Consider the following 288,358-nt stretch of genomic DNA (forward strand, 5'->3'; position numbering starts at 1 on the left):
TTCACTGAAAGAATTTTTCAGAAAGAATGCAAGGATGATTTCAAGCCAGCGCGCACTTTTGTTGGGAAACGTCGGAACGATACTGAGTATGTGAAGCCAATCCGTCAAGAACAAGCTCTACAAAGTAGTTCTTCATTGGCCAAGCAACAGAGTGCGAGAGAACGATCCAGAATAATGAGTAGTAAGATGGAACACAGGTACGACAGGGAAAATAATTCGGAAGGTTTCCGGAATGGAGATTTGGTACTGTTAAACAACCCTCACCGGCGGAAAGGTGTCCCAGCCCAATTTCGGTGCAGTTGGGAAGGCCCGTACAAAGTTATGAAGAAGATCAGTGATACCATCTACCGCATACAAACCACTGGGAAACCACGGATTAGAAGGGTGGTACATTTGGAGAGGCTAGCAACGTTTAGATCGAGAGATTTGTCTGATCGGGACGATCAGACTTAGGTGGAGGGCAGTGTCACGGATATTAGCATCACTAAATTATCCCATCACTAATGCGATGCTAAGGCCATGCCAAGCAGTATTTACGTTAATAATCAAATCAAGTATACACATATATAAGGCAGCCCAGAGAGATGTCACACACAGATGCATTTACTTATATGCCTATGTGCGCGCGAGAGACTGTAAACTACAAATATTCGCATCAATAATTCAATCTTTATGTATCTACATAAACGAATAAATAATTGCGTCTACACATATGTACGTATACGAGCAGCGGAGCGGCAATACACAAACACATGCATATATCTTATCTGAGTTGTCACAAGAGTGAGCAATAATTTGTGCACGTAGTTGTGGCTGGCGATTTCGTAGCCGAAACAACTAGTAAGTTCTGGAAATCGAAGAGCCTAGAAGTATGCAGCGTAAACTATAAAAGCGGCGCCAGCGTGTAAGAAGTAATTCAGTTTGATTTGAGTTGTCAAGCAGTTGCGATTAAGACGATATCTAGCGAGCAATAGCAGTATTATTTTGAATAGTAGAGTTTCATTGAGCTATCAATCAGTGTGGTTATTAAGCAAGCTATTCGTTGCACAGTTGAGTGTATTGTGAAGTACTTTAATAAAGGCCATTTGGCATTATTACAAATTGAAGTTATTTATTCAACAGTTTAGTGATTCGAACTTAGCAGAGGATTGCAAATAAGAGGATTTGCAAGTAAATTCGTTACAGTATAATTCGCGTATGTATTACGTATACTTCGCGTATGTATGCAAATACATACTGTAACGAATTTAGGGAATTCCGCTTATTTGAAACCTTCTGCTAACGTTCGTTTCGCTAAACTGTTGAATAAATCACTCCAATATTCAGTAATGCAACTGGTCTTTATTAAATTACTTTGGGAGTAGTACTTCAGAATTATACTTCACAACCAATAGCGTGTTTAAATCAAAACTGATTACTCATTACTCAGCTTGCGCTGCTTTTATACTCTCCGTTGCTTCGTTCGGACATTTCTCCTAAGGTTTTGTAATTTCGCGAACAATTGTAGCTCATGTGTGGCTAGTGACCAACTATACACATGTATATATGAACTAAATGGCAAGTCCATTGAAGAATTGATTGCCCAGGGTCGCGAGAAACTCTCGTCCATTCCTGTTGGAGGTGGTGTTGCTGCTGCTGCGGCTACCGCTGCTGCTGCTGAGGCAGCTGGTGACAAAAAAGAAGCTAAGAAAGTAGAGAAGGAGGAAGAATCTGTGTCCGAAGATGATGATATGGGCTTCGGTCTCTTCGAATACGGCAGTGTAACAACAACGTGCAGAAACTTTCCGGTTACCTTGCAAGTTCGAGTCAACAGTGTCAGCATGGGGTGGATTTGTACCGCATATACTTACAAAATCGCAGAATCTGCAATACACAATGGATTTTTTATTTTTATGAAATAAAGTATAAGTTTTTAAAGTATATCTGCAGTCCACGCCTCGCCTATAGCCATATGTGTGAGTAACTACTTCGGCTGATGACTACATATTTGTGTGTGTGAGATATCTCTCGTCGCCTTCTACATAAGAGTTGCTGCTTTATTGTTGTTGTTCATTTATTTAGTAGCAGCTTAGTGATGCTAATATTCGTCAAACTGCCCTCCACCTAAGTCTGATCGTCCCGATCAGACAAATATCTCGATCCAACCGCCGCTAGTCTCTCCAAATTAACTACCCTTCTATTTCGTGGTTTCCCAATTGTTTGCATGCGGTAGATGACATCACTGATCCGCTTCACAACTTTGTACGGGCCTTCCCAACTGCGCCGAAATTGGGATGGAACACCTTTCCGCCGGTGAGGGTTGTATAACAGTAGCAAATCTCTCCCCAAGAAACCTTCCGAATTGTTGTTCTCGTCGTACCTGTGTTCCATCTTACTACTTATTATCCTGGTTCGTTCCCTCTCACTCTGTTGTTTGGTCAATGAACTACTTCTCTGGCTCTTGCTCAGCTCCTCCAGCTTTGTACTTACAGCCACCCATGCTGTTGGAACCACTTGGGTCAAGGCCGCAATGACGTGCAATGTGACCTGGCTTCCCGCATTTGTAGCATTTGATAACTCTTTCACTCCGCTTTTGCGATCCTTTCAGTGCATGCAATATTGTGTTCACTCAGTCTGGATTTTCTTTTCCCACATGGCGTGCTTTGAAAGCTGGCTTACACAGAAGTGATGCTGTTTCTTGAAGCAGAGCATATGATACCGTTTCTGTGAACGTAGTTTTGGGTTTGCGTATGTCGCTCGCTTCGTTCCGACATCCCGTCTACCATTAATAAAGCTCTGAAATTTAATCCTTTCGGTGTATTCCACGGGTGCGTCCGCATTCGGCAAATGTGCCAGCCTTTCAACATACGACGCAAACTCTCGTAATGTTTCACCAGCCCTCTGGAAGCGGTTCAGTAACTCCATTTAGTATATCTTTTTCCTATGCTCGGTTCCGTAACGTCTCTCGACAGCGGCCATCAATGCGTCATAGCTGATCCGCTCGTACTCTGGAATAGTCTATAAGAATTCAGCTACAGGCCCTTTCAATGCCACGAATAGTGCAGCACTTTATCGTCCGCATTCCATTTGTTCACTGCTGACGTATTCTCAATTTAGTTGTGACTGCTCCATACGACCTTTTAAATCATAGGTTTCTGCCTGAAATTGAGCCATTTTCGCATCCTGCGCTTCCAGTTTTGATGATACCCTTGCTTCTTGTGCTTCTAACTGCGAAGATATTTGTGCCCCCTGCAATGGTAAGCGCTCCTCCTGTGCTTCCAATTTGGATGCCATATATATCTTTTGGTCTTCCAGTTGAGATGACATTTGAGACGACATTTTTGAAAAACGTGCCTCTTGTCGTGTTTCCTGTGATTCCAGTCATATATGTCTTTTGTTCCTCCAATTGTGATGACACTGTCGATGTTTGTGCAGATATTGCAGGCAATATCATGTTCAAGTCTGTGCTCGTAACTGTCTGCGATCTTTCATTTATTTTTTATTTTTGTTGTTGCCTCTTCCCTATCATGTTGAAAGACATACTTCTCCACACGGACTCCATAAACTCTCGTAGTCGTGCCTGAAGTTCTGATTTATTGCCGGTTGTATTCAATCCACGGCTCTCCAACTCCTTCTTCAGTTGCTGGATTTTCAATTCACTTAACGTCGCCATGTCCAAGTTCTATTCGAAATCTTCGGAATTTATTCAACAATTCCTCTTCTGGCACCAATTGTAACGAGTTTAGGGAATTCCGCTTATTTGAAACCTTCTGCTAACGTTCGTATGGCTAAACTGTTGAATAAACCACTCCAATATTCAGTATTGCAACTTGCCTTAATATAGATTACTTTGGGATTAGTACCACACAATTGTACTTCACAACCAATAGCGTGTTTAAATCAAAACGGATTACTTATTACTCAGCTTGCGCTGATTTTATACTCTCCGTTGCTTCGTTCGCATATTTATGCTAAGGTCGGGAATAGTTGTAGCTCAGCTATATACATGTATATCGGTAGTACACGCCTCTCCTATAGCCATATGCGTGTGTATGTGTGAGTAGCTACTTCGGCTGATGACTACATAATTGCGTGTGTGAGATATCTCTCGTCGCCTTCTACATAAGACTAGCTGCTTTATTGTTTTTGTGCATTTATTTAGTAGCAGCTTAGTGATGCTTATATTCGTCACAATACTTACTTTATTAGCTGCAATATAAGCAAGTAACTCTTTGAATCGATATACATATTGTAACGAATACTAGCAGTACTAAGGAATACCATCATCTCTAAGCCGATGCTAAGTAATGACTGGTATGCACATCAATAATTCAGTCATTATGTCTACACATATGTTCGTCCACGCAGCGGAGAAGCAACGCACAACAGCATGCATATATCTGAAATACTCCTGAAAGTATGGAATAATTGTGCAAGTATTACTCACAAACATACGCGCATGAGCTATGAGAGAAGCTATAAAAATTGTGCATCTGTAGTTAAAGCTGGGAAATTTATAGCAGATAACCAACTAGTAGATTCTGGAAATGGAAGCGCCTAGAAGATGCGAACGAGAAATCATTGTAACGTAGCAAAATGCTACGTCACAATAACCTACTCACAGCCCTAACATTAAATATATACATACCCTAACACTAAATATATACATACCCTACGATCGCCTTGCACAGCGAACAACCATCCGCACATAATATGCCATTTAAACATACATAACCTACGATCGCCTTGCACAGCGAACAACCACCCGCACATAGTATGCCAAGTACCAACAGCGAACAATCAAACATACTCAGCACGTATGGTACTGACTATCTGGCGTGCATTTTTCATTCGCTATCATAACAAGGAGTTATTGATGAGCTGAATTCTTAACCATTTTATACGCTAACTAGTATGCAATGGCAAACGCCACAACTCACTGCATACTTCACCTAGGTAAGTGAGGCTAAGGCCAAACTTCCAATGGTAGGTATCAAAGGGGCCCCAAGGTGAACGGGGAAGACTCCCAGCGAACCCATCGGGCTCATGGATCTCCCCCCCCACCCTCCTTGCCCACCGCTGTCAAGCATTAACCGTAGGAGCACCACCGTAATCCGCCGGAACCACTCCACGTGAAACTGCGCCCTCCGTGCAATCATTAGCCGTAGAAGCACCACCGTAATCCGCCTGAACCAATCCGTAAGCTTTCTCTGGGGTAAGATACTTGATTATCACCACCGTTTCCTGAAAACCGCAACCCGTACTGTCATCTTTCCGCCGCTCCTGCGCTATTATCCGTGGCGTCTCTCTCTACCCCTCTCTCTCTCTCTCTCTCTGGGATCAAAGGCTGCCGGCATCGAAAGGCAAAAGCCGCATCGTGTGTGTGTACGTGTTCGGAACAAAACAACAACTAATTGTGTTATTAATTGGTAGAGGTTAGTGAGACCTTCGCCTGACCCTGGAGCGGCTGAGCTTACCTCAGCCTTCGACAAAACCCACCTCACAAATGGCGCCCGAACAGGGACCCATCTCCGGAGAGGAAAGTGTAAAAGCAACAACAAGCACCAGCCCGCCGGGAGATGGGCCACCGAACACGCAACCAAAATCAGAGGAAAACGCCAACCTATTGAATACCGACAGCTTGAGCTGGATATATTCGCTGAACAAAGAGAGACTCATCGAAGAGTGCAAGAGGCATCGGATATTCGTTAACGGCAGCACTGTCGCTGAGCTACGCATAGCGCTCAGTGCCTACGTCAAGGCAAAACGAAATCGCAAGTCAACTGAAAATCTACTGAGAGAGGTTGAAGATGAAATCAAGGCAGAAGAGAATAGCCAAGTTAAAACCCCCCTCGACCACACTCCCTCCATCCATGTGACTACACCGTCTGCAGTTGCAAAGGCCAATCAACGACCGTCACCACCCCGTACCGAGTTAACCGACGCCGAAGTAATGAATACGGCCCGCCGATGGGATGTACATTTCACGGGTGGAGAAACGCTTTATAACTTTTTGGAGAGAATTGAGGAGCTGGCCGAGTGCTATAGCATTCCATTGGACAGATTGCTCCCAACGCTGCCAGAGACGTTGCGCGGCAAGGCATTGCAATGGTTCCGTGTACGCAAAGCCGAGATACTCTCGTCGGCACAGTTCCGCACAGCGGCCGAGCAATTCTTCCTACCCAGACGGCATCTACACCAACTAGAGGACGCCATACGCCAGAGGAGACAGCAGGGGCGGGAAAAGGCTAAGGATTACATTCTCGCCATGCAAACCATGATCCGACAACATCCAATTATGTCACGAGAGAACCACCTAGAACGCATTTACGACGGGCTGCGCGTCGAATACCGGTTATTCGCAAAGCGTAGCGAGTTCCGAACCATTGAAGAGCGATGGAGCTCACCGACGAATTCGAGTTGCTACAATTAGGGGCCACCAGACAGGGCAGACAAACAGCGCATTCTTTATCACCGTTGACCGAAGAATATAGCCGAGAGGAATCCTGTTGGAGATGTAAGGAGCGAGGACATATGCGCCACCAATGCCGAAAAGCCCGAAGACTATTTTGCTCCAGATGTGGTCGGGACAACGTTCTGTCCAGAGATTGCAGGTGCGATAAGGCAAGCACCTTGACTGCCGACAGGCTACGGCACGGGAAAATATCACAATCAGCAGCCATCGACAAACAGCCGCCGAATGAAAAGATGGATGGCCGTCGCTACGTCGAGCTCACCATCGAAGGGTTAAACGTCCGAGCCTTTGTGGACACCGGCGCAACGCTCACCTACGTAGGTGACACTATACGTAAGCATCTGGATGGCAAGCGTCCGCAACGTACAGCTCGCCGATAGGACTTGCGTTGTTAGTTCGTACACCTACCAAGTAACCATACTCTGTAACAATAAACCGACCCACATGCGAGTGTCCACCCTGCCTAATTTGGCCGAATACATGATTCTAGGCATGGACTTTCTCAGGGAAAGGGGGCTCACCCTCACCTTAGATGGAAACTTATTACCGCCAGCCACGCGAATCCAGAACACCATAATTGCAAAACTAAGTACCGTGACAGAAGGAAAGCATTTAAGAGCAACTCAAAATGCCGAATTCGCAGTTTTTTTAAACCACCGCCAACGGATATTCGGGGGAATAACTGGCCCCAGCAGGGCAGCAGAACATGTAATCTCGCTGAAACATGATAGCCCGCTAAAACAGCACTCAGCAATGCAGCAGGTAATAAATGCTGAAGTCGACGAACATCGAATAACCCACAAATGCACAGCCGCATACGCCACCCAAGAAAAACCGACAGAAAAAGCTAACAGGGTAATCAAGACCATGATAGCGCAGCGCTCAAAAGCCGATCACCGCACCTGGGACAGGGAAGTCCCGCAAATCGCTTTCACTATGAATACAGCACATCACGAAACAACCCAAGCATCGGCTGCTGAAATCAATTTTGGAAGAAGCATCGCGACAGCCCAGCAAATACGCACCGAAGGCGCCGTCACCGAAGAATCACCGACAGTATCCCCAACAACAACCGACCTATGGGAAAAGATCAAGAAGAATCTGGCTAAAGCAGCTAAGACACACAGAAAAAATACTGCGATCTGCGCCATAGACCCTGGAAACCACAGGTTGGGGAAAAAGTGATGAAACGAGAGCATCCGCTCTCCTCCGCGATCAACAAATTTACACAAAAATTAGCACCAAAGTTCTCCGGCCCCTATGTGGTAGAAAAATACATATCATCCAATACCGTTCAGCTGAGACACACCGAAAAGCATCACAAACGGACCGCGCATACACATATACAGGACTTAAAACCCTACGCTGACGAACGCCAACTCACTGCTGAACCAGTAATATCACCACCTAACACAACACGTACATAAATCTGCTCTTATCATTACAGATTACGATGCGTCAGCCAGTCCCACCGGATTCGCCACAAAAGGTAAATGAATGGCCATGGCCACCCAACAAGACGATAATACAGCAGGGACAAATATTTCACGACTTTATTCCAACTTGATGCAAACAGTACACCCGCTGCTAAGCATAAGCGAGTGCGGAGACAACACAACCGCCGTAACAAGGTAGAAGACAAAACAGCTCAACCCACCGAAACAGAGGCACCGGAAAAGATAAACGAAAATAAAAAGAGAATAATGAATCCGTATCTTAGGCTCCGATGCATTCAATTTTTTTTTTATATTTTTTTTATATTATTTTTTTTTTTATTTATGTTATTGCATGGTAAAAATTGTAAAAAAAAAAAAAAACAAAAAAAAAATCCATGCAACCTTAGAAAACAAAGGAGTTAAATTTCTTTTTTTTATTTATTTACACACAGATAAAAAAAAATGGTTTTGTACACGCTACTAGTAAGAAGAAAAGAATATACTTTTATAAGAATTGTTACTACCAAACAAAAGAAAAGAAAAAACCACATGTGAAGAAAGAGATCCATTTTCTTAGTAATACACACCATTCCTCAAACCGCATAATATGCCGTTACGATTTTACTGTTAGCTTGAGCAAATCCATGTCACACATCTTTTTTGTTAACAATGGTAAATATAAGTTGAAAACAATTTTTTTGATGAACGTTATATATATATCATAAAAATCTACCTCGAAAAGTAAGAAAAAAAATATATTGTTCAAATATATACCCATTTTTTTTTTACTGCAAAATACCTTTCAAACAAAATGTTCAACTTTATACAAACACTCCTACAAAAGAAAAAAAGGAGACTTACACAAGAATTTCAATTAATTAGTATTAAGCTAAAAGAAGAATTTTTTTTTTCTTCATAAGAAAAAATAATACAATGTACAATTTTTTTTTGCTGATTTATATACAAGTTTAGAAAAAAAAAAAATATATATATATAAGTAAATATATGAATAAAGGGAAATACCGGACAACAAACACACACACGTACGTCAGCCGCGCCACCTCATAGGCGGTAAAATATACCGGGACCACTTGGTCCACGGCAGTGCAGGCCGTAAGGCCACAAACTCCCGGATGCCAAAGCTTTTTTTTTCCCCGAAGTGGGAGGGGGACTGTAACGTAGCAAAATGCTACGTCACAATAACCTACTCACAGCCCTAACATTAAATATATACATACCCTAACACTAAATATATACATACCCTACGATCGCTTTGCACAGCGAACAACCATCCGCACATAATATGCCATTTAAACATACATAACCTACGATCGCCTTGCACAGCGAACAACCACCCGCACATAGTATGCCAAGTACCAACAGCGAACAATCAAACATACTCAGCACGTGTGGTACTGACTATCTGGCGTGCATTTTTCATTCGCTATCATAACGAGGAGTTATTGATGAGCTGAATTCTTAACCATTTTATACGCTAACTAGTATGAAATGGCAAACGCCACAACTCACTGCATACTTCACCTAGGTAAGTGAGGCTAAGGCCAAACTTCCAATGGTAGGTATCAAAGGGGCCCCAAGGTGAACGGGGAAGACTCCCAGCGAACCCATCGGGCTCATGGATCTCCCCCCCCCCCTCACCTATGGGAAACCAACCTTTGCACAACGTCCCACGGGGTAGAAGGGGATACGCTCCCTTTCTACCTTGAAGGACGGATGGGCACGGGTAGTTCCCCCAAGGCGCGTCCAGGACCAGTCCTGGGCTCCACTTGAGGGACATGCCAGGCCCAATACATATTAATACGGGTGGCATTTGTCGCGGACAGTTCACCCAGGGTTGCCGAGGATCATCCCGCTCCCCCGCTCCCTAGGTGAGGTGCCGAGCCATATGCAACGGTGGACCTTACTACACCCCTCACGGTCGCTAGGACTCCTGTCCGAGGCTCCCTGAGAGGAGTACTGGGTCTACCCAGCAACAAATGGGGGATGGCATGAGGCGCGGACAGTCCACTCAGGGTGACCGAGGAGCATTTCCCTCCCCCGCCTCCTGATTGGGGTGCCGAGCTGAATGCAACGGTGGACTCCACTACCCCGCTCATGGTCGCTAGGACTCTCGTCCGAGGCTCCCTGAGAGGGGTACTGAGTCTACCCAGCACCCATGTACACAAACACATCTAGACGTTGGGTAGTATTAATAGAAACCTTATACTTCACCTAGGTGAAACTGCGCCCTCCTTGCCCGCCGCTGTCAAGCATTAACCGTAGGAGCACCACCGTAATCCGCCGGAACCAATCCACGTGAAACTGCGCCCTCCGTGCAATCATTAGCCGTAGAAGCACCACCGTAATCCGCCTGAACCAATCCGTAAGCTTTCTCTGGGGTAAGATACTTGATTTTCACCACCGTTTCCTGAAAACCGCAACCCGTACTGTCATCTTTCCGCCGCTGCTGCGCTATTATCCGTGGCGTCTCTCTCTACCCCTCTCTCTCTCTCTCTCTCTCTGGGATCAAAGGCTGCCGGCATCGAAAGGCAAAAGCCGCATCGTGTGTGTGTGCGTGTTCGGAACAAAACAACAACTAATTGTGTTATTAATTGGTAGAGGTTAGTGGGACCTTCGCCTGACCCTGGAGCGGCTGAGCTTACCTCAGCCTTCGACAAAACCCACCTCACATCATAAAGCATAAAAGGCAGCAAAAGAAAAGGCGCGACAATCAGTTTGATTTAAGCATTCCATCTGTCGAGCAGTAGCAGTGTTATTTTTGAAAGTACTTTAGTCGCTCACAAACACACGCGCATATGAGAGCTATACACGTACATCTGTAGTTATAATTATAACAGATAACCAACTAGTAGATTCTAGAACAGAAGCGCCTAGAAGATGCAACGAGGAAATCTAAGAGTATAAAAGACAGCAACGGTAGAGGCACTACAATCAGTTTCGATTAAGCACGCTATCTGTCGAGCAATAGCAATATTATTTTGAAAATCAGTTGTAGTGTTATTGTAAAGAACTTGAATAACGGCCATTTTGCATTATTAAATATTGGAGTTATTTATTCAACAGTTTAGTGATTCGAACTAAGCAGAAGGTTGCAAATAAAAGGATTTGCAGTAAATTCGTTACAATTGGTGTCAGAAGAGGAATTGTTGAATAAATTCTGGAGATTTCGAAAACAACTTGGACATGGCAAAGTTAAGTGAACTGAAGATCCAGCAACTGAAGAAGGAGTTGGAGAGCTGTGGATTGAATACAACCGCCATTAAACTAGAACTTCAGGAACGACTACGACAGGCAATGGAATTAGAAGGAATTGACGTGGGAGAGTATGTCTTTCATCTTGATGGCGATGAGACAACAAAATTGGAGAAGAAATATAAAACACCGCAGACAATGGCCAACCCAGACCTGAACATGATATTGGCTGCAATATCGGCACAAATGTCCGAAATGTCATCACAAATATCCACCAACATGTCATCACAATTAGAATCACAGGAGACACGCATAACATCCAAGATGGAAGCACAGGAGACACGTATATCCGAAATGTCGTCGTAAATGTCATCTCAGCTGGAGAACCGTATAACAGCGAAGATTGAAGCACAAGAGGCACGTATATCCGAAACGTCGGCGCAAATTTCAGCACAGATATCATCGCAGATCTCTGCTCAACTGGAAGAGCAAGAAGGGCGTATTTCCTCGAAGTTGGTGGCGCAAGATACAAAAATTTTACAGTTTGAGGAAAAATCGAGGCCGAGGTGGATGCTCTGAGAGGACCTATCGAGCAGTTGCAAGTAAATCGCCCAGCAGTTTCAACGAGTAATCCAAAGGTAAAAACACCATTCTTTGACGGTTCTGTTCCTTTCCAGCTACAATTTGAGAAGACCGCAACAGTGAACAACTGGAATGCTGAAGATAAAGTTGCTGCACTCTTCGTAGCATTGACACGACCAGCTGACGAAATCTTACAGACTATTCCAGAGAACGAACGGAACAGTTATGACGCATTGATGGCTGCTGTAGAACGACGGTACGGAAGTGAACACAGGAAACAGATATATCAAATAGAATTGCAAAACCGTTACCAAAAAGCTAATGAGACTTTGCAAGAGTTTGCTTCGGATGTTGAAAGGTTGGCTCATTTGGCAAATGCGGACGCACCCGTGGAGTACACCGAGAGGGTAAAAATTCAGAGTTTTATAAATGGCATACGGGACGTAGAAACGAAGCGAGCGACATATGTAAACCCGAAACCCACATTCGCAGAAACGGTATCCTATGCACTAACTCAAGGAACAGCGTCGCTTTTGAGTAAGCCCGCATACAAAGCTCATCGCGTGGAAGTGGAAAGGCCAGATTGGGTGGACACAATTTTAGAAGCTTTAAAGGGAACGCAACAGAAAAATAATGATGCAGTCAAATGCTTTAAGTGTGGTAAGCCAGGGCACATTGCATGTTATTGCAGTACCAACCCTGGTAGTTCCAACTTGGGTGGCCGTAAACGCAAAGCTGGAGGAGATGAGCAGGAGCGTGCCAGATGTAAAGATCGAGAGCTAGCTCCAGCTGTTGAATGTCCTGTGATGTCTATCTAGCAAATTGGAAGAAAATCGAGCAGTCTTGCCGTCAAAGGAAAGCTGGATGGCAAGGAGCGTGTACTGACTGTAGATACGGGCGCATCTCACTCCTTAATCCGATCTGATTTGGTCAATAGCCGAGTAAAGCCATTACCTGGAGCAAGGTTGCGTACGGCCACAGGCGAGTATAACCAAGTACAGGGAGAAGTGATATGTGAAGTCTTAATTGGGAAGGTCATGGTTCTACACAAATTCACTGTGGCAGAGATTGTTGATGAAGTCATATTGGGAATGGACTTCTTGGTTGACCATGACATCAAGATCGATATACAGAGAAGGGTGATGCGTTATGAGAACTAGGATGTGCCGCTTAACTTCAGTTTGGGAAAAGGGTTCAGCAGTAAGCGAGTGCTGGTGGAGAAGATTCGACAGAGGCCACGAAAGTCAAGGAAAGTAGATCGAACAAAGGTTGATGGAACAAATGTGCCAAACAAATCAAAACCGAAGGTACCTGTGAGAGAAACACTGGCATTGAAAAGCCCTAACGGAGGCACTAAAACGAAGGAAATAATTTCGCAGAAAGAATGCAAGGCTGGTTTCAAGCCAGGGCACACTACTCTTGTGAAACGTAACTGATTATGCAAAGCAAATCCGCAAGCTCTACGAAGTAGTTCATTGGCCAAACAACAGAGTGTGAGGAAACTAACCAGGGTAATGAGTAGTAAGATGAAACACAGGTATGACGAGAACAAGAATTCGGAAGGTTTCTTGAAGGGAGATTTGGTATTGCTATACAACCCTCACCGGCGGAAAGGTGTTCCATTCGAATTTTGGTGAAGTTGGGAAGGCCCGTACAGAGTTGTGAATAGGATCAGTGATGTCATCTACCGCATACAAACAATTGGGAAACCACGAAATAGAAGAGTGGTACATTTGGAGATGCTAGCGGCGTTTAGATCAGGAAAATTTTCTGATCGGGACGATCAGACTTAGGTGGAGGGCAGTGTTACGAATATTAGCAACACTAAGGGGTACTGCCATCTCTAAGCCGATGGTAAGCAGTGACTGGCATGCACATTAATAATTCAATCATTATGTCTACACATATGTACGTACACGCAGAGGAGAAGCAACGCACAACAACATGCATATATCTGAGATACTCCAGAAAGTATGCAATAATTGTGCAAGTATTACTCACAAACACACGCGCATGAGCTATGAGAGAAGCTATAAAAATTGTCCATCTGTAGTTATAGCTGAGAAATTTATAGCAGATAACCAACTATTAGATTCTGGAGATGGAAGCGCCTAGAAGATGCGAACGAGAAATCGCAAAGTATAAAAGGAAGCAACAGTAGAGGCGCGGCAATCAGTTTGATTTAAGCATTCCATCTGTCGAGCAGTAATAGTGATATTTTTGAAAGTACTTTAATAAAGTCCATTTTGTATTATTGAATAGTGGTGTTTTTTATTCAACAGTTTAGTGATTCGAACGTTAGCAGAAGGGTGGAAATAAGGGGAATTGCAGTAAATTCGTTACAATATTGTGACGAATTTTATCATCACTAACCTGATACTAGTATCACTAAGCTGGTACTAAGCAGCCACTCGTATGTACGTAAACGTCAATCATCATTTACACACATATGTACATACAAGGCAACGAAGAGACACTCGCAAGCACATGTAATATTCAGCCGAAGTAGTACTCACGCATACACCCGCATATGGCTACAACAGGAACATAAACTACAAATAGGTATACATGTATATAGATAATAACCAAGCAAGAGATACAATTGTTCTGGAATACAGTTTCGCGAAATGAATAGACCTTAGGAGAAATGGATGAACGAGAAAACTGAGAGTACAAAAGCAGCACAAGCTAAGGAATCAATAATCAGTTTTGATTTAAGCACGTTATTGGTTGTGAAGTATAAGTGTTATTGTGAAGTACTTTCAAAGTAGTCTAATAAAGACCATTTTGCGTTATTGAATATTGGAGTTATTTATTTAATAGATTAGCGATTCGAACGTTAGCAGAAGCTTTGGAATAAGCGGAATTTCCCTAAATTCGTTACAATTGGTGTCAGAAGAGAAATTGTTGATTAAATTCCGAAGATTTCAAATACGACTTGGACATGGTAAAGTTAAGTGAATTAAGGATCCAGCAACCGAAAAAGGAGTTTGAGAACTGGGGATTGAATACAACCGGCAATAAGATCGAACTTCAAGCACGGATGCGAGAGGGTATGGAGTCGGAAATAATTAATGTGGACGATTATAAGAGAACAAGAGAAAAGGGAAACATCGCAGACAGTAACGAGCACAGACTTGAACATGATATTGGCTACAATATCTGCACAAATATCGACAGTAACATCCAAGATGGAAGCACATGAGGTACGCATAACAGAAATGTCATCACAAACATCCACAAATATGACATCTCAGCTGGAAGAGCAGAAGACATATATGGCATTCCAACTGGAAGAGCAGAATATATATATATATCCCAACTGGAATCGCAGAAGACACGTATAACATCTCAACTGGAAGAGCAGAAAACTTATATGGCATCCCAACTGGAATCGCAGAAGACACGTATAACATCCAAATTGGAAGGACAGGAGGAGCGTTTATCATTGGCACAAATGTCTTCGCAGTTAGAAGCACAGACTGCAAAAATCGCTTAATTTCAGGCAGAAGAGTATGATTTAAAAGGTCGTATGGAGCAGTTGCAACTAAATCGCCCAGCAGTTTCAGCGAGTAATCCAAGGTAAAAACACCATCCTTTGACGGTTCTGCTCCTTTCCAGGTCTTTAAGCTACAGTTCGAGAAGACCGCAGCAGTGAACAACTGGAATGCTGAAGATAAAGTTGCTGCATTGTTCCTTGCATTGAAAGGGCCTTGCAGCTGAAATCTTACAGACAATTCCAGAGTACGAACCGAACAGCTATGAAACATTGATGAGCGCTCTAGAGAGGCGATACGGAAGAGAACAGAGGAAACAGATATACCAAATAGAGTTGCAAAACCGCTACCAAAAAGCTAATGAGACTTTGCAAGAGTTTTCTTCGGATGTTGAAAGATTGGCTCATTTGGCAAATGCGGGCGCACCCGTGGAATACACTGAGAGGGTAAAATCCACAGTTTTATAAATGGCATACGGAACGTGCAAACGAAGCGAGCTACATACGCAAACCCAAAGCTAAAATTTGCTGCAATGGTATCCCATGCACTGACTCAGGAAACAGCGTCACTTTTGAGTAAGCCCGCATACAAAACTCATCGCATGGAAGTGGAAAGACCAGACTGGGTAGACACAATTTTCGAAGCATTAAAAGGAACGCAGCAGAAAAACGATGGCGCCGTCAAATGCTTTAAGTGTGGAAAGCCAGGACACATTGCACGTTATTGGAGTACCAACCCTAACAGTTCCAACAATGTGGGTGGCCGTAAACGTAGAGCTGAAAGAGATGGGCAAATCTCCAAATCTACTCCATCGTTAAATTAAAGCGAGTCAGCCGCAAGGGGCGACAGCTGGCTCCCGCAATTGAATACCCTATAATCTCCATCTCGCAAGTTGGAAGAAGGTCAAGCAATCTTACTGTCGGAGGACATGTAGATGGAAAGGAACGTTTACTGACTATAGATACGGGTGCATCTCATTCCATCGTTCGATCAGATTTAGTCAACAAGAAGATAAGACCATTGCTTGGAGCAAGATTACGTACAGCCACGGGAGAGGACACCCAGATAATTGGAGAAGTAGCATGTGCAGTGCAATTGGGAACGTCACGGCACTACACAATTTTATAGTGGCACAGATTGTTGATAAAATCATAATTGGAGTGGACTTCTTAATCGACCAAGGCATCAAGATTGATATGCAAAGCAAGACGATGCGATATAAGAACATGGATGTGCCACTTAATTTCGGCTACGAGAGAGGCTACAGCAGTAAACGAGTGCTGGTGGAAGAGAGTCATCAAATACCACCAAAATCAGAAGCAGTCATCAAAGGTTGATGGATATTGTGGGACAAACAAATTGTGGGTTGTCGAAGCAGCAAACAATTCAACACCGAATGTACTTGTAGGAAAACCCCTGGCAGACGGAGCAAGATGGACGTATTCCGGTAAGAGTACTTAGTGAGTTCAAGTCCCCACTCAAACTGACCAAATACTATATTGGGAAGATGCCAAGAGGCTGAAATTGTTATTAACTGTGAACAGCTCCAGGAAAACGTTTCAACTAGCAAGATTAATCTTTCAAATGACATCACGGCATGGACGGAGGGGCTAGAGGAAGAATATCAGAGTAAAGCTAAACAGCTGATCGTAAAGTACGCAAACATATTTGACCAAGATGGCTCCAAACAAAGCCGAACCAACGTTGTGAAACATCAAATTAACACTGGAGATGCGAGGCCGATCCGTCAAGGTCCTCGTAGTGTTCCACTGGTGAAGCGGGAAATTGTGAGTCAAATCATACAAGAAATGAGCGACAGCGGCGTCAGCGAACCATCAGCTAGTCCATGGAACTCACCGGTGGTACTTGTGAAGAAGAAGGATGGAAAATGAGGTTTTGCGTGGACTACCGAAAGTTGAATAACGTTACGAAAAAGGATAGCTACCCATTGCCAAGAATTGACAACACATTTGTAACATACCCCGAATGTCGGGTTTATAGCTGGGGTATTACACAGCGAATGGGTTCGCCTATACAATTAAATATGTTAGTTAAACGTTATAAAAAAATGATGACAGAATACCTATCATAAAAAGCTGAAGTTCGACACCACCAGCTGCTCCGTAATGGATGTTCAACACAGCCCACCATATACCTCACTCTACGAGTTCTAAGCCAAGAGTCCCTTGTTCTTGAAATTGCCGCTCCTTTTATATGATTTTTGAGTTGGCTTCCGTTGCTTCACAATAAAAGTTCTTATAACTAAGCTAAATATATGCATGTGTGTTCGCTATCGTTTGACAAATCCATTTCTCCTTGTTCGCTTATACGTAAGTATGTATGTTTGTGCAAAATTATGTGAGTTCTTACACTCTGCGATAAAAGTTTTCATTTCCTATATATAATTTAATATGTATTATCATTAAATATGTTTTAAAATGTATGTAAGATTGTACAAAGTATATTTAATTCAAAATTTATGTACATATGTATATGTATAAGTAAATTCATTTCATGCCATATATATATACGATTTTTTATTCGATTATTATAATTATAAGATTAGGGTTGCCCTTGCGAAAAATTTTCTTACCAGTATTATAATATAAATGTGATGGTTACTATTATTGTGATTATTACTATGATAATCAATAGTGCTATTATGATTACTAGAGCATTATTATTAAAACTAATAACAATAGTAGAGAAAATAATTAATGTACTTGTAATAATTATTAGGGCAATGATTGAAATTTATGAAACTTGTTCATATTGTGATTTACCATCAGATTTCTTCGTGCTACGTCTTCCTTTGTAGTTTTCGGTGATTTTACTCTTCGGTTGTGTTTGCAAAGATGTAGATGGGCATCTGTGGAGGGTTTTGTTGCGCTTTCGCTTATCCCGTTGAGTAAATTGTTTTCATAAATGGTTTAATCTTGCTTAGATGCGCTGTTCTCTTTTTGCCTTGAAACGTTTTGTCCAGATCGACGATGACTGGCGAAATAAAATTCGTGATTCTATGGGGCCCGCTGAATTTTGGTGCTAGTTTGGCCGCAAAGTTGTCGGTTGCCTTAGACAGATGGTGTTCCTTTACCAAAACTCTGTCTCCTATCGCCGGATTCCACTTCCTTCTCCGCAAATTATAATGTCGTGCCTGTTCTGCCGACGCACGTTGCTGGTTTCTTCGTACCATTTGAAATATCTCCTTCATTTTCGCTACTTTTTCATATGCCATTGTTGTGGCCTCGCCTGTGCCAAATGTTTGCTCGTCGTATAGGGTGTTGGGGATCCGTGGCTCTCGTCCTTGTACCAAGAAAGCCGGGCTGTACCCTGTTGCTTCGCACACACTCGAATCTAGTTCTAACATTATCTCTGGTAATAACTCTTCCCAGTTGCGTTGTTCTTTTCCCGTGAATTGTGCTAACATCCGTTTGATGTTTCGGTTTTCCCTCTCCGTTGGGTTCTCTTGTGGTGTATAAGGTGCTGTTAATTGGTGCTTTACTCCATAGTCCTGAAAGAGTCTCTTGAATTGTGTGCTCGTGAAATGGGCGCCGTTGTCTGTAATAATAACCTTCGGAACTCCAAATCGTGATAATATACGGTCTCTAAATGCTTTGATTAAGCTATCCGCTGTTGCCTTGCGTAATGATACGATCTCTACCCACTTGGTGACACGATCTAGAAATACTAGAACCATGGTATTGCCGTGCTTTGAACGTGGTAATGGTCCAACGAAATCTGCGCACACCGTTGCCCACGGTTATTCAGGAATTTGGGTTTACATTTTCCCCGCTGCCTGCTGTTGATTAGGCTTGTAAATTTGACAGATTGGGCATTGTTGTACATACCGCTTTATATCGCGAATATTCCTGGCCGGTAGTACCTTGTGGCTGCTCGAGCTATTGCCTTCCGGATACCCATGTGTCCGGCGCTTGGACTGTCGTGCACTTCCTGTATTACTTTACCGCGTTGTGGTTTCGCTACACATAGCTTCCACGGGATCACGTCTTGATCGTCTTAATTCTCTTACGTTTGTTGGTGCTTGCAATTCCTTAATCGCTGCTACTTTATCTGGGCACGTGTGTATACCCTTTTCGCTTACAACATGTCCCAGATACTTCAGTTGCTTCTGGAAAAATTCGCACTTTTCGGCGTTGATTCTTAAATTTGCTTTTCGTAGGCGTTTAAAAACTTCCGTTAGATGTTTAATATGCTCCTCTAGCGTTGAACTTGTAATTATGATGTCATCTCGGTATGCGAATGCGTTCGGTTCTAATTCGGGCCGATTACACTGGACCACGAATTTCAACTTTTTCTCTTTACCAGAAACGCCGTTATGAAATTCGTATGTAAAATTACCCCCTGATTTTGAAAATTGAGCTCATTTTTGATTCTATGGTACCGTTTTTGAGATATTTGCAATTTACCGTTATTCGAAAAAACCAAAAAGATGGCTCCGTTTAATTACGTATATCTCACGAACAGGTCATACAATTACAAAAAAGTTTACAGAATCGGAAAGACGATAAAATTTTCTATAAACTCATCATATACTGTTTTTTGCTCAACAAGACAGTTGTCGAGATATTAGCTTATCATTTCAGATTTTTGTTTTTTTTTATGAAAAAATATGAAAAAAGTTACTTTTTGCGAGGGCAGCATTCCAAAACCAAAACCTTTTTTCAAGATATTTTTTCTTTACGTAAAGCTCTGTTTAATGAAAAAAAAGATAAGCTATCATCGAAGAAAATCGATGCAAAACTGCGTAAGTTATAAGCGATCAAATAAAAATACCCAGGTTGCGCAACTTCAATGTATGTATACATACATATATTAAAGGTATAAAGTGCAAATGGGATATTATCCAGACAAACGAATAACACCATAACAATGATAATACTTGTTCTTTAAATAAATCAAATAGTACTTTTAATACTCGAATTGTTTTATAGTAGGTAGAGTGGTTGCATCGAAAGGAAGAGTGGTTGGGTTCGAAACCTGCTGTAGGCATGTAGTTATAAACATGTATTTCCGGTAGATTTTCAAAATTATTAGACGCAGAAAATTTTTAAAGGTAGTATTTTCTTTTCCCGGCTTCGTATAAAAAGGAACCTTTCTGTCTAGGTAAAATTTGATTTTTTCAATTTTATTCTTGTTCCGAGTATAAATATGAGTTAATGCGCCTTGAAACTTCATAACATCTGCAAGTCTCGCCGAAGATAGTTCAGTTCATAAGTCAAATTTCAAAACCGTGATTTATTTAAAAAAATAAAATGAGTAAAAGGACCCGAGAATTTGAGTGTAATAACGATTCAGATATGTTCTGTTTCATGTGTGGCCAATATACTATCATAAGGCGACGACGAGTGTTCTCAGATCATATAAAAAATTTATACTCCAAGTATTTTGGCATTGAGCCTACAAATGCTGACAAACTATGGACACCGAACACTTTGTGTACATCGGTCGAGTAGAATTGATTCAGTCGGAATCAGGACAAGAAATAAAATTTGATACACCAATGATATGGAGAGAACCTACTTGCCATTCAATAGAGTGTTATATTTGTCAAACAAAAGTACTTGGCATTGGAAGATCAAGAAGATTAACCTATGCCAGCGTACCTACAGTGAAATTACCAGTACTACATTCAACGGCAGTTGCGGATCCAATTCCATTGTCAACAGTAATATCTGAGTGCGGGGAATCAAGTTGTACTGAATTTCGCATGTGAAACGAGAGAAACGTTCTGTCACAAGCACAACTTAATGATTGTATAAGAGATTTGGAACTATCCAAGGAAAAGGCCGATATCCACACTTCTCGTATGCAACAATTTAAATTTGGGTTATCCGCTGTTAAGGTGATATATTGTAGAACTCGTCACGAACCATTTTCCAAACACTATACCAAGAAAGCTACTGCAACGACATTCCTGGTTTATTCAAAGAGTTTGGTCAAACATATGATTCGCAACTAACAATAATAATAATCCTTCAAATAAGTTCATAAAAGCACCCACCATTGTCGTAGGTAGCAATTCAAACGCAAATCTTAGCTTAGCTGTTCGATTGAAATGGTTGCATTTGTCGTCTTTTAAGCCGACGGTAAACGCTAGCGATATTGTCGACTATGTCTCACATAATGCAAACATCTCGCCTTCATTAATTCATTGTTTTAAATTAATAAAGAAAGATGCAGACTCGAGTTTGTTATCAAGATGTAATTTTAAACTTGGAGTCTCGCCTTCAATATATAATAAGCTTCTTGAGTCTTCGCTATGGCCATCGGACGTCAAAATTAAACCATTCCGTTTTTTTCAAAAAGCACAGGGCTCAACTGCAAAACCTTAGCTATATGCGGTAATATTAAAAAAAGTATAAATATCTATTATCAGAATATATCTGGGTTGAGAACGAAAACTAAAGATATATTTTTAGCCACTTCACGGTGCGACTATGATGTCTACGTCATTGTTGAGACTTGGCTTAATAATGACTTCTCTGACTCAGAATTTTTTGATCATAGTCTGTTTCAAACTTATCGAAAGGATAGAGACCCTATCAAAACAGGGCGTCTCAGAGGCGGTGGGGTGTTAATTGCTGTAAGGCGTTCTCTTCTCTCTTCTTTTGTGCCGCTTTCTAACGATGACTCTCTCTTGGACCAGCTTTGTGTCTGTATTACTGGGCCTTCGGGCAATTTATTTATCTGCGTTTCGTACATTCCGCCTTGCAGCACAGATTTGCTCTACTTTGCTCATGTTAATAATATATTTGACCTATATGAATATAATGTTGATAGTAATTTTTGCGTCCTGGGAGATTTTAATCTCAGCAAGGTTGTTTGGTCGAAATTACTAGAAGATGATATCTTAACACCTACTAATGTTCATCATCCCCATGAGATTAATTTTTTAGACACCCTTTTTAGTGCCAATTTAATTCAGATTAACAGTTTCGTGAACCAGTTAAACATTATTTTGGACCTAATTTTTGTCGATGAGAACCTCATAACTCACTTGACTGAATGTGTGTTTCCTATATATAAATCAGATATGCATCATGTAGCCCTATATTTATCTATTGAATTCTTCGACCTAGTGCCGAAAAACAATATAAATAATAATGAGTGCGCCTATAACTTTAAGGATGCAAATTACGAATCCTTAAACTCTCTCATATCTGAAATAGACTGGACATCTATTTTCTTTGCTAAAAATGCAACTGAATGTTTCGACATTTTTCTGGTAAAGATGGCTGACATATTCAGTAGGAATCTTTCTCTCCTACCAGTTAAAGTTCACAAACTACCCTGGTACAATACTAGGTTGAAAAAGTTGAAAAATCAAAGAAATAAGTACTTTAAATTATACAAGGATACCAGCGATACTATTTTTAAAGATCAGTATACTTCCTATATGACGCAGTTCAATGTTCTTGATAAGTTTTTGTACAACAAATACGTTTCTAGAGTTGAAGATGAGTTGAAAGTTAATCCTAAATCTTTTTGGAACTATGTTCGTTCAAAGAAAGGTTGTTCTAATATACCTACCTGTGTCAAATTTAATGACATTTGCTCCAACAGTTTGGTCGATTCGGCAAATCTTTTTGCTGATTTTTTCAAATCTACGTTTGTTGTTGAGGCCGATAACTTTGATAACAGGTATCTTACTGATAGCCCCAAACCTTTAGACTTTGGGTCTCTGTCCTTGTCTGAGACCGATATTATCTTGGGTATATCCTCCTTACAGACCTCAATCAAAAATGATATTGATGGATTGTCCTCTTTTTTTTTTAAGAAGTGTAGTATTTCTCTTTGTGTGCCACTGTGCCACATTTTCAATATTTCGCTATCGTCTGGAGTTTTTGTTGATCGCTGGAAGCTGGTGTCTATCACTCCTATCTTCAAGTCAGGCAATAAAAATGAAGTAAAGAATTATAGGCCAATATCCAAACTGTCAACATGTTCAAAACTTTTTGAAAAGGTAGTTAAAAACAAAGTATCATTCGCTATAAATAAAATAGTCGATCCATGTCAGCATGGTTTCATTGCGGGACGTTCGACTACTACAAATCTGGCTGTTTTCTCTCAGTTTTGTGTATCTGCGTTTAAGGATGGATGTCAAGTTGACACCATATATACGGATTTTTCCAAGGCTTTTGACACAGTTTCGCACAAATTACTTCTGTGGAAACTTGAAAACATGGGCTTTCACTCAAGCTTTCTGTCGTGGGTGAAGTCCTATTTGGAAAATAGAATATCTTTTGTTGAAATCGAGAGAACTAAGTCTTATGAATTCTCAGCAACTTCGGGTGTACCACAAGGTAGCATCCTTGGTCCTATTTTGTTCTTAATGTTTATTAATGATGTTGGCTCATGCATAAACAATTCCAATTATTTGCTTTATGCTGACGACTTAAAACTCTTTCGGAGAATCTCCTGTACTTCTGATGCATTACGTCTGCAAGAAGATCTGAATGCTATAAATAATTGGGCCTGTCAAAATAATCTGCGACTCAATATTAATAAATGCTTCCACATGACGTATACTAAGTCTACGAATGTGGTTTCATTCGCGTACTCGATTTCAAATGTAACTCTTGCGTCAATTAATGAGTTTCGCGATCTTGGCGTAATTTTTGACTCATCTTTTACTTTTTGTAATCATGTAAACTTTCTCATACCAAAGGCTTATACCAACTTAGCTTTTTTGCGACGATATGCCAAGGATTTCAAGGACCCATATACCAGGAAAATCTTATACAATGCCTTAGTGCGTTCCAAGTTAGAGTATGCATCAGTCATCTGGAATCCCATATACTCCTCACACTCTTTAAGAATTGAAAGAATTCAGCGCAAGTTCATACGATTTGCTCTTCAACCTCTGCACTTTGTTAATCCCCTGCCACCCTACAATGCAAGATGCATGCTTATCAATGTCTTGCCACTTGAAGTTAGACGTCTTGTTCAAAACGTAATGTTTATTTTTGACATAATATCCGGTGCCATTGACTGCTCAGAACTACTTGGGCAGTTGAATTTCAATGTCCCTAACAGAGCTCTCCGCTTTCACAGTACATTCCGCGTTGAAGTGCTGCGTTCGAATTACTTCAGTTTCGCACCTCTTATAAGAGGTCTTGTAGAATTTAATCGCCTATCCAGAAGCCTTGACCTGGACTTTGCCATGCCAAGGTCTCTGTTTAAGGCACGCATTGAGTCCTATTACTTATCTCAGTAAATCTTACTTTAAAATTGTTAAACTAGTACTAAGTTAACCTGTAATCTAGTCAGTAAGGTTGTTACCATTTGACTTAATAAAGATATGAAATATGAAATATGAAATATGATTCAAAAGAGTGGCGATTGTTCATATACAGCAATAAACTCAGTTTGAAGGCTGTATTACTGCATATTGGTAACAAAAGCCTTCTATCCCGATCGCACATGCAGTAAATACAAAGGAAACCTATGAGGAAATGCAAAAACTACTCAAATTTATCAAATATGAAGAGCATCATTGGAAAATATGTTCTGATCTCAATGTCGTTGCAATGCTATGCGGTCTACAAAGTGTTTACACCAAGCACTGCTGCTTCCTCTGCAAGTGGGATAGCCGAGCTCGTAAGAGCCACTACGTCAGAAGGATTGGCCAGAAAGAGCCGTTGGTGTGGATAACATCAAATACACCCCTCTTGCCAAGAAAGAGAAAATCATACTTCCACCCTTACACATCAAGCTAGATCTCATTAAAAACTTTGTTCAAATATTTGAAAACAATTTTTCCAGATATTTCTCAAGCCAAGATAAAGGAAGGTATTTTTGTTGGACCACAAATAAAAAAGTTGATCAACAATAATCAATTCAAAAGACTGCTCTCATCAGTTGAGGCAGCAGCGTGGGAATCCTTTGAAAAGGTCGTTGCTTCTTTTCTCGGTAGACACAAAAGCCCTAACTACGAGCAGATAGGGAACGACTTAATCAATAATTATGCGAAAATGGGTAAATATTAAAGGCTTATTAAAATTAGTTTCCCAAAATTTTATAACTTGTTTACCTAACTAATATTTTCTTTCCAGGCGTAAATATGTCCTTAAAAATTCACTTTCTGCACTCACGTTTGAACTTTTTTCCGGCAAATCTTGGCGACGAAAGTGACGAATATGGCGAAAGGTTTCATCAGCAAATGAAATTAATTGAGAATCGATATCAAGGATTCTGGGACGTCGCAATGATGGGTGATTACTGCTGGTTTGTCATAAGAGAAACCGATACTAAACTGAATAAGCATCAAAGTAGAACACATAATTATTTCGACTACATAGTAAAATCAAATTAAGATAAAGATTGTTAGAATATAGTATAAACATTAATAAATTTAAACAAAAGGTAAAAATATGGGTAATTTCATTCATAAATTGAACTTTTAACTAAATAGAAACAGAGCATAGCTAGATATTTCACTCTTCTTTATACCATACATACGTTTTGAGGTATACGTTGAAATTGCGTAACCTGGGTATTTTTATTTGATCGCTTATAACTTACGAAGTTTTGCATCGATTTTTTTCGATGATAGCTTATCTTTTTTCTAATTAAACAGACCTTTACGTTTTGGAATGCTGCCCTCGCAAAAGTAATTTTTTTCATATTTTTTCATAAAAAAAAACAAAAATCGGAAATGATAAGCTAATATCTCGAAAACTTTCTGGTTGAGGAAAAAACAATGTATGATGCATTTATAGCAAATTTTATCGTCTTTCTGCCTCTGTAAACTTCTTTACAATTGCTTGACCGGTTCGTGATATATACGTAATTAAAGGGAGCCATCCTTTTGGCTTTTTCGAATAACGGTAAATTGCAAATATCTCAAAAACGGTACCATAGAATCAAAAATGGACTCGATTTTCGAAATCAGGGGGTGATTTTACATACGAATTTCATAACGGCGTCTCTGGTAAATTTTGCCCGTCGACCAGTGTTACTTGATCTAATGACCGTTGAAATATTGCGGGTGCTTAATGAAGACCAAGTGGCATCACGCGCCATTGAAGCAGCCCGCGTCCAGGTACAGTAAATGCCGTATATTGGTTACTTCCTTCCTCCATCGGGATCTGCCAGTAGCCGTTTCCAGATCCAGGCTACTTATGTACTTCGCGTTTCTTAGCCGGTCTAGTATGTGTTGGATCCGCGGTAGTGGGTATGCATCGGGGACTGAGCGTGCGTTGAGCTGGCGATAATCTATACATAACCTCCACTTACCATTCTTCTTCTTTACGAGTACGATCGGTGCACTATGCGGGCTTCGCGATGGCTCGATGCACCCCTTCTCCAATAGCTCGTTTATCTCCAATTTAAAGTATCTTTGTTTTATCGGCCGATCATCACGCATAAATATTTTATGCGCCATGAGGTACCCATATTTTCGAAGCTAAGAATCTGTTCGTCTAGGCAATCCTTAACTATTGTAGTGTTTTCAGACGGACTTTGTTGGTCCGTAGTTAGTCCTTCCGTATCGTTTACATCGGGCTCGCCTGTCTCAGTTATTGTCCTGCACATAACCGTGTCTTTGATTGCCTCTTCTGCTTGGAGCGCTTGCGTGTGACCGCCGAAACTTTATGATGTGTTTGCCCTGGCAAGTATGTCCATGCCGATGACAACTTCTTCTATTAGCCCTGGACTTCTCTTTCTTAATCTCTACATCTGCCACTATTGATTCCTTTATCGTGCTGGCTCTACCATCGCCCAATACCACTCGGCTTAGTACCTGTTTCAAAATCGCCTTACCTAATCTCCTCAAACATGTCTCACTCACAAAACTCCTTGTCGCTCCTCAATCTACTGTTGCTGTTACTTTGCAGCCATTTATCTTTACGTCGGCCAAAATACGCCCTCCTGTTTGCTTCAAAATAGTTAGACCTCCCGAATTTGTACTGCTGGAGACCCCACCCCTCGGGTCTGGTCGAGTCTCCGGTCGTTTCCCGATGATGCGCGGCAACAATTTTTTGTGAGAATGTTGTGCCGACCACATTCCCAACAAAAGTCTCGACGTTCATTGCATCACGCATAGGCACGATATCCGTTTTCACCACACCGCCTGCACGCGGTCCTGGAATTCGTATACGGTTGTCTTGTTGGTGGGTTACTTCGCTGTGTATTGCCATTGCCAATCCTGCTACTTGGCTTTACATCTGGTAATTCTTGTATGAAAAAATGCCGGTCATCTGGACGCCTTGCTGGAAGAGCTCTTGCCACTACTCTCTGCGGATCTCTGCCATTCGTGATATTTTCGAGGTCACCTGCCAGACTCACCTAGCCTGCGAGCGTCTGAAATTCAGTTCGCTTTATATATAATTGGTACTCACCGCGGCAGTTTCGATATATTCTTTGCGTGTCTCATGAGGTTCTGTAGTTCCAAAACGTAATCCTTGAGCGACTCTCGTGGTTTTTATTGTTGTTGTAGCGATATGGTTGCTCCCCAAAGGCTTTGGGGAGTGTTATCGATGTGATGGTCCTTTGCCGGATATAGATCCGAAACGCTCCGGTACCACAGCACCATTAAGGTGCTAGCCCGACCATCTCGGGAACGATTTATGTGGCCATCCCCTCCCTCCCCACCCCCAAGTTCCATGAGGAGCTTGGGGTCGCCAGAGCCTCGTCTGTTAGTGAAACAGTATTCGCCGCGGATAGGTGAGGTTGACAATTGGGTTTGGAGAAGCTATATATTGCGCTGGCAACCTAAAGGGTTGAGCTACACACCCCTTGAATCTGGTATTTAGTCGCCTCTTACGACAGGCATACCTACCGCGGGTATACTCTGACCCCCTTACCCACTGGGGGCGGGTGGTCGTTGTGTTCGCTGACGTATCTCGTCTTCCAGCCTTTCGAAGTATGATGCGCTCAAGAAGAAGCGTAAAAAACATGTTTAAAATTGTTCCATTCGCCCCAGTGGCGATTATTGTTCCGCAGCCATACCAGGGTTCGGTCCTTGAATAATTCTGGTAGCGCTCGCGGAAATGAATTAAGGTCCACTCCATATCCCTCCGCCAGCTCTTCTACTCTCTCGACGAAACTCAGTGGGTCACCTTTGCCATCGTACTTAATTCCCATTTTCGTGCTCGGTCCATTACGCAGACAGTAGACGGAGGTTGGGTAAGTTGTCCTGCAAATTGATATGACATATTAGGTGTCGCAGGTATGCTTACGCTTTCAATGTTGTTGACCGGGGTCGCTGGTCGACTTCCGAAAGCGGTTCCACTGTTGCCTTGACCTTGTTGATAAGTGGTTAATGTTGTTTTGGAATGCTTTGTTTCCAACCCTGCGAAACGTGTTTCGTAGCTCGGAATTTGGTTAACAAATTGGGCGAACTCCTTCCTCAACTCGTCGACGGTTCCGCTGTTGTTGAATCCAAACTCGGCTGCGTATGTCAAAAGATATTCCTTCTTCAGGTAATAAATCCAATTTACCTTGACCATGTTGTTTTGATATATGTTCCGGTGAAAAAAATATATGTCTCCTTATATGTATAAGGGTCCCTGCTCGGGCGCCAATTGTAACGTACCCCGAATGTCGGGTTTATAGCTGGGGTATAACTCAGCGACTGGGTTCGCCTATACAATAAACGATGTTAGTTAAACGTTATAAAAAAATGATGATTTATTTCTAGTCCTTCGGAAAATATGTATGTGATTAAAATATGTTTAATCACCGAGTGCTTTACACGCCTCGGTGGTATGCCTGGTGAATATACGTAGTCGGTGAGCATTCTACACAACTCACCGGATCCCTAGTAAAATACGTAGTCGTCGAACATTTTACACGACTCGGCGGTATACCTATCATAAACAGCTGAAGTTCGACACCCCCAGCTGATCCGTAGTGGATGTTCAACACAGCCAACCATATACCTCACTCTACGACTTTTAAGCCAAGAGACCCTTGTTCTTCAATTTGCTGCTCCTTTTATACGATTTTTGAGTCGGCTTCCGTTAGGTTAGGTTGAACTGGCCGGTCCATGAGGACCTCACATAGACTGAATAAGTCCGTAGTGTTACCGTTGCTTTACAATAAAATTTCTTATAACTAAGATAAATATATGCATGTGTGTTCGCTATCGCTTGAGAATTCCATCTCTCCTTGTTCGCTTATGCGTAAGTATGTATGTTTGTGCATAATTATGTGAGTTTTTACACTCTGCGATAAAAGTTTTCATCTCCTATATACAATTTAATATGTATTATCATTATATATGTTTTAAAATATATGTATGATTGTACAAAGTATATTTAATTCAAAATGAGTGTACATATATGTATAAGTAAATTCATTTCATGCCATATATATATAAATTATTATAATTCAGTTTGTAATTTTAATATGAAATTGTATTATCTACAATGAAAAATCAAAATTTGTGAAGGAGGAAGACAAGGAGAAAACAGCCTTCAGTGTCGGAGATAGTCTTTGGCAGTTTACAGTAATGCCTTTTGGACAATGTAATGCACCAGCTACTTTTAAAAGACTCATGGATCAGGTACTGAAAGGACTACTTTGGAAAACATGCTTAGTGTACCTAGACGACATTATCGTATTGGGAAAGAACTTCGAAGAACATCTGAAGAACTTGGAGGAGATTTTCCAAAGAATAGCTGGTGCTGGTCTGAAACTTACTCCCAAAAAGTGTTCTCTGTTCAAGAAGGAAGTTATTTACTTGGGTCATAAAGAACGACGGAGGGCATCAGCACCGCGAATAAAAAGATAGAAGCAATGAAGGATTGGCCAAAGCCACAGAATCTTCATGAGTTAAGAAGTTTCCTTGAGCTTTGCACATATTATCGCGGATTTGTACCAAATTTTGCCAGCATAGCCCATAGAACTACGAGGGCATCAGCACCGCGAATGAAAAGATAGAAGCAATGAAGGATTGGCCAAAGCCACAGAATCTTCATGAGTTAAGAAGTTTCCTTGAGCTTTGCACATATTATCGCGGATTTGTACCAAATTTTGCCAGCATAGCCCATAGCCTCCACGAGCTAACAAGAAAAAAAGGTTTTGAATGGAAGAAGCAGCAAGAAGTGGCTTTCCAAACATTGAAAGAGCGTTTGTGCACTGCCCCAATGTTGGCATATCCGATTCCAGGGGCAACATTTATTCTAGATACGTTTTGTCACAACTGGTTGATGGACAGGAGAAGGTAGTTGCATATTACAGCCGTTTAATTGGAAGGCCAGAGAGAAGCTACAGAGTTACACGGAGAGAGCCTTTGCCATTGGTAGAGTTTAGTAAACATTTTCACAAGTACCTCTACGGGCAGAGATTCCGCGTCAGGACAGATCACGCAGCGTTGAAATGGCTCCTGCAGTTTCGACTCCAAAGCTATGACTTTTCCATTGAGCATCGAAAAGGTAGTACCCATGGAAATGCTGATGCAATGTCACGAAGACCATGTAGTTTGGATTGCAAACAATGTTCAAAAGCTAAGGCTAAAGAAGACATTATAGATGTCCGGCTAATGACTATAACGTGTACGGATGAATGGGACAAGGAACAAATAAGGAAGTGTCAGCTAGTTCTAATAGCAGATCTGTCACATGTTATACAAGGGCTCGAACGAAACGAAAGACCCAATAGAGAGGAGATGTCAGTAGAGTGCCATTGCGAAGTCATATTCGGCACAGTGGAACAGATTAGAATTGGTATCCGTTTGCTTGCATCGAGTATGGGAGAGTGAGGATGGTCAATGCAAGAAGAAACTGATAGTTGTTCCCAGGAAAAGGATTTTAGCATTCACTCATTAAGTTATTCATTCATTTGTACAAACATATATTTCGACCCGCTTTGGAATGCCTTAAAATGCATTGACTCTTACATACATATTAATACATTTGTATATACATATATATTTTCACACGCCACGGTAGCTACGCCGTGCGCCGTCTAGTGACTTGAACTTTATTATGTTACTGCTTAAAGCTAATCAAATGCTCGCCAAAAGCCTTTACCTGTATATAAATTATTCACATGATTTATTTATGCTTGCGTTGCATTTCCCACAGCTAATTTTATTTATGCTTAGAATGCAGTTCCCAGGGAACTCAAAGTATATGTATGTAATACACTTAGTCTGTAAGTATTAGTGTAAGTAGGTATTTTAGCTTATAGAAATTTTGTATAAAAGAAACAACTTTTTAATAAAGAAGGCAATTCTATCTGGTGCCGCTTAAATGGCACTACACTGAATTCAAACCTTTTCATTTCCATTATTACATGGCGATCCTGCCTAAATTGGCATCCGACTGCCTAAACTAGTATCCTACGCCTTATTATTGGCATCCTGCCCCTTTATTGGCATCATGCCTTATTATTTGCATCCTGCTTCATCATTAACATCCTGCCTCATTATTGGCATCCTGCCTTATTATTGGCATCCTGAACTGAAAGTAAATGTATGTAATACAATTAGTTTGTAAGTATTAGTGTAAGTAGGTATTTTAGCTTATAGAAATTTTGTATAAAATAAACAACTTTTTAATAAAGAAGGCAATTCTATCTGGTGCCGCTTAAATGGCACTACACTGAATTCAAACCTTTTCATTTGCATTATTACATGGCGATCCTGCCTAAATTGGCATCCGACTGCCTAAACTAGTATCCTACTGCCTTATTATTGGCATCCTGCCTCATTATTGGCATCCTGCCTCTTTTTGGCATCCTGCCTTATTATTTGCATCCTGCTTCATCATTAACATCCTGCCTCATTATTGGCATCCTGCCTTATTATTGGCATCCTGCCTTACAGCTACAAACAAAAACAAGTAAGGAAGGCTATGTTCGGGTGCAACTGAACATTACATACTCAGCTGAGAGCTTTGGAGACAAAAAAAGGAAAAATCACCATTTAGCAAAATTAACCTAGGGTAACCCTGGAATGTGTTTTTATGACATGGTTTTCAAATGGAAGGTATTAAAGAGCATTTTAAAAGGAAGTGGGTCATAGTAGGTGGACGCCATTTCAGGATATCGCCATAAAGGTGGACCAGGGGTGACTCTAGAATGTGTTTGTACGATATGGGTATCAAATGAAAGGTGTTAATGAGTATTTTAAAAGGGAGGGCCTTAGTGCTATAGGTGGACGCCTTTTCGAGATATCGCCATAAAGGTGGACCAGGGGTGACTCTAGAATGTGTTTGTACGATGTGGGTATCAAATGAAAGGTGTTAATGAGTATTTTAAAAGTAAGTGGCCCTTAGTTGTATATGTGAAGGCGTTTTCGAGACATCGGACAAAATGTGATCCAGGGTGACCCAGAGCATCATCTGTCGGGTACCGCTAATTTATTTATATATGTAATACTACGAACAGTATTCCTGCCAAGATTCCAAGGGCGTTTGATTTCGCCCTCCAGAACTTTATCATTTTCTTCTACTTAATATGGTAGGTGTCACACCCATTTTACAAAGTTACTTTTCTAAAGTTATATTTTGCGTCAATAAACCAATCCAATTATCATGTTTCCTTTTTTCATATTTGGTACAGAATTATGGCATTTTTTCATTTTTCGTAATTTTCGATATCGAATAAGTGGGCGTGGTCATAGTCGGATTTCGGTCATTTTTTATACCAAGATAAAGTGAGTTCAGATAAGTACGTGAATTGACTTTAGTAAAGATATATCGATTTTTGCTCAAGTTATCGTGTTAACGGCCGAGCGGAAGGACAGACGGACGACTGTGTATAAAAACTGGGAGTTGCTTCAATCGATTACGCCCATTTTCACGGAAAACAGTTAAATAATATAATAAATAAAATATATGCCCCTACCAAATTTCTCAAGGATTGGTAAATTTTTGTTCGACTTATGGCATTAAAAGTATTCTAGACGAATTAAATGAAAAAGGGCGGAGCCGCGCCCATTTTGAAATTTTCTTTTATTTTTGTATTTTGTTGCACCATATCATTACTGGAGTTGAATTTTGACATAATTTACTTATATACTGTAAAGATATTAAATTTTTTGTTAAAATCTGACTTAAAAAAAATTTTTTTTTAAAGTGGGCGGGCTCGTAATTCGATTTTGCTAATTTTTACTTAGCACACATATAGTAATAGGAGTAACGTTCCTGCCAAATTTCATCATGATATCTTCAACGACTGCCAAATTACAGCTTGCAAAACTTTGAAATTACCTTCTTTTAAAAGTGGGCGGTGCCACGCACATTGTGCAAAATTTTACTAATTTTCTATTCTGCGTAATAAGCTCAACCCACCTACCAAGGGATTTAGCAACATAAGGATCGCTAAATTCTTTTGACCAACGTTTTACGAATGCTAACACACCTCTAGCCTTGTTGAAAAAATGTTGGAGGCTTTAATTATTGTGGAGATATTATTAATGAATGGCAAGAACAGAATCGGGCCAAGATGGCTCTAACTTGAGGAAACCCAGAGGATACATCTATGACATCGGATAGCGTATTTTTAAAAATCACTCTTTGGATCCTGCCAAGAAGATAATAACAGGGTTATTCCAAAAGGATAGAAAATTTGTAGCACAGTAAACATAAGCAACCAGATAGTTGAGGAAAAGATTGAATTAGGACAACACTTGACCAGGATGAAAAATGCCGGCAATATAGGACTTGTAAAATAAAAACACAATTGCCCTTAGGGACAAATTGATTGTTAATGAATGATAATACTCGAGTAGGCAAATTTGAATAAAATATAATAAGTACCAAAGTTCTCAAAAGATCTAATAATAGCATTAACCCCAGAAGTTATGCATGTGACAAATGTCGACAGAAATTAAAGAAATTCTTCATAAATATTATGACGATCTCATCTGGGAAGGCCACCCAGAAAATCGCATGACACATAAGGTCTAATAAAAATATTGCTGGAAAATATAAAAAATGGTATAAGAAAAATTTTTGCATCCACTGTACCCATTGGTTTAACCACTTATCACTATATAACTACTTCTTGCTCTAGCAGCAACTGAATTTATCCAATCTACTGTATATCATACGCTCAGAGTTCCCGCTTTTTAGAACAATGTCAATTTTCAGCCAATGATGACTGTAACCATCATCCTATTCTATACGCTTTAATTTTAATAACAATGCAAAAGCTTTGTTTAATAGAAATAGTCAAGGTAAGGAAAATAAATCTCCTATATTTAGTCGATAGGATATATATAGGGTCCTGTGGAGCAGAAACTAAGGAAAACTAAATCATTAATCTCCATTATTTTTTTTTAGAAATATAAATATTAGTTTGACCTGCTTCATCTAAGAAAACCTCGCCTTTTAGAGAGGTTATAAGGTAGATAGTAGACATACATATAGGGCCCTGCATATCAAATATCGATAATAAAAAATAATTTTAAATTTAATTCCCTATAAGGCCAATACCCTATAAGGTAGAAAAAATCGATAAAAATAATGGCGCATAATCATAGTCAAAATAAAATAGGTTTTAGATTTAGTTGCAGCTTTTTGACATAATTTTCTATGAGCTATCTGTCAAAAAAGCTGCAACTAAATTTAAAACCTATTTTATTTCGACTATGAATATGCGCCAATAATTTGACTCTAATACCCTATAAGGTAGAAAAAATCGATAATAATAATAATTTTACTATAATTCCCTTTAGAGTAGTAAATATCGATAAAAACAATGTAGAAAATAGAAACCTACAAAACATAAATAAAAATAATAAAAATAATGAAATCATAATACATAAAAATAAACTTAAACTCATAGAATAAGAGCACTTTAATTTTTTATTGTATGCAAAAGAAAAACACAATAATAAAACAAAACAAAAGAGAAAAACAAATGTAAACTATTCTTTGAAATCAAGCTAAAATTATGTCATAAAAAAAAAAACAAAAAAAACCAACAAACAAAGTAAGCACAAATAAATAAAAAAAAAAGTAAGCACAAACGGATTCAAAAATTAATAGTATAACTTGAGTAGCCATAAATAACTCGTGCACAAAATTATATAAGTCTACTCTTTCAAAGGCGGATGGTGTAGCATTCACTCATTAAGTTATTCATTCATTTGTACAAACATATATTTCGACCCGTTTTGGAATGTCTTAAAATGCATTGACTCTTACATACATATTAATACATTTGTATATATGTACATATATATTTTCACACGCCACGGTAACTACGCCGTGCGCCGTCTAGTAACTTGAACCTTATTATGTTACTGTTTAAAGCTAATCAAATGCTCGCCACAAGCCTTTACCTGTATACAAATTATTCGCATGATTTATTTATGCTTGCGTTGCATTTCCCACAGCTAATTTTTTTTTTAAGCTTAGAATGCAGTTCCCATGGAACTGAAAGTATTGTATGTAATACACTTAGTTTGTAAGTATTAGTGTAAGTAGGTATTTTAACTTATAGAAATTTGTAAAAAGAGACAACTTTTTAATAAAGAAGGCAATTCTATCTGGTGCCACTGAATTCAAACCTTTTCATTTCTAATATTACAGGATTCTTGACGTGCTCAGCGAGCTGCATAATGGTCCAAGCGGAGGTCATCTTGGAATCACAAAGACGCTCGAGAAAATTAAGCAGAGATTCTATTGGGTTGGTTGCCATCAGTCGGCCACCGAGTGGATTGCCAACTGCGAGGTTTGCAGTAGAGCGAAAGATCCCAAAATCTGAAGTCATGGTCAGATGAAGCAGTATATTTCAGGTGCACCATCTGAAAGGATCGCCATGGATGTCGCTGGTCCATTTCCTACTAGCAACCACGGAAACAAATACGTACTGGTGGTTATGGATTATTTCAGTAAATGGCCAAAGGTATACCCAATCCCAAATCAAGAAGCGGAAAAAGTAGCAGAAGTGGTTGCTAACGATTGCATTGCAAGGTATGGTGTAACAATGGAGTTACATTCTGACTAAGGCAGGAATTTTGAATGAGCGGTGTTTCAAGAAATGTGTAAGAAATTGGGCATTCGAAAAATGCGGACAACTGCATTGCATCCTCAGTCCGATTATATGGTGGAACGATTCAATAGAACCTTGGAGGAGCACTTAAGGAATGTAGTAGACAAGTTATATTAAGAACGCAAAGGTAATTTTTGGCAATGACCTTCGACTGCCAGCTGATTTGAAGTTTGGGAAAGATGCCGATGTGGAGAGGAATGTCAAGAAATTCACTGGTGTTTTGGAAGAAGAGATGAGAGAAATACACGATCTTGTAAGGCAACGAACAAAGATTATATGTGACAAAATGAAAGCCAGATACGATAAAGCAATTAATTCGGTAAGTTTTCAGGAAGGAGATTTGGTGCTGTTATACAACCCACAACGAAAAAAAGGTGTGTCCCCGAAATTGCACTGTAATTGGGAAGCCCAATGCATGCAAACTATTGGCAAATCACGAACTAAAATGAAAGTAGTTCATTTGGAAAGGCTGGCAGCGTTTAGATCAGGAAATTTGTGTTTAGGTGGGGGGCAGTGGGACGAATATTAGCATCACTAACCTGATACTAGTATCACTAAGCAGCCACTCGTATGTATGTAAACAAATCAATCATCATTTACACACATATGTACATACAAAACAATGAATAGATACTCGCAAACACATGTAATTATAAGCCGAAGTAGTACTCACTCATACACCCGTACATGGCTATAAGAGAAACAAACTACAAATAGGTATACATGTATATAGCTAATAACCAAGCAAGGGATACAATTGTTCTGGAATACAGTTTCGCGAAATGACTAGACCTTAGGAGAAATAGATGAACGAGAAAACTGATAGTATAATTGGGACGTCTACGGAGCAAGCTGCAAGGGATATGCCCTTTTAAGCTATTTCATCTGCTTTTTCATTCCCATCTATTCCCATACGCCCTGGGACCCAATATAGATGTATGCTTCTCCCTATCCCGATTTTTTCCACTCTAACACACTTTTAGATGATGTGCTATGCGAGATTATTGCCTTAATTGCTGCTTGGCTGTCAATATAAAAGTTAACACGGTTGCAGTTTAAGCTATTATCGTCCAGTCTTTCTGCTGCTTTGGTTACGGCTAATACTTTCGCTTGGAAAACGCTACAGTGATCTGGCAGTTTCTAGGATCTGTTTATTTCCGCATCAGCACAGTATACCGTTTCCCCTTGCTATGACTTTTTTCAACCGTGCTGTTTCGCTGGAGCACTCTATGTACGCACAGAAATTTCTCAATGAGATTCTCTTCGCCCTGGAAATTTCCCGCTTGTAGATCCTCAATAGATTCCTACACTCGTCCCGACAAGCTTCGGTTTCCGCGGCCGTTGCCAGCTTAAACATTTAGTTTGCCTGTTTTCTTAGAAGAATCAGCTCATTGCTCCACCATGGCGGATTTGCTATTACTCTGAATCTTCTTAGAGGGCAAGCTCTGTTATATGTAGTCATAAGTTCCAGTTCCTCCACATTGGCTACCTCTCTGGGTTGGTCCAGTTTTGTTTCTACCTGTTTCTGGATTTTCGTCCAGTTCGTTGACCTAGGGTTTTCAAAGGTTCCTCCCATCTCTACCCGCTTTAGGGGGATGCTGAAGATGATATACGCATGGTCGGAGAAGGATATTCTGGCAAGAACCATCCAATCATACCTTGATATATCACGTTCAGAGCTCAATGTAATATCAAGAACATTGCTGTATGTTGGACCAATGTATGTAGGGACACTTCGCCTGCTGGCCATCTGTAAATTGGTTTGCAGGATGTAACAGTATAGAAAATAGCCTCTCTTACATTTGCATCCGCGCCTATGACCAACCGCACTTCGTCCTGTACTAGCCTCTTGCACTCCATCGGTTAAACCTCCGCAGTGTGGGCCATGTAGTAGAATGCCAGGATAAATGCCTCTCAGCACCATTGGGCTGTTTGTCCCTCTCCAGCACCTTTGTCGTGACGTCTTCGTCCTTTTCTTGCCCTTTTGGCTTAAGGTTTTCGAGGCCCTCTTCAGCCCCCCCTCGGGACTTCTTTTCCCGAATCGTAAAGGCTGTGCTGGGTGTTCCTCTGTGCGACTCGTAGCACCATTTGGCTGTCGGTCCTTTTTTAATATCTTCGTGATAATGTCCGCGTCCTCCACCTGCCCCTTTTCTCTTAGGCTTTTGAAGTCCTTTTCGACTTCTCCCACTTCTATCGTGTTAGGATTGTTACCCTCGGGGCTTCTTTTCCTCAGCCGCATTTAAATTTTGCTGTATCCCAGGACATTTTTTTTATTGCAAGATGTAGAAATGACCTTCCTCCGTAAGCCGAGATACAGTAAGTACCTTCCAATCATGTGTCGGTATATTCGGATTCAGATTCTGCAGAAGTCGCAGCGTATCCTCCGACTTCACCAGGCATGGTATCCTACTTAAACTTTCGTAACCGTGGGGATTGGCGCTTTATCCACCAAACCGCACGTTCGTGCCTCGCTTTGGAGGTTTGGAACACCACCGCAAGCTCACGATGTTGTCGCACGCTATCATCTTCACACCATTATTGGTTGATTCTGGACAAGTAAGAGTTTAACCTGTTACAGTATCCAAAACGAAGTTGAGCCAGGGTGACTCGTGTCTCCTTTGGTAGTGTACTTTCTTCTTCTGCAAGAGTAGAATATTGTATATTGATAATCGGGTTCACAGGGAACATCTTGGCAATAGCGTTTACCGATTCTATGTGGATTTTGCCTGGGGCCTTCTAATGCTTGTCAAACGGCTGTGTTGGTAGGTGCCGGATCTCATTATAGTGCTTATGGAGATGTTCCCTTAACCCCCGTGAAGGCGTGACGAGATCAAGCATTGTTTTCTAGGGTGCCCTGGTTTGGGACAGTTTAGCAAAAACTGCCTGTTCAGCACTTGGCCTCACTATGTAGGTATTGTTCGGGGGTCATAAGGAGACATGCTTTCCTCTCAGTCTCGAAGGGTGGACGGGAAATTATCCAGAAACCTGGGCATCCCAACAGACATCTGATTGAAGAGATCCCGTTTCCCAGAAAAGTGGTGAGACATTATTTCTATCATTTGGCATTAAAGGTAACATATGTGTATGATGTGGAAATAAAATAGTTTATTATTGCCCCTTATCCTGGACAGAGAAACATGATTTAAAAAAAGCTTTTTCGGTTATGCGAATTCGGCTGGTTTACTAACAAAATATAAGGCCTTTTCTTTCAACCCAGACCTATATACTTTCTTTTATTTCGGTTTTTTAAGACTTTTATTTAGCATTAAAAAAAAGCATTAAAACTTTGGAAAACGGAGTTTTTATAAATTGATCCTACCCTAATCGTTGTGTCGCACCCGTTACCAACAAAATAAGCAAACGTGGATTTGAAATTAAAAAAGCTTTCAGGTATTAAAAAGTTATGTGTAGTTCTTCACAAAAGAACACATATTTTAGTGGTGATCCATATATCCTCTTTTATTTGTTGATCCATTTATTGGCCTATAAATCTTTTTGTTTAGTTTACAAAAAAAACCTAATATGTTATCAGAAAGAGGGTATTTTCGCGCTTTCAGAAGGGTATAAACTGTTTATTAATTCTTGGAGATGTTAGCGAAATTTTACAAAATATAAGGAAAACTGAAGTTGTATCTCCTTTTCATTTTGTATAACGGTTTTCTTTGTTTTTTTTTTTTACGTATATATTACTTAAGAAAAATCTAAAATCCATCAAGGTACGAATCTTAAAGATTAATGTAGGTTTTGTTGGGTTATTCACCAATTTCATATGAAGACGAAAGATAACAATACAAACTACATTACATCTTTTTTTTGAATCTTATCTGCTTTGCACATTTTATTTACTCCCGCAAATAAATATATTCAATGTCATATAGTGTTAATCATTAAGAAAAAGTTGTCGTGTTCTTAACCGTACTTTAGCTTTTATCCAGCGTTTTAAAAATATATTTTAGATTTAGTAAATCTACAGGGCATAGGGTCTTCTTTAACCTTTAGTCTCTATGTACGTTTTGTATACTTTCTCAAGCATTTAAAATTATTTCTATTTTTTGTAGCTGCCCGACCGTATTATGTATGATCATATATATGTAAGTTCTCAAACGTTAAAGGTACCAAACAATTTTATGGAATGAAGAATTCTGGTAGTGCTATCCAAACATTACAATATGCGCTCAGTCCGCTGCTCATACTCTCTTTAATGCAGATTTGAATGCGTGCGAATGTCGCGTTCGTTACACAGGACTTGCTCACATTGCTTTTACATATGTTTTGAAAAATTTTACTCACTTTTAATATGTTTGGGAGTTAAGTACTAGCTTTGCTCTAATTTTTGGTATTTTTAAATTCGTGGTAATTTGCTTAAAACATTTTGATCTACTTTGCAAACGTATGCAATCTACACAGCTGTCAACGTACGATGCTGCATTGAAAAAGGTTGTGCTCGGGCCTTAAAGTAGTAAAGTCCGTGCACTGTTGTGAGGAATGTAAGTGCGGCGTCCGGCTGAGTTGGAAAAAGAGTGTGTAATGATTATAATTAATATACATCCATATTAGTGTTGGAAAACTATCGATAGTCAGACCTATCGATAGTTTGCGATAGTTTGAGATTGACTATCGAATAAACTATCGATAGTTTCGATAGCTTTCTTAAGTAGACTATGCGAAGTTCATGTATGAATATAGCAGAAATTATAAAGTTGATTTCTGAAATAATATTGCTAATAAACACTTATTGTTAATTTTATGTATGTTTTTATTTTAAAAACTATTTTGAGAAGGGTAAATATTCATTGTGGTTTTCAAAAAGTTTTCAACGTACCTACATACATATGTATCTACATTTCATTTACTTCGTATATGTACATTACATACATACATATGTCTGTATGTATTTTTAAATAAATGCTTAACTTCTATTTAGGGAGTTCACAATATGTTGTAAAGTGTTGTATCGTTGTATAGTTTAAAAACGCTTTTATCAGCATTGTTGTTTGCTGTAAAAAATGTGAATAGCGACGAAAGCCAGCTGTACGGCGATATTCAAGTTATGTACAATAAACAACAATGCTGGGCTCGAATTACATATTCCGTGATCGAAACGGCAATCGTACGAATAAAGATTACGTGACTGATCGTTCGAATAGCAATATTGGTATTATGAGGTACGTTCAGTAACGTATCGTAATTTATGACAGGCAGTAATAGATTGAATGGTGATTTGTAATAGATACTTTGACAGTTAAATGTCATATTCTGATTGTAAATAAGAACATTTATTTATTTACATTGTGGAATAAATTCCTATGCAAATTTTAAAAGGAAAAAAGGGGAAAAGAATTGCTTACAAAGAAATTAACACAGGTAATTCTAGTGATGAGTGCACAATTAATAATAAATATAAAAAAGAGGTGGAAGAGAGTTCCTCCTCTTGCTTCAATGATATTTTCCTCCGCTGATGTTATCAATTTCTCCTCGTATGTTCCACCACCAGTCCGAGACTTTGAGCTGCGGTTAAAAGTTAGTTTTCGCTTCGCTTGGTATTTTTAGTCAGCATATACCTACAAATTATAAATATCACAGAATTACAAATTATCATACCAAGAGATGAGTGTTCCGATCGGTTGTTTGATTTACCTTTCTCCACATTTTTGCATCTTTCATAGGTGGGCCTACAGCGTTAAGTTTTTTAGATAGATCCTCCCACAATCGTTGAGATGTCGCCTTTCCTTGGGCACAATTTGGTATGATGTTTTTGGCCAGGTTGGGGTGCTGCTGCATAAATTCTCCCATCATCTCCTTTTGCTTATAATTAAGCTTATTTAGATGCGTCCTTTGGGGAAACAAACATTTTATATTATAAATACTTTTAACTAATTTTATATTTATTTACTTACATTATTAAACTCGAAATTTTCCTTTTAATGTTTGATAAAATTTTCCTTTTTAGTTGTGCTAAGATCACTTTACTTTTTTAAAAACAAATTTAAAACGCAAGAACTATAAATTTATTCGTTTAATTTTCAAACTACAACCAATTTTTAATGCACTCGAACGTCTTTTTGCTATCGTATGAAATTTTTTGACGTTTACGATTTGTTGTGTACGTTCACTGAACACATAATACCGAATTTCGATAGCAGCTATTCGTTCACGTATCACGTAATACCAAATAAGTACTTTTAAGAGACGAGTGTTCAGTTCACGGAATACGTAATTCGGGCCCTGATAAAAGCGGTTTTAAACTATACAATGATATAATACTTTACAATACCTTTTGAACACCCCAATTATTTTGATTTGTATTTCAATAAAGCCAATGGTTTTTATTGAGAAAAACTATTTTATCCATATTTTTAGGCTTTAGTCTGTTTCGCCGTTCGGAACTTACAACTCCGCATTTGCTGAATGTGCGTTCTGATTCTGTCGAAGTTTCCGGAATACAGAGATATTTCAAAGCAACCGTCTTCATAGTTATAAAATCATCTTTTGAAGTCTTAAAAAAATGTTATTTATAAATTTACTCAATATATAGAAAATATATACCTTCCAAAAATCTAAAATATTCGCACTCTGAATTAAATTGGGTCCTTCAAGATATTGTCTTTTTATGATTATATTGTCTACTTTTCGGGATGTCACCTCTTCATTCCTTGCATCTTCTAAGAATTGAAATAGTGGATCACCTCCGAGTTGGGAAATATTTTCGATCGGCCGTTCGCTCACTGAAGGTGTTATACAGTTCATTTCTGATTCAAGAAGCATAGCAGCTGAGTTTGCGTTCAGGATTGAGATGAGAGCCTTTTTCTTGGAACGAGGATCCAGTAGTGTTGAAATTTTAGTTGCGGTTCTCTTCTCGTATGGAAAGAGACGTTCTGCAACTCCTTCTTTTAAGCTTTTACACAAACGGTAACGTTATCTGGTTAGGGAAAAAAGAGCGATTTTTAGTTTTTTAAGCGGCAAAAAAAAAAAATTTAAACATATATACCTATTTTAGTTTCCATTTCGCAAAGATTTCGGTAAAGCCCATTGACCAAAGGAATTATAAGCGATACTGTTAGCCCGTTTCCGGAACACCTAACCGTCAATGTATAAAAAAGCGAGAGTATTTTCTCGACTTGCTTTAGCGTAACCATTTCTTTCTCGGTAAACGGTTCAGGTGTTTTTCTATTTGCCATTAAAACCGATGAAATGGCATCTATTGTTTCCAATATTCGTTTGATCATCATGTATGAACTATTCCAGCGTGTTGCAACTTCTTGTATAAGTTTCAGAGGGGTCTCGGTATTTTGAGCCTTCTTAAACAGTTCCGTTGCATTTGAACTTTTTTTGAAGAATGTGACAATCGTTTTACACTTTTGTAGCAGAGGAGCCAGATGTATGCTGTCGTAGTCTTGCAATAGACTATTTTGTACTACCAAGTTCAAAGTGTGGGCCAAACATGGAAGATCCTTCTTTTTCAAAATTTCACACGCCTTAGTCATATTAGAAGCATTATCAATAACAATTTATGTAACCTTATCCAAAATATCATAGTCAATAAAAATATCATGCAAAGATTTGGCAATGTTGTCAGCGTTGTGATTAGTGGCTTCAAGTAATGGCATAGTTGATAATACTGCCGTTCGCATACTAAAGTCTGGATCAATAAATTGACACGTTACTGTTATGTAACTTTCCGTGGCGGCCGAAGTCCAGGAATCCGTTGTTATAGCGAGGTACTCAACAGCTGAGAGCAAATCACGCAACTTTGACCGGCATTGCTCATACATATTTGGTATATGTATGCTTTGTAAAGTGGTTTTGCTCCGTAACACATACCGCGGATCTAGTATTTTTGTAAAGGCTCTAAGTCCTTCATCATTAACAATACTTAAAGGCTGCAAGTCAACTCCAATTAGTCTAGCCAAAGCCTTATCAATGTCTTTTTTCGCGATGATGTAGGGTCATATTCTGCACCTCTTTTGAAATGCGAGTCTATTGGACGCATCGATGATAGGGTGCTACTGGAGCAACGATCATTTTCATTTTCCATGTTGGGATGGTTCACGCAAATTGGACGTATTGCCACTTGTCCTATATTCTTTTTGGCATATAAGATATTTAGCCAACTTCTTGTCGGTAGACTTTTTAAAATATTTCCACACCTTTAAGATAAACGTTTTAACATCTTCATGCAGACGTTAGGAATTATAAATATTTACCAGAGATAGCCCCTTAATCCTCCCATTTCCGCCAGCTTCGTCAGTGGCTTCAACTTCGGCCGAATCGGCATTTGTAACAGGGAACTCATTTTCTACAGTAATGGTATTGTGTTAAAATAAAATTAAAACGCAAGATTTGTATGCTTTATTTAACTTACCTTCGTTGGTTCTAATCACAAATGTATCCATTTTGTATGTGTTTTAAAAAAAATTAAGCATGGTAACAAAAGTTGAAAAACTATCGATGGTTTTCCCAAACTATCGATGGCGGCGATGGTGCCCAAATATCGATACTATCGATAGTGCCATCGATAGTTTTCCATCACTAATCCATATATGTAACTCAATTCGATGTATTACGAAGATATTACAATTAAAGTTGGAATTTTCAACTAATACCACAAGCTTACAGCAAGGATCATTAAACAAACGAGTATCTAAATGGCAGACAGGTGGATTGGAACTTTATACCGTGGAGTAATAATGTCCATCAAGAAAAGGAGCATGAATTTTTGCCTAAATTAAATAAGAAAATCGATCCATATCCATCATTGATAACGTTTTACAAAGACGGTGCACCACCTAATTTTTATAAAAAGGTGGTATCAAAAGACGCGTTCGACCTCCGTTTTAAGAATCGGAAAGCGGAAATCAAAAATTGTTAGTTATTTACAAAAAACCGTGAATTGACCCCGAGAGAGTCCGAAATATGGGGCCCGATCCATAGTTTCTTTTACATAGAACACCTTTCTGCTTTGGTGGCCTACGGTCCCGCTTATAAAAAATTACCCTCAGTGGGTCCGACACCGGATTGGGCATCAAAACTAAATGCGCACTGAACACCTTTCTGCATTAGTATGTGTATGTTTACAACAAATTGGCAAAAAAAAACAACAACCACATGAAAATTGTAACCGATTTTTTGCTTATATCTTTTGGCAGAAATAAAAATTTATATTTTCGCTTTCGGATTCTAAAAACGGAGGTCGAGACGTGTCTTTTGATACTACCTTTGATAATTTTTGATAAAATTTAGCTGGTGCACCGTCTTGTAAACGTTACCTCATCATTAAATATAACAAACCCGCATTGTTCAGAGAAATTATTGGGAAAATATTCCGGTAACGTTTTACAAGATTTTATCAAAGGTGGTATGACAAGACGCGTTTCGACCCCCGTTTTTAGAATCTGAAGCGAAAATAAAAATTTGTATTTCTGTCAAAAGATATATGTAAGCAAAACATCGCTTAGAATTTTCATGTGACTTGTATTTTGGGATGTATTGTATACACACACACACACTAATGCAGAAAGGTGTTCTGCGCGCAAATTATTTTGATCCCCAAACCGGTGTTGGACCGACCAAGGGTTATTTTTTTAAATCGCGGGCGAAGGCCGCCAACGCAAAAAGGTGTTCAGTGCAAAAAAAACTATGGATCGGGCCTCATATTTCGGACCCTCTCAGGGTCATTTTAAGGTTTTTGTAAATATCTTTCGACATAAATGAATTTTTTTATTTCCGCTTTCGGATTCTTAAAACCGAGGTCGAAACGGGTCTTTTGATAACATATTCCATTTATATAATCTATTGAATGTTACACATACATATCTATAAACGCTTGCATTTAAAGGTGAATTATCTGGTGAAGGAATCAACTGTTGCAGCACTATTGGAAATTCTCAGGTAATGCTCTTTGTCGTTATCCCCATGGGTTAAATTTTCCATTACTGCACCACGCTTTGACAATAAGTATAAACAAAGAAATTGCAGAGGGATCCCCCTAAATGCCAAAACTAAGGTTTTATCTTCCGGAGGCTTCTAGTTCTTGCACAACAAGAAATTATTCTTGGTAAAATTTTCCATAGGTGCACAACGCTTTGCGAATAAATAAGAGTTGGTAGAGGGATCCTAGACAGTAGAGGGTGGTCCTGATACAATTCTAGGGAATAATTTACAGTTATGTAACTTATTTGCTATCGGGTGATCAAACTTCCTAAAATTTAACAATTTACTTGAGTACTATAATTAATAATTTAACGGGAGTGATAATTTTCATAAAAGAAACCTTGCACTAATATCTCCCTAAATGTCTTCATATGAAATCGCGAAATGCAAAAGTCAAACCTTAATTAATCCTTGAATAATAGTCTAGAACAGGGGTCGACTGCTAATACGCGGCCAAAAATATCGAGAGAGATGTCAAAAGATGTGTATTGACCTCGACAACAATAATCCGAAAGCTGAAAAGAAAAATTTTAACTCGTTTAAGAGATCTTAACAAAAATTACCTCGGGTCCCTCCGAAACCGGGGATGGGATCCATAGTATTTTTCAGGCATGCTTAACGAACGAAACGATATCATTTCGTTACGATAATCAACGCTAATAAACGAAACGAAGTCACTTCGTTTCGTTTATTAACGTTAAGATCGTCAAATTAACGTTAATTTGTCGTTCTTAACGTTAATAAACGAAACGAAATGACTTCGTTTCGTTTATTAGCGTTGATTATCGTAACGAAATGATATCGTTTCGTTAGTTAAGCATGCCTGGTATTTTTGCGCAGAACAGCTTTGTGCGTTGGCGGCCTTCGGCCGCGCTTATAACAAATTACGCTGGTCGGTTGTTGTTGTTGTTGTAGCAATGCTCGCCCCACCTAATAGCCGCGACCGATCACAAATTGTCATCAATATCCTCTAACGGGAGTCCAAGGAAACTTGCCGTTTCAACAGGGGTGGACCATAAGGAAAGGGGTGTTAGAGGCGTTGGTTCCACATTACAATTAAAGAGATGGTTGGTGTCATGTGGGGACACATTGCAAGCAGGGCATACATTTTGTATGTCGGGGTTGATTCTGGATAGGTAAGAGTTTAACCTGTTACAGTATCCAGAACGAAGTTGAGCAAGAGTGACACGCGTTTCCCTGGGGAGTATGCGTTCCTCTTCTGCGAGTTCTGGATATTTTTCTTCAAGTACTGGATTCACCGGGCAATTCCCAACATAAAGGTCCGACGCCTGTCTATGGAGTTCACCAAGGACCTGCTTGTGTTTTTCCGCCTCATACGGCTGGGTTCTCAGGTGCCGTATTTCCTCAAAATGCTTACGGAGATGACTCCTTAGGCCCCTAGGCGGTGCTCGTTCGTCAATCAGATGTCTGTTGGGATGCCCAGGTTTCTGGGTATTCAACAGAAACTGTTTGGTCAGCATCTCATTTCTCTCCCTGATGGGGAGTATTCTCGCCTCATTATGCAGATGGTGTTCTGGGGACATAAGAAGACAGCCCGTGGCGATTCTGAGAGCAGTATTTTGGCAGGCCTGTAGTTTCTTCCAGTGGCTGGTTTTTAGGCTTGGCGACCATATGGGTGACGCGTAGCACGTAATCGGCTGGCTAATTGCTTTGTATGTGGTCAAGAGCGTTTCTTTATCTTTTCCCCAGGTACTGCCAGCAAGGGATTTGAGGATTTTATTACGGCTCTGAATTCTTGGAACAATTGCGGTTGCGTGCGCACCAAAATGTAGATCCTGATCAAACGTCACACCCAAGATTTTGGGGTGTAGGACAGTCGGTAGCGTAGTGCCATCGACGTGGATGTTCAATATGGTCGACATTTGGGGCGTCCATGTTGTAAATAAGGTCGCGGAAGATTTAGTCGGTGACAATGCCAGGTTTCGCGAGGCGAAAAAACTGGAGAGATCAGGGAGATAGCCGTTTATTTTATTGCATAGCTCATCGATCTTTGGGCCTGGGCCTGTAGCCATTATTGTGCAGTCATCGGCGTAGGAAACGATTGTGACTCCTTCCGGTGGTGAAGGTAGCTTAGATATGTAGAAATTAAACAAAAGCGGGGATAGGACACCATCCTGTGGCACCCCTTGTTTAATTCTCCTTTGTTTTAATGTTTCGTTTCTGAATTGCACCGATGCCTGCCGACCACCCAGATAATTTGCGGTCCACCTTTTAAGACATTGGGGAAGGGTAGACCCTTCCAGGTCTTGCAGTAACGAGCCATGGTTGACCGTATCAAAAGCTTTTGATAGGTCTAACGCTACGAGTTGTTGTTGTTGTTGTAGCAGTGCTTCGCCCCACCTAACAGACGCGACCGATCACAAACTGTCATCAATATCCTCTAACGGGAGTCCAAGGAAACTTGCTGTTTCAACAGGGGTGGACCATAGGGAAAGGGGTGTTAGAGGCGTTGGTTCCACATTACAATTAAAGAGATGGTTGGTGTCATGTGGGGACACATTGCAAGCGGGGCATACATTTTGTATGTCGGGGTTGATTCTGGATAGGTAAGAGTTTAACCTATTACAGTATCCAGAACGAAGTTGAGCCAGAGTGACACGCGTTTCCCTGGGGAGTATGCGTTCCTCTTCCGCTAGTTTTGGATACTTTACTTTGAGTACTGGGTTCACCGGGCAATTCCCGGCATAAAGGTCCGACGCCTGTTTGTGGAGTTCACCAAGGACCTGCTTGTGTTTTTTCGCTTCATACGGCTGTGTTCTCAGATGCCGTATTTCCTCAAAATGCTTACGGAGATGACTCCTTAAGCCCCTAGGCGGTGCTGGCTCGTCAATCAGATGTCTGTTGGGATGCCCAGGTTTCTGGGTATTCAACAGGAACTGTTTGGTCAGCATCTCGTTTCTTTCCCTGATGGGGAGTATTCTCGCCTCATTATGTAGATGGTGTTCTGGGGACATAAGAAGACAGCCCGTGGCAATTCTGAGAGCAGTATTTTGGCAGGCCTGTAGCTTCTTCCAGTGGGTAATTTTTAGGCTTGGCGACCATATGGGTGACGCGTAGCACGTAATCGGCTGGCTAATTGCTTTGTATGTAGTCATGAGCGTTTCTTTATCTTTTCCCCAGGTACTTCCAGCAAGGGATTTGAGGATTTTGTTACGGCTCTGAATTCTCGGAACAATTGCGGCTGCGTGCTCACCAAAATGTAGATCCTGATCAAACGTCACACCCAAGATTTTGGGGTGTAGGGCAGTCGGTAGCGTAGAGCCATCGACGTGGATGTTCAAAATGGTCGACATTTGGGACGTCCATGTTGTAAATAAGGTCGCGGAAGATTTAGTCGGTGATAATGCCAGGTTTCGCGAGGCGAAAAAACTGGAGAGATCCGGGAGGTAGCCGTTTATTTTGTTGCATAGCTCATCGATCTGTGGGCCTGGGCCTGTGGCCATTACTGTACAGTCATCGGCGTAGGAAACGATTGTGACTCCTTCCGGTGGTGAAGGTAGCTTAGATATGTAGAAATTAAACAAAAGTGGGGATAGGACACCACCCTGTGGCACCCCTTGTTTAATTCTCCTTGGCTTTGATGTTTCGTTTCTAAATAGCACCGATGCCTGCCGACCACCCAGATAATTTGCGGTCCACCTTTTAAGACATGGGGGAAGGGTAGACCCTTCCAGGTCTTGCAGTAACGAGCCATGGTTGACCGTATCAAAAGCTTTTGATAGGTCTAGCGCTACGAGTACTGTTCTATGGTGGGGGTTTTGATTTAAACCGCAATTTATCTGGGTGCTAATGGCATTTAGCGCGGAGGTAGTGCTATGGAGTTTTCTGAAGCCATGCTGATTGGAGGATAGTTGCAAATTTGCTTGGAAATAAGGGAGCAAAATGGCTTCGAGCGTCTTTGCTACTGGCGATAGGAGAGATATCGGACGATACGACTCTCCTATGTTAGCTGGTTTACCAGGCTTTAGTAGCGGGACCACCTTGGCCATTCTCCATTTCTCGGGTATGACAAAGGTGGAAAGAGACAGGTTGAAGACCTGCGCTAAATATTTGAAACCCTCTTTCCCTAGGCTTTTAAGCATCGGCATGGCTATGCCGTCTGGGCCCACTGCTTTGGATGGTTTAGCGCGACCAATGGCGTCCTCAACCTCTTTAGCGGTGATGGTGATTGGTGACGCGCTGAATTTGTGTTTATGTGCGTGTCTGTTGGCCCTCCGTCTAACTTTGTCGACCGTAGAATGCATAATATATTGTCGGCAGAAAGCGCTCGCGCATTTTTTCGCATCCGACAGCACTTTGTCGCCAAAGGCGATGGAAACTTTGTCTTTGTGCTTAGTCGGATTCGATAGGGACTTTACGGTGGACCAAAGTTTACCCACACCGGTAGAGAGGTTCCAACCTCTTAGGTGCTCCTCCCATTTCGCCCGCTTGTGTTCATCCACAAGCAATCTGATGCGTTGGTTTATATCCCTTATTTGGGGGTCGCCTGGATCAAGCTGCCTTATAAGGTCACGTTCTCTCGCTAAGTTTGCGGCCTCCGCCGGGAAGTGGGGCCGGATTTCGGGAATTCTCCCGGCGGGAATGAAACGTGCCGAGGCGGATTCAATGACCTTGCGGAAGGCACGCTCCCCTTGGCGGGCATCAGTCGGGATAGGGAGGGCAGCAAAGAGGTTGTCTGTAAAGGATTTATATTCTTCCCACTTTCCTTTTTTAAAGTTTATGAAAGTGCGTTTTTCGGTAACGATGAAGTCGGCGGTACGCTCGAGCGAAACAAGTATAGGCAGGTGGTCGGATGCCAATGATACCATCGGCTGCCAGTTGACGCAGTTTACGAGTTCTGCGCTCACGATTGAGATATCTGGCGAACTGTGACAGCTTCCTACCATACGTGTGGGGGCGTCTCCGTATATTGTGCAGAACGTCGTTTCTTCTATTTGATCCGCCAACATCTCGCCCCTACTGTCCGTCCGCAAATTTGAGTGCCATAGATCATGATGGGCATTGAAGTCGCCTAAAATAATGCGATTGTTTCCAGTGAGTAAGGCTCTGATATTAGGGCGGTATCCACCGGGGCAACAGGTGGCAGGGGGGATGTAGATGTTGATGATTTCTAGGTTTGCATCGCCTGACCGGACAGATAGGCCTTGACGTTCTAAGACGTTGTCCCTGCGGTCGATGCCAGGATCAAATATGTGATATTGCACAGAGTGGTGTATTATAAACGCGAGGCCGCCTCCATTTCCGCTCTCGCGATCTTTTCTGTGGACATTATACCCAGAGCAGGTCTGCAATGCAGATCGTGCTGTGAGTTTAGTCTCTTGAATCGCAGCAATGCGGATGTTGTGCCGCTTCATGAAATTGACTATCTCCGTGATCTTCCCAGTTAGTCCATTACAGTTTAACTGCAGAATTCTGAAGTGCATGAGGGGAGACGTCGCCACTCTGGGGGTAAGTGACGGGTGACTACGCCTGGGTTGAGGAAGGCCAGGGCGCAATTGCTGTTGTGGCCCCGGGACTGGGCGTCCTTGGGCAAGCATTGGGGTACCCGGATGATTTGGGTTTGCGACCTGGCAACATGGCGCGATGAAACCCGTCGAGGGGTTGCCGTCGCGGAGACCAGAACATCTAGGAAAGTGGCACCACCTAAGGCAGGAGCTGCATTGGGCGGATGTCGCAAACATATATATTCTGTGCTGGCAAACGGTGCAAACGGAGGTAGGGACTAAGAGTCTGGTTCCCTGACCTACACGATTGCTGCCGGAAAAGAGGGGGGAGAAGACGGGGGCAGGGGCTGTTGCTCAGCATTGCTTCCGACTCTACTACGAAGATTGTAGTTGTGAGTGTTAGCAGCTGTTTGAGTTGTTGGCGCCGTAAGGCGCGAGCAGCAGCGGGTACTTGTTGTGGCTTGCTGAGCAGCGGGGCTGCAGGAAGGTAATGGGGGGGCGCTTAGACGTAGACTACGGGGCGCCCTTGGGCGTGAACAGCAAGGAGCCACAAAAGATTTATAAAAGTTACGTGGACGTCGGGTTTTGGGATCAAGCCCAGAACAACCTGTCCGATGCAACCATCCCTTACACGAGACACACTGAACAGAGTATGACCGTCCTAAAAAGATTCTTTTCCGGCAGATGCAGCAAAACCATTTCTCAGGACCGGGGTCAGGAGACGGACCCGGATTGGATTCGATACCTTCCCGGAGCAAGAGAATATGGAGCAGTCCTGCTGCAAGGAGCTGCTGGGAGGATGACAATTTGTGGGAGGGACGAAACAAATTAAATGGGGTTACACTGAAATGACAGTCCTTGGTCGGGAAAAATCCCGAGTCGCTCCGGTACATAGAACCGACTGCCTTGGGAAGCGCTACGAGTACTGTTCTATGGTGGGGATATTGATTCAAACCGCAATTTATCTGGGTGCTAATGACATTTAGCGCGGAGGTAGTGCTATGGAGTTTTCTGAAGCCATGCTGATAAGGGGCTAGCTGCAAATGTGCTTGGAAATAAGGGAGCAAAATGGCTTCAAGTGTCTTTGCCACTGGCGATAGGAGAGATATCGGACGATATGACTCACCTACGTTAGCTGGTTTCCCAGGCTTTAGTAGCGGGACCACCTTTGCCATTTTCCATTTCTCGGGTATGACAAAGTTTGTGTTTATGTGCGTGTCTATTGGCTCTCCGTCTATCTTTGTCGACCGTAGGATGCATTATATATTGTCGGCAGAAAGCGCTCGCGCATTTTTTCGCATCAGACAGCACCTTATCGCCAAAGGCGATGGAAACTTTGTCTTTGTGCTTAGTCGGATTCGATAGGGACTTTACGGTGGACCAAAGTTTACCTACACCGGTAGAGAGGTTACAACCTCTTAGGTGCTCTTCCCATTTCGCCCGCTTGTGTTCGTCCACAAGCAATCTGATGCGTTGGTTTATATCCCTTATCCCCTTACGCTGGTCGGTCCATCAATGGGGTGGGATCAAAATGAAATGAGTGCAAAATCTCTTTGTACACACAATTTTTTTCAGTGTACAACAACCACATGAAAATTGACAACTTCAACTGCAAATATCTCCGGACAGAGGAATTATTGTTGTCGAGGTCAATACGCGTTTTTTGAAACCTCTCGATATTTTTGGACGCGTATTAGTTGGCCCCTGTTCTAGACTTCTACCAATCTTTGAAATTCGTATCTTGTTGGAAGCGTAATTAACCGTATATATACACGAACAGAAATAGTCAAGAAACCCGTTATACAAAATGAACAAATGATGCATAACGTTGAGTTTTCAATATATTTTGTAAGATTTCTCTAAAATTGCTACGTATAAATTTACAAGTTATACATTTTTGAAAGCGCAAAAATAAAAAATAAACCATTTTATGTATGTATGTAGGTCTCGCCCAAAAAAAAACCAGCGACGCACTATGGCGCCTTTTGAGTTTTTTCTTTGCAATCATAACTTTTGAACTAATGAAGATATTTTAAAGATTTATACTGCACCTGAAAGCTAATTAGTTATGCTTTAAACAATTTAAAACACAGGATGTCAGAGTAACAGGGTGCTTCACAATAATTCGTGAAAGTTGAAAAATTGTAGAAAAATACAAAAAAAAAAAAAAAAAAAATTGTTAAAAACTTAAGGATTAATTTTTTTTATGAGGATGTGTTTGAACTTGAAATCAGATAAACTTATGATTTGTATGAAGGAGTGTGGCTCTACCCACTTATGATTAAAAGTTTTGTCTTAGTAGCAAGATTATCAATCTCCACCAAACTTGATGGACGCATTACTTCTTTTAAGATGCTATACTCTTATAAAAGTGAAATGTGTACGCTAGGGGATAAGTATATAACCATTGCTTGAAAATTCATTGTATAAATTTACTTACATATTTTTGAAAAATTCAAAAACCAATTATTTTATTAATACTTAACTAAGAAAAATTATTAAAAGTTGTTTAATATTGTTGTATTTGAGCCAACGACGAACAACTAATACATTTTTGGGCCCTGCCCACTTATGATAAACAGTTTTATCTTAATAACCGCTTTACCAATTTTATTGATTTCTGTAAAAATTTATTACTCTTCTGATAGCCAAAGCCAGGAGCGTGCGCAGGGGGGGGGGGGGGAGGGGGTTTGAATATATGGAAGCTCATAGTAAGCATCCGTTACTGTCAAGACAGTTTTGCGATAAAAATTAATAAAACGGGAGTAAAGAGAAACATTTACCATATTTATTGGCTATCAGTCAACAAATACACTCTTCTTGCACACCCTTGCGCACGACCCTGGCCAAAGCCTAAGCTTTAAAATAAATATACATAAATGGTGCTTCGAAACTCATCTTAAAATTTCATAAATTTTAAAAAGATGCAAAAACGAAAATTATATGATTATAAGTACTAAATGAAATAACTGTATTATTTATAATAAATAATAAACTTGTATTTATTGATTTCTTTTTTTTTTTTTAATAAAATAACAAAACTAAGTACTAAATAATTTTTTTGTTGGGATAGAAAAAGCTGGATCATTTATTTAATCTTAATGTAGTCTTCGTTCTTGAAAATATGTATAACATGGAAACCATTTCTGAGCTATAGGTGTCTGTAAGATCTTTTTGTGATCTTACATGCCTCATGGATGATATAATGGATCAGAAGAGATGGCCAACATGTTGAAAAGGTCCTCGTTTTGTCTAACTCGTGAGATTTTGCAAGCGTTAGTACTTCTATTTCTTTTGTAGTACTTGTTTTTAGATTCTTGAGCTTCTTCAGACAATTCTGCTAATGGTAAACACTGGTATTCTATTAAATCTTTTCCATGGGCCAAAATTGTATGTACCGTTGGTGTGAGCTTTTTCTCAGGATACTTTTGAAGCAGCAGATCTGCAGTTTTCGATGCATATTCTCCAAATTTAGGTCCATTAACTTTTTCATGGCAACTTAAAATATTTAAAATTACTCCCAATCGTTTGACAATATCTCTATCGACTCCAGTAATGCGAGCAGTCATTTCATCGTGTTCAAAAAATCTTCTTGAGGAGTTTCCATCATTTGTGTTGCTGTATCCATACTTTGGGCAGTCAACTCTCAGGCCAAGCTCTTTATAGAATGCATCTTGAATTATTTTTTTTTAATGTTTTGTTTTTCCTTAGATGTTGCATTGTCGTCGAAAAATTCTCCTTGTTGTGGTAGTGTATAAGCTAGTTTCAAAACGAATTCCATGCACCTTATCCTCGCATGCAAAGGAGATATTCCCTACTCATAATTTAGTTCGTCAATAATTGAATCATCAAGATTTTCACAGTCTTTTTGACTCTTCTTATAGATGATGTGTTTGTTAGCAAGTTTAAAACTTTTCCATCGACCATTGTTAGAAGAAAATCATGCTTTATGGTAATAACATTCCCGTTTTCGATTTCAATTATTGTTGGTTCTAATTTTGCGATTTGATTTTTTATACCACTCCTGTAGCTTTTATGAGTTCGGAAGACACCATCTCGGCCGGCACAATTTAACTGATGACGGCCGTGGAACAAAAGAAATCATAAACATATTACCATCTGTAAATGTTCCATCGTCTACATTATTCTTTGTTATACTCAGTTGAGCAGAGCTCACAGAGTATATTAACTTTGATTGGATAACGGTTGGTTGTACAGGTATAAAGGAATCGTGATAGATATCGACTTCCATATATCAAAATCATAGGATCGAAAAAAAATTTGATTGAGCCATGTCTGTCCGTCCGTTAACATGATAACTTGAGTAAATTTTGAGGTATCTTGATGAAATTTGGTATGTAGGTTCCTGAGCACTCATCTCAGATCGCTATTTAAAATGAACGATATCGGACTATAACCACGCCCACTTTTTCGATATCGAAAAATCGAAAAAGTGCGATAATTCATTACCAAAGACGGATAAAGCGAGGAATCTTGGTAGGTGAGTTGAACTTATGATGCAGAATAGAAAATTAGTAAAATTTTGGACAATAGGCATGGCACTGCCCACTTTTAAAAGAGGGTAATTTAAAACTTTTGCAAGCTGTAATTTGGCAGTCGTTGAAGATATCATGATGAAATTTGGCAGGAACGTTACTCCTATTACTATATGTATGCCTAATAAAAATTAGCAAAATCGGAGAACGACCACGCCCACTTTAAAAAAAATTTTTTTTGTAAAGTCAAATTTTAACAAAAAATTTAATATCTTTACAGTATATAAGTAAATTATGTCAACATTCAACTCCAGTAATGAAATGGTGCAACAAAATACAAAAATAAAAGAAAATTTCAAAATGGGCGTTGCTCCGCCCTTTTTCATTTAATTTGTCTAGGATACTTTTAATGCCATAAGTCGAACAAAAATTTACCAATCGTTGTGAAATTTGGTAGGGGCTTAGATTCTAGGACGATAACTTATTACTGTGAAAAAGGCGAAGCCACACCCAGTTTTTATACACAGTCGACCGTCTGTCCTTCCGCTCGGCCGTTAACACGATAACTTGAGCAAAAATCGATATATCTTTACTAAACTCAGTTCACCTACTTATCTGAACTCACTTTGTATTGGTATAAAAAATCGCCGAAATCCGACTATGACCACGCCCACTTTTTCGATATCGAAAATTACGAAAAATTAAAAAAATGCCATAATTATATAGATAATACGAAAAAAGGGATGAAACATGGTAATTTGATTTGTTTATTGACGCAAAATATAACTTTAGAAAAAAAACTTTGTAAAATGGGTGTGACACCTACCATACTAAGTAGCAGAAAATGAAAAAGATGTGCAGTGCGAAATAAAAAACCCTTGAAATCTTGGCAGGAATACTGTTCGTGGTATTACATATATAAATAAATTAGCGGTATCCAACAAATGATGTTCTGGGTCACCCTGGTCCAAATTTTGGTCGATATCTGGAAAACGCCTTCACATATACAGCTACCACCACACCTTTAAAACCCTAATTAATACCTTTAATTTGATACCCATATCGTACAAACACATTCTAGAGTCTCCCCTGCTCCACCTTTATGGCGATATCTCGAAAAGGCGACCACCTATAGAACTAAAGCCCACTCCCTTTTAAAAAGACTCATTAACACCTTTCATTTGACACCCATATCGTACACACAAAGTCTAGAGACACCCCTTGTCCACCTTTATGGCGATATCTCGAAACGGCGTCCACCTATTGAACTAAGGCCCACTCCCTTTTAAAATACCCATTAACACCTTTCATTTGATACACATATCGTACAAACAAATTCTAGAGTCACCCCTGGTCCACCTTTATGGCGATATCTCGAAACGGCGTCCACCTATGGAACTAAGGGTCACTACCCTTTTAAAATACTCATTAACACCTTTCATTTGATACCCATATCGTAAAAACCAATTCTAGAGTCAACCCTGATCCACCTTTATGGCGAGATCTCGAAAAGGCGTCCACCTATAGAACCAAGCCCACGCCTTTTAAAATTCTCATTAACATCTTTCATTTGATACCCATATCGTACAAACAAATTCTAGTGTCAGCCCTGGTCCACCTTTATGGCGATATCTCGAAAAGGCGACCACCTATAGAACTAAGACCCACTCCCTTTTAAAATACCCATCCACCCCTTTCATTTGATACCGATATCGTACAAACAAATTCTAGAGTCACCCCTGGTCCACCTATATGGCGATATCTCGAAAGGGCGTCCACCTATAGAACTAAGCCCCACGCCCTTTTAAAATACTCATTAAAACCTTTCATTTGATACCCATATCGTACAAACATATTGTAGAGTCACCCCTGACCCACCTTTATGGCGATATCTCGAAAAGGCGACCACCTATAGAACTAGGGCCCACTTCCTTTTAAAATACTCATTAACACATTTGATACCCATATCGTACAAACATATTCTAGAGTCACCCTTGGTCCACCTTTATGGCGATATCTCGAAACGGCGTCCACCTATGGAACTAAGGGTCACTACCCTTTAAAATACTCATTAACACCTTTCATTTGATACCCATATCGTACAAACCAATTCCAGAGTCAACCCTGTTCCACCTTTATGGCGAGATCTCGAAAAGGCGTCCACCTATAGAACCAAGCCCACGCCTTTTAAAATTCTCATTAACATCTTTCATTTGATACCCATATCGTACAAACAAATTCTAGAGTCAGCCCTGGTCCACCTTTATGGCGATATCTCGAAAAGGCGACCACCTATAGAACTAAGGCCCACTCCCTTTTAAAATACCCATTAACCCCTTTCATTTGATACCGATATAGTACAAACAAATTCTAGAGTCACCCCTGGTCCACCTTTATGGCGATATCTCGAAAAGGCGACCACCTATAGAACTAAGGCCCACTCCCTTTTAAAATACTCATTAACACATTTGATACCCATATCGTACAAACATATTCTAGAGTCACCCTTGGTCCACCTTTATGGCGATATCTCGAAAAAGCGACGACCTATAGAACTAATTGGATTGGTTTATTGACGCAAAATATAACTTTAGAAAAAAACTTTGTAAAATGGGTGTGACACCTACCATATTAAGTAGCAGATAATGAAAAAGATGTGCAGGGCGAAATAAAAAACCCTTGATATCTTGGCAGGAATACTGTTCGTGGTATTTCATATATAAATAAATTAGCGGTATCCAACAGATGATGTTCTGGGTCACCCTGGTCCACATTTTGGTCGATATCTGGGAAACGCCTCCACATATACAACTGCCACCACTCCCTTTTAAAACCCTCATTAATACCTTTAATTTGATACCCATATCGTACAAACACATTCTAGAGTCCCCCCACCTTTATGGCGATACCTTGAAAAGGCGTCCACCTATAGAACTAAGCCCCACGCCCTTTTAAAAACTCATTAACACCTTTCATTTCATACCCATATCGTACAAACATATTCTAGAGTCACCTCTGGTCCACCTTTATGGCGATATCTCGAAAAGGCATCCACCTATAGAACTAAGTCCCACTCCCTTTTAAAATACCCTTTAAACCCTTTCATTTGATACCGATATCGTACAAACAAATTCTAGAGTCACCCCTGGTCCACCTTTATGGCGATATCTCGAAAAGGTGTCCACCTATAGAACTAAACCCCACGCCCTTTTAAAATACTCATTAACACCTTTCATTTGATACCCATATCGTACAAACATATTCTAGAGTCACCCCTGGTCCACCTTTATGGCGATATCTCGAAAAGGCGACCACCTATAGAACTAAGGCCCACTCCCTTTTAAAATACTCATTAACACCTTTCTTATGATACCCATATCGTACAAACATATTCTAGAGTCACCCCTGGCCACCTTTATGGGCGATATCTCGAAAAGGCGACCACCTATAGAACTAAGGCCCACTCCCTTTTAAAATACTCATTAACACCTTTCATTTGATACCCATATCGTACAAACATATTCTAGAGTCACCCCTGGTCCACCTTTATGGCGATATCTCGAGGGGGTGAGGATGAATGAGTAGGTAAGCCGGTTCCTAGGTGGTAAAGATAGGAAGGCATATAAACCTACGGACAGTTGAAGGGTCGCGGCAGGCGGAATCCTCTGGTGCCTTAGCTCTTTCGGCGTGGGGTGTATTTTGGCCATACCTCAACTGCATTACCATAAATTTTAATAAATAGGATTCCTAAGCAAAAGTAACAGGGCATACTAACATAATTGCAAAATTTAGAAAGAAACAAATTTTTACAGAGAAAAGAGAACACCCTAATATACGTCATCTTGATTGATCAGCGATGTCTAAGATGTTAATTGACATTCGCTTTCGCTACCCTACCCAACCAAGATCTTCGCAATAAAAAAGATGCAAGAAGATGCCCATAGAAAGCAACATTCCCCACCTCCCTATGCCACCGTATGCCGCCAGGAAAACTAATAAATTTAACACATGGTGTATTCTTTGCAAACTCACATTAAATTATGTTTATTCAATTTTCGGAAACAACTTACCAAAAAAAAATTCAATTTGGTTTCTTCAAGATAGCTTTACATTCTAATACTCTTGTATACCCTATACGTAAGGTTACTTATTGGTAACGATTCAAATACAAATTGACTATCATCAAATATACATGTGTAGATACTTGTTCATTTTGGATCGATATAACATTTTATATTTACAAGAAGTACTAGTTATATAAATTAGTATGTCGTTGAATATCTCATTTGTATATATTTAATTCCCTAACCAAATATTTTTTGGGGGGTAATTTTGTGTGCGATATTACACTATATTGTGTTTGGTAAACTCTCTATTTATCTGTATTCATCCAAAACCTTACTCAACAATCAAATTTCTATTAGGCAACCATAAGCCTTTATTTAGCAAGGGTGATAAAGGATTGAAAGTTTTGCAAAGTTTGCTAAGCACTCAGAACAGGTTTTTCCGTTTTCTTATTTTCATTCGTTGTTAATTTTGTCAAAGGTTTTGATTCTTTTCGTTTATTGTTTTTGTTTTTTTTTTTGTTTTTGGTATTTTTTAAAGCAGTCAAACCAACAAACGCTCGCACATAGTAATAGTTCATTAAATATGTACATGCATTTGTGCAAATAATTATATGTACCGGCTCATTTACTTATGTACCAGCTGATGCACTGGGCAACCATATGTACATATGTGAATGCGTAAGTTGCTCTGACCTTGCTATGATATCAAAACCCACCAAAAAAAATTGTTATTTCATATAAAGAAGAATGTACTTACAGTTGTTCGTAGTTACTTAGATATATTATGCAATCCATCGCTGAAAGGCCATCCAAGATGATGCAGCAAGTCTGACGCTATTGCTATTGTTAGGATGTAAAGTTTTGGTTGAATATATGGTTATTTGTGTGGGTTGTGCGGATGTTTATACTTTTTCGTTACCACAAGTTGTTATTATTTCATGAAATAATTTTTCGCTTAGGAAACTATATCTTTTGGCCTATAGTCAACCTACAAAGTTTTTTTTTTTTCTTGTGTGTTTAAAGATCTCCCATTAACTTTATCTCTGTAGATGGACTATATATATGTTTTTTGTTTTTTGTTGTGCGACACAGACTAAAACCCAATATTTCCATAAAACAGTATGGCACTTTTACTAACCATAATTTTTTTTTTTTCTGTTTTTTTTTTTTTTTTAGTTAAACTTATTATTATTATTATTATTTTTTTTGTTTCTGCAGTTTTCTCAGTATTTTGTTTTTCTAATGTTTCGTGTTCTAATCTTTTCTTTAAATAACCAAAATTTATTTTTTGTCACACTTTTTTCAATACGAGGTTTTTGTTGCCGCTATATTGCTGGTTTTCCTTTACACAACAGGTTTTTTCGTGATTTGGCTGTGGGAACTCCACATTCCATAGTTAGGTTGAAATGAAAGAAAAAAACAATCAACCATCAATTCTGCATGCCGGGTATGTGTGGTCCGGCTTTACGCCTTTATGCCTACAATAAGGTGCCTCGTGTTCCTTGCTGCCTATAAAGTTCGAATGCGGATGCTGATAGAGAGTCTTTCGAAGCTTGGCTCTATTCTTCCGGTTATAATCGGCGGAATTATGGACACACCGTTCAACTAATGATGGCACTTATAGTAGACTACTTGAATAACTCTTCCACACCCTCACCAAGCCGCGATGGAAGTGGCGAGGGACGGCCAATTTTTTTTATGTGTTTTACGCAAATTGCACTGAAATCTTGGTGTTAGGTGTGGTGGTTTTCCACTTGCACTAGATTGATGGACCATTACACCCCTGGTCCACCTTTATGGCGATATCTCGAAAAGGCGACCACCTATAGAACTAAGGCCCACTCCCTTTTAAAATACTCATTAACACCTTTCATTTGATACCCATATCGTACAAACCAATTCTAGAGACACCCCTGGTATACCTTTATGGCGATATCTCGAAAAGGCGACCACCTATAGAACTAAGGCCCACTCCCTTTTAAAATACTCATTAACACCTTTCATTTGATACCCATATCGTACAAACAAATTCTAGAGTCACCCCTGGTCCACCTTTATGGCGATATCTCGAAACGGCGTCCACCTAGGGAACTAAGGGTCACTACCCTTTAAAATACTCGTTAACACCTTTCATTTGATACCCATATCGTACAAACCAATTCTAGAGTCAACCCTGATCCACCTTTATGGCGAGATCTCGGAAAGGCGTCCACCTATAGAACCAAGCCCACGCCTTTTAAAATTATCATTAACATCTTTCATTTGATACCCATATCGTACAAACAAATTCTAGAGTCAGCCCTGGTCCACCTTTATGGCGATATCTCGAAAAGGCGACCACCTATAGAACTAAGGCCCACTCACTTTTAAAATACCCATTAACCCCTTTCATTTGATACCGATATCGTACAAACAAATTCTAGAGTCACCCCTGGTCCACCTTTATGGCGATATCTCGAAACGGCGTCCACCTATGGAACTAAGCCCCACGCCCTTTTAAAATGCTCATTAACACCTTTCATTTGATACCCATATTGTACAAACATATTGTAGAGTCACCCCTGGTCCACCTTTATGGCGATATCTCGAAAAGGCGACCACCTATAGAACTAAGTCCCACTCCCTTTTAAAATACTCATTAACACCTTTCATTTGATACCCATATCGTACAAATATATTCTAGAGTCACCCCTGGTCCACCTTTATGGCGATATCACGAAAATGCGACCACGTATAGAACTAAGGCCCACTCCTTTTTAAAATACTCATTAACACCTTTCATTTAACACCCATATCGTACTTACAAAGTCTAGAGTCACCCCTGGTCCACCTTTATGGCGATATCTCGAAACGGCGTCCACCTATGGAACTAAGCCCACGCCTTTTAAAATTCTCACTAACATCTTTCATTTGATACCCATATCGTACAAACACATTCTAGAGTCACCCCTGGTCCACCTTTGTGCCGATATCTCGAAAAGGCGTCCACCTATAAAACTAAACCAAACGCCCTTTTAAAATACTCATCAACACCTTTCGTTTGATACCCATATTGTACAAACGCATTCTAGAGTCACCCCTGGTCCACCTTTATGGCGATATCTCGAAAAGGCGTCCACCTATAGAAATAAGGCCCACTCCCTTTTAAAATACCCATTAACCCCTTTCATTTGATACCCATATCGTCCAAACAAATTCTAGAGTCACCCCTGGTCCACCTCTATGGCGATATCTCGAAACGGCGCCCACCTATGGAACTAAGGGTCACTACCCTTTAAAATACTCATTAACACCTTTCATTTGATACCCATATCGTACAAACCAATTCCAGAGTCAACCCTGATCCACCTTTATGGCGAGATCTCGGAAAGGCGTCCACCTATAGAACCAAGCCCACGCCTTTTAAAACTCTCATTAACATCTTTCATTTGATACCCATATAGTACAAACAAATTCTAGAGTCAGCCCTGGTCTACCATTATGGCGATATCTCGAAAAGGCGACCACCTATAGAACTATGGCCCACTCCCTCATAAAATACTCTTTAAAACCTTTCGTTTGATACACATGTCATACAAACACATCCCAGGGTTACCCTCGGTTCATTTTCCTACATGGTTATTTTCCCTTATCTTGTCACCATAGCTCTCAACTGAGTATGTAATGTTCGGTTACACCCGAACTTAACCTTCCTTACTTATTTATATGCGCTTTGTCCTGATGCTCCATCACAGCCCCATTTATTTATCAATGTTAGGCTTTTTGGCAGTGATTTCAACTTTTCTTCAGAAAAACTTTTCAAGAGTCGCATAGACGTATGTTCCATTAAGTTTTGGAGCTCAACTTCAGCAGCGCATTTGGGGGTGTGGGAATGCTGATTTTGATCCTTCTCAGTCGCACTGGACTTGCTAACGCAACTGCTCCTATGATATGAGACTTGCTGTATTCTTCGTCCTTTTTATATTTAGCCCAACTCTAAACGAAAATTCCGTGCGAGTTTTTTCCCTTCTCCCATTCCTCGTATTCTAAATAAAAATTCCTTGTGAGTTTTTTCACTTCTCCCTTTCCTCCTATTCTGAACAATGTTCGAAAAAGAGGAAACCGGTTATGGGAGAAAAGTAGGTATTATGAATGTGAGGGAGAGGGAGATTTCTTTGCCATTTCATAGGAATTTTTTCACTGGTTAAAGGGAATGCATCGAAATAGTTAAAGGAAATTCGTTCTTTTAAGAAAGAACACTTGACAAATTTGTGCTAAAATATGTATTTACATTCTACCACAATATTCTCACTGTTAATACAACAACAACAACAACCACATTATTCTTTATTTTAAGTCGAAAAGTATATCATAAGCAGCGGAAGAGCTCTTTGTATATTTGATGCAGCCATCCAGAAATTGCGCAAGGATTTTTTAAGAAGGTTTAAGTAGATTTTGGCATATGGCGAAAGGCGAACTCAACTCGACGTGGCCGCCAGAAAATTGCTTTGCAGAATGAAAGCAGGCAACTCCGACGGATTTGTGTTATCCCGCCGTCTTCTTATTATGCTCCTCTGTTGATGTTGCTGTGCACCAATTCATTACTCATTTCAGTGAATACCACATGAAATGCAATAATGTGCATTGTTTATACCTTATTTCTTAATTTCAAACAAATTCGCAACAATAATTAAACTTTTCAATTTTTTAAATAAAATAAGAAATGCGCAACGAAATTTCAATTGACAAAACAGCTGACATCGAAAATTCGAAATTCCTGTTCCCCAATTTTTCTTCTCCCTAGGAGAAAAGAATTGGAGGAATTTTTCCGCGGGAATAAAAAAATCCGCGAGGACAAAATTCCGCGAGAATATTTAGAATTGGTCTGATTTAATCGCCAATGCTTCTGAAAGATGAGTCGTGGCGATCGTTCTAGTATAATCTGACAGCTAGGTAGTTGAACTGGCCGGACCATGAGGACCTCACACAGACTGATTGAGTCCAAGGTGTTACCAGAAGTTTGTTTTAACGGCCAAACTGAAAAACCCCTATCAAAAACCAGGACCTATGTTATAAAATAACTCCATCCTCTTGGCAAATACTAGAAGCTTCCTAGGACTTAAGCCCCTTGCTGCTTCTAGATCTGACAGCTGTATCACTCCTAATAGCTGGAGTCTTAGCCTGGCACAAAACTTGCTCGATCGTTTCCTCCCCCAACCCGCACTTCCTACATCTGCTATCACTGACCAAGCCAGTGTCCAGTCAGAATACCCGTCATGAGTCTACAGTCCTCTTTTTTTAATGATAGAAGCACATAGTCTTCGACACATTACAGCCCCGCGCTTGAACCCACGCCTTTTCCGCTTGGTCGATCATGTGCACCTCTCGCCTTCGCTTAATCTCGCCCAAGCTTCAAGGGATGCGCCCTTTTTAGCTAGTTCGTCCGCTTTTTTATTCCCATCTATTCCCATATGCCCTGGGACCCAATATAGATGTATGCTTCTCCCTGTCCCGATTCTCTCCAGAGACTGCTTACACTCTAACACGCATTTAAATGCTGTGCTATGCGAGATTATTGCCTTAATTGCTGCTTGACTGTCAATATAAAAGTTAACACGGTTGCAGCTTAAGCTATTCTCCTCCAGGGTTTCTACTGCTTTGGTTACGGCTAATATTTCCACTAATTTGCAACCATCGGTGTACACATGTATCGCCTCGTCCGCCATTTGCGCACCCTTGCGCCAACCGTCCACCTCTATTGTGGCCTTAAGATCTCCCTCGAAGCGCAGATAGGGAATCATGTAGTCTGTTCGTCTTGTGATTGATGACGCTCAAGCTGCCCCGAAGCACCGAGCCTGGTTGCGGTCGTTAACGCTTTGTTCTTTGCTACCAGGTCTACAGGTGGGATGTGCAGAATGGCATACAGTGCAGCCGTCGGGGTTGTTTTCAGGGATCCCGTAATGCTAAGCATCGATAGTCTGCATACCCCCTATAATTTTTTGAGGTATGTTGTTTTTTGTGTGGCTTTCCACCAAACAAGAACTCCATAGTATAGAATTGGGCTTAAAATCGCTGTAAAAACCCAATGAGAAAGAGAGGGCGATAGGCCCCACGTACACCCCAGCATTCTTTTACATGCATAGAGTGCCGTTGAGGCCTTCTTAACCCTCTCCTCCACGTTGAGCTTCCATGACAGCTTACTGTCTAGGATGATTCCTAGATATTTTGTGCAAGGTTTCTCCTGTAAGGTCACCCCTCTTAACTTAGGCCTGGTCCAATTTGGGACCTTGTACCTCTTTGTAAATAAGACCATATCCGTCTTCTCCGCATTGACTTTCAACCCGGCATTAGATGCCCAGGCGGCCACCGTGGTGTGATGGTAGCGTGCTCCGCCTATCACACCGTATGCCCTGGGTTCAACTCCCGGGCAAAGCAACATCAAAATTTTAGAAATAAGATTTTTCAATTAGAAGAAAATTTTTCTAAGCGGGGTCGCCCCTCGGCAGTGTCTGGCAAGCGCTCCGATTGTATTTCTGCCATGAAAAGCTCTCAGTGAAAACTCATCTGCCTTGCAGATGCCGTTCGGAGTCGGAATAAAACATGTAGGTCCCGTCCGGCCAATTTGTAGGGAAAAATCAAGAGGAGCACGACGCAAATTGGAAGAGAAGCTCGGCCTTAGATCTCTTCGGAGGTTATCGCGCCTTACATTTATTTATTTATTTATTAGATGCCCAGGTATGAATATCCCGAAGCGCCCGATCCATCAAAGAACTAATCGTTTGAAGGCACTTTCCACTTATGACAATTGCAACGTCATCTGCGTAAGCCGTAAGTTTTACGCGTCCCTCATCGAATTGCCTGAGCAGTTGGTTGATGACCAGCGTCCACAGCAGAGGTGATAGCACCCCTCCTTGCGGCGTGCCCCTGTCCACTGATTTCGTGTCCTCGTACAATCCCCATTGTGATGTAATCTTTCTGCAATTTAACATGCAGCCGGTCCATCTGATTAAGGCAGGATGTACTTTAATGTAATTAAGACCATCCATAATCGCCCATTTTGCAACATTATTGAAAGCCCCGGCAATGTCCAAGAAGGCTCCTAGAGCATACTCCTTATATTCCAGGGATTTCTCTATGCTTATTACCACCCTATGCAATGCGGTGTCTACCGACTTGCCTTTGGTGTACGCATGCTGTGTTGTGGAGAGCAGCTTTGTAGCATTAGCAAAAATATTATAAGGTATCCTATGTGATTGGGGCTTTAGTGGTACTTGACAGGCGCACGCAGTGGCAACACGCATGGCAAGTACAACTGCCGCCAACGTCACACAAAAGAAAGAAAGAAGGGAAATAAAAAAATACACCGGCGGCCATTACAATTTTGACCGACATCGTGCCTAGTTGAAACTTTCGCGAATAAAAACTACGAAGTAAACATTTTGAGTTCTTTCATTTTTATTGAAAACAAATACATCTGATATTCTGGCGGAGAAGGCCCCCTCGAACAATATAATTATTGGCACCGTAAAAATGGCAACGATTTGGAGGCGGCGTCCTCCCAAAATGAAGGAGCGTTGGAAAAAGGTAACGCCGCAGGGCGGCACCCGGCGTAGGCTCCCTTATTGGAACGCCACATGGCGACCGTGAGGCTGGACCTCGGTCATTTAAAATTTGGCAGCGACGGTGAATAGAGTGAAAGAAAGTGGTGGTACAGTGAATAAGAAAATTTTAAACATTAAATAAGATAGCTAACAAAATAATTTCAACTTGATAACAATACAGAGTTAATACAATTTTTCTAATAAAATAACTTAAATTTATTTAACAAAAACGGAAGTAATAAAAAGATTTCTAACAGAATATTTTCAAATTATAACAAAAACAGAGGTAAAAATTTTTCTAATAGAACATTTTCAAAATTTATAACAAAACGAAGATAATAAACTTTTTCTAATAAAATAATTTCGAATCTAATAAAAACGGAATTAATACAATTTTTCTAACAAATATTTTCAACTATATAACAAAAAACGAAATACAACATTTTAAAATTTATAACAAAACGGAAATAATAAAAATGTCTAACAAAATATCTTCGAACTTATAACAAAATACAGAGGTAATAAAATTGGCTAAGAAAATACTTACAAATATATACAGAGAAATAATAAGAACATTTTAGAACTAAATCTACGACTAAAAATACACATTAAAAGGAGCAGAGATAATACAAACTAAAGAAACGGAAATAATAAGAAATCTTTAATTCGGAAAACTTAATTCGCCTACTTAAGGGCAACTGTACCACCAAGCATCGACATTAACAACGGCATTCCTCTACTCACCTAACGGCAGAAAACCACGCCATATATCTACATATATGCAGCAGCAGCAACAACACCAGCAGCCGATAATACTGGCAGCGCAGTAGCAGCAGCAAGACCAACATCGGGGCAGCAGCGCAGCAGAAGAAGCAGCGGCGGCTAAGGCAGAACCTCGGAAGCAGCTCTTAAGTATATTACTTACATATGTATATGTAGTTTTTGTGCAAATTTTTTCTACATACACACATTTACGTACATATATACATAATTTTTTTTGGATTTTGATTAACACGGTGATACCGTTGAACAACCAAATACATTTTTGATTAAAGCGGTGCGTCCGTCTAAACTTAAAAATTAATACTTTTTCAGTTTTCAACAATTCTAAAATTTTCGAACCATTTTATAAAATTCAACATTTGCAAATTTACATTTAAATTTTTTCCTCAAGTTTCAACTCATTTTACGAATCTACACAACTACTACTACTACTACAACTTTGTATGGGCCTTCCCAGTTACACTGTAATTTCGGGGACAAACCTTTTTTTCGTTGTGGGTTGTATAGCAGCACCAAATCTTCTTCCTGAAACCCTTCCGAATTAATTGCTTTATCGTACCTCGCTTTCATCTTGTCACTCATAATATTTTCTCGTTGCCTTACCAGATCGTGTACCACTCTCAGCTCTTCTTCCTTTGACATTCCTCCCCGCATCGGCATCTATCCCATACTTCAAATCAGCTGGCAGTCGAAGGTCATTGCCAAAAATTACCTTTGCGGGAGTTTGGCCCGTTGTGTCATGTACTGCCGATCGGTAGGTCATCAAGAATAATGATATGTGTGTACCCCAGTCCTTATGGTACTTGTCTACTACTTTCCTTAAATGCTCCTCCAATGTTCTATTGAAACGTTCCACCATACCATCGGATTGAGGATGCAATGCAGTTGCCCGTGTTTTTCGAATGCCCAACTTCTTGCACATTTCTTGGAACACAGCTGATTCAAAATTCCTGCCTTGGTCAGAATGTAACTCCATTCGTACACCATACATTGCAAGCCATTCGTTTTTAACCACTTCTGCTACTGTTTCTGCTTCTTGGTTTGGGATTGGGTATACCTCTGGCCATTTACTGAAATAATCCATAACCAGCAGTACGTATTTGTTTCCGCGGTTGCTAGTAAGAAATGGACCTGCGACATCCATGGCGATCCTTTCAAATGGTGCACCTGAAATATACTGCTTCATCTGGCCATGACTTCGGGTTTTAGGCCCTTTCGCTCTGTTGCATACCTCGCAGTTGGCAATCCACTCGGTAACCGACTGACGGCAACCAACCCAATAGAATCTCTGCTTAATTTTCTCGAGTGTCTTCGTGATTCCAAGATGACCTCCTCTTGGACCATTGTGCAGCTCGCTGAGCACGTCAGGAATCCTCTTTATGGGAACAACTATCAGTTTCTTCTTGCATTGACCATCCTCACTCTCCCATACTCGATGCAAGCAACCGGATATCAATTCTAAACTGTTCCACTGTGCCCAATATGACTTCGCAATGGGACTCTCTGCTGACATCTCCTCTCTGCTTGGTCTTTCGTTTCGTTCGAGCCCTTGCATAACACGTGACAGATCTGTATCTTCTAGCTGACACTTTCTTAGCTGTTCCTTGTCCCATTCATCTGTACATGTGATAGTCATTAGCCGGACATCTATAATGTCTTCTTTAGCCTCGGCTTTTGAACAGCGCTTGCATTCCAAACTACATGGTCTTCGTGACGTTGCATCGGCATTTCCATGGGTACTACCTTTTCGATGTTAAATGGAAAAGTCATAGCTTTGTAGTCGCTCGATCCACCGTGCCAATTGTCCTTCCGGATTACGGAACTGCAGAAGCCATTTTAAAGCTGCGTGATCTGTCCTGACACGGAATCGCTGGCCGTAGAGGTGTTTGTGAAAATGGTTAATGCACTCTACCAATGCCAACAGCTCTCTCCGCGTAACGCAGTAGTTCCTCTCTGGTTTTCCAATCGAACGGCTGTAATATGCAACTACCTTCTCCTGTCCATCGACCAGTTGTGATAAAACGCCTCCTATAGCATATCCACTCTCATCTGTATCTAGCATAAATGTTGCTCCTGGAATCGGATATGCTAACATTGGGGCAGTGCACAAACGCTCCTTCAATGTTTGGAAAGCCACTTCTTGCTCCTTCTTCCATTCAAAATATTTATTTTTTCTTGTAAGCTCATGGAGGCTATGGGCTACGCTGGAAAAATTTGGTACAAATCGGCGGTAATATGTGCACAGCCCAAGGAAACTTCTTAATTCATGTAGGTTCTGTGGTCTTGGCCAATCCTTTACAGCCTCTATCTTTTCGTTCGCTGTGCAGATGCCCTCTGTCGTTACCTTGTGACCCAAATAATTTACTTCCTTTTTAAACAGCGCACACTTTTTGGGACTTAACTTCAGACCAGCGCCGGCTATTCTCTGGAAAACTTCCTCCAAATTCTTAAGGTGTTCATCAAAGTTCTTACCCAATACGATGATGTCGTCCAGGTACACCAAGCATGTTTTCCAATGTAGTCCTTTCAGTACCTGGTCCATGAGTCTCAAAAGTAGCTGGTGCATTACAAAGTCCAAAAGGCATCACTGTAAATTGCCAAAGACCATCACCGATACTGAAGGCTGTTTTCTCTTTATCTTCCTCCTTCACCTCCACTTGCCAGTAGCCGCTTTTCAAGTCCAGCGTGGAAAACCATTTTGTACCAGATAGCGAGTCCAGAGTGTCGTCAATTCTTGGCAATGGGTAGTTATCCTTTTTCGTTACATCACTCAACTTCCGGTAGTCCACGCAAAACCTCATTTTTCCATCCTTCTTCTTTACAAGTACTACCGGTGAGCTCCACGGACTAGCTGATGGTTCGATGACGCCGCTGTCGCTCATTTCTTATATGATTTGACTCACAACTTCCCGCTTCGCCAGTGGAACACTACGTGGAGCTTGACGGATCGGCCTCGCATCTCCAGTGTCAATTTGATGTTTCACAACATTGGTACAGCCTGGTTTGGAACCATCCTGGTCAAATATGTTCGCGTACTTTGGGAGCAGTTGTTTTGCCTTACTCTGATAGGCTTCCTCTAGCCCCTGCGTACATGCCGTGATGTCATTTGAAAGATCAGTATTACTAGATGAAACGTGTTCCTGGAGCTGTTCACAGTTAATAACTACTTCAGCCTCTTGGCATCTTCCCAAAATAGCTCCTTTAGTCAGTTTGAGTGGTGACTTGAACTCATTGAGTACTCTTACCGGAATACGTCCATCTTGTTTTCTCATAGCCAGAGGTTTTCCTACAAGTATGTTCAGTGTTGATTTGTTTGCTGCTTCGACAACCCACAATTTGTTTGTCCCGCAATCTCCATCAACCTTTGCCCAGATGACTGCTTCGGATTTTGGTGGTATTTGCTGACTCTCTTACACCAGCACTCGTTTACTGCTGTAGCCTCTCTTGTAGCCGAAATTAAGTGGTACATCCATGTTCTTATATCGCATCATCTTGCTTTGCATGTCGATCTTGATGCCCTGGTCGATTAAGAAGTCCACTCCAATTATGATTTCATCAACAATCTCTGCCACTATAAAATTGTGTACTACCGTGACGTTCCCAATTGCGACTTCACATGATACTTCTCTGTATCTATCTGTGCTGTCTTCTCCAGTGGCTGTACGCAATCTTGCTCCATACAATGGTCTTATCTTCTTGTTGACTAAATCCGCTCGAATAATGGAATGGGATGCACCCGTATCTACAGTCAGTAAACGTTCCTTTCCATCCACATGTCCTCCAACAGTAACATTGCTCGATCTTCTTCCAATCTGCGAGATAGAGATTATGGGGAATTCCATTGCGGGAGCCAGCTGCCGCCCCTTGCGGCTGACTCGATTTAGTTTAACGATTGAGTGGTCTTGGAGATTTTCTCATCTCCTTCTGCTCTGCTTTTACGACCACCCACATTATTGGAACTGTTTGGGTTGGTGTTGCAATAACGCGCAATATGCCCTGGCTTTCCACACTTAAAGCATTTGACTGCATCATTATTCTTCTGCTGCGTACCCTTCAATGCTTCCAAAATTGCGTCTACCCAGTCTGGCTTTCCACTTCCACGCGATGAGCTTTGTACGCTGGCTTACTCAAAAGTGACGCTGTTTCTTGAGTCAGTGCATGGGATACCGTTTCTGCGAATGTAGGTTTTGGGTTTGCATATGTCGCCCGCTTCGTTTCTACGTCCCGTATGCCATTTATAAAACTCTGGATTTTTACCCTCTCGGTGTACTCCACGGGTGCGTCCGCATTTGCCAAATGTGCCAACCTTTCAATATCCGAGGCAAACTCCTGCAAAGTCTCATTCGCTCTTTGGTGACGGTTTTGCAACTCAATTTGGAATATCTGTTTTCTATGCTCGCTTCCATAACGTCGTTCTACAGCAGCCATCAATGCTTCATAACTGTTCCGTTCGTACTCTGGAATCGTCTGTAAGATTTCCGCTGCATGCCCTTTCAATGCCATGAACAGTGCAGCAACTTTATCTTCCGCATTCCAGTTGTTCACTGCTGCGGTCTTCTCAAACTGTAGCTTGAAGACCTGGAAAGGAACAGAACCGTCAAAGGATGGTGTTTTTACCTTTGGATTACTCGTTGAAACTGCTGGGCGATTTAGTTGCAACTGCTCGATACGTCCTCTCAAAGCATCCACCTCGGCCTCGATTTTTTCTTCAAACTGTAAAAGTTTTGTATCTTGCGCCTCCATCTTCGAGGAAATACGTCCTTGTTGCTCTTCCAGTTGAGCAGAGATCTGCTGTGATATCTGTGCTGAAATTTGCGCCGACATTTCGGATATTCGTGCCTCTTGTGCTTCAATCTTCGCTGTTATTTCAGATGACATTTCTGCAATACGTGTCTCCTATGATTCCATCCTGGATGCCATATATGTCTTCTGTTCTTCGAGCTGTGTAGAAATTTGTGTTTCCTGTGCTTTTATCTTCGATGTTATGCGTGTCTCCTGCGATTCCAATTTTGATGACATATACGTTTTCTGTTCTTCCATCTTGGATGTTAAACGTATCTCCTGCGATTCCAGCTGAGATGCCACTGTCGATATTTGAGCAGTTATTGCAGCCAATATCATGTTCAAGTCTGTGCTCGTAACTGTCTGCGATGTTTCGTTTTTCTCTTCAATTTTTGTTGTTGTTTCGTCCCCATCAGGATAAAAGACAAACTCGTCCACATCAATTCCTTGCGACTCCATTACCTCTCGTAGCCGTGCTTGAAGTTCGATTTTATTGCCGGTTGTATTTAATCCACGGTTCTCCAACTCCTTTTTCAGTTGCTGGATCTTCAATTGTCGCCTTTTATACTCTTTGATTTCAACCTTCGCATCTTCTCAGCTGTAACTACAATTGCACAATTTTATACATCTTCTAGGCGCTTCCAGAATCTACTAGTCCAGCAGCTCTCAAACTTCTCAGCTGTAACTACAATTGCACAATTTTATACATCTTCTAGGCGCTTCCAGAATCTACTAGTCCAGCAGCTCTCAAACTTCTCAGCTGTAACTACAATTGCACAATTTTATAGTTTTTCTCATTGCATACTTTTAGGAGTATCTCAGATATATGCATGTGTTTGTGCATTGAATCTCCGCTGCTCGTATACGTACATGGTACATATGTGTAGACGCAATTATTGTTTCGTTTATGTAGATACATAATGATTGATCTATGGATGTGAATTCACGTCACTGCTTAGCATCGGCTTAGAGACGATAGCATCACCCCTTAGTTTTGCTAATATGCGTAACAATATGCTACTAGTGATTGAGTTAGTAGAGGCTGTTCCTTAGAGTTTTTCTGCGACATCTGCTACTTATTCGCAACACAGTCCGTATGGAAAAATATAAATTCATTTTCCTTTGTGGTTTTTGTTTTGTTTCAGTCACAGTCACGAGTAAAACCGCTGTGACTGAGAGGTCACAATCACATATAACGTTGTTCCTCAAAAATAACTGGATCGGCCATCATTAGATGCCTGCCGGCCACCCAGATAATTTGCGGTCCACCTTTTAAGACATGGGGGAAGGGTAGACCCTTCCAGGTCTTGCAGTAACGTGCCCTGGTTGACCGTATCAAAAGTCTAGCGCAACGAGTACTTTTCTATGGTGAGGGTTTTGATTTAAACCGCAATTTATCTGGGTGCACAATCTGGAGGGAAAAATGTAAATTTATTTTCCTTTGTTGTTTTTGTTTTGCTTCAGTCATAGTCACGAGTAAAAACCGCTGTGACTGAGAGGTCACAATCACATATAACGTTGTTCCTCAAAAATCACTGAATCGGCCATTAGATGCCTGCCGGCCACCTAGATAACTTTCGGTCCACCTTTTAAGACATGGGGGAAGGGTAGACCCTTCCAGGTCTTGCAGTAACGTGCCGTGGTTGACCGTATAAAAAGTCTAGCGCAACGAGTACTGTTCTATGGTGAGGGTTTTGATTTAAACCGCAATTTATCTGGGTGCTAATGGCATTTAGCGCGTTGGTTGTGCTATGAAGTTTTCTAAGGCCATGCTGATGACGGGCTATTTCTTTGAAATAGGGGAGCAAAATGGCTTCAAGCGTCGTGGCTACTGGCGATAGGAGAGATATCGGGCGGTATGACTCCTATGTTAGCTGGTTTCCCAGGCTTTCGGGGATGACAAAGGTGGACAAAGACAGGTTGAAGACATGTGCTACATATTTCTTTTCCTAGGCTTTTAAGCATCGGCATGGCTATGCCGTCTGGGCCCACTGCTTTAGATAGTTTAGCGTGACCGATGGCATCCTCAACCTCTTTGGCGGTGATGGTAATTGGGGACGCGCTGAATTTATGTTTATATGCGTGTCTGTTGGCCCTACGTCTAACTTTGTCAACCGTAGAATGTATTATATATGACCCGGTCTATGAAAAGGTGGCTTATGACTCAAAAAAGAAATTGCGATAAACAGCTGTGAAAGATAAACAAAGCATTTCTTCAGTTTCTTAGTAGTAGTAATTTTTTGTGTTTTTGTGTGTAGAAGTCCACGAAAGTGGGGAAAGCTTCTGACCGCCATTCACCTGGGAATGGCCAGAGCGATTCTTTTGCATGCGGTTCAAGCAGCTCACTACTGCCGGTCGCTTGCGGCCAAGTATCCTCTGGGTAGCCGCTAAACACCGTTTAGCGGTGAGCTAATGTGAGAAGGCCACAACCTGGCTAGGCCACTCTGACATCATCGGTTTAAGGGCCCGGGGGACATCTCATCGGCAGCGTCTGTACACCTCTAGGTGCGGCTGCAAGCGGGCGTCTGTCTTGGAGCAAGCGGCTCACTATATAAACGTGCCAAGTAATATTTTAACCCCCGCTGAGCGGGTTGTGCGCTGGGCTTGGGACCCGTCACGTAAAACCATACTCCAATGAAATATAACAACAATAAAAAAATAAAAAAAACATAAATATAACAACAAGCCTCGGATAAATACACTCTCTATTGATGACGACCATGGCAAACGTTTGAAGGACAATGAATTGAGGGCATGCACCTGGCACGTCCGCTCCCTGAATGGGATTGGTGCAGATGCCCGGCTGGTTGATGTCCTCCTCAAAGCAAAATCTGACATCACCGCCATCCAAGAAATGCGTTGGGCGAAGCAAGGAAGAAAGAAAATCAAAAATTGTGACATATATTGGAGTGGCCATGCGAATAAGCGCAGTTTCGGCGTCGGATTCGTGGTGGGAGAGAGACTTTGTAGCCAAGTGCTGGCGTTCACGCCTGTGGACGATCGTCTCGCCGCTATCCGAATAAAAGCAAAATTTTTTAATATATCATTCATCTGCGTCCATGCGCCGACAGAGGAGAAAGACGATGAGGTGAAAGACACTTTTTATGAACAATTAGAATGCACATACGAGCGCTGCCTCCGTCATGATATAAAAGTCGTGCTTGGCGACTTTAACGCCAGGGTGGGCAAAGAAGGTGTTTTTGGCCCTACAGTCGGAAAGCTCAGCCTACACAATGAAACTTCTCCTAACGGACTGAGGTTGATTGACTTTGCCGGTGCTCGAAACATGGTCATATCCAGCACGAGGTTCATGCATAAAAAGATACATCAAGCTACATGGCTGTCTCCTGATCGAAATACTCGCAATCAGATCGATCACGTTGTGATAGACGGACGGCATGCCTCCAGTGTTTTAGATGTGCGCACGATCCGAGGACCTAGCATCGATTCGGACCATTATCTCGTTGCAGCCAAAATACGCACCCGCCTCAACGCGGCTAAAAACAAGGAACAAAAAACACAAGGAAAGCTAGACGTCGAAAAGCTTCAATCACAACAGACTGCCAATGATTTCGCAACTCGACTCTCACACCTGCTCTCTGAGGGCACAACTCATCCTGGAGGAATACAGCAGCAGTGGGAGCATATCTCCAAAGCACTTCGTACTGCCGCCGAGGAAAAAATTGGTTACCGGCGGCCACGAAAAAACAACTGGTATGATGAAGAATGCCGCGTTGCAACCGAAAGAAAAGACGCTGCCTACAGGGCTACGTTAAAAGCGAGCGCGACAAGAGGAGTGTGTGAACGCTATCGTGAGTTGAAAAGGGAAACGAGACGCCTTTTCAGGAAGAAAAAAGCAGAAGCAGAAAGGCGTGAGTGCGAGGAGCTTGAGCTGCTAGCCACCAGGAATAACGCCCGAAAATTCTACCAAAAAATACGGCGACAGACGGAAGGTTTTAAGACCGGGGCAAACTCCTGTAGGAATGAAAACGGCGACCTTGTAACTGATGTCCAGAGAGTGCTTAGATTATGGAGGGAATACTTCTCTGCTCTCCTAAATGGAGGCAGCAATTCACCGCGCAGAGATGAAAAACCCGATACCGCAATCGATGATGATGGAATATATGTCCCCCCGCCCGATTATGACGAAGTTAGAATAGCAATAACCAGATTGAAAAACAACAAGGCCGTGGGCGCTGATGGATTGCCTGCGGAGCTATTCAAGTTCGGCGGCGAGGAGTTGGCAAGGCGCATGCAGCAGCTTCTTAGCGAAATATGGGCGGACGAAAGCATGCCCGACGGTTGGAATCTAAGTGTTCTTTGCCCAGTACACAAGAAGGGGGATACTGCAAAATGCACCAACTATCGTGGAATCAGCCTTCTTAATATCGCATATAAGATCCTTTCAAGTGTATTGTGCGAAAGATTGAAGCCCACCGTGAACCGGCTGATTGGACCTAATCAGTGCGGCTTCAGACCTGGTAAATCTACCATCGACCAGATTTTCACAATGCGCCAAATCTTGGAAAAAACCCGTGAAAAGAGAATCGACACACATCACCTCTTCGTCGACTTTAAAGCCGCCTTCGACAGCACGAAAAGGAGCTGCCTATATGCCGCTATGTCTGAATTTGATTTCCCCGCAAAACTTATACGGCTGTGCAAAATTACGTTGAGCAACACCATCAGCTCAGTCATAATTGGGAAGGACCTCTCCGAGCCGTTCGAAACTAAACGAGGTTTCAGACAGGGTGACCCCCCATCGTGCGATTTCTCTAATTTGATGCTGGAGAAAATTATACTAGCTGCAGAACTTAACCGCACTGGAACAATATACTATAAAAGCGTGCAATTACTGGCATATGCTGATGACATTGATATCATCGGCCTAAACACCCGCGCTGTTAGTTCTGCTTACTCCAAACTGGAAAAAGAAGTGGTAAAGATGGGTTTGATGGTGAATGAGGACAAAACGAAGTACCTGCTGTCATCGAGCAAAGAGTCAGCGCATATGCGCCTTAGCAACCACGCTACTGTTGGCAGCCATAATTTCGAAATAGTAAAATACTTCGTTTATTTGGGAACCAGCATCAACACTAGCAACAACATCAGCACTGAAATCCAGCGAAGAATCAATCTTGCCAATAAATGCTACTTTGGACTAGGTAGGCAATTGAAAAGTAAAGTCCTCTCTCGGCGAACGAAAATCATACTCTACAAGTCACTTATCGTACCCGTCCTGCTATATGGGGCAGAAGCATGGACCATGACACCAGCAGATGAAGCGGCTTTGGGAGTGTTCGAGAGAAAAGTTCTTCGAAAGATTTATGGACCTCTACGCGTTGGCGATGGCGAGTACCGAAGAAGATGTAATGATGAGCTGTACGAGCTATACGCAGACATCAACATAGTCCAGCGAATTAAAAGGCAGCGGCTGCGCTGGCTAGGCCATGTTATGCGAATGAAAGATGATGCTCCGGCCAAGAAAGTATTTCTATCGGAACCCGCCTATGGAAGCAGAGGTAGAGGGCGGCCCCCACTCCGTTGGAAGGTGGAAAACGATTTAAACTCCCTTGGTGTGACCAATTGGCACCGGTTGGCGGAGCGAAGGAGCGACTGGCGCGCCTTGTTGGACGGCCATAACCTTTTAGACGGTTAAGCGCCAATTGAGTAAGTAAGTAAGTAATTTTTTTTGAGTCATAAGCCACATTTTCATAGACCGGGTCACATATATTGTCGGCAAAAAGCGCTCGAGCATTTTTTCGCGTTCGACAGCACTTTATCGCCAAAGGCAATGGAAATTTTGTCGTTGTGCTTGGACGGATTCGATAGGGACTTTACGGTGCACCAAAGCTTACCCACACCGTAGAGAGGTTACTACGACTTAGATGCTCCTCCCATTTCGCCCGCTTGTGTTCATCATCAAGCAATCTGATGCGTTGGTTTATATCCCTTAATTGGGGGGTCGCCGGATCGAGCTGTCTTATAAGGTCGCGTTCTCTCGCTAAATTTGCGGCCTCCGCCAGAAAATGGAGCAGAATTTCGGGAATTCTTTCGGCGGGAATAAAGCGAGCCGAGGCAGATTCAATGACCTTGCGGAAAGCACGCTTCCCTTGGCGAGCATCAGTCGGGATAGGGAGGGCAGCAAAGCGGCTGTCTGTAAAGGATTTGTATTCATCCCACTTTCCTTTTTTAAAGTTTATGGAAGTGCGTTTTTGGGTTACGATGAAGTCGGCGGTACGCTCGAGCGAAATAAGTATTGGCAGGTGGTCGGATGCCAATGTTACCATCGGCTGCCAGTTGACGCAGTTTACGAGACCTGCGCTGACGATTGATATGGCGAGCTGTGGCAGCTTCCTACCATACGAGCGGGGGCGTCTCCGTTTATTGTGCAGAACGTCGTTTCTTCTATTTGATCCGCCAACATCTCACCCCTGCTGTCCGCCTGCTAGTTTGAATGCCATAGGTCGTGATGGGCATTGAAATCGCCTAAGATAATGCGATTAACGCTAGTGAGTAAGGCGCTAATATTAGGGCGATATCCACTGGGGCAGCAGGTGGCAGTAGGGATGTAGATGTTGATGATTTCTAGGTTTGCTTCGCCTGACCGGACAGATCAGCCGTGACGTTCTATGACATTGTCCCTGCGGCCGACTCACAGTGTTTCGTGTAGAACACGCTAGCCTGACAAAATTATTTTATGAGATTTTCCGTTTCATATGCAGTCATTTATTACACTACGTAATTTTTTTCAGCCATATGTTCTTGTTTTTTTATTTTTTTCCAAAATTTAACTTCATATGCATACATTTGCTTATTTCATATACAGTAACTCGTGTGAACAAGTGACATATATCCAAAAAAAATTTAAAGGACTTAAGAATATTACTTTATTGTACTTAAATTGAATGGACTACAAATCTCAATACTCTAAAAAATTCTAAAAATTCGGAAAAAATTAAAATTTTTTATGAAAATTCGTCGAATTTTTGAAACATTTTTTAAATATAATTTAGTTTTGTTATAGATCGTGACAAATTTTCTTATGGGAAATTAGTTAAAATATGAAAATTCGTCGAATTTTTCAAACATTTTTTAAATATAATTTAGTTTTTGTTATAGATCGTGACAAATTTTCTTATGGGAAATTAGTTAAAATAAATTTGCGAAAGCGAAAATTGTAAGAATTGCACAAAAAGGGGTGTCTATTTATATATGTGGGTGACTGTACATATGTACATATTTTGTATTTATTTGAGTATTTATCCTGGCACTACAATTTTTACAAAATTATTTTATAGTACCAGTCAGGAATGTAAAAGTGAATTACAATAATAATAATAACAATGTCAGCTTTTGCTTATATGTGCTATGGCCAGAGCTTCCATCGCAACCCCACTTGCTGATTAAAGTATACGTCAAGTTTGTAGGTAATAAACTAACAAAAACTTCTTGATTTGCTAAATCTAAACGCTCAACAGTGTTATCTAATGCGGGCTGGACTTTAATTTCCGCACGTGTTTCAACCACATCAATTTCATTTGGATAGCATTCTGCCTTAGCTTTTCTTAGACTATAAAATGATGAATAAACCTTATGGCCTGCCTTGATGCTCCACTTCCGAGTCGTTTTGTACCCATGAGTCGTCGACTTGCTATCTACGTAGTATGCTAAAGCTTCTACATTGCTCAAGCATCGTGCATCTGGCTAACATGTCATCTTTTTGCCGGATATTTGAGTGGTTTCCTGTGATATTTTTATAATGGTAGCAACATTTCTGTTGCCGGCAATACGCGTTGATACTTCTGCCGCATAAAGAAACTCACCAGGACTTCTAGATTGCATGAGGTCATCCACTCGACGCCGTTTGGTTTTTTCACTGCAGCTAACAAAGTCCTTCTTTCGTCTTCCGGGGCCGGGATTACCAGAAAAAGTGGTTGGTTGGTCTGATGGCAACTTTGAATCCACCGTTATTGTAAATGTGAAGTCTGGACCCGAAAGCCACGCCGAGTTTTTATTCAAAAATCGCTCCTTATGTCTTCCAGAAGTGATCCACTTTTGATCCAGCTTCGACGAATATGCCGATATTTGTAAGCTTAAACTTTAAATAAAAAAATAAAATAAAAATATCTGGTTTCCTTCGTATGTTGAACCCAAATGTCAAAAAACTCCGTAAACTGCTTTGTGTTGTTGATTTTCCGACAGGGTGAATAGTTGATGATTGTTGTGCTGCCATCTTAAGTGTCGTTGATCGTTCTGATTTGTTATCAGTTGTGCAGTATTTATATTACATTCAGGTATTGTCGTAGATGCTACCAAATGGGGTTGTTTTGTGTAGCGTTCCTGTGTGGTTATATCTGCATTAGGATTGCTTTGTATGTACCTGTTTTATGCCTTATTGACTGGTGCGGTAGGTTGTAGCAGGTTGAAGTCAGTGATCTTCGCCTTTTTGCTTTTGGTTTGCTCTGGTTGACCTTGCGCGTTTATTTTTGTGTGTTTTATGGCTACGTGTTTGTTCCCTGTACCTGGGAATTGGTTTTGCTGTTTGTAGATCAGCTTTAAATGTTCAAATATCTCGTCGGAGCTGGTACGTACATACATCCTATTTTATATGTAGAGATAACTAAATCTACAAAAATAAAAATTAAAAATAGATGTGCAAAGAATTCGCAATGGTTTTTTCTTTCGACTATTAGAGAATACTTGCAACTATAACATATGTAAAATTTAGCCCGGATTTCCGCGGATGTATGTAACTTTTTTGTCCCTAAAGTTAAAAATATAGAGAGAAAATACCTTTTCTTCTTAATAACGGAATGTTAAATATATTGAAAATACTCTAATTGCGAAAGAATTACTATTAAAGAATTTTACTTACGTCGAGCTTAGAATCAATAAAAAAAATTATATAAAAGTGTTCACTTAAAAGAAATATGAAGAATTTTGCAAATTAATCAATGCTTTTTACGGCCACTCCTGCCTTCTTACTTCAATTACTCAATATATATGAGCAAAAATATCAAAAAAAAAAAAACACAAATCCCGTTATTTTGTTTGTTTTCTTTCATTTCTCATTACACTTTTCTTGGAATAAGAACTTTGTTTTTGTCCAGCTAGCTTGTTTTACATGAAACACTGTGTGACGTCGGGATCAAATATATAATATTGCACTGAGCGGTGTATGATAAACGCGAGACCGCCTCCATTTCCACTCTCGTGATCTTTTCTGTGGATATTATACCCAGACCAAGTCTGCAGAGCTGATCTGAGTGAGTTTAGTCTCTTGAATCGCAGCAAGGCGGATGTTGTGCCGCTTCATGAAATCGACTATCTCCGTGATCTTGCCAGTTAATTCATTACAGTTTAACTGCAGAATTCTGAAGTGCAATGGGGGAGACGTCGTCACTCTAGGAGTAAGTGACGGGTGACTGCGCCTGGGTTGTGAAAGGCTAGAACGCAATTGCTGTTGCGGCCCTGGGACTAGGCGTCCCTGGGTAAGCATTTGGGGTACCCGGTGTATTTGGCTTCGCGGCCTGGCAACATGGCGCAATGAAACCCGTTGAGGGGCTTCCGTCGCGGAGACCAGAACATCTTGGAAAGTGACACCGTCCAAGGCAGGAGCTACATTGGGCGGATGTCGCAAACATATGCTGGCAAACGGTGCAAAAGGTGGTAGGGACTAAGTCTGTTTCCCTGACCTACACGATTGCTACCGGAAAAGAGGGGGGAAGAAGACGGGGCGGGGGCTGATGCTCGACATTGCTACCCATTCTACTACGGAGATTGTAGTTATGAGTGGAAGCGGCCGTATGAGCTGGTGGCGCCATGGGGCGCGAGCAGCAGCAGGTACTTGCTGTGGCTTGCTGCTGGAAGGTAGTGTGGGGGGCTAAGGCGCGGACTACAGGACGCCCTTGGGCGTGAACAGCAAGGAGCCACAAAAGATTTATAAAAGTTACGAGGACGTCTGGTTTTGTGATCTAGCCCAGAACAACCTGTCCGATGCAACCATCCCTTGCACGTGACACACTGACAAGAGTATGGCCGTCCTAAAAATATTCTTTTCCGGCAGACGCAGCAAAACCATTTATCAGCACCGTGGTCAGGAGACGGACCCGGATTGGGTTCGGCACCTTCCCGGAGCAGGAGAATATGACACAGACCCGCTCCGAGGAGCTGCTGGGAGGATGTCAATTTGGGAGGGAGGACACAACAAATTAAATGGGATTACACTGAAATGACATTCCTTGGTCGGGAAAAATCCCGAGTCGCTCCGGTACCGACTGCCTTGGGAAGCGTCTTCTTCACTTCGCAACTAATAGCGTGCTTACATCAAACTGATTAGTCATTCCTCAGCTTGCGCTGCTTTTATACTCTCTGTTGCCTCGTCCGCATATTTCTCCAAAGGTCTAGACGTTTCACCTTCTAGAATGGTTGTATCTTCTGCTTGGTAATTTTATTTATATGCGTGTGTATGTATGAGTAAGAACTTCGGCTGATGACTACATGTGTGTGCGTGTGAGATATCTCTTCACTTGGAGCTGCTGGTTATGTGTGTGCATGTACTTCTCGTCGCCTTCCATGGATGTGTGTAAATGGTGATTAAATTAATGTGTTCGTGTACACAAGAGTGGCAGCTTGTTTTATTGTTGTTGTTCCTTTATTTACTAACACGTAGTGATGCTAAAATTCGCCACAATATACATACATATATTTTTTTTATTTTCTTATAAAATTTTTTAAGACTTAAAAACTAAATAGCGTCATTAATTATTATATCAAGACTTTTATAAAGAAGATAAACTCATAAATTTTAAATGAAATTTTTCAAAGAGTCTGTGAGAACCAAAACATCCTAGAGTTTAGCTGGGCTTGCCATCAAGCAACTATTGAATATAATCTGCAATTTATATTTATATGAAGCTTACTACAGGTAATTCTTTCATACTTTCAGGTTCTTATTCAATGCATTTCAGAAATGCGTACATTATTTTGGTTTAGAAAGTAAATGAATAATGCAATAAGATTAAAATGCAACACGGGATTGCCAAAATTCAAACCCGTAGTGACTCTCTGACATTTGAGGATGAGAGGAAGGTGAAGAAGGATATAGCCGATAATGGTGTACAAATGGTCCATGAGTTTGATGTGGGATATCTTGATCGATCAAAAAATATTTCAACAACCACTAAAAAAGTTTACGCAGATGAGACTACATCATGTGATTGTATATGGACTGATGGTGCTGATAATCTGGACCTGAGTATTCCACATTCAAAACCTTGTAATGGATTTAGTCATGCAAATAACACTTTCCACTATTACGATAACGTATCCACAAAACAACACAGAAAAGGAAACGAACTTGAAAGAAATCGGAATCAGGTAATAGAATTCTAGCCCTTCACCATACCGCTTGCACTATGTCAATTAGGAAAATTTAAATATCGTTAGCTTAATGTGAAAATGTGCTAAGTCACTTTTTGCGAATTATACAGGAGATGAAAAAAATGAATAATTTTTGAAATAACCTTTTTTTGTTGTTATTGTTGAGCTCAATGCCGGATTAAATAAAACGCTTTTATTTTGTTTTTTTTTAATTTAATGTCAATATTTCGACCTCAGTCTGAAGTCATCATCAGGACTGCAACAAAGTATGTGGACGACTTATTCGCTATAATAAGAACGGAAGATACGAACATAATGTTGAATACACTCAATGGATATCACAGGTCCATCAAATTCACATTGGAAATAGAAAAAGACGGGAAAATACCACTCTTGGATACATTGGTCATCAGAAGGAATAATTTCTTAACCATAGATTGGTACCAAAAACCAACAGCCTCGGGGAGGCTCATAAATTTCTACTCACAACATGAAAAAATACTTATTCTGAACACTGCTAATAATTTTGTCAGACGAGTTTTGTCCATCAGCGACAATATTTACCATGAGAAAAATATTATAGTTATTAAAACGATCTTGGAAAACAACAACTTTCCCACAGAGCTAACCAAGAAAATAATTCGCGATTATTATTCCCGACCCAGTGATAGCGTTAATAAAGAAGCTAAACACGTCAAGATATACAAGTCTGCAACATATGTCCCGAGATTATAGGAAAGAATAAGATATTCGAACATGTATGACAAAGAAAACGTGCGGTCAGCTTTCACCTATGACAACACGCTACGGAAATTTTCAGTAATCTAAAAGATAAAATCTCAACATAAGAAAAATCGGATATTGTATACAAGATTCCTTGCAATGATGACGGGTCCCACATATGCGAGAAAGTATATGTGGGTACTACAAAAACAAAACTCAAGACAAGGATATCCGCACACAAATCTAACATAAAACAAGTAAGGAAGGCTAAGTTCGGGTGTAACCGAACATTACATACTCAGTTGAGAGCTGTGGAGGCAAAGTAAGGGAAATCACCATGTTGTAAAAGGAACCTAGGGTAACCCTGGAATGTGTTTGTATGAAATATGTATCAAATGGAAGGTATTAAGGAGTATTTTAAGAGGAAGTGGGCCATAGATCTATAGATGGACGCTATTTAGGAATATCGCCATAAAGGTGAACCAGGCCTGACTCAAGAATTTGTTTGTACGATATGGGTATCAAATGAAATGTGTTAATGATAATTTTAAAAGGGAGAGGGCCTAAGTTCTATAGGTGGACGTATTTTCGAGATATCGCCATAAAGGTGGACCAGGGGTGACTCTAGAATTTGTTTGTACGATATGGGTATCAAATGAAATGTGTTAATGAGTATTTTAAAAGGGCGTGGGCCTTAGTTCTATAGGTTGACGCCTTTTCGAGATATCGACATAAAGGTGGACCAGGGGTGACTCTAGAATTTGTTTACACGATATGGGTATCAAATGAAAGGTGTTAATGAGTATTTTAAAAAGGAGTGGGCCTTAGTTATATATGTGCCGCCTTTTCGAGATATTGCCATAAACGTGGACCAGGGGTGACTCTAGAATGTGTTTGTACGATATGGGTATCAAATTAAAGGTATTAATGAGGGTTTTAAAAGGGAGTGGCCCTTAGTAGTATATGTGAAGGCGTTTTCGAGATATCTACCAAAATGTGGACCAGGGTGATCCAGAACATCATCTGTCGGGTACCGCTAATTTATTTATATATGTAATACCACGTACATTATTCCTTCCAAGATTCCAAGGGCTTTTGATTTCGCCCTGCAAAACTTTTTCATTTTCTTCTACTTAATATGGTAGGTTGCACACCCATTTTACCAAGTTTTTTTCTAAAGTTATATTTTGCGTCAATAGACCAATACAATTACCATGTTTCATTCCTTTTTTCGTATTTGGTATATAATTATGGCATTTTTTTCATTTTTCGTAATTTTCGATATCGAAAAAGTAGGCGTGGTCATAGTCGGATTTCGGCCATTTTTTACACCAATACAAAGTGAGTTCAGGTAAGTACGTGAACTGAGTTTAGTAAAGATATATCGATTTTTGCTCAAGTTATCGTGTTAACGGCCGAGCGGAAGGACAGACGGTCGACTGTGTATAAAAACTGGGCGTGGCTTCAACCGATTTCGCTCTTTTTCACAGAAAACAGTTATCGTCCTAGGAGCTAAGCCTCTACCAAATTTCACAAGGATTGGTTACTTTTTGTTCGACTTATGGCATTAAAAGCATCCTAGACAAATTAAATGAAAAAGGGCGAAGCCACGCCCATTTTCAAATTTTCTTTTATTTTTGTATTTTGTTGCACCATATCATTACTGGAGTTGAGTGTTGGCATAATTTACTTATATGCTGTAAAGATATTAACTTTTATTTTAAAATTTGAATTTAAAAAAAAATTTTTTTAAAAAGTGGGCGTGGTCGTTCTCCGATTTTGCTAATTTTTATTAAGTAAAAGATAAAGTATTTATTTTTATTAAGTAAATAAAGTAATAAGAGTAACGTTCCTGCCAAATTTCACCATGATATCTTCAACGACTGCCAAATTACAGCTTGCAAAACTTCTAAATTACCTTCATTTAAAAGTGGGCGGTGCCACGCCCATTGTCCAAAATTTTACTAGTTTTATATTCTGCGTCATAAGCTCAACTCACCTACCAAGTTTCATTGCTTAATGCATATTTGGTAATGAATTATCGCACTTTTTCGATTTTTCGAAATTTTCGATATCGAAAAAGTGGGCGTGGTTATTGTCCGATATCGTTCATTTTAAATAGAGAGATGAGATGAGTGCCCAGGAACCTACATACCAAATTTCATCAAGATACCTCAAAATTTACTCAAGTTATCGTGTTAACGGACAGACGGACTAACGGACATGGCTCAATCGAATTTTTTTTCGATACTGATGATTTTGATATATGGAAGTCTATATCTATCTCGATTCCTTTATACCTGTACAACCAACCGTTATGCAATCAAAGTTAATATACTCTGTGAGCTCTGCTCAACTGAGTATAATTAAGAAACAATTTTGCGGACAACAAAACAGCTTTAACTTCGCACTGCCAAGATACAGGACATTACCCGGACTTTGGCAATGTCGCTATTTTAGAAAAGGAGAAATTATAATAAACGTTTCATGTTAGAAATGCTACACATAGTGGACACCCCTAATGATAAGAGGATGAATTTTAAAACGGACATCGCGAATTGTTCACATGCCTACCGCAACCTAATTAGGAACAACAAACATTCGTGACACATTTTTTACCCACCCACACAAATATAAAGGCTTCGTCTTCGTTTTGAATGTAATTGTAATGCTGAGATGACCACGCATTTATGTATTCGCCGTCTATTACTTTGTTGTTTTGAAAGTTTTTTGTTTACAATTACGGTTCTTTCATTTGTTTATACTCTCTGTTTAGATTATCAATCGCTGTTTGATTTTATAATTGTTTTGTTAAATGTTAGTCTTACAAGTGCAGCTTAAGATGTAAGTTGTGTTGATATGATATACATATGTTAATTAATATTTTTTTTTTCTCCTGGCTTAGCATTTTTTAATCAATATGTTTCCCCATCACTCCTCCCCTTTAATGATTGAATATATAGCTTCTCCAACCCAATTGTTAACCTCACCTAACCCAAGTTCCTCATATAAATCGTTCCCGAGATGGTCGGGCTAGTACCTTAATAGTGCTTTGTTACCGGAACCTACCAGATCTATATCCGGCAAAGGACCATCAACATAGGTAACTCTCCTCAAAGCCTTCGGGGAGTGTCTTTATCGTTAATACAACAACAACAACAAAGCATGTACTTTTAGACTGAATGAATTACATAAATAAATAAAATGCGCGCACAAAAAAATGATTAGTAATTCAGATGGATATTAGTATTGACAGGTTGACTTAGCACATTTTTTTTAACAGCTGACGACTTAGCACATTTACACATCATCGCCCACAGCGCGTAAAAATGAAAATATTTTTTTTTTTTTTGTGATCGATGTATTTTGAATTCAGTTTTAAAACTGCATTAAAATAAAATTTTTCAAAAAAAGTGACTTTGCGCATTTTCGCATTAAGCTAACGATATGTATTTTTCGATTTGTATGAATTAAGCGGGGATTGCCCTTATTGCTTGGTCAATTCTTTGTATTTCTATATATAGAACAAGGCAACTACCAGTTTCTTTGAAACCGCCACTACTAAAAGCATAACTTTAACACATGATTACATACAAAGTATGTATTGTGCAAAAGAACAAAATATGCAAGGAAAGGCAATTAGGATAAGTTCACAACAACTAGCGCATGGCGTGGCTGAATGCGTTTGTAACACTTCAACCATCGCGGGTTCAAATCCCACTTCTGGGAGAAAAGGCTTTGAAGGGATTTACAAGGTATAATCGAAGTATCTGTCGCCTTGTCCGTCCTGATGTCACGTTGTTTAAATTTTTCCCAAATTATTGAACAAATTATGTATTTTTCGTTATTTACTGTTTGATAATTAAATATGTAACGTTTCTTTCCCCTTATAGGTGAAATGGTGGCGAAATAACATTACCGCCACTATGGAACCCTTTGAGCCAACTCATTATACTCGTCCATCAAGTTCTGCGTTCCCTTTGGACTGCGGGCTAATGCCTAGTGTCGTGTCTTCGAAAACCGAATCTACAATCTCCTCTAAAGTACCTCCTACAGTGTCATCTAGTGAGACTGGGTCAAAAAATAATGTTTATTCATGCGTACAGCATGAACCAGGAGTCGTAAAATATTACACAACTTTTTCACCTGCTCACAAAGTAACAGGAAATATGAAAAAAAATGTGTCACCTAATGCAGGGGAAACTTCGAGGAACGCACAGCTCAATTCTTTCCGTACTTTACTGTGGAAAGCACCTCGTTCCGGATTATTACGGGAACAACCTATGTCTCTGGCACCATTTTTGGAAGGTCGCTATACTTATACAACACGACATGGAACAACGGAAAACTTGTACGAAGAAGTTAATGAGCATAACCTAAGGAATGTACCCTCCGATAATTGTATTGCTAAATCTACTGCAGATTATATGAAAGAGGAGTTCCGTCGAGTTCAGCACAATCATTTTCGAGTATTAGATGAGTTAAACTTATCTTTAGAAGCTTTAATAATGCCACATAGTCTCGAAAACCTCAGTCCCAGTACTGCAAATGGCATAGGGGATATCACAGAAAATATTGTTGCGGGGGGGATCTCCCCAACACAAGCGGTTATTACCTCGAAGACAGTGTTCCCTCAAAAGCCCCGCCGCTATGGTTTACTTGGCGGTGATTCCTCTTCATTATGTTCATCAGGCCAACCCAATGAGTTTTCAAGAACAAGCCTTGAAAATTTATCAAATTTTCAGTCACTGGAAGTAAAGAATTCATCTCATAATTTTTCCAGTAATCGCGATTTCTATGAAGGTGATTTGGATAGCGGATTCAGTGGTAGTGGTAGTAGCAGTGGTGCCAGTTACAACGATAGTCTGCAAAATTACAAGTCGAGTTGTCCTCTACAAATGACCCGCAATCAGAATTGTCTACATAGTAGAAACACTTGCTCGCCAGCTACGGCTCCTGGTGTGTTTACTTCAAAAATTAGTATGGCATCTGAAGAAGATTACGGCAGTTGTTCTGTTGTACAGATAGCGAAAGGATATGGCCAAGAGATGTCTCCTGAATGTTTTCAAAATGCGCCATGAGATTATGGGCGCCATCCATTTAAAGCAAATGTACATACAGTCAATACCTGCGCAGGTGCTGAATCTATGAAGAGCATTAGACCACGAAACCGTAATTCTATAAATATGTGATTTGGAAGTGTTCGTCAAAGAGGACATGAGTCTACGCCGCATGTTTCTTAACCAGAGAGAGGTATAAACAGTTATTTTAAGAACTGTACTAAATAAATGCAATTTTGTATTATCTATAAACAAAATAATCGATAGCGGGTTAGCAAATTTCGATAAGGGCAGTTTCTGAAAGGAAGCGAAATTTTCCCTTAATAGGCGACATCATCTTTTGTACAGTTGTGTGAGTGAACTTTTGTAAGACTATTTAAATGTTTTCCTCAGGATGTAGCTCGGGGAAGTTTGGTGGATTGCTCATTTCGGTAAAAGATTGGCCGCGGTGTTTTCGAACTCTTTAATTTGCTGTTTTGAGCAACAAAATGTCAAATAAACTTCATACCAAATTATCGGGATATATGTACCTATTAAAAGAACGTAAGCTTTCCTTTGAATTTAACATAGAAAAAAACGCATCTTATCATTTTACAAAATCAAATCCAATGTTGCAAAATTGTTTATAATGCAAAAGTTATGTTTTTTTGGCGAAGAAAATTGCTTTTTGCATTAAACCTTCACCTAGGAAATGCGTTTTAAATGAGTTTTTAGATTCAACAAAAAAAGTTTAATCCACGAATTAACAGAAATTTGGCTCTGTAGGTTGGGTAGAACTTACCGGTACGTGAGCACCTCACATAGACTGAATGTGTCCATAATGTTACCCTATCAAAAATCAGGACCTCCTTATACTTGGCGAGCGAATGCTTTTTGGATTAAACCTTCACCTGGGAAGTGCTTTTTTTTTGTTTTTTTAGATTCAACAAAAAACCTTTATTCCTTAAGTTAACAGAATTTTGGTTTTGTAGGTTAGGTAGAACTTAGCGGTCCGTGAGGGCCTCACATAAACTGAATGTGTCCATAATGTTACCCTATCAAAAATCAGGACGTCCTTATAATTGGTGAGCGAAGGATATAAACACAGAGAACATGTGCAAATTATAAAATTTTTGTGATATTCAACCCCATTTTATCCAAAATGAGATATCGAAGAAATTTTGTGACCACTGATTCGCGTTCAGCGTGAAAAATCCCTATGAAAACATTTGGTGTTACCTTATTTGCATAGAATTTGTTCAAACCTTCATAAGAATTTCCACATCATCAGCATTATTGATTAGCGCTTAACCGCCTATTCGATTTGGGGCGTTTCGTAACAAGTCACGTCAGCTATCCCTGTTTCGCGATAACTTACGCAAATTGGAAGCACCAAGGGAGGTCAAGTCTTCATCCACCGGCCTCATCCAACACAGTGGAGGTCTCCCCCCCCCCCCCCCCCCCCCTCTGCTTTCACACGGCTGTATCCGACTGAAATACTTGTTTGGGCGGGGCGTCTTCGTACATTCGCATATCATGACCTAGCCAGCGAAGCCTTTGGGTTTTTATATGCTGCACTATTGTCATATCTGCATAAAGTTCATACAGCTCATCATTTTACCATATACTCACTATCGGCATCACGGACAGGACCATAAATCTTCCGGAGAACTGTTTTCTAGAACACCCTAAGAACCATCTATGTTCTTTCGACACCGTCCATGATTCCGAGCCATACATGAGGACAGGTATGAAGAGCAACTTGTAGAGCGTGATTATGTTCGTCGAGAGGATTTTTCATTTCAATTGCCTACGTAGTCCAAAGTAGTACTTGTGAGCAAGAGTTATTCGCCTTTTGATTTCTAAGAAGACATCGTTTTTCCTGTCAATGCAGGATCCCAAATAGACAAAATCCTTGACAGCCTCGAACATTATATCCGTCAACATTGACGTGGCTGCCAAGGCACGAATGCGACGATTATTTCTTGGATGATAGCAAGTACTTCGTCTTGTGCTCATTTACCGCAATAATCAATTTTTTTGCTTTTTTATCTAATCCAGGAAAGTCAGAACCCACAGCGCATTTTTTCAGGCGATTAATATCAATGTCATCAGCATACGCTAGTAATTGTACGCTCTTATAATAGGTAGTACCATCACGGCTTGGTTCTGCTGCTATAACTCGTTTGTTTTCGAATGACTTGGATAGGTCCTTCTCAATTATAACTGAGGTGCTCAACGTAAATTTGCACAGCCGTACAACTTTTGGGGGGAAACCAAATTCAGACATAGCGGCATACATGAAGCTCCTTTTGGTGCTGTCGAAGGCGGATTTAAAATCGATGAAGAGGTTATGTATCTCAATTCTTTTTTCCAAGATCTGGCACAAAGTGAAAATCTGGACGCTAATAAGGTCTAATCAGCGGATTCACAGTGGGCTTATATATTTCGCACAATACGCTTGACAGGACCTTATATGCGGTATTTAAAAGGCTGATTTCGCGATAGGTGGCACAGTTTGCAGGATCCCCCTTCTTGTGGACTAGGCAAAAACACTTAGACTGCAATCGTCACTCATGCACTCGTCCGACCATATTTTGCAAAGAAGCTGAAGCATGCGCCTTGCCAATTCTTTGCCGCCGTATTTGGAAAGCTCCACATGCAATCCATCAGTGCCACCGGCCTTGTTGTTTTTAATCTGGTTAATCGTCATAATCGGGTTGGGAGGACTATAATTCCATTATCAACGCTTTGGGATTGGATGCACCATCCCGTGCGTTACATCGCTGTCTCCATTTAGGAGAGCAGAGAAGTGATCCCTCCGCAATCTAAGTACATAAATACTCACTGCACATTGGTAACAAACACCCTATCACCCAAACTGTCTTATTTGGTATTTATGGCAATTGTTGTCGGTAGTTTTTAGGGCTTCCGTTATGCTAATCATTGATACTGCATACCACCTCAAGTTTTTGGTGGACAGCAACTGCAACAAGTCCCGGGGCAGTTTGAGTGCAGGCCATATGGCCATAGCAGAATAGCGCCATCTAATAACGCGCAGGCGGAATATATGGGACAGTGCCTGAGCTTCGTAAGAGATCTTGGGCGACAATTGAGCTGGAGGGGTGGTGCCAGGGTGCAGAAATGAAAAATACTATACATGTCGTAAGTAAGTAGATCCTACAGGCTGCCAGATTACTCAGACGGAAATTAGAGACGTGAAGACGTGGGATCCACAGTATTTTTGCGCAGAATACCTTTCTGCATTGGCGGCCTTCGGCCTCGCTTATAAAAAATTAACCTGGGTGGGTCCAACACCAGTTTAGAGACCAAAACTATATCCGCGCAAAACACTTATGTTCACAATTTTTTTTTTGTGGGTACACCAACATTACAACAACCACATGAAAATCGCCAACTTCAACTGCAAATATATCCGGACAGAGATAAAATTTATCTTTTCCGGTTCGGATTATTTATACTGACGTCAATACGCGTTTTTTGACACTCTCTCCATATTTTTGGACGCGTATTAGCAGTGTCATGCTGTCGTATAGAATTATCCCACTTTTATTGAATTCAGATAAAATTGAATATTATTATTAAAGTAGATTTGATTTTTTCGTTTCCAGCATTTACCGAGAAACTAGGATTCATTGTCTCATCTTTTGCAGAGAAGTCTGTTCTGTTTCAGATAAATTATCGGTACCCGTATTTCTCTACACAAACACAATTTAAAGGGAAAACGGTAGATTTGAATCAGTTTTCTTAAAATTTTTTCCTGCAACCTCTTACTTACAAATACGTAAGTGAAAGACTTCAATAAAATTGGAAACAAGTCTGATTGGCTCGATCGTACCATGGTGGAATGCCCAGGTGAAGTAAGACGTCAATTGTCTCACTCTAAATTCTTTGTTCTGCCATTCGGCTATCTGAAAACTTTTCACCAATGCTGTCCCCGAAAAAGTTGTTTTTTGCATTATTCAGGATTAAAATATGGTAGTTTGAGTACTTTTTTCACATAAACCAGTTGGTGAATATCGATGGACCTTTACTGGATTGAATTACAGATGTTCATCATTTGGGTGTCTTTGGTGTTGGCTTCCATAAGTAGGGGCGTGCTAAACTATTACGTTCATATTATTGATTACGATTATATATACATATATATGTTTAATTTGTTCCAAAAAAATTGAGACAGGTCTTTGCTAAAACATACTATTTGTATTCACATCATATCCAACAAGGATTTTCGCTTGTGCAGCACTACTGAAAACTTTCGAGAAATGTTTTTGCTATTCCTGCATCAAGAATACCAAAACTGTCGTATTTTACACCTTATTTATATAAAAACTTCGCTAAAACAATGCATTTCTAAATATAGTTACAAAAAATTCTAACTCACTGTTGTTGTTTTGCCCTAAAAATTAGAACACTAAGATAAGAGGGATGTTACAGTTATGGATTGTAATTTAGAATATATGAGTCCGGCTTGATCGGATCAGCATCTTCTGGTTCTAGGCCGAATATTGTATCCCTGAGGCTATTATATCCCCTGACAACATATCCCACATACATTGTGAATTCAACTGTCAAAAGATTTTGGGGGATCTTCTGATCAAATTTGTATGATGTGTTAGAAGGGCAAATGTTTTACTTCCGACTCTTTAACGGCAAATCAACAGAGCAGATGGAAGTAACAATGGATTTTTAGGGATAGAAACATATTTAAAAGTATTACCATCACTTCCAAGTGTGACTGTAAAACTTTTCATCAATCCCGAAACCCATTTAAGTGCGCAAAGTTACTACAGTTCAACTAAATAATGGATAACACCTCTCCCATTTATGACCGGTTTTTCAAAGATATCTTCAACTGCAGTTGAAGTTGAAGTCAGTTTACTTTAGACGCATTATAGAATTTTATTGCTCATCACAGTTTAAGTTTTTATTTTTTATTTTTATTCGATGTCAAAAGTAATATAAGCTCGCATGGGTCCAGTGGCGTAGTGAGGTTTTCTTGCGCCAGGGCCAAAACATTTTTCGGGCCCCCCAATATAACCAAAACAATATAATTTTATATATTCAAAAATTAATATACCAATAACCAGGATTACAAGGTAAAACCGGTGAAAGTCAAATGACGTTTAAAAAAAAATTTTAAATTCTCACTGCTCTCATTTTTTGTTATTTTATTTTGATTTTGTTTTCATTACAAAAAAATTTACATAAACAAACATTACATTGTTATTTTTTACATTAGATATTTTACGATAACATTTTTTATGAGAACACCTGAATTCTTAATTGGTGGGAAAGCCATCATAACCCCCATTGCCCCCGCTGCTAAAGGACAACAACGGAGGGATCTTCATTCCCCGGCGAATTAAAAATCTTAGAAGAGGAACTTAGTTTTGTCCGGCAGCGTCATGGGTCTGTGAATGCAGACTGGAATCAACAAACTTGGCACTGATTTAATGTACATACGGCCGTATTGTTCACGACGTGTACCTTGCAAATAACACAAAAACTGGACAGCCACTTCGACGGCATAACGTTACTACTGTGGAACTCCAACAACTTTTGGTTGTGACGTTCGAACACAGTCTCTGTTTCAATAAAAATGCATCCGAAATTGCCTACAATGCACAAAGATGCATCACAATCCTCAAATCGCTGCAACGGAGAGAGTTGCAGGGCTTCCAAATTTCCCACTTAGAACTGCCACGGAATATCTGCTTAAGACGTCTTAGCACCGAGGCACCGAAAGGCCATTGATTGATGTCGTTGCGCCTCCAAGGCAGCTAAGAAGACATCTGCATAAGCCCTATTACAAGATCTGGTGTAGTATGATCTAGAGCAACACGAACGCAGAGTCTGTGCTTTCCTTCAAATTCAGGCTTCCGCCTTTGCAGACATCACCGAAGAAGAATGCACACTTCCGAAGGTTATGCGCGTTACTCTGCCCCAACTTCGATCTCTATGTATGGCCCCAGCCTGGTGTATAGCACAAATCTATTCTTCTGTAATGTGGAGCAAAAATCTGTAAAAGCAACTTCTTTTTGGTAAACCATATTGAAACTGCTCGATTCCTTGGACCTCCGTTAGAAGATATTAACCCAGGCGAGGGATTTTTACAACAAAAATTAGAACCATACATGGACGGACGGAAAAAAACACTACCCCGCCTAATTCTGTCGATGATAAACACTCTACAAATTAATATCGCCAATTAAAATAAGTGAAGCGTCCAGCTGCGAAGACCTGCAACATATGTAATGATGGAAGTAGCTGGATGCTGGTGTGAGCAGATTATGACCATGCATGGTTATATCGTTCAAATTACAAAAAAAAAAAAAAAACAAAACAACTATAAAACTGATCTAAAAAATTAGCATACACAATTTTCGATCTATTATTATTTATTTTATTATATTTATTACTTTTTATCGGGCATTTGTATTTAATTCACGTGGTGATTCCACCATATTAACATTTGCCCTCAACGCTTATGAAATGTTTTCTACAAAAAAAAAATTAAATATATTTAATACTGAAAACGTTTATATATCGTTTACCACAACAAGTTTACTTTCAAATTACTTTCCAAAAAATTTACGGAAATGCCTGTTCGGATACTGCAATACAAAAGCTAAGTTATACAATTTTGTTTTCCACAACATGCATTTAGAATGCGTCATAACGACCCTAAATTACGGGTAAATGTACTTATTATAAAAAAACGTGTAATTAAAAAAATTGCCATTTAAAATTATAGTAATCGTTATCCCAGGCATTTATATTAACGATTGTTGTAATCGTAATTTTAAAAAAGCTTAAATTACGATTACTATAATCGTAATCAAGGCTCTTGCAATTTTAAAAGAGTTTTCCCCTTTACTGGGAAAATTTTAAAAAAGAAAGTTAAATTCCAAGGCAAATTTTTTAAATGTGGCCATAGAGCTTACCCACTCAGCATTTAGGTGATTAAATTTTGAATTTCCCTACATATCAATACAATTTGATTACTTTTTCTGACTAAATAATGAGTTATCATACAATTGAACAAAAGAAATAATCAAATATGTATACTTTTGATGATGAAAAACTAAAAAGCATTTTTCGATCACTTTTTGGAATAATTTTTGAAGTCCTTTAATGACTAAATTTTAATATTTCATAAAAACCAACAAAAAGAATAATCAAATATGCTTACCTTTGATGATCAAAAACTGAATATAGTTTTTTAATCACATTTTGGAATCATATTTGAATCAAATGTGTTTACTTTAGGTAATCAAAAATTTATAATCATTCTTCAGTCAGCTTTCTGAATCTTTTAGGAATATATTTGTTTGCTGAATAATGAAATTTATACTTGTTTATATTTTACTTTTCATTAAAAATCTTGTTTTTTTTTACATACACATATTTTTTCAATCATGAAGCTAAGAAAAAATATATAAAAATTTTATTATTTTTACAAAAGATATTCAAGATGTAAATAATGTAAATGTGACCGAAGATTTCCCCAACCATTTCTCCATCTTCGGCTTCCCAGAAAATACATAATGATTGGACAGTACAAAGGCTATGAGCTATTAGAACCCCAGGTAAGTGAAACTATCTTGACATAGCTGGATACGGCTTCAACATCCCGTATCGTATCCGTATTTTAAGATGCAGACGATAATGCTGATGTTGGATGTTGTAGTCGCAGGTGTATATCGGTCAAGTTTGCTTGCGCGTTAGCTGTGGTTCGAATAGCTCACTTTCGCATGCTTTCTTCCCCTGATGAAATAAGATTATTATGTAGTATCCTATTTTGAATGAGATATGAAGAATAAATGCATTGTAATGGCATTCAAAAATGATTCAAAAATCTCAACCAAAACGATTGAAATATATTCACGAATATGTTCAGAAAATGACAGTGAAAAGCAGTCAAATATTACTCCAAAACTATTAAAGCTCAATTTTACAATGATATCAAATATGAATAAAAAGCTTTTCGAAATAGGAATCATAAATGATTATTCAAGAATAATGACATTTATGGAACATTTTTCTCCCGACGATACGTTAATTTTCGAACAGCAAATGCTTTTAAATTTGACGTTTTTCATCATTTTGGGGTATGATATTTAAACATTTTTTGATCAAAATTTTCAAAAAATGCTGGCTGGGTAAGATTGCAAGCAATCAATCGAAGCTAGGAGTGCTTCCGACAAAAAGAAGACTGAAAGTATTTGTTTTGTTGCGGGTGGGGGAAATAATACCCAAGAAAAGGACAATCGGAAAATTAAATTTAAATTGGATTCCGATGCAAATGACCGTTTGGCGAAAGAAAAATGGTATTTAGAAAATACGTAAATCAGTTTTGGTTGGGTATGCTCCAAATGGATACCGACTTTGGAACATAAATGCGCAGACAATTTTCATTGCTCTTTACGTAAAGTTTGGCCAGAATGTTTTCCCGTTTAAAAAAGAAATATCTAAGGAGAAACAAAATAAACAATTATATATCAGACGCAGCCATGAGCGAGAAGGGATGTCCTAATGGAAGATGGAGTTTTAAGTAATTTAATATGTGATGAAATAAGCCAGGTTGAATCTGATCATGAAAAAGCAGCAGCCAACGATTCATTTGAAGATGAAATAAATGGGGATGATATCGAAGTTGCGCTCCCTTCGCATAACAGTGAGTCTCTGCCTGAAACTTCTGTAAGACGTAGTGAACGGGAGCGCCGTGGTCCATGTAAGTTTATTGATTACTTTAGAACAATTTCTGCTGCTTGTATTTCAACAGACCATCTCGAAGCCTATTCAGAAATCGCTAGTAGGAGAGATGCTGCAAAATGGATGGAGGCCGTTAATGATGAGCTGAATTCAATGAAGAAAAATGAAGTCTGCGACGTAATATATCCACCAAAAGGTGTAAAACCTCAAAACAAAATGGGTATTTAGATTAAAGGAGGATGAAAATGGGTTATCAACGCGCGATAAAGCACGTCTTGTAGTAAAAGGTTTCCTACAAAAACAAAGGATTGACTACTCGGAAACCTATGCTCCTGTTGCAAAAATTACAATGATACGGGTTGTACTGGCTTGGTGGATAAGAAAAATTATTGTTTCACCAACTAGGTGTAAAACCTGCTTTTTCAAATCACCATTTGAATGAAGATTTGTATGCGGCAATGCCAGAAGGGGTTGACGTCAGGTATGGTGTGCAAACTCAGAAAATCTCTTTATGGGTTAAAGCAAGCTCCAAGATGTTGGAATCAGAAGTTTAATATATACTTGCTGTAGCTTGGCTTTACAAGGTCAAATCATGATTATTGCCTATACACAAAATTTTGTAGTGATTGTTACCTAATAATTATTATGTATGTTGGTGATCTGCTTATTGCTGGCAAAGAAATTTCCTCAATTAACTTAAAAAGAACCTTAAGCGAGAAATTTGAAATGTCTGATCGTAGAGAACTGAAATTTTTCCTTGGCATAAAGATTGAAAATTTTAGCGATCATATTGACTTATCACAAAGCGCAAGTATTGACAGTATTAACAAAATTTGGTATGGCAGATTGTAATCCTACGAGAAGTCCAATGAAAAAGGATTGCAGCTATGACAAAATAATGAACCAGATAATCTCAATAAACCTTATAAGGAAATGTTGAGAAGCCTTATGTATATAATGATGGGCGCAAGACCTGATATCTGTTATCCTGTTGGATACATGGGCAGATATCAACAAAACCCAGAACATTGGCAATGTCTTTTTAAAAGGTTTTTAAGATATCTTAAAGGAAGTAAAGGAAACAAATTGGTATTTAAGAAAACTTCAGATAAAGCTCATATTGGATTTGCGGACGCAGATTGGCCTGGTGATGCAACAACAGATCGCAAATCAGTTAGCGGATATATATTTCAAGTATATGGGTGTAGTGTTTCATGGTCAAGCAAAAACAAGTAACTGTTGCTCTCTCCTCAAGCGAATCAGAGTATGTTGCATTAAGTGCTGCTGTAATAGAAGCTATTTGGTTACATGGTTTGCTGAAAGATCTACAACAAGTTAATAATCATCCAGTTGAAATATTTGAAGATAACAGAGGCTGTATTGGAATGGCGAACACATTTGATTCAATAAAAGCTAAACATATTGATATAAAGCACCAGAGATGCAGTTGCAAAAGGCTTAGTAAATTATAACAATTTTTGATTTTTGACCAGAGAAAATATATTTTCATTTTTTTTATTATAGAGTAAGAGCCCGTGACGGCCAGACCTTTGTCATTTTATAAAAGTTGAAATTTCGTCAGTGCATACTTCCAACTGAAGCAGGATCGTTGGTCTATTATAAAACTTGAGTCATGGTGGCTTTAACAGATATCGTGCAAAAATTTTGCAGAAAAATATACCTTTCTTTCGTCATTTTATAAAGACTGATTTTCATACATATGTATATGGTCTTCGTCACGATATACGCAGCCACTAGCCTCATTGCCAGACACTTTCCATAGTGGCTTTGATTAGCCAGGCACTTTTAATCCTTCTAAACTTCAAAGAACATCGAAGCAATTTTATACTGAAATTCGAATACAAAATCTTTAAAACAAACTTTTGAAATTTTGGTTACCGTAAAAAATTTTCAGCTTATGAAAAAGTATTTAGCTTTATGAAAAAGTACAGTTTTGCATTATAAAAAGTGTCTGGCTGGACAAAGCCACTATGGAAAGTGTCTGTTAATGAGGATAGTTGCTAGTTATATCGTGACGAAGACCATATGTGAAAATCAGTCTTTATAAAATGACGAAAGAAAGGTATATTTTTCTGCAAAATTTTTGCACGATATCTGTTAAAGCCTGTGCGTGTTTAATTCATTTTTTCTTCAATACATTTTTAATGCGTTTACTACGAAATACCTAAAACCTTAATAGTTTCTAAAAGATATTTCATCGGAACGTTCTTTGTTCACAGAGAACTGAATATATCGGTCATCAGAGAAGGAGTTCTCGTTAAAAACCCTCCAACCTGAAATCTGGTCCACCGGTTCCCTACTAAACAGTCTGAGGCCCACGACCTCCTCTCTTATCGTTGTAACAAAAGTCGTGTCATTCTCGCTGTAGAGTGCCTCATTTACAATAAAAGTAAGCAAATACTCACCTCTCGCATTGGTACCCGACCTCCCACATATGCTATGGTGGGCGATTGCAAATTCCAAATACTTAGACGGCTTCAAACAACTAAGCGTGAATCGGATAAGAGGTATAAATACAAAATTAACCGAACTTTAATGAGAATATCTTAATAGTTTCTAAAAGATATTTCACCAGAATGTTCTTTGTTCACAGAGAACTGAATATATCGGTGATCAGAGGAGTTCTCGTTGAAAACCCTCCAAGCTGAAATCTGGTCCACCGGTTTCCTACTAAACAGGCTGAGGTCCACGACCTCCTCCCTTACCGTTGTAACAAAAGTCGTGTAATTCGCCCTGTTATACATACAGAGTGCCTCATTTACAATAAAAGTAAACAAATACCTCTCGCATTGGTACCCGACCTCCCACATATGCTATGGTGGGCGATTGCAAATTCCAAATACTTAGACGGCTTCAAAAAACTAAGCGTTATTCGGATAAGAGGTATAAATACAAAATTAACCGAACCTAAATGAGAATATCTTGACTGGAAATTAACGTTATTTCTTTTACTGAAACCATATATGTAATACTCCTATATTGCTACAAAAGGCTAGGTACATTCCCATACATCAGAGTGCCGATATATTGCTGTTTAAACGTTTTTGTTTTTGTATTCAATAATCGAATGTACCTAAATTTTAATTTTTTCTTGTCACAGTTATGTTGCTACAATCACAAAAATTTTATAGGCTTTCTTGTTTTGATTTCGAATTCAAAACACATTGCGAGCATTTTCCATTAGCAATATAGGAATATTACATATATGATTGAAACTTGGATGAAACCTCACGTTATTAATGCAGAATTTTTATCTAATTAGTACATGGTTTACATCCATGATCGCTTGATCAGAGTAGGTGATGGTGTCCTTGCCATTCTTCCTTCAATCTCTTCCGAGGAGCTTAAGATGCCTATCATGGGTTCCATTGAGTTCAACAGCATCCGCATCCAGGTATGCAATGCCCATTTCGAAAATGGCTGTTTGCTACATTCCTTCTGTATATGACATTTCGGTCTACTTTCAGCATATGTATCTCTTTGCTCAGAACTGTTACTTTAATGCAAAGCCTTGTAACTCGTTTAGGCGACTTACCTACCTCATATATCTTGGAACATGTTTGATAGAGCCATTATTACAATTCCGTCCAAGCCTGGACACAATGACTTAAGATGAAATGTTCGATCTTTGCCTTAAACCAATATAATTCGTAATAACTTAGGGAAGGTCCTAGACTTAATTTACATTGGTGATGTATCTTAATTTTCTTCAAATCGGTGCGATCCTCTAGTCTTACCAGACGACTTTTATCATTCTTCTCTCGAGATAGTTCAGGAAATCATAAGTAATGCTCGAGGCTGTGGTATTGTAAAATCCTATGCCAGTAGTCAAATTCAACTCGATTTTTTCTAAAGCCAACTTTAAAATGTTAAATAAATGATCATATTGAGCTAAACGTAGTGTTTTCAGGCGGAAGTAGTAGCCGTGACTGCCGTAGAAACACTGGGGGAAAATAACTTGAACAGGAGCCGCGTCAATTTTTACAATGACAGCCAAGCAGCAATTAAGGCAATAGTCCCGGACTGCCAAGAGTCGAAGATCATGTGCAGGTCCTTACAACCTTAGACTAACAAAGTTACTCTTATCATTTAAAGGAGGGGGCCCAATGTCGGGATTGATTCTGTATAGGTAAGAGTTTAACATAAAACAATACCAGATCGAAGTTGAGCTAAAGTGAAAGTCTCCCTAGGGCGAGTGGGTTCCTTTGTGGCGAGTTCTGGGTATTTTTCTTTAAGAACTAGGTTCGCCGGGCAATTCCTGGCATAGAGGTCCGACGCCTGTTAGTGGATATCACTGAAGACCTGTTTGTGTATTGTTACTGCATAGGGATGTATTCCCTCATAATGCTTGCGGATATGACTTCGTAAGCCCTTGGGAGGTGTGGCCTCTTCAATCAGATGTCTGTAGGGATGCCCAGGTTTCTGGTTATTCAACAGAAAATGTTTTTTTTAGTATTTCTTTTCTCTCCCTACTAAGGAGTACTCTCGCCTCATTGTGTAGGTGGTGTTCTGGAGACAAAATAAGACAGCCTGTAGCGGTTCTGAGAGCTGTGTTTTGGCAGGCCTATATTTTCTTCCAGTCAGAAACCTTCAGGCTTGGCGAACATATCGGGGACGCGTAGCATGCAATCGGCCGGCCAATTGCTTTGTAAGTGGTAATGAGCGCTTCTTTTCCTTTAACCCCAAGTATTTCTGGCAAGAGATGGGTGTAAGGCAGTCGGTAGGGTAACGCCATCGACGCGGATGTCCAATATGGTCGACATTTGTCATATCCATGTTCTAAACTAGGTCGCCGATGATTTGGTCGGTGGCATTGTCAGCTTTCGCGAGGCGAAAAAACTGGAGAGATCGGGAAGATATAAAAAAAAAACATGTAAGGAGCGATAACCTCCGAAGAGATCTAAGGCCGAGCTTCTCTTCCAATTTGCGTCGTGCTCCTCTTGATTTTTCCTACAAATTAGTCGGACGGGACCTACATGTTTTATGCCGACTCCGAACGACATCTGCAAGATCAGTTTTCACTGAGAGCTTTTCATGGCAGAAATACACTCGGAGCACTTGCCAAACACTGCCGAGGGGCGACCCCGCTTAGAAAAAATTTCTTCTAATTGAAAAACCTTATTTCTAAAATTTTGATGTTGCTTTGCCCGGGGTGTGAATCCAGGGCATACGGTGTGGTAGGCGGAGCGCGCTACCATCACACCACGGTGGCCGCAGGGAAAATAACTGTTTATTTTATTACAAAGCTCATCGACGTGTGTGCCTGGACCTGTTGCCTTTATTGTGCAGGCATCGGCGTAGGATACAATGATGACTCCTTCTTATGGCGAAGGTAATTTCGATATGTAGAAGTTGAACAAAAGCGGAGATAGGACACCACCCTGTTCTTCTGGGTTCAGATGTTATGTTCTGGAAATGCACCGATGCTTGCCGACCAGACAGATAATTTGCAGTCCACTTTTGGAGACTTGGAGGAAGGGAGGACCCTTCCAAGTCCTACAGTAACGTGCCGTGGTTGACTGTATCAAAACTGACTGTCTAGCGCTACGAGTACTGTTCTGTGGTAGGGTTTTGGATTCAATCCGTAATTTATCTGCGTGTTAATGGCGTTTACCGCGGTGTTAGTGCTATGTAGTTTTCGAAAGCCATGCTGATGATTGGCAAAACGTAAGTTTGTAGTGAGGTAGGGAAGCAGAAGGGCTTCAAGTGTAGGGGTTACTCGCGATAGGAGATATATCGGACGACCTGATTCTCCTACGTTAGCTGGATCCCTATGCTATAATGACGGAACCACCCTGGCCATTTTCAATTTTTCGGGGATGACGAAGGTGGATAAGAACAGGTTGAAGACATGCGCTAGATAATTAAATCCCTCTTTTCAAAGCATCGGCATTGCTATGCCATCTGGACCTACTTCCTTAGGTGATTTAGCGTGAACGATGGCATTTTCAACCTCTTTGGCGGTGATGGTAATTTGGAACGCGCTGTATTTATGCTTGTGTACGCGTCTGTTGGCCCGCCGCTGGCTTTGTCAACCGTAGAATGCATTAAATTTTGTCAGCAGAAAGTGCTCGTGCATTTTTTCGCAACCGACAGCACTTTATCGCCGAAGGCGATGGATGTTTTGTCGCTGTGCTTAGTCGGATTCGATAGGGACTTTACGGTAGACCATAGCTTACCCACACCGGCAGAGAGGTTACAATTCAATACAAATGCTCCTCCCCTTCCGCCCGCTTGTGTTCATCCACAAGCAATCTGATGCTGACCGCTTATTTGGAGGTCGCCGGGGTCGTGCTATCTTATAAGGTCACGTTCTCTTGCTAGAGATAATCCCGGTGGGAATAAAACGAGCCGACGCAGATTCGATGACCTTGCGGACAGCACGCTCTCCTTGACGGGCATCAGTCGGGAGCATAGCGATTGTCTGTTTTGTAATCCTCCCACTCTCCTTTTTTGAAGTTGATGAAAGTGCTTTTTTCGGTAGTGATGAATTCGGCGGATCTCTCGAGCGAAAGTTTACGGGTAGGTGGCCGGATGCCAATGTTATCATCGGCTGCCAGTTGACGCAGTTAAAAGGTCCTGCGCTCACGATGGAAATGTTTCCTAACATACGTGTGGGGGCGCGCCCGTTTATCGTGCAGAACGTAGTTTCTTCCATTTGGTCCACCTACACCTCGCTCCTGCTGTCCGCCTGTAGATCAGAATGCCACAGATTGTGGTGGGCATTGAAATCGCCTAGGATAATGCGATATCCGCTAGTGAGTAGTGCGCTGATGTCAGACAGTATTCACTGGGGCAACAGGTGACAGGACGGATGTAGATGTTGATAATTTCAAAATTTGCATCGCTTGATCGGTTAGATATGCCTTGACGTTCCATGGCACTGTCCCTACGGCCGATGTGGATATCAAATAGATTGTATTGCACTGAGTGTTGGGTGACGATTCCGCCTCCATTTCCACTCTCGCAATCTTTTCTGTGTACGCTGTACTCAGAGCAGGTCTGCAAAGCAGATCTTGCAGTGAGTTTAGTCTCATAGATCGCAGCACTGCGGATGTTGTGCCGCTTCAGAAAATCGACTATCTCTGTTATCATCTCAGTTAACCCATTACAGTTTAACTGCAGTAAAAACCATTTCTCTGGACCGGGATCAAGTACTGGCACCAGTTTAGGTTCGACACCTTCCCGGAGCAGGAGAATAAGGCGCAGTCCAGATGCAAGGATCTGTGGGAGGGACGCAACAAATTAAGTGGGGTTATACTGAAATGACAGCCCTTGGTCGGGGGAAATCCCGAGTCGCTCCGGTGCATAGAATTGACTGTCTTAGGAAGCGTCATTTCAGGGCTGTGTCGGGATCATATATGAAAAAATTTCTTCTGGGAGATCATTGTTTTTGAAATAAGTTCTGACGTGCCTAATTTTGATCTTTTTCTTTGTCAGGCATTTCATTATGACTTTAAAAAACATTAGGTTGAAATTTTTTACCAGCATACAAAGAAGTATTACATGTGTGCTAGCATATGACTTTATAATAATGATTGCGTTTTCTTTCTTGTATCAGTTACATATCTACATATACATATATGCAATTTTATGCAATACATTATCATTTATTCTATATTTTTATTTGGTTCAGTCTCCTGATCTTCGTCAATGCCTGTTCCGTTAGTAGTACTAGTGTAAGCAACTACGACTCTATTGTTTATAAAATTATCACTGATATTGCTGTTGCTGTTGCTATTATTAACATAACGAATTTGCTCATCACTGAGATTTTATGAAATCCTTAGGAATACCGCCTGCGCTAGCATTACTACCACATTCGCTGCTTCGATTACTTCCACTATAGCTACCACTACTATAACGGTTTTCCTTTTGGTTATTTGTACAATTATGACTACTAGTGACAGAATCGTCTTTAAAGCTTAAATTTTCAGCAACAGGAGTTTGCGAAATTGTGCTATAAGAGATTGACGAGTTTATAGTATTTTCTGTATCTATTCCACTTTCATTGCCACACCTAGACCCATTTAGAGTCTCTACTGTGAAGTGCGGACATCTACTCTGTTGACTTTGGTACACTGGTTGTGCTATGCCACCACTTATATTATGCGCTCCTGCATTGTTGATAGCTCCATTTGCACCGGAAGCATAAACTAGTTGCGATGCTGATCGTGGTATCATAAATTGCTGTTGGAAATGCGAATTAAGTCCAATTTCTGGACTCGCCGCTCTAGAGTAAGGTGGCGGTATAAGCGTGTTAGCTTCATTAATATTGCAAATAAAGCTAGAGCTAAGTAAGTCCACTGTACTTGCCGCAGAAAGTGATCCAACTGGTCGAACAATATATTTTCGAAAATATTGTACCATGAGATAGCTGGAGCCAGGCTTAGAATTGTCATTGTTGCATCTGAAAACGAGGGGGTAAAGATCTGGCTTAGATGTAACCTTAAATTGTGTAATTATCAATACATTATCATTTATTCTATATTTTCATTTGGTTCAGTCTCCTGATCTTCGTCATGTTCTGTGAGTAATGGACTGTTATCGCTAAATCTATTAGGCGGTAAAGAAGAACCTGGTGTTGTGGGTGCTGAACGTGATACCCAAATTCTTCGAACTCTTCCTCCCTTTCCAGAAAATAAATTAGTCCCAACTGCACTGTTAATTGGGCTTCTTGCAGAGTATTTGTTCACAGGCGTAGTCGTAATGTTCGATATCATTGGAATGTAAAGACATTTGTTGGGTTTGGGTGTGAAGAACTTGTTTTTATTTTGTTCCAGAGTTAAAGGGCGTGTAAAAAAATTGTCGGTGTCATTCGAAGAAGCAAGGGTGTTCTGTGTCGTTGTAGTTATTACTGTTGATATACCCTTGTGTGGTGAGGTGGATGCTAAACGTACCGTAGTTTTAGAAAATTGTGGACTTCTTTCTGCCAAGACATTATGGTTACACGGCATTTCACAACATGCTAGGGAGTTGCGATGTGTTTTTCGCTGTGGGTTTGTACTTATACTCTTATTCAATTCTAAGGAAGTGGGTGAAGATAGCGTATGACATAGCGTCGGTCTGACATGCATCAACATGTCCTCATTGCTTATGCCGTCTTGTAATTGACGAATTTGCTCAAGAATTTCCCTTACTCCACCAGTAGGGCTTGTAGCTTGTGGTGGTGAGCTAGCAGTACAAACGTTTGTAAGACTGCTGATAGCTGAACAATTAACTGATACTGTGTAATCACGAAGCTCGTCAGATGTATACTTCTTGTCCAGCTCATTAATTCCTAATGGTGGACACTCTTTTGCATAAGTCGTTGAATTAGGATTTTGTTGCTGCTGCAATATATGACAACAAGTTTCAAGACTTTGCTTTAATATATGGAAATCTTTAAATTCTTCAACCCCTCGAGGAACTGTAAAAGAAATACTCCCAACTGAATCGCATGAGGTATAAGTAGGCCTTAAAATGTTCGACGCCACAACAAACTGGGTGGGGTTTGTATTAGTACGATGCAACGGTTTGGATATTATACTATCATTATTATATATTGCTTGTTTAGTAATCTCATCGGGCACTTCAGTTGGAGTAACATTTCGTGTTTTATCGAAATTCACTATGTCTAAAGTCTCAATGCCGGTTCCGTTAGTAGTACTAGTGTAAGCAACTACGACTCTATTGTTTATAAAATTATCACTGATATTGCTGTTGCTGTTGCTATTATTAACATAACGAATTTGCTCATCACTTTGAGATTTTATGAAATCCTTAGGAATACCGCCTGCGCTAGCAATACTACCACATTCGCTGCTTCGATTACTTCCACTATAGCTACCACTACTATAACGGTTTTCCTTTTGGTTATTTGTACAATTATGACTACTAGTGACAGAATCGTCTTTAAAGCTTAAATTTTCAGCAACCGGAGCTTGCAAAATTCTGCTATAAGAGATTGACGAGTTTATAGTATTTTCTGTATCTATTCCACTTTCATTGCCACACCTAGACCCATTTAGAGCCACTACTGTGAAGTGCGGACATCTACTCTGTTGACTTTGGTACACTGGTTGTGCTATGCCACCATTTATATCATGCGCTCCTGTATTGTTGATAACTCCATTTGCACCGGAAGCATAACCTAGTTGCGATGCTGATCGTGGTATCATAAATTGCTGTTGAAAATGCGAATTAAATCCAATTTCTGGACTCGCCGCTCTAGAGTAAGGTGGCGGTATAAGCGTGTTAGCTTCATTAATATTGCAAATAAAGCTAGAGCTAAGTGAGTCCACTGTACTTGCCGCAGAAAGTGATGCAACTGGTCGAACAATATAGTTTCGAAAATACTGTACCATGAGATAGCTGGAGCCAGTCTTAGAATTGTCACTGTTGCATGTGAAAACGAGGGGGTAAAGATCTGGCTTAGATGTAACCTTAAATTGTGTAATTATCAAAGAAATAATAAGCTCATTAGTAAAACTGCTCTTGGAAATTTGCAAATAATACCTCGGTATATGGAGGTGGTGGATGGTGAAACGAGTTGCATCGGCTGTAGTGTGGTGGTGCATAGCAGGATCCAGCTGAATCTCTCTCTGATTGGGCATGTTGGCCGTTGAATCCCCAACCGCAAAGTGTTCTTCGTCTTTTCCACAATGAGTATGCACATAGTATTGCCAAAATAATGGCAGCAATGACGCACCTATAATTCGAAAGTATAATCTATTATGGAGAGAAGACAAATGTATGCATATATTTATATCATCGGTCCCTTATTTCAAATTCCCATGGAAGACTAATGCCTTCATTGATCGAGTGGAAAAATAGCAACGTTCGTTATTTGCGTGGAGCACTAACAGAGTTCGTTCTTTGCATGAAATACTAGCATGTTTCAGCTGTCTACGTGGAAGGCTAACATTTAAAGTTGTTCAGGTTGAAAACTGGCACGTTTCAGTCGATCGAGTGGAAGACTAATACAGAAGACCACGCTTCCCAAGGCAGTCGGTTCTATGTACCGGAGCGACTCGGGATTTTTCCCGACCAAGGACTGTCATTTCAGTGTGACCCCATTTAATTTGTTTCGTCCCTCCCACAAATTGTCATCCTCCCAGCAGCTCCTTGCAGCAGGACTGCTACATATTCTCTTACTCCGGGAAGGTATCGAACCCAATCCGGGTCCGTCTCCTGACCCCGGTCATGAGAAATGGTTTTGCTGCATCTGCCAGAAAAGAATCTTTTTAGGACGGTCATACTCTGTTCAGTGTGTCTCGTGCAAGGGATGGTTGCATCGGACAGGTTGTTCTGGGCTTGATCCCAAAACCCGACGTCCACGTAACTTTTATAAATCTTTTGTGGCTCCTTGCTGTTCACGCCCAAGGGCGTCCCGTAGTCTACGCCTAAGCGTATCCCCACTACCTTCCAGCAGCTTCGCTGCTCAGCAAGCCACAACAAGTACCCGCTGCTGCTCGCGCCCCACGGCGCCAACAACTCAAACAGCTGATACCACTCATAACTACTACCTTCGTAGTAGAGCTGGTAGCAATGCTGAGCATCAGCCCCTGCCCCCGTCTTCTTCTCCCCCCCTCTTTTCTGGCAGCAATCGTGCAGGTCAGGGAAACAGACTCTTAGTCCCTGCCTCCGTTTGCACCGTCTGCCAGCACAGAATATATAGGTTTGCGACATCCGCTCAATGCAGCTCCTGCCTTGGGTGGTGCCACTTTCCTAGATGTTCTGGTCTCCGCGACGGCAACCCCTCGACGGGTTTCATCGCGCCATGTTGCCAGGTCGCAAACCCAAATCATCCGGGTACCACAATGCTTGCCCAAGGGCGCCCAGTCCCAAGGCCACAACAGCAATTGCGTCCTGGCCTTCCACAACCTAGGCGTAGTCACCCCTCACTTACCCCTAGAGTGGCGGCGTCACCCCTCATGCACTTCAGAATTCTGCAGTTCAACTGTAATGGACTAACTGGGAAGATTACGGAGATAGTCGATTTCATGAAGCGGCACAACATCCGCATTCAAGAGACTAAACTCACAGCAAGATCTGCATTGCAGACCTGCTCTGGTTATAATGTCCACAGGAAAGACCGCGAGAGCGGAAATGGAGGCGGCCTCACGTTTATTATACACCACTCTGTGCAATATCATATATTTGATCCTGGCATCGACCGCAGTGACAATGTCTTAGAACGTCAAGGCCTATCTGTCCGGTCAGGCGATGCAAATCTAGAAATCATCAACATCTACATCCCTCCTGTCACCTGTTGCCCCAGTGGATACCGCCCTAATATCGAGGCCTTACTCACTGGCAACAATCGCATTATCTTAGGCGATTTCAATGCCCATCACGACCTATGGCATTCAAACCTGCGGGCGGACAGTAGGGGTGAGATGTTGGCGGATCAAATAGACGAAACGACGTTCTGCACAATAAACGGAGACGCCCCCACACGTATGGTAGGAAGCTGTCATAGCTCGCCAGATATCTCAATCGTAAGCGCAGAACTCGTAAACTGCGTCAACTGGCAGCCGATGGTAACATTGGCATCCGACCACCTGCCCATACTTATTTCGTTCGAGCGTACCGCCGACTTCATCGTCACCGAAAAACGCACTTTCATAAACTTCAAAAAAGGAAAGTGGGAAGAATATAAATCTGCAACAGACAGCAGCTTTGCTGCCCTCCCTATCCCGACTGATGCCCGCCAAGGGGAGCGTGCCTTCCGTAAGGTCATTGAATCCGCCTCGGCACATTTCATTCCCGCCGGGAGAATTCCCGAAATCCGGCCCCACTTCCCGGCGGAGGCCGCGAGCTTAGCGAGGGAACGCGACCTTATAAGACAGCTTGATCCAGGCGACCCCCAAATAAGGGATATAAACCAACGCATCAGACTGCTTGTGGACGAACACAAGCGGGCGAAATGGGAAGAGCACCTAAGAGGTTGTAACCTCTCTACCGGTGTAGGTAAACTTTGGTCCACCGTAAAGTCCCTATCGAATCCGACTAAGCACAAAGACAAAGTTTCCATCGCCTTTGGCGATAAGGTGCTGTCGGATGCGAAAAAATGCGCGAGCGCTTTCTGCCGACAATATATAATGCATCCTACGGTCGACAGAGATAGACGGAGAGCCAATAGACACGCACATAAACACAAACTCAGCGCGTCACCAATTACCATCACCGCTAGAGAGGTTGAGGGCGCCATTGGTCGCGCTAAACGATCCAAAGCAGTGGGCCCAGACGGCATAGCCATGCCGATGCTTAAAAACCTAGGGAAAGAGGGTTTCAAATATTTAGCGCATGTCTTCAACCTGTCTCTTTCCACCTTTGTCATACCCGAGAAATGGAAAATGGCCAAGGTGATCCCGCTACTAAAGCCTGGGAAACCAGCTAACGTAGGTGAGTCATATCGTCCGGTATCTCTCCTATCGCCAGTGGCAAAGACGCTTGAAGCCATTTTGCTCCCTTATTTCCAAGCACATTTGCAGCTAGCCCCTCATCAGCATGGCTTCAGAAAACTCCATAGCACTACCTCCGCGCTAAATGTCATTAGCACCCAGATAAATTGCGGTTTGAATCAATATCCCCACCATAGAACAGTACTCGTAGCGTTAGACCTATCAAAAGCTTTTGATACGGTCAACCATGGCTCGTTACTGCAAGACCTGGAAGGGTCCACCCTTCCCCCATGTCTTAAAAGGTGGACCGCAAATTATCTGGGTGGTCGGCAGGCATCGGTGCAATTCAGAAACGAAACATCAAAACAAAGGAGAATTAAACAAGGGGTGCCACAGGGTGGTGTCCTATCCCCGCTTTTGTTTAATTTCTACATATCTAAGCTACCTTCACCACCGGAAGGAGTCACAATCGTTTCCTACGCCGATGGCTGCACAATAATGGCCACAGGCCCAGGCCCAAAGATCGATGAGCTATGCAATAAAATAAACGGCTATCTCCCTGATCTCTCCAGTTTTTTCGCTTCGCGAAACCAGGCATTGTCACCGACTAAATCTTCCGCGACCTTATTTACAACATGGACGCCCCAAATGTCGACCATATTGAACATCCACGTCGATGCCACTACGCTACCGACTGTCCTACACCCCAAGATCTTGGGTGTGACGTTTGATCAGGATCTACATTTTGGTGCGCACGCAACCGCAATTGTTCCAAGAATTCAGAGCCGTAATAAAATCCTCAAATCCCTTGCTGGCAGTACCTGGGGAAAAGATAAAGAAACGCTCTTGACCACATACAAAGCAATTAGCCAGCCGATTACGTGCTACGCGTCACCCATATGGTCGCCAAGCCTAAAAACCACCCACTGGAAGAAACTACAGGCCTGCCAAAATACTGCTCTCAGAATCGCCACGGGCTGTCTTCTTATGTCCCCAGAACACCATCTGCATAATGAGGCGAGAATACTCCCCATCAGGGAGAGAAATGAGATGCTGACCAAACAGTTTCTGTTGAATACCCAGAAACCTGGGCATCCCAACAGACATCTGATTGACGAACCAGCACCGCCTAGGGGCCTAAGGAGTCATCTCCGTAAGCATTTTGAGGAAATACGGCACCTGAGAACCCAGCCGTATGAAGCGGAAAAACACAAGCAGGTCCTTGGTGAACTCCATAGACAGGCGTCGGACCTTTATGTCGGGAATTGCCCGGTGAATCCAGTACTTGAAGAAAAATATCCAGAACTCGCAGAAGAGGAACGCATACTCCCCAGGGAAACGCGTGTCACTCTTGCTCAACTTCGTTCTGGATACAGTAACAGGTTAAACTCTTACCTATCCAGAATCAACCCCGACATACAAAATGTATGCCCTGCTTGCAATGTGTCCCCACATGACACCAACCATCTCTTTAATTGTAATGTGGAACCAACGCCTCTAACACCCCTTTCCTTATGGTCCACCCCTGTTTAAACGGCAAGTTTCCTAGGACTCCCGTTAGAGGATATTGATGACAATTTGTGATCGGTCGCGGCTATTAGGTGGGGCGAGCATTGCTACAACAACAACAACAACAACTAATACAGTTCGTTCTTTGCGTGGAAAACTATCACGTATCAGTTGTTCAATGAATGTCAATAATTCTAAATGTAATAAAAAATCTCGCCTAGCACACCGAAGGTCCTGGGCTCGCCGCCCGGAGAAAGCGACATCGAAATCTTTGGTTGGTGTTTTGGCAAACACTCCGCCAAGAAAATCTTACTAAAATTGTACTGCTTGTAAGTATAGTAGCACGGCTCTAATTGAATGAGAAGCTTGGCCTTAATCTCTACGGAGGTAATTCGCGCATTGTATTTCCTACTTTTCCCCACGGCCTGTGCTTTTTTGCTTGGAAATTATTATTTGCAGTGCCAGTTTTTACCTTAAGCACAGGTCTGGGAACTAAACGATACTTGCCGTCTGTATTTCGGGTCTATTCCCCCACGGAATTATTGTCTTTCGAGTTATATGATTTGCCGGTATACATGAAGATTCACTGTTCTCCGAACCAGAAGTTTTGCCAGAAGAGCTTGGATCATACAAAGACTATCTCATGTGAGACTCAGAGTCACCTTGGGTACTGTTTTCCACTTTCTGAGAACGGTCAACGGCTTCAAATATACAACATTTAAATTATCTTTTGTGTTCCTATTCAGTACATCTGTTATACATAAGTACACCTTGCGTGAGCGTGAGCATACCTTGGCTTGTGGCGGAACAATTCGGAAAAACACAAAAATTAATCAAATTATGCCATTTTTGAAATAGTTGTCAAGTGTTGTATAATTGTGATCAAAGTGAACCGACTTCAATGTTTCACATTTATCACGCGATTTAGAGGTACTAAGGCATTTTTTTTTTAATTCAGGAAAGTCTTTAGTTGTTCCATGTGCAAATTTTAAGCCGAATTTCAAGAGCAACGAACATTGATAATATTTTTTTGCCTGGGCCTGATGAGACAATAAAAACATCAAACAAAAATGTGCTTCTCAGGGGGCCCGCGATTTAGAGGTACTAAGGCATTTTTTTTTAATTCAGGAGAGTCTTGATTGTTCCATGTGCAAATTTTAAGCCGAATTTCAAAAGCAACGAATATTGATAATGATTTTTTGCTTGGGCCTGATGAGACAATAAAAACATCAAACAAAAATGTGTTTCATAGGGGGCCCGCGATTTATAGGTACTAAGGCATGTTTTTTTAATTCAGGAGAGTCTTAATTGTTCCATGTGCAAATTTTAAGCCGAATTTCAAAGGCAACGAATATTGACAATGATTTTTTGCTTGGGCCTGATGAGACAATAAAAACATCAAACAAAAATGTGTTTCTCAGGGTGCCCGCGATTTAGAGGTATTAAGGCATGTTTTTTTTAATTCAGGAGAGTCTTAATTGTCCCCTGTGCAAATTTTAAGCCGAATTTCAAAAGCAACGAATATTGATAATGATTTTTTGCTTGGGCCTGATGAGACAATAAAAACATCAAACAAAAATGTGTTTCTCAGAGGGCCCGCGATTTAGAGGTACTAAGGCATTTTTTTTTTAATTCAGGAGAGTCTTAATTGTTCCATGTCCAAATTTTAAGCCGAATTTCAAAAGCAACGAATATTGATAATGATTTTTTGCTTGGGCCTGATGAGACAATAAAAACATCAAACAAAAATCTGTTTCTCAGGGGGCCTGCGATTTAGAGGTACTAAAGCATTTTTTTTAAATTCAGGAAAGTCTTTAGTTGTTCCATGTGCAAATTTTAAGCCGAATTTCGAAAGCAACGAATATTTATAATAATTTTTTGCTTGGGCCTGATGAGACAAAAAAAACATCAAACAAAAATGTGTTTCTCAGGGGGCCCGCGATTTAGAGGTACTAAGGCATTTTTTTTAAATTCAGGAAAGTCTTTAGTTGTTCCATGTGCAAATTTTAAGCCGAATTTCGAAAGCAACGAATATTGATAATGATTTTTTGCTTGGGCCTGATGAGACAATAAAAACATCAAACAAAAATGTGTTTCCCAGGGGGCCTGCGATTTAGAGGTACTAAAGCATTTTTTTTAAATTCAGGAAAGTCTTTAGTTGTTCCATATGCAAATTTTAAGCCGAATTTCGAAAGCAACGAATATTGATAATAATTTCTGCTTGGGCCTGATGAGACAATAAAAACATCAAACAAAAATGTGTTTCTCAGGGGGCCCGCGATTTACAGGTACTAAGGCATTTTTTTTTTAATTCAGGAGAGCCTTCATTGTTCCATGTGCAAATTTTAAGGCGAATTTCAAAAACAACGAATATTGATAATGATTTTTTGCTTGGGCCTGCTGAGACAACAAAACATCAAACAGAAATGTGTTTCTCAGGGGGCCCGCGATTTAGAGGTATTAAGGCATGTTTTTTTTAATTCAGGAGAGTCTTAATTGTTCCATGTGCAAATTTTAAGCTGAATTTCAAAAGCAACGAATATTGATAATGATTTTTTGCTTGGGCCTGATGAGACAATAAAAACATCAAACAAAAATGTGTTTCTCAGGGGGCCTGCGATTTAGAGGTACTAAAGCATTTTTTTAAAATTCGTTCGTTATTTGCGTGGAGCAGTAAGATAGTTCGTTCTTTGCATGAAATACTAGCATGTTTCAGCTGTCTACGTGGAAGGCTAACATTTAAAGTTGTTCAGGTTGAAAACTGGCACGTTTCAGTCGATCGCGTGGAAGACTAATACAGTTCGTTCTTTGCGTGGAAAACTATCACGTATCAGTTGTTCAATGAATGTCAATAATTCTAAATGTAATAAAAAATCTCGCCTAGCACACCGAAGGTCCTGGGCTCGCCGCCCGGAGAAAGCGACATCGAAATCTTTGGTTGGTGTTTTGGCAAACACTCCGCCAAGAAAATCTTACTAAAATTCGACTGCTTGTAAGTATAGTATCACGGCTCTAATTGAATGAGAAGCTTGGCCTAAATCTCTACGGAGGTAATTCGCGCATTGTATTTCCTACTTTTCCCCCACGGCCTGTGCTTTTTTGCTTGGAAATTATTATTTGCAGTGCCAGTTTTTACCTTAAGCACGGTCTGGGAACTAAACGATACTTGCCGTCTGTATTTCGGGTCTATTCCCCCACGGAATTATTGTCTTTCGAGTTATATGATTTGCCGGTATACATGAAGATTCACTGTTCTCCGAACCAGAAGTTTTGCCAGAAGAGCTTGGATCATACAAAGACTATCTCATGTGAGACTCAGAGTCACCTTCGGTACTGTTTTCCACTTTCTGAGAACGGTCAACGGCTTCAAATATACAACATTTAAATTATCTTTTGTGTTCCTATTCAGTACATCTGTTATACATAAGTACACCTTGCGTGAGCGTGAGCATACCTTGGCTTGTGGCGGAACAATTCGGAAAAACACAAAAATTAATCAAATTATGCCATTTTAGAAATAGTTGTCAAGTGTTGTATAATTGTGATCAAAGTGAACCGACTTCAATGTTTCACACTTATCACGCGATTTAGAGGTACTAAGGCATTTTTTTTTAATTCAGGAAAGTCTTTAGTTGTTCCATGTGCAAATTTTAAGCCGAATTTCAAGAGCAACGAACATTGATAATATTTTTTTGCCTGGGCCTGATGAGACAATAAAAACATCAAACAAAAATGTGCTTCTCAGGGGGCCCGCGATTTAGAGGTACTAAGGCATGTTTTTTTAATTCAGGAGAGTCTTAATTGTTCCATGTGCAAATTTTAAGCCGAATTTAAAGGCAACGAATATTGACAATGATTTTTTGCTTGGGCCTGATGAGACAATAAAACATCAAACAGAAATGTGTTTCTCAGGATTTACAGGTATTAAGGCATGTTTTTTTTAATTCAGGAGAGTCTTAATTGTTCCATGTGCAAATTTTAAGCCGAATTTCAAAAGCAACGAATATTGATAATGATTTTTTGCTTGGGCCTGATGAGACAATAAAAACATCAAACAAAAATGTGTTTCTCAGGGGGCCCATGATTTAGAGGTACTAAGGCATTTTTTTTAAATTCAGGAAAGTCTTTAGTTGTTCCATGTGCAAATTTTAAGCCGAATTTCGAAAGCAACGAATATTGATAATGATTTTTTGCTTGGGCCTGATGAGACAATAAAAACATCAAACAAAAATGTGTTTCTCAGGGGGCCCATGATTTAGAGGTACTAAGGCATTTTTTTTAAATTCAAGAAAGTCTTTAGTTGTTCCATGTGCAAATTTTAAGCCGAATTTCGAAAGCAACGAATATTGATAATAATTTTTTGCTTGGGCCTGATGAGACAATAAAAACATCAAACAAAAATGTGTTTCTCAGGGGGCCCGCGATTTAGAGGTACTAAGGCATGTTTTTTTAATTCAGGAGAGTCTTAATTGTTCCATGTGCAAATTTTAAGCCGAATTTCAAAGGCAACGAATATTGACAATGATTTTTTGCTTGGGCCTGATGAGACAATAAAACATCAAACAGAAATGTGTTTCTCAGGGGGCCCGCGATTTAGAGGTATTAAGGCATGTTTTTTTTAATTCAGGAGAGTCTTAATTGTTCCATGTGCAAATTTTAAGCCGAATTTCAAAAGCAACGAATATTGATAATGGTTTTTTTGCTTGGGCCTGATGAGACAATAAAAACATCAAACAAAAATGTGTTTATCAGGGGGCCCGCGATTTAGAGGTACTAAGGCATTTTTTTTTTAATTCAGGAGAGTCTTAATTGTTCCATGTGCAAATTTTAAGCCGAATTTCAAAAGCCACGAATATTGATAATGATTTTTTGCTTGGGCCTGATGAGACAATAAAAACATCAAACAAAAATGTGCTTCTCAGGGGGCCCGCGATTTAGAGGTACTAAGGCATGTTTTTTTAATTCAGGAGAGTCTTAATTGTTCCATGTGCAAATTTTAAGCCGAATTTCAAAAGCAACGAATATTGATAATGATTTTTTGCTTGGGCCTGATGAGACAATAAAAACATCAAACAAAAATGTGTTTCTCAGGGGGCCTGCGATTTAGTGGTACTAAAGCATTTTTTTTAAATTCAGGAAAGTCTTTAGTTGTTCCATGTGCAAATTTTAAGCCGAATTTCAAAAGCCACGAATATTTATAATAATTTTTTGCTTGGGCCTGATGAGACAATAAAAACATCAAACAAAAATGCGTTTCTCAGGGGGCCTGCGATTTAGAGGTACTAAGGCATTTTTTTTTTTAATTCAGGAGAGTCTTAATTGTTCCATGTGCAAATTTTAAGCCGAATTTCAAAAGAAACGAATATTGATAATGATTTTTTGCTTGGGCCTGATGAGACAATAAAAACATCAAACAAAAATGTGTTTCTCAGGGGCCCGCGATTTAGAGGTACTAAGGCATTTTTTTTTTTTAATTCAGGAGAGTCTTAATTGTTCCATGTGCAAATTTTAAGCCGAATTTCAAAAGCCACGAATATTGATAATGCTTTTTGCTTGGGCCTGATGAGACAATAAAAACATCAAACAAAAATGTGCTTCTCAGGGGGCCCGCGATTTAGAGGTACTAAGGCATGTTTTTTTTAATTCAGGAGAGTCTTAATTGTTCCATGTGCAAATTTTAAGCCGAATTTCAAAAGCAACGAATATTGATAATGATTTTTTGCTTGGGCCTGATGAGACAATAAAAACATCAAACAAAAATGTGTTTCTCAGGGGGCCTGCGATTTAGTGGTACTAAAGCATTTTTTTTAAATTCAGGAAAGTCTTTAGTTGTTCCATGTGCAAATTTTAAGCCGAATTTCGAAAGCAACGAATATTTATAATAATTTTTTGCTTGGGCCTGATGAGACAATAAAAACATCAAACAAAAATGTGTTTCTCAGGGGAGCCGCGATTTAGAGGTACTAAGGCATTTTTTTTAATTCAGGAGAGTCTTAATTGTTCCATGTGCAAATTTTAAGCCGAATTTCAAAAGCAACGAATATTGATAATGATTTTTTGCTTGGGCCTGATGAGACAATAAAAACATCAAAAAAAAAAAATGTGTTTCTCAGGGGGCCCGCGATTTAGAGGTACTAAGGATTTTTTTTTTAATTTAGGAGAGTCTTAATTGTTCCATGTGCAAATTTTAAGCCGAATTTCAAAAGCAACGAATATTGATAATGATTTTTTGCTTGTGCCTGATGAGACAATAAAACCATCAAACAAAAATGTGTTTCTCAGGGGGCCTGCGATTTAGAGGTACTAAAGCATTTTTTTTAAATTCAGGAAAGTCTTTAGTTGTTCCATGTGCAAATTTTAAGCAGAATTTCGAAAGCAACGAATATTGATAATAATTTTTTGCTTGGGCCTGATGAGACAATAAAAACATCAAACAAAAATGTGTTTCTCAGGCGGCCCGCGATTTAGAGGTACTAAGGCATTTTTTTTTTTAATTCAGGAGAGTCTTAATTGTTCCATGTGCAAATTTTAAGCTGAATTTCAAAAGCAACGAATATTGATAATGATTTTTTGCTTGGGCCTGATGAGACAATAAAAACATCAAACAAAAATGTGTTTCTCAGGGGGCCTGCGATTTAGAGGTACTAAAGCATTTTTTTTTAAATTCAGGAAAGTCTTTAGTTGTTCCATGTGCAAATTTTAAGCCGAATTTCGAAAGCAACGAATATTTATAATAATTTTTTGCTTGGGCCTGATGAGACAATAAAAACATCAAACAAAAATGTGTTTCTCAGGGGGCCCATGATTTAGAGGTACTAAGGCATTTTTTTTAAATTCAGGAAAGTCTTTAGTTGTTCCATGTGCAAATTTTAAGCCGAATTTCGAAAGCAACGAATATTGATAATGATTTTTTGCTTGGGCCTGATGAGACGATAAAAACATCAAACAAAAATGTGTTTCTCAGGGGGCCCATGATTTAGAGGTACTAAGGCATTTTTTTTAAATTCAGGAAAGTCTTTAGTTGTTCCATGTGCAAACTTTAAGCCGAATTTCGAAAGCAACGAATATTGATAATAATTTTTTGCTTGGGCCTGATGAGACAATAAAAACATCAAACAAAAATGTGTTTCTCAGGGGGCCCGCGATTTAGAGGTACTAAGGCATGTTTTTTTAATTCAGGAGAGTCTTAATTGTTCCATGTGCAAATTTTAAGCCGAATTTCAAAGGCAACGAATATTGACAATGATTTTTTGCTTGGGCCTGATGAGACAATAAAACATCAAACAGAAATGTGTTTCTCAGGGGGCCCGCGATTTAGAGGTACTAAGGCATGTTTTTTTTAATTCAGGAGAGTCTTAATTGTTCCATGTGCAAATTTTAAGCCGAATTTCAAAAGCAACGAATATTGATAATGGTTTTTTTGCTTGGGCCTGATGAGACAATAAAAACATCAAACAAAAATGTGTTTCTCAGGGGGCCCGCGATTTAGAGGTACTAAGGCATTTTTTTTTAATTCAGGAGAGTCTTAATTGTTCCATGTGCAAATTTTAAGCCGAATTTCAAAAGCCACGAATATTGATAATGATTATTTGCTTGGGCCTGATGAGACAATAAAAACATCAAACAAAAATGTGCTTCTCAGGGGGCCCGCGATTTAGAGGTACTAAGGCATGTTTTTTTAATTCAGGAGAGTCTTAATTGTTCCATGTGCAAATTTTAAGCCGAATTTTAAAAGCAACGAATATTGATAATGATTTTTTGCTTGGGCCTGATGAGACAATAAAAACATCAAACAAAAATGTGTTTCTCAGGGGGCCCGCGATTTAGAGGTACTAAGGCATTTTTTTTTAATTCAGGAGAGTCTTAATTGTTCCATGTGCAAATTTTAAGCCGAATTTCAAAAGCCACGAACATTGATAATGATTTTTTGCTTGGGCCTGATGAGACAATAAAAACATCAAACAAAAATGTGTTTCTCAGGGGCCCGCGATTTAGAGGTACTAAGGCATTTTTTTTTTAATTCAGGAGAGTCTTAATTGTTCCATGTGCAAATTTTAAGCCGAATTTCAAAAGCAACGAATATTGATAATGATTTTTTGCTTGGGCCTGATGAGACAATAAAAACATCAAACAAAAATGTGTTTCTCAGGGGGCCTGCGATTTAGAGGTACTAAAGCATTTTTTTTAAATTCAGGAAAGTCTTTAGGTGTTCCATGTACAAATTTTAAGCCGAATTTCGAAAGCAACGAATATTTATAATAATTTTTTGCTTGGGCCTGATGAGACAATAAAAACATCAAACAAAAATGTGTTTCTCAGGGGGGCCGCGATTTAGAGGTACTAAGGCATTTTTTTTTTAATTCAGGAGAGTCTTAATTGTTCCATGTGCAAATTTTAAGCCGAATTTCAAAAGCAACGAATATTGATAATGATTTTTTGCTTGGGCCTGATGAGACAATAAAAACATCAAAAAAAAAAAATGTGTTTCTCAGGGGGCCCGCGATTTAGAGGTACTAAGGAATTTTTTTTTTTTTAATTTAGGAGAGTCTTAATTGTTCCATGTGCAAATTTTAAGCCGAATTTCAAAAGCAACGAATATTGATAATGATTTTTTGCTTGTGCCTGATGAGACAATAAAAACATCAAACAAAAATGTGTTTCTCAGGGGGCCTGCGATTTAGAGGTACTAAAGCATTTTTTTTTAATTCAGGAAAGTCTTTAGTTGTTCCATGTGCAAATTTTAAGCCGAATTTCGAAGGCAACGAATATTGATAATAATTTTTTGCTTGGGCCTGATGAGACAATAAAAACATAAAAAAAAATGTGTTTCTCAGGGGGCCCGCGATTTAGAGGTACTAAGGCATTTTTTTTTAATTCAGGAGAGTCTTAATTGTTCCATGTGCAAATTTTAAGCTGAATTTCAAAAGCAACGAATATTGATAATGATCTTTTGCTTGGGCCTGATGAGACAATAAAACATCAAACAAAAATGTGTTTCTCAGGGGGCCTGCGATTTAGAGGTACTAAAGAATTTTTTTTAAATTCAGGAAAGTCTTTAGTTGTTCCATGTGCAAATTTTAAGCCGAATTTCGAAAGCAACGAATATTTATAATAATTTTTTGCTTGGGCCTGATGAGACAATAAAAACATCAAACAAAAATGTGTTTCTCAGGGGGCCCGCGATTTAGAGGTACTAAGACATTTTTTTTAAATTCAGGAAAGTCTAGTTGTTCCATGTGCAAATTTTAAGCCGAATTTCGAAAGCAACGAATATTGATAATGATTTTTTGCTCGGGCCTGATGAGACAATAAAAACATCAAACAAAAATGTGTTTCTCAGGGGGCCCGCGATTTAGAGGTACTAAGGCATTTTTTTTTAATTCAGGAAAGTCTTTAGTTGTTCCATGTGCAAATTTTAAGCCGTATTTCGAAAGCAACGAATATTGATAATAATTTTTTGCTTGGGCCTGATGAGACAATAAAAACATCAAACAAAAATGTGTTTCTCAGGGGGCCCGCGATTTAGAGGTACTAAGGCAGTTTTTTTTTAATTCAGGAGAGTCTTAATTGTTTCATGTGCAAATTTTATCCGAATTTCAAAAGCAAAGAATATTGATAATGATTTTTTGCTTGGGCCTGATGAGAAAATAAAAACATCAAGCAAAAATGTGTTTCTCAGGGGGCCTGCGATTTAGAGGTACTAAGGAATTATTTTTTTTTTTAATTTAGGAGAGTCTTAATTGTTCCATGTGCAAATTTTAAGCCGAATTTCAAAAGCAACGAATATTGATAATGATTTTTTGCTTGGGCCTGATGAGACAATAAAAACATCAAACAAAAATGTGTTTCTCAGGGGGCCTGCGCTTTAGAGGTACTAAAGCATTTTTTTTAAATTCAGGAAAGTCTTTAGTTGTTCCATGTGCAAATTTTAAGCCGAATTTCGAAAGCAACGAATATTGATAATAGTTTTTCGCTTGGGCCTGATGAGACAATAAAAACATCAAAAAAAAAAATGTGTTTCTCAGGGGGCCCGCGATTTAGAGGTACTAAGGAATTTTTTTTTTTTAATTTAGGAGAGTCTTAATTGTTCCATATGCAAATTTTAAGCCGAATTTCAAAAGCAACGAATATTGATAATGATTTTTTGCTTGTGCCTGATGAGACAATAAAAACATCAAACAAAAATGTGTTTCTCAGGGGGCCTGCGATTTAGAGGTACTAAAGCATTTTTTTTTAATTCAGGAAAGTCTAGTTGTTCCATGTGCAAATTTTAAGCTGAATTTCAAAAGCAACGAATATTGATAATGATCTTTTGCTTGGGCCTGATGAGACAATAAAAACATCAAACAAAAATGTGTTTCTCAGGGGGCCTGCGCTTTAGAGGTACTAAAGCATTTTTTTTAAATTCAGGAAAGTCTTTAGTTGTTCCATGTGCAAATTTTAAGCCGAATTTCGAAAGCAACGAATATTGATAATGATTTTTTGCTTGGGCCTGATGAGACAATAAAAACATCAAACAAAAATGTGTTTCTCAGGGGGCCTGCGCTTTAGAGGTACTAAAGCATTTTTTTTAAATTCAGGAAAGTCTTTAGTTGTTCCATGTGCAAATTTTAAGCCGAATTTCGAAAGCAACGAATATTGATAATAGTTTTTCGCTTGGGCCTGATGAGACAATAAAAACATCAAAAAAAAAAATGTGTTTCTCAGGGGGCCCGCGATTTAGAGGTACTAAGGAATTTTTTTTTTTTAATTTAGGAGAGTCTTAATTGTTCCATATGCAAATTTTAAGCCGAATTTCAAAAGCAACGAATATTGATAATGATTTTTTGCTTGTGCCTGATGAGACAATAAAAACATCAAACAAAAATGTGTTTCTCAGGGGGCCCGCGATTTAGAGGTACTAAGGCATTTTTTTTTAATTCAGGAGAGTCTTAATTGTTCCATGTGCAAATTTTAAGCTGAATTTCAAAAGCAACGAATATTGATAATGATCTTTTGCTTGGGCCTGATGAGACAATAAAACATCAAACAAAAATGTGTTTCTCAGGGGGCCTGCGATTTAGAGGTACTAAAGAATTTTTTTTAAATTCAGGAAAGTCTTTAGTTGTTCCATGTGCAAATTTTAAGCCGAATTTCGAAAGCAACGAATATTTATAATAATTTTTTGCTTGGGCCTGATGAGACAATAAAAACATCAAACAAAAATGTGTTTCTCAGGGGGCCCGCGATTTAGAGGTACTAAGACATTTTTTTTAAATTCAGGAAAGTCTAGTTGTTCCATGTGCAAATTTTAAGCCGAATTTCGAAAGCAACGAATATTGATTTTTTGCTTGGGCCTGATGAGACAATAAAAACATCAAACAAAAATGTGTTTCTCAGGGGGCCCGCGATTTAGAGGTACTAAGGCATTTTTTTTAATTCAGGAAAGTCTTTAGTTGTTCCATGTGCAAATTTTAAGCCGTATTTCGAAAGCAACGAATATTGATAATAATTTTTTGCTTGGGCCTGATGAGACAATAAAAACATCAAACAAAAATGTGTTTCTCAGGGGGCCCGCGATTTAGAGGTACTAAGGCAGTTTTTTTTTTAATTCAGGAGAGTCTTAATTGTTTCATGTGCAAATTTTATCCGAATTTCAAAAGCAAAGAATATTGATAATGATTTTTTGCTTGGGCCTGATGAGAAAATAAAAACATCAAACAAAAATGTGTTTCTCAGGGGGCCTGCGATTTAGAGGTACTAAGGAATTATTTTTTTTTTTAATTTAGGAGAGTCTTAATTGTTCCATGTGCAAATTTAAGGCAGTTTTTTTTTTAATTCAGGAGAGTCTTAATTGTTTCATGTGCAAATTTTATCCGAATTTCAAAAGCAAAGAATATTGATAATGATTTTTTGCTTGGGCCTGATGAGAAAATAAAAACATCAAACAAAAATGTGTTTCTCAGGGGGCCTGCGATTTAGAGGTACTAAGGAATTAATTTTTTTTTTAATTTAGGAGAGTCTTAATTGTTCCATGTGCAAATTTTAAGCCGAATTTCAAAAGCAACGAATATTGATAATGATTTTTTGCTTGGGCCTGATGAGACAATAAAAACATCAAACAAAAATGTGTTTCTCAGGGGGCCTGCGCTTTAGAGGTACTAAAGCATTTTTTTTAAATTCAGGAAAGTCTTTAGTTGTTCCATGTGCAAATTTTAAGCCGAATTTCGAAAGCAACGAATATTGATAATAGTTTTTCGCTTGGGCCTGATGAGACAATAAAAACATCAAACAAAAATGTGTTTCTCAGGGGGCCCGCGATTTAGAGGTACTAAGGAATTTTTTTTTTTTTATTTAGGAGAGTAATTGTTCCATGTGCAAATTTTAAGCCGAATTTCAAAAGCAACGAATATTGATAATGATTTTTTGCTTGGGCCTCATGAGACAATAAAAACATCAAACAAAAATGTGTTTCTCAGGGGGCCTGCGATTTAGAGGTACTAAAGCATTTTTTTTAAATTCAGGAAAGTCTTTAGTTGTTCCATGTGCAAATTTTAAGCCGAATTTCGAAAGCAACGAATATTGATAATAGTTTTTCGCTTGGGCCTGATGAGACAATAAAAACATCAAACAAAAATGTGTTTCTCAGGGGGCCCGCGATTTAGAGGTACTAAGGCATTTTTTTTTTAATTCAGGAGAGTCTTAATTGTTCCATGTGCAAATTTTAAGCCGAATTTCAAAAGCAACGAATATTGATAACTAAGGCATTTTTTTTTAATTTAGGAGAGTCTTAATTGTTCCATGTGCAAATTTTAAGCCGAATTTCAAAAGCAACGAATATTGATAATGATTTTTTGCTTGGGCCTGATGAGACAATAAAAACAGCAAACAAAAATGTGTTTCTCTGGGGCCTGCGATTTAGAGGTGCTAAAGCATTTTTTTTAAATTCAGGAAAGTCTTTAGTTGTTCCATGTGCAAATTTTAAGCCGAATTTCGAAAGCAACGAATATTGATAATGATTTTTTGCTTGGGCCTGATGAGACAATAAAAACATCAAACAAAAATGTGTTTCTCAGGGGGCCCGCGATTTAGAGGTACTAAGGCATTTTTTTTAATTCAGGAGAGTCTTAATTGTTCAATGTGCAAATTTTAAGCCGAATTTCAAAAGCAACGAATATTGATAATAATTTTTGCTTGGGCCTGATGAGACAATAAAAACATCAAAAAAAAAATGTGTTTCTCAGGGGGCCCGCGATTTAGAGGTACTAAGGAATTTTTTTTTTTTAATTTAGGAGAGTCTTAATTGTTCCATGTGCAAATTTTAAGCCGAATTTCAAAAGCAACGAATATTGATAATGATTTTTTGCTTGTGCCTGATGAGACAATAAAAACATCAAACAAAAATGTGTTTCTCGGGGGGCCTGCGATTTAGAGGTACTAAAGCATTTTTTTTTAATTCAGGAAAGTCGTTGTTCCATTAGTTGTTAGTTGTTCCATGTGCAAATTTTAAGCCGAATTTCGAAAGCAACGAATATTGATAATAATTTTTTGCTTGGGCCTGATGAGACAATAAAAACATCAAACAAAAATGTGTTTCTCAGGGGGCCCGCGATTTAGAGGAACTAAGGCATTTTTTTTTTAATTCAGGAGAGTCTTAATTGTTCCATGTGCAAATTTTAAGCTGAATTTCAAAAGCAACGAATATTGATAATGATTTTTTGCTTGGGCCTGATGAGACAATAAAAACATCAAACAAAAATGTGTTTCTCAGGGGGCCTGCGATTTAGAGGTACTAAAGCATTTTTTTTTAATTCAGGAAAGTCTTTAGTTGTTCCATGTGCAAATTTTAAGCCGAATTTCGAAAGCAACGAATATTTATAATAATTTTTTGCTTGGGCCCAATGAGACAATAAAAACATCAAACAAAAATGTGTTTCTCGGGGGCCCGCGATTTAGAGGTACTAAGGCATTTTTTTTAAATTCAGGAAAGTCTTTAGTTGTTCCATGTGCAAATTTTAAGCCGAATTTCGAAAGCAGCGAATATTGATAATGATTTTTTGCTTGGGCCTGATGAGACAATAAAAACATCAAACAAAAATGTGTTTCTCAGGGGGCCCGCGATTTAGAGGTACTAAAGCATTTTTTTTAAATTCAGGAAAGTCTTTAGTTGTTCCATGTGCAAATTTTAAGCCGAATTTCGAAAGCAACGAATATTGATAATAAGTTTTTGCTTGGGCTTGATGAGACAATAAAAACATCAAACAAAAATGTGTTTCTCAGGGGGCCCGCGATTTAGAGGTACTAAGGCATTTTTGTTAATTCAGGAGAGTCTTAATTGTTCCATGTGCAAATTTTAAGCCGAATTTCAAAAGCAACGAATATTGATAATGATTTTTTGCTTGGGCCTGATGAGACAATAAAAACATCAAACAAAAATGTGTTTCTCAGCGGGCCTGCGATTTAGAGGTACTAAAGCATTTTTTTTTAATTCAGGAAAGTCTTTAGTTTTTCCATGTGCAAATTTTAAGCCGAATTTCGAAAGCAACGAATATTTATAATAATTTTTTGCTTGGGCCTGATGAGACAATAAAAACATCAAACAAAAATGTGTTTCTCAGGGGGCCCGCGATTTAGAGGTACTAAGGCAATTTTTTTAAATTCAGGAAAGTCTTTAGTTGTTCCATGTGCAAATTTTAAGCCGAATTTCGAAAGCAACGAATATTGATAATGATTTTTTGCTTGGGCCTGATGAGACAATAAAAACATCAAACAAAAATGTGTTTCTCAGGGGGCCTGCGATTTAGAGGTACTAAGGCATTTTTTTTTTTAATTCAGGAGAGTCTTAATTGTTCCATGTGCAAATTTTAAGCCGAATTTCAAAAGAAACGAATATTGATAATGATTTTTTGCTTGGGCCTGATGAGACAATAAAAACATCAAACAAAAATGTGTTTCTCAGGGGCCCGCGATTTAGAGGTACTAAGGCATTTTTTTTTTTAAATTCAGGAGAGTCTTAATTGTTCCATGTGCAAATTTTAAGCCGAATTTCAAAAGCCACGAATATTGATAATGATTTTTTGCTTGGGCCTGATGAGACAATAAAAACATCAAACAAAAATGTGCTTCTCAGGGGGCCCGCGATTTAGAGGTACTAAGGCATGTTTTTTAATTCAGGAGAGTCTTAATTGTTCCATGTGCAAATTTTAAGCCGAATTTCAAAAGCAACGAATATTGATAATGATTTTTTGCTTGGGCCTGATGAGACAATAAAAACATCAAACAAAAATGTGTTTCTCAGGGGGCCTGCGATTTAGAGGTACTAAAGCATTTTTTTTAAATTCAGGAAAGTCTTTAGTTGTTCCATGTGCAAATTTTAAGCCGAATTTCGAAAGCAACGAATATTTATAATAATTTTTTGCTTGGGCCTGATGAGACAATAAAAACATCAAACAAAAATGTGTTTCTCAGGGGGGCCGCGATTTAGAGGTACTAAGGCATTTTTTTTTAATTCAGGAGAGTCTTAATTGTTCCATGTGCAAATTTTAAGCCGAATTTCAAAAGCAACGAATATTGATAATGATTTTTTGCTTGGGCCTGATGAGACAATAAAAACATCAAAAAAAAAAATGTGTTTCTCAGGGGGCCCGCGATTTAGAGGTACTAAGGAATTTTTTTTTAATTTAGGAGAGTCTTAATTGTTCCATGTGCAAATTTTAAGCCGAATTTCAAAAGCAACGAATATTGATAATGATTTTTTGCTTGTGTCTGATGAGACAATAAAAACATCAAACAAAAATGTGTTTCTCAGGGGGCCTGCGATTTAGAGGTACTAAAGCATTTTTTTTTTTAATTCAGGAGAGTCTTAATTGTTCCATGTGCAAATTTTAAGCCGAATTTCGAAAGCAACGAATATTGATAATAATTTTCTGCTTGGGCCTGATGAGACAATAAAAACATCAAACAAAAATGTGTTTCTCAGGGGGCCCGCGATTTAGAGGTACTAAGGCATTTTTTTTAATTCAGCTGAATTTCAAAAGCAACGAATATTGATAATGATTTTTTGCTTGGGCCTGATGAGACAATAAAAACATCAAACAAAAATGTGTTTCTCAGGGGGCCTGCGATTTAGAGGTACTAAAGCATTTTTTTTTTAAATTCAGGAAAGTCTTTAGTTGTTCCATGTGCAAATTTTAAGCCGAATTTCGAAAGCAACGAATATTTATAATAATTTTTTGCTTGGGCCCAATGAGACAATAAAAACATCAAACAAAAATGTGTTTCTCAGGGGGCCCGCGATTTAGAGGTACTAAGGCATTTTTTTTAAATTCAGGAAAGTCTTTAGTTGTTCCATGTGCAAATTTTAAGCCGAATTTCGAAAGCAGCGAATATTGATAATGATTTTTTGCTTGGGCCTGATGAGACAATAAAAACATCAAACAAAAATGTGTTTCTCAGGGGGCCTGCGATTTAGAGGTACTAAAGCATTTTTTTTAAATTCAGGAAAGTCTTTAGTTGTTCCATGTGCAAATTTTAAGCCGAATTTCGAAAGCAACGAATATTGATAATAATTTTTTGCTTGGGCCTGATGAGACAATAAAAACATCAAACAAAAATGTGTTTCTCAGGGGGCCCGCGATTTAGAGGTACTAAGGCATTTTTGTTAATTCAGGAGAGTCTTAATTGTTCCATGTGCAAATTTTAAGCCGAATTTCAAAAGCAACGAATATTGATAATGATTTTTTGCTTGGGCCTGATGAGACAATAAAAACATCAAACAAAAATGTGTTTCTCAGCGGGCCTGCGATTTAGAGGTACTAAAGCATTTTTTTTAATTCAGGAAAGTCTTTAGTTTTTCCATGTGCAAATTTTAAGCCGAATTTCGAAAGCAACGAATATTTATAATAATTTTTTGCTTGGGCCTGATGAGACAATAAAAACATCAAACAAAAATGTGTTTCTCAGGGGGCCCGCGATTTAGAGGTACTAAGGCAATTTTTTTAAATTCAGGAAAGTCTTTAGTTGTTCCATGTGCAAATTTTAAGCCGAATTTCGAAAGCAACGAATATTGATAATGATTTTTTGCTTGGGCCTGATGAGACAATAAAAACATCAAACAAAAATGTGTTTCTCAGGGGGCCTGCGATTTAGAGGTACTAAGGCATTTTTTTTTAATTCAGGAGAGTCTTAATTGTTCCATGTGCAAATTTTAAGCCGAATTTCAAAAGCAACGAATATTGATAATGATTTTTTGCTTGGGCCTGATGAGACAATAAAAACATCAAACAAAAATGTGTTTCTCAGGGGCCCGCGATTTAGAGGTACTAAGGCATTTTTTTTTTTAAATTCAGGAGAGTCTTAATTGTTCCATGTGCAAATTTTAAGCCGAATTTCAAAAGCCACGAATATTGATAATGATTTTTTGCTTGGGCCTGATGAGACAATAAAAACATCAAACAAAAATGTGCTTCTCAGGGGGCCCGCGATTTAGAGGTACTAAGGCATGTTTTTTTAATTCAGGAGAGTCTTAATTGTTCCATGTGCAAATTTTAAGCCGAATTTCAAAAGCAACGAATATTGATAATGATTTTTTGCTTGGGCCTGATGAGACAATAAAAACATCAAACAAAAATGTGTTTCTCAGGGGGCCTGCGATTTAGAGGTACTAAAGCATTTTTTTTAAATTCAGGAAAGTCTTTAGTTGTTCCATGTGCAAATTTTAAGCCGAATTTCGAAAGCAACGAATATTTATAATAATTTTTGCTTGGGCCTGATGAGACAATAAAAACATCAAACAAAAATGTGTTTCTCAGGGGGGCCGCGATTTAGAGGTACTAAGGCATTTTTTTTTTAATTCAGGAGAGTCTTAATTGTTCCATGTGCAAATTTTAAGCCGAATTTCAAAAGCACCGAATATTGATAATAATTTTTTGCCTGGGCCTGAGGAGACAATAAAAACATCAAACAAAAATATATGTTTACATGAATCCGAAATCGTAAAGTTTTCGTGATGACACTGATGAAGGTTCATCTTCAAAAAGTCTTCCAACAATACCAACATCTCTGTATCAAAGTCCAGATTATTTAAACGAGTTCGATATCGGTACCGTGAATAATGAGTTTTTGCGATCTGAAGAAGTCAACGAAATAATTCGTCGAGGCCATCAAAAATGCCCTGTTATTTCATGACGAGGCATTTCCTACATAGTGTACCTATACAAGTGTGTCAACTAAGCGATAAACGTCAAAACTACAAACAGCCTCGCTCACCTGATGCAAATCTCAGGTCTAGAGTTGCATTTTTGGTACGCAAGAGTACTTCAAGCTGAGTTGCATTTGATAGTTTAATAAAACTTTGTAGTATTTACAGATGAAATAGTTGCATATATTTCCGCGGAAATAAGAATACTAGAAGATTTGTAGCCTGCAACAATGCGGAAACATACGGAAAGCAAAATTTATTTAAATTAGAGTCAAAATATAAAGCGCCACACGTGTAACATGGTAAAATTTCACTTCTAAGGCTCTTTACACAAATGCAAAATTATATAAACGCTTTGGTCGCTTCAAAGCAAAATTAACGTACGGCGTTTCATTGTTTTTCGTATGGCGTTGTCAAAGCGTAGTCACACAACCAAAGCATTTACGTAAATTTTTCGATACTTCGAACGACAGATGAATTAATGAATGCAACACAACCAAAGCGTCTGTGTAAATCTGCCTTAATTTTTGTAGCTGTGAAAGTCTCCTGCAAATAAAATGGTGCTGTAAGTGTAAACAAATCAAACTCCTATATGACACTACTTTATTTTCTATGTATTTTTCTTGCATTTTCTCTTATATTTTTTGTCGAGGGAGCCAATAAGGTTTCAGTACTGGTGTAAGTGTGTAAACTATATTTAGAAAAACTAGCGAAATACAAGAAAAATACAACGTGGTTCATTAAAATAAAAAACAAGCCAGTTTGTATTTCGATAGGTTGTTTTGACATTAGGCCGTTTTCCTTTTTTTTTCTGACAAATGAAAATTTTGTTAGTTTCTAAATTTTGTGCATAAAAACACAACTAAATTCAAAGTGTAAATTGTGTGTGCAAATGAGTTTTCAATAAGTGTACATTTTTCAGATTTTCATAGTTAAGGAATTGACCTCCGGATTCTTGTGTTACACAAATATAGTGAACTTGGGTACAGAAATTCAAATTAAAAAGTTTTTCACAATAATTTGAAAAACTACGTTTTCTGTGCTTTTTACACTTAAAGGATTAACCCTCCGTAATAAATTAAACTTTTAATGAAAATCAATAACTTTGAACTGAAAACTTTTCGCCATGATATAAAATTAAAATACTGTGGAACAGGAGCAACACTTTTTTGACTACATAAACCCTTTTTCAATCTTTTACGTCTCTGCACAGAACCCTAATTGACCGTTTTCAACAGAAACAACAATGGCAACCCAGATTTTCCCATTATGCTCACTTAAGCGAGTGCCTGTCAGAAAGAAGTCAACACACTTGTTCTTGCACACTATGAATTCCTATCTCGTTGTTAAACAGAATCTTGCCAAATGGAGAGAAAGTGGAGCGTGACTGGTTAGTGTGGAGTGCCAGTAGCAATGCTTTTTATTGCCTACCATGTCGTCTGTTAAGCACCAATACTTTAAATCGACCTAAAATTCGTGGTCCTGGCGGATATTCGAAATTCCAGGTATGGAAGAAGCTATACGATAAACTGCCATCACACGAAAATACTCAAGATCACATTAAATGTTATATTCAATGTCTATGTTTAAAAAATCTAATTCAAAAGGAGGTTACAATTGATAAACTTATCAATGAACAGCTAATCACCGAAACTCAAAAGTGGAAAGAAATTTTATATAGAATTTTGGACACTATTTAATTTTTGGGTGTAAGAGGCCTAGCTTTCAAAGGCGAAAGTATATATATCGGTGAACGAAACGATGGAAATTTTTTGGGCATCTAAGATCTCATAAGCCAATATTATCCGATACTTAGTGATCATTTGGAGAAAGTTAGGATTTAACAACAGCAGCACAAACGTTTACAAGTTCACTATCTTTCCCCAGACATTCAGAACGAGTTTATAGAAATTTGTGTAAAGCACGTGAGGGAAACTATATTAGATCAAGGCAAGAAAGTCAAGTATTTCGCTATTATCGTTGATGCTATGTCTGATGATAGTCACGTTGACTAACTTCATTTTGCGCTAACTCCATTTCAAATCGAAAGCAACAAATTTTACAATTCAAGAAAGTTTTTTGGCATTCGTGAATTGTAACCAAAAAACTGGTCACAAAATCGCTGATCTAATTTCCCATACTTGATTGAAGATTGTCGTGCACAAGAGTATGATAACGGCTCTAAAATGAAAGGAGCATACGGCGATGTTACCGGCATTCTCAAGTACATCAACAAGTTCGAACGTATCTTGCTGTCCTCAATTTGGTTCAAAATACTGACTACTAATGAAAGACACGTCGTACTCCAAGCTAGAGGCGCCACCATAGATGTTGAGGTCCGACATCTAGATGCCTTATTAGCTGATTTGAAGCTGATCAGGAACCAATGGGATACAATTTTAAACGAATGCAAAACAGTTGCTATTCAATGGAACATATCGCCAAAGTTTCCGGACATTCGAAAGAGAAAACCCAAAAGATGTTGTGAAGATAATGGAAATGAGATGATTACGGATGATCCATAGTCTGATTTTAAAAACAATAAATTCTGGGTTGTCGTGATTCGGTAATCACTGGCATTACGGAACGATTTGCAGCTATGAGAAATTTGAACGAGACCTTTTCCTTTTTGTGGTAATGTGAAGACATGGATGAAACTACGGTTCGGGCGAGCGCAGCAAAATTTGTCGAAAAATAAAAGTCGGACGTTTCTCAAAGCTTAGAATGCGAAATAATTCACTTAAAAAAACACATTTACGAAGCAAATTTTGATATAGGTCTGTCACCATTGCAATTGCTAAATGCCATCTACATATGTTCAAAATCTGTATACAATATTCCCCAACATCTGTGTTGCTTTACGTATCTTTTGCACTATATCTGTCACTGTAGCTAGGGCAGAACGTTCTTTCAGCATCTTTTCAAGAATCAAAAACTTTCATAGATCGCATTCATCTCCAGAGCGAGTTTCAGGACTTGCCACGCGTTGTGTTGAGTCCGTTTTGGCAAGACAGTTAAATTTTTATTAAAAAAAAAAATTTTTTGATATTATAAAAAATGTTGCAGCGAAAAAAGCAAGAAAAGCCACTATTTGGTATCCGAACCTTCTATATTTAATAATTAAAATTTATAATCATCATTATATTTATCAGAAATGTACTAAAAAGTTACCAAATAACTAGAAAAGATTATTTGAAACCATGATGTAATAACAACAAGGTGGTCTATGTAGTGACAGCTCATTTTGAAAACTCCCATACAATACGAATGAAGAGAGAAAGGGGAAGAATAGAAGAGGCCGTTTTATGAAATAGTATTAAATAAAGTACTTTTTTGTATCAACGCCTAAGTACTTTTTTTACACTTCTCATGAAAATAATTCTTATATTAAAGTACGTTTATGTCAGGTTCTCCTAATATACTTCTGGTTCTGCTATTAAATGTTTCTGCCGTTCGAAGTTTGCATAAAACAAGGAGGGCCGCCACTTAAAGATAGATTAGTATCCTTTCTTCAAAGCCTTTGTGAACCTAATGTTCGTGAATTTTGTTGTAGCATGGCAAACCTGAGATATTTCGCTTAGTTTGTGTTCCGAAAGGCAAAATTTTTTAGAAGAAGAATAAACTGTGAAGGTATGTGGCTACTTAATGAAGACCAAACTCCTCCACTAATGCTTGCGGCTATTCTACATAGTAGTTATTACTACACATACATGAACATAAGATGACGCAGTGAGGGAAGGAGTTTCGATGACTATGCGCTGACGATGGAAATACCAGTGGCCTGCTTTAGTTTACAATACGCCTGGCGAGAGGTAGGTGATCATTTTACTTGAGTAATGAGATACCCGGGTACTCATTTGGGGGGATCCAAATACCCGGGCAACCGAGCATTACCAAAATCTGTGAATAAGGTAAATAATTCGGTGCCTTCGGATTACCCATTTAGACTGTGTCCGCTGAATTCAGTGTCAGTCCCTTGTATTTGCGCAGAGGATGTTTTGTGGCATCTAGAAAAACTGAAGGTTGCCTATTCTACCGGACCTGACCAAATTCCATCAATTGTGCTTAAAACATGTGCTCTATACCTTTATCAACCTTTGACTTCTCTTTTAAAGCTTCCCTGGAACAAGGGATGTTTCGCAGGCAGTGGAAGGAGTCTTTTAAACTCCTCTCTATAAAAGTGGTAGCAGATCCTGTGTCACAAATTATAGGGGAATTGCCAAAATGAGTGTTGTTCCAAAGCTTTTCGAGTCAATAATCACTAAGCAACTAGCGCATAGTGCATCTTCAGTGATTGACTTGTTACAACATGGCTTTTATAAGGGGAGATCGACTGTGTCTAATTTGCTCGAGTTCACAACCCTTGTATCCAACAGCTTCAAGTTTAATTGTGAATATGATGTAATTTACACTGATTTTAGCAATGCTTTTGTTAAAGTCTCTCATAGCTTACTCTTGTACAAACGTGATCAACAGAGCTTTCCACCTTTGTTTCTTTCTTGGATCTCTTCTTATTTATATGGAAGAAAGCAAACCGTTATATTTAAAAATGGTTGTTCCCATTTTGTTAATGTCACTTCTGGTGTTCCGCAAGGTAGTCACCTTGGTTCAGTGCTATTCCTACTTTTTAGTAACGACCTACCAAGTGTTTTGAAGCAATGCAGCCGTTGATCTATGCGGATGACGTCAAACTTATTATGCCTATCAGCTCACCAGATTGTAGAGCACTTTTTCAGTCAGATCTTAATAACCTATTAGAATGGTGTAAAGCGAACAGCATGTTACTAAACCTATCTAAATACAACTTCATGTGTTTTACACGTAAGCCCTTTCATCCCCATGCTTACGTGCTTGGTGATTACATTATTGACCAAGTCACCAGCTTCTCTGACCTAGGCGTATTAGTGGACCCCAGGCTTGATTTTAAATCACACGTTGAATCTTGTGTAAATAGGGGTAAAGGTACCTTGGAGTTTGTTAAACGATGGTCCATATGTTACTAAAATTCTCTTTACATCATTGGTGAGGCCCATATTGGAGTATGCTTCGATAATCTGGAACCCGCATTATCAGGTTCATTGTGATAAACTGGAATCGGTCCAAAAACAATTTTTGATTTTCGCTTTGAAACAGTTACCTTGGGATACGTCACGGAATCTTCCGCCCTACAGCAGCCGATTGAAACTTTTACAGTTGCCTACGCTGTAGAGCCGTAGAGAGATGCTTGGTGTCATATTTATAGTAAAACTTATAAGAGGGGTGATTTCTAGCCCATTCTTCTTCGGCGAAATTCAGTTCAATGTTCCAGTCGAGGATCTTGGAGTGTTGAGAGAAGTTTTCCGGAAGGTTTCTGGTCGGGCGAGTATCGAAGTATAATCCAGCGCGTTAGGGGGTTAGAATATACCATCATGGATGTGGGAGGGCAGAATGGCCTGGAAGGTCTCATCTGGTCATAACAAATCGTTCCCGAGATGGTCAGGCTTGGTACCGTAACGTACCGGATCTGCATCCGGCAAAGGACCATCAACTCGATAACACTCCCCAAGGCTTTCGGGGAGTGTCCTTATCGCTACAACATCGAAAGAGGTATAGTGATGACCTGTATGAGCATTAAAACTTTTTCATGCAGATCAAGTTTTGAGCTGCATAGGCAACTGCTACATAAAAAGCCATTTGTACTGAATTAAAGAATTATTAAAAGATGCGATGGAAGCAGCAACACGCGATGTTTATTGCAGTGTGCATGAGAGAAATTATTCTGGTAGAGATATTGTTATTCATGGCTCTGTTTGAATGTTTTGCAATAATGAGGTGAAATGTGTACATTGTTCTTCAATGTTGTGTTCATCTGTGCCCCCAAACATCAGACATATAAAACAACGCAGCCAGATCGACCAACTCGCGACACGCGGAAGGCACATGCTTTCATTCTTTTTGATATGCGCAGGATTCGAGAATCAATATCAAAACGGCTCACTATCTCGTCATAGCTAGCCAGCCCTTGATATTGAGCTGAGAAACGTGCATCCTGCAACAGCAGTTAAACAGAAACTTAGAATAGTTAAAACATGTATTAGAATTATTATTAAAAAACATCTTACCATTATTTTCGTTGGAAATATTAAAATTCAAACAATTTCCTTTAATATAAAATATTTTACAATTGTTTTTGTTTTTATCGGCCTATTGATAAATGATTCAAGGTTCGATTCGAGCTCAAGGCCAGAACAATAATTTTTTTCTAATGATAATTATTGCTATTTTTTAATTTTTCTAAATTTGAAAAATTGTATTTTGTTTGGAATAGTAAGTAGAAAATTTGTCAGACAACCTGCCATAGCTGCGCAGATAGATCCATTTCGAAGGGTGCTAAGCCTTCATCATCAGTACGCTTTAGGCATGCTGCGCTAACCATTTAGCTATACAGCGGTGGTTTGTTTGACTGGCAAGTTTTCTACTTCTATTCCTTTTACCAACTATATTTATTCAGTGTTGCGCCATCTGGTGCAAATCACTGATAATGCTGGATTTTTGTTTATTGTCAATTACTTTGTTTGACATTCCCAAGTGCTCATGGTTTATTAACAATTGTTTTTGTTTTTATCGGCCCATTGATAAATGATTCAAGGTTCGATTCGAGCTCAAGGCCAGAACAATAATTATTTTCTAATGATAATTATTGTTATTTTTTAATTTTTCTAAATTTGAAAAATTGTATTTTGTTTTTGGAATAGTAAGTGGAAAATTTGTCAGACAACCTGTCATAGCTGCGCATATAGATCCATTTCGAAGGGTGCTAAGCCTTCATCACCAGTACGCTTTAGGCATGCTGCGCTAACCATTTAGCTATACAGCGGTGGCTTGTTTGACTGGCAAGTTGTCTACTTCTATTCCTTTTACCAACTGTATTTATTAAGTGTTGCGCCATCTGGTGCAAATCACTGATAATGCTGGATTTTTGTTTATTGTCAATTACTTTGTTTGACATTCCCAAGTGCACATGGTTTATTAACAATTGCTTTTGTTTTTATCGGCCCATTGATAAATGATTCAAGGTTCGATTCGAGCTCAAGGCCAGAACAATAATTTTTTTCCTAATGATAACTATTGTTATTTTTTAATTTTTCTAAATTTGAAAAATTGTATTTTGTTTTTGGAATAGAAAGTAGAAAATTTGTCAGACAACCTGCCATAGCTGCGCAGATAGATCCATTTCGAAGGGTGCTAAGCCTTCATCATCAGTACGCTTTAGGCATGCTGCGTTAACCATTTAGCTATACAGCGGTGGTTTGTTTGACTGGCAAGTTTTCTACTTCTATTCCTTTTACCAACTATATTTATTCAGTGTTGCGCCATCTGGTGCAAATCACTGGTAATGCTGGATTTTTGTTTATTGCCAATTACTTAGTTTGACCATTCCCAAGTGATCATGGTTTATTAACAATTGTTTTTGTTTTTATCGGCCTATTGATAAATGATTCAAGGTTCGATTCGAGCTCAAGACCAGAACAATAATTTTTTTCTAATATTGTTATTTTTTTATTTTTCTAAATTTGAAAAATTGTATTTTGTTTTTGGTATAGTAAGTAGAAAATTTGTCAGACAACCTGCCGTAGCTGCGCAGATAGATCCATTTCGAAGGGTGCTAAGCCTTCATCAGTACGCTTTAGGCATGCTGCGCTAACCATTTAGCTATACAATGGTGGTTTGTTTGACTGGCAAGTTTTCTACTTCTATTCCATTTACCAACTATATTTATTCAGTGTTGCGCCATCTGGTGCAAATCACTGATAATGCTGGATTTTTGTTTATTGTAAATTACTTTTTTGACATTCCCAATTGCTCATGGTTTATTAACAATTGTTTTTTGTTTTTATCGGCCTATTGATAAATGATTCAAGGTTCGATTCGAGCTCAAGGCCAGAACAATAATTTTTTAGGCATGCTACGCTAACCATTTAGCTATACAGCGGTGGTTTGTTTGACTGGCAAGTTTTCTACTTTGTTGTGTTTTTATGTACGAAATTTTCAAACTAAAAACGAAATTTTCATTTGTCAGAAAAAATAAAGAAAAAACGGCCGGAAGTAAAAAAAAAAAACCTATCGAAATACAACTGGCTCGTTTATTTTTAATGAACTAGATTGTATTTTTCTTGTATTTCGTTAGTTTTCTGAAATATAGTTTACACAATTACACCAGTACTGAAACTGTATTAGGAGGGAGGGCGATAAAAAATATAAGATAAAATACAAAAAAAAATCCACTATAGATAGTAAACAACCTGTGTTAATGTTATTTTCAGCTCTTAGTCCAAAAATCATTTAGTTAATGTGGCAAAAATTTTGTTTGATGTAATCCATCAATAATGATTCATGAATGAGACGTCATTAATTCAAGTTAATCAAATGTATTAGTGGATTTTTTATAGGGGGCCCGTAAATTGTTTAGTCCCGGGCCCAGATTTTCTCTCTACGGCTCTGGGTCCGACGATATATAAACATTAGGGTGTTTAAAAAACTTTAACTGTTTAAAAGCTTAAAGGGCGAATTAATTGTGACTTATACCTTAATTGTGACACCTACCTTATGGAAATCAATATATTCGAGTTAGCGTTATGGTATGTCACCATTAATCGATTACATTGATTTCCATAAGGTAGGTTCGATCAGCTGTTTTATCTGGTTATGGCTTTATGGTCGCCCTTAAGCGCCTATTAAGTAAGTAATTAAGCTGCCGGGCAACGCACAAATTTGCTTGATGGTTACCATAACAACGGGTAGTTGTGTGCGTATCGGGCGATGTCGTGCTCACACGTATTTGTTGTCGGCTTCGCGTTGATGAAAATCAAAGTAGTAGTGAACAGCAGAGGCATTGTTAAATAAAGCGCTGCTAAAAATCCAATGTAACTAGGCTCTTTTGATGCGCGCCTGTAAATATACCACACAATTTGGATCAAAAAACATGTGAAATATTTGAATTAATTAGCGGAATGTTTTGGGTTTGAATGTCAGCCAATAATTTGACTTTATTGAAAAAATTCTTTCTCTTTTATAGATAATTTCTTAACCTACACATTCATAATTATCCTAATACTAACAAACTAAAAATATGTACATTTGTAATAATACTATACATACATGTAGATTTGTATTTATACTATGCATACATGTAGATTTGTATTAATACTATGAATACATGTAGATTTGTATTAGTACTATGCATACATGTAGATTTGTATGCAAAGTCAGCAGATTGATATTCAAGTAAAATGTTTGTATGTGAATATTTGGTTAATTCACATTATTGGTTGTATGTAAATATTTTGGTGACAAACTAACATTGACGATCGGCAGTGTATTGACTGGAGTGTGTGACTTAGCAGAATTTGTTAGGTGTGAACTGACAAAGGTTTCATGTTCGGCATTCCATTGATGTTAGCGAACCGCTGTGTTAGGTCAATGTAATTTATGTCGCATAATATTGTAATATGATTATGCTATTACTAAAATGTATTGGCATATAAGTTCATGGTGCGTAATGCCGCAAATGTATTGCATAGGTGGGCATGACGCATAATGCTACACCATCCGCCTTAGAAAAAGAGGATTATATAATTGTTTTGTGAACAATTGTATAAAACTCTTTGTTCGCATTTTAAATGATTTTGGTATTTTACTGAAAATTGATATTGTAGTGAAAGGGTTTATGTACTTTGTTTCCAATTTGGTGACCTTGATACTTTTACATTTTATATATATATGTTTTTTTTTCAATGCTTTTTACAAATCTTTTTTTTTCAAAATTTTCAATTTAACGATTTTACATATAAAAAAATTTGTTTTTTTTTTTTTTTTTAATTTGACAATTATTTCACTTATTTTACCTATTTTATTCATTCATATGTATCATATGTATTTTATTTATTCTATTTATTTTACAGCCGGATTTTAAATGTGTGCACTCACTTAAAATCCGCTTGTCTTTAAAAATTTTTATTAACTAACCGAGTAAATTGGAATGCTTATTTTACGATTATGTTTTAAGTTGTCAAAATATATTTTAAGTGGGTTTAAGCCTTTTCTTATGGACTATTATTTCCTTATCTTTATTGTTCTTATCATTATTTAGTAAATTATGCCAACTATTTTCTTATCGAAATTTTTCTATGTATATAAGTTACCGTAATAATTTTTATTGTTTATCTATCTACCGATGGTTAGAGTAAAAATATTTTTCTATTAATATTTTCTAATCTATTGGGGTTAAAGTAAAGTATTTTCCTAATATGTAAAAATATGACCTTATGATACCTAGGCAATAAATGATTGTATTTATTTTATTTTATTAAACTAATTCCGCATATTATTCAAGATTTTTTTCACTTGACATTTTTTTTTCATTCATAATAAGGTAAATCTGTAATAAACTATATAGACAATATAGGGGTTGCTGATGGAAGAGCGGGGTAGCTATGTATTGATAGTAGTTCTATTAATGGATAAGTGGAAGGTACAGTGGGTGCAAAAAAAAATTTTCGTATCTTTAAATGTTCTTTTTATTTTTTCGATAATTTCCCTATTCTGCAGCAATATCTTTGATCTTGTATATCATGCGATTTCTGCGGCGGCCACCAAGACAGAATCGTTATGACTTTTATGAAGAATTATTTTTATTTCTATACCGGGATTGTCACCTGCACAACCTCTTGGGTTAGTGCAATTATTTGATCTTTGAGAACCTGGGTACCAATTATTATTTTATAAATTCGCCTACTGCAGTAAATATTAAATTATTTTCACCAGTTTGTCCCTCAGGACAACTGTTTTTTCCTTATAAATTTCAAGTCCTGGATTGCCGGCATTTCTTTTATGCCTGGTCGAATATTGTCCTAAGTCAATAACTTCCTCAACAATCTGGTTGCTTGAAAATTTTCTACACTACCATTTTTCTATCCTAAGATGAAAATGAGCGCGACTAGTCTTTTATTACAAATTTATATAGCGCTTTAATATATATATATATATATATATATTGGTTCTCGTTGTGACCTTTTCGTCATGTTTGTTGTTATGAGCTGGTTTTTAAAATTTTTGTATATTTTGTTTCTTAGGGCTTGCTTATTTCCACTGTCCTAGAATTTTCTATTGCTTCATGACTGTTTTTGTCAGGAGCATTCAGAGGTGTTATGGAAATTTTTGATTTGCTGTTCGCTTTAGGCAGTGCTGCCTTTACTGTCGATTGTGACATTTTGAGACTTAAAAAAAAAAAAAATAAAAAAAAATAAATGTAAGGCGCGATAACCTCCGAAGAGATCTAAGGCCGAGCTTCTCTTCCAATTTGCGTCGTGCTCCTCTTGATTTTTCCCTACAAATTGGCCGGACGGGACCTACATGTTTTATGCCGACTCCGAACGGCATCTGCAAGGCAGATGAGTTTTCACTGAGAGCTTTTCATGGCAGAAATACAATCGGAGCGCTTGCCAGACACTGCCGAGGGGCGACCCCGCTTAGAAAAATTTTCTTCTAATTGAAAAATCTTATTTCTAAAATTTTGATGTTGCTTTGCCCGGGAGTTGAACCCAGGGCATACGGTGTGATAGGCGGAGCACGCTACCATCACACCACGGTTTACTTCAATAGTTTATTGCTCTTCATCAGCTTTGAGTTTAGAAACTTTGGTAGAAGAAAAAAAATTTTTAGACGCGCTGTTGCACGATATTCATTTACCTATATTTGATTTTCATATATTTTCTTAGTATTGTGGCCATTGCAATGATCAATAGCCCGACTACGCAAATCATTGCGCCTAGCCAAACATTTGGAATTTTTGGTGTGATTTTTGTTTCTACCTCGGCTGGTGGTTCATATTTTGCTATCCTGTTCTCTGACGTTTCAGAGTTTCCTTTTCCTACCTCGTAGCCAGCATTGGCTATCATAATGCCTTGGTCTATTTTTGTCCACCAAGCCATGTTCAAATTTTCCTATAATTATTTTTCTGCTTTTGTGAGAAATAAACTAAATTTAATTTTTAATAAAATTTTTGATTTTATTCTTTATCCTATGCATTCCATTTTACTTTTATTATTTTAGTTGAAAAAGTTTAAGAAAAATTTTGTTGGAAAAATTTGTTTAATTTTAGCATTTTAATGTAATTTTTTTTTTCAATTTACACAATATTTTAAAAATTAGTTTTTATGCCATTTTTGCCTTATTTATTTGACGATCTAAGAATAATTTTGTTAATATTATTTTTCCTTATTTAATTAATAATTGTTTTTGTTTTTATCGGTCTATTGATAAATCATTCAAGGTTCGAATCGAGCTCAAGGCCAGAACAATAATTTTTTCTTATGATAATTATTGTTATTTTTTAATTTTTCTAAATTTAAAAAATTGTATTTTGTTTTTGGAATAGTAAGTAGAAAATTTTTCAGACAACCTGCCATAGCTGCGCAGATAGATCCATTTCGAAGGGTGCTAAGCCTTCATCATCAGAACGCTTTAGGCATGCTGCGCTAACCATTTAGCTGTACAGCGGTGGTTTGTTTGACTGGTAAATTTTATTTTTTTTTTTGTATTTTATTAAATTTTTTTCCTAACACAACAATTTGACAAAATTATTTTATAGTGCTAGTCAGAACAGTGACAGAACAATGGCGAAAATTCAAAAAATGTTACAATAACTTAGATAAACAATAGATAATTTGTAAAATAAGACTTAATGGTTACAATAAATTTTATAGAGCTTAGCCTAGGGACACAGAACAGAAATAAGAATAGAGGGGACATTGCAAGGGTAGGTAGTACAGTAATAATATTAGGTTCTATCCTTTGAGGAAATAGGAGGTGGCAAGAAAAACGGATAGAAGATCAGTAAAGAGAGTCAGTTGAAGAAGGAGAGGTGAGTCAATTAAAGAACAAGATACATTTTTTTTTGAAATGCAGTGCATTACTTATTTGTCTTAATCTGGCTGGAAGGGAGTTCCAAAGACGGATCGAAGTAGCGAAGAATTGGCGTTCAGAAATTAGCATACGGAGCTTAACATGTGCAAGAACCATTGCCCTCGTAGAATGAAGAAATTGAATCCTTCGATATAGGTAATAAGGCTCCTTTGTGTAGATTATCTTATGCAAGGTAATAAGTGTTCTAAACTTTAAAAGATTGTCAAAAGAAATGTCTAGCAACTTTTCAGAATAACAGGAAACGTGATCAAGTCTATTCAGCCCGTAAAGGTATCTAGCAATGTTATTGTAGGCAACATTAAGCTTCTTTTTACTCACAGCGTCACAGTTAGAAAAAATCTCACAGCCGTAGAGGAGCGTAGGTATTAAGTACGCTTTGGATAAAAGTAGTCGAATATGTAGTGGAGTGAAATACTGTGTCAACCACAGTGTACGGAGCATACCGTACACTTTTCCTACGGTTCTAAAGATATGGTCTCTCCAGGACAATGTTTTGTTAAAAACTATGCCAAGATTTCTTGCCGTGTCAACATATTCTATAACAGAATTTTCAAACATAATATTGTTTAAGCCATTTATAGCTAGCGGCTTTCTACGGATAACAATGCACTTCAACTTTCTAGGATTTAGACATAAACCATTCATGGAAGTCCATACACCTATTTGACTAAGGTCTTGATTCAAGTTACTTATACATAAACTCATACAATCGACAGGACAGCACGTATACAATTGAACATCGTCAGCATAGATGTGGACGTCACAATACTTAAGAACACGAGGCAGGTCATTAATGTACAATACAAACAACAAATGACCAAGGATTAACCCTTGGGGTACACCACGCGAAACGTCTAAAAAGTTTGACTTTCTATTATCTACACATACTGCCTGCGTTCTGCCGTCTAGATAAGATCTGATTAGGTTGGTTGCATGACTGGAAAAATTAAACATGTTTTCCAGCTTTTTACATAGTAGGGTATGGTCAACAGAGTCAAAGGCTTTAGAGTGGTCAAGAAGGGTTAGGAAAGCCGTAAAGTTATCATCTATGCGCTCCCGTATATCTTCTACCACAGAAATAAGTGCCGTAGTACAGCTCCTTTTTGGTCTGAAACCGGACTGATGGTCCGTTAAAAGTTTATTTGCATGCACATATGTGGCGATCTGCCCATGTAGGATGCGCTCAACGACCTTCGAAAGAAAAGGCAGTATGGCTATCGGCCTGTACTCTTTGTTTTGTTTGTGAATGGGGATAACTTTAACAGCTTTCCAACATTTTGGAAAGACAGAGGTGGTTAGGATAGAGTTTATTAAATAGGTTATATGGGGCAAGATTACGGGTAGAATAATTTTCACAAATTTTGCACATATTCCGTCTAAGCCTATAGCGGTGGACTTCACAGAAAGTATGGCTTTCACATCACAGTCATCGACACGAACAAACTCGAGGGGACTAGCATCAACATTTACACGATCACCGTAGTTGTCAATACATACATTAGCAGCCGAGGGAGGTAACTTTAAAAAACTATCAATTGCTACTTCTATTCCTTTTTACCAACTATATTTATTCAGTGTTGCGCCATCTGGTGCAAATCACTGATAATGCTGGATTTTTGTTTATTGTCAATTACTTTGTTTGACATTCCCAAGTGCTCATGGTTTATTAACAACTGTTTTTGTTTTTATCGGGCTATTGATAAATGATTCAAGGGTCGATTCGAGCTCAAAAAACAAAAACAATTGTTAATAAACCATGAGCACTTGGGAATGTCAAACAAAGTAATTGACAATAAACAAACATCCAGCATTATCAGTGATTTGCACCAGATGGCGCAACACTGAATAAATATAGTTGGTACAAGGAATAGAAGTAGAAAACTTGCCAGTCAAACAAACCACCGCTGTATAGCTAAATGGTTAGCGCAGCATGCCTAAAGCGTACTGATGATGAAGGCTTAGCACCCTTCGAAAAACAAAATACAATTTTTCAAATTTAGAAAAATTAAAAAATAACAATAATTATCATTAGAAAAAAGTATTGTTCTGGCCTTGAGCCCGATTCGAACCTTGAATGACTTATTTAATTTCATTTTCGAAGCTGACATCGAACTTTTTGTAAAAACTTTCGTTTTTGCTCATAGTTTAGCGTCCGTAAAGGCCGCCCAATTTGTTTCTAAACATGTATACTTATAAGAAAAATTGCTCCAGCTTGTCACCCCTCAGGATTGTTGCCAGTCAATAGTGATCCTCCGTGCTGGTAGATATTTCCTTGTCTGCTAATATGGCTATGCTATATTCCACTTAGTTTATTCGCCATTCTCGTTTAAAGTTTAGATCCTGATTTTATTGTGCTTTCTTTTTCTGCCCGTCGAGCATATGTATATTGATATTCCACTCTATTATACGGCTGGAACTCCAGTCATTAGCCGTTTATTATTGTTCTGTTTGTGCCATGGATGTTTAATAATATCACCTTTTTGTTGTCTGACTGTCCTCGCTTTTTCTTATTGCGAAGGCTTGTTTGGCAGGACTATTAAATTTTTCTTGTTGTTCGAATGTCCTGGCTTTTTCTTTCTGCGAAGGTTGGTTTGGCAGGACTATTAAATTTTACTTTTTTTTCAACTTGGCAGGATCTTTTCCAGTCAGATTGTTTTAGCAGTTGTGCTTATTTTTTGATCTGAACTGGCAGGATCTTCCTCCAGCTAGATCTTTAGCAGTTTTGCTGATTCCTGATCTAGTCTGGCAGGATCGCCATGAAATATTTGAATTAATAAGCGGAATGTTTTGGGTTTGAATGTCAGCCAATAATTTGATTTTATTGAAAAAATTTTTTCTCTTTTATAGATGATTTCTTAACCTACACATTCATAATTATCCTAATACTAACAAACTAAAAATATGTACATTTGTAATAATACTATACATACATGTAGATTTGTATTAATACTATGCATACATGTAGATTTGTATTAATACTATGAATACATGTAGATTTGTATTAGTACTATGCATACATGTAGATTTGTATGCAAAGTCAGCAGATTGATATTCAAGTAAAATGTTTGTATGTGAATATTTGGTTAATTCACATTATTTGTTGTATGTAAATATGTTGGTGACAAACTAACATTGACGATCGGCAGTGTGTTGACCGGAGTGTGTGACTTAGCAGAATTTGTTAGGTGTGAACTGACAAAGGTTTCATGTTCGGCATTCCATTGATGTTAGCGAACCGCTGTGTTAGGTCAATGTAATTTATGTCGGATAAATTGTAATATGATTATGCTATTACTACAATGTATTTGCATAGAAGTTCATGGTGCGTAATGCCGCAAACGTATTGCATAGGTGGGCATTACGCATAATGCTACACATGCTTTGTGGACTGTATTCCAAAAGCAATAGATATTTAGCATTGCATTCTCCAAAAAATTATATACGGCTTTGCATTTGCTACGTCATGGCAAATACGCAACCTCAAAAACCGTAGTTTATTTTTGCTGATGCGTTGCAAACATGCGATATAAGTTATATATATGACCGACCTCTATGATTTTTTTAGACAACATTTTTTGTAATATATGTAAGAATTGTTTGAAATTCAAAACTTCTATCTGTTAAAATGGGGCAGAAATTACGAAAAGTACCAAAAAGTACCCTTATATACCCTTTTTTAGATACTGATGGACTTTAACTTAACTTTCTAAAATATTGTAACGAATTCTGGGGATTTCTGATATTTATGCACCTCCTGCTAACGTTCGAATCGCTAAACTGTTAAATAAATCACTCCAATATTCAGTATTGCAAACTGGTCTTTATTTAGATTACTGTGGGAGCAGTACTTCACAATTATACTTCACAACCAATAGCGTGTTTAAATCACAACTGATTATCCATTCTTAACTTCAAATCTAGTTTTCTGCAAATGTGATTTTTTGGTTGTATGGCGAATCCATACCAGGTGGTGGCAAAGTTAATTCAACCAATTGTCAAGTCAAAGGAAATTTTTCTTTGATTTCGATTAACTGACATCTTGTAGTACAAGGCGTTGTATGGAAAATAATCAAGAAGAAGCAATCAGCTGTTGGGATAACAACACCTCTAGTGTAAGTGTGTAAACTATATTCGAACAAACTAACAAAATGCAAGAAGAATACAATCTAGTTCATTAAAAACAAATGAGGCAGATTGTATTTAGATAGTTTTTTTGACATTTGTCCGTTTTTTTTCTATATTTTTTCTGACAAATGAAAATTGTATACATATTTATCATGGTTCAATTATATGGTTGGCTCATCACATCAGCTAATTTTATTTATTTCATTGCATGGTCGATGGGATTGTTAAAAGGAGATGGCAAACTTAAAATGAAACCAACATATTGGCAACATTTTCTTACACATACAAAAACTGCTAAGTTTTATGTTTCCATTCCATACCATTCGCACCAACACCAATACACAGATTTTGACAATTTGAACAGACATATTTTGTTATTGTACAGATAAGCCAACCATATAATTGAACCATATCTATTTTGGAAATATTGTGCACAAATATATAACAAAAACAAACATGCTTGTAAAATAAATTAATCAAAAGAGCGTGCAATAAATTTACCGCTGTATCTTCATTGTTTTTATGTAAAAAAATGTGATGAAAAGTAAAATTAAAGAAGTCAACAATAGCTGTTTTTTTTAACCAAATATATACATACGTTTACGCTTAAACTTTATATGGACTACTAAGCGTTAAACTGTATCTCCTCTTCTGAAATTGCTGCGCAGATAATTAGTACTCCTAAATTCCAATACGCATTATACTCAGATACATATGTACAACTGAAAGTTGTCGCTTGATGGGTCTCCTAAGCATTATCTAAGTGGGGATTAGCGTTTTTTTTACGCGCAAACGTAGATGTATAAACGGGTAAAAAAAAAAACTGCAAATTGAATCTTCTCCCACTATGGTTCGTCTGCCCAGGATAGCCCGATCTTTTTTCGTGAGCCCGTCCTTAGAAAAAAGTTATTGTAAAAAAAAGTTTAAAACGACCTAAAATCAAAAAATTTAAAATGATTATTTTCTCATTGTAATTCGTTTGCCCAAGTTTATCCCAGATAGCTCATCTTTTTTCGTTCTCCCATTCACGAAATAAAAAACCTTTTTAACAATTGTTTTTGTTTTTATCGGCCTATTGATAAATGATTCAAGGTTCGATTCGAGCTACTTACTATTCCAAAAAAAAATACAATTTTTCAAATTTAGAAAAACTTAAAAATAACAATAATTATCATTAGAAAAAAATTATTGTTCTGGCCTTGAGCTCGAATCGAACCTTAAAACCTTTTTAATTGGAAAACCCCCTTAAATTCTGTAAATTAGCACAGACAATATCTCTTTTGTTATCCCATTTATGGAAAAAAAATTAAATTAAAATGTCGAATTAAAAAACCCCTAAAATGAAAAAAAGCAAACTGACTCTTTTGGTAAAATAAGAGACTATAAACTTATTGTTTATTTCTAGCCCAGGCTAGTCACTTTTTTCCGTTTGGTCACCCTTGGTAAAAAACTTATCATACAAAAAAATGTTGAAGTTAAAATCATTTAAATCAAAAAATGTAATCTGTAGTTTATAGCTGGTGGCGTATAGCTGGTAACCAAGTAGAAAATTCTAGCAGAAGAAACGTCTAGACATTTGGGCACAGAGTATAAAAGCAGCGGTAGCTGAGTTATCTGGAATCAGTTTGATTTAAGCACGCTATTGGTTGCGAAGTATAAGTGTTATTGTGAAGTACTTTCAAGGTAGTCTAATAAAGACCATTTTGCATTATTGAATATTGGAGTTATTTATTCAACAATTTAGCGATACAAACGTTAGTAGAAGGTGTAAAATAGGTGGAGTTTCCCTAAATTCGTTACAATTGGTGTCAGAAGGGGAATTGTTGAATAAATTCCGAAGATTTCGAATACAACAAGGATATGGCAAACTGGAGTGAATTGAAGATCCAGCAACTGAAGAAGGAGTTGGAGAGCCGTGGATTGAATACAACAGGCACGACTACGAGAGGCAATGGAAGCAGAAGGAATTAACGTGGAAGACGATGGCGACGAGACAACAACAAAAATTTAAGAGAAACCCGAAACATCGCAACAGTTCCGAACACAGACTTCAGCATGATTTTGGCTGCAATATCTGCTCAAACATCGACAGTGGCATCTGAACTGGAATCACAGGAGACACGCATAACATCTAAGATGGAAGCACAAGAGGCACGCATTTCAGAAATGTCGTCCCAAATGGAATCGCAGGAGAACCGTATAACAGCCAAGATTGAAGCACAGGAAACACAAATTTCATCACAGCTGAAAGAACAAAAGACATATATGGCAACTCAACTAAAAGAACAAGAGACTCGCATAAGAGTACAACTAGGAGCACAACGTTAACGTCGTGTGATCTTTTAACGTTGCCCATTGTCTCACAATTGTGCGAATAGCCAATTGTACCGGAATGTTGGTAAAAAGGGATATTACATCAAACGATATTAGCATTTCGTCATCCTCCACCGTAACATCTCTAAGGTTGTTCTTTAGTTGTAGAGAATTACTTATGTTTAGGGTATCACTAATTATATTTTTCATTATTAGTCCTATGTGTCTAGAGAGTTTATAGCATGGCACACCTACAGAAGATGATATTGGTCTCAGAGGGCTGTTCTCTTTATGGATCTTTGGAGGTCCATATAGTCTTGGTGCAGTGGCCGCTGTACAAGTGAGCTGTTTTTATACCTTTCATGAAAATGAAATGGTATATTAATTTTCTCAGTCACGAAACCGAAAATTGTAAGTCCTTAAAGGAAAATAGATAGACCCACCATTAAGTATTCCGAAATAATCCGGTTGAAGAGCTGAGTTGATTTAGCCATGTCCGTCTGTCCGCCTGTCCGTCTGTCCGTCTGTCTGTTTGTATGCAAACTAGTCCCTCAATTTTTGAGATAAAAATAAATAAATGTAAGGCGCGATAACCTCCGAAGAGATTTAAGGCCGAGCTTCTCTTCCAATTTGCGTCGTGCTCCTCTTGATTTTCCCTACAAATTGGCCGGACGGGACCTACATGCTTTATGCCGACTCCGAACGGCATCTGAAAGGCAGATGAGTTTTCACTGAGAGCTTTTCATGGCAATAATACACCCGGAGCGCTTGCCAAACACTACCGAGGGGCGACTCCGCTTAGAAAAATTTTCTTCTAATTGAAAAATCTTATTTCTAAAATTTTGATGTTGCTTTGCCCGGGGTTTGAACCCAGGGCATACGGTGTGGTAGGCGGAGCACGTGTGCGTGAGCGGGTGTATTTGGGTGTCCGATTAGACATTTGTCGGAACCGACCGGATCGGACCACTATAGCATATATCCTCCATACAACCGATTTTTCAGACAAAGAGGATTTTTGTAATATCTTACCGAATTTAACAGATTGAAGCTTCAAACTTCACCATATACTTTCGTATATTGCACATATTGTTGCCTGAAAAAATCGATGAGATCGGTTGTATATATAGTATATATCCCCCACAACCGATTGTTCAGATAAGGAACTTTTCGTAATTACTGCCCCATTTTAAGAGCTAGAGGCTTCAAATTTCAACGAATGCTTAGGTATATAGCATATATTGTTGTCTGAAAAAATCATAAAGATCGGTGGTATATATAGTATATATATGGTGGTATATATAGTATATATATATAGTATATATATATAGTATATATATATAGTATATATATATATATTTTTGGCAAATTTTAGCCCCATTTTAACAGCTAGAAGCTTCAAATTTCACCGAATACTTACGTATATAGCATATATTGTTGTCTGTAAAAATCATAGAGATCGGTTGTATATATAGTATATATCTTATACAACCGATTGTTCAGATAAGAAACTTTTCGCAATTTCTGCTCCGTTTTAACAGCTAGAAGCTTCAAATTTCACAAAATGCTTACGGATATAGCATATATTGTTGTCTGAAAAAATTATAGAGATCGGTGGTATATATATTATACACTTCATACAAACTGTCATTTTTGCCCCTTTTTTACGGCTAGAAGCTTCAAAATTCATCAAATTTCATCAAACAGTTACGTTTACGTCATATATTTTTGAAATACGTGATTCGTAGTCATAGTTTTTACATGCAGACCACAAAAAACGTGAAGCTTTGCATCCTCACACTGATTACCTACCTAATTTTATACCTTTCATGAAAATGAAATGGTATATTAATTTCGTCACGAAACCGAAAATTGTAGGTCCTTAAAGGAAAATAGATAGACCCACCATTAAGTATACCGAAATAATCAGGTTGAAGAGCTGAGTTGATTTAGCCATGTCCGTCTGTCCGTCTGTCTGTTTGTATGCAAACTAGTCCCTCAATTTTTGAGATATCTTGATAAAATTTCGTGAGCGGGTGTATTTGGGTGTCCGATTAGACATTTGTCGGAACCGACCGAATCGGACCACTATAGCATATATCCTCCATACAACCGATTTTCCAGAAAAAGAGGATTTTTGTAATATCTTACCCAATTTAACAGATTGAAGCTTCAAACTTCACCATATATTTTCGTATATTGCACATATTGTTGCCTGAAAAAATTTATGAGATCGGTTGTATATATAGTATATATCCCCCACAACCGATTGTTCAGATAAGGAACTTTTCGTAATTACTGCCCCATTTTAAGAGCTAGAGGCTTCAAATTTCAACGAATGCTTAGGTATATAGCATATATTGTTGTCTGAAAAAATCATAAAGATCGGTGGTATATATAGTATATATATGGTGGTATATATAGTATATATATATAGTATATATATATATATTTTTGGCAAATTTTAGCCCCATTTTAACAGCTAGAAGCTTCAAATTTCACCGAATACTTACGTATATAGCATATATTGTTGTCTGAAAAAATCATAGAGATCGGTTGTATATATAGTATATATCTCATACAACCGATTGTTCAGATAAGAAACTTTTCACAATTTCTACCCCATTTTAACAGCTATAAGCTTCAAATTTCACCGATTGCTTACGTATATAGAATATATTTTTGTCTGAAAAAATCATAGAGATCGGTTGTATATATAGTATATATCTCATACAACCGATTGTTCAGATAAGAAACTTTTCGCAATTTCTACCCCATTTTAACAGCTAGAAGCTTCAAATTTCACCAAATGCTTACGTATATAGCATATATTGTTGTCTGAAAAAATCATAGAGATCGGTGGTATATATAGTATATATCTCATACAACCGATTATTCAGATAAGAAACTTTGCGCAATTTCTGCCCCGTTTTAACAGCTAGAAGCTTCAAATTTCACAAAATGCTTACGGATATAGCATATATTGTTGTCTGAAAAAATTATAGAGATCGGTGATATATATATTATACACTTCAAACAAACTGTCATTTTTGCCCCTTTTTTACGGCTAGAAGCTTCAAAATTCATCAAATTTCATCAAATAGTTACGTTTACGTCATATATTTTTGAAATACGTGATTCGTAGTCATAGTTTTTACATGCAGACCACAAAAAACGTGAAGCTTTGCATCCTCACACTGATTACCTACCTATTTTTTATTTTATATTTATCTTAAAAATCGTTTAGATATGTTCAAATTTCACTAAATGCTTACGTGTATAGCATATATTGTTGTCTGAGAAAATCATAGATACCGGTGGTATATATAGTATATATCCCATACAACCGATTGTTCAGATAAGAAACTTTGCGCAATTTCTTCCCCGTTTTAACAGCTAGAAGCTTCAACTTTCACCAAATGCTTACGTGTATAGATTATATTGTTGTCTGAAAAAATCATTGAGATCGATGGTATATATAGTATATATCTCATACAACCGATTGTTCAGTTAAGAAACTTTGCGCAATTTCTGCCCCTTTTTAACAGCTAGATGCTTCAAATTTCACCATATGCTTACATATATAGCATATATTGTTGTCTGAAAAAATCATAGAGATCGGTGGTGTATATGTTATATACTTCATATAAACTATCATTTTTGCCCCTTTTTTATGGCTAGAAGCTTCAAAATTCATCAAATTTCATCAAATAGTTACGTTTACGTCATATATTTTTGAAATACGTGATTCGTAGTCATAGTTTTTACATGCAGACCACAAAAAACGTGAAGCTTTGCATCCTCACACAGATTACCTACCTATTTTTATACCTTTCATGAAAATGAAATGGTATATTAATTTCGTCACGAAACCGAAAATTGTAAGTCCTTAAAGGAAAATAGATAGACCCACCATTAAGTATACCGAAATAATCAGGTTGAAGAGCTGAGTTGATTTAGCCATGTCCGTCTGTCCGTCTGTCCGTCTGTCTGTTTGTATGCAAACTAGTCCCTCAATTTTTGAGATATCTTGATAAAATTTGGTGAGCGGATGTATTTGGGTGTCCGATTAGACATTTGTCGGAACCGACCGGATCGGACCACTATAGCATATATCCTCCATACAACCGCTTTTTCAGAAAAAGAGGATTTTTGTAATATCTTACCCAATTTAACAGATTGAAGCTTCAAACTTCACCATATACTTTCGTATATTGCACATATTGTTGCCTGAAAAAATTGATGAGATCGGTTGCATATATAGTATATATCCCCCACAACCGATTGTTCAGATAAGGAACTTTTCGTAATTACTGCCCCATTTTAAGAGTTAGAGGCTTCAAATTTCAACGAATGCTTAGGTATATAGCATATATTGTTGTCTGAAAAAATCATAAAGATCGGTGGTATATATAGTATATATATGGTGGTATATATAGTATATATATATAGTATATATATATATATATTTTTGGCAAATTTTAGCCCCATTTTAACAGCTAGAAGCTTCAAATTTCACCGAATACTTACGTATATAGCATATATTGCTATCTGAAAAAATCATAGAGATCGGTTGTATATATAGTATATATCTCATACAACCGATTGTTCAGATAAGAAACTTTTTGCAATTTCTACCCCATTTTAACAGCTATAAGCTTCAAATTTCACCGATTGCTTACGTATATAGCTTATATTGTTGTCTGAAAAAATCATAGAGATCGGTTGTATATATAGTATATATCTCATACAACCGATTGTTCAGATAAGAAACTTTTCGCAATTTCTACCCCATTTTAACAGCTAGAAGCTTCAAATTTCACCAAATGCTTACGTATATAGCATATATTGTTGTCTGAAAAAATCATAGAGATCGGTGGTATATATAGTATATATCTCATACAACCGATTGTTCAGATAAGAAACTTTGCGCAATTTCTGCCCCGTTTTAACAGCTAGAAGCTTCAAATTTCACAAAATGCTTACGGATATAGCATATATTGTTGTCTGAAAAAATTATAGAGATCGGTGGTATATATATTATACACTTCATACAAACTGTCATTTTTGCCCCTTTTTTACGGCTAGAAGCTTCAAAATTCATCAAATTTCATCAAATAGTTACGTTTACGTCATATATTTTTGAAATACGTGATTCGTAGTCATAGTTTTTACATGCAGACCACAAAAAACGTGAAGCTTTGCATCCTCACACTGATTACCTACCTATTTTTATACCTTTCATGAAAATGAAATGGTATATTAATTTCGTCACGAAACCGAAAATTGTAAGTCCTTAAAGGAAAATAGATAGACCCACCATTAAGTATACCGAAATAATCAGGTTGAAGAGCTGAGTTGATTTAGCCATGTCCGTCTGTCCGTCTGTCTGTTTGTATGCAAACTAGTCCCTCAATTTTTGAGATATCTTGATAAAATTTGGTGAGCGGGTGTATTTGGGTGTCCGATTAGACATTTGACGGAACCGACCGGATCGGACCACTATAGCATATATCCTCCATACAACCGATTTTACAGAAAAAGAGGATTTTTGTAATATCTTACCCAATTTAACAGATTGAAGCTTCAAACTTCACCATATACTTTCGTATATTGCACATATTGTTGCCTGAAAAAATTGATGAGATCGGTTGTATATATAGTATATATCCCCCACAACCGATTGTTCAGATAAGGAACTTTTCGTAATTACTGCCCCATTTTAAGAGCTAGAGGCTTCAAATTTCAACGAATGCTTAGGTATATAGCATATATTGTTGTCTGAAAAAATCATAAAGATCGGTGGTATATATAGTATATATATGGTGGTATATATAGTATATATATATATATTTTTGGCAAATTTTAGCCCCATTTTAACAGCTAGAAGCTTCAAATTTCACCGAATACTTACGTATATAGCATATATTGTTGTCTGAAAAAATCATAGAGATCGGTTGTATATATAGTATATATCTCATACAACCGATTGTTCAGATAAGAAACTTTTCGCAATTTCTACCCCATTTTAACAGCTATAAGCTTCAAATTTCACCGATTGCTTACGTATATAGCATATATTGTTGTCTGAAAAAATCATAGAGATCGGTTGTATATATAGTATATATCTCATACAACCGATTGTTCAGATAAGAAACTTTTCGCAATTTCTACCCCATTTTAACAGCTAGAAGCTTCAAATTTCACCAAATGCTTACGTATATAGCATATATTGTTGTCTGAAAAAATCATAGAGATCGGTGGTATATATAGTATATATCTCATACAACCGATTGTTCAGATAAGAAACTTTGCGCAATTTCTGCCCCGTTTTAACAGCTAGAAGCTTCAAATTTCACAAAATGCTTACGGATATAGCATATATTGTTGTCTGAAAAAATTATAGAGATCGGTGGTATATATATTATACACTTCATACAAACTGTCATTTTTGCCCCTTTTTTACGGCTAGAAGCTTCAAAATTCATCAAATTTCATCAAATAGTTACGTTTACGTCATATATTTTTGAAATACGTGATTCGTAGTCATAGTTTTTACATGCAGACCACAAAAAACGTGAAGCTTTGCATCCTCACACTGATTACCTACCTATTTTTATACCTTTCATGAAAATGAAATGGTATATTAATTTCGTCACGAAACCGAAAATTGTAAGTCTTTAAAGGAAAATAGATAGACCCACCATTAAGTATACCGAAATAATCAGGTTGAAGAGCTGAGTTGATTTAGCCATGTCCGTCTGTCCGTCTGTCCGTCTGTCTGTTTGTATGCAAACTAGTCCCTCAATTTTTGAGATATCTTGATAAAATTTAGTGAGCGGGTGTATTTGGGTGTCCGATTAGACATTTGTCGGAACCGACCGGATCGGACCACTATAGCATATATCCTCCATACAACCGATTTTTCAGAAAAAGAGGATTTTTGTAATATCTTACCCAATTTAACAGATTGAAGCTTCAAACTTCACCATATACTTTCGTATATTGCACATATTGTTGCCTGAAAAAATTGATGAGATCGGTTGTATATATAGTATATATCCCCCACAACCGATTGTTCAGATAAGGAAATTTTTGTAATTACTGCCCCATTTTAAGAGCTAGAGGCTTCAAATTTCAACGAATGCTTAGGTATATAGCATATATTGTTGTCTGAAAAAATCATAAAGATCGGTGGTATATATAGTATATATATGGTGGTATATATAGTATATATATATATATTTTTGGCAAATTTTAGCCCCATTTTAACAGCTAGAAGCTTCAAATTTCACCGAATACTTACGTATATAGCATATATTGTTGTCTGAAAAAATCATAGATATCGGTTGTATATATAGTATATATCTCATACAAACGATTGTTCAGATAAGAAACTTTTCGCAATTTCTACCCCATTTTAACAGCTATAAGCTTCAAATTTCACCGATTGCTTACGTATATAGCATATATTGTTGTCTGAAAAAATCATAGAGATCGGTTGTATATATAGTATATATCTCATACAACCGATTGTTCAGATAAGAAACTTTTCGCAATTTCTACCCCATTTTAACAGCTAGAAGCTTCAAATTTCACCAAATGCTTACGTATATAGCATATATTGTTGTCTGAAAAAATCATAGAAATCGGTGGTATATATAGTATATATCTCATACAACCGATTGTTCAGATAAGAAACTTTGCGCAATTTCTGCCCCGTTTTAACAGCTAGAAGCTTCAAATTTCACAAAATGCTTACGGATATAGCATATATTGTTGTCTGAAAAAATTATAGAGATCGGTGGTATATATATTATACACTTCATACAAACTGTCATTTTTGCCCCTTTTTTACGGCTAGAAGCTTCAAAATTCATCAAATTTCATCAAATAGTTACGTTTACGTCATATATTTTTGAAATACGTGATTCGTAGTCATAGTTTTTACATGCAGACCACAAAAAACGTGAAGCTTTGCATCCTCACACTGATTACCTACCTATTTTTTATTTTATATTTATCTTAAAAATCGTTTAGATATGTTCAAATTTCACTAAATGCTTACGTGTATAGCATATATTGTTGTCTGAGAAAATCATAGATACCGGTGGTATATATAGTATATATCCCATACAACCGATTGTTTAGATAAGAAAATTTGCGCAATTTCTTCCCCATTTTAACAGCTAGAAGCTTCAAATTTCACAAAATGCTTACGTGTATAGCATATATTGTTGTCTGAAAAAATCATTGAGATCGATGGTATATATAGTATATATCTCATACAACCGATTGTTCAGATAAGAAACTTTTCGCAATTTCTACCCCATTTTAACAGCTAGAAGCCTCAAATTTCACCAAATACTTACGTATATAGCATATATTGTTGTCTAAAAAAATCATAGAGATCGGTTGTATATATAGTATATATCTCATACAACCGATTGTTCAGATAAGAAACTTTGCGCAATTTCTGCCACGTTTTAACAGCTAGAAGCTTCAAATTTCACCATATGCTTACGTATATAGCATATATTGTTGTCTGAAAAAATCATAGAGATCGGTGGTATATATATTATATACCCCATATAAACTCTAATTTTTGCCCCCTTTTTACGGCTAGAAGCTTCAAAATTCATCAAATTTCATCAAATAGTTACGTTTACGTCATATATTGTTGAAATACGTGATTCGTAGTCATAGTTTTTACACGCAGACCACAAAAAACCAGAAACTTTGCATCCTCACACAAAGTACCTACCTGTTTTTTATTTTATATTTATCTTAAAAATCGTTAAGGTGTGCAGATCTGTTCACTATATATTTCTTATCTTATACATCCGATTATTCGGAGATTACGAACGGGATAAGATTATTGTTCAGCGCCATTCATGAAAGGTATGAAGTCTTCGGCACAGCCGAAGACAGTCCCGTTCTTACTTGTTTAATTTTAATATTAATATTTTTCTGTTTGTAGATGTTGTTTATTATATTATTGTTTTTCCTTAACAACTGTTGCGTGGGATCATTTCTTATTGTTTTGTATGTGTTTTTGTCACTGAGTAATTGTTCCATTTTTTGTTCATAATCCATTTTGTCCATCATTACGGTTTTGTTTCTTTGTCTGCGTTTGTAACGATCATGGCGGAACGATACAAGGTGGCAGCATGGGACAGCTGATTATACATTTTTTTATTTGATTTGATACATCAACTTCCAGCGCAGTACGATTTTGACATTTGTCCATCGAATTTACAAAAACAAAGTACATGGAAATTGTATTTATGTTTGTAGGTATGTAACCATGCTGCCACCTTTTATCGTTCCGCCATGGTAACGATTATTGAATCTTTATGTTTTTTAACAAAGTTTCTGGTGTTTTCAAATATTTTTAAAATAAATTTCTCTTTTCGATTGTTGGGTATTTTGTTTTTATATGTGTTTATTTTCGTTGCTAGATTAGCACAGGCCACACAGCAGATTTTGAAAACACGAAAATTATTGAGAGAAGAGAGAAAACGAGATTAACACTAGAAGGGCTACGCATACAACAAAAAGTAAACAAAACGATGAATTTCAAAGAAGATGTGGATCACATAAACTGCGCCTACGCGACTGCAATCAATCACAGGGTACGAGGCAATGGACGCAGTGGAACTTTTTAAATATGCAGAATGTTGTGCTGTTTATTATTGTTATTGTTCAAATTACAAGTAAATGATATTTTAATGTGTGTAATTATACAAGTTAATGTAAGGGAAATATTGATGAGTGTTGTTTGTTGTGAAAATATTAATAATTGTCATTTTTGTTTTATGTTTTATGTTAAATAAACCAGGCTCCCTGAAGAAGATGTATAAAACATCGAAACGCGTAGGAGAACAAGAAAAAAATTAGTTTTGTCTTTCATTAAGGGCCTTAAAGCTCTGAAAATCAAAATAGACAGATATATTCTTTTAACGAACTACCAACCTGCAAACCACTACCTGCAATTATCCAGTCAAATGTCCCATCAAAGCAAGAAAAGGAAATCCTAAATTTAAAAATGATGAAAGAACTACACATAAATAAAACAAATCGCATAAATTCATTGCGCACAAAACACAAGGCAGCTATAATCACAAATTTTTCTCTAACAATCATGATAATAATCTGCCTAGGAAGACAAAGTAACCAGTAGAGCTATCAAGCTACAAAGTAACCATCCAGGTAAACGATAACAAGGAAACTGTAGCATCCGAAATCCCTACCTTAACAAACGAGGACGTTCGTTTTTGGGGTGGAAGAGTTAGCACCAACTAAGTCAACATTCAAGCTGACGCTAATGTAAGGAGCCTAGTCAGCAATACGCAAGTCGATGGCCCAAAATACTTGATAATAATTTTGGAGTTAACAGGACGTATCAACAAAAACACAAATATTGCGAACGACATCCGGAATTGCATTGGGAACAACGTCCGCCACGCGACGACCGAAATAATGCTGGCACATGTAAAACTAAGTTATATTAAGAACTAATTTACCATTTTAAGGTCAAGTTGTAAATAGTGAGTAAGTAAGTAAGGTCTTACGACCAATAATTAAATTAGTAATAAAACAATAAAGGTCTTAAGACCCTAAAAATATTGTGGCGAATATTAATGACACTAACTGATACTCACATCACTAATCTGATACTAAGTAAATAAAGCCACAACAACAATAGAGCAAGCAGTCATGAATCAATCATTATGTCTACACATATGTACGTACACGCATCGGAGAGAAGCGCACAAACACATGCATATATCTTATCTGAGATGCTCACAAAAGTAGGCAGTCATTTGTGCAACTATCACTCACATATACACGCGCATATGAGAAGCTATAACGTGCATCTGTAGTTATAGCTGGTAATTTTATAGCTGGTTACTAAGTTAAATTCTAGAAACGACTAAAAGTATGCGAACGAGGAAATCGCAGAGTATAAAAGGAAGTAAAGTTGAGAATCAGTAATCAGTTTGATTTAAGCACGCTATCTGTTGAGAAGCAGAAGTGTTATTGTGAAAGTAGTCTAATAAATACCATTTTGCATTATTGAATATTGAAGTTATTTATTCGACAGAGCAGAAGGTGTATAATAAGAAGAGGCAACAACAAAAATGGAAGAAAACAAGTAAGGAAGGTTAAGTTCGGGTGTAACCGAACATTACATACTCAGTTGAGAGATATGGTGACAACATAAGGGAAAATAACCATGTAGGAAAATGAACCGAGGGAAACCCTGGAATGTGTTTGTATGACATGTCTATCAAATGAAAGGCACTAAAGAGTATTTTATGAGGGAGTGGGCCATAGTTCTATAGGTGGACGCCATTTAGGGATATAGCCATAAAGGTGGATCAGGGTTGACTCTAGAATTTTTTTGCACGATATGGGTATCAAATGAAAGGTGTTAATGAGTATTTTAAAAGAGAGTAATCCTTAGTTCCATAGGTGGACGCCATTTCGAGATATCGCCATAAAGGTGGACCAGGGGTGACCCTAGAATTTGTTTGTACAATATGGGTATCAGAAGAAAGGTGTTACTGAGTATTTTAAAGGGAGTGATCCTTAGTTCCATAGCTGGACGCCGTTTCGAGATATCGCCATAAAGGTGGACCAGGGGTGACCCTGAAATTTGTTTGTACGATATGCGTATCAAATTAAAGGTATTAATGAGGGTTTTAAAAGGGAGTGGTGGTAGTTGTATAGGTGGTCGCCTTTTCAGAGATATCGCCATAAAGGTGGACCAGGGGTGACTCTAGAATGTGTTTGTACGATATGGGTATAAAATTAAAGGTATTAATGAGGGTTTTAAAATGGAGTGGTGGTAGTTGTATAGGTGGTCGCCTTTTCGAGATATCGCCATAAAGGTGGACCAGGGGTGATTCTAGAATGCGTTTGTACAATATGGGTATCAAACGAAAGGTGTTAATGAGTATTTTAAAAAGGGGTGGGACTTAGTTCTATAGGTGGACGCCTTCTCGAGGTATCGCAACTTAGACTTTGTTTGTACGATATGGGTATCAAATGAAAGGTGTTAATGAGTATTTTTAAAAGGGAGTCGGTCTTCGTTCTTTAGGTGGTCCTTTTTCGAGATATCGCCATAAAGGTGGACCAGGGGTGACTCCAGAATGTGTTTGTACAATATGGGTATCAAAAGAAAGGTGTTACTGAGTATTTTAAAGGGAGTGGGCCTTAGTTCTATAGGTGGAAGCCGTTGCGAAATATCGCCATAAAGGTGGACCAGGGGTGACTCTAGAATATGTTTGTACGATATGGGTATAAAATTAAAGGTATTAATGAGGGTTTTAAAAGGGAGTGGTGGTAGTTGTATAGGTGGTCGCCTTTTCGAGATATCGCCATAAAGGTGGACCAGGGGTGATTCTAGAATGCGTTTGTACAATATGGGTATCAAACGAACGGTGTTAATGAGTATTTTAAAAGGAAGTGGGCCTTAGTTCTATAGGTGGAAGCCGTTTCGAAATATCGCCATAAAGGTGGACCAGGGGTGACTCTGGAATGTGTTTGTACGATATGGGTATACAATTAAAGGTATTAATGAGTGTTTTAAAGGGAGTGGTGGTAGTTGTATAGGTGGTCGCCTTTTCGAGATATCGCCATAAAGGTGGACCAGGGGTGATTCTAGAATGCGTTTGTACAATATGGGTATCAAACGAACGGTGTTAATGAGTATTTTAAAAGAGAGTGGGCCTTAGTTCTATAGGTGGAAGCCGTTGCAAAACATCGCCATAAAGGTGGACCAGGGGTGACCCTAGAATTTGTTTGTACGATATGGGTATAAAATTAAAGGTATTAATGAGGGTTTTAAAAGGGAGTGGTGGTAGTTGTATAGGTGGTCGCCTTTTCGAGATATCGCCATAAAGGTGGACCAGGGGTGATTCTAGAATGCGTTTGTACAATATGGGTATCAAACGAAAGGTGTTAATGGATATTTTAAAAGGGAGTGGGCCTTTGTTCTATAGGTGGAAGCCGTTGCGAAATATCGCCATAAAGGTGGACCAGGGGTGACTCTAGAATGTGTTTGTACGATATGGGTTTAAAATTAAAGGTATTAATGAGGGTTTTAAAAGGGAGTGGTGGTAGTTGTATAGGTGGTCGCCTTTTCAGAGATATCGCCATAAAGGTGGACCAGGGGCGACTCTAGAATGCGTTTGTACAATATGGGTATCAAACGAAAGGTGTTAATGAGTATTTTAAAAGGGAGTGGGCCTTAGTTCTATAGGTGGAAGCCGTTGCGAAATATCGCCATAAAGGTGGACCAGGGGTTACTCTAGAATGTGTTTGTACGATATGGGTATAAAATTAAAGGTATTAATGAGGGTTTTAAAAGGGAGTGGTGGTAGTTGTATACGTGGTAGCCTTTTAGAGATATCGCCATAAAGGTAGACCAGGGGTGACTCTAGAATATGTTTGTAAGATATGGGTATCAAATGAAAGGTGTTAATGAGTATTTTAAAAGGGCGTGGGCCTTAGTTCTATAGGTGGAAGCCGTTTCGAGATATCGCCATAAAGGTGGACCAGGGGTGACTCCAGAATGTGTTTGTACGATATTGGTATCAAATTATAGGTATTAATGAGGGTTTTAAAAGGGAGTGGCCCTTAGTTGTATATGTGAAGGCGTTTTCGAGATATCGACCAAAATGTGGACCAGCGTGATCCAGAACTTCATCTGTCGGGTACCGCTAATTTATTTATATATGTAATACCACGAACAGTATTCCTTCCAAGATTCCAAGGGCTTTTGATTTCGCCCTGCAAAACTTTTTCATTTTCTTCTACTTAATATGGTAGGTGTCACAACCATTTTACAAAGTTTTTTCTAAAGTTTTATTTCACGTCAATAAACCAATCCAATTACCATATCCCTTTATTCGTATTTGGTATAGAATTATGGCATTTTTTTCATTTTTCGTAATTTTCGATATCGAAAAAGTGGGCGTGGTCATAGTCGGATTTCGTTCATTTTTTATACCAAGATAAAGTGAGTTCAGGTAAGTACGTGAACTAAGTTCAGTAAAGATATGTTGATTTTTGCTCAAGTTATCGTGTTAACGGCCGAGCGGAAGGACAGACGGACGACTGTGTATAAAAACTGGGCGTGGCTTCAACCGATTTCGCCCATTTTCACAGAAAACAGTTAACGTCATCAAATATATGCCCCTACCAAATTTTAAAATGATTGGTAAATTTTTGTTCGACTTATGACATTAAAAGTATCCTAGACAAATTAAATGGAAAAGGCCCGAGCCACGCCCATTTTGTAATTTTCTTTTATTTTTGTATTTTGTTGCACCATATCATTACTGGAATTGAATGGTGACATAATTTGCTTATATACTGTAAAGATATTAAATTTTTTGTTAAAATTTTACTTTAAAAAAAACTTTTTTAAAAGTGGGTGTGGTCCTTCACCGATTTTGCTAATTTTTATTAGGCGTATATATAGTAATAGGAGTAACGTTCCTGCCAAATTTAATCATGATATCTTCAACGACTGCCAAATTACAGCTTGCAAAATTTTAAATTACCTTCTTTTAAAAGTGGGCGGTGCCACGCCCATTGTCCAAAATTTTACTAACTTTCTATTCTGCGTCATAAGTTCAACCCACCTACCAAGTTTCATCGCTTTATCTGTCTTTGGTAATGAATTATCGCACTTTTTCGGTTTTTCGAAATTTTCGATATCGAAAAAGTGGGCGTGGTTATAGTCTGATATCGTTCATTTTAAATAGCGATCTGAGATGAGTACTCAGAAACCTACATACCAAATTTCATCAAGATACCTCAAAATTTACTCATGATATCGTGTTAACGAACGGACGGACATGGCTCAATCAAATTTTTTTTCGATCCTGATGATTTTGATATATGGAAGTCTATATCTATCTCGATTCCTTTATATCTGTACAACCAACCGTTATCCAATCAAACTTAATATACTCTGTGAGCTCTGCTCAACTGAGTATAAAAATGAAATATCGCAGACAGTTACGAGCGTAGACTTGAACATGATATTGGCTGCAATATCTGCACAAACATCGACAGTGTCATCGCAACTTGAGGAACAAAAGACACATATGACATCACAACTGGAATCGCAGGAGACACGTTTAACATCCAAGATGGAATCATAAGAGACAGGTTTAGCATCCAAGATGGAATCCCACGAGGCACGTTTTTCGGAAATAGCACCCAGGATTGAAGCACAGGAGGCACGTATATCCGAAATGTCGGGACAAATTTCAGCACAGGTATCATCACAAATCTCTGCACAACTGGAAGCCCGTATGGACGAAAAAATAATGTAGTTTGAGAAAAAAATCGAGGCCGAGGTAGACGCTTTAAAAGGGCGTATACAGGAGCTGCCACTAAATCGACCAGCTGTTTCAGCAAGCAGTCCGAAGGTAAAAACTCTATCTTTTCACGGCTCTTTTCCTTTCCTAATATTTAAGCTACAATTTGAGAAGACGTCAGCAGTGAACAACTGGAATGCGGAAGATAAAGTTGCTGCACTGTTCGTGGCATTGAAACGGCCTGCAGCTGAAATCTTACAGACTATTCCAGAGTACGAACGGAACAGTTATGAAGCATTGATGGCCGCTATCGAGATACGTTATGGAAGCGAGCATAGAAAATTGATATACCAAATTAAGTTGCAAAACCGTTACCAAAAAGCGAATGCGACTTTGCAGGAGTTTGCCTTGGATGTTGAAAGATTGGCTCATCTCGCAAATGCAGACGCACCAGTGGAATACACCGTGAGGGTCAAAATTCAAAGCGTTATAAATGGAATATGGGATGTCGAAACGAAACGAGCTACATATGTGAATCCAAAACCAACATTCGCAGGAACGGTATCACATGCTTTGATTCAGGAAACAGCATGGCTTCTGTGTAAGCCAGCTTTCAAAGCACGCCGTGTGGAAGTAAAAAGGCCAGACTGGGTGAACACAATATTGGAGGCACTCAAAGCATCGCGGCTCTGGCGACCCAGAACTCCTCATGGATCTAGGGAGTGGGAGGGCGGGATGGCTTAGAAGGTCGCATGTGGTCATAACAAATCGTTCCGAGATGGCCGGGCTTGGTACCGGAACGTACCGGATCTGCATCCGGCAAAGGACCATCAACACCGATAACACTCCACAAGGCCTTCGGGAAGTGTCCTTATCGCTAAAACAACATCACAAAGAGACGGATTCCCACTACCAGGAATATGAAGATGGAATGTGGAGGGGTAAAAAGCAAGTATACTGGTGGAACATATGCCGCAGGATGCTAGCAACCCGCGCGCGCAGCAGGCCTGAGACTATAGAAAAGTCGGTAGCGTACAAAGGAGCAAAGAAAGCTTTTAGTGCTGCCATTAAACAAAGTAAGCTTACGTGCTGGGAAGCGTTTTGCGAGGAAGTGGATTCCCACTACCAGGAATATGACGATTGGGGACCCGCCAATAGAAATACTCACTTCAACGAACTATCTGGGAGTGAGGCTAGACAGCAAACTCACCTTCTCGGATCGCATACGAGAGCTGCGCGCACTATAGCGAATTTGAGTAGATTAATGCAAACACAGGTGGTCCAAAGCCATGCACAAGGAAGCTGTTTTCATCAGCCTCGGATTCTATACTCTTATACGGTGCAGAAATTTGGCGAAAGCAATGAAATACCGGATAAATCGAGTCGCCATCGCCTCGATCCAACGCAGAGGGGCGCTGCGAATAGCTTCGGCCTACCGCACGGTCTCGGCTGAAGCTGTCCTGGTCGTTGTGGGAACCATACCGATATCTCTTCTCACTGAGGAAAGAACAGCAATATACGACAACGGATCGCAAGCGAGTAGAGCAGCTGTTGCCATACAGTCGCGAAAATAATCGATTCGACGCTGGCAAGAACAGTGGACCAACAGCATCGTAGTAAAGTTTACTAGGAACTAATCCCTGACCTGAATCCATGGTTGAAGCGACCACACGGAGAGGTAGATTTTTACCTGATCCAGTTTCTAACGGGACACGTTTACTTCCGCAAATTCCTACACAGAATGGGCAAGGTTGATATCCCGAGCTGCCTGTACTGTGGGAAAATAAACGATGTACGCCACACCTTCTTCGAATGTGGGCACTTCCCCGATCAGCGAAGAAGGGTAGAAGAAGCAGTGTCATCAATAACAAGTCCTGCCGAAGAGACGGTCAGCACGTATGTGAGGCATAAACTTATCAGTAAACGAGAAGACGGATGCCTAGCCCATTAGCGTGAGAGTAGCCATAGTGCTCACGTAGCGCGCACCCGTACCGGAAGTAATGCTTAACGCGGTCCCAGGTACGGGAATTTGCGCGGGCTGTAGGAGGTTAGGTTTAGCGGAGAGTCTCGCAGCGAGGTTTAAATATCCCGGTCAGTGCATAAAGCATTTCCTCCATCCACGAAACAAAAATATTATTACAACTCAGAAGCCACGATATCTCTATCAACTTAAGTTCTCTCGATATCTCTATCAGCTTAAGTAAATCTCTGTTAACTTAAGTTCTCTAAATGCTCCCGCTCACTTAACTTAGTCCCGGTTGAATTTAGCTGCTTATTTACCGAGCATCAGTACTTTGTGTTTTCTATCCGCTGTTAGAACACCTTGCCGCCAAAAAATAAAAGGTAAAAAAGGAACTTTGCGATTTCAACAACAATTGATGCGATTTTTTACGAAATGCTACTGAACACCCCCTGATCCTTTCCTTATCAGATACTTCCTCACCTACTTCTTCAAACTATCGTAACTTTACTTAACCATTTCACCTATTCTTTGTCATTTTCACCTGTCTAATTTTCGCCGATCTCAGTATAAATTATTCACTGTACCTAACTCTCTAAGCTAAGACTCATTTATTAGTTTTAAGAAAATTTTTAGATTTTCTTTTATTTTCAAATGTAATGTAATTTCGTGGTAAGGGCAAACACTGTAAAAATATTTTATGGTTGTGTTTAAATTAAACAAAGTTGAGCAAAGGAAATGCCAGAACATTTTCCTTCACTTGTATTTTTGTTTCATCATTGTCTAAAGATTTTAAGATGTGTCTTCTTCTCCAGAAAATTTAAATTCAGTAACAGTTGAGCCTTTCCACATACGCTAGGGAGAATACTGACCTTCGTATTCACAATGCCGGCATTTTGCTTCGATCTGTGTAAATTTACCTTTTTGGCCAATTAGGTAGAGCGACAAAGGGGAGGAGTTTCTAAAAAAACTTTTAACTTTTTAAGCTAAGCTCTTGAAAAACAATGAACAGCAAAATAACCCGGTCTCGAAATTGCAAGCGCATATTTTAAAATCACGGAATTGAAAATACGTACATTCCTTATACAAAAATCTCGATCAACAAATATATCTTACCAAAAAAACCAGTGGCTGATGAAAAATAAATTCAAGACATGTTCTGATGGGGGCGGAAGTTGTCGAGGCCCACTCTGGTATGGCGGACAGCATCCTTGTGTACAACATTCTCTTGGCAAAGAACAATAATGACCTCCTTCACAGAATCTAGCCGATACCTGTTGATTATACATTTACATTTTTATTAATTTAAATTTAAATTAAAATCCGAAATAAATTAGCAATTGAAGCAGATCTGCCTCAAAGGGTAATTATTTAAAATTTCATAAATGTCGAAATGTGGAGAGTGAAAAAAATGTTATGCAAAATATGACATCGAAGAGTGTACTGATTATACGAGAACAAGGTCACACTATTAACGGCACTAAATACTGATAAAAAATTAGAGCTCCCTATAAGTTTATGTGTGATTATTGACGGCGAAACGTATTTGAAAATGTACTTGAAAACGTTACCAAGTACCCAGTTCTACACCTTGCAGTTTGGAGAGGATATCACTGATTCGGAAAAACCTATCCAGATGGAAAAGTTTGGCAGAAAGGCTCTGATTTAGAAAGTTATTTATGAATGCGCTTTTGAAAATAGAGAAACTAACAAAACACTTTCAGAAGTAAAAACAAATATGTAAGTGAACAGTATCGCTAAAAGTGGACAAATATGTTGTACAAAAAAGAAGTCGGGCTTCCAAAGTTCGATCTTTCGGTCAGCAACGAATAAATTAATAAAATTTGTGTCATTGATATTAATATGTATTTCCATGCTAATAAAAACAAATGTACAAGCAAAGGAACTGTTAGCAATTTATGAGTATTTTTTACCTTGCAGAACTTTTTGAACCAGTCTTTATACTTGGGCAGCAGTGTTGCCATTTTAGCTAATATATAGGTTTTAATTTATACGTTAAGCTATAGAAATGTGCGTTTAATTATAAGGGTTTTTTTTTTACTTCCTTTTGTATACCCAGCTGTACTTGCACACAGGGTCTTACAACTTTGATTGGATAACGGTTGGTTGTACAGGTATAAAGGAATCGAGATAGATATAGACTTCCATATATCAAAATCATTAGTATCGAAAATCCGTCCGTTAACACAATAACTTGAGTAAATATTGAGATCTCTTCACCAAATTTGGTCACGAGCTTATCTGGACCTAGAATAGATTGGTATTGAAAATGAGCGAAATCAGGTGACGACCACAACCTTTTTTATATATATAACATTTTGGAAAACACAAAAACCTGATTACTTAGTAAATAATACACCTAGAATGTTGAAATTTGACGTGTGGACTGATATTGAGACTCTTGATAAATATTTAAAAACAATTTTTGAAATGGGCGTGGCACCGCCCACTTGTGATAAAATAAATTTTGCAAATATTATTAATCATAAATCAAAAATGGTTAAACCTTACTTACTTACTTAATTGGCGCTTAACCATCTAAACGGTTATGGCCGTCCAACAAGGCGCGCCAGTCGCTCCTTCTCTCCGCCAACCGGCGCCAATTGGTCACACCGAGGGAGTTTAAATCGTTTTCCACCTGGTCCTTCCAACGGAGTGGGGGCCGCCCTCTACCTCTGCTTCCATAGGCGGGTTCCGATAGAAACACTTTCTTGGCCGGAGCATCATCTTTCATTCGCATAACATGGCCTAGCCAGCGCAGCCGCTGCGTTTTAATTCGCTGGACTATGTTGATGTCGGCATATAGCTCGTACAGCTCATCATTAAATCTTCTTCGGTACTCGCCATCGCCAACGCGTAGAGGTTCATAAATCTTTCGAAGAACTTTTCTCTCGAACACTCCCAAAGACGCTTCATCTGCTGTTGTCATGGTCCATGCTTCTGTCCCATATAGCAGGGCGGGTACGATAAGTGACTTGTAGAGTATGATTTTCGTTCGCCGAGGGAGGACTTTACTTTTCAATTGCCTACCTAGTCCAAAGTAGCATTTATTAGCAAGATTGATTCTTCGATGGATTTCAGTGCTGATGTTGTTGCTAGTGTTGATGCTGGTTCCCAAATAAACGAAGTCTTTTACTATTTCGAAATTATGGCTGCCAACAGCAGCGTGGTTGCCAAGACGCGTATGCGCTGACTCTTTGCTCGATGACAGCAGGTACTTCGTTTTGTCCTCATTCACCATCAAACCCATCTTTACCGCTTCTTTTTCCAGTTTGGAGTAAGCAGAACTAACAGCGCGGGTGTTTAGGCCGATGATATCAATGTCATCAGCATATGCCAGTAATTGCACGCTTTTATAGTATATTGTTCCAGTGCGGTTAAGTTTGCAGCTAGTATAATTTTCTCCAGCATCAAATTAAAGAATTCGCACGATAGTGGGTCACCCTGTCTGAAACCTCGTTTAGTTTCGAACGGCTCGGAGAGGTCCTTCCCAATTCTGACTGAGCTGATGGTGTTGCTCAACGTCATTTTGCACAGCCGTATAAGTTTTGCGGGGAAATCAAATTCAGACATAGCGGCATATAGGCAGCTCCTTTTCGTGCTGTCGAAGGCCGCTTTAAAGTCGACGAAGAGGTGATGTGTGTCGATTCTCTTTTCACGGGTTTTTTCCAAGATTTGGCGCATTGTGAAAATCTGGTCGATGGTAGATTTAGCAGGTCTGAAGCCGCACTGATAAGGTCCAATCAGCCGGTTCACGGTGGGCTTCAATCTTTCGCACAATACACTTGAAAGGACCTTATATGCGATATTAAGAAGGCTGATTCCACGATAGTTGGTGGATTTTGCAGTATCCCCCTTCTTGTGGACTGGGCAAAGAACACTTAGATTCCAACCGTCGGGCGTTCACTCGTCCGCCCATATTTTGCTAAGAAGCTGCTGCATGCGCCTTACCAACTCCTCGCCACCGTACTTGAATAGCTCCGAAGGCAATCCATCAGCGCCCACGGCCTTGTTGTTTTCAATCTGGTTATTGCTATTTTAACTTCGTCATAATCGGGCGGAGGGATATATATTCCGTCATCATCGATTGCGGGATCGGGTTCTTCATCTCTGCGCGGTGAATTGCTGCCTCCATTTAGGAGAGCAGAGAAGTAGTCCCTCCATAATCTAAGCACTCTTTGGACATCAGTTATAAGGCTTCCGTCTTCGTTCCTACAGGAGTTTGCCCCGGTCTTAAAACCTTCCGTCTGTCGCCTTATTTTTTGGTAAAATTTTCGGGCGTTATTCCTGGTGGCTAGCAGCTCAAGCTCCTCGCACCCACGCCTTTCTGCTTCTGCTTTTTTCTTCCTGAAAAGGCGTCTCGCTTTCCTTTTCAACTCACGATAGCGTTCGCACACCCCTCGTGTTGCGCTCGCTTTTAACGTAGCCCTGTAGGCAGCGTCTTTTCTTTCGGTTGCAACGCGGCATTCTTCATCGTACCAGTTGTTTTTTCGTGGCCGGGAACCAATTTTTTCCTCGGCGGCAGTACGAAGTGCTTTAGAGATATGCTCCCACTGCTCCTGTATTCCTTCAGGATGAGTTGCGCTCTCAGAGAGCAGGTGTGAGAGTCGAGTTGCGAAATCATTGGCAGTCTGTTGTGATTGAAGCTTTTCGACGTCTAGCTTTCCTTGTGTTTTTTGTTCCTTGGTTTTAGTCGCCTTGAGGCGGGTGCGTATTTTGACTGCAACGAGATAATGGTCCGAGTCGATGTTAGGTCCTCGGATAATGCGCACATCTAAAACACTGGAGGCATGCCGTCCGTCTATCACAACGTGATCGATCTGATTGCGATTATTTCTTGCTTGATGTATCTTTTTATGCATGAACCTCGTGCTGGATATGACCATGTTTCGAGCACCGGCAAAGTCAATCAGCCTCAGTCCATTAGGATAAGTTTAATTGTGAAGGCTGAACTTTCCGACTTTAGGGCCACCTTCTTTGCCCACCCTGGCGTTAAAGTCGCCAAGAAAGGCTTTTATATCATGACGGACGCAGCGCTCGTATGTGGGTTCTAATTGTTCGATAAAAAGTGTCTTTCACCTCATCGTCTTTCTCCTCTGTCGGCGCATGGGCGCAGATGAATGATATATTAAAAAATTTTGCTTTTATTCGGATAGAGGCGAGACGCTCGGCCACAGGCCTGAACGCCAGCACTTGGCGACACAGTCTCTCTCCCACCACGAATCCGACGCCGAAACCGCGCTTATTCATATGGCCACTCCAATAGATGTCACAATTTTTGATCTTCCTTCTTCCTTGCTTCGTCCAACGCATTTCTTGGATGGCGGTGATATCAGATATTGCTTTGACGAGGACATCAACCAGCCGGGCATCTGCACCAATCCCATTCAGGGAGCGGACGTTCCAGGTGCATGCCCTCAATTCATTGTCTTTCAAACGTTTGCCATGGTCATCATCAATAGAGAGTGTATTTATCCGAGGCTTGTTGTTATATTTCATTGGAGAATGGTTTTATGTGGCGGTTCCCAAGCCCAGCGTACAACCCGCTCAGCGGTTAAACCTATCGTAACAAGATTCGGCAGAAAGGTTTCCTTTACTATAAGGAATGCTTGAAGAAAAATTAACGAAATCGGTTAAGGACCACGCCCACTTTTATATAAAAGATTTTTAAAAGGGCCGTGGACGAATAAAATAAGCTATATCTTTGCAAAAAAGAGCTTTATATCAATGGTATTTCAAATAGGGAAAAGTTCAAATTTTAAAAAATGGGCGTGGCATCGCCCCTTTTATGACTAAGCAATTTTCTATGTTTCGGGAGCCATAACTCGAAGGAAAATTGGTTCAGAATAGAACCATATTGTAACAAATATTAGCAGCGCTAAGGGATTCTATTATCTCTAAGCCGATGCTAAGCAGTGATTCAAGTCACATCAATAATTCAATCATTATGACTACACATATGTACGTATACGCAGGGAGAAACAACGCACAAGCACATGCAGATATCTTATCTGAGATATGCAATATAATTGTGGAAGTGTCGCTCACAAACACACGCGCATATGATAGCTATACACAACATCTGTAGTTATAATTATAACAGATAACCAACTAGTACATTCTAGAAATGGAAGCGCCTAGAAGATGCAACGAGGAAATCAAAGAGTATAAAAGGCACCAACGGTAGAGGCGCTGCAATCAGTTTCGATTAAGCACGCTATCTGTCGGGCAATAGTAAAGTTATTTATTGTGAAGTAATTGAATAAAGGCCATTTTGCATTATTAAATATTGGAGTTATTTATTCAACAGTTTAGTGATTCGAACTTAGCAGAAGGTTGCAAATAAGAGGATTTGCAGTAAATTCGTTACAATTGGTGTCAGAAGAGGAATTGTTGAATAAATTCCGAATATTTTGAATACAACTTGGACATGGCAAAGTTCAGTGAATTGAAGATCCAGCAACTGAAGAAGGAGTTGGAGAGCCGTGGATTGAATACAAGCGGCATTAAACTCGAACTTCAGGCACGACTACGAGAGCACAAGGAATTAACGTGGAAGAGTATGTCTTTCCTCTTGATGGCGAGGAAACAACAAAAATTGAAGAGAAAAATGAAACATCGAGCACAGACTTGAACATGATATTGGCTGCAATATCTGCACAAACATCGACAGTAACATCAATGTCGTCGCAAATGTCATCTCAACTGGAAGAACAGAAGACATATATGGCATCTCAACTAGAATCCCAGGAGAACCGTATAACATCCAAGATGGAAGAACAGAAGACATGTATGGCATCCAAGATGGAATCACAGGAGACACGTATTGCAGAAATGTCATCTGAAATAACATCGAAGATTGAAGCACAAGAAACGCGTATTTCAGAAATGTCGACACAGATTACATCAAAGATGGAGGCACAACTGAAAGAACAAGAGACACGCATAACAGTACAACTCGAAGCGCAAGAGGCGCGTATATCATCAAAACTCGATGCGCGCATGGACGAGAAAATAACGCAGTTTGAGGAAAAATTGAGGCCGAGGTGGATGCTTTGAGAGGTCGTATACAGGAGTTGCAACTAAATCGCCCAGCTGTTGCAGCAAGCAATACGAAGGTAAAAACTCCATCTTTTGCCGGCTCTGTTCCTTTCCAGGTGTTTAAGATTCAGTTTGAGAAGACCGCAGCAGTGAAAAACTGGAGTGCTGATGATAAAGTTGCTGCACTATTCGTGCCATTGAAAGGATCTGCTGCTGAGGGAGAGTGGAACAACTACGAAACATTGATGAGCGCTCTGGAGAGGCGATACGGAAGCGAACACAGGAAGCAGATACACCAAATAGAGTTGCAAAACCGCTACCAAAAAGCCAATGAGACTTTGCAGGAATTTGCGTCAGATGTCGAAAGGCTTGCACATTTGGCGAATGCCGACGCACCCGTGGAATACACCGAAAGGGTAAAAATTCAGAGCTTTATAAATGGCATACGGGACGTCGAAACGAAGCGAGCCACATACGCAAACCCAAAGCCAACATTTGCAGAAACGGTATCACATGCATTGACTCAGGAAACTGCCTCACTATTGAGTAAACCAGCATACAAATCTCATCGTGTGGAAGTAGAAAGACCAGATTGGGTAGACACAATTTTGGAAGCACTGAAGGGATCACAACAGAAAAATGCCGGAGTTATTAAATGTTTCAAGTGCGGCAACTCAAGTCATATTGCACGACATTGCAGCACCGGTCCCAATAGCTCCAACAATGTGGGTGGCCGTAAACGCAGAACTGAAGGAGATGAGCAAATCTCCAAGTCCACTCAATCGTTAAACTAAAGCGAGTCAGCCGCAAGGGCGACAGCTGGCTCCCTCAATTGAATGCCCCATAACCTCTATCTCACAAATTGGAAGAAGGTTAAACAATCTTAATGTCGGAGGACATGTGGATGAAAAGGAACGTTTACTGACTGTATATAGGACTGCATCTCATTCCATCATTCGAGCGGATTTAGTCAACAAGATAATAATACCATTGCATGGAGCAATATTGCATACAGCCACTGGAGAAGACAGCACGGTTCTAGGAGAAGTATCATGTGAAGTCGCAATTGGGAACGTCACAGTAGTACACAATTTTATAGTGGCAGAGATTGTTGATGAAATCATAATTGGAGTGGACTTCTTAATCGACCAAGGCATCAAGATCGACATGTAACGCGAGACGATGAGATATAAGAACATGGATGTGCCACTTAATTTCGGCTACAAGAGAGGCTACAGCAGTAAACGAGTGCTGGTGGAAGAGAGTCAGCAAATACCACCAAAATCAGAAGCAGTCTACTGGCCAAAGGTTGATGGAGATTGTGGGACAAACAAATTTTGGGTTGTCGAAGCAGCAAACAAATCAACACAGAACATACTTGTAGGAAAAACCCTGGCTATGACAAAACAAGATGGACGTATTCCGGTAAGAGTACTCAATGAGTTCAAGTCACCACTCAAACTGACAAAAGGAGCTATATTGGGAAGATGTCAAGAGGCTGAAGTAGATATTAACTGTGAACAGCTCCAGGAACACGTTTCAACTAGCAAGACTAATCTTTCAAATGACATCACGGCATAGACAGAGGGGCTAGATCAAGATTATCAGAGAAAGGCGAAGCAACTGCTACCAAAGTACGCAAACATATTTGACCACGGTGGTTCCAAGCCAGGACGCACCAATGTTGTGAAACATCAAATTGACACTGGAGAAGCGAGGCCGATACGTCAAGCTCCACGTAGTGTTACACTGGCGATGCGGGAAGTTGTGAGTCAAATCATACAAGAAATGAGCGACAGCGGCGTCATCGAACCATCAGCTAGTCCATGGAGCTCACCTGTGGTACTTGTAAAGAAGGATGGGAAAATAAGATTTTGCGTGGATTACCGCAAGTTGAGCGACGTTACGAAAAAGGATAGCTACCCATTACCAAGAATTGACGACACTCTGGACTCGCTCTCTGGTACGAAATGGTTTTCCACACTGGACTTGAAAAGTGGCTACTGGCAAGTGGAGGTGAAGGAGGAAGACAAAGAAAAAACAGCCTTTAGCGTCGGAGATGGTCTTTGGCAATTCCGCGTCAGGACAGATCACGCAGCATTGAAATGGCTTCTGCAGTTCCGTAATCCGGAAGGACAATTGGCACGATGGATCGAGCGACTACAAAGCTATGACTTTTCCTTTGAGCATCGAAAAGGTAGTACCCATGGAAATGCTGATGCAATGTCCCGAAGACCATGTAGTTTGGAATGCAAGCACTGTTCAAAGGCCGAGGCTAAAGAAGACATTATAGATGTCAGGCTAATGACTAAAACATGTACAGATGAATGGGACAAGGAACAGCTAAGTGTCAGCTAGAAGATACAGATCTGTCACGTGTTATGCAAGGACTCGAATGAAACGAAAGACCAAACAGAGAAGAGATGTCAGCAGGGAGTCCCATTGCGAAGTCATATTGGGCACAGTGGAACAGTTTAGAATTGATATCCGGTTGCCATGAAGGCAAGGAGTATGGGAGAGTGAGGATGGTAATTGCAAGAAGAAACTGATAGTTGTTCCCAGAAAGAGGATTCCTGATGTGCTCAGCGAGCTGCATAATGGTCCAAGTGGAGGTCATCTTGGAATCACGAAGACGCTCGAGAAAATTAAGCAGATATTCTATTGGGTTGGTAGCAGTCAGTCGGTCACCGAGTGGATTGCCAACTGCGAGGTTTGCAACAGAGCGAAAGAGCCCAAAACACGAAGTCATGGCCAGATGAAGCAGTATATTTCATGTGCACCATTTGAAAGGATCGCCATGGATGTCGCAGGACCATTTCCTATTAGCAACCGCGAAAACAAATACGTACTGGTGGTTATGGATTATTTCTGTAAATGGTGTAACAGGTGTACCCAATCCCAAACCAACAAGCAGAAACAATAGCAGAAGTGGTTACAAACCATTGAGTTGCAAGGTATGGGATACCAATGGAGTTACATTCTGACCAAGGCAGGAATATTGAATCAGCTGTGTTCCAAGAAATGTGCAAGAAGTTGTGCATTCGGAAAACAAGGACAACTGCATTGCATCCTCAGTCCGATGGTATGGTGGAACGTTTCAATAGAACATTGGAGGAGCATTAAGGGTAGTAGTAGACAAGTACCATAAGGACTGGGATATACACATATCATTATTCTTGATGGCCTACCGATCGGCAGTACTTGAGACAACGGGCCAAACTCCCGCAAAAGTAATTTTTGGCAATGACCTTCGACTGCCAGCTGATTTGAAGTATGGGATAGATGCCGATGCGGATAGAAATGTCAAGAAATCCACTAGTGTCTTGGAAGAAGAACATTACATACCCAGCTGTTGACTTGAAATGCCGTTGTTGTTTGTTTTGTGTGCTTAATAGTATTACAAGGCTGCGCAATAAAACATATACATATTGTAACGAATTTACTGCAAAGCCTCTTATTTGCAACCTTCTGCTAAGTTAGAATCACTAAACTGTTGAATAAATAACTCCAATATTTAATAATGCAAAATGGCCTTTATTCAAGTACTTCACAATAAATAACTTTACTATTGCCCGACAGATAGCGTGCTTAATCGAAACTGATTGTAGTGCCTCTACCGTTGCTGTCTTTTATACTCTTAGATTTCCTCCTTGCATCTTCTAGGCGCTTCTGTTCTAGAATCTACTAGTTGGTTATCTGTTATAATTATAACTACAGATGTACGTGTATATCTCTCATATGCGCGTGTGTTTGTGAGCGACACTTCCACAATTATAATTGCATATCTCAGATAAGATATCTGCATGTGTTTGCGCGTTGCTTCTCCGCTACGTGTACGTACATATGTGTAGACATAATGATTGAATTATTGATGTGCATTCACGTCACTGCTTAGCATCGGCTTAGAGATGACAGTACCCCTTAGTGCTAATAATATTCATTACAATATTTTGATGTCACTTCTACCGGACTGTATGTAATATTTGTTCCAAATATGGATCAAATCGGACCACAAATACGATTTTTTTAATATCTCGATATTGCGCCACCTAGTGGCGTTTTTTTTATAGGTCGCTTTCTATTCTTATATGTATTATGTGTTCCAAATATGAGCCAAATCGGACCACAAATACGATTTTAGTGAATACCTCGATCCTTGCGCCACCTAGCGGCGATTTTTTTCATAGGTCGGCTTCTATTCTTGTATGTATTATGTGTTCCAAATATGAGCCAAATCGGACCATAAATACGATTTTTATTAATATCTCTTTCCATGCGCCACCTAGCGGCGATTTTTTTCATAGGTCCATTTCTATTATTGTATGCATTATAAGTTCCAAATATGAGCCAAATCGGATCACAAATACGATTGTTGTGAATATATCGATCCATGCGCCACCTAGCGACGATATTCCAAGTTTTAAGCTTGTAGGTTATCGGGAAGTTACTTAAATTTTAATTACAAAATTCGTTCACAACGGCCGGCCGTGCAGCCGTGCAGCCTGTCAAGTCAACCTAAATAAAACCGTTTAAAAATAAAAAAAGAATGAACAGGATTAGCCTGGTGTTATAGGGCCACTTGAGGACAGTGCGCTGCCACAACGTCCAATTATTATAACCTCTATATCTTTCGACGTTATGTTGAAAACTTCTCTCCATCTTATAATAGCCCTATGGATTGTGTTTACGTTCCTATCTATTTAAGTAATTTGATAATAGTGTGACGAATATTACCATCACTAGTAATAAACTCCCAACACAAAAACATTGAAGCGAGCCACACTGTGTACATAAACACATCAATCATCATTTAAAAAAAAATAAATAAATGTAAGGCGCGATAACCTCCGAAGAGATCTAAGGCCGAGCTTCTCTTCCAATTTGCGTCGTGCTCCTCTTGATTTTTCCCTACAAATTGGCCGGACGGGACCTACATGTTTTATGCCGACTCCGAACGGCATCTGCAAATCTGCAAGGCAGATGAGTTTTCACTGAGAGCTTTTCATGGCAGAAATACAATCGGAGCGCTTGCCAGACACTGCCGAGGGGCGACCCCGCTTAGAAAAATTTTCTTCTAATTGAAAAATCTTATTTCTAAAATTTTGATGTTGCTTTGCCCGGGAGTTGAACCCAGGGCATACGGTGTGATAGGCGGAGCACGCTACCATCACACCACGGCGGCCGCCCAATCATCATTTACACCATACATATAAGGCACGAAGAGATATTACGCGCACACACTTGTAGCCGAAAATTGCTACCCATACACACGCATATGATTGTGAAAAACGCATAAACTACAAATATCTATAGCTAAGAAGAAGATATGTACATCAGTTCTGGCAGGCGAAATGTCTACATAGACTGTAGTAGAAATATGCGAATGAAGCTGCAGAGAGTATAAAAGAGCGCAAGCTGAGTAGTTAAAAAATCATTTTGATTTAAGCAAGCTATTGGTTGTGAAGTATCAGTGTTATTGTGAAGTACTTTAATAAAGGCCATTTTGCTTTATTGAATATCAGAGTTATTTCTTCAACAGTTTAGCGATACGAACGTTAGTAGAAGGTGTAAAATAAGCGGAGTTTCTCTAAATTCGTTACAATTGGTGTCAGAAGAGGAATTGTTGAATAAATTCCGAAGATTGGGAATACAACTTTGACATGGCACAGTTGAGTGAATTGACGATCCACCAACTCAAGGAGGAGTTGGAATTCCGTGGATTGGCTACTACTGGCAATAAATCCCAGCTACAAAAACGACTAAGTGTAGCTATGGTATTTGAAGGAATCAATGCTGACGAGTATGTCTTTCATTCTGATAGCGACAAAACAACAAAAATGGAAGAAAAAACGAAACACCGCAGACAGTGACGAGCACAATATCTGCACAAACATCGACAATGGCATCTCAGCTGGAGTCATAGGAGGCACGCATTTCAGAAATGGCGTCGCAAATGTCATCTCAATTGGAAGAACAGAAGACATATATGTCATCTCAACTGGAAGCGCAAGAGGCACGTATATCTGGAATGTCGACACAAATTTCGGAACAGGTATCATCGCAGCTCTTTGCGAAACTGGAAGAGCAGGATGCAAAAATTTTACAACTCGAGAACAAAATTGATGCCGAGATAGAAGCGTTGAAAGGTCTTATGCAACAGTTACAACTAAATCGCCCAGCTGTTCCAGCGAGCAATCCGAAGGTAAAAACTCCATCTTTTGACGGCTCTGCTCCTTTCCAGGTAGGTATTCAAGCTTCAATTTGAGAAGACGTCAGCAGTGAACAACTGGAATGCTGAAGATAAAGTTGGAAGCACTGAAATCTTACAGACTATTCCAGAGTACGAACGGAACAGTTATGAAGCATTGATGGCCGCTGTCGAGAGACGATATGGAAGCGAGCATAGAAAGGAGATATACCAAATTGAGTTACCAAATCGTTACCAAAAAGCGAATGAGACGTTGCAGGGGTTTGCGTCGGATGTTGAAATGTTGGCTCATCTTGCAAATGCAGATGCAGCCGTGGAATACACCGAGAGGGTTTAAATTCAAAGCTTCATAAATGGAATACGGGATGTCGAAACGAAACGAGCTACATATGCTAACCCAAAGCCAACATTTGCTGGAACGATATCCCATGCACTGACTCAGAAAACAGCGTCACTTTTGAGTAAGCCCGCATACAAAGCCCATCGCGTAGAAGTGGAAAGACCAGATTACGTAGACACAATTTTGGAAGCACTGAAGGGATTACAACAGAAAAATGCCGGAGTTATGAAGTGTTACAAGTGCGGTAACCCAAGTCACATTGCACGTCATTGCAGCACCGGTCATCGTAGTTCCAACTTGGCTGGTCGTAAACGCAAAGCTGGAGGAGATAGGCAAGAGCGAGTCAGATGTAAAGATCGAGAACTTGCCCCAGTTATTGAATGTCGTGTGATACCTATCTCGCAAACTGGAAGGAAATCGAGCAGTATTACCGTCAAAGGAAATGTGAATGGCAAGGAGCGTATACTGACTGTAGATACGGGCGCACTTCATTCTTTAATCCGATCTGATTTGGTCAACAGGAGAGTTGAGCCATTATCTGCAACAAGATTGCGTACGATTACTGGCGAGTATAAACAAGTACAGGGAGAAGTGGTGTGTGAAGTCTTAATTGGGGAGGTCATGGTTCTACACAAATTCGTTGCGGCATAGATCGTTGAGATCGGATTTCTTAGTTGACTATGACATCAGGATCTATATGCAGAGAAGGATTAGGCAGTATAAGAACAAGGATGTGCCACTTAACTTCAGTTTTGAGCAAGGTTTCAGCAGTAAACGAGTTCTGATGAAAGAGATTCGACAAAAACCACAAAAGTCAAAGGCAGCAGATCGGGCAAGGGTTGATGGAACGAATGGGCCAAACAAATCAAAACCGAAGGTACCTGCGAGAAAAACACAGGCATTGACAAACCATAATGGAGGCACTAAAACGAAGGAAATAATTTTCAAGAAAGAATGCAAGGGTGGTTGCAAGCCAGCGCGCACTACTGTTGTGAAACGTCAACACGATACTGATTATGCAAAGCCAATTCGTCAAGATCAAGCCCTACGAAGTAGTTCATTGGCCAAACAACAGAGTGCAAGGGAACGGTCCAGGATAATGAGTAGTAGGATGAAACACAGGTACGACAAGAACAATAATTCGGAAGGTTTCTTGGAGGGAGATTTTGTACTGATATACAACCCTAACTGGCGGAAAGGTGTACCATCCAAATTTTGGTGCAATTGGGAAGGCCCGTACAAAGTTGTGAAGAGGATCAGTGATACCATCTACCGCATACAAACAATTGGGAAACCACGAAATAGAAGGGTGGTTCAGTTGGAGAGGCTAGCAGCGGTTGGGTCGAGAGATTTGTCTGATCGGGACTTAGGTGGAGGGCGGTGTGACGAATATTACCATCACTAGTAATAAACTCCCAACACAAAAACATAGAAGCGAGTCACACTGTGTACATAAACACATCAATCATCATTTACACCCATACATGTATATAAGGCACGAAGAGATATTACGCGCACACACTTCTAGCCATGGTTCAACTATATACAGGTTGGCTCATCTGTAAAGCAACAAAATATGTCTGTTCAAATTGTCAAAATCTGTGTATTGGTGTTGGTGCGAATGGTATGGAATGGAAACATAAAACTTAGCAGTTTTTGTATGTGTAAGTAAAATGTTGCCAATGTGTTGGTTTCATTTTGAGTTTGCCATCTCCTTTTGACAATCGCTTCGACCATGCAATGACATAAATAAAATCAGCTGATGAGATGAGCCAACCTGTACATAATTGAACCATGCTTCTAGCCAAAAATTGCTACACATACACACGCATATGATTATGAGAAACGCATAAACTTCAAATATACATGTATATAGCTAAGAAGGAGATATGTACAGCAGTTCTGGCAGGCGAAACGTTTAGACTGTAGTAGAAATATGCGAATGAAGCTGCAGAGAGTATAAAAGAGCGCAAGCTGAGTAGTCAATCAATTTGATTTAAGCAAGCTATTGGTTGTGAAGTATCAGTGTTATTGTGAAGTACTTTAATAAAGGCCATTTTGCATTATTGAATATCAGAGTTATTTATTCAACAGTTTAGCGATACGAACGTTAGTAGAAGGTGTAAAATAAGCGTTGTTTCCCTAAATTCGTTACAATAACTTTAAAGAACACTTTATTTGCATTTTATTAACTCAAGTTTGTTTTCTATTTTAATTTATTTTCATTCTAATTTTTTTTAAATCTAATAAGAATCTAGCATTGAAATAACCTACAAGTAATGACTGCTGTTCTAGAAAGTTCTTTATGAAGGATATACGGGTAAATTTTTTTTTAAAAAGAGGGTGTGAGCAGAACCTTTTTAATTTTTTAATTGCCTTTGAATGAATCTTGATACAAAGATAGACAATAGTCAGGCACCTCATCCCGAGAAGGAGAGCAGGGGAATGAAAAGCGAGAAGTGAGGCGAGGAAAAAAAGTTTTCGAATATTAATAAAAACGAAAATGGTGTGAAAACTCGTTTTCATGCAAAGTTACATACGAATGCACATCCACGAGAAAAAACTTACCATTGTTGACATATCGAATCCACTAAATATTAAAATAACAATGAGAAACATCGTTTCTCGTTCCTCCTGTATCTGCAAACTGAGTAATTGGATTTTACCAAATATGTTTTATATACCAATTGATTTCATCCATATGTTGATGTTGACCGTTAATCTATATGATGAAATTTTTATATGTACATATATAATTTCTTGTAAAAGCCTACTACATATATGTACGATTATAAAAGCATATTTTCTGTTTTAAGCGATTAAACTGGGCGCTTATGTAGGTACATATTTTACTCAATAACTTTTTGTGTATTGATACTTAATTAACAAGCTTTACTGAAATCGATTTATGATGCTTTTATTCACAGGTAAACTTATTAATCTTGCTAAGCCATTAAATTTACTTTTTTGTCAGTTGATAAAAACATTTGACAAAAACATTATTATTATATTTATCAACTTTATCTTCGATAACTCCTCACTACAATTTTCAAGTGAAAATTCTATAAAAAGTAACGAAAAGAGCAAGTTTTGTAAACCACCCCTTGTTAACATTTGCTTTCTTCATTTTAGACATCTGTTTTAAAACAATCCCCCTGCTTATGTCATAGCATTGCCAACAGCAACTAAAACCCTATGGAATCAGGGCTCCCCAAAAACAGTGCAATAATGTTGCGGGCCCTTATAAAAATTACGTTAAGGTAGAGGCATGTGCGAACGACATTGTTATCGCCGTCTCGAGAATTGGGAAAATTTTAGAATAGCACCCCCGAGTTCGGGGTAAAACTTGGTATCAAATGAAAGAGGGAGTTGTCCCGATCACAAATATATATATTTTAAAGTGCGCAAACTTATAATTTAAAAGTTATTTGTTGTTAAAATTTGCAAATTTCCATAGCACTTTAAATTAAAATTTACATATCTTTCAAAACCTTAATCCACATACATATCTATATAAATTGGCAACGATAAATTTAAATTGCATTTTTGTATATTTCACATTTCATTTTTGCATTGTTTTTACTTATTATAAATGTTTTTATTAAATCAATCGCGCTTTTGTAGCAACATGCACATTTATATATATGTATATATATTTTATTGATGACATTACAAAGCTGTGCTGCCACATAAACAAAAAAAACTAATATAAATATTACCTTACCACCTTTCAGTTAATAAAGAAAAAGGAAAATATATATTTTTACTACTCATTTTGAAAAGTTGAAACACCTTTCCGCGTAGGCGGCCTTCGGCCGCGCTTATAAAAAATAACTCTGGGCTACGCCATGCCAAGCCCGGATGTGTGGTATAACCGTGGCTACCGCCACGATGATGTCCTTCTGCGTAGTACACCCTTCTGCGCAGAAGGTTGTATTACGCAGAAGGACATCGCCGTGGCGGTAGCCACGGTTATACCACACACCCGGACTTGGCATGGCGTAGCCCAGGGTTATTTTTTATAAGCGCGGCCGAAGGCCGCCTATGCAGAAAGGTGTTCTACGCAGAATTACTGTGCATGGCGCAGTCGGTGTTGGATCGGCTAACATAAGAGTTATAAGGTAATATCAGCTCGTTCACGAATGCAAAAAAGAACTTTTTAAAATGTTTGGTAGATAAAGACTAGAAAAGTTAAAGATATATATACATCAGATGAAAGGTATTTTTATAAGTTATATTTCGATTCTGCATTTGTTCCGTTTTTTAGATGTGGCAGCACAGATTTGTAATGTCATAAAATATATATACGTATACACATATAAAAGTTGTATAGAAATAAATAACTTTTAAATTATAAGTTTGTGCACTTTAAAATATATATATTTGTGATCAGGAGAACTCCCTCTTTCATTTGATACCAAGTTAAACCCCGAACTCGGGGGGGTGCTAAACTAAATCGCTGCCCGAGAATTTTTCACACAACGTTAAGCGAACTCTTAAGTGTGCGCCTAATAGGCTACATACCTGGGCGGCAGCGAGCAGCCTTAATGTTACCCCAAGCAAGACAAAACCTACACTCTTCAGCAACAGAACCAAAATACCTTAATTGCGCCTGCCATCACTAATGGCGCAGAGAGACTGTGAAATATTCTTAGGCTGAACCCTCCCAGAGGGCGCCGGCTGTTAATAGACACTACAGAAACCCCAATGAGGGTAGTGCTAGCCAAGTTCAGAAATCAGTGCCATTAGTACCTCAGTTCCTTACTAGGTCCGGCATATGTAAATGGTTTTTAAACATGGCCTCAAGGTGGGAACCGTGCCACACCCGGTGCAAATGAGGGCTCCGTTATCCAGGGTGTTATGCGACTCCGTACCCATTAGATGGTTTGTAGTCAGGTGTATCCGACTGGTTTCTTATGAAGCCTCCCGGATACCAGTTCGGGTATTTTTCGGGATGATTTTGGGACCCTTCCTGCATCAATTCTGGATGATTTTCGGGATGCGTCCGGATAACCGTCGGGATCATTTCGGGACTATTTTGGAATAATTTTTGCACCCTTCCGGGATCATTTAAGAACTCTTCGAAACCGGTATTTCAGCACACATGCCCTAGAACTCTGTATTAAATTTATTTTCAACTTCTGTATACTTTATGAATTTGAGAATATTTAGCGTTTAATTAAGCACTGTGGCCATACATATTAAAGCTACAACTAAATCTTAAACTTATTTTATTTTGACTTTGACTATGCGCCTATATCCTTTAGTTAAGTGTTTGTTTTTTGGTCAGTATAATTGTTCAATTCTTTGATTCATTGACCGATAAATATATAAATGTATGTATATAATGCGCTGCATCTGTTATATTGAATTCTATGTATTGTAATCTTGTAATAATATAATTTTATTGTAATTGTTTTGCTACCTTTGTTATTTTTAATTTTTACTGTTATTATTATTATTATCATAAAAATTATGAGCTTTTATGGCCATGGATTTGCTGCAAATTATTCTTAATTAAAATTCGGTATGTTTTATCGTTAATATCTAACACAGCTTTTTCGTTATATTTCTTATTTTTTTAAATGAATCCTGTAACGATCTGTTATAACTATAATTACACCTTTTGTAATATTTTAACCAACTAAATACCAGAAAAAGCAAACACTATTTTAGTCTAAAAAATCCTCTTTTGGCTTAGCTAATTGTAGGGTCACTCCTTTGTCCTATGAATAGTAATTTCTTCACCCCTATCATATCAATTAATTTAGCTTAAAAACTAAATGTGTTTTTTATATTCGCAAAAACTGTATTGTACTATTCACGTAAGCGTGCCTTTCAGGTTATCAGCTCATTTAATTATTTTGTTTACTCTATTACAAAAATAAAATACATTGACAAAAATAATTTTTAAATAGATAACTTTATAAGCAGGCTAACGTAAATACCCCATATATTTTATTTTCTCCTTGCGGGCGAGGCCGCGTGTAAAAGCTAGTATAAAATAAATTAGTTTCATGCTTTGATTTAGTGATGGCCTCATCAGTGGAAAACTCTGTCAAATTTCTTTGAGGTGCACATGCATTTACAACTTTTTTTGAGCTCAAGAAGTGACAAAAATCTATCACGAAAAGATTGAATTGTCATTGGGAAATATAAATATTTAATTAACGATTAGAAGATAAAGGTAATCTCGTTATATGCAAACTGTTTAATTGGCGGGACGGGACCTACTTGTTTTATGCCGACTCCCAACGGCATCTGCAAGGCAGATGAGTTTTCACTGGCTGAAATACACTCGGAGTGATTGCCAAACACTGTCCAAGGGCGACCCCGTATAGAAAAATTTTCTTCTAATTGAAAAACCTTTTTTCAAACTTTTTTATGTTGCTCTTGCTTTATGAAAATTCCTTTTTCTTTTGCAGTGATTCTCAAGCCACTGTTTGGAAACAACTCTAAGCTCGAGCTTAAACTAAGTTTGTTTAAACTCTAGTCAAATTTAAACTCCAGTTAAACTACTAAGCAGTTTTTCAGTCACAGTTTAAGGCCGCCTTTGGGGTATGCTTTTTTATGCGGCAAAATTGGTTTTTTATTATCTAGATAATTTGTAGATACGGCAGGCAACAGCTGGATTTTGTTTACCCAACAAACAATGAAAAAAATTCTCCAGCGAAATTTATATAAATAGTTCCGGAAGTGATATCATTGATATCATCATTATTTAATTATTCTTAAACCATATAGTTCTCGAGTTGATATCCAACTTCATTCTCCAATCACTATCCAACCTTTGAGAAATTTTGTACAATTAAAAGTTTTCGAGTTGATCTCCAACGTCATTAATATATTCTAATTAATATCCCAATTTCGAGAGATCTTGAGAAATTTACACTTCTCAAATGAACATTCAACACATTTCTTCAGTTGATATCATACATTGCATATCGAGTTGAGGTGGAGTTGAAAAAAATCTCCAAGGTGGTACCACCAAAACCAACGGTTGTTTAATGTGAGAAATAAACACCTGGTTGATAGCAGTAATGAAGCGTCAGTAAGACAAAATTTTTCAACTAGTATAAAGTTTTTCTAAGCGGGTTTGTCCCTCGGGATTGTTTGGTAAGCACTCCGTTTGTATTACTGCCATGGAAAGCTCTCAGTGAAAACTCATCTGCCTTGCAGATGCCTTTCGGAGTAATTTTATTTTCGTGAAAAAACTGTAGTATTGAATTTTACATTTGAGCACAGTTAAAGAATCACAAGATTGAGATTTTAGAAGTATGCCTAGTTATCAACATGAGCTCTAATGGTACTCAAGCCCAAATGCTTGTCGGGTATATTCGACGCCATTTCTAACGAACGCAAATCACTGATAGGTTAAGTAGAGTTTAACCCAGCCAGATCGGCCGCTTAAGCTCACCTTAAACTTCAATTAAAGTAGACTGAAAAACTGCAGAATAAGTTTAAGCGTAGTTTAACTGATAATCTGAGTTGAATTTATATTGAAAAACCGGGCCTAAAGATTTTAAAAGTATGCTAGTTATCAACATTAGCTTTGATGCTACTCAAGCGCAAATGCTTTTGGGTATATTCGCCGCCATTGCGAACGAAGGCAAATACCCTTCAAAAAACGCGAGTACTCCATAAATAATGTAAGGAATACTCCTTTGGGAGTATAGGAGTGTTCCAAATCTAATCTGTATTCATACAAAAAATGTGCTCCAATTAACATTGCGATGTCCTAGGAGAGGAGTAGGTGATCCCACTCTCGCTTTGTTTGTGAGTATTCCATAGAGTACATACGTTAGATTACTTTCCAAAGTACTTTCACTGTAGTACTCCATGGAACACCCACAGAGGATCATATGCCAAAGTACTAAAGAGGAATTGTGTCGGAAAGAATTATCGGAGTGAATTTATTTTAAAATGAAAGTAAATGAAGAGGGCAATACAACTTTTATATTTTTCACTACGAATATTCTTATGTTATTTAGCATTTGCGTGAATAAAGAAACTAATATTTCTCTATACTATAGTATGTATACATAAAACCAGTGCGCGGTTGCATTTTATCAGAGTGGCATAGTAAAATTTTAGTATCAGTTATTTGTATGCAATATTATACTTTTGGCAACTCTGTTCGATCGTTATCGTGTTTTCATCACGGTCGTTAAAAAACAAGCAATGATCGACTGATGGTGGTCAGCAAACGCATTGCAAAGGAGCATTGTTAGAGTACTCCAACATTAAGAAAATGGAACACGTAATCCAACAATTTTTGCAGGGTAACTGATACGTTAACTGGAGTTTAACCCTGCCAGATGGGCCACTTAAATTCAGCTTAAACTTCAGTTAAAGTCAGGGTTGTGCGTTTACAACATTTTTTGGATTGTTTACACTGTCATTGTAAACAATTGTAAACATTTACCACCATATGTCATTTAAACTTATATTGTAAACTGTCAAGTCAAACAGAAAGGTCCAAAAAGTTACATTTTATTTATTATAAAATGAAAACTGATCAAAACAATGAAGAATCAGAAAGTGAAAATGAATAAAAATATTAAAATACTAAATATTAAATCGTATTTTTTTTATTAGTTTTTTTTATTTAGAAAACTATTTGAAAAATAGTGAAAATGCTTAATTAGTAGTAGATTGTTTGTGACTCATAAAAAAGGCAAAAAAATTAATTGTTTACAATTGTTTACAAAAATTAATTGTTTACGTAAACAATTAGCTTGTAAACGATTACATTGTTTACGTGTAAACAATTGCTGTAAACAACGTAACAGTTTACAGGCACAATCCTGGTTAAAGTGGACTCAAAAACTGCAGAATAAATTTAAACGCAGTTTAACTGGCAAACTGAGTTGAACTTGACGACAATATAAAATTGAAAACCCTTAAAGTCTTTTAAACAATATATTTATTGTTTTTGTTAAATAAAAAAGCAAAACAATTGTTCCGACACATACCTAGGCCCGGTTTATCAGTGGTTGGTTAAGCTAAGCTTAAACTAAGCTTGCTTAAACTCTAGTCAAATTTAAATTCCAGTTAAACTACTGAGCAGTTTTGCAGCCATAGTTTAAGGCCGCCTTTGCTGTATGCTGTGTTGTGCAGCAACATTGGTTTTTTATTATCTAGATAATTTGTAGACAAGGCAACAGCTGGATTTTGTTTACCCAACAAGCATGGAAAAAAATTATCGTGCGAAATATATATCTAGTTCCGGAAGTGATATCTAACATCATTATTCAATTATTCTTAAGCCAGATAGTTCTCGAGTTGATATCCAACTTCATTCTTCAGTCACTATCCTACCTTTGAGAAATTTTGTAAAATTAAAAGTTTTCCAGTTGATCTTCAAGGTCACTAATATTTTCCAATTATTATCCTAATTTCTAGAGCTTTTGAGAAATGTACAGTTCTCAAATGAATATTCAACCCATTTTGCCAGTTGATATCTTACATTATATCTCGAGTTGAGGTGGAGTTGAATAAAATCTCCAAGGTGGTACCAAAACCAACAGCTGTTTATAATGAGAAAGATACACCTGGTTGATAGCAGTAATGAAGCGTAGTTAATCAAGAATAAACTATATGGGCGGTCGCCGTGGTGTGATGGTAGCGTGCTTGGCCTGCCATACCGAAGATCCTACATCAAGTTGTTAATTACATTTTTTCAGCATAAGTAATAGCATATTTTGCTTTATAAAAAGTTCCCCCTTTTGCTGAGTACGCCATGATTCTCGTTGAGTTGAGCCACTATTTCGAAACAACTTTTGAGATTTTAGAAGCATGCCTAGTTATCAACATGAACTCTAATGGTACTCAAGCCCAAATGCTTGATGGGTATATTCAACACCATTTCGCACGAACGCAAGTAACTGATAGCCCTTCAAAAAACGCGAGTACTCTATAAATAATGTAAGGAATACTCCTTTGGGAGTATAGGACTGCTCCAAATCTAATCTGTATTCATACAAAAAATGTGCTCCAATTAACATTGTTATGTCCTAGGAGAGGAGTAGGTGATCCCACTCTCGCTTTGTTTGTGAGTATTCCATAGAGTACATACGTGAGCGTACTTTCCAAAGTACTTTCACTGTAGTACTCCATGGAGCACCCACAGAGGATCATATGCCAAAGTACTAAAGAGGAATTGTGTCGGAAAGAATTATCGAAGTGAATTTAATTTAAAATGAAAGTAAATGAAGAGGGGCAATACAACTTTTACATTTTATATTACGAATATTCCTATGTTATTTAGCGTTTGCGTGAATAAAGAAACTAATATAATACGCATACGCATAAGTGAATAAAGAAACTAATATAAGATGTATACATAAAACCATTGCGCTGTTGCATTTTATCAGAGTTGCCAAAGTAAAATTTTATTGTTAGTCATTTGCATGCAACATTTTACTTTTGGCAACTCTGTTCGATCGTCATCGTGTCGTAATCACTGTCGTTAAAAAACGAGCAATGATCGGCTGATGGTGGTCCGCAAACGCATTGCAAAGGATTATTGTTAGAGTACTCCAACATGAAGAAAATGGAACACGTAATTCAACAATTTTTGCAGGGAGGTTAACTAGATCTTAACCCTGGCAGAGTGGCCGCTTACACTTAGCCTAAACTTCAGTTAAAGAAGACTGAAAAACTGCAGAATAAGTTTAAGCGTAGTTTAACTGACAAACTCTTGTAATGAAAAACCCGGCCCTAGTGTCTTCATCAGTTGCTACGATTAACTAACCAAAACAAAATAAAAATTAACAAAGTAAGCCTAACTAAATCAAACATTCAAATTTAGAAAAAGATAATACAATGTAACAGGTTAAAGAGAGTTACAAGAACAAAAAACAAAGTAGTTATATATGTGTATTAGACTGCGTCGATTTATTAACCTATATCGCGCCATCGATTTTTCGATAGGATTTGTGCTCAGGAAAAAAAAGTTCCACTACGCATACCCAAAAAAATAATTTTTGAGCCTGCAAAATTTCAACTATTTTTTATGCATTTTTTTCATTTTCAGGGCTCCAAATCATTTTTTTTGTATTTTTTTTCGTGTCAGTTGGCAAATGCAAAATTGGTAAATGCAGTTTTTTGAAAAAAAAAAATGTCTTTTATGGAGATTTAAAAGAATTTTGCTCGAAAAATCGATTTTTTTTTTGCAGGGTCGAAAATTTTTTTTTTTGGGTATGTGTAGTGGAACTTTTTTTCCTGAGCCCAAATCCTATCGAAAAATCGATGGCGCGATATAGGTTAACTTTCGTCCATGCAAATCGACCCAGGTTAATGTCTATACTTCTAAAGTCTCAAGAGTTGTTTAACTTGAGAATCATAGCGTACTCAGAGGGAATTTTTTATAAAGCAAAAAATGCTATTACTTAATTTGAAAAAATTTGATTAACAACTTGTGGTTCTCTAATCGGACTCAAATGTTTTTTCACGAAAATAAAATTAAATATATATAATTTAAAAAATAAATAAATGTGACACGCTAGCCCCCGAAGAGATTTTAGGCGGAGCTTCTCTTCCAATTTGATTCATGCCCCTTTTAATTTTTCCTACAAATTGGCGGGACGGGACCTACTTGTGTCATTCCGACTCCGAACGACATCTGCAAGGCAGATGAGTTTTTACTGAGAGCTTTTCATTGCAGAAATACACTGGGAGTGCTTGCTAAACATTGCCCAGGTGCGACCCGGCTTAGAAAAATGTCTAATAATTGAAAAACCTTGTTTCTAAAATTTTGATGTTGTTTTGACCGGAGCGTGAACCCAGGAACTTTGATTAATTACGCTTCATTACTGCTAACGACCAGGTTTTTATTTCTCACAATAAACAGCTGTTGGTTTTGGTGGTACCACCTTGGAGATTTTTTTTACTCCACCTCAACTCCATATATAATGTAAGATATCAACTGGAGAAATGGGTTGAATATTCATTTGATAACTGTACATTTCTCAAGATCTCTCGAAATTAGGATAATAATTGGAAAATATTATTGACATTGGAGATCAACTGGAAAACTTTTAATTTTACAAAATTTCTAAAAGGTTGGATTGTGTCTGGAGAATGAAGTTGGATATCAACTCTCTGATTTAAGAATAATTAAATTAATTAATTTATGCGAAACTCATACTGATGCCAACTTCTGTATACTTGGAGACTTCAATCTACCAGATATTGTCTGGTCAGATTTTCAATATAATGGAATTTTGACACCTACCAATGTCAAGCGTTCTAATGAAATTAGCCTTATAGATAATACCTTCAGTTGTAATTTGATTCAAATCAATAATTTATTTAATACTCTCTCGAGGTTACTTGATCTTATATTCGTCGACGAGAATTTAATATATCAACTCTCTGAGAGTACTTTTCCTGTATGTCTATCTGATAGGCATCATATACCAATAGCTATTCATCTACATAACTTTGATGCTATCCCTACGTCAGCTGCTTTAGACAATTCCTCTTTCAACTTTCGATCTACTGAGCTGAACAATGTATTGTTTAAATTAACTGGGAAAACATACATATTTCCCTCTAATGACGTCAGTGTTTGTTATGATATTTTCTTATCGAATTTGACTGAAACATTTCAAAGTATAGTGCCTCGTTTTGGGCCCAGGCTTCATAAATTACCATGGTATAATAAAACTCTTGGCGGCCACCGTGGTGTGATGGTAGCGTGCTCCGCCTATCACACCGTATGCCCCGGGTTCAACTCCCGGGCAAAGCAACATCAAAATTTTAGAAATAAGATTTTTCAATTAGAAGAAAATTTTTCTTAGCGGGGTCGCCCCTCGGCAGTGTCTGGCAAGCGCTCCGATTGTATTTCTGCCATGAAAAGCTCTCAGTGAAAACTCATCTGCCTTGCAGATGCCGTTCGGAGTCGGCATAAAACATGTAGGTCCCGTCCGGCCAATTTGTAGGGAAAAATCAAGAGGAGCACGACGCAAATTGGAAGAGAAGCTCGGCCTTAGATCTCTTCGGAGGTTATCGCGCCTTACATTTATTTTTTATAATAAAACTCTTAAGAGGTTGAAAAATAAGGGTAACAAACTCAATAACTTATTCAAGGCAGATTCAGATAATATCCTTCTCAGAGAACAGTTCACTACCAGTGTGCGTCAATTTAATGTCCTTGACAAATTCCTTTACAATCGCTATATGGGTAGGCTCGAAAATGAGCTTAAAGAAAATCCTAAAGCCTTTTGGAACTTTATCCGATCCAAACGTGGTTCGACGAATATACCGATCTGCATGAGCTTTAATGGTGTACGCTCCCACTCCCTACCAGAAACAGTTGAGCTGTTTGCTGATTTCTTTAAATCAAACTTTGATGATGCTACTGTAGATCTGAATGACTCTTATTCGCGATCCGGGCTCTATGATCGTCTAGATTTGGCTCCCTCGTGATCTCCGGCGATGACGTCAGCAATTACCTCAGGGTAGCATTCTTGGTCCTCTTTTATTTGTGCTCTTTATTAATGACATTAATTCGTCTGATTTCCTTTTATATGCAGACGATCTTAAGATATTTCGTAGAATTAATGGCCCGTCAGATGCAGTGCTCCTACAAAATGATCTAGATAATCTCGTTGCTTGGTATAATGCCAATAGTCTCTACTTAAATGTCAAAAAATGCTTTCAAATGTCTTTTTCCAAGTCGTCTACCCTGCATACCACGCCCTATGGTATTTCAGGTGTTCCACTGGCTTCTGTCAAAGAAGTTATTGATCTAGGTGTTGTCTTCGACACCTCTTTCTCCTTCGTTAGTTATATCTGGTATGTCCTTCCGAAGGCTTACAGAAACCTTGCCATCCTTCGCAGATATGCAAAAGACTTTAAGGATCCTTATACCAGGAAGGCACTTTTTATCTCTTTAGTTCGCTCAATATTAGAATACGCCTCAGTTGTCTGGAATCCTATATATAGTGGCCACTCTGCCAGAATAGAGAGGGTTCAAAGAAAATTTATTAGATTTTGCTTAATTTCTATTAACTTTGACGATCCAACCCCATCCTATTACTCGCGATGCATACTTATCAATCTCCAGTCTCTTGAAATCCGGAGAGCTGCGCATCTACTAATGTTTGTTTATGATCTCATCACTGGCTCTTTGGATTGTTCAGCTCTTCTAGCTAAAGTTAATTTTAATGTACTTAATAGGTGTCTTCGTACTTTCTTGCCCTTTTACTTGCGTGTCGGTAGAGCTAACTATTGCATGTTTGACCCGATTTTCCGCGCACTTACCGTATTTAGTAGACTCTCAGGGAGTTTCCTTCTTGATTTCTCTTTGTCGAGAAGTACGTTCAAGTCTTCTCTGGATTTGTGGCTGTAATTTATTTTTATTATTTATTCATCTCACTGTTATCTTTTTTCTTTTTTATTATTTACACGGTAATTACATATATAAGTTTGACTATATAGTTTTTATATCTTTCTATTCATTTGTATCTAGTCTGTAAGATCCTTTTCGATCATAGACTTAATAAATATATACATATACATATATACATAATAATGATGTTGGATATCGCTTCCGTAACTAGATATATATATTTCGCCGGAGAATTTTTTTCCATGTTTGTTGGGTAAACAAAATCCAGCTGTTGCCGTATCTACAAATTATCTAGATAATAAAAAAACCAATGTTGCTGCTCAAAACAGCATACCCCAAAGGCGGCCTTAAACTGTGACTGAAAAACTGCTCAGTAGTTTAACTGGAGTTTAAATTTGACTAGTTTAAGCAAACTTAGTTTAATCTTAGCTTAACCAACTACCATAGTGTCATGAGCGTAGTTTAACTGGTAAACTCAGATGAACTTTTACTAAAAAACTGGGCCTAAGTGAAAGATCGATTAGTGCGAATATCAATTCTTTATTAGTCGATATCTTCTTGTCATATTCACAAAAGCGGCTAAGATCGATTATTCCCAATATCAATTTTCTATTAATCGATATCTTGCTGTCATATGCAAAAGTGGCTACTTCTTAAATTTTTTTAGTGTTGACAATATTCCTAAATTATATGAATAAAAATCTTAGAAGCTGCTACAATTTAGGCGTCTTCATGATAGTGGTTGAACAATGATGTTTCCCCTCTTTGTATTATATATTTTTGGGTATTGCCATAAGTCATTAGGAGCCTTTGTTGTGGATGATTCTGCCCGACCTCAAGGTACGTGTATTATTTAAAAAAATTTTGCACAGCGGAAGATACTTATATTCCATATTTACTATTTTATTAGTGACATATTTGGAACCCAGTACAATTGTGGATTATCAACCAAAGACGCGACGAGGATTTTTCGATAAAGAAATGCGTATATACTGCTATCGAGGATCTTCAAAAAAATTAATTAACTTCTTTGAAAGTGTTGAACTTCAGTTGGAAATTGAACGCGATGAATTTACACAGTATGAAGGTGCGACGCCAACTGAAGTTCGACAGCACTTCGATGAACGACAATCCTTATTTAGCTTTAATCTCTTTACTCAAAAACGAACGAGACTGCATCTCCCACCATTCAATCAACAGTGCATTGGGATTGACACTGAGTTGTCATATCGCGTTCGGCTACACCAATCTCGAGTTGATTATTTTCGATTAGTTCAGTTTGGAGTAGGAGTCTCAGTTTTTCTCTTTTCTGGAAAACTTAGCCATAACAAAATGTTTTATTACTTAACTGGTATCGTTCTTGGAATTTGTTGTTCATTTATGCTTTTAATCTGGCTTTCCAGCAAATTAATGCCACGGTAAGCTGACATTTTTCTGTTTGTGCACACTTCATTCAGGTACATAATTATAGACGTCCCTTGATGTATGGTATGATGCTTGGAGGATGGACACTTGGTTTTTATATAATTCAACGACTTTGGGAAAATTTACATGTAATATTTCAAATATATCGCACATATGTGGTTTGGTATATATTTATTAGCGGAGTGGTAGCCTTCTTTTTCTGTTACCGCATTGGACCACCAAAAAACCAGCGGTCGAAAAACATCATAAAATGGGTCTTACAAATTATGGCCATAACTTTAATATATTTTGCAAGCCACTACCAAGAAGCAAGTGCTACAGCTGCTGTTATTACTTCACTTATCCACTTTTTCCCACACTATATTTTGCACAAATTTCGTTCCGCGTATAGAAGATTTTTTCCAAAGCAAAGACGTTTACTTACAATGGAAGAATATCATGAACAAAGCATTATTGAAACTGCAAAGGCACTAAACGATTTGCGTGCTTACGCCAGTAGTCCTGACTGCAAGCAGTGGAAGGTAAACGTTATGACATGAAATATATTAGTATTTTATATTTTAACCTCTATAGATAATCTCTAAACTGAGTGATCCTCTGCGATTTGCATCCTTTGTTGAGGGAGATTCACATCTCCGTGATGAAGAAACGGCTGCCTTTGAAAGTTTTATACAAACTAATACGATTGACGATTCAGATTTTAGTGAAAACGGAGATGAGAATATGTTGGAAAATAGTCAAAAATCGAATGCATGTTATTTTAAATATGATCAAATTCTATCCCCAAAAGCAAAGAAGAATGTTACTAACGCCAAAATGAGCGAAGACGAGAATGCCAGCGAGGACAGTTTCGGAAATAATGATATACAAAGACAGCCCGAAACATTTAATGCTATTACCAAAAATAACGTAAAACATATAGGAAAACAGCACATTTATTTGCCTGTAGAAAAGGTTAAAAGCTTACCTGCCCGAAAATACCAGCAAAACCGAACAGATCAGCGAGCATCCAGCACAGCAGAAACAAATAAGAAGTACCTAAGCCGTTTTCATTATGATTATTTAAATAAAAAGTCTTACTATAATAACGGCTCCGAAAGTGATGAATATTAAACACCTTAAGGCATAAACAAGCGAAATGAATATACGACAACCAAAAATATTTATATATATATAGAAGAAATAATTTACTCTTCACTTTATTATAAATGCGCTAGTTTGCTTGTTATTGAGATGTATATAAGAAACTTAATAAATCTCTTCGAACGAAGCGAATTTCTCTGGGGCCAAAAGTAATATATATATATTCTCAAATTTCACTATGGCTCTATGTTATTCGGGTAACTTGCGTTCCAGTTTTGCGGTTATGCTCTAAAGAACCAAAGGAAGCTACAGCGTACAGAATTTACGTGCTCACTGATTCAGGAAAATAACTGATACGATGATTTGCATACAGGGTCGCGCTGCTTACGAAAGTAGCAAAGGGAGCATATCGGCTAATATTCAATACCCTTCATCAGCAATTTTAACTAAAATAATTTTTAGATGGTAAAGTGATCTCTAACCCGCCTTTCATATATGACATTAATGCCAGCATTAAAACTTAGCTCAAATGGTGTTAATTCCCACTATGAAAATTTGTCTATCAGCAACAAATTTTGTTTCCAAAAACAATACCTTTTATCAACATTCCTGTTTTATACACACTTACTATAATAAGCATAGATATTAGTGGATTTTTTTCTACGAAGTCATGACTTCTGTTATGACGTTTTGGTTTTTACTGAGACATGGTTGAAACCAACGGTGTTTAACTCTGAGATATTAGCAGACTCATATGAGATCTTTAGAAAAGATCGACAAAACAGAGATGGTGGAGGCGTGCTAATCGCCGTACATACCAGATTCTCTGCTGAGGAAGTGTATTTCGATGATTCTGCTGATATTGGATTAGTAATACTGATGTCAAGACGCGTCGTTTGACACCTCTCTCGATATTCGGTAGCGTATTAGCAGTCGACCCCTCAACTAGACTTTTGCCCGAAATCCTTGGCCGAATAGTGGTTGTTGTTGTAGCGATACGGTTGCTCCCCGAAGGTTTTGGGGAGTGTTATCGATGTGATGGTCCTTTGCCTGATACAAATCCGGTACGCTCCGGTACCATAGCACCATTAAGGTGCTAGCCCGACCATCTCGGGAAAGATTTATGTGGCCGCGTTAAATCTTCAGGCCATTCCCTCCCTCCCTACCCCCAAGTTCCATGAAGAGCTTGGGGTCGCCAGAGCCTCGTCTGTTAGTGAAACAGGTTTCGCCGCGGATAGGTGAGGTTGACAATTGGGTTTGGAGAAGCTATATATTGCGCTGGCAACCTGAAAGGTTGCGCTACACAGCCCCTTGAATCTGGTATTTTAGTCGCCTCTTACGACAGGCATACCTACCGCGGGTATATTCTGATCCCCTAACCCGAATAGTCGTCTTTAACGGTTTTTAGGTGTATCTTTGGTAATTCGAATAATCTCTTGTAATGCGAATACTCTATGTAGCTCAGCGACAAAAACATCCTCCGGAAAATCTTCGTAGTAAGTCTTAAAGGTTCTAGGAAAGTGGCGTCGAAGAAGGTAAAAATTCGATGTTGCAGTCCTAAAGGTTCTGTGCTGGCATACGGTGTGAGAGCCAGGAGGCGCGGTAGCGATTGGTGTTCGAAATGCTACAGTTTGAACTTCGGAAATTGTAGCTCTTAAAAACAACCGAAAAAACTGGAGGGGTCTTTTTTTTTTGTTAAACTACTTATGTTTGTAGACGTTACATAAGTTTGTAATGCAATGATGCTAGCTCATTTGCACAAAATGTTGAGTTCCCTTAATATCTTTGTATAAACCTTTACGAAACTATGTATGTATGTATATGAAACCAAAGCAATTTTTAAAATCGTCTTTTATCGCACTTTTAAGAAGTTTTTACTTCTTACTCTCGCTCCCCCTATCGCCCCTTTTCTTTATCCTTTTATTCACATCTCCCTTTCCATTCTCTTTCTCCATCTCCTTATTTTCCATCCCTTCTTTTCACTTGTGCTCCCTCTCCCTCCTTTAGTACTCGATTGACCCGTTCTCCTGCCCGATAATATTCCCCCCTGCGACGGTATTACTATCCCAGTAAACAGAGACGTTTGTCATATTGTTGGTTTTACAAAATGAATAAAATTATAACTTCTTGCTTCTCCCCTTTTCTCCCATATTTGATCCCTGTCTTTCCTCCTTCCTATCGCCACTTTTTTTTTCCTTTTATTCACTTCCCCCTTTCCATTATCTTTCTCCATCTCCTTATTTTCCATCCCTTCTTTTCACTGTTGTTGTTGTAGCGATAAGGACACTCCCTGAAGGCCTTGGGGAGTGTTATCGATGTTGAATGTCCTTTGCCGAATGCAGATCCGATACGTTCCGGTACCAAGCCCGACCATCTCGGGAACGATTTGTTATGACCATATACGATCTTCTTGGCCAACCCGCCCTCCCACCCCCTAGATCCATGAGGAGTTTGGGGTCGCCAGAGCCTCGGCTGTTGATGAAACAAGATTCGCCACGGATAGGTGAGGTTGACAATTGACTTTGGGGAAGATATATATTTCGCTGGCAACCTGAAAGGATTGCGCTACACAACCCTTGAATCTGGTATTTTAGTCGCCTCTTACGACAGGCATACCTAACGCGGGTATTTTCTGACCCCCTAACCTGCTGACCCCCTTTTCACTCATGCTCCCTCTCCCTAACTTCTCCTCTCCCTCCTTTACGTTCTCGATTGACCCGTTCTCCTGCCCGATAATATACCCCCCTGCGACGTTATTACTATTCCAGTAAATAGAGACATTTGTCTACAAAATGAATGAAATTTTAACTTCTTGCCTCTCTCTCTGTCTCCCCATATTTGATCCCTGTTTCTCCTCCAAATCTTCTTGATTTTTCCCTCTCTTACTTTCACTTTCTTTCCTCTCCCTGAACCTTTATCTCCATCCTTGCACATGCTTCCTCTCCTTCCCATCTTCCCCTTGAACTTTCTTCATTTTTATCTCCTTTTTCTACACACACTTTTTTTTCTTCTCCCAACTCTCCCTTCTCTTCCCCTCTTCAATTCCCACTCCGAGATCTTATTTTCTATTTTTCGAAAGACTGCCTGGACAATACAAAATTGCACCAAAAGTACGATTTTTGGAATAGGTAGGAACTTGGTCCACATGACGGAAAGAAATTTTTCCAAATATATAGCTTGTCGAAGACAAGCTCTTGTACTAAATTTCAAGCAAATCGCACCATAAATACGATTATTTCAAATAGGTCGAGCCCTCGTCCACTTTCCGGACAGAAAAAAAAAGAAATTCCAACATATCGGTCAATAACAACGATTTATTACAAAAGTTCAGACCCTGGTCCACTTTCCGGAAAGAAAAGTTTCTCAATTAATATCGTCGTGAGAGAGGTACCTCCGTACCGAACTTCAAGCGAATTTTACCATAAATAGGATTTTTTTGAATAGGTCGGTCCGTGGTCTACTTCTCGGAAAGAAAAGTTTCTCAAACAATGAGCCATATACCAAATTTCAAGCAAATCGCACTATTAACTGTTTTATTTAGAATAGGTCGGCCTTTGTCAAGTGGTACCTCGTACCGAGTTTCACCAAAAATTAGATTTTTTGGAATAAGTCGGTCCCTGATCCATTTCCCGGAAAGAAAAGTTTCTCAAATAATGTCTTTATCAGAGGAGTAGCTCTGTACCGAATTTCAAGCGAATCGTTTAGGAGGAGTTTAGTGAAAAGCACATTTCCAGAAGAAACACATATACATATAAGTATGTATGTGTATATATGTATAAGATTTGTTTCATTTTACATACATATAAAATTTGTGTTGTAGACTTTAATGCATGTTTTACATTCAAAACACTTCTTTATACTAAAAAATGTTCTTAAAATATAAGTTTAGCTAAAGTAACATCTTAAAGGCTAGATCTTAACTTGTTACACATCTTTCAGACTCCAAACTAGTAGGGGAATTTGTAATAATACCCCATTTATACATAAATGTACACCCTAAGATCCATCGGATAGAAAAATGTTTGTTTCTTTTGAAATCGGGTCATTGAAATTTGCAACATCTAAAGAAGGTTGTACTTAACCAGGAAAAGAGGATTTCCGGTTGTTTTAAAATGATATCTAAAAAACTTCGCGAATCACATGGTCGAGATTGAATGTTCCCCAGCAAACATCAATAAAACAGTTAGGGTTCTTCACATACAAGCAAAAGGCCGACGTCTCAACGTACTCGAAAACATGGAAATCTACAAACAGAAAACATTCGACTGTAGAATAATAAACGAACAGATAAACACAATTTCTGACACAATATTCGAGCCTTTAAAACTTGTTTACAAGAAACAAAGTAATCACACAGGTACAACAGACAAACACACAACAATAAATAAACACAAAAAAATTAACACCAAAACAGCAAGCCCACAAAGAAGGTCAAACGACTAAAATTACGGATTTTTACCTACCCGAGTCAGCCACACAAATCGATTAGTAAACCACCCTCGGTTCTGAATGAACACACAGCACATACACATATAACTAAATATACACAAGCATCAATTTTGACAATACCTGCTCATGTACTTACGAACTATAAATACAGGACAAACGACAACAACAGATCAGAATGAAAATCGACACCGACATCGACGCCGAAACCGGTTTGTCCCAAAACCAAATTTGACAAGGGATGACGGAAAATCGTTCCAATATACATCATTTCATAAAATGGTTCAGTATCTCGGAAAGCCCGTTTTTACCGTTCTTTAATTATTAAAATTAAATTAAAAGCTTTTTTTCTTAAAAATCAATCCTACTTTAGATTTTGAGTTGTTAAACTCTGCTATATAAAAACAACTATAAGTAGGTTGCAACAGGAATTTTAACTTTAAAAGTCGACTAAGTTCATACATTGCATGCCGCCATTTAGGTATACAGCACAGCGTGCCTAAAGCATACTGACGATGAAGGTTTAGCAACCTTCGAAATGGATCTATCTTCTATTCCAAATTAAAAATAATTTTTCAGTTACATATATAACAAGTAAGGAAGGTTAAGTTCGGGTGTAACCGAACATTACATACCCAGTTGAGAGCTATGGTGACAACATACGGGAAAATAACCATGTGGGAAAATGAACCGAGGGTAACCCTGGAATGTGTTTGTATGACATGTGTATCAAATGAAAGGTATTAAAGAGTATTTTACGAGGGAGTGGGCCATAGTTCTATAGGTGGACACCATTTAGGGATATCGCCATAAAGGTGGATCAAGTTGATTCTAGAATTTGTTTGTACGATATGGGTATCAAATGAAAGGTGTTAATGAGTATTTTAAAAGGGAGTGATCCTTATTTCCATAGGTGGACGCCGTTTCGAGATATCGCCATAAAGGTGGACCAGGGGTGACCCTAGAATTTGTTTTTACGATATGGGTATCAAATGAAAGGGTTTAATGAGCATTTTAAAAGGGAGTGGGCCTTAGTTCTATAGGTAGATGCCTTTTCGAGATACCGCCATAAAGGTGGACTAGGGGTGACTCTAGAATGTGTTTGTACGTTATGGGTATCAAATTAAAGGTATTACTGAGGGTTTTAAAAGGGAGTGGTGGTAGTTGTATAGGTGGTCGCCTTTTCGAGATATCGGCATAAAGGTGGACCAGGGGTTACTCTAGAATTTGTTTGTACGATATGGGTATAAAATTAAAGGTGTTAATGAGTATTTTAAAAGGGAGTGATCCTTAGTTCCATAGGTGGACGCCGTTTCGAGATATCACCATAAAGGTGGACCAGGGGTGACCCTAGAATTTGTTTGTACTATATGGGTATGAAATGAAGGGTTAATGAGCATTTTAAAAGGGAGTGGGCCTTAGTTCTATAGGTGGACGCCTTTTCGAGATATCGCCATAAAGGTGGACCAGGGGTGACTCTAGAATGCGTTTGTACAATATTGGTATCAAACGAAAGGTATTAATGAGGGTTTTAAAAGGGAGTGGTTGTAGTTGTATAGGTGGTCGCCTTTTCGAGATATCGGCATAAAGGTGGACCAGGGGTGACTCTAGAATGCGTTTGTACAATATGCGTATCAAACGAAAGGTGCTAATGAGTATTTCAAAAGGGCGTGGGGCTTAGTTCTATAGGTGGACGCCCTTTCGAGATATCGCCATAAAGGTGGGCCAGGGCTGACTCTAGAATGTGTTTGTAGGATATGGGTATCAAATTAAAGGCATTAATGAGGGTTTTAAAAGGGAGTGGTTGTAGTTGTATAGGTGGTCGCCTTTTCGAGATATCAGCATAAAGGTGGACCAGGGGTGACTCTAGAATGCGTTTGTACAATATGCGTATCAAACGAAAGGTGTTAATGAGTATTTCAAAAGGGCGTGGGGCTTAGTTCTATATGTGGACGCCTTTTCGAGATATCGCCATAAAGGTGGACCAGGGGTGGCTCTAGAATGTGTTTGTACGATATGGGTACCAAATTAAAAGTATTAATGAGGGTTTTAAAAGGTAGTGGTTGTAGTTGTATAGGTGGTCGCTTTTTCGAGATATCGGCATAAAGGTGGACCAGGGATGACTCTAGATTGCGTTTGTACAATATGGGTATCAAACGAAAGGTGGTCACTCTAGAAAGGTGGTCACTCTAGACTTTGTTTGTACGAAATGGGTATCAAATGAAAGGTGTTAATGAGTCTCTTTAAAAGGGAGTGGGCCTTAGTTCTATAGGTGGTCGCCTTTTCGAGATATTGTTACGCCAGCCTTAAGGGCAAAAACATCACCAGCAACCAAACCATATGCATTAACACATTCAGACACAAAAGTATTTTAATCCCGGTATCTAGGCGTGTTGCGCAGCATTAGTGGAAGGATGCTGCTACGCGCATGCGTGGGCGTGTTCAAGTGATGAAACGAAAGCACATGCGTGGGTGTGTGCGTGTGGAAAAACGAAAGCAAAGTACGTATGTGTGTGTGGTGTTTGAGTGAAATGTAGGGAATTCCGTTTAGATACGGGTATGTGAAGATTTAACCGAAACTCAGAAATTCATTAGAAAAGTTGTCTCAATAGTGCGTGGTCGTTGCTGCGGAAAAGTCGCGTGTGAAAGTAGTCAAATCAAAAAAAAAAATATAAAATTAAATATATATATATTTTTATGTGCAAAAAATACCGATACGGTCGTACCGTTGTAGCGGCTTTTTAAACACTTTATTAAAGAAACCGTAAACCCACGGAAGAAGAAAAAGAAAAAAAACCCTCCAACATCCTGCCACCGGTAAGTGTAACACAGTTATAAAAATTCTTTTTATTTAAAAATTGTTAAATTAAATCTTTTTGGTTATTCACTTTAAATTTAAATAAAAGCTTTTTTTGCATGAATTTAGGACACTCATATTTCAATCAAGTATAAAAATAAATCGTAAATTTCCCTTTTTTGTCTTGGTTTTAAATAGTTTTATAAGAAATTAAATTTGCACTAAAATCAAACGCGCTTTTATATAAACCTTTTTTTCCATCTTTAAATTCCTTTTTTTATAAAGTAGATTTTTGTGCATAAAAGAAAGCATGTGTGTAAACCAAAGGTGTTATAAACTAAAAGCAATTTTAAATGGTGAAGAAAAATTAATAAAAATTGTGATGAAATGAAAACGGTATAACACGTGATTTTAAATAAAATAAATTTTTTGATTAAGAATTGCAACTTATTTAAAATAGAATGTAAAAGCAAATAAAACCTACGTAAGATAAAAATAAAATTAAATAATAAATAAAATAGAAGTGTTTAAAATAAAAATAGAGAAAAAAAACTCAAAATTAAACCAAAAACAAAATCTATTTGGAAAAAAATGTAAATTAAACTAAAAATAAAATTAATACAAAAAGAAAAATAAAATTTATATTAAATTAAATTTAGTTAAAGTAAAATCAAAATTAAATTAAATTAAATAAAAGTTATTTAAAATTAACGCAAAAAGAAATTGAACTAAATTTGCCTAAAATAAAATCTAAATTTAAATAAACCTAATGTGTTGAAAATTAAATCAAAAGTAGCTTAAAATAAATTAGTTCGAAATAAAAGAAGTGGTAACCTAAAGTTCGTTATGTAAAATAAAATTAAATTAAAATAAATTTATTGAAAATAAAAGCAAAATTAAACCGAATAAAAAGTATCTAATTTAAAAACGAAAAGTAAATTGAAATAAAGTTTCTTAAAATAAAATCCAAAATTAATTAAATTAAATTTATTCAAAGTAAGATCAAAAATTAAATTGAATTAAAATAAAATCGATATTAATTTGAAGTAAACTTGCTAAAAGTGAAATCGAAAGTAAATTACACAACACCGGTTAGAAATAAATTTTCAATTGAAATAGATAAAAACCTTGTTTTTGAAATGAAAATGGAGTTAAACTAAATTAAATTAAATTAAAACAATTGTAAATTAAATTAATTTAAAAATAAAACTAAATAATTAAGCCTAAATAAACTCTTCCTAAAAATACACATTAAACAATATTCAGCTAAAATTAAAAGGAACAAGAGGTTTAGCCAATATGAAAGTTAAAAATTTTTTTGCATTTGATATACATATGTACATACCGACATATCGACATATAAGCCAAAGTTCGGTATCGAAGATATTCAACCGAACTTGGGAAAATATGTTGCTATGTGAGGTATATACATATGTACAAAGACACCAGCTGTAAATCTTGATTTTTGTCATTTTGGTTTTTTTTCGTTTGCAGAATTTTCTGGCGGGACGAAGGAAACGGGTCAGAATACTTACCCGCATACATCACGGTGGAACAGCGGAGACGTCACCATCGCCGACGCCATCAACATTGAACGCATTTGAAAGGGCCTTTGAATACACATTTTTTATTGGAATTTTCCTTTTTTTTGTATGGACTTGTGCACTATTTTGCCTCACCCTTTTGTTTTTTTGATTATTATTATTAATATTAATTTTGGAGTTTTCTTGTAATTTTTTTATTAATTTTTGTCAATAGTTTTGTTATAGCATATATTCATTTACTTTGTTCACTTAATTTTTTTTTTACCTAGTTCGTAGCATTTCACTTAAGTTCGCCTAATTAGGTTCATGTTCAACTCATATACATTAGCACGTTAATCACCGATCTCGTTTTAAATTTTCTATTTCCATTCTTTTCGATTTTTTTTTTTTGGCCACTTGCATTTTTTTTCGCGTTTTTCTCTTGGGTTGTATTTTTGTTTGCGTAATTCACCCACTCGCCACCCGCTATCGCGAGTTAGTGATTACGGTGACATTTAAAAACTTCATTGAACCTTTGCTCAGGCAGTAAATGGTATTTTTCTATGAGTAGTCAAAGACATATGTATGTAAATTTCCCTTCCTCACAGGTCCCCGCAGCTTGAAGGCGCCTAAAATGCTGATGTGCTGAGATCAGGTGAGTGAGAAAATTGACAATACTATTTGTGTTCCATTTCTTTGCATATATGTCAATGACCGATATACCTAATGCCTTAGCCTAGGTCAGGGATTTACTTTTAATTTTTGCTTAACGTTTGAGTTTCTGCCACATATATATGAATTTGTTTTTTTTTTTGTAATTTTAAAGATGTTAAAAGACATAGATAGATACGGCAACCATTAGGGTGTGCCTGTTCACGTACACCAGATTATTTTTCTCGTTAACTTCTTTTTGATCAAATATATTGTTCTTGTCTTTTTGGTATCAAATACTAAGTTAAGATAACATACGGGTATTTGCTTGTATATCGGTTGTTAAAGCGATAACTAACGTTGGATTTTTGATTAGCGTATTGTTGTTTCGACTAATTTCCAAACTTTCAATTTTTATTTTGTTTTTTTTTTTTTGGATAATTCATATTTTTGGAATTCTTATATTAAGGAATTGTTAGAATCTAAGCTTTCTATAGATTTCCTTTTTTTTTGTGTGAAAATACCTGAGGAATCACACTTAGTAGGAGATAGGTTTAACTTTAAAAACTATGAATAAAGATATGTTTGTAACGAGTTGGAATTTTATGAGTTGAGCTTTCCGTTGGTCACTGCAATGGAGGGCTGATTTTAGGATCTTTGGTGTGGGTGTTGCTCTGGGCTTAAGAGGGGACGTAGGGGCGATGGCCTAATAGACTTGTAGACAGACAGACTTGAGTCAGGTTTGGGGGCGCCGTAAAATTAGAGGAGTCAGCACGGCGCCCATGGCATCGCGTAAGATACGCGAAGAGGGTGGGTAGACTCCAACTGACTAGACAGGCCTCCACCTTTTTCCCCCTTTTTTTTGATTTCCCCCTCCTTTATCTCTCTGCTACCCTTACGTCTATTGTATCTCTTTCAGCTTTCCCCTTTTCTTTTTAGAACTTGGCATGAACTCTACTTTTTTGTTAGTGTAGTTGTTGGTAAGGCTCGTGCGCAAAACCCCACCCCGTCCGACGAGCTAGCAGGGCTTGCCACCATGCCACACGCCACCTCTGTCTTACCACTGAAAGCCAGCTACATAACAATGGCGCCCAACGACATAGCCCAATAATCTTTTCAATTTACCATAATTTCTTCTAACTTACCGCTTTCCTTTTCCCCACTTTTACTACTGTTTCGTCTTTAGCTGTCCATGTTTTCCTATCTTGTTATTTCGGTATTTCCGACCCTAATTTCCTCCTACCGACTTGGACAGGGACCGTCATGATAGCATCGTCGATTAGGTTCGCCTGGTCGACAAGTGTTATCATGACATGAGGATAGGAGATTAGCTAGGTGACCATATCAGGATTCCTTTCTCGGATTTGGAACGATTTGATTAGGTGGTACCTGATATGGCACTTAGCTAGAAGACGGACTTTAGTAGAGGATCGTGGCGAAATGCCCAGGCTACGTCATCGGAGATCCAGCATTTCCGATGGCTGAGGCTTGAGACGTCACCACGATAGATAGGAGTAGGGAAGTGTGGCATCCACACTTTGGGATCAGTCCACGAGCGTGTCGGGCCACACTTCCACGGACTGCATGAAGACTGACTTGATGCTAGAGACATACGGACGTAAGAATCCCTCCCACAATGACCTCGTCAAGATCAACACCCATTACACACCAAAGCAAATAAATATATTTTTTTTCAAGAAATTAGAAATTCAATTTTTTGATTTCCTTTTTGGAGAGATGGAAAATATCAGTTAAAAATTCGTTTTTGAAGCCATAAAAAACATATTTCCTTCATATTACTATTCATCATATGATTTTGTTGTACGTATCTGTAGTTAAACATATACATATATCCATACCCATTTTTGACATACGTATATTTACATATAAACACATTTTTCTTAGAAATACATGCATATATATGAAATCTGAAATCTACGAATATTTTGAGTTTAGTGGAAAATTTTGTTTAGGCTGCGGTCAAGGGACTTTAGTAGTCAACGACTTTCAGCAGTGCCTTGGCTTGAATTTTCCCTTGGTTTTTGCGGAATTTTTTTTAGGAATTTAAAATTAATTTCTCGCAGTAACTGACGTTTATAATTTTTTGTGAAAGTTAAGTTTCAAATTCAGTTCAAGTTTTTGTACTTTTATTTCGGAATTTATCGTAATTTCGAAAATTGTTAGGTTCTCGTATTACTTTGATTTTCGAATTAATTTAGAGAACGTTACGTTTAATTTAAACTTAAGGCTATAAATTTGTTGTTGAAATCCAAAGTTCAATTTCGTGAATTGTTGTAGTTTTTTTTTTTGAATTGAAACATAGTTTTAATTTTGCTGTCTTCAAGTATTAATTAAATTTTGAAAATTTGATTTTCATTTTTGGTCCTATATATCTACTTTTTTTGCTATTTGGGAATTTATATTTAATCCCAGTCATTTTTGTTTCATCGAAGCTGCGGCCTTCGAAACCTAATCCCTTGAATTCTAACCCTGAATTGATGTTTAAGTTCTAATTTTAGCCTTTCTTTTTTTCGTCCTTTGAATTTTTTTTGTCCCAAAATTGCTAGGTTACCTTTACCCTTGAATTTTAATTTAAGTCTTAGTTGGTACTTCTAAGCATTAATCTAACTTTAAAAATTATTACTTTTAATCCTTTTCCAATTATTCAGTTGAAGGTTCCTACTTTGAATTTTAAGTCAAATTATTGCAATCTTGTTGTTTCTTTATATATTGGTGGAGGTTTTTATTTAACTTAGAGTTAAGGTTCTATTTTTATACTTTTTTGGGTTGTTTGAAGTTTAAGTTAATTCGAAAAATTTATTATCCCTCTCTTTACATCTATGTTATAAATTTTATTTTTGAATTTTTATTTCATTTTGAAAATTTTTTTCACATCCTTCCCAAGTTTTTGGTTCCATTTGCCTTTGAATTTTAATTTAATTTTTAATATATATTCCTGAATTTTTAATTTAATCTTTTTTATTATTTTTTTTTTTATTTGAATCAAAGTTTTGTATTTCATTTAGAATTTTACATTATCTTTATTATTTTTTTATCCTTTTTTTTATAATTGGGTGGAATCTGTTTACTTTGAATTAAAATTTTGTTTTAATTTCTAACCCTTTTTGTTTTTGCCTTTTGTTGAATTTTAATTTAAATTCAAAAATCTTTTTCTATTCATCTTATCATTTCTAATTTTTTTATTATTTGGTTGGAGTTTTTTCATTTAATATAAATCCAAGTTTTAATCTTTGTTTTGAATTTTAATTTAATTTCGAAAATTTCGCTTGCTTTTGTTTGCGGTTCCAATTATTGGGTTAAATTTTTTTTATTTGAATTAATTGGGTTCGGAATTCCCCGGTTTTGTTTGACTGACTGTGTGTGTGTGTGAGATAGAGTGAGTTTGTTGCGTGAGTCTGCATTCATGACTGACGAGGAAAACAGGGAGGAAAGATTACTAGGTGGTTTGGGACTGTTTGCTAGAGACAGGTCGTTTACACGTGCTTTTACGCGTGCCCTTGAAAATCAGGTGGTTGGTTCACTGTTCAACCAAATATATACAGGGATTGAACACAGAGTAGATTTCCTTCCCACGGACTATTTCAACCGGTGTACAACCAGGATCTTTAGCTCGCCAGAGGAGGAGGCCGTGCGCGAAGTTAGTGTGTCCAGTGTTAGCCGGGTAAGAGCGGATCAGGCCGAAGCCAGTCTGAGTTTCTCTCACAAGCTCGACGAAATCCTCGCCGAGATGTCCGCCAATGAACAGCGTGGATCACAGGGGGGCGTTGATCCTTTGGAGCAGCAGGCGCCGGGAGCCACGGCAGCTGAGGTTGCGACGGAAGCAGGGGGCACAAAGACCACTGGGACGGACACCGAGCAACTGACACGTCTTATGGCAATGATAGCACAGCAAGGGGAGTTAATGGCCCAGTGGAATAATGAGCTAGGAACTATAAAAACTTGTGTAGTCAACCTCAGCGGCCGTGTCACCGACATGGAAACCTCTGCAGCTCAAGGATTGGATCATCGATCCAATCAAGCGTCCACTCCGAACAATAGGGTGCCAGGTAGAGATGGAGCAGCGATGCAGGCCAACGGAGGAGAGCCACGAAACGACGGAGGACCCCAAAGCGCACAACAGCCACTACGTTGGAAGAAAATGGACTTAGAGAAGTGGCATATAAAGTTTGACGGGACGGACAAGGGGATTTCGGTCGAGAGCTTCCTGTTTAGGATAGAGAAAATGAGGGAGCAACATCAAATCTCTCATCATCAACTGTTTACCGATTTCCATTTCCTCATGTTAGGAGCGGCTTTGAAATGGTACTGGTCGGCATGATCCTCGACAATCCGAACTTCGGGTATCTTGATCTGAAGGCAGAACTGCTAGCCCATTTCAAAACCGCAGAGACCGACTACGAGGTGATTCGGCAAATCATGGAGCGTAAACAGTTGGCGAATGAGGGATTTGATGAATTTTATGGGGACGTGCACAATTTGACGTTTAGGCTGAGGAAAGGAATACCCGAGAAGGAACTGGTAGGGATAATTAAGGGGAACCTCAAACCATACCTGGCTAACCTGACTTTCTCGTCAAAAATGGACACTATAGCGGAGCTGAAAGCCGAATGTAGGCGAGCTGAAAAGGTCATTAAAGAAAATAAGAGTAGGTCCAAAGGGGGTGTAAGTGAGCTGGTCTACCCCGACGTTACGTTCCCAGAGGAAGGGGGTAGTTCCAAGCCACTGGAAGCAATAGGGGCACAGTTTAAAAATAGGTGGAACAGTGGCCAACTTCCTGACAACAGGACACAAAATGTGGCATCACGTAATGCACCTGTCACAGCGCCTGCAGCCGGCTCCAAGCCAACCATCAACTCTTTCTGCCCCTCACCCTTCCACTTGATGTTGTGCTTCTCGTGTGGAATGCCGGTTGACCATTTTGCAAAGAATCCAGCGGAAGTTAGTAAGGACACGCGATGCAAGTCCAGCTTTCATAATATGGTCTGCTTTTCGTGTGGGGGGGACAACTCTTTTTGCATTTATAAGCCGCCTAAGGGAAACGGCAACCTGGCGGAGATGACCGGGGCACTCAGTCAGGAGAAGGATCGCCCGGACAACAACCAGTAAAAATTTTAAAAAGGGAAGGAAGTATAAAATCTGAGAGTAGTTTAGATCAGAGAAAGCAACGGGATTTGAAGAGCCTACACATCAGGAAAATGGAGTATGATGAAGCACGTAGGAAGATATTTTGCGAAGAAATAATAAAGAAAAGGAAAACAAAAAACTTTAACAAATTACAGAAAATGAGGGAGAAGCGGAAAATGTTTAGGAGAATTCAGCATAAAATAATATCGACGATCGTTACAGTCAAAGGTGACAATAAATTTTTTGCGCAAGTTAAGATGGGGGGTAAAGAGGCACTAGCCTTACTTGATTCAGGGGCAGGAGCTTGTTGTCTGGGTAAGGATAGCACACAATTTTTAGAGGGTAATGAGGAAAGGATTTTTCCCATCACCAACCGATCGATTAAAACCGCTAACGGAGGAGAGACTCCAGTGGAAGGAGTTATCACGTTACCAGTGACGTGGAATGAGATGTGTAGGGACCTAGAGTTCTTGATAGTGCCAGGACTTCAACAAGAGGTTTACCTCGGAATCGATTTTTGGAGGGTGTTTGAGTTAAATTTAGTGGGAAGAGTCCCTGTAGCTCGACTAACCCACACGACCGTAGCAGAACTCATACCCGCCGAGGGGGATTTTTCTTTTGATGCAGTACAACACGTGTTGACCCCCGACCAAACAGTATCTCTAGAGAGGGTAAAGGCACAATTCCCGTCGTTCACTGTCTTAGGATTAGATCGAACCAGATTAGAAGAACATGTAATAGAAGTACGCGATGAGAACCTTCCTGTCAAACAACGCCATTACCCCATCTCACTAGCGAAACAAAAACTAGTTTACGCAGAACTAGACCGAATACTTAGCATGGGTGTAATAGAAGATTCAAATAGTAGCTGGAATTCTCCAGTATCCCTCGTGATAAAAGGGACCAAAAATCGTCTTTGTCTTGATGCGCGTAAGGTTAATGAGCGTACAATCAAGGACGCCTATCCAATCCCTCATATCGACGGAATTCTTAGCCGGCTGCAAAATACGAGGTATATATCAGCCATAGACCTGAAGGACGCCTTCTGGCAGATTCCGTTGGAAAAAAGGTCCAGGGAGAAGACAGCGTTCACTGTGCCAGGGAGACCCCTTTATCAGTTTACAGTAATGCCCTTTGGACTGTGCAACGCGGCACAAAGAATGTGTCGATTAATGGACAAGGTTATACCCGCTGTGTTACGTGAATGTGTGTTTGTGTATCTTGATGATTTGTTAGTTTGTTCTGAAGATTTTTCGTCCCATATGTGTTTGTTAGAAAAGGTCGCTCGGTGTCTGCGCGAAGCAAACTTAACGATAAATATCGAAAAAAGTAAATTCTGCTATAAAGAGGTCCGATACCTCGGATATGTTGTAGGGGATGGCTGTATCCGTACGGATGCCAACAAGGTAGTAGCTGTGAGGGACTTTCCTGAACCAAAAACCCCGAAGCAGTTGCGACGGTTCTTGGGCATGTCAGGATGGTACCGACGCTTCATACAAGATTACGCGACTATTGCAGCTCCGCTGCACAACTGCCTCACTAAGGAAAATATTAAGAAATTTACAATGACTGACGACGCCAAAATTTCATTTGACAAACTCAAACAAAGTTTGATATCGGCGCCAGTGCTTACTCATCCGGACTTCAACAGACGGTTTTATATTCAATGTGACGCATCGACAAACGGAGTGGGCGGGGTTCTTTTCCAACTAGACGAAGACAATAACGAGAGACCAATCGCCTACATGTCAGCAAAACTAAACAAGGCTCAGAGAAATTATAGCGTCACCGAGCTGGAGTGTTACGCAGCGGTTCTAATCGTCAAAAGATTTCGATCTTACGTGGAGGGCTTGCCTTTCACCATAATAACAGACCATGCAAGTTTAAAATGGCTTATGAATCAAAAGGATCTTGCAGGACGACTCGCTAGATGGAGTTTAAAACTCCAAAGCTTCGACTTTGATATAGAGCATCGGAAAGGCTCGCAGAACGTTGTACCGGATACCCTTTCCCGAATGGATATGGAAGAAATAATACCCAGTGATAGAGTGATGGACGTATGTCTAAACTCGCCATATTTTGACTCCGACGAATACTGCGAATTGCGAAAAACTGTGGCAGATAACAAGGACAAGTTGCCAGACTTATGCGTATCTGACGGATACGTATAAAAACGGACTCAGTTTGACCGGGGAGACGCTCTTCAAGCGGACCATGCCTGGAAGCTTTGGGTTCCGTCGGGACTACGGCAGGGGTTGGTAGAGTCAGCTCACAGCTCTCCTTCAGCAGGACATGGGGGCATACATAAAACTTTGTCGCGGTTACGGGAAAGATATTACTGGCCAGGAATGGTTACTGAAGTATGTATGATGTGAAGTTTGCGCGGAAAGTAAAACGCAAAATGCTTTTCACAGACCGCTAATGGGAAAGCAACACTTAACCCAACGGCCTTTTCAACGTTTGTTTGTAGATTTTATGGGTCCTTATCCTCGTACGTCTGATGGTAATGTCTTCGTGTTTGTATGTTTAGATCATTTTACAAAGTTTGTGTTTTTGAAACCCATGCGAAAAGCTACTTCAGCCGAGGTGGTGAAATTTCTGGAACGAGAAGTCTTCCATATATTCGGGGTACCCGAATACATCCATTCGGACAATGGAAGACAATTCGTTTCAGGAACTTTCGCCACCCTCCTAGAAAAATATGGTACTACACATATCAAGACAGCGTACCGCAGGGAAACGCCGCAGAAAGAGTGAATCGGTCAGTACTACAGATCGTAAGATCATTTATCGATGAAAACCAAAAGAACTGGGACCGACACATTAGCGATGCGGCGTTTGCTCTGCAAAGTGCCGTCCACTCCGCAGTCAACATGTCACCCTATCAGGCCACTTTCGGTATGCCAATGATACTGCATGCAGCATCATATGAGCTATGCCGGAAGTTGGGCTCCCTGAATGATGTTGACTGCGAAGTGGAGACAAACGGCGATAGGTTGCAATTGATTAGGGAAAAAATTAAGAAAGAGCTGAAGTTAGCACACGAGCGTAGTAGAAAGGTATATGATACAAGAGGTAGAGATGTTAGGTTTCAAATTGGACAAGTAGTGTACCGCCGAAATTTTAAGCAAAGTTCTCAGATTGATCATTATAATGCCAAGCTCGCCCCCAAGCAAGTCAAATGTATAGCTGGATGATTCAAGTGGGAAAAAGATCGGGGTATACCATGCTAAAGACATTTTTGCGAAGTAGAGTAGTAGATATATGTTAAATGTTATATGTTAAGTGTCGTTGTGTCTGAATAACTTTTGACTAACATTTGTTTATTTATACCTATTTATTAGCACGCCTGATGATGTAATTATTTATTGACGAACCTTACAAAAATGTTCCTTATTAATTTAGTATTTATTTTTTTTTAAACCCAGTGATTTTATTTTATATGGATACACCTACCTGACCATGTAGTGATTATTATACCCGCTTTGAATTATTGTTGCAATTATTTATTCCCTATTATCTAGTTTTAGTTCTTGGATTATTTACGTATTTATACATAGCCCACTGTGATATTTTTATTTCGTTCTCTGACCTTAACCCTATCTGTGATATTTACCCTAACAAATCTTGACCCTTAGTTTTTCTTAACACTGTGATATTTTATTAATTAGATGCTTAGGACCAAAAGTGGATAGTGGAAGTGTGATAGAGTAGTAGGTAGACACTTACATTACTTACATTACTTAAACGTTTTTACTTGCCCGGCATGGAGGCGTGGGTCGAGGCCACACATTGAGCTGTTAGAGAAGACAAAACGGAAAGGTGGCGTATGAAACTTTTTTACGCACACGCTCCATGGAGCAGGCCCCATCGGCGGATGCGAGCCTGTTACGCCAGCCTTAAGGGCAAAAACATCACCAGCAACCAAACAATATGCATTCACACATTCAGACACAAAAGTATCTTAATCCCGGTATCTAGGCGTGTTGCGCAGCATTAGTGGAAGGATGCTGCTACGCGCATGCGTGGGCGTGTTCAAGTGATGAAACGAAAGCACATGCGTGGGTGTGTGCGTGTGGAAAAACGAAAGCAAAGTACGTATGTATGTGTGTGTGGTGTTTGAGTGAAATGTAGGGAATTCCGTTTAGATACGGGTATGTGAAGATGTAACCGAAACTCAGAAATTCATTAGAAAAGTTGTCTCAATAGTGCGTGGTCGTGCTGCGGAAAAGTCGCGTGTGAAAGTAGACAAGTCAAAAAAAAAAAAATAAAATTAAATATATGTATATATATTTTTATGTGCAAAAAATACCGATACGGTCGTACCGTTGTAGCGGCTTTTTAAACACTTTATTAAAGAAACCGTAAACCCACGGAAGAAGAAAAAGAAAAAAAACCCTCCAACATCCTGCCACCGGTAAGTGTAGCACAGTTCTAAAAATTCTTTTTATTTAAAAATTGTTAAATTAAATCTTTTTGGTTATTCACTTTAAATTTAAATAAAACGTTTTTTTGCATGAATTTAGGACACTCAAATTTCAATCAAGTATAAAAATAAATCGTAAATTTCCCTTTTTTTGTCTTGGTTTTAAATAGTTTTATAAGAAATTAAATTTGCACTAAAATCAAACGCGCTTTTATATAAACCTTTTTTTCCATCTTTAAATTCCTTTTTTTATAAAGTAGATTTTTGTGCATAAAAGAAAGCATGTGTTATAAACTAAAAGCAATTTTAAATGGTGAAGAAAAATTAATAAAAATTGTGATGAAATGAAAACGGTGTAACACGTGATTTTAAATAAAATAAATTTTTTGATTAAGAATTGCAACTTATTTAAAATAGAATGTAAAAGCAAATAAAACCTACGTAAGATAAAAATAAAATTAAATAATAAATAAAATAGAAGTGTTTAAAATAAAAATAGAAAAAAAAACTAAAGATAGCATTAAAAATAAGAAGAGAAAAAAAAACTCAAAATTAAACCAAAAATAAAATCTATTTGGAAAAAAAAATGTAAATTAAACTAAAAATAAAATTAATACAAAAAGAAAAATAAAATTTATATTAAATTAAATTTAGTTAAAGTAAAATCAAAATTAAATTAAATTAAATAAAAGTTATTTAAAATTAACGCAAAAAGAAATTGAACTAAATTTGCCTAAAATACAATCTAAATTTAAATAAACCTAATGTGTTGAAAATTAAATCAAAAATAGCTTAAATTAAATTAGTTCGAAATAAAAGAAGTGGTAACCTAAAGTTCGTTATGTGAAATAAAATTCCAAAATTAAATTAAAATAAATTTATTGAAAATAAAAGCATAATTAAACCGAATAAAAAGTATCTAAATTAAAAACGAAAAGTAAATTGAAATAAAGTTTCTTAAAATAAAATCCAAAATTAATTAAATTAAATTTATTCAAAGTAAGATCAAAAATTAAATTGAATTAAAATAAAATCGATATTAATTTGAAGTAAACTTGCAAAAGTGAAATCGAAAGTAAATTACACAACACCGGTTAGAAATAAATTTGCAATTGAAATAGATAAAAACCTTGTTTTTGAAATGAAAATGGAGTTAAACTAAATTAAATTAATTTGAAAATAAAACTAAATAATTAAGCCTAAATAAACTCTTCCTAAAAATACACATTAAACAATATTCAGCTAAAATTATAAGGAACAAGAGGTTTAGCCAATATGAAAGTTAAAAATTTTTTTGCATTTGATGTACATATGTACATACCGACATATCGACATATAAGCCAAAGTTCGGTATCGAAGATATTCAACCGAACTTGGGAAAATATGTTGCTATGTGAGGTATATACATACATATGTACAAAGACACCAGCTGTAAGTATTGATTTTTGTCATTTTGGTTTTTTTTCGTTTGCAGAATTTTCTGGCGGGACGAAGGAAACGGGCCAGAATACTTACCCGCATACATCACGGTGGAACGGCGGAATATTGGGACCGCCGATCAGTAGAGTTCGGAGAAGGGAGAGAGAGACGTCACCATCGCCGACGCCATCAACATTGAACGGATTTGAAAGGGCATTTGAATACACATTTTTTATTGGAATTTTCCTTTTTTTGTATGGACTTGTGCACTATTTTGCCTCACCCTTTTGTTTTTTTGATTATTTTTATTAATATTAATTTTGGAGTTTTCTTGTAATTTTTTTATTACTTTTGTCAATAGTTTTGTTATAGCATATATTCATTTACTTTGTTCACTTAATTTTTTTTTTTACCTAGTTCGTAGCATTTCACTTAAGTTCGCCTAATTAGGTTCATGTTCAACTCATATACATTAGCACATTAATCACCGATCTCGTTTTAAATTTTCTATTTGCATTCTTTTCGATTTTTTTTTTTTTTTTGCCACTTGCATTTTTTTCGCGTTTTTCTCTTGGGTTGTAATTTTGTTAGGTTTGCGTAATTCACCCACTCGCCACCCGCTATCGCGAGTTAGTGATTACGGTGACATTTAAAAACTTCATTGAACCTTTGCTCAGGCAGTAAATGGTATTTTTCTATGAGTAGTCAAAGACATATGTATGTAAATTTCCCTTCCTCACAGGTCCCCGCAGCTTGAAGGCGCCTAAAATGCTGATGTGCTGAGATCAGGTGAGTGAGAAAATTGACAATACTATTTGTGTTCCATTTCTTTGCATATATGTCAATGACCGATATACCTAATGCCTTAGCCTAGGTCAGGGATTTACTTTTAATTTTTGCTTAACGTTTGAGTTTCTGCCACATATATATGAATTTGTTTTTTTTTTTTTTGTAATTTTAAAGATGTTAAAAGACATAGATAGATACGACAACCATTAGGGTGTGCCTGTTCACGTACACCAGATTATTTTTCTCGTTAACTTCTTTTTGATCAAATATATTTTTCTTGTCTTTTTGGTATCAAATACTAAGTTAAGATAACATACGGGTATTTGCTTGTATATCGGTTGTTAAAGCGATAACTAACGTTGGATTTTTGATTAGCGTATTGTTGTTTCGACTAATTTCCAAAATTTTAATTTTTATTTTGTTTTTTTTTTTTTTTGATAATTCATATTTTTGGAATTCTTATATTAAGGAATTGTTAGAATCTAAGCTTTCTATAGATTTCCTTTTTTTTTTTGTGAAAATACCTGAGGAATCACACTTAGTAGGAGATAGGTTTAACTTTAAAAACTATAAATAAAGATATGTTTGTAACGAGTTGGAATTTTATGAGTTGAGCTTTCCGTTGGTCACTGCAATGGAGGGCTGATTTTAGGATCTTTGGTGTGGGTGTTGCTCTGGGCTTAAGAGGGGACGTAGGGGTGATGGCCTAATAGACTTGTAGACAGACAGACTTGAGTCAGGTTTGGGGGCGCCCAAAAATTAGAGGAGTCAGCACGGCGCCCATGGCATCGCGTAAGATACGCGAAGAGGATGGGTAGACTCCACCTGACTAGACAGGCCTCCACCTTTTTCCCCCCTTTTTTTGATTTCCCCCTCCTTTGTCTCTCTGCTCCCCTTACGTCTATTGTATCTCTTTCAGCTTTCCCTTTTCTTTTTAGAACTTGACATGAACTCTACTTTTTTGTTAGTGTAGTTTTTGGTACGGCTGGTGCGCAAAACCCCACCCCGTCCGACGAGAGAGCAGGGCTAGCCACCATGCCACACGCCACCTCTGTCTTACCACTGAAAGCCAGCTACATAACAATATCGCCATAAAGGTGGACCAGGGGTGACTCTAGAATATGTTTGTACGATATGGGTATCAAATGAAAGGTGTTAATGAGTATTTTAAAGGGCGTGGGGCTTAGTTCTATAGGTGGACGCCTTTTCGAGATATCGCCATAAAGGTGTTTCTAGAATGTGTTTGTACGATATGGGTATCAAATTAAAGGTATTAATGAAGCTTTTAAAAGGAAGTGGTGGTAGTTGTATATATGAAGGCGATTTTCATATATCGACCAAAATGTGGACCGGGGTGACCCAGAACATCATCTGTTGAATACTGCTAATTTATTTATATATATAATACCACGAACAGTATTCCTGCCAAGATTTCGAGGGTTTTTTATTTCGCCCTGCATAACTTTTTCATTTTATTCTACTTAATATGGAAGGTATCACACCCATTTTACAAAGTTTTTTTCTAAGGTTATATTTTGCGTTAATAAACCAAACCAATTACCATGTTTCATCCCTTTTTTCGTATTTATGTATGTAGGTATTTATTTATTTAGTATATGATATACAGAGAATCCTACAGACTAGATTACATAAGAATTCATATACTTATATATAATAAAGAACCACTTAACTTAAGGCAGAAAAGAGCATATTTTTAAAGCATTGCCGCGATAAAGAAAAATCAATACAATGTTTATGATTAATTGAGTTGATTACAATTAGAGCGCGTGTGATTGGTCCATTCAGCTCATAATTAGACTTAAAATTCTCAAGAGCAAACATATAATGTTGACGCAAATTACGTTGTGGAACATGGAAGTTCAAAGATTCAAGAATTATTGGACAATCGATTACGCCATTAACAATATCATAAAGGAACATAATTGTGGATATTACCCTTCTACTTTCCAGGGAATGAAGGTTAATTAACTTACACCTTGAAGAATAAGTAGGAAGGGGCTGGTCGAATTTTAAATCAGATAAACAGTACTTCATAAAAGTTTTTTGAACACGTTCAATCCTCATATTATGAACCTCATAGTGAGGACTCCATCTGATGGAAGCATATTCAATCCTAGATCTAACGAACGCATTATACAACAGCTTCTTAGTATATGGGTTCTTAAATTCGGAGCCATTTCTTTTAATAAATGCCAATAAGGCGTAAGCTTTGGGAATTATGAAATTTAGATGTTCACTAAATGTGAATGATGAATCAAACACAACACCTAAATCCCTTATTTTACTTACCCCAAATAGAGCTGTATCAGAAACAAGATAAGTCGAAGTCACTGTATTTATTAATTTAAAATACGTAACACTGTAACATTTATTGACATTGAGCGCGAGCTTATTTCTACAGCACCAAGCATTAAAATCATTGAGTTCAGTTTGAAGAATGGAAACATCAGACTCTTTTTTAATTTTCAAAAAGGTTTTTAAATAATCAGCATACATGAGGTGACGACATTGTTTAAAACAAGCACTTACGTCATTGAAAGACATAATGAAAAAGAGTGGACCAAGGATGCTTCCCTGAGGGAGGTAAGCCCGATGTAGCCACATAAGGTGCTGACTCCACACCGTCAATAACGACGAAATTGACTCTTTGGGATTCAAGGGGTTGTGTAGCGCAACATATAGCTTCTCCAACCCAATTGTCAACATCACCTTCGAGCGGCGAATCCCGTTTCACTAACAGACGAGGCTCTGGCGACCCCAAGCTCCTCATGGAACTTGGGGGTGGGGAGGGAGGGATGGCCTGAAGGTTCAATGTGGCCATATAAATCGTTCCCGAGATTGTCGGGCCAGCACCTTAATGGTGCTGTGTTACCGGAGCGTATCGGATCTGTATCCGACAAAGGACCATCACATCGATAACACTCCCCAAAGCCTTCGGAGAGTAACCTAATCGCTACAACAACAACAACAACAACGAAATTGACTCTATTGGATAGGTATGAACTTATCCATTGTAGAAATGAGGAATGAAATCCCCATCTTGGAACAAAACCATGTTGACTAGAACTTTGGTATAGAATTATGGCATTTTTTCATTTTTTGTAATTTTCGATATCGAAAAAGTGGGCGTGGTCATAGTCGGATTTCGGCCATTTTGTATACCAATACAAAGTGAGTTCAGATAAGTACATGAAGTGAGTTTAGTAAAGATATATCTATTTTTGCTCAAGTAATCGTGTTAACGGCAAAGCGGAAGTACAGACGGTCGACTGTGTATAAAAACTGGGCGTGGCTTCAACCGATTTCGCCCTATTTCACAGAAATAAGTTATCGTCCCAGAATCCAAACCCCTACCAAATTTCACAAGGATTGGTAAATTTTTGTTCGATTTATGGCATTAAAAGTATCCTAGACAAATTAAATGAAAAAGGGCGGAGCCACGCCCATTTTGAAATTTTCTTTTATTTTTGCATTTTGTTGCACCATATCATTACTGGAGTTGAATGTTGACATAATTTACTTACTATATACTGTAAAGATATTAAATTTTTTGTTAAAATTTGACTTAAAAAAAATTTTAACGTTCCTGCCAAATTTTATCATGATATCTTCAACGACTGCCAAATTACAGCTTGCAAAAGTTTTAAATTACCTTATTTTAAAAGTGAGCGGTGCCACGCCCATTGTCCAAAATTTTACTAATTTTCTATTCTGCGTAATAAGTTCAACTCACCTACCAAGTTTCATTGCTTTATCCGTCTTTGGTAATGAATTATTGCACTTTTTCGGTTTTTCGAAATTTTCGGTATCGGAAAAGTGGGCGTGGTTATAGTCCGATATTGTTCATTTTAATATAGCGATCTGAGATGAGTGCTCAGGAACCTACATACCAAATTTCATCAAGATACCTCAAAATTTACTCAAGTTATCGTGTTAACGGACGGACGGATATGGCTCAATCAAATTTTTTTCCGATCCTGATGATTTTGATATATGGAAGTCTATATCTATCCATATATATATCTATTTTATATTTATACCTGTACAACCAACCGTTATCCAATCAAAGTTAATATACTCTGTGAGCTCTGCTCAACTGAGTATAAAAACTCACCTGATAGAACTCAAGTACAACTAGCAAAAAAATTGAAAAGTAGCACGTCTTAACACTTCACCTCATACACGTAAACTAAAAGTGAAGGGAATAAAGCTTCTTTTGAAAATAAAGCAAAAAATAAATTGCTAAACCGTTATAAATGAGTGGCTTCTTCCAATGAATTTTTCGAATTTTAAAATAAGTCAACGGTTTGCTTATTTCAAATGATTAAAGTGAAGTTACTGGTACATCTACCCTATGTCTTTTTTATAAATCTCAACAAATTCTAGAGCATTTTTTAATAGATCAGTGTCATTTGAAACTTTTAACGTGGAAGGCTGTAAAACATTGAAATTTGAAACAATTTCATTCATTGGAATGAAACGCGATTTAAGTTGGTTTATAATGATGTCCAATACTTGATAAAATATATTGACTCTGAACAAACTTTCCGGATCTTCGCAGAGCTCGTCAAAATGGCGTTTTACCTTCCTCTGACGAGTATTAGAAAATTCAGGGGTGTTGGACCATTTTTCAGCTACACTATTTGCTTCCATCTTCAAATTTTCAAATTCATGTCGATACCTATCCAATACTTCTAAGCAGATTTTCAAACATTTTACGGCATTTGAAAGATCGGTGGCTTTAGACTGAAGTGCTTTAGAGGCTGCATCGATAGTAAATAGGATCTTATAATGGAAAACCAGTAACATACAAAATTGTAGTTTTCGATCTTCTTTTTGAGTGAAACAGCTTCATTTCTTTCATCTTATTTGCAATTTAACAGGATTGTTTTCGTTAGCGCTTTTTGCACTTCAACAAACCGAACTTTTAAAGCAAAAACGGCATCAAACCGTCCTGCCCATCTAGTAGGGTTTAATGTTTTCAATGTTATTGAATTTGAAGACTTACTTTCTTCATTAGATTAGATTAAAAAATTGTTTGCATATCAATAACCTCTCTCACTGCATCATTGAGTACTAGATTTAAATTATGAGCAGCACAGTGAACATATACGGCATTTGGCTCAACATCTTTTATGAGTTTTTGAACTCCACCATAAATCCCTTTCATTGTGTTAGCACCATCATATCCTTGTCCTCGACACTTATTTAGAGGAATGTTTTTGTCATTTATGGATTTAATAATTTGCTTGGACATTGCTAAGGTAGTTTGATCCTTAACTTCATGAAATCCCAAAAATGTTTCTTTAATGACAAGTGCCATAGGGATCCCATTACAATCTTTTTCGATCATACAATAACGGTTAAGCTCACACATTTGATAAATTTTTGAAATATCTTGCGTTGTATCGAATATGATAGAGTAGAATGGTGCTTCATTTATTTCATTTATAAGTGCATTTTCTACTTTTAAAACAAGGACAGAAATTAGCTCATTTGGTATTTTCGGACTTAATTATTTTATTTGGCCCTTTGGTTTATTTAACAACTCTTGCAAAATCGGATCGTATTTTCTTAATAACTCAACAATACTCAAAAAGTTTCTTTTGGAGCTTGGATCACTGCTATCTGCGTTTTCTCTGTAGCCACGAAAGGCTAAATTACATGTTGAAAGTGTCAGAGTAACATCAAGGAGCCTAGAAAGTACTTGTCGCAAAACGGATTTTTCTTTTTTGATCATAGACTCTTGCTCTTCATCGAGTGTTCCATGTAGTCGCCACTGTTGATATGTAAGACAGGAATCCAGATGAATTTTTGATGTCTCGTGTCTTTGTATGCCATCTACAATATGTTTCCAGTCGTCATAGTCCTCAATCCAAACATTTTGTATATTCTTAGATGCCCGATTTGCGAATACCCAACACGGTTCACAATACGCACTCTGAAGTATTAAAGAATAGGAAAGCCATGTACGTTCAAGCTTGACGCCAGACTTGGAAACAATATAGTAATGTTTTAATTTGTTTGTCTGCCGACGCCATCAACATTGAACGGATTTGAAAGGGCATTTGAATACACATTTTTTATTGGAATTTTCCTTTTTTTGTATGGACTTGTGCACTATTTTGCCTCACCCTTTTGTTTTTTTTTGATTATTTTTATTAATATTAATTTTGGAGTTTTCTTGTAATTTTTTTATTACTTTTGTCAATAGTTTTGTTATAGCATATATTCATTTACTTTGTTCACTTAATTTTTTTTTTTACCTAGTTCGTAGCATTTCACTTAAGTTCGCCTAATTAGGTTCATGTTCAACTCATATACATTAGCACATTAATCACCGATCTCGTTTTAAATTTTCTATTTGCATTCTTTTCGATTTTTTTTTTTTTTGCCACTTGCATTTTTTTTCGCGTTTTTCTCTTGGGTTGTAATTTTGTTAGGTTTGCGTAATTCACCCACTCGCCACCCGCTATCGCGAGTTAGTGATTACGGTGACATTTAAAAACTTCATTGAACCTTTGCTCAGGCAGTAAATGGTATTTTTCTATGAGTAGTCAAAGACATATGTATGTAAATTTCCCTTCCTCACAGGTCCCCGCAGCTTGAAGGCGCCTAAAATGCTGATGTGCTGAGATCAGGTGAGTGAGAAAATTGACAATACTATTTGTGTTCCATTTCTTTACATATATGTCAATGACCGATATACCTAATGCCTTAGCCTAGGTCAGGGATTTACTTTTAATTTTTGCTTAACGTTTGAGTTTCTGCCACATATATATGAATTTGTTTTTTTTTTTTTTGTAATTTTAAAGATGTTAAAAGACATAGATAGATACGACAACCATTAGGGTGTGCCTGTTCACGTACACCAGATTATTTTTCTCGTTAACTTCTTTTTGATCAAATATATTTTTCTTGTCTTTTTGGTATCAAATACTAAGTTAAGATAACATACGGGTATTTGCTTGTATATCGGTTGTTAAAGCGATAACTAACGTTGGATTTTTGATTAGCGTATTGTTGTTTCGACTAATTTCCAAAATTTTAATTTTTATTTTGTTTTTTTTTTTTTTTGATAATTCATATTTTTGGAATTCTTATATTAAGGAATTGTTAGAATCTAAGCTTTCTATAGATTTCCTTTTTTTTTTTGTGAAAATACCTGAGGAATCACACTTAGTAGGAGATAGGTTTAACTTTAAAAACTATAAATAAAGATATGTTTGTAACGAGTTGGAATTTTATGAGTTGAGCTTTCCGTTGGTCACTGCAATGGAGGGCTGATTTTAGGATCTTTGGTGTGGGTGTTGCTCTGGGCTTAAGAGGGGACGTAGGGGTGATGGCCTAATAGACTTGTAGACAGACAGACTTGAGTCAGGTTTGGGGGCGCCCAAAAATTAGAGGAGTCAGCACGGCGCCCATGGCATCGCGTAAGATACGCGAAGAGGATGGGTAGACTCCACCTGACTAGACAGGCCTCCACCTTTTTCCCCCCTTTTTTTGATTTCCCCCTCCTTTGTCTCTCTGCTCCCCTTACGTCTATTGTATCTCTTTCAGCTTTCCCTTTTCTTTTTAGAACTTGACATGAACTCTACTTTTTTGTTAGTGTAGTTTTTGGTACGGCTGGTGCGCAAAACCCCACCCCGTCCGACGAGAGAGCAGGGCTAGCCACCATGCCACACGCCACCTCTGTCTTACCACTGAAAGCCAGCTACATAACAATATCGCCATAAAGGTGGACCAGGGGTGACTCTAGAATATGTTTGTACGATATGGGTATCAAATGAAAGGTGTTAATGAGTATTTTAAAGGGCGTGGGGCTTAGTTCTATAGGTGGACGCCTTTTCGAGATATCGCCATAAAGGTGTTTCTAGAATGTGTTTGTACGATATGGGTATCAAATTAAAGGTATTAATGAAGCTTTTAAAAGGAAGTGGTGGTAGTTGTATATATGAAGGCGATTTTCATATATCGACCAAAATGTGGACCGGGGTGACCCAGAACATCATCTGTTGAATACTGCTAATTTATTTATATATATAATACCACGAACAGTATTCCTGCCAAGATTTCGAGGGTTTTTTATTTCGCCCTGCATAACTTTTTCATTTTATTCTACTTAATATGGAAGGTATCACACCCATTTTACAAAGTTTTTTTCTAAGGTTATATTTTGCGTTAATAAACCAAACCAATTACCATGTTTCATCCCTTTTTTCGTATTTATGTATGTAGGTATTTATTTATTTAGTATATGATATACAGAGAATCCTACAGACTAGATTACATAAGAATTCATATACTTATATATAATAAAGAACCACTTAACTTAAGGCAGAAAAGAGCATATTTTTAAAGCATTGCCGCGATAAAGAAAAATCAATACAATGTTTATGATTAATTGAGTTGATTACAATTAGAGCGCGTGTGATTGGTCCATTCAGCTCATAATTAGACTTAAAATTCTCAAGAGCAAACATATAATGTTGACGCAAATTACGTTGTGGAACATGGAAGTTCAAAGATTCAAGAATTATTGGACAATCGATTACGCCATTAACAATATCATAAAGGAACATAATTGTGGATATTACCCTTCTACTTTCCAGGGAATGAAGGTTAATTAACTTACACCTTGAAGAATAAGTAGGAAGGGGCTGGTCGAATTTTAAATCAGATAAACAGTACTTCATAAAAGTTTTTTGAACACGTTCAATCCTCATATTATGAACCTCATAGTGAGGACTCCATCTGATGGAAGCATATTCAATCCTAGATCTAACGAACGCATTATACAACAGCTTCTTAGTATATGGGTTCTTAAATTCGGAGCCATTTCTTTTAATAAATGCCAATAAGGCGTAAGCTTTGGGAATTATGAAATTTAGATGTTCACTAAATGTGAATGATGAATCAAACACAACACCTAAATCCCTTATTTTACTTACCCCAAATAGAGCTGTATCAGAAACAAGATAAGTCGAAGTCACTGTATTTATTAATTTAAAATACGTAACACTGTAACATTTATTGACATTGAGCGCGAGCTTATTTCTACAGCACCAAGCATTAAAATCATTGAGTTCAGTTTGAAGAATGGAAACATCAGACTCTTTTTTAATTTTCAAAAAGGTTTTTAAATAATCAGCATACATGAGGTGACGACATTGTTTAAAACAAGCACTTACGTCATTGAAAGACATAATGAAAAAGAGTGGACCAAGGATGCTTCCCTGAGGGAGGTAAGCCCGATGTAGCCACATAAGGTGCTGACTCCACACCGTCAATAACGACGAAATTGACTCTTTGGGATTCAAGGGGTTGTGTAGCGCAACATATAGCTTCTCCAACCCAATTGTCAACATCACCTTCGAGCGGCGAATCCCGTTTCACTAACAGACGAGGCTCTGGCGACCCCAAGCTCCTCATGGAACTTGGGGGTGGGGAGGGAGGGATGGCCTGAAGGTTCAATGTGGCCATATAAATCGTTCCCGAGATTGTCGGGCCAGCACCTTAATGGTGCTGTGTTACCGGAGCGTATCGGATCTGTATCCGACAAAGGACCATCACATCGATAACACTCCCCAAAGCCTTCGGAGAGTAACCTAATCGCTACAACAACAACAACAATAATGAAATTGACTCTATTGGATAGGTATGAACTTATCCATTGTAGAAATGAGGAATGAAATCCCCATCTTGGAACAAAACCATGTTGACAAGAACTTTGGTATAGAATTATGGCATTTTTTCATTTTTTGTAATTTTCGATATCGAAAAAGTGGGCGTGGTCATAGTCGGATTTCGGCCATTTTGTATACCAATACAAAGTGAGTTCAGATAAGTACATGAAGTGAGTTTAGTAAAGATATATCTATTTTTGCTCAAGTAATCGTGTTACCGGCAAAGCGGAAGTACAGACGGTCGACTGTGTATAAAAACTGGGCGTGGCTTCAACCGATTTCGCCCTATTTCACAGAAATAAGTTATCGTCCCAGAATCCAAACCCCTACCAAATTTCACAAGGATTGGTAAATTTTTGTTCGATTTATGGCATTAAAAGTATCCTAGACAAATTAAATGAAAAAGGGCGGAGCCACGCCCATTTTGAAATTTTCTTTTATTTTTGCATTTTGTTGCACCATATCATTACTGGAGTTGAATGTTGACATAATCTACTTACTATATACTGTAAAGATATTAAATTTTTTGTTAAAATTTGACTTAAAAAAAATTTTAACGTTCCTGCCAAATTTTATCATGATATCTTCAACGACTGCCAAATTACAGCTTGCAAAAGTTTTAAATTACCTTATTTTAAAAGTGAGCGGTGCCACGCCCATTGTCCAAAATTTTACTAATTTTCTATTCTGCGTAATAAGTTCAACTCACCTACCAAGTTTCATTGCTTTATCCGTCTTTGGTAATGAATTATTGCACTTTTTCGGTTTTTCGAAATTTTCGGTATCGGAAAAGTGGGCGTGGTTATAGTCCGATATTGTTCATTTTAATATAGCGATCTGAGATGAGTGCTCAGGAACCTACATACCAAATTTCATCAAGATACCTCAAAATTTACTCAAGTTATCGTGTTAACGGACGGACGGATATGGCTCAATCAAATTTTTTTCCGATCCTGATGATTTTGATATATGGAAGTCTATATCTATCCATATATATATCTATTTTATATTTATACCTGTACAACCAACCGTTATCCAATCAAAGTTAATATACTCTGTGAGCTCTGCTCAACTGAGTATAAAAACTCACCTGATAGAACTCAAGTACAACTAGCAAAAAAATTGAAAAGTAGCACGTCTTAACACTTCACCTCATACACGTAAACTAAAAGTGAAGGGAATAAAGCTTCTTTTGAAAAGAAAGCAAAAAATAAATTGCTAAACCGTTATAAATGAGTGGCTTCTTCCAATGAATTTTTCGAATTTTAAAATAAGTCAACGGTTTGCTTATTTCAAATGATTAAAGTGAAGTTACTGGTACATCTACCCTATGTCTTTTTTATAAATCTCAACAAATTCTAGAGCATTTTTTAATAGATCAGTGTCATTTGAAACTTTTAACGTGGAAGGCTGTAAAACATTGAAATTTGAAACAATTTCATTCATTGGAATGAAACGCGATTTAAGTTGGTTTATAATGATGTCCAATACTTGATAAAATATATTGACTCTGAACAAACTTTCCGGATCTTCGCAGAGCTCGTCAAAATGGCGTTTTACCTTCCTCTGACGAGTATTAGAAAATTCAGGGGTGTTGGACCATTTTTCAGCTACACTATTTGCTTCCATCTTCAAATTTTCAAATTCATGTCGATACCTATCCAATACTTCTAAGCAGATTTTCAAACATTTTACGGCATTTGAAAGATCGGTGGCTTTAGACTGAAGTGCTTTAGAGGCTGCATCGATAGTAAGTAGGATCTTATAATGGAAAACCAGTAACATACAAAATTGTAGTTTTCGATCTTCTTTTTGAGTGAAACAGCTTCATTTCTTTCATCTTATTTGCAATTTAACAGGATTGTTTTCGTTAGCGCTTTTTGCACTTCAACAAACCGAACTTTTAAAGCAAAAACGGCATCAAACCGTCCTGCCCATCTAGTAGGGTTTAATGTTTTCAATGTTATTGAATTTGAAGACTTACTTTCTTCATTAGATTAGATTAAAAAATTGTTTGCATATCAATAACCTCTCTCACTGCATCATTGAGTACTAGATTTAAATTATGAGCAGCACAGTGAACATATACGGCATTTGGCTCAACATCTTTTATGAGTTTTTGAACTCCACCATAAATCCCTTTCATTGTGTTAGCACCATCATATCCTTGTCCTCGACACTTATTTAGAGGAATGTTTTTGTCATTTATGGATTTAATAATTTGCTTGGACATTGCTAAGGTAGTTTGATCCTTAACTTCATGAAATCCCAAAAATGTTTCTTTAATGACAAGTGCCATAGGGATCCCATTACAATCTTTTTCGATCATACAATAACGGTTAAGCTCACACATTTGATAAATTTTTGAAATATCTTCCGTTGTATCGAATATGATAGAGTAGAATGGTGCTTCATTTATTTCATTTATAAGTGCATTTTCTACTTTTAAAACAAGGACAGAAATTAGCTCATTTGGTATTTTCGAACTTAATTATTTTATTTGGCCCTTTGGTTTATTTAACAACTCTTGCAAAATCGGATCGTATTTTCTTAATAACTCAACAATACTCAAAAAGTTTCTTTTGGAGCTTGGATCACTGCTATCTGCGTTTTCTCTGTAGCCACGAAAGGCTAAATTACATGTTGAAAGTGTCAGAGTAACATGAAGGAGCCTAGAAAGTACTTGTCGCAAAACGGATTTTTCTTTTTTGATCATAGACTCTTGCTCTTCATCGAGTGTTCCATGTAGTCGCCACTGTTGATATGTAAGACAGGAATCCAGATGAATTTTTGATGTCTCGTGTCTTTGTATGCCATCTACAATATGTTTCCAGTCGTCATAGTCCTCAATCCAAACATTTTGTATATTCTTAGATGCCCGATTTGCGAATACCCAACACGGTTCACAATACGCACTCTGAAGTATTAAAGAATAGGAAAGCCATGTACGTTCAAGCTTGACGCCAGACTTGGAAACAATATAGTAATGTTTTAATTTGTTTCTATTGTTACTATCTTTTAAGAAAGGGCCATTAGGTTTGCAATGTCCGTTTTCAATCACGAACCTTTTCACTTGATTAGTTACCTCTTTAAAATTACCCTTATCAGTAACATATGGCGAAGATACAATATTTTTCATGCTAGAATATAATTCACTTTGATTTTTGACGGCACCTTGTTGTGGTTCTGGATCTGGATATTCACTGATGTTGGGTGCTGCATCTGATAACACTGGTGTACTTTTAGTAAGCTCCGATTCTTCACTTCTGGAGCACTGCTCAATCGATTTTTTATTATTTAAGTCATCATTTTTCAAGTACTGACTAATTTTAGGTAGCTTTTTATTTTTTTCTTCAGTCTCCTTCTTTCTTTTTCGTTTTTCGCTCCCACTTAAATATTTTCTGGAACTAGAAATTTTAATATTTAACTTTCACAATAAACTTTACTTTGCCACTATTTTCATATTCAATAAAATAACAAAATCAAACATGCAAATCACCAATCGTTAAAATACTCGCACAAAGAATACGCAGTCAGTGAGGCCCTCAAAAAAAATTTCAAATCCGGGATTCCCCTAACATAGTGTGGCCAACTCACCCCGCAGTAGCGAGACGAAAAAAAAACTAAACGGGGAATTCCCCTATTATTAATGCTCACCCGCACTGCCAACGTTCCGCTCCAAAATATGTAGAATCCAATGGATGCATTTTAAAATGAATAAGAACCTGCAATTATCAGTATTTTGATTGACGGGTTTTTGACGGTCATAAGTAAGTAAAATTACTCGTCACGCGTGCTTCTCTAAAAATTAATAAACATCTTTTTGTTAAGTTCGGTTGAAATGCTTAACGATTTATTGATTGGATTTTAAGCAGAATTTATAAAAATATACATTTCACATAAAATAAATTACTCATGTACAATATAAAAAAATCTTGAGCTCGCGGCCTGTTGGCCCGGGGCCCTATTGGGTCGGGGGCCCGTGGCATTTTGCCACCCATTCCACCCTATTGTTACGCCACTGCTTGGGCTGTGTTGTTACTCAAATTTATGGCATCTTTAACACATTTCCACATTAGCCTTTGATTGTTGCAATTAAGCGCTATTTTTTATTTAATAAATATTTTATTTTCCATGTATTGCTTCTTTTTAAGCTATTGCATAGATTTTATCGCGGGCTTGGCGACGAAATCAAAAAAAACCGTAACGGATATTTGTCAAAAAAGGTTCGAATAAGGTTCTGTGTTAGCAACAGGCCAAATACATAAAATTGGATATCTATCATAAAGTTAAAGTTAAAGTTAAAATTAAAGTTAAAGCTTAAGTTAAAGTTAAAGTGGAAGTTAAAATTAAAGTGAATGTTAAAGTTAAAGTGAAAGTGAAAGTTAAAGTTAAAAATAAAGTTAAAGCTAAAGTTAAAAATAAAGTTAAATTTTAAGTTAAAGTTAAAGTGAAAGTTAAAGTTAAAAATAAAGTTAAAGTTTAAGACAAAACTTGAATTAATATCAAAGAAACCAAAATGTTGCGTAAATATTATAATTGCATAAGTTGATAATATGCAATAGCTTTACCGTGGCAGTCCCCGGGTGCCACACGTCCTTTTTTATTTTTATAAGTTTTTATATTTACGTTTTGTATAACTATAACTATCCCACTCATTTGTACTCTGTGCTATTTTGTAATGCTCATATTTTAATTGGTTTAACTCCGTAAGCTCTCGGGCATAACATTTATTTACTAATTTAATTTGCATTCTCATAGGTAAGCGTTGCCATTATATCCACTGTGCAAGAAGTTTTTTTAGAACCTAGCTTAAAAGCTATCTCTCGATGGCAACTCTGCCGCAATTCCTAGCTTAATAGCTATATCTAGATGGCAACATCTGCTGTTACCTGCATGATGTATCATATCGATGCCTTACTTTCTCAACCTCGTATCTTAAAAAATGCGATTTTGAGATTTTCATATCAAACGTTTCCTATTTTGCTGTTCTATAACTGAAACAAATTCCTATCTCAATAGATTGTGTCTATCGTAAAAAAAATAGGTATACATATCTCGGTATCTCAACCAATGCTTTTTCATAACTGCGTCAAACCCTTATCTTAATATACATGTATATTTAAAGGCGTATTAATCGTTTTGTTATCCCCTAAAAGTGTCTTATTATTTTCTTTTGCAATAGCAAGGTAGGTACTAGTCATTGCACTCATCAATCTAGGGCGTTGAGTAGATAATTAAATAAAAGCGTTGGGCGCGTAAAATTTCTATTGATAGTCATACATAAGACCAACTGAACCTTAATCAGATTATGCTACGCCCCAAATTTTTTGAAATTTCACGCGCCGAACGCTTTTATTTAATTGTCTGAACAACGCCCTAGATTGATGAGGAGTGTGATGACTAGTACCTAGTACCTAGCACCTACCTAATTATTGTCTAGCTTTTAATTTTATTATTACTTCATGTATGTATTGTTTTCAATAAAACCGTTCAACTTAAATATTTTTTTAAAATTATTTTATTATTAAAAAAATTCCACAAAAGGAATGTGTGAAGAATTGTTACTTTTAAGTGAATTTAAATCTTACTCAATCTGCACTTAAAATGAATGAAAACACTATCGCCGTTCTTGATGCTGAAACAGATCATTTTGTTATCAGGAATCACGAACCTGAAACACAACAGAATTGAAATTTAATTTTGAATGAAAAAACAGGACGTTTTCTCTCAGTGGACTCTGATAACTCTTAGCACTGATTCAGATCTATCTAAGAATCCTCTGGAGTCATCACAGTAAAAAGATAGGTCAGGGAGATAAACAAAACTAGACTAGAAACTGTCAAAAACTAAAGCGAATGTGTGGTCGGGAGTATGCATCGATTAGAAGAAGCAAAAAAGAAACTGGGCTAATGGAAATAAGAAAAGAAAGAACTTTGAAAGCTCGGTGCCGTTTGGAAATATGTGCCAAAAAAAGGACGTGTGGCACTCGGGGACTGCTGCGGTAAAGCTATTGCATACTATCAACTTATGCAATTATAATATTTACGCAACATTTTGTTTTCTTTGATATTAATTCAAGTTTTGTCTTAAACTTTAACTTTATCTTTAACTTTAACTTTATGTTTAACTTTAACTTTCACTTTAACTTCCACTTTAACTTTAACTTTAACTTAAGCTTTAACTTTAACTTTGACTTTAACTTTCACTTTCACTTTAACTTTATGATAGATATCCAATTTTATGTATTTGGCATGTTGCTAACACCGTACCTTTTTCGAACCTTTTTTGACAAATATCCGTTACGGTTTTTTTTTTGATTTAGTCGCCAAGCCCGCGTTAAAAAGTATGCAATAGCTTAATAATCCAACGATATGGACATTAGAGCGTATCACTAAAAAGTTGTAAATGTACTCCTGGATTCAAATACATACTTCGTCAAGATTTCAAAATTTTTAAGAAATTTGTTTTCAGCACCTTGTAAAAACAGGGTTTTCTTTGATCATTGACTTCAGTGATACATTGTTGTAAAGAGCATATTTCGTCCTAAGAAGCTACATGCCTATCTTGACCCGTTCAGGCTTTCCTAAAACCGACAATCATAATTCGAACCATATACAGCGGCGGTCAGAATTTAAGTACTGAATATTTAGTTCTTCCCTCTTATGGCCCAAATATCAAAGAAATCAAACACCAAAAAAGTTAAACATGTATCTTATTTCAATATTAGTCTAAGAGACCGTAGCTGCCAAACCCTCGTCATTATTATAAACGCCGAAATATCGTCAGCGCATACTTTTTCCTGAAGTAGGAATGGTGGTATACTATAAAGCTTGAGTCATAATGGCTTTAGCAGATTCCGTACAAAAAAAATTGCAAAAAAAAGGGACCCTGATTTCTTAATTTCATAAAGGTTGATTTTCATATATATTTTCGTAACGATATTAGAAGTCACTAGCCTCATTGCCAGACATTTTCCATAGTTGCTTTGTGGTTTACGTCTGGTGATTTAGCTTTCCACTTGGTTGGTACTTAATGGCATTACGTACCATTTTTGGTGAGCAACCAATGATATTTTGTTCTACTATATAAGTTTTGCCCATGATTCAATTACTAGAGGTTTGTTCTCCAATGGTGACAAGAGCTTTGACACTCCCGTATTGGAAAATCTGGACGGGTTGCTTTTACGAAGTAAGGAAAACGGGTAATAATTCAATCACCTTCAGCGAAAATTGTAGTAGAAAAATACCTTTAGAAGTATATTAATAGTGATAGTAAATTTGAAAACGCCACCAGGTTTTGGTGGAAATAATTAATTTTCTCTCGGCAGTGTTTGGCAAGCGCTCCGGGTGTATTTCTGCCGTGAAAAGGTCTCAGTGAAAACTCATCTGCCTAGCAGATGCCGTTCGGAGTCGGCATAAAACATGTAGGTCCCGTCCGGCCAATTTGTAGGGAAAATCAAGAGGAGCACGAGGCAAATTGGAAGAGAAGCTCGGCCTTAGATCTCTTCGGAGGTTATCGCGCCTTGCATTTATTTTTTTAATTAATTTTCTACTAAATAATTCGTGAATTGATACAGGGTTATATTGGCTTGGTCTTTCAGAATTTGTTTTAAGAATGTCGTACGCCAGAATTTTATTCAATAATACACTATTGTGAGGACCCAAATCCACCGGCTTTGGAGCCCACACATTCGAACCTACAAATATTTATCAAAACTCATTAAATCGTGTATAAATCCTACTTGAATTACAATGAATTTATACATATAGCATGTAAAATGTACAAAACTGAATTATATGAATTCAATTTACACATACAAAATAATCATTTTTGAATTACCCTAATATACATGTAAACATTCATGACAACATCTAATTTCTTCGTTTAAATAATTGTCTCTGCCCGCATACGGTAAATATTTTGGTTGAACATTATAATTTCCACAGATAACCCATAACCGGCTGGAATTTTAAATAATGCTGGGAATACAGCAATGCAATAAGCAACACACATAAGCTCCCATTGCAAGAACACCAAAAACATACAAACATACGTATACCAAGCCATTGCGACCAAGCACAGCAGGCATTAAAGCGAACCGTCGGGGCGGACATCGCACAAAGAGAAACGAAAAAATGCAATGTACTAGGAAGCGGTCACGTTAGCATACCAACAACACAGCGTGGGTACTAGACATAAGTTACCTACGAAGGGCAACCAACTCGTCGACAACAACAATACCCAATAAGCAAGCAGCAGAGGGAAAACAAAAATAACTATGCTAGCTAACTGGAGATGCGTACCAACGAACTCACATGTTAGGGGGGGCAGTACAAGAGGCATTTTTACATACGCAATTTGGAGATAAATACTTATAATGCGATATATGGGTAGAATAATACAGTTAAATGTAAGATACCTTAAGTAAATACATATAATAAGTAAAATTTATTGTTGCAGGATAACTGTCCACCTGCGCGTGGACAAGTATAAAAGGGCGACAAATTTCGCGAATTAGGACAGTAGCCAGCTAGGTATAGTAGCCTGCTAACGCCTTGTTTAGCGGTGAATGGGACTCCTGGGATTTTTCCATCTCACGAGTTCTTTATTTTAGCAACTTTGGGGGTTTTTCCAACCCCATCGTTAGAGGGATTGTGGTGGTTTTTCCACCTCCGCAACCTTCAGGAAGGGCAGGGTATTCTTAAGCTATATACTCGGTGGGGGTTTTACCAACTCCACCGACTGGGAGGGAGTGGTGGTTCTCCACCTCCACTTTCTTTACGAAGTAGTCTGAGATTTTTAATTTAAGCGTAGTCCCGGTGGGGGTTTTCCCAACCCCATCGGCGTAGAACCGACGGTGGTTTCCCACCTCCGTCGACATAGGTTTAAGGGTAGTTTGAATATTTTGGAATAAAGAGTTTATAACGTTTCTTTTTTTTAACAACAAAACGGGATCTTTCTCTTTAAAAGGAGACGATAGGGATTCTTCTCTAATTCCACAGGGATCCTGGACGGACTGAGCATACCCCGGCACAAGGAAAAGTCCGTCACAAATGGCGCCCCAGCAGGGACTCTGAATACATAGACTCATGGTAAACAAGTAACAATACGAGGATAACCACACAGAGGATTTCGAGACACAAACCACAGAGGATTGCGAGATACAAAACATCCACAGGTAAGGCACGGAGAGAAAGCAAAATAGCTAGCAGGCATGGTGAAGGTAACTTGGGTGTATTATCTCAATCGTGAGGAACTTCTCAAATACGCATCCGAGTTTGGGCTGGAGGACAGCGGAACGGTGGAAGAGCTACGCAAGCGCCTAGCAGGCTTTATCCAGACGAAAGGTACCGACACAAGATTCCAGGAACGATTCACAGAATTAGCCCTACAGCACGTCCGACCAGTAATCACGGTAAGACCACCAACTCCGATAGAAAACGCCGAGCAAACATCACCAGGCGGCAACACACAGGAAACTGTCAACGAAACAACCAGGCACGAAGAGGAGTCACGAACACCGCCATACGCGATGTACCAACCAGCATCACACACAAATATAATGGATCGAGTACGTAAGTGGGGTCTGAAATATGACGGTGGTAAGGACCCGCTATGTTTTATTGAACGGGTGGAGGAGCTGGCCGACAGTTACGAAGTTGGTCGCGATTCCATCCCACGAGCGCTACCTGAGTTGCTGAAGGACAGGGCCTTGGTGTGGTACCGGAACAACAACAGGCAGTGGCAAGAGTGGGAAGCCTTCAAGAAGGACTTTCTAAAATTTTTCCTGAGCTCGAGGTATTTCGAGAAGCTAGATGACGAGATCCGTCAGCGTACGCAGCGCGCAGGTGAGCAGTTTAAGGATTACGTTTTATCGTTACAGGCACTCATGCGTCACGCTGACTACAACGGCGAGCAGAAGCTGAACCGGATTTACAGAAATTGTCGACGAGAGTACCAACTTTACATCAAACGGAGCGAGTTCACCAGCTTAGAGGAACTGGTAAGCATGGCCGAGGATTACGAGAACATCTTACCGGAGAAAGAACCGCTAAGGCCGGCGGCGAAACCTTTTGTGCCGCGACGGCCAACCGAGCATTATCAATATATACACGAAGATGAGAAGCAAGGAGATCGGAGAACGGAGGCGCAACGACAAGCGAGCACGCCAGAGCATGCGACGACACCACGCCAAGGGCCCATCGATCCACGGAACGCATGCAGGCGATGCGGGGAAAGCGGACACTACGCACATGGGTGTCGAAACGAACGAAGAGATTTCTGCCGGCAGTGTGGCCGAGTAGGTATACTAACGCGTGACTGCTGTCGTGGACAGCAGGGAAACGGGCAGAGACCCCATTGGTATCGAGGGGTGGCGTCTCAACAAACCCAACCTCGTACTCAGTAAGTACATTTAGGCAAACCCAAGGGCGAATCTTGGCTGCAGTAACCCTGGATGGAGAGGAAGTCATGGCGTCAGTAGATACGGGGGCGACACGAAGCTTCATCAGCGAGAAGACAGCGGCGAAAATAGACGCACGGAAGCTCAAGAAGATACATACACGAGTGGTGATGGGCGATGGTAGCGTAGCATGGATAGCGGAGGCAGTGTACGCAGAGGTAAAACTGGGGGATCAAGTGCATCAGAGTGAGTTGTTAGTTCTGCATGGGTTAGTCGACAGCGTGGTGATCGGGACAGATTATCTGGCAAAGGCTAAATTTGAGCTGAGGTGTGGCAACGAAACAATGGCGTTACGAGCAGAAGAGAGAGCGCAGGAGATGGTGACGTGTACAACCATGATGGAGGACGAAGGTAGCGCAAGTATCGGGAAAGACGTGAGGAGTGACGTTGCGGTGAGTACGTTTCTAAAGCGCGAATTACAGATTTTCGAAGAGATGACAGGAGTATCCAACATTGCCACGCATAAGATAGTGATGCGAGATGACCGTCCAATCAAACAGCGGTATTTCCCTAAAAACCCAAAGATGCAGGAGATCATAAACAAGGAGGTAGACGAGCTAATAGAGAAGGGTTGCATCGAACCATCCCACAGCCCACACAGTGCACCAATAGTTCTAGCCCGGAAGAAGAACGGCAAATGGAGACTCTGCGTTGACTATCGGCAGCTCAACGCTCGCTCAGTGCCAGATGCGTACCCACTCCCAAGAATACAGCATATCTTAGATAGGCTACGTAGCGCGCGTTTTATCAGCAGTCTGGACCTCAAAAATGGTTATTGGCAAATCCCGATGGAAGAAGATAGCAAGAAGTATACAGCATTTACCGTGCCCGGCCGAGGGTTGTATCAATGGAAAGTGATGCCGTTCGGTCTACATTCCGCTCCGGCTACGTTTCAGCGAGCACTCGACCGTGTTATTGGCCCAGAGTTGGAACCAAATGCGTTTGCCTACCTGGATGATATCATCATCACCAGCACAACTTTGGAAGAGCATATAAAGCACCTAGGGGAAGTATTTCGGCGGCTACGGAGGGCGAATCTGAAGATCAACCCAGAGAAATGTGAGTTTTTTAAGAAAAGTTTGAAATATCTAGGACACGTCGTCAGCGAGGAAGGAATACACACGGATCCCGACAAAGTTGCGGCTATCAAGGAGCTGACGCCACCACACAACATACGAGAGTTAAGGCGATTTCTGGGGATAGTCTCTTGGTACCGGAGGTTCGTACCCGACTTTTCACAAGTTGCGCACACACTGACGTCAATGTTGAAGAAGGGAAGTAGGTGGAAATGGTCCGAAGAACAACAGGCGGCATTCGAAGCGTTGAAGAATGCACTAATACAAGCACCAGCACTAGCTTGCCCAGATTTTACGAAAAGATTTCGATTACAGACAGACGCGAGCGATTATGGTCTCGGAGCAGTTCTCACACAGGGGTTGGATGACGAAGAGCGAGTAATAGCGTATGCTAGCCGCCGGCTGAATAAAGCCGAGATGAACTACTCACCAACTGAGAAGGAATGTTTAGCAATCGTGTGGGCAATAAGGAAAATGAGACCGTATTTAGAAGGGTACAATTTCACGGTTATCACCGATCACCTGGCTTTGAAATGGTTGAACGCGATCGAAAGTCCGTCAGGCCGGATCGCTCGATGGGCGCTCGAGTTACAGCAGTATTCGTTCGACGTGCAGTATAGGAAGGGCAAGATGAACGTGGTCGCAGATGCACTGTCGAGGCAGCCACTGGAGGAACAGCTGGGTAGCCTTACGACACATGAAGAAAGTTTGAGTTGAAGTGGTACACGTCAAAGATGGCTGAAGTAACGAGGACACCAGAGAAGTTTCCCGAATACGTCATAGAGGAAGGAAGACTATACAGACGAATTGGAAGTCAAATGGATGGTGAGGATGCGGTACCGTGGAAGTTATGCGTACCGAAATCGGAGAGGCGAAGAGTGCTTAACGAGATTCACGACACACCAAGCGCGGGGCACATGGGGATACGGAAATCCATCGCGCGTGCAATGATGCGGTATTACTGGCCTGGGATGTTCAGGGACGTACGGAAGTACGTGCAACAATGCCACGCATGCCAAGTCTACAAACCCAGCCAGCAAAAAGCTGCAGGTAAGATGCTAACGCAGATTTCAGATGAACCTTTTGCTACCGTTTGTGCAGATTTCGTTGGACCACTCCCTCGTTCGAAGCATGGTAATACGATGACATTAGTTTTCGTGGATAAATTCTCGAAATGGGTAGAGATCATAGCAATACGGAAGGCGACGACGGAGAATGTGATCAGAGGTATGAGGGAGAGGATTTTGGCCCGATTTGGCGCGCCAAAAATTCTAATCACAGATAATGGAGCACAGTTCACAAGCAGGAATTTCAAGAAGTTTTTACAAGAAGCCGGCATAAAGCACCAGCTAACGGCACCGTACACACCGCAAGAGAACCCGACGGAGAGAGCGAATCGTAACATCAAGAGGATGATAGCACAATTCACTGGGAAGGAGCATAAGACATGGGATGAGTTGTTGCCAGAGATGACACTAGCACTGAATACGAGCGTATGCGAGTCAACAGGCTACAGTCCAGCATTCGTGGTACAGGGTAGGGAACCGAGGATCCCCAACGCCCTCTACGATGAGCAAATACTTGGCACAGGCGAGGAGAAGGTGGCTCTCAGTGAAAAGATGGCGAAAATGCGAGAGGTATATCAGATGGCACGTCGTAGACAACAGCAAGCGTCAGCGGAGCAGGCAAGGCATTATAATTTACGTAGGAGGCAATGGCAACCGGCGGTGGGCGACTTGGTACTAGTAAAAGAGCATCAGCTGTCCAAAGCAGTGGACAATTTCGCAGCAAAGTTAGCACCAAGATACAGTGGGCCTCATCGTGTAACGAACTTCGTATCGCCCGTAATCGTCGAGCTAGACAAGGTGCATAACGGCAAAAGGAGGACGGCACACATAAGCGAGCTAAAAGCATACCATCAAGCGACAGTCGAAGAAGAAGCAAGTCCAGAAACAGAAAGAATACGTTCATCCCGCGAACGTGGTAAGTCAAAAGCGCCCCGCCAAGCCCCGAATGGGGGCTTCACCGAAGTTCCCATCGGGGAACAAACGAGACGACCGACGACGATAGCAACAACACGACGCGCGCCATCATCATCAGCATCGTGTAGTAGAACCTCGAACCAACATTCCACCGAGGAACACACAGAGCAACTGGCCGTGGTAAGAGCAACGCCACGCGCGCCAACATCGCAAACAGTCCAGGTCACGGAAGAAGATCAGACGGATTACAGCACGGTAGCGACGTGTGGTTCACTAGCACTCGCCAATTCAGGTGCAAATGGTTTCGGAATCGAACGCGCAGACATAATCAACAACCAACAGGTGGTAGATGAAGACCGGAGTGGGTGGCACACAGCACGAGTGCAAGCCCCAACCCTAGACAACGGGATCCTGACGACGATGAACTTCGTCAACCACATAGCCAGCCAATGCTATAACCTGGTGACGGAATTCTGCATAACATTTCATTTTAGAACAAGACCCAGATCGCGAGAGATTACCCTATAAATAACGCAAGTATTGACCGCTACGAGAAATTGAATTTTACAATGGTGACAGTAAGTCACATTACGGCAGGTGAGGAGAGAGCGTGAGGACCCAAATCCATCGGCCTTGGGGCCACACACGCAAAACCACATTTTTCAAATTTTGCAATATTCAAATTTACCGACATAATTTTTTTTTTTGAAATACCCTAATGTACATATACGTATAACTTTGAATTTACATTCGTATATTGGTACATCATCATTCCGCAGCAGTAGGACCGGCCTGGTAACGGTAACCCTGCTTACGGCAGGTGAGGGGAGAGTGTGAGGACCCAAATCCACCGGCTTTGGAGCCCACACATTCGAACCTACAAATATTTATCAAAACTCATTAAATCGTGTATAAATCCTACTTGAATTACAATGAATTTATACATATAGCATGTAAAATGTACAAAACTGAATTATATGAATTCAATTTACACATACAAAATAATCATTTTTGAATTACCCTAATATACATGTAAACATTCATGACAACATCTAATTTCTTCGTTTAAATAATTGTCTCTGCCCGCATACGGTAAATATTTTGGTTGAACATTATAATTTCCACAGATAACCCATAACCGGCTGGAATTTTAAATAATGCTGGGAATACAGCAATGCAATAAGCAACACACATAAGCTCCCATTGCAAGAACACCAAAAACATACAAACATACGTATACCAAGCCATTGCGACCAAGCACAGCAGGCATTAAAGCGAACCGTCGGGGCGGACATCGCACAAAGAGAAACGAAAAAATGCAATGTACTAGGAAGCGGTCACGTTAGCATACCAACAACACAGCGTGGGTACTAGACATAAGTTACCTACGAAGGGCAACCAACTCGTCGACAACAACAATACCCAATAAGCAAGCAGCAGAGGGAAAACAAAAATAACTATGCTAGCTAACTGGAGATGCGTACCAACGAACTCACATGTTAGGGGGGGCAGTACAAGAGGCATTTTTACATACGCAATTTGGAGATAAATACTTATAATGCGATATATGGGTAGAATAATACAGTTAAATGTAAGATACCTTAAGTAAATACATATAATAAGTAAAATTTATTGTTGCAGGATAACTGTCCACCTGCGCGTGGACAAGTATAAAAGGGCGACAAATTTCGCGAATTAGGACAGTAGCCTGCTAACGCCTTGTTTAGCGGTGAATGGGACTCCTGGGATTTTTCCATCTCACGAGTTCTTTATTTTAGCAACTTTGGGGGTTTTTCCAACCCCATCGTTAGAGGGATTGTGGTGGTTTTTCCACCTCCGCAACCTTCAGGAAGGGCAGGGTATTCTTAAGCTATATACTCGGTGGGGGTTTTACCAACTCCACCGACTGGGAGGGAGTGGTGGTTCTCCACCTCCACTTTCTTTACGAAGTAGTCTGAGATTTTTAGTTTAAGCGTAGTCCCGGTGGGGGTTTTCCCAACCCCATCGGCGTAGAACCGACGGTGGTTTCCCACCTCCGTCGACATAGGTTTAAGGGTAGTTTGAATATTTTGGAATAAAGAGTTTATAACGTTTCTTTTTTTTAACAACAAAACGGGATCTTTCTCTTTAAAAGGAGACGATAGGGATTCTTCTCTAATTCCACAGGGATCCTGGACGGACTGAGCATACCCCGGCACAAGGAAAAGTCCGTCACACTATCTCAACATTTGTTTCAAAAACTCCATATCTGAGCATAAGTTTAATGCATTTTGACATAAGAGCAGTTAATGAAAAGCATTCTGAGATACGGCGTTCTTCAACCTAATTCTGAAATAGGACGTTTTTGTGCTAATTCTGCAATTGGAAATTTTTGAAAAATGTTTTGAGATAGGGCGATTTCGAACTGGCAGCGGCCGCAATGAACTGACAAAAAAAAAAAAAAAAAAAAAATGGGTTATTGTCTTAGAACTTTATATACCAGCCTTAACTTTAACAGGAGAGCTAAGCTGTGCGATCCTGCTTAACGGTTGATTGTACAGGTATAAAGGAATCGAGACAGATATAATAGACTTCCATATATCAAAATCATCAGGATCGAAAAAAAATTTGATTGAGCCATGTCCGTCCGTCCGTCCGTTCGTCCGTTAACACGATAACTTGAGTAAATTTTCAGGTATCTTGATAAAATTTGGTATGTAGGTTCCTGAGCACTCATCTCAGATCGATATTTAAAATGAACGATATCGAACTATAACCACCCCCACTTTTTCGATATCGAAAATTTCGAAAAACCGAAAAAGTGCAATAATTCATTACCAAAGACGGATAAAGGGATGAATCTTGGTAGGTGAGTTGAACTTATGATGTAGAATAGAAAATTAGTAAAATTTTTGAAAATGGGCGTGGCACTGCCCACTTTTAAAAGAGGGTAATTTAAAACTTGCAAGCTGTAATTTGGCAGTTGTTGAAGATATCATGATGAAATTTGGCATGAACGTTACTCCTATTACTATATGTATGCCTAATAAAAATTAGCAAAATCGGAGAACGACCACGCCCACTTTTAAAAAAAAAATTTTTTAGGTCAAATTTTAGCAAAAAATTTAATATCTTTACAGTATAAAAGTAAATTATGTCAACATTCGACTCCAGCAATGATATGGTGCAACAAAATGCAAAGATAAAAGAAAATTTAAAAATGGGCGTGGCTCCGCCCTTTTTTCTTCTAGAATACTTTTAATGCCATAAGTCGACAAAAATTTACCAATCCTTGTGAAATTTAGTAGAGGCTTAGACTCTAGGACGATAACTCTTTGCTGTGAAAAAGGGCGAAATCGGTTGAAGCCACGCCCAGTATTTATGCACAGTTGTCCGTCTGTCCTTCCGCATGGCCGTTAACACGATAACTTGAGCAAAAATCGACATATATTTACTGAACTTAGTTCACGTACTTACCTGAACTCACTTTATCTTGGTATACAAAAGTTTCCTGAAGATGACTTCTAATTGAAGTCGAAATATCGATAAATAAAAAACGACAATATATAACATATACAAATAAACAGTTTTATTTGTTTGTTATTTAATATTGTATGGCCTCGAGCTCGACAATTTACAAAAATTTTTACAAACTAAAGGCCAAAAAACCAACAAAAAAAAATTAATTGGTATAAAAAATTAACGAAATCCGACAATGACCACGCCCACTCTTTCGATATCGAAAATTACGAAAAACGAAAAAAATACCATAATTCTATACCAAATACGAAAAAAGGGATGAAACATGGTAATTGGATTGGTTTAAAAATAAAAAATAAATGTAAGGCGCGATAACCTCCGAAGAGATCTAAGGCCGAGCTTCTCTTCCAATTTGCGTCGTGCTCCTCTTGATTTTTCCCTACAAATTGGCCGGACGGGACCTACATGTTTTATGCCGACTCCGAACGGCATCTGCAAGGCATATGAGTTTTCACTGAGAGCTTTTCATGGCAGAAATACAATCGGAGCGCTTGCCAGACACTGCCGAGGGGCGACCCCGCTTAGAAAAATTTCTTCTAATTGAAAAATCTTATTTCTAAAATTTTGATGTTGCTTTGCCCGGGAGTTGAACCCAGGGCATACGGTGTGATAGGCGGAGCACGCTACCATCACACCACGGTGGCCGCCAATTGGATTGGTTTATTGACGCGAAATATAACTTTAGAAAAAACTTTGTAAAATGGTTGTGACACTTACCATATTAAGTAGAAGAAAATGAAAAAGTTCTGCAGGGCGAAATAAAAAACCCTTGAAATCTTGGCAGGTATTACATATATAAATAAATTAGCGGTATCCAACAGATGATGTTCTGGGTCACCCTGGTCCACATTTTGGTCGATATCTGGAAAACGCCTTCACATATACAACTACCACCACTCCCTTTTAATACCTTTAATTTGATACCAATATCGTACAAACACATTCTAGAGTCACCCCTGGTCCACCTTTATGGCGATATCTCGAAAAGGCGTCCACCTATAGAACTAAGTCCCACGCCCTTTTGAAATACTCATTAACACCTTTCATTTGATACCCATATCGTACAAACATATTGTAGGGTTATATTTATATTCAACTTTAAATGTACCTACTTTAAATAAATTGAATTTTTTTTGTTCTTGTTAATTTTTATTTTTCAATTGTAAAATATTGTCTTTCAAAAATTTTCATTCGGTTGAAATATTTAAAAACGTTTTGTAACATACTTTTAGGAGCCGTTAAATAAAAATATTTTATAAAAATAAATAGTGCTTATTATTAAATAGTGATTTATATATTAAATACCACACATATTCTAGAGTCACACCTGGTCCACCTTTGAAAGTGCGCGTTGGAGGAGGAAACCAAGGAACACGTTTTTGTGCTCATGCAGGCTAGGACTCCAGCCATTAGGAGTGATACAGCTGTCAGATCTAGAAGCAGCAATTGGCGTAGGTCCTAGAAAGATTCTAGTATTTGCCAAGAGGACGGAGTTATTAAACGGTTTTTAACGGTTTTATTTAGCTTGAGTTGACAGGCCGGCCGTTGTGAACGAATCTTGTAATTGAAATTTAAGTAACTTCCCGATAAGCTACAAGCTTGAAACTTGGAATATAGTTCAGAACCCGATGACAATGCAATAATAAGAAATCGCCGCTAGGTGGCGCAAGGAGCGAGATATTCGCAAAATTCGCATTTGTGGTCCGATTTGGCTCATATTTGGAACACATAATACATGCAAGACTATAAATCGACCTGTGAAAAAAAATCGCCGCTAGGTGGCGCATGGATCGAGATATTCACAAAAATCGTATTTGTGGTCCGATTTGATTTGGTCCATATTTGGAACACATAATACATACATGAATAGAAAGCGACCTATGATGCCCGATTTGGCTCATATTTGGAACAAATATTGCATACAGTTCAGTAGAAGTGACATCAAAATATTTTGGAGTTGGAGGAGGGACAAGCATACGTGGCGCAGTCGAGTAAAGTCTTTGGAAGGATTATGTATTGAGGACTTAGGTTGTAACAAAATGTCAGGAAAGAGTCGTTGTAATAATGAGTCACTAAATGAACTAAATAGAATGAGAAATAACAGGCAATTAAATAAAGACTAAAAACTTGAAAATAAAATAATTAAAAAAAAATTTTTAAGTTAAACGGTTTTATTGAAAACAATACTTACGCGCCCAACGCTTTTATTTAATTGTCTGAACAACGCCCTAGATTGATAAGGAGTGTGATGACTAGTACCTATGACCTACCTAATTATTTTCTAGCTTTTAGTATTATTATTTCATGTAAGTATTGTTTTCAATAAAACCGTTTAACTTAAAAAATTTTTTTAAATTATTTTATTTTATAACATTGTGATTGAATTATGAGTTTTGCCATTAGCATAGTGTAAATTGTGTGTGCAAATGAGTTTTCAATAAGTGTACATTTTTCAGTTTTTCATAGTTAAGGAATTGACCTCCAGATTCTTGTGTTACACAAATATAGTGAACTTGGGTACAGAAATTCAAATTAAAAAGTTTTTCACAATAATTTGAAAAACTCTACGTTTTCTCTGCTTTTTACACTTAAAGGAGTAACCCTCCGTAATAAATTAAACTTTTAATGAAAATCAATAACTCTGAACTGAACACTTTTCGCCGTGATATAAAATTAAAATGCTGTGAAACAGGAGCAACACTTTTGCGACTACATAAACGACGAAGCGCGTACCTGGTGAAGTTTCTGTGAACTCTTTCTAATCGGTCGGAGTGTACGATATACCCCGGATCCCAAATAATGTAATGTATTTATTTATTACGGCTTTCCTAGGCCTAACTTAAATCTATTTTATTTATTATATTTATTTTTTATTTATAATTGTCTTCTGGACTATGCAATCTAGAATAGTTACATCTATGTCCCACCTTGGAGTACTATGGATGGGAGACTTCCAGATCATGCTACCAAAGTGTTGTGCTTGTGTAGTATGTAGGCATTTTACGCATGTTAGTAAAGCGCGAAGGCAACATCTGCACGGCGATGCACTGATTTAATCGGGTGATGCGTTTCAGTATGTGCTTCGGCAACCTTTTTTGTATGCGTACAAGAGCTTGGAAGTCTTGGCGCTACATAGCAGTATAGTTTCGCTGCACTTCTATCGATGCTATGGAAGCCCGCCTGTCCAGCACTAAATTGGTAGTGTTCTGCAATAATTGTACAATTTTTGTTTAAATTTATTGGAATGACATGATTTAATATCATTCGGTAGTTCATTATAGGATTTAAGACCTTTATAATACAGATTACATTTGTCTGCTTCAGTTTTATAAGCCGGCAGATTAAAACCATTTTTATTACGAGTATTTACAGAGTGCATATCTTTTACATAATTTATATTAGTCCTCAAATAAGCTGGCAAAGTTCCTTCTATTATGTTTTTAATAAATTTTATGGTATAATAAAAAAGTTGCTGTCTAATGCTAAGTCAATTAAGAGAGCATAGCATGTCTCTGATAGGTGTGTCATACCGTTTTTTGAGAATGAATCTCATAGCTCGGTTCTGTTGCTTTTTTAGCTTGTATATCTGACTATCTTGCAAGATGAAAAATATAGTTGGGCAATAAATAAAATGAGGTTCGATTATAGGTCTGTAGACGATGATTTTATACCTTCTATTTAAATATTTGCAGGTTCGTTGTGTAAAATATAACTTTTTCGCTATTTTTCCTACCGTATAATCAACGTGCTCGTTGAAATTGAGCTTATCATCTATTTTTATTCCCAAGTATTTTATGGTGCTGACTTTTTCAATTAGTTCGTTATTTATATTTAAGTTTTGTAGCTCACTGTTTTGAAAATTGCGTCTAGATATAACCATAAATTTCGTTTTATTGACATTCACTTTTAGTCTATTTACGCATAACCAACCAAATACGCTGTTAAGATCTTCTTGCAGCTTAGCATATATTTCAGTAATATTGTTCCCACTTATCATCAGCAATGTATCATCAGCAAACAATTTTATTTCACAGTGCTTAATGGAGCTAGTTATATCATTAATATATATATTGAACAGTATGGGTGCCAGCACAGACCCTTGAGGTAGACCAACAGGTACCTCCCTTTTATCCGATACGGACGTTCCAATCACTGTTCTTTGGTATCTGTTAATTAGGAAGTCTTGAAACCATTTTAGTTCTATACCAGAAACGCTAATATAAGAAAGCTTTTTCAGCATTAAGTTTTAGTCGATCGTCAACAACAACAACAACAACAGTCGATCGTCTCGAATGCACGTTTTAAATCCAAAAACACAGCTAATATGTGTTTTTTCCTGCTTAAGTCTTCTTTCCAGTTAGCTACAACCAAATTCAAAGCACCTTCACAGGAATGTAACTTTCGAAAACCAGATTGTTGAGGTATAATAATTACATTATCTTCTAAATATTTTACCAGCTGAGTTTGTACCACTGTTTTCAAATTTTTTCATCACATTGTAACGTTTTAATAGGTCTTATCTCCTCAGCTTTGATGGTATTTTTAACTTTTTCTAATGGCACAACTATAGAAGATTTCCATAAACTAGGAACGAGACCTTTATCTAAGCTATCATTAACAAGTTGAGAATAGAAAAAACCTGTATACGTTATGGAGTCTTTAACGACTCCTTCCGACACAAGTTTCTTCCCTCCAATTTTATTTTTAAACTTACTTACTATATCAACTATTTCTGAAGTGGTTATGGAATTTTTCAAGTTTTTCCACATAACCTTACTATCACCAGCACTATGGTTGATTTTGTTTTCCATGTACTTGGCTTTTTGTATCTTAATTAGCCGTTTATACTGGCGTTTCGCACTATAATATTCACTCCATTCTCCAGTGGATAGGCTGATCTTGTAAAGATTTAGCTTACGTTTATTTAAGTTAGCCAGCTCAAAATCATACCACTTGTTCATAAGTTCGACACTGACTTCTTTAGAGTATGTCAGGGTGGTCACTGCGCTTGATAGCGTATTATATAGGAATGTTGCCTTATTTTCGATGCTCAGATTTTCAAAGTCAGTGTAGTTAAGCTGTCGTAATTCATTAACAAGGCTGTCGCTTGTATAATTTTCCCAGGAAATTATTGTTCTCTTCGTTCTCATCTGAAATAGTTTATGTAATTTGATTTTATTATCTGATTTGATTATCTGTAAATAACAAGTCGATCAATGTATCTGTCTTATCGCCCTTTCGTGTATAAAAATCTATTTTTTGCTCCATAGCAAGTGATCGAATTAAGTCAACTAACCTGCATATTCGATAAGGGATCGTACAAGGCTAGAGAAAAGGCTTTTGAGAGTCAAAGGGTCGAGAAATTCCCTTGAGTTTCTTTTTATGAAACCAAGTTTAGAATTGAGTGCGGAGATTATATATTCCCTGTGATGGTCGAATGTTAACTTGGTGTCAAGATAAACTCACAAGTCTTTAATAGTACTTACCCGCTGGAAGCTAGCATCTGTGTCATACAAGTAATTGAAGACGATTGGACAAACTGAAGGCGAGCATTCCTTTTAAATGTTTCACAAAGATTGTCGTAATAATGTTAATTTTTTATTTACTTTTTCACGCACTACTAGGATTATACAAATTTAACGCAACCAACAGGTTAAGTCTAGCAAGTGATACCTTTTTTTGAAGCCGACTTTTCAGGCCTAATTGGAGAATGGCAAGTTATCTTTTTTAACTCAGAGTTAAGGGGTTAAACTCATACATTTTCAACAAATGTTTGAAACTAACTCTGAGCTGAAAAAAATAACTTGCCGTTCTCCAAGTGGGCCTTAGCCTATTTTACCACTTATGTAAATGAAATAAGCCATAAGCACTACTAAGATTTTGACCAAAACTATATGTATGTGTGTGTAAAAAAAAAATGAAGACTAAAGGGCCAGTTAAACTTCCTTAACCCTAACGCCATAGTCGTAACCATACCCATATCCATAACCATCTCCATTGTGATCGATTAATGGTGCCATAACCTTAAACAGCTGACATTTTCATAAAAATGAGGCAAACGCAAAAATTACAAACATATTCCACATACAACAAGTCTCTTAGTCAAAACGTATCCAAAACAATAAATAAAATATACAAAAAGTTTATAAATTCACCAACTCAAATATTTTTAGGTTATGGATATGGCGAAAAACCAAAAACCAATTGGTTGGCTATGATATGGTTATGGCTTTAGCGTTATGGTATGGCACCATTAATCGATTACATTGATTTTCATAAGGTTGGTTCGATCGGCTATTTTATCTGGTTATGGATAAGTCACAATTAATTGGCCCTTAAGGCTGACGACAGAGTGGAAGATAGAAACATTGCTATAAAAAAGGTATATTATACTGTTTTCACACAGAAACTTAATGATCTCATTTCACCTTCTAATGAAATCGTAAATTTTTTGCTTCCACACAGAAGTAGCTGCTCGATTAGTATGAAGGATGAAATGTCAAGCAAATAAAATGACAATGCTATATGACAGACAATGACATTTACTTTGACAAATTACATTTTTAAGCACTAAGCACACCAAAAACTAAGAAACTGAACGCTCCCAACAGAGTTGCATTGTGCTTTTGACTTCATTAGGCATTCGATTAGTCACTAATGAAATAATTATAGATTCGAATTTTGTAGGGAAGATTGAGCTCAATAAGCGTCTTAATGTAGAAAACTGCCTTTATTATTCAATAAGCCATCTGTGTAAAAACAGTATTAGAAAGGTACAAAAATGATTTCTTATGGGTAATTGTAAATGATGTCAGAGTGCCAGAAACGTTTGAAGCTTGTGAAATATATGAAAATAAAAAATGCTTTTTACCTAAGCGAGCATTGTGACGTCGGCCTAAAGCAGTGGTCGTCAAAAATTTTAGAGCCGCGTTACAATGAAACTTTTCATATAAATGCGTTTAACTCAGACCGCACTGAAGTTATCACTCGACGATGGCCATCGTTTGCGTGCTCAAATTAGCGATTGGCAAGCAGAGATTCGCTCTGATTTTAAATACCTTTATGACAACAACACTGCTGTAGCAAATGATATGAAAGTCTTGAGAGAAGATTTTGCGAAGTTTCATGTTAAACAGCCATTGCCTTTGAACAGCTTTCGTTTTCGCTCTTTGTCTGACACTCATCTTCATGGCGCGTCATCAACACCTTCTACCATACATAGAACATCATTAAATATTAATGAGTTAAATTCTGCTCCTGTGTCTAAAGCGGTGGTCAACAGCATTGGTCGCGCTAAAGCTCTTACCTATGCTTCTTCTTTAGTTAAAAATAATAATAACAATGACACGCACAACAAAACCGCAAACAATACTACATTAAAAACCAATAACACAAAGCATGCTGTTGAGTCACAGTATGTTGATGAGGGTAATAAAGGCAAACGTACAGGTGTTAGGAAACGTCGTAAGAAGTCGACCACAGTGGGTTCGTCAGCTGCATCTACATCAACTTCTGCATCTACATCAACATCTATTTCTGCTTCGACAGTTTCCGTGGTGCAACCTGTTGGTCCTAGGGAGGTGACTGCCGTTCCGCCTCGCAGAGCAATTTTCTCGGTTGCATGCTTCATTGACTGTCGACGATATTTCAAATTATATATGCTCTAAACTTAATATTAATAATTCTAGTGTAGAAGTTTTCAAATTTAACTTTAAATATGAAAGGGAAATTTCATCTTTTAAAATAACTGTGCCACACCTTTATGTTGATAGTGTTCTTGACAGTTCTTTTTGGCCGGAGCATTCTGCGGTGCATTTGTACAAGAGAAATACCAATATAGTGCCAAAAAACTCTATTACCTTCACCGCGGGTACAGCAAAAAAGTAGTCACCGACTCACTCTCTATAGTCGTTCATTACCAAAATGTTCGTGGTTTACGATCTAAATTAATACCTTTTTTCTTAACAGTTTCGCTTTTACAGCGCAGGTTGTTGCTTTCACCGAGACCTGGTTAAAACCTGACAATTTTAACGCTGAGCTTTTTTCAAGTAACTACGTCGTTTACCGGCGTGATCGTATATCTAGAGCAGGCGGTGTTCTTATTGCTGTGGACTCAAGCCTTTCATCCGAGTTGCTGTTGTCGGACAACGCATTTGATATTGAGTTTATAGCAGTAAAGATTTCAATGCGATGTTTTAACTTATATATTTGTTGCTCATATATTCCGCCCCGGTCGGATATGTATGTTTACAATTGCCATAATTTAGCTATTCAAAACTTGTACTCTCAGTTGCGAGACAAAGATCGCTTAGTCGTTCTTGGTGATTTCAACTTACCCTCGGTAAATTGGTTTAGCTTGAGCGACTCAAACACTTTGACTCCCACCTGTCAGCATGATTTCGTTAAGAATATTTTAGATACATCTCTCGTACAGATCAACAATGTTCTAAATTGTAAAAACAAGATTCTTGACCTGGTATTTGTGGATGAATCAGTGGGTATTGCTCTCAATCGTATTTCTCCTTTATCTTTTCCAGAAGATCCCTTACACCCTATGCTTGAAATAGCAATTGATATTATTCAGCCTCCTATGGAGCTGTGCTTTACAAAATTAAAATCTCGATCCCGCTCAAGATGTTTTTATAAGGCGGACTTCATAAAACTCAACGAATTGATTGCTACTCATGACTGGTCAGATCTTTATTCGAGTAATGACGTCGACTCAGCGACTTCATTATTTTACGGTATTCTTGATGGCTTCTTTGAAAGCTGTGTCCCCCTTCGACGTGTTAGTTCTGGAACAAGTAAACCACCTTGGTTCACAAGACAACTTATAAGACTCAATAATGTTAAATCTAGGCTTTATAAACGTTTCAAGAGATCAGGATCGTCTGCCGATTTTTCTAAATATTCGGTTGCTCGTTGCAACTTTCATTGTCTAAACCAACAATGTTATAAGTTTTACTTAAGCAGTTGTAAATTTCAATTCTTCAACAATCCGAAAAGATTTTACAGTTTTGTTAATTCCAAGAGGAAAACATCTGGGTTTCCAGCTACTTTTTCTTTTGGTTGCAAGAATGCTAGTTCTGATAATGATATTGCGGAATTATTTGCAGAATTCTTCAGGTCGACCTACTCATCTAAACGTTTTCAACCCGGTCCACACTCCTACAACTTGGAAAGTTTTAATTGCATTCCTAATCCAGTAATTGATAAGAATACTGTTCTTCAGAGCCTTCTCGGTTTGAAACCGATTTTTTCTCCGGGTCCAGATGGTGCTCCTAGTTGTGTACTCAAATACTGTGCAGTTAACTTATCTGAGCCGATACATAAATTATTCCACTTTTCCATTGATTTGGAAGAAATCATTTATTATACCTTTACACAAAAAAGGTAGTAGGTCTAGTATCGAGAACTATAGAGGTATAGCTAAGCTTTCAGCGCTATTCCCAAAACATTTGAGCGAATAATTACATGTCAACTTCAACACATGTGTAGCTCCATATTATCGCCCTGCCAGCATGGGTTTGTGCCGCGTAGATCAACTACTACCAACTTGCTAGAGTTTACTTCTTTTGTAATGGATGGATTTTTAAACAATGGGCAAACGGATGTGATCTATACCGACTTCAGTAAGGCGTTTGACTCTGTTAATCATGAGCTTTTAGTTTACAAACTTGATTTACTTGGATTTACGAAGCATTTACTTGCATGGCTCGAAAGCTATCTCACGAATCGGACTCAACAAGTTTTGTTTAAAAACAGCCTTTCTAGGTTGTTTGATGTAACGTCTGGTGTGCCTCAGGGTAGTCATTTGGGTCCGTTACTTTTTACCTTGTTTATAAATGACCTACCACAAACTCTCATACATTCCCGAACTTTTATTTATGCGGATGATGTTAAACTTTGTTACTCATACTTGCCTTCGGAGTCTTCCCGTGTGGAGTTTCTTCAGGCAGACTTGGACTCATTTCAATGTTGGTGTACTGCAAATTTACTAGTTTTGAATTGCTCGAAGTGCAAACTAATGACATTTCACCGAGTGAAGCCAAGTTTGACATCGTATACGTTAAACAGCACGCCTTTGGAGCGTATATCTGTCGTAAGTGAACTAGGCGTTCTTTTTGATCCTAAACTGACTTTTAATACGCATATTTCATCAATGGTAAGCAAAGCAACGGGTATACTCGGTTTTGTGAAGCGATGGGCTAAGGAGTTTAATGATCCGTATCTGACTAAGACCCTCTACACATCGTTGGTACGACCAATCTTAGAGTATTGTTCGTGTGTCTGGTGCCCAGGGTATCAAAACTTTATAAAGCGTATTGAGTCAGTACAGAAGCAATTCATTATATTTGCACTACGTGGTCTTAACTGGGATTCTAGTGTGCATTTGCCACCATATAGAAATAGGCTTCTCCTTATAAATCTGCCAACTTTAGAAAATCGAAGAACTTTACTCGGGGTAATGTTCATTCACAAGCTCATTATGGGCGAGATCGACTCATCTGATCTTGTTAGTCGACTAAATTTTGCTGTTCGTGGTAGAACGTCCAGGCACTTTGTGCCTTTTTATTTACCACTTTGCCGGCAAAATTTTGCCAAAAATAATCCACTGTGAAGTTGGTGTTCGCACTACAACAACTTGTATAACTGCATCAGTTTTGAATGTTCGTTTTCCGAGTTGCATAATTCAATACTGTCACGTCTGGCCTGATATTTTGTACTTTCTTTCCTATGTATGGTTGAATTTAAATATTTTTAAATCTAACATTAATTTTATGTTTTATATATCTTAGTAGTCGACCGCATTGTGTCTGTGTCGACTTTAATCCAAATAAATTAAATTAAATTAAATTATGCATTCCAGTAACATCGCCACAATCAACCAAGATGTTTCGTTTATAAATATGAAGGATTTCAGACTTGGCAATTGAATTTTATTTAGCCTTGCCCATTCACATAAAAAAATTTCGCGAAGCACTGTTTTAAACATTATGCTGAAAAAAAGGGGTCAGTAGACCAAATGGGACGGGAAAGGACCATTTTTGTTCCAAATGGACCAAGGTGGCAATCGTGATCTGGATACCGTGCTTGACTGTGAACACGCGCTATTATAACAGGATGAAATAAAACTCAATTAAAATTAAATTTACTATGGCCAAACTTTTTAATTAGATTAAAGAATCGGCAAATGCGATTAATCGTAGTACATTTTAGAACAATTTCGAATTTCAATGGTGCATTGCTATTTTGTAATGAGGAGCTCTAGCTGCTTTGGAGAAAGAATTTGGTTCACTGGTGATAGGTACAAGTGTACATTTGTTTTCATATCAAAATTCTTTGAATATATGTCTGATAATCTGTCTTAGACATTCATTGGTTTCTATCTCTGAAATCGATCCAAACACCACCATCCTGTTGGGCTAAAAAAGACTTTGGATCTAATTTTATAAAAGGTTTAGTCTTTGCGTTCAAAAATATTCTGTATTTCCTGACGATTGAAGCTATCGCTATCTTTGTTTGAACATTTGCGAAGTGAATTCCTTAAAAATTGTAAAAGTTGAAGTGAAATTTGTTATGGTTATGAAATATTTTAAATTTGAGTAAGTATATCGTTACCTTAATTCACAAGGATCCTGACTAACACTACTTTCGAAACAGCGTTTTTTTATATTTCTGTATGTTGTATTGAAATACACCATCACTTATAATGTTAGAAAATTAATTTTTTTTTGCTTCTTTATAATTTAAAATCGGGTGGGAATGGCCTTTGTGAACTAAAGTAACTATATATATGAATGTATATACGTTTATATATGTACATACCTAAGCAAGTTCGCGGACCATCGCCAAATCCCAAATATACTCCAAAAGCACGGAAAAACTTCAATTTATCGCCTTTTTGGTTAATGAATCGTTCAGGATTGAATTGATCTGGATTTTCAAAATACTTGGAATCATGATGTAATGCATATATTGGTATTATAACGGAGTCTCCAAAGTCTAGGGAAACCAGGTTGCCGTGTTTGTTGTTAAATTCATAGGGTGCAGTACACGTTTTAATTGACCACAAACCAGGCGGCAAAATTCGGATGCTTTCTGAGTTAGAAAGAGAACAATTACTTAAATTTAATGGAATTGTTAAGTACTGATCTAAAGCTTTGTTTGTGTATGTTTAAGAAATAGGCCATTTTGGATGTCCCATGGCAGCCGGTTTTATGTACTGGAATGACTTGGGAGTTTTTCCTGGACTAAGGGTTGGAATTTCAATATGTCGCTGCGTTGATTGTCGCCGATCGCTCAAATATTGTTATCCAAGGAGTGACTTTTCGTTATGCACATACTACAGAGAAGCGTCGAACTTAACCACGGACCTAGAGAGTACTGCTAGGTCTGCCCGAAAATAATACATACATATACTGAAAACGGCCTCACTCTTGTCTGTACGAGACATACAAAGCGAGGTTTTACCGAAGAAGATGTTCTGGGATAACCCCTATTATTCGTCGCTGATATGTTTTGTAAAAATATTTGTGGCGTGAACAGTGAACGCACAAGGGCGACTTATGCCTCCACTCCTTTAACGTTTATTAGTACAGTCTTAACGAAAAACACCACTGCTGGACAGATAGCCAGACAAAACTCCTGTTGTTGCTAGCGTAAATGGCCGACTCCAGTTTTTACGACTGTCTTTAAGATCTGCAATCTCCGGAGTTCGAACAGGAGCAATTTCGACCACCAGTTTCTGTCGCACCTCCTCCCCTTTGTTTAACATAGTGTTACTAGACTACACTGAACCAAAAACGTACGTTTTCTTAAGAAAAAGTTTCATAGAAATTCACTCCGATTTTTTCTTTAAATTTAAGAAAATTTGCGTATGATCAGGGCCGCAGAGACAGTTCGCGTTTACGGGTCCCCCTAAAAAATAAACTCAATCCAGTAAAAAAAACCACATAACATACATAAATTTTTCAATTCACATTGTCAGTTTTATTTCATATAAAATAAGATTTGCTGGAGCATTTACATAAATGAAATGTTAGATTTCATTGTTTGATTTGCTTACATTAACTTTTTCTAAATATGAACATTTTAAGAGCTTGAATCAGCCAAGGAAAACCTTCCGTGCTTTTTGGTCTGCGAATATGGAAATTACCGATTCAAAACTAATGCTGCGAGAAAGGCTGGACTCCAACGCCAATGTTCCAAAGCTTGTCAAGCAATTTTGGCTCATAGTAGAACGTAAAAAATTTTTCACGCGAGACAATAGACTAAAGAACGCTCCCTTCAGCCACACTGACTGGAAGTGCGCAAAATATTCTTAATGCTATGCAGATGTTAGGAAATAATACTTCCATCTTCAAGTCATGAAATTTGTTCAGAAGTTGAAATGGTGGCAGCGAATCACATACCAAATTTGCTAAGTGGATGGCTTTAAGATGAATGATTTCATCTATTCGATCCGTAGAAATATCGATGCCATAAATCATGCAGAATGCCGCTGCCTTTTCTATGAGTTCTTCCGTCAGATCCTGATATTCCACAAAAAACTAAATTTAATCGCAATGTCATTTACGGCTTCGAAACGTCTTGTCATATTACCAATCAAGCAGTCCAAAAGAACGTAAAAAACTTGCTGTTTGAATTGAGTTTCTTCAGCTCATCAATCAGGCTACGTAAATTTTCTGTTTCCACGCCCAGTGTGGCATTTTTAGCTTGCAGTACCAGATTTCGATGATTGATTACCGTCAACACTTTGAGCCAAATGGAGGCTAAGAGGATACACTAAAATTTCCCCATATATGCTTCAATACCTTTCAAATCCGTTACTGTTTCTGAACTCAGATTCAAAAGCTTGATTTCATCAATAGCTTTCAATATTTGGGGAATGTGAGTTGCGAAAGGTTTCACACTATCCACACGAGCAGACCATCGTGTTTGTGATATGCTGTGCAAGGAGCAATTAGTTTTTTCCTTGACAATTTCCCATCTGTGAGGGCTTGCACTAAAGATATTATACAATTTCTGCATAATACCGAAAACTGTGATGACTTCTGCACATTCAAAAATGTACCAATAATTGCACCACTGACAAAAGAAATACGAAGCTTGCAACAATTAACGCGAAACTGACCTATGTAAGCTTATCCACGGCATACTCATATAAAATAAATCTAACTTGAGCGGGGTTCGAACCCACGAGAACCTACAACAATTCAGTAGCCTATACAGCTGTGCCACAATAGCTTATAGCGTTTGATAGCCTAACAGGCAGTTATAAGCATGGGTTTCAATCTAGTAAGTGGTGAGTGAATGCGTGGGACATATATGTATGTAATTAACGGTAATTTCTGGCTTGGAAACATATATATATATATATATGTATATGTTGTACAAAGGAGATAGCTCTATTATCCTCTTTAGTTTGTATAGTACTTTTTACTTAGCAGCATTCATTTAGTAATTAGAGATGCCAAATGCAATTTATATTACTCCAGTAAACCTACAAATTTTTATGATGGCCTGGTGAATCGGGCTCTTTTTCAAATTTTCTGCCTTCCTCTGTGGTTTATAAAAAGAAACTTTTTATTAATTTTTGATTGATTTTCAACCACCAAAGCAGAAAAAATACAAAAATAAATAAATATCATGGAGTCGACGCGGTAGTCGAACTCAGAGTTTATAAAAGTTGTGCGCGCAGCATAAGGTACACTTAACCATATACCATATGATTTCGATAAATAAGATGGATGATGCGTTAGGGAGGAAGAGGGAAAAATTAAATTGTATGCAGATGAGGAAGATGACAAGACAATATGGAAATGAGGAAATTCGATATGAATAAAATTGTATCAGATTGTATGCAAATGAGTAAGACGGTAACATGAATTGTCTGTAGGTGAGGAAGATGACAATATGGAAATTCGATATTCGAAAGTTAGTTGAAGATGGGGAATTTGTGGTAATATTATTCGAGCAAATATGGTGTTTCCTTTTTCTGATAGCCTGGTAAAATCGGCTGTTTTGGCAAAAATGGGCACCTTTCTGATTCATGTAAAATAGATGGGACCCAATATATAAATAATAAAACAACGAACGGCATTTGAACCACAAGTTGGAAAAAGAAAAAAATAAATTGATACAAGTGCTTTACACCTGCACCAAACATGCTATTAAATAATTGCCTCCTAAGACCTCACTTAATGGGGCAAGTCAATTTACAATAAAACAATACCAATCATCATAAATTATTTACAAAAATCAGAGAATTAAAATTTGCAATAATATTTGCTCAGATCAGAGAATTTTTTGGTAACAGACGAACAGAGAAAATCGTTAAGAGAATTTTCTGTTACGTCTTGCACCATGTTAAGTTTAACATAAATTTGGGGAATCATGGTGAAGTGGAAAACGTTTCACATGCAAATGGAACGTAACCAGTGGATGCAAAAAAAATCCTTCTCATTATCTCCTAAGACCTTACTTAATGGGGCAAGTCAATTTACAATAAAACAATACCAATCATCATAAATTATTTACAAAAATCAGAGAAAATTTGCAATAATATTTGCTCAGATCAGAGAATTTTTTGGTACCAGACGAACAGGAAAATCGTTAAGAGAATTTTCTGTTATGTCTTGCACCATGTTAAGTTTAACATGAATTTGGGGAATCATAGTGAAGTGCAAGACGTTTCACATGCAAATGGAATGTAACCAGTGGATGCAAAAAAACTCCTTCTCATTGTGTATAAATTCTCTGGTTATAGTCGAAATAAAATGTGATTTTAAGTCAGTTGAGCTTTTTTGACAGATAGCGCTTATAAAATTGTGTCAAAAACGTTTATTTAACTTAAAATCACATTTTATTTCGACTATGACTATGCCCCATAGTACATATTTGATTGGCTGCTTATGATTTTAGTTAAGTGATTTTCAATTTTAAAACAACTTTTTATAGCAACAAAATATGTGTGTATCTATGAAATCCTAGTTAGAATACTGTCAAAACTGCTTCGCCTTGCCGGGCTCCCAAACACCTTACGGGCCCCAGGCCTATTGCCCTGGCTAAACTCCCCCCCCCCCCCCCCCCCTCTCCACGGCCCTGCGTATGATCTAAGAAAAAATTCGTTAAATTATATTTATGACAAAACTTCGTTCTTATAATATAATATTTCATGGCTATTCTTAAAATCTATGAATACGGTTTTTGGAGAGGTTTCTTAAAATATACGCACTTTTTCTTAGATACATGCACTTTTTTGGTTCAGTGTACATACATTGAATTGTCAAAGTAGAATATTTATACGCCGATATGTACATATGTATGTAGGTATGTATATATGTACGATAAAAGCACAAACATACGTACCTTTTACGCAAGCATCCAAGTAGGGAAGTTTATTTAGTTTTTCAAAACTCAAATCGCCGTTTATTGAATTTCGGGTGATTTCTTCAAACAATTTCTTCTGAGCTGATTGATGGCGACCAAGCTATTTTAAAAATCTAAAGTGAATACCTTTATATTTAGGGAATCGAAGAAAAGCTGTCTTACTAAAAATAAACAATGAGATATTGCTGTAGCTGATGTATCCAGGCCGTCGATTAGGAACGTCATTGTATGTGAAGTTAGTTCTTTGATATTAATATTTTTATTTTGCCTTAAAGATATAAGGTGATCCATGAAATCGTATTGAATGGTGGAACTTTCAATTCGTATTTTTAATGCCTCAAGAATAAGGCTCTGAAAAAAATCTTCACATTTCGTCGGAATAAACTTCATTTTGAATACTTTCACAATATTTGGAAAAAGGCCAACGATCAGTGTGTAAACTATAAAAGCGAGGTTGTTTTCTGAGAACATCTTTATATTTTCCGCAATTGGTATAAATTGTTCAGTGAAAGAATTAGCTTTAATACCGAGCACGCAGCTTGCTATATTTTCCGTGGTGAAACGAAGCCCAATCTGACCATGATAAACCAAGATATCTTTTTAATGCAGTATTTAAAAATATGTATCAGTTTCCTATTAGCCAAAATACAAATTTTTTGTTTGTGGTCATAAAGTTAAATTAAATTAAATTTTAAAATAAAAAGAAAATTAAAAAATTGTAAGCACTTCCTTGATATAAATGATCTAAAATCAGCGAAAAATGTGTGAAAAATTTTACAAATACATATTCTTGCTCAAGTTTGAATTTCTAATTTTGACATAGAAATTGTAAAAATATTTATGAGAAACAAAAACATAAAAGCGTAAATTACTTGTATTGGAAAGTTGGCAGGAAAGGAGTCAACTTATCAACATATAGTCAATTAATTTCGCTCCACTTTAATATTTTTATTTCTCATAAATATTTTTCAATTTCTTTTTCAAAATAAAACAAGTAAGGAATGCTAAGCTCGGGTGTAACCGAACATTACATACTCAGCTTTGGAGACAAAATAAGGGAAAATCACCATTTAGCAAAATGAACCTAGGGTAATCCTGGAATGTGTTTGTATGACATGGGTTTCAAATGGAAAATATTAAAGAGTATTTTAAAAGGGAGTGGGCCATAGTTCTATAGGTGGACGCCATTTCAGGATAACGCCATAAAGATGGACCAGAGGTCACTCTAGAATGCGTTTGTACGACATGGGTACCAAATGAAAGGTATTAATGAGGGTTTTAAAAGGGAGTGGCCCTTAGTTGTATATGTGGAGGCGTTTTCGAGATATCGATGAAAATGTGGACCAGGGTGACCCAGAACATCATCTGTCGGGTACCGCTAATTTATTATATATGTAATACCACAAACAGTATTCCTGCCAAGATTCCAAGGGCTTTTGATTTCGTACTGCAGAACTTTTTCATTTTCTTCTACTTAATATGGTAGGTGTCACACCCATTTTACAACGCTTTTTCTAAAGTTATATTTTGCGTCAATAAACCAATCCAATTACCATGTTTCATCTCTTTTTTAATATTTGGTATAGAATTATGGCATTTTTTTCATTTTTCGTAATTTTCGATATCGGAAAAGTGGGCGTGGTCATATTCGGATTTCGGCCATTTTTTATACCAGGATAAAGTGAGTTCAGATAAGTATGTGAACTAAGTTTAGTAAAGATATATCGATTTTTGCTCAAGTTATCGTGTTAACGGCCGAGCGGAAGGACAGAAGGTCAACTGTGTATAAAAACTGGGCGTGGCCTCAACTGATTTCGTCAATTTTCACAGAAACCAGTTATAGTCATAGAATCTATGCCCCTACCAAATTTCACAAGGATTGCTAAATTTTTGTTCGACCTATGGCATTAAAAGTATTCTAGACGAATTAAATGAAAAGAGCGGAGCCACGCCCATTTTGAAATTTTCTTTTATTTTTGTATTTTGTTGCACCATATCATTACTGGAGTTGAATGTTGACATGATTTACTTATATACTGTAAAGATATTAAATTTTTCTTTTAAATTTGACTTTAAATATTTTTTTTAAAGTGGGCGTGTTCGTTATCCGATTTTGCTAATTTTCATTTAGCACACATATAGTAATAGGAGTAACGTGCCTGCCAAATTTCATCATGATATCTTCAACGACTGCCAAATTACAGCTTACAAAACTTTTAAATTACCTTCTTTTAAAAGTGGGCGGTGCCACGCCCATTGTTCAAAATTTTAATAATTTTCTATTTTGCGTCATAAGGTCAACGCACCTACCAAGTTTCATCGCTTTATCCGTCTTTGGTAATGAATTATCGCATTTTTTCGGTTTTTCGAAATTTTCGATATCGAAAAAGTGGGCGTGTTTGTAGTCCGATTTCGTTAATTTTAATAGCGATCAAGATGAGCGCGCGGGAAACTACATACCAAATTTTATCAGGATACCTCAAAATTTACTCAAGTTATCGTGTTTACGGCCGGTCGGACGGACGGACATGGCTAAATGAATTTCTTTTTTTGCCCAGATCATTTTGATATATAGAAGTCTTTATCTATCTCGATTAGTTTATGCCGTTACGGATTACCGTTATGCGAGCAAAGTTAATATACTCTGTGAGCTCTGCTCCGCTGAGTATAAAAATCGACCGCAAATTTCCCTCCATTCCGTGGGATTTTTCTAAATATTTCAATCCGGGCGCCCCCTAGCGAAACTTTTTGTAATATGTTCTATACTGTCATCGGCCTCGGTCTCAGTTTGAAATTTCAAGTTACTTAAAAGCCGGTTTCAAACTTCCAAGTTCTCATCTAATTGTCTCTATCTATGCGCCACCTGACGGAATCGTGTTTCCTTTTGTTCCTTTGTCACGGAGTCTTAACCTATGTGTGAAGCTTGTAGCTCAATGAGAAGTTACTTCAAAATCGAACTCAAAATTCAAAATTTTCCAAATTGAATAAAGTGAATACTCACTTGGTCTCTCGAAATAAAAGGGTTTACTTTTCTTTAAAACGTTATAATGTTTCGCTATTTATTTATTCTTTCACAAGACAGAAATTAAGTTAATTTAATTATAAGTACATCTTAATTTTGTTAAAACTTTAACTTTTGATTTTAACTGTTCACTCTTTACAAACTCAAAGTATTTTATATAAATGTATGCAAAAAGGATCGCGTCCGCGGTTGCCGAGTGATAGTACTTGACTAGCGAATGGAATATTGTTCATGCGCGATGGCAGTGGTGGGTGTTCGTTGGCGCCTTTCCATTCGCCGCGCACGGCTGCGCATAGGAATTGCCGCCGTCTAATGGGGATGGAGGCGACTTAAACATCCTGCCCGCCCTGCAGGGAGGTGTTGGGAAGCACCTTTTGTAGTTTTTGTAAGGCGCGTGTGGTGGTATCTAATGCGCCACTGGCCGTGCTGCGCCGTTTGCAGACTTTGCGGGGTGCGCGCGATCATGCGCTTGGCCGTTCGTTCGGTTTTAGGGGTTGCCGCTGGTTTCTACTCTTGTTCGATCCGCTGCGCGTGGTAGCAGGGGCAGAGCCGACACTGAAGGCAGCTGTCGGTCTCTGCCGTGGGAGCCGGATGGGTGTCGTCCTGGGAGTATAAGAGCAGACAGAGAAACGAGAAGTAGTTGGATACAGCAAATTATAAGCGGATATTTAATACGGAAAATTTGATATACAAGGAAAGCGTATATAAGTTATAGCGCCGGGCGCGAAGAGTGCTCCATTGGAAGAAAGCGTAGTTTTACTAAGGGGCGCATGACAAGCCCATTTTGGGTGCGAACCTCTACAACCCGAACATGGTTGTCAGGGCCGAGGCGAACGTTCTCGATTCGTCCCAGATGCCACTCGGTGGATGGAAGCGAATCTTCTTTAATTACGACGAGGTCGCCTGGTTCAGGATTTCGCTGTGGCGTTTGCCATTTATAGCGCTTCTGAAGGTCCTTCAGATAATCCTCTTTCCAGCGTCGACTGAATTGGTGATGAAGCGATTTAAGTTTTTCCTATCGATTTATCCAGGAGAGGTCTTCCGCGTTTGGCTCAGGAATGGCTAATAGCGGTGCACCTCGAAGGAAGTGACCCGGAGTGAGCGCTGTGAAGTCAGCTGGGTCCTGGGATAGTGAGGTTAGAGGCCTCGAATTGAGAACTGCTTCAATACGCACCAACAGCGTCGTGAATTCTTCGAATGTAAACTTGTGGGATGCAGCGGTTTTTTTGAAGTGGGTTTTAAAACTTTTTACTGCGGATTCCCACAAGCCGCCCATATGAGGGGCACTGGGTGGAATATACTGCCAGTCTGCCAACGAATCGGGCGAATGCTGCGCGAAAGGCTTCGGTGGTAAGGTCCGAGCATAACTCGAGGTGTACTGCCTTTGTGGAAAAACAGACGAATACAGCCACGTACCCTTTTATGATAGTGGTCGATCTCAGAACTGATGCTTTTATTTGGAATGGACCTGCAAAGTCTACTCCTGTTGTAGAAAAGGGGAGTGAGAAATTGCAGCGCCCAGGTGGTAGAGCTGCAATTATTTGCGTGCGCGTTTTCTGTTTGAAAAGCGTGCACGATTTGCATTGGAAAATGTATTTTTTAATGATAGGCTTTAGTTTTGGTATGTAGTACTCTTGCCTCACCATTTGCAGCATCAACCGTATTTCTGCATAAAGAAGCAGGCGGTGTAAAAACTCCAGATACAAATTGCATAACCTTGAATCTGGAGGAAGGATTACTGGATGCTTCTCGTTGTATTGCATTGTAGAATTTTCCAATCGGCCACCGATACGTAGGAGTCCGTATCCATCCAGAAATGGATCAAGAGCCAGAAGGGAACTCTTTTTGCTTATTGGCATTTTGTTTTGTAAGGCGCTCTTTTCCGCCCCGAAATGGCGAGATTGTGCCATTGCCAAAAGCCGCGTTTTCACATGTTGCAACTCTTTGTACGTCATATGGGGATTATGTGTTGTTGCCGCCGATTTGGATTTGTTGCAGGCATTTTTCGCAAAGCGGAACACGTATGCAATCACACGGAAAGCTCGAGAGTATGAGGAGAAACGTTGAAGAATATCGTCCTCTTCCTCGAGTGCGTGATATGCTTCGACCTTGCGTTTCTCGGGTGGAGAAACGCTACCTGCTTTTGGCTTTGGCCATGCCGAAATGTGGCAAGAAAGCCATTGTGGTCCGGGCCACCAAAGTGAAGAGCCTATCAAATCATGCGGCTTGCAACCACGTGTGCCAAGATCAGCAGGGTTGTCTTGGCTAGATACATGGCTTCAGGTGCCGCTGGGAAGATATTCTCGAATTTGAGAGGTACGGTTGGCCACATAAGTCTTCCAGGTCGATGGAGATTTCTCTAGCCAGGCTAGTACAATCTCAGAATATGACCATAAAAATGTGTTGCATGCTTGTAAGTCGAGCTGTTTGTTTCGAACTGTTGCAGCCCGTTTTGCGAGTAGGACTACACCACATAGCTCTAAGCGGGGTAGGCTTACCGTTTTTATGGGAGCAACTTTGCCTTTCGCAACCAAAAGAGAAGATTTTATTTGGATGCCCACATGTGTGCGGATGTAAATCGCTGCGCAATATGCTTTTTCCGAAGCATCACAGAACCCGTGGATTTGGGTGTTTTGCCCTGGAACGACATTAACCCATAGAGGGATTTCGATGTGGCAAATGGCTGGCAGATTTTCTGCGAAATGTTGCCATTTTGATAATGTTGCGGGCTTGGCGCTTTCATCCCAATCGCTGCAATCCAGCCAGATTTATTGGAGAAGCATCTTGGCCTGGATCATAACTGGCGACAGCCATCCTGCCGGGTCAAACATTTTTGCAACAGAGGATAAAATTAGTCGCTTGGTGACCGCATTTTGGGTATGTTCCGGCAGATTGGTGTATGAAAATTTGTCCGTGAGCGCGTTCCATCGAATGCCAAGAGTTTTGGTATCGGAAGTGCTCTCAAATTTCAAGAAGTTGGAGTCTAGAAGATCCTTCGGAAACTGTTCTAATATGGCCGGGTGATTAGCCGTTAATTTCTTTAGTATGAAACCAGCTGATTTTAGGGCGTTTATCACTTGAACGAGTGATTCAGTGGCGTTATCGATGGTATGACTTCCTGATAGGATGTCGTCGACATACGTTTGCGTTTTGAGAATTGTTGCAGCCAACGGAAATGTCGCTTTCGTTTCATCGGATAGTTGATGGGTGGAAACTTTTTACTGCGGATTCCCACAAGCCGCCCATATGAGGGGCACTGGGTGGAATATACTGCCAGTCTGCCAACGAATCGGGCGAATGCTGCGCAAAAGGCTTCTGTGGTAAGGTCCGAGCATAGCTCGAGGTGTACGAATACAACCACGTACCCTTTTATGATAGTGGTCGACCTCAGAACTGATGCTTTTATTTGGAATGGCCCTTCAAAGTCTACTCCTGTTGTGGAAAAGGGGAGTGAGAAATTGCAGCGCTCAGGTGGTAGAGCTGCCATTATTTGCGTGCGCGTTTTCTGTTTGAAAAGCGTGCACGATTTGCATTAGAAAATGCATTTTTTAATGATAGGCTTTAGTTTTGGTATGTAGTACGCTTGCCTCACCATTTGCAGCATCAACCGTATTTCTGCATGAAGAAGCAGGCGGTGTAAAAACTCCAGATACAAATTCCATAACCTTGAATCCGGAGGAAGGATTACTGGATGCTTCTCGTTGTATTGCATTGTAGAATGTTCCAATCGGCCACTGATACGTAGGAGTCCGTATCCTTCCAGAAATGGATCAAGAGCCAGAAGGGAACTATTTTTGCTTATAGGCATTTTGTTTTGTAAGGCGCTCTTTTCCGCCCCGAAATGGCGAGATTGTGCCATTGCCACAAGCCGCGTTTTCACATCTTGCAACTCTTTGTACGTCAGATGGGGATTATGTGTTGTTGCCGCCGATTTGGATTTGTTGCAGGCATTGTTCGCAAAGCGGAACACGTATGCAATCACACGGAGAGCTCGACAGTATGAGGAGAAACGTTGAAGAATATCGTCCTCTTCTTCGAGTGCGTGATATGCTTCGACCTTGCGTTTCTCGGGTGGAGAAGCGCTACATGCATGATAAGTTTCTACATAGGTATATTGTAATTTATTCTGTGAAAGTACATAATGTAAACAAATATGTATAGCAAGAGGCAACACTTTTTACTATTATATTTACTTATTTGCGCTTACAATTCTTTATTTTTCAGTCTTGCCTTTTTCTAAACAACAGCTGTTGTGTGGTTATTTCGATGTAACCACCTACTTTTGGGGGTAAAAAATTATCCGGCTACTTTCGCGGGTAGAATACCAAAAGGGTGTAAAAGTTGCCACATGATTTCTTTACCGTGGTGAAGAATGTTGTTACCACACTAGAATCGGGGCATAAGGGAGAAAATGCCAAAAATCTTTCTATCTGAACGATCGCTTGTATGGGATATAACTATATATAGCTTCGATCAAAGTGATTTTTTCAGGATATCTTCTATGATATATTAGAATATATATCACCGAGTTTCACGTTTATATTTTCTAAATTGCGGCAGGAATGACCAAAATCGTCTTATCTGAACGATAGGTTGTATGGGAGGTACATATATGTTATAGTGGTCCGATCCTACCCGATCCGGCAAATGTCTAATATAATACAAAAATACATCCTTGTGCCAAATTTCATTGAGATATCTCAAAATTTGAGGACTAGTTTGCGTTCAAACAGACAGACAGACGGACGGACGGACAGACGGACATGGCTATATCAACTCAGTTCGTCGCCCTGATCAATTCGGTATACTTAATGGTGCGTCTATCTTCTATATTTCTCAACGTTACAAACATCGGACCAAAGTTAATATACTATTTCATGTTCATGAAAGGTATAATAAAAAAAGGTGTTTTATTTAATCCGGCCTTGAGCTCAACAGTAACAACAACGATAGAAAATTATGTCAAAAAGCAGCAACTAAATTTAAAACCTGTTTTATTTTGACTATGACTATGCGCTATTGAATTTTTATGCTTAAAGTTAACCCATGCATACTTCAATATTCGAATAACCGTTCAGCAGCGATTATTCGAATAATCTACAACTACGATGGCCTGCATGGCTCAATTATATGGTTGCCTCATCCCATCAGCTGATTATATTTTTTTCCTTGTACTGCCGTAGGAATTTTCAAAAGGAGATGGCAAACTTTCACATCGCTTGATGTTATTTTACTAGTAAATGCATCTAATTTAGCACATTTTTTTCCGCATCGCAGTATCGCAAAGTTTTATGTTCTTGTATTCATTCCAATCGCCTAACACCGACACGCAGATTTTAACAAACTGAACACAAGTGTGTTGTTGCTGTAGAGACGAGCCAACAATGTTGAATTACTACCAATCATTTTGTTTTTGTTCTCGCTGTTTTTTTATCTATTAATACAGGTTTTTAAGTACTGCGAATAAGTATTTCAAATGAAAGCCTCATTCGCAATGGCACCGCCCCATAATATTGTACTGTATACTTACATCTTTTCCATTTAAACCATCCTCTAGATGTTTATCAACTTGATGTTTCAAGTATTCGCACCAGGAACTGGAAACCGATTGCATGATAGAATAGACAGTTCGAATACGTAGTTTAGTAAGTCCTGGTGACACCAAAGATCGCTGGTCGTGCCATTCTTGCCCGCTGAGTAAAAACGGATTGTTTGCAATTAAAGGGTCTTTTCTTTTATCAATCTAAAAGTGAGGTTACTGATAAAATAATAAATGTGGACACTATTTAGTAATTACCAATTTGGCAACATAATTGAAATTGAAATGATTAAACGAAGTCACGAAAACATCATGTACCATCTTTGGCTCCAATAGCATTAGTTGTGGTTCACGTAGTAAGAAAACACCGACATAGTCTTCATTATTTTTATACTTCCTATGTACAAACACAAAACAAAAAATAAATTAAATTGTATATTTTCGTTTTCATAATACTGATTTTGTAAGAGCGTTAAATTTATACAAGAAAATGAGGAAACATATCTTCAAAACAAATTACAGTTTAATACTGCACTTATCTTATCAAAACTTACATAGAAATATTAAGAGAAATAAAAGGCAAACACCTTATTATTCAGTTATATTTTATATATTTTATAAAATAATAAAAAAAAACAATACAATTGTTTCGGCACTATCGTTGTGCCTTCATCAGTCGATAGCGTTCAACTAGCCGTTGTCTATCATAAAACAAATCCAACAAATAATAACACAATAATACAATAAAAAACCAATGAGAGAATTTACAATAATAATAATTACGAGAACAAAATAATTTTTTAAGTATGTTGGAAAGCGGAAAAAGGCTAGAGTGCAGTGGGCCAATATTCCTATTAACAGCAAAATTTTTATTTACATATATATGCAAGGATTTTAAAATATTTAGTTTATTAATATTTGATTCCGATTTAATTAATTTGTCTCAAGCGCATGTTCGGCTATTTCACTTTTTGGTTCGATGTTCTTAATATATTTCAGATGCTCGTTCATCCTTGTGCGTATTGTGCGGGTTGACTGACCTATGTATTTTGCCCCACATATCTCTCCGTCGTCGTCAAAGTTAGAGCACGTCACTGAATAAACCCCGGTTTATCCAAACTGTGACACTTGTCTTTGGTAGATTTTAGCAAAGATTTAATTTTCTTATTACTTTTTGGTACAACTTTTATGTCTGATTTCTTGAAAAGTTTTTTAATATATTTAAAATAGTGTTCAACGTACCTAATGCTACAAAAACGATATTCATCTTTTTTGTCCGCTGTCTCGAAAAATGAGCTGCAATCTCTTCTTGCTTTTTTATTTTGGTGTTTGCTTATTAATTGTTGGTTGCTGTTGCGGCAATATCCATTCATTTCAGCGATGTTCATTATTTTCTCTTTCAAATGCGATGCAGCTGAGCGGAACGTTTGCAAGACGATGAGCCATAGAGTTAAATGTAGCTAGTTTGTGGGAGTAATGATGGTTGGATTCTATAGGGATGAATCGATCAGCTGCTGTTGGTTTTCGATAAATATCGAATTCGATAACTCCATCATCTTTATGTGTCAATTTAAGGTCCAGAAAAGGCAATTCCATATTTTCTTCACATTCATAAGTGAATTGGATAGCACTATCAATCGAGTTAAATAAATTAAGCGTGTCTTTTACTTTATCTTTTTTAATAATGGCCACGCAATCATCCACATATCGGCAATAAAATCTTGGGAACAAGAACTTTTAATTAAATGGTATTCAAGGAGGACTAATATTTAAACCCATCGGCATTCCCTCGGTTTGCTCAAAAAATTCACCTCTGAATTGGAAATATGTTTGGTTGACGGACAGTAAGGTTAAATCAAATAATGCTTTGGTGATCGTGGTCGAGCCATAATCGTAGCGCGTCCAAGGCTCCCTTTTTTGGCACGCTGGAAAAATACGAGCTGATGTCGAATGAAGCAAAACATTCGTTCGGACTCAGCCGAACATCTTTGATTCTTGAAATCAATTCTAATGAAATTTTAACAGAGAAAGTATCAAAGCTCTTGAGCTCGTTAAAATATTTCCTCAACCATCTGGCAATATTAGATATCGGGGAAGTGTACCCAGCGATGATCGGTCTAAAATTGTTGCCCGGCTTATGCGCTTTATATAGACCATAAAGACAAGGGACCCGTACATACGACTTATGCATCTTGATGTCTTGTTTTCATTTTTGGGAGGGTATTTTTAACTTTTACATTATTACCTTCCTCGATAAGTGCGTTCATACCATTGTTGTAATCATCCTCATTCATTTCTTTTGTCAGACTTTGTTATATAAACATTTTTTCGGTTAAGCGACTTTACGGCGCTATGTAAATCATAGGAATTTTTGTGTTTGTGAAGGCTTGGTTTTGATTTTAAAACTTATTTAAAACTAAACCGCAAATTGTCCGCTCCGTCGGGTTGACGTGCTCTATCTTTGACGACGACGGAGAGGTATGTTGGGCAAAATACATAGGTCAGTCAACCCCCACAATACGCACAAGGATGAACGAGCATCTGAAATATATTAAGAACATCGAACAAAAAAGGGAATAGCCGAGCATGCGCTTGAGAAGAAACATGCTATAAGTGAAGACGATTTCAAATTTATTAATTAATTTCAAATTAATTAATTAATAGGGATATTGGCCCAGTGTACTCTAGCCTTTTTATCGCTTTCCAACAAACTTAAAAAATTATTTTGTTTTCGTGTATTATTGTGTTATTATTTATTGTATTGTTTCATGATAGGCAGCGGCTAGTTGAACGCTATCGACTGATGAAGGCACAACGATAGTGCTGAAACAATTGTATTGTTTTTTTATTATTTTGAATAATAAAATATATAACATATATTAAGTGACTAATAAGGTGTTTGCGTTTCATTTCTCTTGTGAAAAGTCACTTAGCACTCAAAATCAAATAACAGAAATAATAGCAGATCGGGATTGATTTTTTGTCCTCCCTCCAAAAAACAACCGTGAGTGCGGAGTGTAACTGATGAAATAAAATGCTATCGAGTGCAAACTTAGCACGTACAAAATATATGCTACGTTTATTCACGCGGTTTGATGAGAAGTGAAGTTATATTATATATGTACAGATCATATTTGTATGAGTATATATGAAGAAAAATAACAGTTAGAAAATAATGAAATTAAGTAGCTGAATAAAATGCCGAGTAAGAGTGTGCCACGTATCAAAGCAGTGACAGATCTTTAAAGACAAGTGGTGCCATTAAACAATGTGGCTTCTTAACACTCTCACTCATTGTTTGACTGGCGACATTCCTAAGAGTTACAAGTTATTCCTAAAGCGTTGATTTGTCAGTGGCTTTGTAAATATATCAGCACGTTGTAGTTCTGTGTTGACGTATTTGAACTCAACCATTTTGGCCTTTTGCAGATCTCTGATGAAATGTAACCTTATGTCGATATGCTTTGTACTATGGTGTAATCCCGGATTTCCAATTAGTCGAATTGTACCCTGATTATCGTGTAGTATCGCGTGGAATTCACCCCATTTCAAACACGCTTAACATTAGAAACGCTCGTTCATTGACCCAGGTAACTACCATAAGTTCTTTCGCTTTCACTAAGTCACCTAATGCATTAATGCGTCATACCGAACTGCCCAAACGGGAATCATATTGGCACTATGTAGGTCAATAATTTGTTGACAAGCATTCCTCACTATTGAGTCATGCACCTTTAGTATGTAAATATTAATATAAGTATGTATATATGCATAGGTTAAGAACTTCTGTATAAAAGTCAAAACATTCTTTCATTAATTTGTTATATTACATGGCGATCCTGCCAGTCTAGATTTAAATTGGCAAAACTGCTAAAAAATCTAGCTGGAGGAAGATCCTGCCAGCTCAGATCAAATCAGCACAACTGCTAAAAACGTTCTAACTGGAAAAGATCCTGCCAGCCTTAAAAGTTAGTAAAGTACTTAAATAATCCTAAAAAGGATTATTAAACAATAAAAATTCTATAAGGATTACTAACAAGACCGAGGATTAAAGACAAAAAAGGAAAATTTTGTCACAAGGCATTATTTGATCATTTGGCGATAATTAAATATTTCATGGCAATAGTTAAAAACACAAGGCAATGTTAACCTGGATAAAGACCGACAACAGACGTAAAACATCCTGAATAGCAGCGGTGGACTAGCAATTGCTTCAATAAACGCATAAGGAAGTGGAATAAGCGGATTTAAATGACAGCAATATTCTGATGGATCATCCAATTGGCAGCATGACTGGCGGAGAGCAGGTCTTATAAGTATTTTAGAATCAATTGAGCGGCCTCAGGGACGCTAAACTGTGAGCAAAAACTTTGTTTTTGCTTAGAAATTTTTTTTTAAATGGTAGGATGAACAACATTTTTTTACAGAAGTTTGATGTCAGCTTTGAAAATGACACAAACCAAACCAAAAAGAAGAAAAAGATTGAAGCCCAAAGTGGCATAGAAAAATAACAATAGCATAAAATTCAATTTTAAACAATACTTTGTAAAGTAAATTCAACATGATATCACTGTTTAGCATCGGCTTAGAGATGGCAGCCCCCCTTGGTTTTGCTAATATTCGTAACACTGCCCTCCACCTAAATCTGATCGTCCCGAACAGACAAATCTCCCGATCTAAACGTTGCCAGCCTTTCCAAATGGACCACTTTCATTTTGGTTCGTCGTTTACCGATGGTTTGTATGCAGTACACTACATCGTTGATCCGTTTTACAACTTTGTATGGGCCTTCCCAATTACACTGCAATTTCGGGGACAAACCTTTTTTTACGTTGTGGGTTGTATAACAGCACCAAATCTCCTTCCTGAAAACCTTCCGAATTAATTGCTTTATCGTATCTGGCTTTCATCTTGTCACTCATAATCAGATCATGTATATCTCTTAGCTCTTCTTCCAAATCACTAGTGGATTTATTGACATTTCTCTCCACATTGGCATCTATCCCAAACTTCAAATCAGCTGGCAGTCTAAGGTCATTGCCAAAAACTACTTTTGCAGGGGTTTGGCCCGTTGTCTCATGCACTGCTGATCGGTAAGCCATCAAGAATAATGGTATGCGGGTATCCCCCTCTTTATGGTACTTGTCTACTACTTTCCTTAAGTGCTCCTCCAATGTTCTATTGAATCGTTCTACCATACCATCGGATTGGGGATCCAATGCAGTTGTCCGTGTTCCTGGAACACAGCTGATTCGAAATTCCTGCCTTGGTCAGAATGTAACTCCATTGGTACACCATACCTTGCAACCCAATTGTTTATAAACACTTCTGCTACTGTTTCCGCTTCTTGATTTGGGATTGGGTATACCTCTGGCCATTTACTGAAATAATCCATAACTACCAGAACAGATTTGTTTCCGCCGTTGCTAGTAGGAAATGGACCGGCGACATCCATAGCGATCCTTTCAAATGGCGCACCTGAGTTATATTGCCTCATCTGGCCATGACTTCGGGTTCTGGGCCCTTTCGCTCTGCTGCAAACCTCGCAGTTCGCAATCCACTCAGTGACCGACTGACGGCAACCAACCCAATAGAATCTCTGTTTAATCTTCTCGAGCGTCTTCGTAATTCCAAGATGACCTCCGCTTGGACCATTATGCAGCTCGCTGAGCACGTCAGGAATCCTCTTTCTGGGAACAACTATCAATTTCTTCTTGTATTTACCATCCTCACTCTCCCATACTCGATGAAGGCAACCGGATATCAATTCTAAACTGTTCCACTGTGCCCAATATGACTTCGCAATGGGACTCTCTGCTGACATCTCTTCTCTGTTTGGTCTTTCGTTTCGTTCGAGCCCTTGCATAACACGTGACAGAGTTGTATCTTCTAGCTGACACTTTCTTAGCTGTTCCTTGTCCCATTCTCTGTACATGTTATAGTCATTAGCCGGACATCTATAATGTATTCTTTAGCCTCGGATTTTGAACAGTGCTTGCATTCCAAACTACATGGTCTTCGTGACATTGCATCGGCATTTTAATGGGTACTACCTTTTCGATGCTCAATGGAAAAGTCATAGCTTTGTAGTCGCTCGATCCACCGTGCTAATTGTCCTTCCGGATTAAGGAACTGCAGAAGACATTTTTAAGCTGCGTGATCTGTCCTGACACGGAATCGCTGGCCGTAGAGGTATTTGTGAAAATGTTTAATGCACTCTGCCAATGCCAACAGCCCTCTCCACGTAAGGCAATAGTTCCTCTCTGGTTTTCCAATCGAACGGCTGCAAAATGAAACTACCTTCTCCTGTCCATCTACCAGTTGTGATAAAACGCCTCCTATGGCATATCCACTCGCATCTGTATCTAGAATAAATGTTTCTCCTGGAATCGGATATGCTAACATTAGGGCAGTGCACAAACGCTCCTTCAATGTTTGGAAAGCCACTTCTTGCTCCTTCTTCCATTCAAAAGCTTTATTTTTTCTTGTAAGCTCATGGAGGCTATGGGCTACGCTGGAAAAATTTGGTACAAATCGGCGGTAATATGTGCACAGCCCAAGGAAACTTCTCAATTCATGCAGGTTCTGTGGTCTTGGCGGAAGTTGTTGCGATTAAGGATGCGGTGGATGGAATGCTATCCAGCGCTACTACGGTTAGGGAATTTAACATCTACTCTGATAGCCAAGTGGCTATAAAGGCCTTGAGCTCAACTACAGTGCGATCGAGGGTGGTCTGGTAGTGCCTGACCTCATTTGCGATTGCATCGAATTATTTTACAATTAAGATTATCTGGGTACCGGGCCATAGTGATATTCCGGGTAACTGTCAAGCAGATCTCTCAGCCCGAATCGGTACAACTGAACCGGATGAAGATGGCTGTAGGGATTTCGGGATTCCGCTAGCCACCTGTGGATTGCTCTTCCATAGCTTGGCCTCGAGTCAGCTCAGCAAACGTTGGGCGGACACGACGTCTTGCAGGGTATCAAGATCTTTCTGGCCGAAAGTGGATGGCAGGAAGTCTGCTGAAATAATTGGGTTCACTAAGGCTCACCTATCAATGGTCATTGGGGTTTTGACAGGGCACTGTCCCATGGGTATCCATGCGGTACGTCTCAATATATTGGAAAATCCATCCTGCTGCAGCTGTATGGAGGATGATGAGGTGGAATCACCAAATCACTTTATGCTTGACTGCCCAGCTTTTGCCAGAACTAGGCGAAAGTATTTCGGTCGTGACTCACTTGGATCTCCCGAGGAGCTATCCAAGGTTGAGATCGGGATCATTCGGAACTTTATCGTTGCTACCCAACGATTCTCTAAGTAGTTATATCTACGTCACCGTTACTTTAGTTTATTATATGTGGTATCACAACCGACCGTCATGTTGTCCAAGTGAGCTTCCCCTATCAGGGAAGCTACCACCCAACCTAACCTAACCTAAATTCAACAAAAAAAAAATAAAATAAATTTCAATTTTAAGAAAAATATCAAAAATATTAAATTTAAAAACTTTTTTTAAGAAAATCAAAAATTTTAGAAACAAATTTTCTATAATGTTAATTAAATAAAGAAAAATAGCAAAATGGCATAAAAATTAATTTTTAAAATAATTTGTAAATTGAAAAAAAAAACTACTATTTCTAAAATTTAAAGAAAAATGTTAATTATTTTGTAAACAAAAAGAAAAAAAAATAACATAGAAATAAGTTTTTTTTAAATACTTTGTAAAAATAATATTTTGAAAATTTTATAAGAAAATTTGAAATATCTGAATTAGAAATGTTAAATTTAACAAAATTTTTCTTTAAGAATAAAAATTTTTTTTTCTAAATAATAACAAGGCTAATTACATAAGAAAAAGACAAAAAAGAATTAAGTTATATGGAATGCATATGATAAAGAATAAAACCAAAATTTTTTTTTTACACAGAAGCAGGCAAAATAATTATAGGAAAAGTTCAACATGGCTTGGTGGACAAAGATTGTCCACGGCATCCTGATAGCGATAGCCGGATATGAATTAGGGAAAGAAAATTCTGAAGTACCAGAGAATAGACTAATAAAATATGAACCACCAGCTGAACCAGAGACAGGAATTACACCAAACATTCCAGATATTTGGCTAGCCATTTTTCTTTGTATAATCGGGCTATTGATCATTACAATAGCCACAATACTAAAGAAATATATGAAGCATAAGTACAGACAACTAAAACCCGTTCAAGACCGTATCTAAAATTTTTTCCCCCAATTTACAAACATCCACTTTATCACCTTTTACTCAAAATCAAACCCAAAACTGAGGAATAGCAACAAATAATTAAAAATAAATAAATAAACCTTTAAAGAGTAACCCTCAAAATGTCGCAAACGACATTAAAGGCAGCTTCATTAGACCTGCCCAAAGTTAATGGCAAATCAATAATTTGCATACCTCACAGTAGTAGTTTCCATGGAAGTTATCAAAATAACATCCTTGAAGGCTGTCAAAGGAAAAGATTTATAAAACAGCTCTAGTAAAATTTGCGTCAGTGGACATATGAAAAAATTTTTTTTCACAACCAGCCAATATTAACAACAAAAAAAATAATGAAGAAGTCACAAAGAGAACATGTATATATGTATATATGTGAAGCGCTATATAAATTTGCAACAAAAGACTAGTCGCGCTCGTTTTCATCTTAGGATAGAAAAATGGTAGCGTAGAAAATTTTCAAGCAACCAGATTGTTGAGGAAGTTATTGACTTAGGACAATATTCGACCAGGCATACAAGAAATGCCGGCAATCCAGGACTTGAAATTTATAAGGAAAATTACAGTTGTCCTGAGGGACAAATTGATGATTAAGAATTGAATATTTACTGCAGTAGGCGAATTTATAAAATAATAATTGGTACCCAAATTCTCTAAGATCAAATAATTGCACTAACCAAAGAGGTTGTGCATGTGACAATCCCGGAAAAATAAAAATAATTCTTCATAAAAGTCATGACGATTCTGTCTTGGTGGCCACCACAGAAATCGCATGACATATAATATCAGATGAAAAAAAAAAGATATAATGCTGGAAAACATCGAAGATATAAAAAGAACATTTAAAGTATACGAAAAACTTTTGCATCCACTGTACCTTCCATCTACCAATTAGCTGAGCTACTTCTACTACTATAAATCACCTTACTCTTCTATCAATTACAGCTCTTCAATTGTCTATCCAGTTACCATTAATTCACAAAAAAAATAGAAAAAGTCAGCTTATTATGAAAAAGCGAGCATGAGCATAACGGGCATGGTATGTAAAGCAAATGCAAACGAATAAAGCAAAAAGAAAATATATAAACTTATAATATCAAGTTACCACTATGACATAAATTACAACTGAATGCAAAAAATTATTTGGTAACAAACTAAGTTGACTGGGTCATTCAAGGAAAAATGAAACAACACGGCACACTTATCACAGTGACATTTGAGTGACCGTCTATAATTAAGCATAAAATTATATAAGCTCACTTAAAAGGCCGATGGTGTAGTATCGCGTAGAATTCACCCCATTTCAAACACGCTTAACATTACAAACGCTCGTTCATTGACCCAAGTAACTACCATAAGTTCTTTCGCTTTCACTAAGTCACCTAATGCATTAATGCGTCATACCGAACTGCTCAAGCGGGAATCATATTGACAATATGTAGGTCAATAATTTGCTGACAAGCATTACTCACTATTGAGTCATGCACCTGTAGTATGTAAATATTAATGTAAGTATGTATATTTGCATAGGTTAAGAACTTCTGTATAAATAGTAATGAGTTTCTTTAATAAAATCGAATACTGATCAGACTTCCAAAGTCAAAACATTCTCTCATTAATTTGTTACATTACAATCGATATTAAGACCTGTAGGAGAATCCAGGTTATAACCAAAATCAGCCAAAAGTTGTTAAAACCAAATTAGCTCTTTAGCTCCTTCACAGGCGGCCATGCACTCGGCCTCTGTTGTTGACAACGCAACAGTCTTTTGACGGTGGCTTCTCCATGTCACAACGCTGCCCTTTAATAGAAATGCATAGCCGGTTGTAGATCTTCTTGTATCGACATCAGGAGCAAAATCTGCGTCAGTATAACCTTCAAATTTACCTGACCTATATTTTATACAGTAGTCCATGGTTGCTTTTAGGTAACGAAAAATCCTCTTAACAGCGTGTACGTGGGAAATATATCATATGCCGTTGGTGAAGTGAGCATATAATATATCTGGGTGTCAATTCCGTAACTGTGAAAAACTGAAAAATGTACACTCATTGAAAACTCATTTGCACACACAATTTACACTTTAAATTTTCATGCGATTCTGTATATTATTGTGTACATTGTTTTGCTGAATGAGCGCTGAATGTAAAAGTCTTATGTCAGTGAGAAAATATTCATCAAACGCCATGAAAACAAAAAAGTCATTCTGCAACAGTGCGTATGAGTTTTGAATGTCAGAATAGTGTACACTGGCTGCCAAGAAAACTCACGAAGTTTTTATCAGTGAGTTTTTTGTTCACAGTTTTGCTTTACAGAATCAGAATTTCAAAGTTTACACAATTTCTTGTGTACACTTTAAAACTCACAGTTAGCGAATAGGGCCCCTGGTCTGGATACTGTAGCAGCAAACATCAAACAGCCAACAGCTTCTCTGAATGGGTACCTTACAGTAGCTTCCTCGCTACGTTTTGATAGATATGTGTTACCGTCACTAGGCGTTCAAATACCTTTTGAATCATCCATGTTAAAGCGTTGAAAAATTTTCTTTATGTAAGAATGTTGGCTAATTTTTATAGATTGGTTTGGTGTATCGCGGTAAATTTCAAGCCCAACATAATAGTTGTTTTCACCATAAGTTATACGAAATTCACTCGATAATTTTTCAATGAATAAATTTAAAGCGGATTTGGTTTGGGATAATATCAACCCATCATCAACGTATAGAAGCAAAAAAATCTTACTATTTTCAATATTGCCGTGAAACACACAATGGTCAGCACTAGACTGCTGCACTTTAAATGTTTGCAGAAATTCCACAAACTTTGAATTCCAATTACGAGATGCCTGCTTAAGCCCATAAAGACCCTTTTTAAGGCGAAGAACTTGATTTTGAGCTTGAGAGACATTGATGCCTTGTGGGATGTCATATAAATCTCCTCATGGAGCTCTCCGTATAAAAAGGCAGTTTTGACATCAAATTGCATCATCTCCATGCCCTCAAAGGCTGCTACCGCCATAGCCACTCTCACTGAATCATAATATGGTTCTTTATAGTCGATACCAGGTTCTTGTGAATAGCCTTTAGCCACTAATCGCGCCTTAAACACTGGTTTTTGATTTGGGTTTGATTTAATTTTAAACACCCATTTGCATCCCACAATATTTTTATCACGGGGTTTTTCTACCAACTCCCAAGTTTTTTTAAGCTCAAGGGAATTGATTTCTTCATTTATTGCCGCTCTCCAATTCACGGCGTGTTCCGAATTTATGGCATCTTTATATGAATCTGGTTCTGAAATAGTTACTAAACAGCCCATGTAATCGTATCCAAATCGCTCTGGTGGTAAAACTTCCTTACGCAAGCCATACCTGTTATGCTCTCTTGCATCAGGATCAGAACTTTGTAACGTAGAACGATTTGATGTATTTGGCATATCGGTTGCTGAAGTCTCTTTTTTCATAGAATTCTTGGGAGTGCTGGACATATGCGGCTGAAAAGACGATGAAACGCTTTCATCTTGTTCAGTGTTTTCATTACCCTTATCACCCTCGTCGTCTTTGCTAAATGACCCAATTCTAATTGCCTTTTCATTAAAAACAACATCGCAACTAATAATTATTTTTGCTGACTCCTGATCGTACAAACGAAAATTTTTTGCTGAAGGTTCATAGCCAACTAGATACATTTTCTTTGTTTTAGCATCCCACTTTTTCCTCCCAAGTTGTTTGGGCAGATAAACCATGCATTCAGTGCCAAAAACCTTTAAGTGACTCAAATCGGGCTTCTTGCCAAACCAGTATTCGAATGGCGTTTTTGCCCTACCAGCCGATGCTGATCGATTAATTAAATAAAACATCTAAGTTTTTGAAGAACTTCAGATTTGTTGGATAAAAAATAAACGTACCTGAAGCATGTGTCTTCATCCTTAAGCAACATGAAATAGCGAACTCCACCGATACCAGATTCAGACATAGGGCCGCATAAATCCATGTGAAAATATTAACACTTGCGTGCCTCGCGTCGTATTGCAGATCCAATCTTCACAGAAAAAATTGTTATGTTCCGTCACATTTATGTCATCAGCTAAACCTCTGTCACAGATGTTTTTGATTGTTGCTGTATTTATGTGCCCAAGTCTGCAGTGCCATTGCTGGATTGTATTGATCTTTGCCGAATTTTCTTTATAATCATTTCTTTGCTTAAATAACATTCTAAATTGATTTTGAGAGTCACGAATACCGGCGGCCAACATGTTAAGCTATTGCATAGAATTTATCGCGGGCTTGGCGACTAAATCAAAAAAGACCGTAACGGATATTTGTCAAAAAAGGTTCGGTGTTAGCAACATGCCAAAAAATTGGATCTCTATCATAAACAGCGGTGGGCACCACTACATTTACACGGTTACGAAATTGAGAATGTGTTAGTAAACAAGAACGCGTAGCGAGCACGAAAGCAAAATCAATTATTTATTTAGTTTGATTTCAATGCTTGAACGGTGAACACATGTCACACGCACTCTTTGGTACTCTGTTTTAAGCGCGTGTGCGACACTTCCTCACCGTACGATAGTGATGGAACGATATTTCGCTATTGGTGATTGCATCGCCGCTATTGACAAATCGCTAATAGCTATAGCTATTGCAATCCAAAAATATCAGTGATTGGCGATTTTCCTTCATTCGATTCTTTTGAATGGCAATCACCTCTGGCAGAATATCGCCAATTGCGATTATAACGATTGGCGATTTTCCTTCAGCATGAAATTCTAATACTAATATTGATAGCGGGGATGCAATCATCGATAGTGAAATAACGTTCATCACTACTCATCTGTGTGCTTTGCTTTCAGACTGAGTAAAAAAGTTTATTGGCGACAAAAAGGAATAATTTTCTCGAAAATTGGAAAAAATATACTTTTACAAAAGTTTGCCAGCTATTATCGAAAAACGAAAAAATTTCTCGTCAACATAGTGGTAAATAAGAGCGAAAAAAGTATGCCTTTTGTGCAGAGAAATTGTGGAAACGGCGAACGGAACAAAGCAAACTTGTGCAACAACAATTTTGACTACGAAGTGATGTGCAATAATTGCAAAAAATGGTTTTGCAATGGACGTGGCAGCACATCTGGATCCCAAATTGTTAAACTTTCGATGAAGGCTCAACATAGGGAAGTCACCCTACATTCTGAAGGTCCACTTCGAGAAACAGTACTAAAATTTTACTCGTGTGGCGTACGTAATGTATATGAATTGGGATCAAGAGCAATGTTGTTGTTGTTATTGTTTTAGCGATAAGGTTGCTCCCCGAAGGCTTTGGGGAGTGTTATCGATGTGATGGTCCTTTGCCGGATACAAATCCGGTACCATAGCACCATTAAGGTGCTAGCCCGACCAACTCGGGAACGATTTATGTGGCCACATTAAACCTTCAGGCCATTCCCTCCCTCCCTACCGCCAAGTTCCATGATGAGCTTGGGGTCGCCAGAGCCTCGTCTGTTAATGAAACAGGATTCGCCGCGGATAGGTGAGGTTGACAATTGGGTTTGGAGAAGCTATATATTGCGCTGGCACCCTGAAAGGTTGCGCTACACAGCCCCTTGAATCTGGTATTTTAGTCGCCTCTTACGACAGGCATACCTACCGCGGGTATATTCTGATCCCCTAACCCGCTGGGGTATCAAGAACAATGGAAACCACTTATAACTGATCGTTCGTTTTTGCTGTGGTTGGTTAAGGTGCCTACGAGCAAGAGCAGTAGCGTGCACGACAAATATCAGCAGCACAAATAAACAAATTAGAGGAATTTTGGAAGGAAAATATCGATGCAACATTTCGGGATTTAGAGAAGCCAGGTATAGACACTGAACCATCACAAGTGCTATTGCGTTATGAAGATGGTTATCAATACGACATAGTTTTTGGTCCACTTGTGCGCTTAGAAACAGAATACGATAAAAATTTAATGCATGTGTTATTCATGAGTTAATACTTCTAGGCTGTAGCCGTTAACAGTTTCATAAAATTTGTGTGTTTTGATGGAAAAATAAAAGAATTACAGAAACATATATCACTCGTCTTATTGTAAACAGATTAGCTCAAAATTTAAGTTTTTTGGTAGAATGCAATTCAAGCTTTGTCATATGGTTTGTATATGGTTGAATATTCCGGCTAATTTCTAGGGCACTGAAGTGGGTGGCTAATTTTCTGCTAAAGAAAATTTTTATAATAGTTTGAAGAATTTGCTATATTTTTTCTCTATATTTTTCATTAAAAACTGATCCACTTTACTATACAAATATTATGCAGCCAAATACAACTTTCAGAATAAATTCATACGGAGTATTTCTGAATACATCGGTGTTGTTGTTGTTGTTGTTGTTGTTGTAGCGATTAGGTTACTCCCAGAAGGCTTTGGGGAGTGTTATCGATGTGATGGTCCTTTGTCGGATACAGATCCGATACGCTCCGGTAACAGCACCATTAAGGTGCTGGCCCGACCATCTCGAGAACGATTTATATGGCCACATTAAACCTTCAGGCCATCGCTCCCTCCCCACCCCCAAGTTCCCTGAGGAGCTTGGGGTCGCCAGAGCCTCGTCTGTTAGTGAAACGGGATTCGCCGCTCGAAGGTGAGGTTGACAATTGGGTTGGAGAAGCTATATATTGCCCTACACAACCCCTTGAATCCCAATACATCGATGTAGTATAATATAGTAAATAAATCATGTTTTTATGGTGTTACATATACAGATTTATTTCGGGTTGATTCATCTTACATTTAAAAATCAAAGCATTTTGAATTAGCAAAATTTATAAAACAAAAATGTATTGACATCTATTTCAGCTAGTTTCATCTCATTGAGTGTAATACGAGACTGAACATATTAGAATTTCACATTACATCAGTTTACAATAAAAGGTACATATTTTCGTCTATTTATTCCAATTTTGGTTCATATATTCTGTATACTAAATTAAATTAATGTATAACATTCAATCTACTCCGGTAAACAAACTTAAACATTCAATATTTATATCCCAGTATACAAATAATTGCAGATTCGCTTATCAAAGATAAATGAAAGCGATCGCCATAGCTGTAAAAAATAGCCATATCTATATTCACCGATAGCTCAAAATCGCTGTACTGCCCATCATATCGTCTGTATAGAATCGCTTGTTAAAATAAAGCGATCGCTATAGCTATAAAAAATAGCCGTGATTTAAAAATAGCCATATCTATTTTCACTGATAACTCAAAATAGCCATATCGTCCATCACTACCGTACGACCATCGAAATCAAACTAAAGTGGCAATTACCCACCGACGTGTGCCGTACGTACGGACGTTTGTCGTACGAAACACGTTTGACCGAACCCTCAAGCCCGTAGGAATCAATGTGTGCGTCTGTGTACATGTACATAACATATTTGTGTGTGTATTATTTACAGCAAAGCACTGTTGCCATTGACCAGTTTGCATGCATGCTTATGGAAACATCAACTTTTTATACTCAGTTGAGCAGAGCTCACAGAGTATATTAAGTTTGATTGGATAACGGTTGGTTGTACATATATAAAGGAATCGAGATAGATATAGACTTCCATATATCAAAATAATCAGGATCCAAAAAAAATTTTATTGAGCCATGTCCGTCCGTCCGTCCGTCCGTTAACACGATAACTTGAGTAAATTTTGAGGTATCTTGATGAAATTTGGTATGTAGGTTCCTGAGCACTCATCTCAGATCGCTATTTAAAATGAACGATATCGGACTATAAC

The 288,358-nt window shown here is 38.4% G+C and overlaps 4 protein-coding genes across 30 annotated transcripts in view; 2 read left to right on the forward strand and 2 right to left on the reverse strand.

The window, feature by feature from the left end:
- Nucleotides 1-44,696: 44,696 nt before the first annotated feature.
- LOC137235972 (uncharacterized) lies at nucleotides 44,697-161,625 on the forward strand. 17 transcript variants are annotated; one of them, XR_010948170.1, is made up of 7 exons: nucleotides 44,697-45,480; nucleotides 45,991-46,043; nucleotides 84,210-84,640; nucleotides 88,891-89,121; nucleotides 89,260-90,619; nucleotides 161,100-161,393; nucleotides 161,480-161,625. XR_010948170.1 is itself a non-coding variant. In XM_067758692.1 (5 exons), exons 3-5 carry the CDS (start codon nucleotides 84,287-84,289, stop codon nucleotides 90,445-90,447), a joined length of 1,773 nt encoding a protein of 590 aa, XP_067614793.1. In that variant the 5' UTR covers nucleotides 44,697-45,480; nucleotides 45,991-46,043; nucleotides 84,210-84,286; the 3' UTR covers nucleotides 90,448-90,686. The 17 variants fall into 17 exon arrangements, 1 of the variants encoding a protein (XP_067614793.1); XR_010948172.1 differs by having other exon boundaries at nucleotides 44,697-45,220; nucleotides 45,302-45,480; nucleotides 161,100-161,543; XR_010948174.1 differs by having other exon boundaries at nucleotides 44,697-45,220; nucleotides 45,396-45,480; nucleotides 161,100-161,543.
- LOC137235971 (uncharacterized) lies at nucleotides 106,287-220,638 on the reverse strand. 9 transcript variants are annotated; one of them, XM_067758687.1, is made up of 5 exons: nucleotides 219,989-220,635; nucleotides 219,920-219,944; nucleotides 170,056-170,213; nucleotides 109,663-109,855; nucleotides 106,287-109,589 (listed from the first exon to the last, which is right to left on the reverse strand). In XM_067758687.1, the coding sequence occupies exons 2-5, from the start codon at nucleotides 219,923-219,925 to the stop codon at nucleotides 107,646-107,648; spliced, it is 2,301 nt and encodes a 766-aa protein (XP_067614788.1). In that variant the 5' UTR covers nucleotides 219,926-219,944; nucleotides 219,989-220,635; the 3' UTR covers nucleotides 106,287-107,645. The 9 variants fall into 9 exon arrangements, with proteins under 9 accessions (XP_067614788.1, XP_067614785.1, XP_067614784.1 ...); XM_067758684.1 differs by adding an exon at nucleotides 185,118-185,271 and having other exon boundaries at nucleotides 219,920-220,634; XM_067758683.1 differs by lacking the exons at nucleotides 219,920-219,944; nucleotides 219,989-220,635 and adding exons at nucleotides 185,118-185,271; nucleotides 208,195-209,231.
- Nemp (Nuclear envelope integral membrane protein) lies at nucleotides 197,532-199,629 on the forward strand. Its single transcript, XM_067758677.1, has 4 exons — nucleotides 197,532-197,748; nucleotides 197,819-198,326; nucleotides 198,380-198,854; nucleotides 198,907-199,629. Exons 1-4 carry the CDS (start codon nucleotides 197,658-197,660, stop codon nucleotides 199,444-199,446), a joined length of 1,614 nt encoding a protein of 537 aa, XP_067614778.1. The 5' UTR covers nucleotides 197,532-197,657; the 3' UTR covers nucleotides 199,447-199,629.
- Nucleotides 220,639-258,507: 37,869 nt separating the features above from the next.
- LOC137235970 (probable cytochrome P450 28d1) overlaps nucleotides 258,508-288,358 on the reverse strand; it is a 44,252-nt gene continuing 14,401 nt past the window's right edge. The window contains exons 1-7 of one of the 3 annotated variants that reach the window (XM_067758680.1): nucleotides 272,872-272,995; nucleotides 272,576-272,714; nucleotides 272,309-272,521; nucleotides 263,919-264,329; nucleotides 263,736-263,856; nucleotides 259,191-259,463; nucleotides 258,508-258,907 (exon numbers count right to left, since the gene is read on the reverse strand). In XM_067758680.1, coding sequence (XP_067614781.1) covers nucleotides 258,738-258,907; nucleotides 259,191-259,463; nucleotides 263,736-263,856; nucleotides 263,919-264,329; nucleotides 272,309-272,521; nucleotides 272,576-272,714; nucleotides 272,872-272,873 — 1,329 coding nt within the window. In that variant the 5' untranslated portion in view covers nucleotides 272,874-272,995 and the 3' untranslated portion in view covers nucleotides 258,508-258,737. Of the gene's footprint in view, nucleotides 258,908-259,190; nucleotides 259,464-263,735; nucleotides 263,857-263,918; nucleotides 264,330-272,308; nucleotides 272,522-272,575; nucleotides 272,715-272,871; nucleotides 272,996-288,358 lie in introns of those variants that run through there. The other 2 variants (XM_067758681.1, XM_067758678.1) reach the window with 2 other exon arrangements.

This window comes from Eurosta solidaginis, unplaced genomic scaffold, assembly GCF_040869045.1.
Source record: "Eurosta solidaginis isolate ZX-2024a unplaced genomic scaffold, ASM4086904v1 ctg00001119.1, whole genome shotgun sequence".
Lineage (NCBI taxonomy): Eukaryota > Metazoa > Arthropoda > Insecta > Diptera > Tephritidae > Eurosta > Eurosta solidaginis.

Coding starts and splice junctions, on each gene's coding strand:
- LOC137235972 (XM_067758692.1), top strand. CDS start 84,287: ATGCAACACGGGATTGCCAAAATTCAAACCCGTAGTGACTCTCTGACA. Junction 84,641..88,890: donor TTGAAAGAAATCGGAATCAG/GTAATAGAATTC, acceptor TTCTATATATAG/AACAAGGCAACTACCAGTTT. Junction 89,122..89,259: donor GCTTTGAAGGGATTTACAAG/GTATAATCGAAG, acceptor TTCCCCTTATAG/GTGAAATGGTGGCGAAATAA.
- LOC137235971 (XM_067758684.1), bottom strand. CDS start 185,168: ATGTTTCTCATTGTTATTTTAATATTTAGTGGATTCGATATGTCAACA. Junction 170,214..185,117: donor GATTCGATATGTCAACAATG/GTAAGTTTTTTC, acceptor TATAATCAACAG/GTATCGGCTAGATTCTGTGA. Junction 109,590..109,662: donor CACCACCTCCATATACCGAG/GTATTATTTGCA, acceptor ACACAATTTAAG/GTTACATCTAAGCCAGATCT.
- Nemp (XM_067758677.1), top strand. CDS start 197,658: ATGATGTTTCCCCTCTTTGTATTATATATTTTTGGGTATTGCCATAAG. Junction 197,749..197,818: donor TGATTCTGCCCGACCTCAAG/GTACGTGTATTA, acceptor CTATTTTATTAG/TGACATATTTGGAACCCAGT. Junction 198,855..198,906: donor CTGACTGCAAGCAGTGGAAG/GTAAACGTTATG, acceptor TAACCTCTATAG/ATAATCTCTAAACTGAGTGA.